Here is a 288,358-nt window from a genome sequence, read left to right as displayed (position 1 = left end):
ATTTTTATCAATATCTATTTTAGAGGCTTTAAAAATTTTAAAACAAAAATCAAGAAATTCATTTTATACACGTATTCAAATAGGTGGGAATTATATATTGGCAGTTTTGTAATTTAAACGACAAAGGTCTCGACAACATACGAATTTGTGAACACAATGGAGTTTGTACTTTTCAAAATAAATTTATATATGATATAATTTATAATAAATGGTTAAAGGTAAACCCACCTATTGACCAAAGAGACTGTATTCATAAATAACTACTATTATTATAATGTGTGTATATCTATGACATCGTAGTGCTGTAAAATTGCGGCGTGTTTTTGTTTAGATATTCAACAGTTTTGATTTGAATACACAAAGTGAGTACTTTAAATCTCTTCATGCTAAATCTTCATTAAATATAAAAATTCCTGTATTAAAAAATTTCTTTAAAAAATTTATTTACTTGAAAATTTACTAATATTTTTTTGATCATCAATAAAAAATAATATCGAGACAAATAAATATCACTTTTATGGGAGATGTGTCTTTCCTTACGTTAGAAGTAATTGAAGATCGTTCTTGTGCTCTATGTTTTTAAAAAAATATTTTTAAATCTTTGTTTAACGAACATTTTGATCATCAAGTCACAACAACTTAACGAAAAAAATAGTTTTAACATTTATAAGATCGGTAAAGATTAGTTAAATTTAAGATTCTTTTAGAATCGTCAGATCAAACGCTATAAGCAATAATAGAACAAGGAAGTAATAAAGACCAGAACGAGCTACTTGATGCTTCGTACTTAAAGACGTCTTATGAAGAAAGTTCAACGGAACATTTGTAGCCTTCGTTGTTCCATATAGAAGTTTCCTAATAACGAGATATTTATGTAATATGTAGAGTTAAAATAATTATTGACTTTATCACTCCAGATTATATTTAAAGAGTTACGTTACAACTATTATTGATAATATTTATATAACCTGCCATTAAAATCATGACATTTATAGCTTTTGAAACAATGCATTCTTTTTTACATACATATATTTAATTTGTTTAGTTACTCTTTAACATATACAGAAAAAATATATCAATTTTATTTTCAACATTAACGAGGACTAAAAATGCCCCCCATAAAAATGTCTATTTTTCTATTTCACAATTATTAGATATTTAAACAAATAATTAGAAATAGCTAATTTACAAATGCTGTTAAGGTTTTATAACTCATTCTTTCTACAAATATTAATACAATTTACATACTATAAAATACTAATTTAAATAAGAACTGGATAATGCTTGTCTATCATCACAAGGGATGATTTCACTTACCATGTAGCCGTATTTTATAAGTGCAGTGTCCAATAACAACCTATTCACGCTTTTCGGGTTAGTGGAAGGAATACAGACGCAGGCAAAATGTTCTAATCCTTTTCAGCCCCTTTGGGAATCCTTATAGCTTTATTTTAAAGTGGCAATTACTTAGCGCCAATGCAAAATTCTAAGCTTAAAGTTTAGAGTATTTGGTCAGGTTTGAAAAATTGACGCTCTTGATGGTGGACATTAAAATCTCTTAAAAAAAACGCTCAAGCTGAAAAATAACGAAATAAGGCACATCAGCACGATTACTGTGATGTTTAAATAACGGAATCATCTCCTGGCTTCTGCTATGAGATCGAAAAGCCAGTATAGACTTTACATCCAAATTTGTGTCCCTGAGCACCCGGAATTCGGGATTGTTAAGCTGATAGTAATGCTGACAGCAGATGTCAGTATGGATATGCCCACATACCTCAGCATCTGATTAGAGTTATACTCAAGAATGTAATTTGGGTATGTAAAGCAAGTGCGGTTTATCAGTCTCTAGGGAATAATGGAGGGGTAGGAGATCACAGTGCTGATCTCTATTGTTAGTGAGGTTTAAATTCAATGGGAGAACATTCCAGAACTGTAAAAACCTGCTCTTTTTAGTTGTTATTTTTATTAAGATCGTATGAATAGATTATTATGAAGGATGGCAGTTTAAAGAAGACTCGAAGCAATAACCATGATCATTCGGGATTTGATCATGAAAGTACGGGAATGGCCAAACCCCACAGAGATAGCCGTCCGGTCTTTTCACCTGTAACTATAAATTGTTGGTGAAGTAGCCTTTTTTCAAAGACACCCAACTGGTTACTAGGAAATATCGGCTGCTTCTGCAAGAGTATGTAGTTCAATGTTGATAAATCTTGTAAAAGTTTTATGTCGATGTTGTAATACGAGTTAAATAATTGTGGAGTTGTTATTGAATCTCATGAATCTTAGGGTTAAAGATTTTGTCATGTCAGTTTAAGATTCGTTTATAGATTCCAAAGTCCTTTTATAACGAATTTTATAGGGTATATTCCACAATATGTTATATTTTTATCTATGTATGACCGGTTTCACTCCATCCCCTGCATACAAGAAGAGAGCACATTATACGAACAAAACATAATTTACTTTTTTAACCATAGAGCCTGGATTTATACCAAACATTCAGTATTCACCTCCGCCTACATAAATCCAATATTGGAAATATATTTATGGTACCCTCTTAATGTGCTATCAGGGACAAGTCGTTTGATGCTTGTCATTAATAAAACTTCCTCATATACTTCCACGATTCGGGTATAACTTTTAATTGCGTTTGTCGGTCAAAGTGTACTCAACTCTCCGGAGCATATTGCCTCACGCTTCGTATCTCCTTTAAGTGTACAAACTGATCCTCGTACCAAAACTGAATATAAATTGCCATTTATGAAGTCCTAGTTGCAACGCACGACTTGTTTACGAAAAACCATTTGATTTTCTTCATGTTCACATGTGGTGTGTATGTGTAGACAAAAATTAAAATATTATAGTATAAATAAATTCCTATAATGAATATAAAATAAAAATATAAATCATTTTATGGTTCAAAAAAAGGCTTACACCTTGAAAGTGAAATCGTACCTACATCGATTTATTATCTTAACTGAAAAAAAATAAAAGTCATTCAATTCTGACGCAGTGTTACACATGGTTGTTTTATTTGTTTTTTTTTTTGTTATGCGCTAGTTTTAGACATTTTATATCTTTGTATTTTTCTATTTTTAAGAGTTTACCTCTCAAGTGCCCCATTTAATGGAAACCCAATATTCCAAGACATTCTTCTTAAGATCACCGAGAGTATTAAAATCTTATAGACGAAGTAAAACCCTTAAGCCTCCCAAGCCCTCTGTATAATGAGAATCCTAAGGAATTGTTTGATATTTTTATCTCCAGATTCTTGTTCTTTGAGCAAGAAAACGTTCGATGTACCCTAGAGGATTTCGCTGTACGACTGTGTGTGTTTCATTGTTTTCATGCAAGCATTACAAATGGTCTTTTACTTAAAATACTATGAAAAAAATATATTTTTGTTTTTTACTTACCAAAATTATTAGGGTTTACAAATATGACCCACATATTAAATTATCTTGGCAGATATTTAGAAGAAAGGCACTAATGTAAAATATGAAACTTAAAATATTATTTTATATTAAGACAAATTTCTTTTGGTTCACCTCCAGTACTGAAGTACTGAAATATCCTAAATATTTTCAATATAAGTCTTAACGTCGAGAGCAAACCAATAACGGAAGTAACTATTCACATCTAATATGCTGAGACGTTTTGTATTCCTCTACCAATTGTTGTTACACGCATACAAATATATGGTTGTAGAAATTGGCTTCTGTCTCAAATGACTGCACTAAAATAATATATAGACAGAGTTTACCGTACTATTTTATTTCGTGGCCATTATTTTAACTTTAATCTACATAAAATAAGAAAAATAATATATTGTAATCATCTTATATCATTTTCTGTATAAGTACTAAAGATTAGTATAAGTATGTATCATGTCTCGAAAAACAATCACCGGTCCTATTCGTAGACTTTACCATTCATTGTCAATTAGATCCAAACATATGATATGCTGAAACACAAAATAATATTAATAATTAATCCATAATATTAAATAAATATTTATTTATCAGATACAATAATTATTATGGGAACAATACTTTCTAATATAATCCAAATAGCGGTATAGAAAAATAATTTTTATATGTCAAAAGAGTAGCATTTTATTTGTAAAATGTAATACTTTGGACCTCATAATTTAAATCGTCTGAAACATATATGAAAGTATAAGATGCGTAATCCCCAATTTAAGATTTAATTAATGTGCAGTCATTCTTAATATAATATACATTGTAATCTCAAAATAATGATATTATTTGATTTTAAAATATTGTTGTATTATTTAAACCGTCCTAGTTTTTTTATGCTAAAGGGGGCAACCGAGCAGACGGCCTACCTGATGGTGATAGTACCATCGCTCATGAATATCCGCAACATAGTATTGCGGATGTGGTGCAAAGCTTGATTAGAGAAGAAGGGGTAGTAAAAGGTGGAAAAAGGCAGAGGGCAACAGGCTCTCTCAATCATCAGACGCAACGCAGCCATTAAAGACTACTTCACGCCGATCTTCTGTGAGAGGGTGGTACTTCCCCGGTCGATCCAGCCAATATTTGAGCTGCAGTAACTGGACCACAGCTAGGCTCTACCACCTACAGAAAATATATTATAAATATAATTATGTAGCCCCTATAACCAATTCATATTTATATGGTGGTTACGTACTTGGTGATGTAGATTTCTTTGTAAGAAAAAGTGATTTACATTTATCTAATAAATTAGACGGCTAATAGAATTAAGATCCCTTCTTCTTATACTTTTTTGTCACCATAATCCAACCTGACGATATAAATTTCCATGGAATAAAATAATAATGTACATTTATCGGGAACACTAAATAGCAACTTATGAATTAATTGATTCAGTATAATAATTTTACTTACCATTACTTTGTACAAGATTACAGTGACTGGATGTACATTAAGTTGAAGTTATAAGATTAACTTTATTTAATGATAGTAAGATAAATTAGTTTTTGTGTATCTTCGTCATTAGTCCGATTAGCTGTCGTAACTTGTTCAACACTATTCTCTAGATATCGGAAATAAGATAACATACAATTTTCAAAAGTTGTTTGTGAACTAAATGAAGACATGAGTGAAAGAGACAGCAATAAAACATGTTAGTTAAATCGGGTTGTAATGTTTTCATTGTTTGTCATTTACCGATTTATCACAAAGTTTTGGATTTGAATAAATAAAAGTCTGCATAATTTGAAAACTCTTCTACTTTCGTATTCATTTATTCCTTTTGTTAATTGGTAATTGTTTGGTAACAAAACTCTTTGCCTTTTGATGAAAAAGGTCATCAGTAAGATAAGTTAAATCCTTATATAAATAAAATATTTTTTATGTTACAACAAAGTCCAAATACTATATTTCCATTTTTATATTAAAATATATGTAATAAAATAGAGCAAAATTTTCATGTACTCCGTTTATAAAATTTTTATTTAGGTTAGAATATAAAAAAAAACAGAGAACATTTTTTTAGGTATTTTTATGAAGTAACAATAATTTTAGCCAGCATATCCTTCTGAAAACCTTTGAAACTGTTAAATATTTAAACAACATACAATAATAATATGTACTTTGGACTAAAAATATAAATAATCCGTTTTTTTTTTATTCACTGTGTATATAATACAGTCAGTCAGTTATAGATTGAAAAATAATTGATTAAAAGAAAAACATAAAATATGCTAGTATAATTTCAACTAATTACATTAAATCTAAAATGCTAATGTAACACATCTGTCCCTTTTACAAGAAGCAATTGCATTTGCGTAGAATTAAACTACTGAATGCGTCCCTCTGGAAAACGAATAGAAATATATGAAAAACTCGATTGAATGAATTACTTAAAATTCAATTTCATATCTTCGGAATGGCGAAAGATATAGTTTATGGAAGTTATAAATACTAACATTTTTTTAAACATTAGCTAATACAGAAAATTTAAATAAAGCTTCATAACATTTTACTCCTACATTTTGTAACCATATATACAAAAAGTTATTTCCGCCAACAGTGATAAACTAACTAACACATAACAGCCTCTTCTAGGCTTTTAGTATTCTAAGAGAGTGCATATGTTCCTTGAATACGGGAAGTCTAATCTGCTAATGTACCCATCATATAAAGCTCTGAAATCCATTTTGGTTTGTGACATCAGTTACTTCTTTGTCCGTCAACTTAGTTTATTACAGACGAGGTACCAAAAATAATTATTTTACTTTAAAGAGACTAAATTAACTGAAGTAATTCAATAAAATTTCTCTTGTCTCTGATAGATAATTAAAAAACTAATGTGGTTTGTCGTAGACCACTAGGATATTTAATTAAAAACTTGAAAAACAAGGATACATTACAGCGAACTTGTTAAAATAGTAAGATTATTTCTTTATAATGGTTTTGAGAAAAAATCTTACGTTAAGTAATAAATACAGCTCGTTGTATAAGTAAATTAGGTAATCAATTTATCAGAATGGAGTAGAATCAGTTTAATAAATAGCTCTTTTTATGGTTCATTACACTTTAATTTATTTTTAATCAATTTTTAAAGCAGTTCTACATTATAATATATGTACAATGTACATACTTCGTTTTCTCGACTATATTTGTACTATTGCTGTCACTGTTTCAACTAATTGAATTTAAACATACACATATAATTTGACAGCTCTTGTGTATTTCCAACAAAATTATAATTATGAATTTATTAAGATGAAGGTTTTATTAAAGAAAATATAGTAATATTCCTCAGAATTTTTCATTATGAGGTCATCATCGGAAGAGATTTTTATGTGTCCATTAAAATTATATAAAAATCTATGTACTCATATAACGTTCAACTAAAATGAATTAACGTATAAGATCGGAATGTAACGGTTTTTAAAAGATCGCAAAAATGTTTGTAGACTTTTATATCGTATATCTCACCCTTTCTGCCATTTCCATATTCCCAGCCCTCCCTTTTCCTCGGCAATAAAGGCTAGCAACAGTTCCGCAACATCTCTGTTGCGGATGTCTATGGGCGATGGTGACTACTGCCCATCAAGTAGGCCGCCTGCTTGTTTGCCACCTTTGACAAAAAACCAACAAAATATGTTTTAATTTCACGTTTATTTTATATTAATAATGATGTTTTTTAATAGATTATTCAGATTTGCATGGCCATATAAAGTAAACTATTACCTCTAAGTTCAATGAAATAATTTGTAATTAGTGTCACAGAGAGATGTATTAGAGTTGATAGAGACAAAAATGTTATTTAAATCTAAAATCAGAGAGAATACTAAATCAAGCTTCATTGATTCTTAAAAGTGGACTGATTAACTTTGTTTTACAATTGTTTGTGTGCTGTAAAGGAATAATTTATATTGTAAATTTTAAAGTAAAGTTTAATTTGTGTTGTTGATTGTATGTATATATATATATAATACTTTAAAAATTTAATAAAATATTGTAATGAAGTGAATGGAACATAGGTGATGAATAGCTTACTATTCATCATCATGTGATCTTCAGCTGAAGCTATAGCAACTACCAGTAAAAAAATATGTGTTTTTACTTAGTCGTGCTATTTTTGATATTGACTTTGTAATAAGATGATACTAAAAAAGATCTGTTAAAAATATTATCAAGCCTATATTATTACACTTGACAAAATTATAAAGTTATCTAAGCCATAAGGGTCACCGCCCACAGGCCTGTTTTAGGTGAAGTTATTTATACCCGTTTTTATTCACAATTAAGATCCAAAATTAAAAGACGTAATTTTAGAATGTTCTTAATTGTGTCCTGGCTTTTTAGGTTTATATTTAGACTACACTTTAAATGTTTCACTCAGTGTATTCATCGAGTGTCCCTGTGTAAACAAGAATGTCTCTAGTTGCTAAATTTATAGCGAGTAAGAACAACTTCAGTAAGAATCGCATTAGTGGTTGGTTTTACATGTTGCGTCCGAATATCTTTGGTATGTAAAAATTTTGGAACAGATTTGAAATTTTCTCAGACACATCATCACCTTTGAATGCATGAAATAATTATGACGTGGAACAAAACATATCAGTGAGACGTACAGTTTTTACAGGAGGTGTATTACATATCAGGAAAGTTTTATCCAGTAATTATAAAATAAAGTGAAAAAAGCTATGAAATAGAAAGTTAAAACATTAAAAAGTAATTCCTTCAATAATTATATGATAGTAATTAATAATTATTTTAAAAAATCATATTTCAATGGACAGAAATATTCATAATATTGACGAATTTGTTTCGCGTGGCTCATTACATCTATCTATGGTTAATTCCTTTCTTTCATTTATTCCTGCCTTTTCAGAATCAACAAGTGTAGTGAAGTATTCTTAAGTTAAAACCGAGACCGGAAAAAACAGGACAAAAAAACTTGTAAAAAAAGGCCCATATCGCCTGTCAGATTTTTGTATCCTAATTTTAATGTAAACGACTTTACAACGGTTATCGATCCTGATCGAGTGTCACTGACTAGTTTGTATGTGAATAACTCAGACACAAATTCCGACACTTCTCTTCTCAGACACAGGCGTGAAAAATACGTACATTTTCCTCGGAATTCATTCATGGTCTAACCATTAGACTTCAATGTTTCAATTTTTTTGCTATTTCATTGCCATAGAACATAACATAAAAAAATTCATACTGTTTACATTTTTCTTACTAGAAAAGGATTTTTTCTAATTAATTCACAACTTTTTACAAAAAATGTATTTTTTTCGATTGGTAGTTGATCAATACTATACAAAACAGAAATTGTAAACTATAGAAATAAAAAATATGGATACAAAATACAAAAAAGAAATTCTAAAATATATATTTTTTGACAAACATGCGAGTACGTTTTGATATCTCTTGATGTATAACTTTGTTTTCAGCTGCTGTAAAAGTACCATTACACTAAACCAGTAGTTTTACTAGCAGTTTTATTTTTGGAAAATAAAATATCTGTCTAAAGTCAATATATTATTTAAAGTGTTACACAAAGAAATCCCTATATAATAATGAGCTGAGTCTATAAGAATAAAATATTAATTTGTGAATGTTACATTATAGCAAATTCCATCTCCCTATCTTGTTTATGCAATTAGAGAATTTTTAATTTAATAATATTTAATTATCTACATACTACTTAAGAATACAAATAATGACATAGACACATACATATAAGAGCCACAAACGCGTGAATATACGATTGTATTTTGAATAAACAAACTCCGATCAAACTACAAGTCTTGATCGATGTTGTCTTCATCGTGCGAGTTAAATCAAAGACGTGAGTAAGCTGTATTCTCCTGGTAAATTTACATTACGGTACAATTTAGGACAAAATTATTTTTTTATATTAAAGATTTTAAAATATATTTTTTAACATATATACTACTAATGGCACATTAACATTGAGAACAAACAAAAAAAAATATCAAAATGTGAAGAAAAAGTAAAACAAGCAATTGACCTTATAAAGTATGAACTATGAACTTTATAAAAAAAAATTAAGAAATAATAAAGTAAAGTTACACCTAGGTACAATACAAAACAAACATTAAGACCATGATAATACATATAATTTTTTTTTAAGACACGAAAACTACGCTATGATATAAGAAATAACTAAACACTAACGATATTGAACAAATTATGCGTCTAAACTTACTTATTATTCGTTAGCCAACTAGAAAATTAATTCATGAGTATGATTCTCGTCCGTCACCGGCTCAGGAAAATTTTGCTAATCCGATGTGAATGGTGAATTACATTAGTCTCTAAATATTCAAATTTAAGTCGAAGTCAAAAGCACAATGACTGTAAATATCTTCCTTCAATTGAATTCGATACATTAACGTATATCTTAAACAAAATTTTAGTTTATCAAATTTCAATGACTACAACCCTTGGAAATTATTGTTGAATCCAATATATAGTATTTTATTTTTGTATGAATTTCTCATCAAATATTTTAAACATACAAAACCTGTGGCTATCCTTTATGTATGAGGTAGTGCTGATTAGAGAGGACAATAATGCTTTTTATTAAAACTAACTACAAAGTAATTAAAAATTTTGTTTAATAAATCAGTTAAAAACGAGATAATTCATATATTTAACTGCTTTGTTCATATTCAATTTTTTCTAAACGTACAAAGAATATAGTTTCGTAATATAAGTGCCGTATCTTTTTAGTTTCATATGTGTATTGTCTTATGTTAAATAAATGCTATTCTTCGCTTTATCCGAACAAGGATATTTTATTGAACGTTTCTGACATTTGATGGAGTTATCTTGTCACGCTGAGCTTGAACTTGTATACTTTTCTGTTCGAGTATTTGAATTTCAGAGTAACGTTTTATTTATTTCTGACACCGAATGGCATTTTTCAAAGTTGTCTTGCGTCAAAGGGTTTCAATAATTCAACATAAGTTAAATAAGAAAATATTATTTTTTTTCAAAAATTTTAAATCAGGGCCATGAGTTTGAATAGCAGATCTTGAGCATTAAATTTGGATGATACATATTATTTAAGACGATCTTTAAAAGTAATGCTTTCAAAATAATCCTCCAACACATCTTAGTTACCGTCATAACGTATACTTATATAATCCGATGATTTAGATGAACAAAAAAATATTTTTTTTACCAAACCTTGGTCAAAATACTATCTTTGAATTTATATGGAATATCATACTAACCTTTAGGAATGTTTTCATTTCTCAAATATTCGCTTCGAGTGAAAAATCATCACAGCAGGCCTAGCCTCTAACTTCTGAAAGGGTAATTGTTATAGTCATATTATTACACTTTTATCTTCATCATTGTCTTAGAAACATTTCTCAAAAGTCTAAAGTAGTAATTATACTCTTCATTACTTTTTTCTGCTATGAAACTAAAGCTGACACAGAGAGGGCTTATAGAGTTATGAGTTTGGGTCTTAATAAGAACTGTAAAATTTTTACAGTCAGAATTTATTTGTTTCAATAAAATCACTGGAAAAATGTCTGAATTTATTGGAATTTATTAATATTCAATATGAAAAATTCCACAACCCATAACAAATTTAATGTTTTAACAATGTTGACATCGGTAAAGTGAGTCATAGAATAGATTATATTCTAGTACATTTTAAAAACCTGAAACAATTGAAGAACTACCCTTGTTCTAACGACCAGGTTTTAATTTTTATGAATTTTTATTTCTCTAAAATAGCGTTAATCACTTTAAGATACTTAATAAGAACAAATGTTTTATATTTCACGTTTATGTTATTGCAGCTCCTTCTCTTTTATGACAAAAGGTTTATTTTATTTCGATGCTGTATAGTATCACAATTATACGTCTCCTGCAAAAAGATCAATTGTTTTTATAAGTTTTATTTCTCTTATATTAATAAAAGACGAAGACTAACGTTTTGTTAGATATATTATTTAGGTAATATAATAAACTCATACTAAATATCACAAGCTTTGCACAGAAAACAATTCCAATCTCTTAACGTTTCCTAACAAATAGCTGTTGGTTATAAAAGCACCGAACGACATCCTCTTTGTAGTCACACTTTGAATTCTCGTCACGATTGTTTCTGGACGTCCGCGACAACACTGAATAGTTTGCTTTGAAGCTCTCTGTAGCGGTAGGAATTAAAGCAAGATGATGCTTATACATAACGAAGTAAGCTCCGTTTATAAGTTCATTATTACGAATAAACACAATGGGCTCTTTGAAAGTGTGTCAAAATATATTTCATATTAGTTTTTCTTTATTACTTATATATATAGCAAAGCATAGCAAATCGTAAAAAATGTGTCATAAAAATAAAGGTTTGTGCATCACCATTTACAGAAATATTGTTTAATTTTATCTAAATAGTAAGTCTACTTAAATCTCGGGGCAGGTAGTATTGTGATGAAATACTCATTCGTGGTAAGCATTTCCAAGCACAGACTATTCGGTATTGTGAAGGTACCAAAGCAAACATTCTTTTGTATCGAAAAATATTATGCTGTTAATATGAATTGAATTATAATGTATCATAAAAAATAAAATCTTAACTGAGTTTTTTCCAAAAGATTTACATATATATGAATTGAAAGCTAACAACGTAAACACTCATAAATCACTGTCAGGTTACTGTTGCTGACGAACCCTTTTTTCTCAACAAGGTCAATTACTCAAATAATTTGATGGAAAGTAAACATGAGATCTCAATCAATGCGGGTACCTGATTATATCAGAGTATATCAAACAGTAATTTTAAAATAATGCCTTCATTCATATGTTATACATACAGTTGAGATATTTTTTTTGTTTACTTTTCTTTTCAACATTGATTTATGCAATATTTCCTGTAGAAATGTTTTTTTTTTTAATTTCTCTATGAACAGTTATAGGGGAAATTCCTTTAATAGCAATCAACATATAGCTACGAATACCATCCTGTCACCAGTTCATTATATTATTTCATTTTTACATTTAGTATTGCCACATTAAAACTTATAATATTATAAAAACACATAATATCACTTGCACATATCCCATTAAACACTAATTACACGAAGTGATTATTTGGTTGAAGTAGTGTAATATGTCGGGAGACCGTTCATTAAAGTGTCAAATTTGATATTTAATTAGTGCTGCTAATCGCTAAACATCACTAGAGCTCTGCCGGGAATTATTGCCGGTCTGTTTAAGCGATATATGTTTCACGACACTTTACCATGTTAATATAAACAAACTTGTTCCAGTACTTACGGCTGATTTGAGTACAACACTTCTTTTATAATAGTCTTCTTAAAATTATGTTCTTTTTCCATCTTCACCCTCTTTTATATATTTTTAATTTTCAGTAGAATATTTCTATGTTATCTTCACAGCCAATATGCTACATGATTATTATTTTTATTTTTTATTTAATCTATCAAACTAGGGCCCATTGAAAACTTTTTTGAAAATATAAGTAAAGCTCCCGAATATGAAGCTATCTTGAATACAAAACAACGAATCACTACAAAGCATTGTTTATTTCAATTCGCGTGCAATTATATCGAGTGTGCTACAGTTGAAGTCGTGTGATATATCAAGTCTTGGTCATTAAAGTGTCAAATCTGAAGTCAATTATTGCAACAGATCGTGAGTCGTAGTTAGAGCTCTGCAGTTAACAGTCGTAGCAATGCTCCCTGATGAATTGCGTTAGCTGCGGATGACATGTTCATTTAAACAGACCTACCAAGTTAAACCATCTGGAGAATAAGTATTTATTAGTGTGTTCACTGCAAGGAGCTAATTTAAACCTTTACATTTTAAGATCTAGTGTTGATAATTCATTAATACTGCTATGGCACCGTAACCTGCAGTGACAGGTTGCTTGTACATATAAGTTCACTTCATATGAATATATACAGCTGTTCGTTTTTTTATATACAACAATACATGGAGCCTGTGTCCGAGGGTAATTGCACCAAGTGATTTAAGACCTTCATTAATAACTACTACCTCAACCGCAATCCTTCCTATTCTTTTAATTTTTTAAGCATTCGTCGCTACCCTCTGACAGGTATTGACCCACCAGATTATCAGGCAGGCCTCATCACCCACTCTGTGACCGCCACCCGGCCACAAGATTCAACTATGAGGCTCGCTCGGAACACATGCCACCGTCCCGAAGCCTGCAGCTGTTATCGGACGACACGATGTCCCGAACAGGCCGCGCCCTACAGTGGCCGAAATTCGGCCACCCTACGGCACCCAATGCGTATGCTGCGGGAGGGGCGAAGGGTAACATATTTCTATGAGCAAAAAAATTAAACATTTCAGTATTTGAAAGGAGATTATTTATTGAAAACGAAAAAAACTTGACACCTTGTCGCAATTGTCGTGGGTCCACCAGACTACCAGACCAGGTCACATCAGAAATCTGCTTTTAATTACTATCGTCTCTTAATCAGTACTAGGAGGGCATATAGATATAAAAGTTACTTATACTAGTTACTAGGACTTGCATGGAATTTAGACTTAAGTTTATCACTAACTCATTATTTCAATTAATTCTTTTACATTTCTATTTAAAGATCCCCAAATTATCTCGTAACTACTTGAATTCATACACGTTTTCGTTTGAGTATTTAGTGTGATATTTTATATTAATATAAAATTCGATTCTCTTAATCTGAATATCAGAAGTGGACAAAACTGGACGCTAAGAGAATGATTTGACCTAAATTAACTGAATTGAATATTTAAACTATTATCGAATTGATAACTCAGATCCAATGAATAATTTTCTGTCATTATACATTCAAGTAACATTTATTAAAATAAAATTTTAATTACAAATCCACTTTTGAGATAGACTTAAGTTTTAAATAATGATGTCTTTTAAATTTTATGAAAGAATTGTATATGGCAACAGTATTATTCCCTGAATTGAACTTACCATACCATGAGGATGAATAGTGAATTACATACTTCTGTCATTTTGTACATGGACCATTCCTTTAAAAACTTCATTATTATTGTGTCATACATTGGAAAGACGAGGAGGAGCATCGGTATAAGGGTTAAAGAAATTGTGTCGGATATTAAAAATAGGATCGCTTTGAAGTCAGCAGTGTGTGAACACACAATAGACAAACCAGAACACAACATTTCGTTAAAAAAAACCACAGGTCCTCATTCGTTAAGACAAGTACATACCGAAACTAATCCGTTAGGCTTTTGATATTAAAAACCACCCAATTTCAACAAAGAAGATTGCTAAAATTTATCTAACGTCGGGACACCCTCATAAAAATATAAAATCCCAAGTCCATTACCACACCGTATGACCTTTACCACACCGTATGACCTCAAGATACAGTGAGCGCATTCTGCATGCATCCAGAATAATACGCTAAGAAATTAAGAAATTGTTGGCTGTAGATGACAAATAACAGGACCAACTGACTGACATTCTCATGTCGTCCGCCCGTAATCAAAATAATAAAAAAAAACGCTTAGTATATCTGAAAATCTAAATTATGTAAAGTAATAATTTCTAATATATCTCGTATAGAACGTAAATGTGTTAGATTTTAAGGTTGATTTTTTTTTTAATAACGTTACATACCTAGAAATACCTATGAGAAATAACTGAATAAAATAAATATAAAAAAAAATATCTTATACGCTACTCCTGGAGAGATATTTATTTTCTCTTTTTGAACTTTTTAATGATGCCTCAGAGGTTGAAAAATACAAACATATCACTAGCTCGTATGTTCGTGATAGTAGATCTCGAAGCAATTCAAAAGCGCTTAATGAATGAATAAACAAAATTTACCATATAATTAGAGGAAATTCCAAATATGGCAACGGGAAATTTAATAATAATTCAGTTTTAAAATTTTTTTCAAAGCAACCACGCTGCTTTGTTGTTGTAATAATACATATTAAAAAATTATAAAACAGATTAATTTGTCTTAACTTCTTGAGGTTTATTTATTCAACTTAGATTATTATGGAACTGAGATATGAAGGTAAGTAAAGGAACAATAGATGATGAAGTATGCGGAGAGAAAATTTTGTTTATAATTTTTAAAATATGATGAAAAGATTCTAATGTAAGTCAATCATTGTAAAAACTCTTTCGGTTTAAAGGCAGATGTTCCTTGAAACATATAGTATATGTGTTTATAATTTACTCTCAATACAAAACAAGATTTCTATAGCTTTATTATCGTCCAATCAAATGGACATCTCCACTTTAGTGCTTTCTTACTTAAATAAAACTTACTCAACTCAATCTTTGTTACATAACTTTTAATTGCATTTAACCCTCAGTATGTAACATAAGCTACGAGTACATATTTGGAAATCCCACTAGCTTTTTCCAGCAGTTCTACCATGGTGGATATAAACAAGAATAACTAATGTACTCGTAGGTAGACTTAGATGACTCATAATATAAGTGCACATAAAAACTTATTTTACAATTTATAAATCTTAAACAATATTAAGTTTTAACTGTTTTGTTTAAGAATAACAATGCTATTATTGAAAGAAATACATTTTATTTCTTATACAATGAATGTAAAAATGATTCAAAGAAAAATGTTTTCTCAAGTATAATATTTTAAAATGGTTCTAGATCATGCAGAGTACAGATTAGTCCTTAGTCTGTATGTGTATTTTGCGACGTATTTAGTTACTCGCTTAATACAATTAGACTATGTCCCATTCGCAAACTTGTTGTCTTTCTTTTAGAATTAATTTCACCACCCTGTAGGACAATCTCCAGCTGAAGTCCGAAATTAATTTTTAAGAGTCATGTATATAGTAACTATTTATCAATTTATGTTGTAGTACTCGTATACTGTGTGTATTAATTATAATGTTTGTATTCATAAATATATGTTATGTATAATGGCATGTAATATTTATGTAAACTTATTATAGTTTTTATGCTATTATCACCGTTTTTTGCACTATCCCCCTCATATAAAATTTTCATCTCACTCAAAGTTGTGAGTCAGAGGTTGCTTATAACAATAAGGCCGGCTCCGCAAACATTTAATTTCTTTTTTTTTCTTTTTGAGTACAATAAAATTTATAAATAAAAATCGTAATAGGTACGTTAAAAAATTATGTTTACTTCGTATTTTATATCGTGTAAAACATAACTAGTACATAAAGCCAGACAAAGGATAGTTAGTAGAAGTTGAATGAGATTTAAAACAAATTTCGGAAGTAATGATATTACATATATATTATCAGTATACTTGTCAGTGAATTCTTGATGATATCAAAGAAAGCTGTGAGAATAATATGAAAGTGATTAAAATAATCAACGAAAAAGTAAGAGTATCAGAAGTAGCACTTGAAATAAGGAATCGGTACCACATGCAGAAAACTAGGGGCACATTAACTAAAATAAAAAAAGTTATCGAGACGAAACTTCTCAGGATTCCATGGATTCACCGTGCGGGTGCCGGTCCATGGCGTTGCATGAAGAGAAGCTTTAACAGAGCCTGGAACTGGCGACCCAGGTGCAGGTTTTATGAGCCCCTAACTAACGCTCGCCAAACAGTCGCCTCCACTGTCCAAGCTCCTCTCTGTACTTAACCAAATTTGAAACGAACGTTACCGCTGTACTGCACACCGAGCCTATATAAAAAGTAATCTGATTCCCCAATAAAACGGAAAAGTGTGTATTATTAGTCTCTAGAAGATCAAAAATTAGGTCTGGTAAAAGATTAAAGCGCCGTTGGCTGTTTGAGTACTATAACTTATTACCTCAGTAATAATTCTCTTTTTTTCAATTATTTTTTAATAAATATTAAACATTTGAAGAAACAATAAAATCGTCCTCTCATTTTTTTCGAAAGGTCTAGTCAGTATCTAGCCCTCTAGACAATATAAGGTAGGAAATAAATTAGTTTTTAAGAAACTTATTGACTAATTTTCATCTCCAATTCTATTTAATGTGTATAAATAGTTATTTTATATTTAATCTTTAAGGTTTGCGCCATTATATAACATAGACTCTGTTAGTGAATGAGTCTATGTGTGGGAAGAACATCCGACAGAAACCCGTATCCAATATTATCCATCAAGTCAGATATATTGATGCTTTACCTGCAAGATATTTCCTGAAGCTTGACAAATCACGTCAATGCTGCCTGGTCTTTACCTGTCTAATATATATACATATAAAATACATGTAATAAATGTTTACACAGGATGAATGTACATAGATTAGATTGTAAATTTATTTTTATATTAACATTAAATTAATAGTTTTATATTTTTCATATAAATGTCAAACGTTAAAAGTGACGGTATTTATGTTTTCCATATTGCCTCGTATCATAAAGACTTATTTATTTATCTTTGAAACTTTAACCAAAGCCAACAAGCAATGAAAATTTGGAGCAATTATAGAAATACACATATATTTCTATTACGTATTTTTCGTGGTTTCATTACCTTATATATAAATATTCGTTTGTTTTATATTAACTCGATATATGTGAATTTTTATCACAAGTTTTCGGAGAAAAGGCATAAAGTTTCCGATAAAGTGATCTAAATTGATTAGTAAATTGTTGTTATTATTATTATTTTTAATAAAAAAACGGCCAAGCAAGAATCGTGCACCGAGTTTTAATACGAACTTGTAGGTGTAAAGTTAAAAGACGTGGTGTTTTTTTCTGAATAATATCCATATATTTTCTCCTTGACATTTGATTTTTTTCACAACATTTGATATGAATTTCACCTCGACTCGTCTATGTGTTCATTAGAAAAAAAAATCTATTATGTGAATAAATTTTAATTTTTTTTTTTTGTACATAACATGTCTGTAGAACGTTGCTTCCTGACCAATTTTAAGATTCTATGTCTACTTTAATCTTTTATTTTCTTGTGAATACTTTAAATATAGTTTCAAAATATGTGTTTCAATTGTCATCTTTTGATTGCATGGACGTAGATGTTTGATTTTCTGATAGCTTTAAGTTATTATAGACCCGAATATTTTATATGAACTTCAATTTATTACTTCCAAATTTTCGTGAATAAAGTTACAATAAGTTTAAAATTATAAAAATATTTTTGTACTAAAAATGTACGTTTTACACGATGTTCTGTTATATGTTCATTTGCTTCATACATAATTTCAAGATTCTAAATTCACTCGAAGTAACCTGTTTGCTTAGACAGAGTGCGAGTGTTGAAAATTTACAGCACAACCGTCTCTATTTTTTGGTTGCGCTAAATCAGATTTTCATTTCTTCCACAAATTAAATTTGATTTCTTCCACAAATTAAAGTGAGTAATTAATAGAAATTTTAGCTTGATATCTACACGGGTTCCTGAGAACAACAAGATTGACAGACACATATGCGGACAACTAAGTGATCCTATAAATGTTCCAGTTTTTCCTTTTGACTTACAGAATCTTGTAGAACACTTGGAGAAATTAAAATGTGGTGTAAAATATTTCTATAAAGGTTATTACTTTGAACTCTTTCTTGAACATCAAAGTCAATAGAACTCTTACAACATATTTTAACGTTTTACCTAAATAATACTCCTTTCACGCTCCATATTAAATACAAACATTCATTAAGCTACTTATATGTTATATTAACGTACGCACTGTGGACGGTGAAGGATAAACAAACGTAAACCCTGTCTAATTGAAAGCAAACATCAAGTAGTTTAACAAAGGCGCAGATGAAAGCGTCTAAATCATTATTATACTTTCGGAATGCTAGTGTCTATGGAGATTTTGAGATTGTATTGTGGATTAATTGCATAGAACTTTCCTAATGAATGGGTTTATAGAGAAAGGGGTTTAAATATTCTTCAAGAAATAACAATTGTTACAGCAAACGTCATTTGATTTGCAATAAACTGTTCCAATTAATAAAAATAAAAACAAAAATAGGCTTTTTAAAAAGATTTAGTCATCTATTTTCTTACCGTTACTAGAAGGAACATCCGTTCACCAGAAGAAAACGAGTGCTTGGAGACCATTTCGTCAGATCTACAAAATTTTTAGTTTTGACTTCAAAATCAAACAATGCAACTACGAGTATAATTATTCTCTATTCTGTAATAGCCTATATTTTTGTCTCAATTTTACTGAACTAAAAATATTTTCTAGATATTATTTTTTTGTTAAAATTTCATTATAAGAATATTATTTTAATTAATAAGAAATTTTCATAACCTTAGGGAAGTGTAGTGTATTTAAATGTATCTCCTGTCAATAATCTTAGCATGACTCGTCCTTGAGAAAAGGCTACTTTACTTTTTAATTAGCTCTTGTTCTGGATTTGATAATAAAAATCATAAGCAATATTAAATATTTTAAGATTTAAGAATAATTTACGAAACGACTCAACTGCTTGCGTACACACTAATGACTAAAGATCACTTCAAATACTAAAAGAGAGACACAGGAATTCAATATGTCTTGTCTAAATTGAAAATTTATACAGGGTTTGGGAGAGTATGGAAATCACTCGCACAGGTGTTTCGGTATTGTTTTGAGAATATTGTATTCTTTCTAAAAAAAAATATACTAATGGATTGTATATTTACATACCAGTGTAAGTGTATGAGCGTAAAATCGTTGGCTATCAAAGCTGTTAAAAAAAACAAGGAAATTTGAAATGAAGACTAATCATGTGAGTTATTTTTTTCTTAAAAATTTCTATGAGTGATTTTGTTTGATTGGTGTATTTTATCCTTCAGTCGCTTACTACCTCTTTGATCATATCTCTGAAACATTTATATTGGGAAACGCCGACCTAAATACTAGTAGTGAATATTAATAAGTAAGAAATTAAACAAGGTGCAAAATCCGTAATTAAAAGTTACTTTGTTTTTAATACACCCAGAACCATATTAATGTATTGTATGTAATACAAAATAAAAATATAAAAATCAAATTAAATTATTTTTTATACAATTTATAAAACTAGAATGTGTACTAAGAAACTATATTTAAATATATATTATATTTAAATATATATTATATTTATATATATATATTGTTATATCATGAAGGACTTCTATCAGAAATTTCTGTGGAAAAGATTAATACTGGCCATGGTTAAAAATTCCCTATCCTTCTGTTCTTTTATCCAAGTCTTTCACAGCTTAATCGCTGAAACAATTTTAAATACATTCATCCTGGTAGAGCAACTAGCAAAGTCTATTTAGCTTTAAGAGTCAACAGCATCATGCTTACAAGATATAAGTTCATTTTGATGGTTAGATGCAATTAGAAGTTGATTAAGAGATGGGATTGAGGAACTTTATTAATGTAAGAAATTATTGACCTGGACACGCTTTATTTGATTTGTCGATGAAAAAATATATTGCTTTTTGTTAACCGTATAATTATAGAAGTATATGTTTATAAAATAACATTATAAAAGTCGTGGTGGCCTGCAGGTTAAAGGCCCGCCTCTCATACGTGAGGGCGCGGGTTCGACACCTGGCAGGTACCAATGTGATCTTTTCCGAGTCATATGTATTTTCTAAGAGTATTTAGACACCAATGACAGACAGTGAAGGAAAACATCGTGGGGAAACCTGGTCTTATAATTTCAAATTATAAGATTGAAATCGCATACCCATATTGAGCAAGCGTGGTGATAAATGCTTTAACCTTGTCCATGTGAGAAGAGGCTCAGTTCCGATAGGCTGATGATGATGATGATGATGTTTATAAATCTTGCAAAGATACTCCTCTTTCCAAGGTACATAGATTTTTTCAATAGCCGACTTTCATTACTAATCCACTCGTCGTATTTTAGAACAGTCAAACCAGTTACAATCTATGTCGTTTAACAATACTTTTTTAAGTTCTAGAGGCAAAAAATATAACCAGGTCTTATTGCGACGCATACATATTTGTATGTTCCAAGTCACTATTGAATAAATTAATTAGAGACTCGATTGTACCCGTCTTGTATGCAATTATTAAGCAAGCGAAGGTATTAACGTCTGTTTAAATGAACATGTCAAGCGCAAATAGGCGTAATTATCTCGGTTAATTAGGGATCGAGTATTGGTGTATTAGCTGGATGAGACCTACAAACCACCAAAAAATTGAAAGAACTGTTTTAATAAGTTGATTATTATTTATGAATGAAATAAAAGACTCACAAAGGGTTTTCCAAGAAAAAATAAATATCATCCATAACAAAAAAATGTTTAAAATATTATTTAAAGGCTTTCAGTCAACTGCATACATCAGCTCAATTAAACAGTGATCTGACCTAAATCTCAAGTGATAATACCATTGCTATTAATTTAAATCATATAATTTCAAACTTAAGATAATCTCAATGATCCGCTTATATGTTATAATTACATTTTTGAAATGTATCCTGAATACTTAATGGCAGTAATAGTAATTGAATCTCAGTTTTAAACTTCATAATTAATTCTTTAACATTGTGTAAACTCTAGGTATTTTGCTCCTCAATATTTTTTATTTTTTGCTTTACTTAAAATTGTGAATTAATTTAATTAACGTAGTATATATGTATTAATAATAGTATTAATTTGTTAACCTTGTGTTTATATTTATCATTAGAATCCGACTAACAAAGCAAAAATGTCTTTAGTCTATAATTTTAATCAGACAAATTAGTAATTTTAAAAAGTATTCTCAAAATTCAGAAGAAAATACATTAAATAGAGATTTATTTATACTGATAAATTAAAAGGACAGGAAGGATTGCGGTTGAGGTATTAGTTATTAAGGAAGGTCTTAAATCACTTGGTGCAATTACCCTCGGACACAGGCTCCATGTATTGTTGTATATAAAAAAACGAACAGCTCTATATATTCATATAAAGTGAACTTACATGTACAAGTAATCTGTCACTGCAGGTTACGGTGCCATAGCAGTATTAATGAATTATCGACACTAGATCTTAAAATGTAAAGGTTTAAATTAGCTCCTTGCAGTGAACACACTAATAAAGACTTATTCTCCAGATGGTTTAACTTGGTAGGTCTGTTTAAATGAACATGTCATCCGCAGCTAACGCAATTCATCAGGGAGCATTGCTACGACTGTTAACTGCAGAGCTCTAACTACGACTCACGATTTGTTGCAATAATTGACTTCAGATTTGACACTTTAATGACCAAGACTTGATATATCACACGACTTCAACTGTAGCGCACTCGATATAATTGCACGCGAATTGAAATAAACAATGCTTTGTAGTGATTCGATGTTTTGTATTCAAGATAGCTTCATATTCGGGAGCTTTACTTATATTTTCAAAAAAGTTTTCAACGGATCCTAGTTTGATAGATTAAATAAAAACTAAAAACAATGGTAATCATATAGCATATTGGCTGTGAAGATAACATAGAAATATTCTATTGAAAGTTGAAAATATATTAAAAGAGGGTGAAGACGGAAAAAAGAACATAATTTTAAGAAGACTATTATAAAAGAAGTGTTGTACTCAAATCAGACGTAAGTACTGGAACAAGTTTGTTTATATTAACATGGTAAACTGTCGTGAAACATATATCGCTTAAACAGACCGGCAATAATTCCCGGCAGAGCTCTAGTGATGTTTAGCGATTAGCAGCACTAATTAAATATCAAATTTGACACTTTAATGAACGGTCTCGCGACATATTACACTGCTTCAACCAAATAATCACTTCGGGTAATTAGTGTTTAAAGGGATATATGCAAGTGATATTATGTGTTTTTATGATATTATAAGTTTTAATGTGGCAATACTAAATGTAAAAATAAAAGAATATAATGAACTGGTGACAGGACTGTATTCGTAGCTATATGTTGTATGCTACTAAAGGAATTTCCACCGTAACTGTTCATAGAGAAATAAAAAAAAACATTTCTACAGGAAATATTGCATAAATCAATGTTGAAAAGAAAAGTAAACAAAAAAAATATCTCAACTGTATGTATAACATATGAATGAAGGCATTATTTTAAAATTACTGTTTGATATACTCTGATATAATGAGGTACCCGCATTGATTGAGATCTCATGTTTACTTTCCATCAAATTATTTAAGTAATTGACCTTGTTGAGAAAAAAGGGTTCGTCAGCAACAGGAACCTGACAGTGATTTATGAGTGTTTACGTTGTTAGCTTTCAATTCATATATATGTAAATCTTTTGGAAAAAACTCAGTTAAGATTTTATTTTTTATGATACATTATAATTCAATTTATATTAACAGCATAATATTTTTCGATACAAAAGAATGCTTGCTTTGGTACCTTCACAATACCGAATAGTCTGTGCTTGGAAATGCTTACCACGAATGAGTATTTCATCACAAAACTACCTGCCCCGAGTTTTAAGCAGACTTAGTATTTAGATAAAATAAGACAATATTTCTGTAAATGGTGATGCACAAATCTTTATTTTTATGACACATTTTTTACGATTTGCTATGCGTTGCTATATATATAAGTAATAAAGAAAAGCTAATATTAAATATATTTTGTGACACTTTCAAAGAGCCCATTGTGTTTATTCGTAATAATGAACTTATAAACGGAGCTTACTTCATTATGTATAAGCATCGTCTTGCTTTAATTCCTACCGCTACAGAGAGCTTCAAAGCAAACTATTCAGTGTTGTCGCGGACGTCCAGAAACAATCGTGACGAGAATTCAAAGTGTGACTACAAAGAGGATGTCGTTCGGTGCTTTTATAACCAACAGCTATTTGTTAGGAAACGTTAAGAGATTGGAATTGTTTTCTGTGCAAAGCTTGTGATATTTAGTATGAGTTTATTTTATTACCTAAATAATATATCTAACAAAACGTTAGTCTTCGTCTTTTGTTGTCTTTTGTGAACTAAATTGTGTATGTCAACAATGAACATATATTTGTTTTTTTTTCAGCACATGTTAATAAAGCAAAATTTTATCCCAAACTAATGTCAAATATTGTAAGGCTTAATTGCTTGTAGATGTCTAATGCGATCCCCTTTTGCTATGTTTTTAAGTCGCGAGTACAATCTTCGTTAAAGGTTTAAGAAATAAGTAAATAAAAAATAATATATTACAACAAATGAAAACAATAAACTTGACATTTCTCTAAAATAGTTAGGTTCTGAGAGTAACAAACTAATATTTTAAACATAGTTGACGAATGAAATTATTATTATTGAAATAATTTTGACACAGCCTTCCTTAACGAAACGGTTTTAATTCAACCTGAGACAAAGAGCTTAAGCGTTCCTTAAAACTCATATTAAGTATAGAACTTCGCATTAAATATAAAAGTTACATGGAAATTTGCTATAGACAACGTGTAGGCAACGTAATTGAATTTTTAAAGACAATGAAATATTTGATAAAATTATTTATTTAAATGAAACTAATATTTTTCGGATATGCAACGCGTGCTTTATTTTTTTAAAAAACTACATACTCCCGACGTTTCACGACGTGATCACGGGCAGACGAGATCTGTCCCGTGCCAAAAATAATGCACGCGTAGTATATCCGAAAAGTATTAGTTCCATTTAAATGAATAAAACTCGCGGAAAGTCTTATATCTTAAAATTATTTATGTAAATTTGAATATTATTACGTATTTTGTTGATAGATACTTTAAGATTTAACATGTGAGAGCAGGAAGATCCTCATGAAACTGAATTCAAATCCCCAATTTCTTAGGAGACCTTTTAATCTCAGAGCTTATGAAAGCTTTTCAATTTCGAATAGAAACTAGTATGCAGTCAAATAAGAAGTTTAGTGTTACAAAAATTTTAAATGGTGATAGCTGAGATTCTACCTGTGTGATTCCTAAGCACTACATATGCGAAATGAGGCTATTGTAACCTTTAGTACAACAAATAAAGTACTACTATTTTATAATTCTGTGTACTTAAATAATTATTGGTGAGGGTCGTTTTTGAAAATATTTACAATTACAATGATATTACCTATTATTATTACTTCTAATAAATGAATACACGAAAAGGGAATATTTTTTGATACGTCGACCTCCTTGCTTCGACATTTATAATTAAACAGGCGAAAACTAGTGAGGGATTAAAATAAAAAACATTTCAATCAAACAAAATTACTGATTTTAATATTTTGCAAAAAGATATCTTTTTAAATTTATTATGAGCAGCTTCCATTTAAGATTGCCGTAATATTTTTTAAGAGCATCGATACCCAAAGATTTTCCGCCAATACACCGATTTTTACATACACTTACATTGGTATGTAAATATACAATCCATTAGTATAAAATTTTTTCGAAGTTAGGCAGAATTCAATATTCTCAAAACAATACCGAAACACCTGTGCGAGTGATTTCCATACTCTCCCAAACCCTGTATAAATTTTCAATTTAGACAAGACATATTGAATTCCTGTGTCTCTCTTTTAGTATTTGAAGTGATCTTTAGTCATTAGTGTATACGCAAGCAGTTGAGTCGTTTCGTAAATTATTCTTAAATCTTAGAATATTTAATATTGCTTATGATTTTTATTATCTAATCCAGAACAAGAACTAATTAAAAAGTTACGTAGTCTTTTCTCAAGGATGAGTCATGCTAAGATTAGTGACAGGAGACACATGTTAATACACTACACTTCCCTAAGGTTATGATAATATCTTTACAATTAAAATAATATTCTTTTAATGAAATTTTAACAAAAAAATAATATCTAGAAAATATTTTTTAGTTCAGTAAAATTGAGACAAAAATATAGGCTATTACAGAATAGAGAATTATTATACTCGTAGTTGCATTGTTTGATATTTAAGTTAAAACTAAAAATTTTGTAGATCTGACGAAATGGTCTCCAAGCACTCGTTTTCTTCTGGTGAAAGGATGTTCCTTCTAGTAACGGTAAGAAAATAGATGACTAAATCCTTTTAAAAAGCCTTTTTTGTTTGTTTTTATTCTTATTAATTGGAACAGTTTATTGCAAATCAAATGACGTTTGCTGTAACAATTGTTATTTCTTGAAGAATATTTAAACCCCTTTCTCTATAAACCCATTCATTAGGAAAGTTCTATGCAATTAATCCACAATACAATCTCAAAATCTCCATAGACACTAGCATTCCGAAAGTATAATAATGATTTAGACGCTTTCATCTGCGCCTTTGTTAAACTACTTGATGTTTGCTTTCAATAAGACAGGGTTTACGTTTGTTTATCCTTCACTGTCCACAGTGCGTACGTTAATATAACATATAAGTAGCTTAATGAATGTTTGTATTTAATATGAAGCGTGAAAGGAGTATTATTTAGGAAAACGTTAAAATATGTTGTAAGTACTCTATTGACTTTGATGTTCAAGAAAGAGTTCAAAGTAATAACTTTTATAGAAATATTTCACATCAGACTTTAACTACCTCATGTATTCTATAAGGTTCTGTAAGTCAAAAGGAAAAACTGGAACATTTATAGGATCACTTAGTTGTCCGCATATGTGTCTGTCAATCTTGTTGTTCTCAGGAACCCGTGTAGATATCAAGCTAAAATTTCTATGAAATACGCAGGATCCCTTGAATTTGTGAAAAATTAAATCTTCGGATTCAACGCCAGGGTACAGACGTTTCTGACTCAAAGTTTCGACACTCGCCATCGATCAAAACATATTATAATTATTTTACAAAAATATTTAAAAAACTTTAAGCTTGTAGCGAATTTTTTCATTAACACTTAGAAGTAATAAAATGAAGTTCATATTAAATATTCAGGTTTCTAATAACTTAAAGCAATAACAAAATCAAACTTCTACGCCGTGCAATCAAACAAAGACCATTCAGAGAAAATTCACGAGGTGATCAAAGCTTAAAGGATACTTCCAGTAGACATAGAATCTCGAAAATTGTCAGGAATAGGAAAATATTTGAAATATTATATATAACATAGTAAATATTTTTCGTAATAAACACATAAAAGAGTTGAGATGAAATTCATATCGACTGTTTAAAAAAAAAAAAATATTAAGGAGAACTTATTATTTCGTAATAAGGATATTAATAAAAAAAAACACCATAACTTTTAGCTCCACACCGACTCCCACTTGGCCGGTTGTTTTATTGATAATAATAATAAAAAAATTGCTATTCAATTTAGGTCACTTTATCGGAAGCTTTATACCTGTTTTTCCAAAATCTTGTGACCAAAAATTTACATACATGATTAATTTTTATCCTATCCATTGTTATATAAAAAGTGTTAAAGCGATTAGTTTTCTGTAATTTTTTTATTTTTCGAAGACGTGAAAAATAAATTTACAATCTAATATATGCATATTCATCCTGTGTAAACATTTATTATATGTATTTTATATGTATATATATAAGACAGGTGAAGAACAGGCAGTATTGACGTGATCTGTCAAGCTTCAGGAAATATCTTGCAGGTAAAGCATAAATATATCTGACTTGATGGATAATATTGGCTACGGGTTTCTGTCGGATGTTCTTCCCACACATAGATTCATTCACTTACAGAGTCTATGTTATATAATGGCGCAAACCTTAAATATTAAATATAAAATAACTATTTATACACGTATTAAAAATACTTAGAGAACGTTAATATAAGCGAATTTGTGGATACAAAAGTATTTGGATTATATTTATAAAGTTACATATTATTATTTTTTTATTTCAAATTCATTAGTGATCGCATCGATTAACCCTCATTTACATATTTCTGGATCATTTGATAATGTCCTTGAAAGGTCAAACATTGTGAGTGGTGATTCATTCTATCGAGTGAACTGAGTGAAAACACTTTGTAAACAAAAAGTCTTAAATCATGACCACAGATCTGTTAGTGTGAAATCTGTGTTGTTGTTCCTGGGCAAATCATAAAAACTAACCATAGAACAGTACTCCGACATACAGTAATTATAACCTCCAATATACGTGTATATATAAGAAGAATATTAATTGCAACCTCAAAATATTTATTCCATAGTTTACAATCTATTGCCCATCACACACACCAGCAAACGAACAGTTGAGTTGAGTCCTTATGTAACTTTGCATCTTCCGTCTCCAAGAACTTGTTTAAAGTTCTATTTGTTACGCCTAGAGGTATCAGAAACATTTAATTACAGTTCTTACATTCCTCATAACGGCTTAGAAGCGATTTTTAATAAGCCCTTTATAATAGAGTTCAACATCCTTTAATGACTGTATCGTGTGACTGGGAGACAGTTGTAATTATCATTTAAACGGAGTTAATTTGAAAACTTTTACTTCAACGTGTGTAAAATTTCAAACAATAATAAAATAACGAGTTAAAAACCGAAAATTATCGTCATAAATTAATAAAATTATTGGGATTTACTACGAATAATCGGTTTTATAGCGGCTTTAAATACTTGATGGTGAATAACAAAAACGTCACTGTAAAACCTATTGCAAATGAAATTGAAGAATCATTCTATATATCCACAAACCGAATAGTCTTTGAGTTCGTTCGATATTATAGCGAATGTCTAGATATTGTGTATAACTGGAGGGTATGAACATGATATGGGCGTGTTTTCAGGTGATGTAGCTCCTCTACTGCTTCAGGAGCCAATTACTGGAACTGAACATGATCGGAAATGTTCAGAGAAGACACAGCGTCATGTTAATGTTACTTTCCTCGTAATAAAATCGTTAAGGTAATCGAAATCTAGACATCTCGAAATCCTTTACACGGAATTAATGTAACTTCTAGAGTGTATTATTTTAAAGCATTCATGAAATTACTACCAATAAAAAACTTTTAGCATACATCTGAGCCAATGAAAATAGTATATTGAATACTATTGAAGACATTATATATGAATAGATTTAATAGAAGAGAATTGAATTTAAATATATTTATATAATAATGTGGTAACAATTTTTAATCAAGGTGTTAGTATTGTTATATGTCTGTATTACTATTTCTTTAATAATCTGAAGTATAATATATGTCGTCTAAACGTGTGCGTAAAATACATCGCCTTATTATTCATTTTATTAAATTGTTTACGTTAATTTTTATATTATTTTTAAAGCATTATTACTGAGATGAATATAATTTAATCTACGAGTGAAATTAAACTGGCTTTCGTATTAATGGTACTTATAACCGTGATACATATAAAAAAGCTTTATTCTTAAAGAGGATGGCTGTCGACGTACAAAAGCAAAAGAAAATAAATCTCTCATCAAAGTATAAAAAATTGAGAAGATTTTCAAGGACTATAACTAACAGTTCAGATAAGGCACGAAGCTCTTGTGTATGGTAAAGCATAACGCTGCCTTCTGCACTTTAATACTAAATAATTGAAGTACCTCTACATTATTTTATAAGTAATGGAACTACCTGTATATGTACTTCAATTTCTTAAAAACAAATAATTACTTACCGATTTCATAATACTTTATCGCTCCAGCAGAATACCTATTGTGTCACAGCTAGTGGAAGTATTAACTTACTTTATATATTACAAAAAAAAAAGGAAAATATGGTCGAAAAAATTAAATTTGTTAGAAAAAACCTTAATAAAGAGATCTAAAACTTTCGCAAGTTTTATTCATTTAAATGAAACTAATATATTTTCGGATATACTACGACAGACGAGATGTCGGCATCTCGTCTGCCCGTGATCACGGTTGCTGAAAAGTAACCGATACGTCGGGATTATGCAGTTTTAAAATAATAAAATCCGCGTAGTATATCCGAAAATATATTAGTTTAATTTAAACCTTAATAAAAATGTTATATTAAAACAGTTGTATACTTAATTGTTGTACATACGATACATTTTATTGTCGCGCCGCCTTGAACATCGGCTGAAAATATTTTATAAAGTTTGCCTTAAAATTATGTTCTGATTAAAATAGTTCGTCGTTATATAAGTCTTTGTAAAATCTCTCGATATTTTAATTCAGTACACACGTTACATTGGTTATTCATTAACAATCCAACATCAAAGCATATAAATGAAACATAGAAACTGTCTGTCTTGAGTTCACGACAAAAACTCGCGGTAGGAATATTTAACTTTCTAAATTAATTTACTTAATCTATCTGATAATTTTTATTAGATTTGACCAGTAAGTAAAATGTCTAAATCATGTAGTAATCTCTTCAATGATAACCGTTGTACTGCGGGTTTTATTGTAGAATTTTATATATAGAATAGATATAATAAAAATACTTGTATATAATACATTTTTCTACAGGCTTTTTTATCAAAGTACTCTTATTTCAGAGGATATTTTTTTATCTGCAATTATGTTTAATTTTGACTGTAAAAACGAATTAAGTAATTTTGAAGGCTTGTGCTTTGCTACATTCGGGTTAGTGGTCAATCAAAAACTTATGATTGTGATAATATAAATTTAAAATTTTGTTTAGGAATTGTTAAAAGAAAGAATTTTGAAAACATGTCCTGTTTTTTTTTTCAAAAATAGCTCTGCTAAAATACTCATAATTAATATAATCAAAAAATTTTGGAACACAGAATAAATAAACTGATAACATAATCGCAGACGGAGACATGAGATTGCGTATGTCTCAGTGGGGTTTTTAATCATATTTTTTAAGCATTACTGTGAACGGGATATTCTAACATTTACCACCTTGATGTTAATTCCAAAATGTTTATTTTAATCCCATAAATTAAAAACGCGAATAGACCAAATTTAACCTGTACATTAACAATAAAAAGCGTTACAATACTTAAATCCCCTTACTCTTAACGCAATAACAGAACACGACTATAAAAATCAATTAAACACGTAATGGCACTTGTAAAACAGTTAATCACTTAGTTTAGTATATTAATGATCGTATAAATGGCGCCAGTAGGAAATCTGCATAATTGTTTCGATTAAAGAATCGTCTTGAAAGTAACAACTTAAGTTAATTGGCGCGCTGCACTGAAGACACTTTATGGAATTACGCTATTCGATTCCAATCGTTATATTGATGCATTTACTGATTGCCATATATCATATTTACCTGTCGCCATTGATACATAATGTGAAAATTATTTTCGTTTTTAACTATTAGATAAAATCAAAACAGAATACATATACATACATGCTTAGCACGTATAGATTATCCTGGAGTATAAAACCTTGACTTGCTTTTTTTTAGCAACACCACGATTAGGTTGAAACTATCGATAAAAATTTACGATAATTTTATAAGTCATTTAAGATAACTCCAAAATCTTCCTAACAGATAGGGCACGGAATCCTCGGGACACTGTCATGAACAGCAGTCCATCTAATGACTGTGAACACTAACTATGAACACTTTTTTGTTTATCGCGCTGATTAAAATCTCGTTTCTTTATAAGTTTACGATGTTATAATAAATTTTAAACTTGAAAATTTAAATTTCAACTATGTATAAATGTATAAGTTACAATAACAAATATAATTAACCTGGAAATAAAAGCCACACTTCTCTAAAGCATAAAGAGAACGCAGGTTTAAAAAATCCACCTCTATTTTATACCCAAACGGTAGACGTCACAATTATTTTCCTTTAAACCAAATATTGTACGCTTTTAGTTACTCTGCGGTTTTTGTCGAAGTTAAACATGCGATGCTTTTGAATGTGCTATTTGCTGTCAGGTCAAAGTTAAAAGTTAAAGTTTGGAAAATTTTAGCAACAATTTCCTCTTATCTGTCTAAACTCGAAATAGTTGACATTAAGCGTTTCATTAATTTTATAAAGATATGTACATAAATATGTTCTAAACTTATCTGCTATAATGCTTTAACATTTGTGTGTTTTATCTGTGTATATTAAGAGTATAGTTACAGTTGTTTAAATAATTACCATTACCATATCTAAATCATAATTATAACAAAAAAAGTAAATAAACAACAAACATACATTTCTTTTAATTCAACTTGAAGGACTTAGGGATCGGATTGAAAAAAATACAAAAATTATCTGTGACATCGATAGTACATACAAAAAACAATGGAGCCTGTATGCCTATGAAACTAATAGTAATTTCGATATAAATTATACCTGTGAAGGTACATTTTTAATCCATTCAATTAGATATATTGTTACAATATTTCCTCTTTTTAATTTTATTCGTATTCCACTCCAGCTCAGACATGGAAGCAAACAAGTAGAGTATAGTACGTGTTATATGTGAGTTATGGTAACCAGCAGATGTATCAGTCAGGATCACATGACTCGACACACATCTGCAAACCATCTCATTTGTCAGCTACGGACCGTTAGCGCTGATTGATATGGTCACTGGCACCAAGTCTGGAGATATATCGGTTGAGGAGTACATGGTGACTGGTAGATTATCCTTTTACCTCTCTGTATATATAATGAATTCACAAATAACGACATTTGCAAAAAAAATATTTGGATTATACATTATATCATTTTGAGTTAAGTATTTTATGATAATCTTTGATAAATTTAAAATTGCAAACGATTTTATACTGTCTTAAAGACAATCCATAGGTATTTTTATTGAAAAACTGACACATCTAAATGGATGAAGTGATCTCTTAATGTTTATCTACAAGCAACAACAGCGTTATTCTATTAATTTACGAGCACGTAAATACGGCTAGCTTACGACTTCAGTTCTAGCAAAATAACATCTGTGTAGAAAGTGTTCAGTTTAAATTTAAAAGGAAATGCTTTTCATTATACAATTGATTTACTAGAATATCACTATTTAAACATTAATTCTAAATACACATAAGAAGCATTGACTTAATCTTCTGGTACAAGTTCACTAATAAAATTAAGTATTGGTATTTCTTAGCTTCAAATTATTTAGTACAATAGATAGTATAACGCCACGTGAATGAAAAGTAAGAAGAAAAACAAAAAAAAGCCTCGCCGGAGGCATTAGGACAGTACCCCTTTCATGCACGTTTAGCAATTCAAGCGCTGTACTCAGCTCCTTTGTGACACCGCTTCATATTTATTTACAATTAGCTACTGTGTGTGTGCTCCGACATGTCCGCACCGCCCTGATACACGAACTTACGCCCAAGGTAATACAAGCATTGTAAACGTACACAGTACTCGTTACTTTACTATATAATAAAATAATAAAATAATTTTTATCTGCAACTTATTCCGAGCATCTTAGTTCGCAATTCATGGTAATAATACCGGAGGTGATTTATAGAAATCTCAGTATTAACATGTACACTTATAAATTTTACATTGTTAGTATAAACACGCTACAGTCTTGTCATAACCCTAAGTAACTAAGCCGAATCAATTATGTATAATGACATGACATTCTCTGACATGTTGTATAAAATAATGATTTCTACGTCCCAGTACCGGGTCCAGAATCTATAAGTTGTCAAGGAACTTTTTGTCCACTCATGCAATTTAAGTGTTGTCCAAACTCGAATTATAAAAACTGTTGACCTAAATTTGATATGTTTGAGAATCCTTTAAATTAAATATTAATTTTATTTGTGTATGTGATTCAAAGGGGTGATTATATATATATTTTTAATTTCTTCCCAGAATACAGTTCAATTATTTATATTTACCCTGTGTATAGTCTAAAATATTTTTTAATCATGAATTAACACCATATCCCTAAGTAACCAAATATATTTCAAACTTATATCAACTATATTCTCGCTATTTTTAATATGCAATTTCCTTTGTATCCATCCTTACTGTTCTTTTGGACCGTCTCAAAAAAGTTTCTTAGTTTATTGGGATTTAAACAATGTTTGAACAGATGCTGTTGCGCATCTGTCATACTTTTTAGTTAAGATAGTCGGGAATATAATTTATATCATTTTAATATTTTAAAGAACTTTCCTCCATTAATTTCTTCTTTCGTATCAAATATTTTTCCTATTAATCTTCATAATAATTTGTTATAAAACTTTTCGAAATTTTTTCTATTATATCTTTGCCCATATAATGAAGTATAATATATTTGAAACTGTTATATAATAATTCATAAAGACTTATCACAATTACCCTTCTTTCATCAAAACTATGATGTTTCCTGTTTCCTGATGACACTATAGCAATTACGTATACTTAATCTGATCTTTATATATTTCAAATAAGCCCACGTCAACAGCTATCCAATTATGTTGGTCCGACAGTCACACGTTCCACAAAAACTCCTTGAGAACTTAGTTCAAAGTATAATTATGTAACTTAAAGTTTTATATGTCTAAAACCTGTACACGAGCTCCACAAGCCAGCCAATTACGGCCAAGAATCATTTACATCATACATTATAATATTTTGTGCATACAATGCCGCTGTGACGTTTGTTATCTATTAATTAGAGTATCTTGTACATACTAATCTCCTTTTCATGTGACAACACGTTTCAGTTGAATAAATATTGATAAAGTTTACCGACGATATCAAACACAAAAAATTGTTGAAAAGTCATTTCATAATAATAACAAAATAACAATAGTCCCTCAAATATTATTTAAATAAATACGGCTCGATACGGATTCGATCTTTAAAAGTGAACCAAAATCATATCATAACACCTGCGATGAATTCTATTTCGTCCTGAGGCTGATATAGATCTCTAGTGTAAACACCAGCACCCAACCCGAATATTAGATCCACGTTGATGGATAGCTGGTGGTTTGCTCTTCAATTCAGAGACAAAGACCACAAAACGGAGATACAAATAATAAGTGTGCGTTAATTATTTACCTTAAATGTTTTGATGTCTTAAAGCTTTGGAATGAGAGACAGGAAGATAATTCCTTTTCATGTGTTATAATACGATGAAAGCCCATTCTAAGAATACAAAAGAGTGACAAATACAATTCCAATAAGGTTTATAGTTCATATAGTCATATTATATAATCCATACAGAAAATATGACTAAGAATAATATTTAAAAAAGGATACAAAGGCAAAGATTTTTATTCAAACTGTGTTAAGAATATTAAATTACTAGGCTGCAGTCTGAGAAGGTTAAAGCCCATCGTTTTCCGTCTTCATAATCGCCAGAAATTGACGATAAACTAAATATGTCTGATTTTATATCTTGTTACACATATTTGAATATTACCACGAACTATGTACACAAATATTCATGAACAAAATTTAAAATGAAATACTAAGCAGAGACCTGTTCATGCATTCCACAGAGGGGAATTTCTGTCTTAAAATCTTTTTGCAAATAGTATTAAGGTTATCTACCTAAGGCGTATTTTAATTATATTTGTCTCGTAACTATAAGATGAGACACATATAATTAAAATTCTTCCTTGGTGGAATATAGTAACGTACAGGTGGCCTCTGCAAGCTGGAAATTATTTTGAGCTTCTCTAGGTACAAATGTTAATAATTTTACATATTTGGTTTTTCGTTTGTTAACTCAGATATAGGTAGAAGAAGCTTTTTTATCTTTTCTAATTATTATTTAAATGATATTAATAAGGTTATAAAAATAGAACTTGTTTTTGAATGTCGCCTCAAGTGAATAGGTATAGTGTGGTATATATTTTACTAGGAATATTATATTGAAGCTTCCATATATTAGGATTTCCTTGAAGTTTCTAATAATGTTTCCTAACTTTTATGGTGGAAGAATATTGTAATGATAACAAGGTAAGTATGCATATTATTGTGTGATAATAGACATATATATGATGCCTAATAGTATCTATTGAAAAGCTATATTTTGTTGTGGTGGTTAAGTATGCGCTTACTGAGTTGTTTGTGAGAGTCTTTTTTTTTGTTTTTAGTTCGGGAGATTTACTTTTAAAATGGCAAATATTCTTGCAATTGCAGCATTTTATTTATTTACTGCAGTTAGAATTTGCACTGACACTATTTGAAGTGGCCGTTTGCGATTTGACACCGCGGTTAATGTTGCCACTTTTCCACCGCAGTTGTTTTGACCAAAATGCAGATTTTTTCAGTAGCGCTAACCTCCTCACACACGTCGAGCAACTATGTCTTGATGACGTCAGCGCTAGTAGCTATGCCAGAACGTGCCATCGCCATTATCATTTGTGAAAACTTATCTGAGAGTTCCTCTAAAAATAACAATCCAATCCACTCATGTGTGATTTTAAAACCTGTCACCTTCAATTTCTGCTCTGTTTCAACTATTTGAGATGCCTAGATCGTCATTGAATCACAGTTTTCAAGTCGAATTTAAATTAACGTCCGAAGCAAGCTGATTTTATTTTTTGGTATCGTGTGTCATCGAAAAATTGTTTCAATTGATTCCATACACCGATCACTGTAGCCTCACTCTAGATTTGCGCATATAATGAGGAGTCAATAGTCATCACGAGTTTAGCTTAGGAGTTTCTCATCTCAGCTTGACCGATGTCCGCTGGCAGGTTTGCTAAGTCAATTCCTTTAAGCAACAGAAAATTACCTGTCGTGAATTCCCAATCGTTGTAAATATCACGACGTTTTAACTTCGGCACATTGACTAGGCAGCTTGACGTTGATATGATTCACGTTTTTAAGACACAATTGAACAAATTTACCTTAAATAATTCGGAATATGTGGGACTGGGCCCATAACCTAATGAAACACGTTGTGAAGTTGCTCAAAGACCTAGTTTATCTTTCTTAATACATAGACAAAGACAAACTACAGGAAATTGCAAAGAACCGTCAATAGATAGAGCCATATACCAAAAATATTATTTAATTAATTTTAAATGAACTCACTTAAAAGTAAATACATTTTAAGTTAAATGAATAATTAATTTCTATTTGACTATATATATATATATAGTCAAATATATATGCAACAATAAAAAATGGCTGACCGCGTTTTTTTTGTCATAATTACAACTTACACCAATTAAGAGTATTTAGGTTACATTTGATGCCATTCGTCTCGTATTTATGGTTGACTTTGAACTGGCGTTTGTCGATCACAGTACAATCAATACAACAAAATATAAGAAATACATTTCTATTAAGATTTTAAATTATAACCAAATAAAACATTTTTGTAATCGAATGCTTTCTATTTATTGGTGAAAATGCTCTATTTTCCTTCATTTGAACAAAAGTTCCATAAAATAATGGACAAGTAAATTAGAAAGAATAATTTATTACATTTTATGTCCAGAGACATGAATCGTAATAAATTAATCAACCGTTTTATTGGATAAACATTGTTTTCCTCGTCCTTCCATTTCAGCAAATACGATTACATATACTTATTTATAAGTCCGCCTTACATATTATAATTCATCAAAACGTGTAAAATGACATATATTTTTTGGTTTTTATATATTTGTTTACTTCCACTTTAAATTTAAAAAAAACTTTGAAGATAATTAGTTCTGATTTTTTCTTGTCATCGTTTCTACATAGTACTTCACACTATTTACTAGAGGTTTGTAGCCCTTGTTTAAAACGAGTTAAATTTAACTTTAAACTTGAAATCTTTGTTTAAATATGTTTGATTTTGTACTGTATATAAATTGATATCTATAATAAAATAAATATTACTTCTGTAACATCCTGTAATATTAATAATAACATGCCTCTGTATCTTACACAGACATACATTACTTATAATTATTTATAGTCTGTCTATGAAATGGCAGCCTGTTTAAGTAACACTAATAGTAGGAGCAGGAAGGTGTCAACACTAATAACATTATAAAACAAAGTGCAATATATCAATGAATTTACAATAACCGTAAAATTTCCTATTGTATAAATTATCATACTATTTATTGGGCTCTGATTATAACAAGTCTATTGAAAATTTAAACAGTTTTCTATCACAATAATTACAGCGTCGATCGACTTAATGTTCTAAGCCGTACTTATAACACACAACCAGACATTTTTTTCAATCTTTCAAAAAGTTTTTTCTTCAATTCATCACTTAATATTCCTTTTTAATTCTTCCTATGTTTTATGTATTTTTGTTCGCTCTTCTACATTTATTATTGCGATCTCTTCATCGATATAACATTATTTAAATGTATGCAGTCCCTGAACATCTATTTCAACCAGCGGAAGTGGGTCCATATTTAATATTCTCAAAACAATATTGCAACACCTGCCTAACTGATTTCTATTCTATCCCAACTTTGTTGAGGAAAAAAATTATACGTACTTTAATTTTATATACCCGCTGCGTAAATAAGGTTTTGTTATGAAAATATATAATTTTATCACTAATTGCTAAAAAAAAAAGGTGCTTGGCGGATCTGTGTCATGAAAAATTTTTACCTGTCTTTGTGTCTTTTTCTTAAAAATATTTTACTGATAAAGTAATTATGAGATTATTAAAATAGTTTAGAAAACTTATTTACAGTTATCGATACTTTTTTATTGTCATTAGATTAAGAAGGTGAGAGTTGTATTAATTTAAAAAGTCAATACCAATAGACGGATAGATATAGTTAAAGGAGCCCTTAAATCACTGCAGCCAATTTTCTCACCCCTGTTTATAAATCACTTGACGTAACGTAAACCCACCCATATATTTTATAGAGTTCTTCTAATAAGTAATAAACTGACATTCCTTACAACATAAACCGAACTGGAATGATTCGTAACAAATCAGAGAATTTGTACTGGAACGATAATTTCTCTTATACCGAACTATATGTTAACGTTTCACCTTTTTTTAATTCAAAGAAATATGTATAAACTTGCAAAAAAATATAGTCGTGTTACATACGTCATGTTTAGTAAAAGTTGATTGAATTTATAAAAAAAAAAATGTAATTACCTACATTGAACAGTATCTATAATTTCAGAGAACTTCTAATACATAAAGTTATTGAAAAATATCTTGACAATGTTCGTGTTGAATAAGAAAATATAGAGGATAAAATAAAGAACAATGAACTATTAGTGTCTTAATTAGAAGCTTCTTTATATTTAGAATAGTTCCATGTACATCAGACAGAACACGGCTTAGAACGTGTTACATTTGCATTTCAGATTTAATGCGATTAGAATGGAGTAATCCTTTGAAACCACGAATTCTTGTTCACGATTCAGACCTGATCAGACTGAGACTCACAGTCTGAGTCTTACATTTAATCTTTTAGTATTTGAAAACTCTTAAAATAATCATTTAGTAACAGTTAGTCAAGCCGTTTTAAATATTTTAATCCGCTTAGTCTTGTATTCGCAATATTTTGTTTGGTACTTTTTAAATGTTGCTAAAATATGCAATTGTAAAAGAAATTATTAATTAAACGTTATCTTGAAAACTGTTCTCAAGAAATGTCCAATTATTAAAACTTCTTTGCCAGTGATAGCGTTACTCGACGAAACTCTGAGAGGCCACTAAAGTTGTTTAAATATCAATGTTACTTCGTTAATGATTACGGTCCGCGCACCCAATGAATTCAAACGTCTTTTTAACAAGTGAACTTATGAAGTTTTATGGAAGGATACTCTCATTAAATTCACACATTGATCTTGATGTGAGTAGATATGGACATACGGAATAATTCCCAATCATGGATTAATTTTGAAATAAAATAAAATACTCTACAATAATAAGATGGAAAACTATGAAGAATCTTCTTACATTGATGAATTGTATAATAATATTGAAGAGCTATGCAATATATAAAGCATGTAATTCAATATATATCTCAATGAGTTTCCAGATTATTATGTTTCTGTCATTGTTTGTTAAGATTAGCAAATTTTCGCAACCTCATTTTAAGTTACTATATTATAAACTAAATGGGGTTGTTATTTTAGATGTGAATTCGTAAATACAAATAAAATAATTTTGGAATGTAACTAGCGCGACTATAAATAGAAAATTTAAAAAGTGTACTTCTATCGGTAAATATAATAATAGAAAAATCATCAAGACTCATTTTTCTTCTATATATTGTGGGTCGTCACATAACTGGCCAACAAATTCATAAAATCTGTTTTAATTTTCTACGTATAACTAATTTCAGTTCCAACACTTGAAAAAAAATGTATAAGGTTGTGTCTTCCAGCATATTTACCTCTTATTTTATGGTAATTAAAACTTCCATTTTTATTACAGCAGTGTTACATTAATCTCCAAGTTTTTAAAACTCAAACCGTTACTCTAGTCATACAAATAACCAACTCTACTAGGAGTCTAGATCTTATCAGTTTTGTAACTAAGAATAAAAATTATAATATTTCTTCTGTAACTTGTCCTTAGGAAATATTATTTCTCATTTTTCCTTATTATTTATATTTTACTTTCCTCACAAAACTGATAATAAATTAACATTCGATACATTTGATTTGAATGAAACTATGGTTTTCAGATATTACTAGGCTTTTTTTTTACAACTGCTTTATCCAGACGTTTCGATTCCTTTGCAGCAGATGAGATGAAAGTGTCTGTCAGTTCTTGTTTTTTGTCATCTACTGCTAACGATTTCTTTATTTTGTACCGTATCGCTCTGGATGCATGCAGAATGAGTCACTGTGACTTGAAGTCTTATGGTATGGTCACGGACATGAGATTTTATGTTTTTAACGAGTTGGTCACAGACGTTAGATAAATTCCAGCCGTCTTTTTTTAAATCAGGATGTTTTTTAATTTCAATAGCCTCGCGAATTTATCGCAGTATGTACGTGCTTTCACGCGAGTATCTGTGGTATGTCAAATCGAATGTAGTGGCCTGGTTTGTCTATTGTGTGTTCACACCCTGCTGACTTCGACACGCGATTATTTTGTTATATGTTTTTAAACCTTATACCGATGCTCCTTACGTTTATCCAATGTAACAAGCGACAGTCAAATAAATAAATAATAAATTACATCCTTTAAATCCTCAACGGCAAGTTGTATAAAAATTGTATACGAAGTTAACAAGTGAAGTATTGAAAATTATTCTTCACCGACTTCATGTTTAGAGGGTATTGAATGAAATTCTTGTTGATTTTTAGATCATTTATTCTAGTATTATATAGAGTTGGTGACATACAAATTAACTAAGTTCTGAGGATAGAATAGAGTACCAGAATAAGTCATGAAGAATGTGTCCCGTAAAAACTACCTTAATCATATTTTAACGATACAGATATACCGTACGTAATCTCTTGTTAATCATAACGAATTTTCATTTCTTTAATATTTATTTTGATAAATTTATATGTCGACGTTAATGATAAATATGTAATAATTAAAATAATACTAATTATTACTCAATTGATTTGTTGGTTTCGTTAAATAACTTTTGATTGTAAATAATAATTTGAGTTTTATTTAGAAGTAAAACGACTCAGACTTCATCCACCAATCAGTGAATCAGGTGAGTTGTGAAGCTTCTACTTATTTTAATAAGTACTATAAATGGAGGATAATTCTCTCAACCGTGAGACTTCAGAGCCACCTAGCTCGCCCATACTCCAATCGCGAGCCGACATATATTTATCTTGACAATTATTTAAAAAAACCTATGTATGTATATATATATATATATATATATATATATATATATATGTATATGTGTATATATATACGTATGTATATATCGGATATATCGGATTTAATACAAATTCGTTGTTTTTAAACAGAGACACGCCAGCATCGCTGACGTCACTAATGTCACTTATTTCAGCACGTTCCATGTTATTTTAAAATTGAACTTCAATTCTTCTAAATGTAATTCTTGAAAGTTCTTCATGATTACTTTCTTCAATGGTCCGCACTCACTGAACTCTGCTGTCCTGCGTCTAAACATCGTATTTACACCAAAATTCAAACATAGTTCTATTCTCCTTTGAAACAGTCTTTGATTTCGTTTTACTTATAATAATAATTATTAATACCAATAAGTTTTTATAATAACTGACGTCAGCCACAAGTTCATTTCATGTTGCACCCGTCAATGCTGATAGCTCCAAGAAATTCGTGTAAATTAAGTTCTATTTACAACTGGATTATTGTTTATGAATATTTTATTAAATGTTAGTATAAAGTTACACGAGTTCCATATAGAGGTTTACTTCTAAGATTTCAGAGGAAGTTCTCACGTAAGTTTTCAGGGGTAGTTCTCACGTAACGCGTCTGTTTCGTTCTGGACATATATACATATATAATATAAAATATTATTTTGAATGAACTATCTGATAAGCCTCGTTTCGTATTTGAAAGAACCTCAATGAAAGTAGTATCTTTATAATAACCGATTTGTTATTTATACTTATAATAATATTTAAACCACCAACAATTTTAACCCAATGTTTCGACGTCAGCTGTGTTATGTCAATTCATTTTAGGTATTTGAGTGTTGTCGAATTCATCTGAGTGTACCAGGCGTTAATTACCGGCCATTTTCTGTATTAAAATAAATAATCAAATCTTTAACAAATCTTTATTATAAGTATATACTGCGTTGCAATCGTGAAATAGTCAGCAGAATGTTGCATTTGATCGTTACAATAATAGTTAGATCTCCGGGGGAAGTGCTAGTATTATCTCCATTAAATCCGGTTAATTGTTAATTATATGAAAATACGTGAAGATGTCACTCCCATACATTTCATATTATGACGTATTTGTAAAAGTTTGTTCATATCACATTTATTAATACATAAATCTATAATTATTGGCAATCATTTGGACTACAAGCTGGTATTAAATATCAAATTTTATTTTCCTATAAATCTTTGTTCTTGTATAATACTTAATAAAATACAATAATTTAATGCATTCGTTAAAAATCGAAAAGTTTTTTTAAGCAATAGCTAAAGGTAGAGTAATTGGTTATAGACAAACCAACCTTCAAATCTATTGTAAGAACTAAAATACTTAAAAGATGATGATTATAATCTATACTTATAAAGAAAAACAGAAACTGTGTAATACTCTGTTTTGTACTCTTAAAAAAATTCTCTCTCTAAGTTATAACTATTACCAATATTATAACAAAATTGCGAAATATGAATATGTTTCGATTATTTAACGAAAGTCAAAATATTTGTATTTATTAGTCTTTGTTATTTCAGTACTAAATACTATAGTATAATCATATTAATTTTACCAAAATTAAATTTACAAATCCCTTGATATATATCGCGTAACTGAAATGTGTACTAAAAGAAAGTATTCCCTTAAAACTAATTAATAGAGAGTTTTAACTAACAATAAAACATGCCTATTATTTTTCCTTAAAACATCCGAAATCCAGGTAATTTCTACCTGGTTCATCTAGAGTATGTATAATGAAGTAATAATTATCAATTTCTAAAAAAGTGCAAGTTTTCTCAAGACATGTGCTTGACTCAAGATGGATTCCTGATGTCAACATGGAACAATAATTTAATTTAACAAGGCATGGTTTCTTAGTATGAAATAATGTTACTTAATATTTTCATAAGAAAAAAAAAACGTAAGAATGTATTGAATGTGTATCGTATAATCCCAACGCCCCACAATGAATTCAAATATTTAGATAAAACTATGGTTTTACGATTTACTTGGCTATTTATATAACATTTTTACAATACGAATACAATATACGAATAATATAATAGCATATATATATATGTGTGTAAAATAAACAAAGGCTCATATTACAAGAGAATAAAATAATTATTCTGATGTTAGATATAAGAACATTATGTTATGGCTTCAACTGAAACAACGCTACGGTAAGAGGTTTATTATTGTTACTTAATATCATGTTTATTTGATGCTCTTGTGGGAGTTTCGATTCTGCTTTGTAATATTTATAGATAAAATATATCCAGGAATACCAAGTCATTGAATGAATGTTGTTTTTTAAAAATATTAGTTTATTATATTCTTTCACTTAAAAATCTCCTGACCAAATACCGTGGAAACAATTTAAAGGACGTCTTAATTAGTGACTCGGGTGAACATATATTCTTTACTATAAAGGTGTTTATAATTATGTACTAAATTTTATGTTATCAATGGCGAATGATCTTCTTAGATATCTCATTTATTATTCTGAACAAGACAAAAAAAAAATTAAGTGATGCATACTAACGTAATTACAACTCTCAATGAAATTAGAAGAAGTAGTATACGAAAAGTTACAAAAAACGTTTAAATAATGGCCTCAGTTCATGCAGAGGGTCTAAATTGTAAATTTATACCGAACTGAGATCAGAATAGCAATCCACCAAGCAGGTGTTGCGATATTGTTTTTTGGGATTATTGAATTTCGTTCTACTTTTACAGTTTATAAGATGTTACGTATATTTGGATAATGAGAACATTACTGAGATAACGTCTTTAAACATGCTTCTAATTTAAATTTTGGGTAATTTTTATAAGTTAAGTTTCTTAATCAATTCTCGTGAACAACGTTTTTTATTTTAAATATACATAACAATGATGTAAAGACAAACCATTTAGATTAAGCTGTATTTTAACAATGCTAGCTGGATATATTTTTTGTTATTAGTAAACACGACCTAAGTAAGTAAATAAAATGTACAACTAACATAATTTCGTGGTTCATAACTATAAAAAAATTAATAACTATAGAAAACTAGATAAATTAAAGTTGCTTAATATAATATATTGAGATATTCAAAATGTAAGAATGACATATCCATCTCGCCTGCCCGCGGTCACGGTTGCAGCGAAGTAACCGAAACGTCGGGAGAACGTAGCTTAAAATAATAAAAAACGCGTAGCAAATCCGAAAATCTTAGTTTTATTTAAATGAAGACTCGCGAAAGCCTGAGATCTAATTAAACTAGGAATTTGTTTAACGTATTAAGAATTTGTTTAATGTATTAAGAAAAAATCACAACAAAGCAACGTAATGAACAGAGCCGCCTAGCTGTCAGTATAAAGTCAACCCTGATCAATCCGGCTGCGTTCTAAATTTAAGCCCAGAACATAATTACTGTTGTAGACTCCGTAGCTATTCAGAATCTGTTCGGATTTTAATATCTTAGCAAGATATTTTAACTATAACGATATTAAAAATCCATCAAAATTAGTTGAACCGATTTTCATGTACCAATGATTTTCTTACTGGGTTCATTGCAATTCAACGTACAAAAGCAACATAAACTGAATTGGTAAAGCGACTGGAACGCAATAATGCGGAGGTTGCAGGTTCAAATCCGGCCCATGTAGAGTAGAATACTCCGTACATAAATTTAAATACACATATCTTATAAATATTTATTGAATATACGATTGTTAAAAAATGTTTAAATTAAACATTATCACTGTCCTCAAGAAATGTATATTTAAAGCCTCTAATGTAATCTTCTTTACCCGTGTCAGTGTTATTCAAAAGAAGTCTAATAACTCACTAACGCTGTTTGAACATCAATGTTATTTGAAAACTCATTACAACGAATTATTTAGTTATAACGTCCACGTAATTCAAATAATTCAAACGTCTGTTCAATACACGAACTTATGATGGGTTATAGAAATTTTTATGCTCTCTTGCGATATGCATATAAAAACAACTAGCCCACCCACGTGAATACGCTTCATGTTAGATTAAAAAATTCTTCATAAATTTAACATTTATTGTCATCCAAACTGAATTTCATTTTGAAGACATTTCATTTGCTTTAAAATTGACTTGCAAGATGTGATAACATCATAAGTAGATAAAAAGAGTCATAAAGGCGGATTTTTTTTTCGTTTTAGCACATTCAAATAAATGGTTTTTTTAAAGGATTTTTCTTATAATTCACTATAATTGCATTTCATTACTCGTGACTTTATGACCTTTACATAAAAAATTAAACATTTCGTATGAAATTTGCTTTTTGAATTTAAAATTTAAACTTCAAACACTATAACCTCACAAAGATTATTCAATGTACCATTTATTACATATTCGCTTCATATTTTATTTAATTCATGATAAAAACTTTCTTTTTACAATCACAACAATTTTATAGGTAGTAAAACCTAGCTGCGGTCACTTACTACAGATCGAACATAGGCTAGCTCGGCCGGGGATATTATACCCTCTCACAGAAGATCGGCGCGAAGTAGTCTTAAATGGCTGCGTTTCGTCCGATGAGTGAGAGTCGCTTGCCCTTTCTTCTTTCCCACCCTTTCCTGTCCTTCTCCCACAATGAAGAACCGTATCGCATCTGTAACACCCCTTATCTTGCGCCTTTGCCGCCTTTGAAATAAAAAAAAATACAAAGGAGTTATATAATTGTCAAAGTTTCTGAAACTCGTTACTCAATTCATTCGAATAACTAAAGCCAATCAGCTTGCAACTAAAATGAAATAACTATCAGAACGTGTTGTCTTCAGTTTGTGCTTTGAGAAATAATAACTTAGTAATTAACGTTATTTATATTCATATATTAATTGGGAATTTTTATGATAGTAGATGTTAATAATATTTCTGTAAAGTAATTTAAATGTCCAAATACTTAACAATTTATTTTATAATTTAAAATTAGAGCCACAGCATGCTTTACATGACATCTGTGTTGGAAACTCTTATGAGGGAAAACTAGCGCCATCTGTAATAATTAATATCGAACTGGAAGCACTGATAAACTTATTTCTAGTACAACTTTTATATTTTATTATACCTCGCTGTCTTGAATATGTGGATTTAATTTTTGAACACTTGTTTGAATTAGTTATAAGATTAAAAACAGTTACTAATAGTAGTCAACTATTTTACTAGTTTTTGAATATATGTAATTATGCGATTTTATAACGACTGACACACACTTTAACCTCGTCTGTTCGCGGAACGTGAACGGTTGCTGTAAAGTAATTGAAAAGTCGGAAAAATTTTAAATTTTAAAGTTGCGTAATTATATCCCAAAAACATATTTCATTTTTAAGTGTATGAAAATTTTAGATATCATTAATTGTGACATATAATTAAAAGCATATTTGTATATCAAATGTAATATAAAGTAAATAAATATTACTTAAAGTTAGTTTAATGTTGCTTTCGATCCATACAGCGGTTAAGTGGTAACCGAAGTTTTCGGAAGTTTGTCTCACATGATGATTCTATTTCGTTCTGGTCATAAATTAACATAAAATATTATTTTGGTATACATTATTTTTAAAATTTTAAGGCGTCTAAATAACACTCACTTTTGAACACTTAACAAAATTTAATTCAACTATCTAGTATTTATTAGTAGTGTCTATTTAATTACGGTTTTGTAATAGTTTTCCAATGTAATGTAGCATAATTATATTATAAATTTACTAAATTTTAGTTTCAGCGTGACCGCAGCTGTCTGTGTCCCAGTTACTGGATAATCAGTCATCATAATCGTTAACAGTAAACTTACCCATACTTTAGAAATTCCTAATCGTATAAAATTTGTCCAAATAACCAGTCTATAGTCTAACTTATTAGCAAAATAAACCCATTATTTATATATAATTTTTATATTTTCTCAATCTTAATATAATTGATAAGAAATTGGTTACCCGCAAATAACTATTAACATAAATAGTATAGTTACTTAAAATTAGTCTTTTAAAACCTCAATACAATATAGCGAAAATATTTAAAAAGAAAAACAATTTCCTAATAAGAAGTTACGCACTACATCACATATTATTTCATGTATATTTGTAAGAAATCTGATGTTCCGATTTTCCTATTAGTGATGAATCTAAGAAAACTAATTGAAAATGCAATTCAATTTCACTGACATTCATTTCGTGTTTGAACAAAAATGACAGTGAGAAGTTACAGTAAATTATAACCGAAATATAAACAGTGAATGCTTTGATCTTATATGTGGTCAGTGTCTTTTGTTACAATTAAAAGCTACACGTCTGCGCGTTCAAGTTGTGGTTCGAAACAAACCGATGTCGCAGTTATGAGGTCTTGTTATTTCGGTAGGCATTAGAGACTGAAATCATTTAACCCAAAGATTATTTACTTTCATATGAGATATTTCAAAATATTTAAACAGAATGTCCAAGTATTTTTTATATTTATTTCGTTATTGTTATTATTTAATTAATTTTTGCGTTTTTAGGACATAAAAGTTAATTTTCCACCCTACTGTAATTCAATAAAAATCTTTTATTCATTTTATTTGGTGGCTAAACATCTACCATTTCTGTATATATTTATAATCTGTTAAATTACTAATAAAAAAACTTATAGACTCTGATGTGAACAAAGACATCGTTAATCCAATCTAATAAATTTAACAGAACAAAATTATAACTTGGTTTGTAAGTACTCTAATTAACTAATTTGTTGCGAGCATAATTCTAATATACTATGAACATTTATACAAAACCACCATTATATTTGAATAGACTGGTGATATTTATTCCTTATATAATTTGCATAGATCGGATACGAGTGTATCAAATGACCACAGACTAAAGACACGTAAAGGAAGGGCAATATACCGTAAGTGATGTCTGCAATGAAATTAGGATGTCAACAACCTCTAAATTGGACTAATCTTCACGAATTTTTAACTATCCAGTTTTAAAATTACTAGACACAATCAATATTATCTTCCTTGCCTATTTAGGTTACTATCTAGACTGAGATAGTATAGAAAAAATATTTAAAAAAAATTCAAGCCCATTAATAAAAAACATGCTCATCATATTTTCCAATTCAGTTAATTCATTATCGATTTATATTAAATAATGTTTTTTTTTGCAAAATAAAGTGTTTTCCACCATGATTTAAAATAAAATTCCGGTTTCATTGCAACAATCTGTATAATGATATTTTTGCAAGCTTAAAACTCTGTTAAGAACAGGCAATAAAACAATATATCTAACAACAATGTAATGTTAAATGCTAAACAATCAATGAGAATGACTAAAGACTAGAACAATTCATGAAAATATACTGAACGTGTGCTATAAATAGACTCCAGGAAAGAAAACATTTAACAAACAATTCCATCGCCGTATTTCCAGGTGTTCGTCTCTAACAGTAGGACATTAATTCGCTGATGCTGCAGGCTTTATCGCAGCATTCGCTAACCACGAAACGCTTCCCTCGAGACATACCCATGCTCCTGGCTTTTTGGGGTGGAATCCACGGCCAGCCCAGTTGGTTCTCCTGATCTTTGTTATAAGGTGTTAGAAGAGAATCTGCAGAAAAATTATAAAACGATTTTAATTATAAAAAAAATTCAAATATTATAAACACTTAACAATTAAAGTGTTGTAATGTTGTTATCTAGTTTCTAGGCAACAAGACTGTTATTTTTTACGTTATATAAGTATAAGTATAAGTATGTACATACTGAACATAGTTCCAGATTCGGATCTTTTTTCATTCGAAACTTCATCATAACACAACATGGCTAGGACTCTGGCGAGGGTTCTACCACAGTAGACTTGAGGACTGACATCCTGAAGCGCAAATTGGCTGCCGCCGATGTGACCACAGCACATCGTAACTAGAGTCGCTAGGACGGCCAAAGAGGAAGACTTGATGATGTACATCTAGGAGATCGTAAAAAAATGGATCATGTTTTTGCTTATTGAGTAAAAATTGTGCAAAATATTTGGTCTTAGGAACTAAATTTGAACTATCTCCAAAACCAAGTAAAAGTAAGTGATAAATAAGCATTTACTTTAGTAATGAGATCTAAGATTTTCGCGAGTTTTATTCATTTAAATGAAACTAATATTTTTCGGATAAACAACGCGGATTTTTATTATTTTAAAAAAACTACATAGTCCCGACGTTTCGATTATTTTTCAGCAACCGTGATCACGGGCAGACGAGATGTGAGATTTAGTTTAGTATCTATTGTAAAATGTATAAATAATTATAATTTATAATAAAATAATAATTTATAATAAGAAACTAAATGTTCTACAAGATCAATCACTTGCGGCAGACCATAACTATAGAATATAAAAACGCTACTTACATTTTCTTCTTGAGATGCCTCTCTTAGGTCGTTGTAGTACTGAATGTGGAGAAATTTCAGATAAACCCCATTTTATATGTTATGAGAACAACGCGCGACATTAATATTCAATAAGTTGCTCGCATAACGTATAATTGCTTAATCATTACTGAAAGGAATCAGGTGCTCTGGTTTGAGGGCAATTATTATAACCTATTTATCGAGCTAATTCAATAATCCGTTCCCTATTCCTGGCTATAATTGTCCATCATAACCATCCGACCTGTAATGCCAGTAATATGAGAGCATTCATTGAATAGATACAGAACATTTCTGTTATGTTACCCTTATTTCTGATAAAATTATTGTCAATTATCTTAACGTGAAAAACGAGACCCTTAGTTATTGTGAAAGATTATAACAGAAGTAGTCTGCTATTATAAAAGTAAGAATACAGAATTAGAGACGGAGGATAACAGAATAAAAATATTATGAGGAGACATTTGAATATACGAAAGATATCATTCAATCAAACCGTTGCCAAAAATTTGTTCATTTTGTAATAATATTACAATAAAATAATGTTATAATACAATGTCAAAATTATAGAGGTCCTCAGCGTGGTAGTGCGAAGCAAAATTTATTTACAACAAAGCGGCGACGATTCAAACAAAGACTAACTTGTACTTAGTCATCTTAATCCAATGAGTAGCGAAGTCAAACTTTAGGTTGACTGAACAAACGTAAGGAGGGATTTTCATTCCTTTGTCCATTATAAGCAAATTTAAACGATACCATCAAATACCCTGACTTTCGTGCCCAGTCAAATAGTAACTTAGCAAGTTATTGATATGACAAAATAAAAGCACTTATGAGATAATGAGATCTAAGATTTTCGCGAGTTTTATTCATTTAAATGAAACAAGTATTTTACAGATAAACTACGCGTGATTTATTTTTGTAAAATGGAGTATGTGTCGGGGAGTATGTAGTTTTTTACAAAAATAAATCACGCGTCGTAGTTTATCCGAAAAATACTAGTTTCACTTATGAGATATTGTGTATTTATTGTATATAAAAAATAATTCCCTTGTAAAATTGTTCTGAAACTTCACCAGTTACTAATTTTATATAATAATGTATTGACATTAGAACAGGTATAAGTTAAACATACACTGACTACCATAAGTTGATATAATTCCGATATGAACCTGAGAAAAAAATTCACATATCAATTATCTTCGTCCCATGTTTGAGAATAAAAAATATATATAGGTAAATGGAATTTAAATAAGTGGCATTCATATTTATTACTTCAAACAATAAATACATTAATTCAATTAATTTTAAATATCCCACTTAATTCATTTCAGTTAAAATATACCATGTTCCTAAATTAAATCTGTCAGGCGTGTACTTTATTGCTCCGATTCTGTAGGCGACAGCATGTCGCGATTTCAGTTCTTGAGCTCATTTAGGCCGTCAGATAGGATGAAATGACGCGTCAAATTGTAAATTGACAACAGCGGGGAAAGATGCATATTTACACTTCATTTTGAGGATATTCTACGTCGTTGAACAGATTGAAAATAGTGATTATGACCGGTTCATTTGGCGGAAACAAAATATTCAAATTGATTCATTATTAACATAAGACTTTTAGACAAAATTACATCACAGACATAAAACACGTAAGATGGAACATTACTCTCTTATATTCAACTTTGAATGTGTAACACCTGAAAACCATTTCTTGAGTATCGAAAGACAAAATTAATCAAACAGATAAACAACAGTATGAGTTGGAATAATAGCCAAATTAATTCCTTATTTTTCGCTAGTGATTATGAAAAAATATATGTTTATTTGTATTGTGGCCATAAAATAATATATCTATTTAAAAAATAAAAATAAAATATTATTACTTTTTTATGAAAAAAGTGGCCATCGAGTAGACGACCTACTGCATGGGCACTAGTCACCGTCGGCCATGAACATCTGCAACATAAGACATGTTGCGGATGCGTTGCTAACCTTGGTTGTTGAGGAAGAAGGAAAGGGTGGGGACGGAAAAGGGGCAGCTGACTCCCTCAATCATTGGACGAAACGCACCCATTAAAGACTACTTCGTACCACTAATCACGCCGATCTTCTGTGAGAAGGTGGTACTTTCCCGTACGAGCTAGCCCATGTTCGAGTTGCAGTAACTGACCACAGCTAGGCTCCACTACCATAAAAATTATTCTATAACTAATAGAAATATATGGAATGTAATTGCTTTCAATCAAATTCAAAAAGAATGATATGTCATAAAACTGCAGAAAACGAAATAACTTCATTCAATATATATCAATAATCAATATGTGGGTAGGTTGCTGTGTTGTAATCCTAGGTAGGAAAAAAACTGCTTTCACCTCTGGTTAGGCACTGAATGCTAGTCAAAAAATATATATTATGAGATGTTATTTAACAAAAATATGAAGAAATAACATTTGATTTATTTCTAAACCAAAGTTACGATTACATTACAGTCATTTCATATGACTAGTAAGAATCATATCTTTATGAATAATCTATAACTTAACCAAATAGATATTTGTGTTTGTATTTAACCTTTGAGATATATGTATACAATATAAATAGATTAATTTTGTAAACTAACCCACCCTTAATTATTTTGTCTGAACAAATTGATGCAAATAGTACGTCATCATTTCTACTTATAATGAACGATGTAAGCTACGATGTAATAATATGTTTTTAAGTAAAAAAATTCATCTCAGTGTCGTTCAGACATCATAAAGCAAATGTCGTCACGACCAAGGCCTCAAAAAATATTACCATTTTAAGTTTATCATGTAACTACACCCACAATAATGTTTTTCAGACCGAATTGAATAGTTCCATAACATTACTGAACTTCTCAATTAGCTTCAAGTTATGCTGTTGTTACCAAAATTAATGATAAAAGCAAAAGCTCTTTCGCATTAAAAAGGTACGATATCAAGACATTTAAAACATTCAAATGTATTGTGGTAATTATATACAATTAACACACTATGACTAACTTAGTGTGTGTAATTAATTAACGAAAACATTAAAATCTATATTGGACCATATTAAAACGTCAGATATTAATATTAATTTGATACCAATAATCATGTTATAATGTAAAAATGATATCACCAGCACCAGAGTAAGTGATTTTTTGTAATAATTAATTTTTCATAGTATCTATTTGTGCATTGCTATCTATTACGTTTAAAGGTGAAGTTACTAATTAAAAACGCTTGCTAATTCTTTTTTTCCGATTTTTTTTTATATCCAAGGTGGCAAACGAGCTGACGACCTAATTGATGGAAGATAGTCACCGTCGGCCAAGAACATCTGCAACATAAGGAATGTTGCGACTACTTTGCCTGCTTTTAAAATGTGGAAGAGGGAGAGGAAAGGGTGGGAAAAGGGAAAGGACAACTGGCTCTTTCACTCATCGGACGAAACGCAGCCATAATAGGCTACTTCACACCGATCTTCTGTCAGAGGGTGGTACAAATCAGCTCATGGTCGAGCTGTAGTAACTTGACCACAGCTACATCCCACCACCTTGTAAAAATTTAATTATATCTATAATAAAACTAAATAATATTAATGTCTGTGAAAAAACTTAGAAAATAACTTGGTATTTTGAATTTTTCACATAAATTTTGAGGTTATGTGAAAAAAGTGTTAATACGAAAGTTTTAGATCTTTTTATTACCTACAACTTTGCCATATAACATTTTTCATTAGGACTTTTAGTTTTGCCGGAAATCAAGAAAAGCCATTTTTACCCTTAGATACCCATCCCCACACCCTTCCCGACCTCTGATCGCCCGTAAATTATTTTTCTTTTCATTTTTTCAATACTCCCTCCTTTTCTAATGGGTTTCATTGTATTATATTTTTTTCTTGTTTTAACAATTATCGAGACTGGTCTATTTACAATAAAAGTTAAATAAAATTGCCTTATCTTTTTTCGTCCATATATTCCACGTTGCCAAAGTCAAAATAAAAAACACTGAAGTTGAATTTTTTTATGGATTAAACAGAAACTTATTAGAATATTTTCCTTTCGCTAGTTACCAAATTATATTTATTATTTATTACTACTTCTACTTATTGTTCCTATTCTTAATAAATTTTAATTACTATTATTTTCATTATCTAAGGTAAAAACATTTTATCTACTTCTACAAAAAAAAAATATCCACTTCTAGAAAAATAAATAAAAAAGCATGTTTATAACGTTTTGAGGTTTTTGAACGAAACTTTTTGTAACATGTCAAGGAATAGAGTTTGGCATTTGCCTACTGGCTCGTGTGTCAAAATATTTCAGTCAATTTAAAATCTTATGTTTAGCCAACATAGAGTCTTTTATAATTCAATATTTGTATAAGTTGCAATAGAATTTTATAATATGTGGAATGGGGACGAAAGTTTAAAAAACTGTATTAATACCGTTAAGTTCTACTTGGCCCAGCGAATAACTTTCTTTAAGCTTAGAAATATAAAATACTCATATGTCTTAACTTACAGTAGTGAAAATAAAATACAATGTTGAATATTTTGGATCTTGGATTCCTTAGTGTTGCGATTACTGTTGCTTTTACCGGGTTTTTGATTAATAATTATGAGAAGCACGTCCCAGCATTTGTGATAAAAGGCTTTAAGTATGGAAGTTTCGCGTATCAGGGTTCGGGGGCAAATTATCTGCACATTATTGAAGTGCCAAAAGCTCTCTATAGACATTTTTACGCTTTTTCTTCAGTATTTAGTACCTTGAGTCTTATATACGCATTTTTAGTGTACTGTTTCGAGTTTAGTGTTCACAGATATGTTGTGTTTATGTTAAAATTAATTCTTGAGCAAGATGAACCCACAGGTATAGTATTCAATATATATTTATTTTTCATGCTATTTCAACATGGGTAATTTAATGATATTATGTCGTTTTCAGTTTCTGCAACAGCTAGTCTATTGGCACTTTCGCTAATTACGATACAGTGTATACGGAGATGCTATGAAACTTACTACCTACAAGTGTTTGCTAGCTCAAGTAAAATGAATCTCAGCCATTATATAGCTGGTATTGTACATTACTTTGCGGTTGTAGTGGCTGCAATCGGACAGTCACCATTGTTCTGTGGTAAGAAAACATTTTATAAGAGCATATAAATTTTTTTTCATAAAGTTTATATATAAGAGTTAATTTTGTATATTTATATTACAATTCACTAATACAGTATGGAAAATAATTTAATTCATTCTTTGATGCGAACCAAATCACTAAAATCACAAATTTAATCAAATTTGTAAATTATTTGCTTTATTTGATTTTATTAATAAGAGAATTTACAAGTATAGCTTGGATCCTTTCAGGCAGCCAAGACCGAAGCAAAGTTATATGGATGGATAGTAAAACAATAGTTATATCTCCTTGCAGCTTAATTTTCATGTGGGCTTGGTATGAACAGTACAAGAGCAATATTATATTTGCTAACTTACGAAAAGACAAGAAATCAGGCAAAGTGGTGACCGAAGATCACAAGATACCTTATGGACGGCTGTTTGAACATGTATCGAGTCCACACAGAATGTGTGAAGTGATTATGTACATTGTACTGCTACTATTAGTACCCACTAGGACCTTCTTCTGTATTTTCTTGTGGGTTATTTGTAACCAGGTACTTTTTTGATTACCTTATCATTAAAATACCAATTAATAGATAAAACACTTAAATGATAAAATATATCAGTTACAGGCTTCATTAATGTAATTTCAAGCTATTGTTTTGAATACTTTTGTTTATTTAACATTTTAAATTCAAATAATAATGTCATAGGATTATTGTTCTTAATTTCCTTGGTACTGTAGTAGAATTTTTGAATTTATGAAATTACTCTCTGCATAAACAATATTCATTTGAAAAATTCCTGTAAATGACAATGAAAAAATTTTGTTTTATTTTCAGGTACAAACAGCGATTCATGCTCATGTATGGTACAAAAAGACGTTTAAAGACTATCCGAGTAATAGGACAGCCATTGTTCCTAAATTATTATAAAAATATATATACATTACCTTATATGGTAACACGGTACTCAAATTACCTTAGATGGTAACACAATAGCCATATATAATATATGATGAGGCTATAATTTATTATATTAAGAGGCATTTATTTATTCTATTATACAATTTTAAATTAAATAAAAAAAAAACTATAATAAATATTGTTTTATTTACTATGAAAACAATTGCACACAATTTCTGAATCATTCGTGCTGTTGCCCTTACTTGAATAGAAAACTGAAAAAAAAACATAGATTTAAAAAGAGTGTATCATAATCCTGAAAAGAATTCAAATATTATTAGAATAAACAAGGTTATATGATACTATGGTAAAGCTTCTTTATACATTTATAAAGTATATATAATTTGTATATATATATATATATATATATATATAATTGAAAATAAAAATCATTATTACCTGTAAGGATATCCTTGTGTCTTAGCTCTGAAGACAGATAAAAGTAAAGAAAAGAAGACGCACACCAGAACTAAACCAACCACAGAATAGAACCTCCTTCTCTTTCCCTCTTGTGCTCGAACATCTTTCCCGTTCACTCCTCCGGCAGCTTCAATCATCAATATCATACCAACCACTACGGCACAATCTTATTACTATTGTTAAGGAAATTTTTAGTCAATATTATTCTTATTTAAAAATATGAAACTACTTGTATTACACATATTTTTTATGTGAGAGGTGGCAAATGAGCAGACGGCCTACTTTATGGCAGTAGTCAAAGATGGGCATGACAGCTGCAACATAAGGGATGTTGCAAATACATTGCCAGCCTTGTTTGTTTGAAGGAGGAAATGATGGGAACAGGGAAGGGGCAACCGCCTCTCACTCATGGGACGAAACGTAGCCTTTAAAGACTACTCGAGCCAGCCAATGATCGAGCTGTAGTCATTGACCACAGCTGGGCTCTTACACCTAACAACAACTCGGACAACTTCTTCTTCTTCTTCTTCCTGGCAATTATCCCAGCATTAGCCAGGGTCTGCCTTCCTGCTCAAACTCCTCCACTTTGCACGGTCTTTAGCATCCGCGGTGGTAAGTCCATTGGCTCTCATATCCTGCTTCACGGTGTCCAGCCATCGCTTTCTTGGGCGTCCTGGGGGTCTTGCTCCAGGGACCGACATATCAAGGCAAATTTTTCCGACGTAATTCTCAGGCCGGCGTGCAACGTGGCCATACCATCTCAGGCGACTCTCTTGAAGCTTATCCGCTACGTCACGGACTCCAAGACTACCTCGGATAAATGTGTTACGTATACGGTCAGCCCGCGTTACGCCACACATCCACCTCAGCATCTTCATCTCCGTGACGTGAAGCTCTTGAGTGTGCCTGGACAGTGTTGGCCAACATTCGCTTCCATATAAGAGAACCGGTCGGATTATGCTCTTGTATATTATTCCCTTGAGCTTGGTAGGTATTCTGCGATCGCAGACCACGCCTGTGACCTCACGCCATTTCGCCCAAGCAGCGCTGATACGGGCTTGGACATCGTGATCGATGCCTCCGGACTCATGTAGAATAGATCCAAGGTACCTGAACTTTTCCGACTTAACGGCTGGTTCAGGACCTATATGGATAGTGCAAGAGTCCGGGCTTCCGCAAGCCATGTACTCGGTCTTCGTCACATTTAGTTTAAGACCACCGTTCTCAAGCGTACCCTTCCAGAGGTTCACTCTTCGCTCTAGCGTTAACCTGCTCTCATCAATGAGCGCTATGTCATCGGCATACATCATCAGCCATGGAGGCTGGTCCTGGATGTTGGCCGAGACAGTGTCCAGCACTATATTGAACAAGAAGGGGCTAAGAGCCGAGCCTTGGTGAACCCCTACTGAGATCGGAAAGGGTTTTGTATCGCCAACAGCAGTCCTAACCATTGAAACGGAATCGCGGTACATGTCTCTGATGATATCAATATAGGCCTCAGGGATCCCTTTGAATCGCAATGCCCACCAGATACATTGACGAGGCACGCAGTCAAAGGCCTTCTGCAGATCTAGGAATGCGACATGCAGAGCTCTCCTTTTTTCCCTGTATGCCTCCATCAGAGTTCTGATGGCAAAGATGGCGTCCAAGGTGCCCGATCCTGGCTGAAATCCGATCATACGCTCAAAGAGCTTCATGGTGTGACTCATGATCTTAACGCCCCTATAACTACCACAATCTTGAACACTGCCCCTGCCTTTGTATATAGGGGTAATGTAACTATAACGCCACTGATGTGGCATAGTCCCAGTGTTCAAGACGCGGTTAAAAAGGTCCGTCAGTATGAGCACACCAAGAGAGCCCAATGATTTCCACGCCTCGATCGGAATATCGTCAGGTCCCACCGCTTTCCGATTCTTCATGCGTCGAAGACAATTCCGAGTTTCGTCGGGTGTTATCGGACAACAATACGTTCATTGTGAAAAAAACTGAACTAAGATTAATATAACATGGGTAGTAAAATATGCAGAAATATCTGAAGGTACCTGGATAAATTCATGATTTTAATTTGTTTCAAACCCTCTCTATTACATATATAAAAAAAGTTGTATTAATTTTAAGATTAATTCCCATGAATTTCAACAAAAATTATGTGTAGGCAAAACTTTTATAAGATTCACACTCTCAGTGGATATCATTCAGTCAACTAACGACCAGTTTTATACAAATTAAGGGATGTCTCCACAGTTTTTTCTGAACAAAAAAATCTGTTTACCTGTATTATAGGGAAACCGACCTACTGGCCTACAGGTGCAGATAGAATCCCAGGCTTGATAGACTTCATCATATGCAAAAACATGCCTAGTAATGAGATTAATATAGAAGGGTTTACAATATGAACTCTGATCATTCTCCCATACTATTGACATTATGCAGACGAACGCGGTATAATGAGAAAAGACCGATCCTAGTTCACAAGCATACAAATAGGAATAGTTTTAGATCAGATATAGAAAACGAAATAGAATTAAGAGTTCTGCTTAAAACGAGAGAACAATTAGACTTAGAAGTAAGACAATTTATAGGAGCTGATATTTCAACCCAAGGTTGAACCATCGAACGCAGCTCAAATAGCGTGTACTGAATAACTGCTAACATATGACAACTTAGAAATAAAGCTCGTCACACCAAAAGAAGTTTCGAATATGATTGGGGACCATATCAAAAAAATCACCTGGCTACGAACTTATAACCGGCGTAATTTTGAAAATTTTTTAATCGTAAAGCGATTGTTAAACTTACAACTTTAATAAATGCTGCTTTTCGATTTAAGTATGTAGCGACCTGTGGAAGGTAGCTGACAAAATTATGATACCAAAATCTGACAAACCACCACATGAACCACATATAGAGCAATTTCTCTACTACCAGTTATGTCAAAATTATTCCAGAAACTATTGCTAAAAAGACTAAAACCAGTTGTTAAAAAGAGTAATATTATTATTCCTGAACATCAATTTGGTTTTAGAGAGAAGCATTCAACATATCAGGTACATATAATAACTAACGATATAGAAAAAACGCTGGAGGAAAAAAGGTTTGCTCTACCATATTCCTTGATGGAGCACCGGCCTTTGATAAAGTTTGGCACGATGGACTTATACACAAACTCAAATTAATGCAATCAGAACAATTTGCTGAGTTTCTTAAGTCTTAGATACTGAATAGGGTATTTCGAATTCGTCAAGAAGACGCCTATTCAGAAATAAGGCCAATCAAATCTGGGGTACCGCAAAGTAGCGTATTAGGCCCAATAATATACCTATTATATACCAGTGATATCCCAGTTAACGAAAACAAATACTGCCATAATGGCGATAAATGACAAACACGAAGAGGCCGTTGAAAAAGTCCAAACAACAATCAACAAAGTATTCCCCTAGGCTAAGAAATGGCGCATTAGGCTGAATGAAAGCAAGTCAATTCATGTAGACTACAAATAAGAAACCACAGTATTTCCCTGCATTTATGAATGGTGAACAAGCACCATACGCTAATACAGCCAAATACCTCGGCATGACTTTAGACGCCAAGCTGCGCTGGAAAGCATACGTCTAGAAGAAAATATCGGAACTAAAAGTACGTTACCAGAAGAAAAGGCTGCTTGGGAAAAACTCTGCTGTATCAGTACACTACAAAGTCCTACTATATACACAGGTAGTGATGCCAGTATGGACTTATGGTATGCAGCTAAGGGGCTGTACCAGTAAAAGCAATCGCTAGATAATACAACGCTTCCAAAATGAAGTGCTCAGAGATGTCGATGCACCGTGGTACATTCGCAACTGAGATCTGCATCGAGACCTGGACATGGACGTCGTAGATCAAATCATACAAAAATATGCCGAAGCCCACGAAAAGAGACTTCGTCATGACGTGAATGCGAGGCAATCCAGCTCCTTGGAACCACTAATATAGTAAAAAGACTGAAACGACCAAAGTCGTTTCAGATAGTGTAGTATTTTTTATTGACAAACAAATGCAGTGATAAGTGCCGCGTATTTAGAACACATGAACAAAGTGTCTTCGCCTTAACAAAGACTAAGTACATACGTGTTACTGGACACATTCTTAGAACATCTGTTAATGTTGCAATTAAGGTCAAATTTATTTACTTATTAGTCAATTAGCTAGATTGTAAATTAAATAAAGTATTGTTTACTTTATTAAGAAAAAAATAACCTGTAATATATTTAAAAAGGATACTTAGCATAGCGACAATATAGCTTTCAAGGACAAACTGCCCATGGGAACCACCATTGATATAAACGGGGCCGTTCTTGGTCCTGTGGAAGAATGGTGGGCCTCGTATTTGATTCCACATCTGACCTGACACCATGGCGAAACATATAAACACAGCTATAATGGCCCACATCTGCTTATTGTATAGGAACTCAAGATTATTCCGACGGACATATAAGAAAATAGCTATGAAGATGAACAGAACTAAGAATACTGCGACTCCTGAATAGTTCGGTGGACGGAATATTCTGATCTGAAATATAAATATATATGTTTTAATTTCATAGCATTTTAAATCTCCTAGTAATTTTGTATATGGTTCATTTAGGCCCATATTTTACATGCTGGCTGGGGATATTGAAAAGGATTATTGTGTTACATTATTTTTTTATAAAAATAGTGAAGTGGATACAAGTTTTAGAAATAATTATGTATTTTTTTTTTTTTTAGATAATAATACAGAAAATTGTATTTTTAACTGGCAATTCTCATTTAGTTGTAAATCTTTTTACATTGTTGTGCCTTAAGAACCTTTCAATGTCATTAGGAGTTTATGCCAGCGACTGTGTCTCATTCCCTACACGGACCTCAGAATGGTATTTGCGGATATTAATAATGCATATTTGAATAAAATAATTAGTCTTTAATTGGCAGCGCCCTCTAGACTCTGGAAAACTCCATAAAAAATCTATAATATTGCATGTTTCTTAAGAAAGGAATTTTTGACTAAATAATTAAAAATATCATTCTGATTCTTAAACAACACCAGTCAGGAATATCATCAGAATCTGTTTAGTAGTTTTTGTTTCAAAAAGCAACAAACATGTGTTCCCTCACAAAGTATTACTAAATAACACTTGAGTAGAGACAAATTGTATTTTGTATCCAGTAACATACTTGAACATCAGTTCTGTCTTGGATCCACTTAGCAATGGCCTCCGCATGAATACCAGCTCTCTCAAAGTCCATGGAATCAGCGGGTTTTGGTTTACCTTTGGCGGGGAAGTGCATAATCACTGGAGCTGTATTCAAACGTAACTGTAATTATAAAAAAATCTAAGAAATAAATTACCTTCATGAAAAATCAGTTTCGATATAAAATTTAAAAATAAAAGTATGTATAGAGATATGTTTCCATTGTCATTTAGTTATTTGAGTAAATAGTTAGCTTATATAAATTACCTTTGAATTTTTATATATTACATTGTTTTAACTGGTAACAAAATCTAGCAATTAAATAATTTTTACATTTTTTCCATTTTTAAATTCGTATTATATGCATAAATTTATTCTCTTTTAGAGTTATAACAGACTAAACATTACAAGTACATTTAAAAAAGCTATTATTAACATAACTCTTCAGTGCTGTTTGAATATACAGTAGTCTCTTTAGACTTGTCTTTACAAGATCAGATAAGGTTTGACTTAAATTAAATATCTTATTAAAAGGTAAGAAGGATTAATAAACGTTGTATTACCATTTGGAAAATATCAGATCCTTCATCGAAGTCAACTATGCCAAAGAAGAGTTTATCAGAGTAGGCAGATGAGAAACGGAATGAATTAGCAACGATCGTATACTCGTCGTAAACATGCTGGCAGATAGCACACTTTCTAGACGGTGCCATTGCTGTGAACATGACCACGAAGGAGTAGTCTCTAGGCGGAGATCGTACGTACTCTTTGAATCTATTGAGATTTAGGGAAATCATCGAATATTTCACAGTCATGTCTTTAAGATTACGGACTTTCTCTTCGAGCTGCAAATAGATATAATAATAATATATATAAGTTGTATGATAAGTAACAGGCGGCTAAGATATATAATAAACACTTTTAGACTTACTCCTTTACCACGGTTTTGAGCATTTGCATCGTAATAAGTTAAGAATAATGTAAAAAATAATAGGGATTTGTATTTCATCTTAACGATTAATTTTTAATTAACAATATTAGATTTAAATGAGCTAAAATTTTACAAAAATCTTAGCCAATTACTAATCGCCAAGCAGTATTGCATACCAATTGACAGATGCTTTTATTAATATCATGACAACATTTACAGATTAAATGAAAATGTTGCCAATTTACACTATTAAGATATATAAATATTATTTTTAAACTTGATCGTAAACTACAAAATGTTACAAAATCTACTAAATTTATAAATATAAAATTTTTGATTAGACATTAATGTTATTTAATCTTTTTGATTTTTATTATAATTATTGTCAGAATTTTTGATACCAAACTTTTTAGGGTAATTTAAAATATTATCCATAATTATTTGTCCACCTTTACTTAATACTAATTGGAAATGAATACTTTATATTGTGCCATTTCATTTCTTGTATTCAGATATATACGCCACCCCTGAAATATCTTTTAATTAACGCTTGCGAAGTAAAACGATGCCTTCTACGTCACATAATGAGGTATGTCGTGACGTGACTCCTCAATTATGTGATCAATTTTTAATTTTTTAAACAAAATAAAAACAAGTTTTCTTATTATTTGACTATATTAATATAGAATGTTGAATATTCTTATATATCCGAAGATATCATCTGGTTTTCATATCATAATAGAGAGTTTTACCATAAATTAAAACTTACCTATTATTTTTTCATCAATATCCGGAATCCAGGTAAAATCTACCTGGTGCATCATGAGTCTTATAATGAAGAATATCCATGAGTTGGGTGTTTTATATAAGTCTCAATATAAAGAAAGTGGCGCCGCCTATACAGAGAGGTACTAAAACTGCTGGCGAAAGGCAGAAAGATGGTCGCTTGACTCAAGATGGATTCCGGATATTGATGAAAAAATAATAGGTAAGTTTTAATTTATGGTAAAACTCTATTATTTGTTTCGTATCAATATCCGGAATCCATCTTGAGTGATATGTTTGTTATCTCCTGGTGTTTTATAGAAATTGTTGACGCTATAATGTGTAGTAGATTAAGGTGAATATAAAAAAATTATATTAGATTGATTTCTATAACATATTTCAATGAACTGGGTTGAAATAATGAGAAAGACATAGATGATGAGTTCGAATTACGTGAATTATAATCATTTAATTCCCTCTGGTAGTAATTTTGCAAGGTGTGAATCATTTTCCAATTACTAGTTGCTAGTATTTGATCTATAGGAAAGCTTTCAATAAAATTAAGGGCAGCCACGGCTGATCTTACTGAGCCTGGTGACACTTCAATATCAGCATCTTTTAAAAGTGACTTTACCCATCCACCAATCATTGTTCTCGAAACTGGTTTTACCACACCTCTCGGTGTAATAAATAAGTGATTTAAGTCTTTTCGTCGATCCGAACTCGGAGACAATACTCTTTTAATCCAAAAGTTCGTGTTCAAGTTTTGAATGGGATGCGGTCTTAACCTCCATCCGGATTGCCTATGGTTTGCATTGTCGGTTTTGGAACCAAAGGCTGGCCAAAAGATCAAATTATCTTCCTCATATAATAAACTCTTATCAATTCGCAAGAGCGTGAGAGCAGCTAGCTAATTTTAGTTAACTCTCAATCGAGAGCGCATCGTACGCGTTCGCTTTTATATTTTGGTATAGGAAGCGAGGGCACGTAACGGTGGCTGAATTCTACGACCCGAAGCAAGTAACAGAAGTGTCGCGGCATGCCTTGAAACATCGGAAAGGCTATTTTCATTAGGATTGTGCGAACTCATAAACTAGCAGCTTTTTTGGGTTCCAGATAGGTGACTTTGCCTTTTTTTCGCGTGAGATTGATATTGCTCTTAGAATATGTTTAATAAAGAAATCCGACGATAAATCTATATTATTTAAGTGCGTAAAAGTTGAAATTACCGATTTATGAACAAGAATAGTTCTATATGCTAGACCTATATCACAATGAAGATGAGCTAGGTACCGCGCTACTTGACTTCCGTTCGGAAATTTATGAGCCATGCTGGTTTATATGTATTCAATGTAGAATCTCTCCAGCTTGACCGAAGCAACCGTTGCTCAGACTCCGTCCATCCTGTTAAAATTTCCTGCCAACCGAAATCAGCCAAGCTCCCAGTTGTAATTTTTGAACTTCCGGTGGGTATGTTCCTGTTCGTGTGTCTAGAAGTACACGGTTCAGATCTGGAATTAGATATAGGGGACATATGGTTCGGTTCTGAAGATCCGATTGCCAAAACACCTTTTGCCATTTCGGAGCTATTATAATATAAAGTCTTTTGGCTTGGTTCATGTGAGCAAGTACCCTGGGGATTAAATTGGGTTGTGGGAATAACCATATTAGCTTGTAATCCCAAGAGCGACAAAAGGCATTGTATCTGCCCGGTATATATTGTGCTATTAGCTGTATGTTCACTTTGTCTAGAACCGGTAGAAGCCGCCGAGTTTGTTCCAGAAGCTTCAGAGACCGAATACCTACTTCCTTGTTTATGTATGATATAACGGTCCTGTTATCGGTCTGAAGAAGTATTTGTGAGTTTTGCAAGTGATCCTGTTCGAGTTGAATAGCTGCTAAGACAGCAAACATTTCTTTTTTGTTCACATGCCATGATTGTTGACGTTTCGTCCACGTTACTGATATGCTGATTTCGTTGAGCTGTGCACCCCAGCCTGTGTTGGATGCATTTGTTGTCAAAAGGTTGGTCAATTGAGGTATTTGAATCGGCATTGACCCTGTTATTTCTTTCAGCCACCATTCCAATTCCGACTGTACTGGTTGGGGAATACTCACGCGGCGGTACGGGCGAGTTTTCGGCAACTGTCGACTGTAGTATTGCAGTGTTCGACAGTGTAGCCGACCCCTGCGAGTTACAAAACTCGCAAAGTTGAGTCTCTCCATAATGGACTGGTATTGTCGGAGAGACCATTTGCTCTGTTTGAGCAGATACAGAAGTGCCTTGCGTAGCGATAAGCACTTCTGCCCCGACAGGGACTTTGTGTTTCGTTTTGTGTCCCACGTTATGCCGAGAAACTCGAGGCATTGTGTCGGGGTTAAGACCGATTTCTGAAAATTTATCATCCAGCCTAGGGTCCTCATCATCCTTAGCGCCCATGCTATATCGTCCTGTAAAGCCGATTTGGACTGGTTCGCAAGGAAAAAAAAAAAATCGTCGAGATATACTACGCATCTGATGCCGTGACTTCTCAACAATTCTGCTATCCAATTGGTTACCGATGCGAACGTTCTTGGAGACGATGCAAGGCCGAAAGGTAAACAGGTTATTTGTAGCAGCTGGTGTTGATGCGGATCTTGGTGGTAATTAAACCTTAAGAACCGTCGATGTTGTTTTAATATCGGAAGGCGAAAATGGGCCTGTCTGATATCTAATTTTACCATCCAATCTTCGAGCTGCAGAAAGGTTGGCACTCGAAAATGATTGAAAAGGCGAAAGGATTTTATCTACACCAACATGTTCAGTTGTTTGAGATTGAAGATGGGGCAAAATTCCCTGTTGGGTTTGGGCACTAAAAAGAACGTTGAACGGAAGCTGGGAGATGGCTCCGCACGTTCGATCACTCCTGTTTTTATCATGCTTTTGATTTCCGCTGACATATTGAAGGGAGAAGGGGATTCGAACACCACTTAATAGTTTGCAAATTTTTTCCGGAGCTCCAAAATTGCTCCGAACATTTTGAAATTGTTTCAGACAACCTCCTCGAAAACTCAGTCATTCGCCACGTTTATGCTTAAATGAGAACTGAAACCGAAATTTCCGGGACTTAGATTTGTCTCGTAATTTATTAGACATAAATCTGGGGTTGCTGGACTGCTGCCGCGGCCGTTTTCCCCTTTTTGAAAGGTTTTGACGAAAAAAGGTGTCATAAGGTTGTTTACTAGTAGAGGCTTTCGGATTTTGATATAATATATCTTTAGACTTTAGTTTAAACTCATAGTTTGAGTTTTCGTGTAATTTATTCACCCCTCCTATTTTCTGAAGGTAATCATGAATAGCTTCACTGTTAAAAAGATATTCTGAACCTGGGGGTATTTTATAAATAACATCGCGACTTGGGGGTATTTTATGAATAACATCGCGATGAAATTCTTCCGTGATTTGTCTTAACAGTGCTTCCCTTCGTAAAATCTGCTCGTCTACCGCACACTATTTGTAATAAGTCATCCGTTATCCTGCTATAGTTGGAATCTTTTGAAAATAATGATTCGATTTTATTAAACAATGAATTTCGAGTAAGTGATTCTTTTGATTCACTCGCCCAATTGTCAAGTATCTGCAATGTTTTATGTAATTCCGCTTTTTGATTAAGTAAGGCATTAGTTAATCCAGCGAACGAACATTCTAATAAATAAGAACGGGGATCATCCTTTAACATTGCCGATTCATAACGTTTTAATTCGTCGTTGACAGATGATTCTATAAATTCGGGGGTAGCTAAATATTTCTTTTGTGAATCGGAAAATTTAATAGCATACCAATCATCACAATTAAATCTCTGTAACTCAATTAATTTTTGAAGGTATTTATCATTTGCTTTTGCAAAAACCGGATCTTTCACTGTTGTACTAATGTCCGATAAATTTTTTTTTTTTTGTTTAATTGGGGATTGACAACAGGCCGCTCTAAATTTAAATGGTTTGACTGTGCTGTGTTATCATGCTTTAAATTTGTATTCTCGTTGCCTTTCGTTAAAAGATTTGTTAAGAAGGCAATTTGTTGAGATAAAAATTCAAAATGAGCGTAACTTACAGTATTTGACTTTTTTTTTCTTTTTTCTCGATTTGCTGGACTGCCTGCTGGACTGCCACCACAACTATCAGACGACACATTATCACTCTCACATGAACTTGTTGATGATGACCGTCTCCATTTCCGAGAAGTGGATTTTTCTTCAACACTTTGGTTTTCCATTTTATTAACAGAGAGGTTACACATACACTTAAAACACTTGTAAAGTAATTTCGCGTTAAACTTTCACTTTCACTTGCTGACTTGTTAAAGGCGCGAAAAACGACGCTATAATGAAGAATATCCATGAGTTGGGTGTTTTATATAAGTCTCAATATAAAGAAAGTGGCGCCGCCTATACAGAGAGGTACTAAAACTGCTGGCGAAAGGCAGAAAGATGGTCGCTTGACTCAAGATGGATTCCGGATATTGATACGAAACAAATAATAATAGTTTTTTTTTTCAATGACATACTGTTTGCTTTACGTTCTGCGTTTGAACATGTAATTTTTTAATGAAAAAAAAACCTTATGTCTTATTTATGTGCTTAGGAATAAGTAGAAATGTTTAGAGCATCTAAGAACTATATAGGAGGATGAGCAGATATTATGTCTTGCTGTGCCAAGATATTTTTCATATAATTGGCAACTTCTGTACAATGAATTGAATTAATTTGTCGTTCGTCTCTGAATAAATTTAAAAAAATTAAGGAAATAGTTAGGAAGGCTAGCATTAGAAAATTTGTTACAATTGCCTGAACCATTTAACCACAAATTTATAGTATTTAAGCATTGTGTTCAATTTATGGCCTTCAAATGAAAAACGAAATCTTATGCCATAAATTTATTTCCGACCATGTTTTTTTAATGGAATACACAATTCTTTTTATTTCTTTAGCCAACTTTATTTGAAACGTATTTATTCGCCAAAGTATGTTGCCGGCTTAAATGATAAATTTAAAATTTTGTAAGTGAAGTGTCCAGAGGTATGTAGCTACCGATGGTCTTAGGGAAATAAAAAGTGATTAAATTAAAACCTGTTTTTGTAACGTAAGTAACATTAAAAAAAGAGTTCTGCTCAACAAGACGATGGATTCACGATTTAAGCAAATTTGCTTTAAAAATTGTTGGATGTGTCGTAGTCTTGGGATAGTTGACGTGTTTTAGTGTTAGGTTTACTTTATCAGTAGGCAGCGATATCATGTGATAAAAAGCATTTTATCTATATTGGAACAACCGTTACTACTTGCTAGTTTTTCAGAATATTCATAGAAGCTATTACCTCGTTTGCAAGCGATTACCTCGTTTGCAAGCGATTACCTCTATGGTTTGTGCTTGCAAAATCATTTTTATTAAGAAAAAAATGTCCTTGGCACACATTTTAAATGTGTACAATCGGTCAAACACTTAAGGAACGAGTAATTATTATCATATATACAAAACATTAAATACCCGTAGAACCATCGTAAGTTCGCATCATCAGACTAAACACGGTCAGTTTAGAGTTATCTACTTTGATATTCGTAGAAAGTGCACTGAACGATCTTAATGATACTATTTAGCCAAAGGGCCCGAAAGTTTTTACACACACATACATCTACCGTTTCTTCTCTTAGGGTTGTCTTCGCTTTTTGTGTCCAATGTGACATATTATCAAAGTAGAGAATGCTATTTATTCTATTATGCCTTTAATAAAGAGACCACAAATTATATTGGGTGTCCGAATTTTTCCAGAAAGTATATTACGTAAGTAGTATTGCATTAGTAACGTTTTAGAGTTAAAAAACAATGGAAATGGCGAGATGGGGGTTAATGTTTGCAGTTGAAGTGAAACACTCGATTCATAATTTATATTACTTTTTAAAATATTTTATTAACACAATTCATTCAATAACACCAAAGATTATAACATTCTCTAACATGAAATCTAAAATAATACAATTTTCACCTATTTGTATTTATTTGACTTACCAATTATAATTCATTCAAACATCATTTCGACTATGAGGTATACATAGAAATATTCTGGATATAGTTCACATAGTATCAAGTCGCCGGAAACTTTAAATATACTCTTAATAATTTGATATAGAACAGTGCTCTGATATAACCGTACTACTGTCATCTTAAATTTATCGGGGCGCTCATTACATGTAGAACGATGAGGAAAATAAAACACAAAACAAGTAGAAACAAAATAATATGGAATGTACAAATCATGTTTATTAACTGATCCCTGGCAATACATTGTTTTGACTCGCTGCGGATACAAATCGGTCGTCATCGAACATCCATCGGTTCGTAATACAGGTACAGCACGAATAGTATGGATAAGTACACCCACTAAACACTGAAAACTTTAAGAGCATTTACAATAAAGCCAGGACCAACTCGGTAAACTCAGCAATAAATACTGGTACACAGTACCTCGGGGGCTTAACGGATCATAAATTATTTTAAGTTGTTTGGACTTAATTTTCTACTCTAACTGTACATTAGTTTCGCCTTAACGCTAAAATAATCTAAAATTGATATCGCCAGATGAAACGCGACGGGGCTGTGGACGAGCAAACTAAACTGATATGTCGGTGAACCATACTCCGATCACCGTAACGAAACGTATAGCGGAAATTAAAAATATAAATAAAGACCGTCATCGCGCGGTAGCGTCAGCCATGATTCGGGTTCGTGCCTCAATAGTAAATGAAAACGGTTAATAAAGTCGCGTCTCCGTGAGACGCGGGCGCAGCATCGGGTCCGCGTCCCAGGATATGCGTCAAGCAAGATCGGTACTACAAGGTGAGTGTCTCGTGGCGCTATGCTCGGCCGCTACCGGCTACAACGCCCCCTGTGCGCTAGATGTTACAGAAGACGGCACAGGGGACGGGTTGCTATTGGATAATTTAACTCTGTTTCGTGTAAAGGTAGATGGCGACGATGAGACCGTATAGACCCAACACTTCGGCGAAAATGAGGATAAGGATCATTCCCACGAATAACCTCGGCTGCTGGGCTGTGCCGCGGACACCGGCATCACCCACAATGCCTATGGCGAAACCAGCGGCCAGACCAGAGAAGCCTACAGCGAGACCGGCACCCAAATGGATGAACCCTCTGAAATTCAACAAAGATAACACTTAAACATTGTAACATAATATAAGAACATTATGAATCAATTATAATTTTCGAATCTTTCACATATTTTGAAAATGTTTTGCATAAAAATACAATGAGAATCTTTACCAGTTAAAAATTTCAATGTTGAGGATATTAAAAAGAAATTGATGCATAAAAACAAAATGTATATTGAAATAGATATCGCAATATCTTCTTACTTGAAAAGGGAGTAGGTTGCTGGGGGTTCGAGGGATCCAGCAATCAGCACAGCCACGACCAGACCGTAGATGGCAATGATACCCGCCATGACAACGGGAATGATAGATTTCATGATCAGCTCAGGCCGCATCACAGACATGGCAGCGATACCGGTACCTGACTTAGCCGTTCCATAGGCGGCTCCCAGGGCTGGAAACATTAAAATGTTCATTTTTGTTAAACTTATATGTATATGAATTACATAACAAAATTTTGTTAAAATAATTAGGACAGAAATGTAAAAAAATTTATTGTGTATTGTGATGTTTTATATGAATTATGTAATGGTTGCTGGAAGAAAAAATTCTAAAGTAGGTCATTCAAATTGTTGAAAATGCAGGAAAATAGGTACCGACATAAAAATACATGATTATATAAAAAATATAATATAGTTTCATATGGTATGTAGTAATACTAAAATTACAGTGTCAGATTAAAGAATGATTCATCAGTAGCAAACAAATGACTAAACTTGATTAAAATTATTATTTAATTGATATGGCTCTTAAAGTTTCCGTAGTATTAACCTTTTAAAGTCTGGTTCAAAATCATGTCTTAAGCTCAACTGAAAAGGAATTTTTCCTAATACATCACATGATGTAACAGTGGACATTTTAATTTTTCTATCATATTTTTGCAAAAACTGCAGTATTTGGTCAATTCATTGTCTGCAAGTTCATACATAGCAGATATTATACCTAATACTAAAAATCATAGTCAAGACTTTCGTTTTTTAAGTATGCAAACAACTCAGGATTTGTATGATTATCTGTTTTATGCTCATTCAAAAGCATATTCATTTTATTGAGCAGCTTTAATAGAATAAGCCAATTCTAATTACTACTTATATTGTAGGTTTTTCAGTTGAAAGGTGTGGCAATTTTTTTTTTTTTTTTAATCTTCAATCCACAATTCAAAATTCTCATGGTAAGGTATATTCTCATAATACTGCTATTAATAAAGTAGAAGGAATTAGATTTTTTTTAAAGTTAAAACTTGTGACTTAATCACATGACCAAATTATCAGTCATGTGATGATTAGGAAATGAAATCCTTCAAGTTAAGATTAAGTTTGATGTCCTGGCATTTCATTAATGCCTCTCGGAAATTAGACAGCTATGCTTAGCTTATTACGCATTAATATGTTCAATCTTTTATATGCATTTTATTTGCATTACAATCTACTTAAGAGTCGCCCAAACATAATTCTAGATCAACTAGCATGTTCTGGGGTTCATAACCTGTATTGATTAGGTTATATTCATCCACAGGTCCGTAAAATGTCAACTGGTTTTTAGCTAAATAAGTACTGCCAACATAAAACCTTCTAATTATGATATCAATCACATGATATCTAAATCATATTTATGCCACCGCGTTACGCCCATTGACGTCCCCAAACATTATTCACGAAAAACGTTGATGAAATTGCAATCGATACATATGCGGTACTATAGATACTTAGCTTTACTGTCTGTGTCAAGGTGCGGCTGTTCCTAAATTTAGGACTCTTAAAATAAACGACTTCTAATCATAATTACTTCATAATACATAGGAATCATACTCATTTCGAAATACTTAGAAGTCGTAATTCAGAATCGTGAATTTTTTTAATGATTTATGAACGACAGCCATTTCAGACCATTAAACAAAGTATGTACATACCGCTGAAAATGATAGCAGACGCCGCCCCCATAACTCCAAAGAAGGGTCCATAGATAGGATTTGACTCGGCCATTTTAGATGTGAAGTGCGGGAGTATTTACAGGTCCCAAAAACTGTGATGACTATCTGCAAACACTCACTCCACGAAACTACTTTAGCACAGACAAATATGGCTCAAGCTTTGCAGACTCAATAGAATGGGTCATATGACGATTGATGTTCAAGGCAGTACTCGATATGCCCTAACTTCTGATTGGCTTTTGTACGCAACTTCCGAAATGCGCAGCCAATCCTGAGCTTACAAACTCTGAGACGAATGACGTAGAACATTGATGTGGATCGCTGGCCAGCATTTTTAGATTGCGCATGTTTAATTGTAACGTTACAATACTTTTAAATTAATTTATACGTAAAACCATTATCAAGAAGATAAAAAAATCACATTTAATAAAAATTTACAATTATTTTTCTTAAATTTTATGCATAAAATATTCAATTAAAAAGAGTATTAAATTAAAAGGTTTAAAAAGTTCATGTATTGTTTCTGCCAGCATTGTTGCCAGTTTTTATAGCGCAAAAATTTAAATAATTTAACATGATTGACAATTCCTTGAAATATTATTATTATCAAGATTTGGAAATCAAGCGGTAACAATAATAAGAATTTGATTTAACTAAGAATTTCCACTTCTGAGAGAAGATTAGCTAAATACCGATTTAGATATTTATACTATAAAACCGTACCACCGTTGCAATTTACGTTTATCCTATTGTTATTCTTGTAATACATGTATGAATCTAATCAGCCTATCACTGTCCACTTCTGAACATACGCCTCCCCCAAAGTTTGTCAACTATCCCGGTCCAGAAGCTGCTAGCCACCATTTTTCAATCGTCGGTCCATCTTGCTATAAAGCCTACACTTACCTAAACACGGTTTCCACACTATCACATTTCGACTCCTTCTATTGACTGAAAATCTGGACACTTTACCAGTCCCCATCCACTTCAATGTGCTAATTGTGCTCGCGAAAGGCTATCTTTGTGTCCTGACAATTTGAAAATGACTCTGTTCGTTTTCGTTCTGCCAGAGAAATTATAAGTGTTGGTATTTTATTATTTCATAGTTCGCTGGTCCACAGTAGCATGGTATGATCCATAGTTCGCTGAAAAACCTTGAATTTGTAGACCAGCTCTACAGTGAGCTACTTTTCGGCTCCGTAGCTTAGAACTGGTCAAATACACTGATTATGGTCTGAATATTCTTTGACAGTTTAATTAAGAGTTCTATCACAACGATCATTCTATATATATTGCATGATTAAAATTATGTTAATTAATTTATCAGCAAGCTAAAAGGATATGACCGGCAGTTGTTAAATTGGATATTTAATTGAAGCCAATAACGGTAATTTATAGAGACGAAATTTCTTAGCATTCAGTGGATTTATCGTGCTGGTGCCGGGTCTAAAACGTTACATGGAAAGGAGCTTCGACAGTGCCTAGAACTTGCTACGCAGGTGTAGGTTTAAGGGGTCCCTATGTAAGCGCTCATGTCCACCGTCCAAGCTCTTCTCTCTACCTAACGAAATTTGAAAAGAATCTACTAGGGCTGCCTTTTAAAGACGGTCAAAGAATGAATTGATATTAATTCTGGACAGGCTTTTATAGACAAGTCTTTTAGTAGGTTGTAGAGAGATTTAGCCGTTATACCTCTCGCTCCCACTTCTACTATTTCTGGTAATATTTATTGGCTTTGATTTATTTAGTAATAGAATATTTACGTATGTACGCTTTCGCCATTGGAGCAGAAATAATGAAATTATTATGTGTGAGTTGTGAGATATTAGTAACTAATTAATTGCTGGTTAGATGGTTTTCCATTTTAGGATATTATAAAATGTTGCCGCTTTATTGACATTTATGGGATTATAAGACAAGGAATTCAAGGAGGACACTGAAAATTAATTTTGATGTTTTGATACAGTCTTTGAATGTTTATATATGATAAATTAACTACCATCAATAACATTAACTTCATAAGTGGGAATGGTAGTATAGTACTAAATAAGTCAACATATTTTTTTGGATATTAATTAGTTGACAATATGATTTATTTTGTGACACGTAATTAAATTTATGTATCGCAAAAAAAAAAAAAGAAATATCTTCTACAGACAAAGAGGAAGTTTAGAAGGTTGTCCCAAGAAAAGAAATCAGATAAAGAAATTTACATTGAAAATCAAATTATAGGAAATTTCTTTGCAAACCCTTACATCGCTATTTCGTTTTATGAGTTATTTGAGTTCCGTTCAAAAACTCGTCTAGAAAATATGGGCCGTTGTTTTTCGAAAATTTTAAATACAAGGGAAGAACGGTGAATATGGTCGGATATTTTTATCAACATGTCGGAATAAGTCACTGAGGATAGCCATTGTCAGGATAATAGTGAAATATCAATTATATAACCTTGACTCTTACATGGTAACAAATAAAATTAATGTATGGACTAAATACAAAGTATGAAAGGTAATTTAGATTAATTCAATAGAATGTAGAAAACATTGCCCGCATCATGACCAGAGGAAGAAATGTTCCATATGCCTGGTCTTTCATGCAGCGGACGTAGAGGAATTCACGTCTAACAAACACAACGAGGAAATATCGCAGTTATTGTATTTTCAAGATATCTTTGAGAATAAAAACTATTTAGTTACTAATTCCCTGAAAATAACTCCATTTTGTAATCATCTGAAAGCACAGTAAAGTTATCATTTGTATTTCAATAGATTACCACAGGCATTCTAAAACAATCAGCTCTTATTATTGATGTAGACTTTTCAGCCTTAACAATCAATCTAACGGCGGAGAATCCAGATAGTCAAAATGATAGTAGAATTGCCTTAAGAAATGGAATAAACTATAGAATCATAGAGATTTGTTTTATGATGGGGCTAAAGCAAGGTTGCAAATGCCAATTGAGATTATAATTTAGAATGCTAATCTTTTCTACTAATTGTTATGGCTATTTTTTTTAGACTTTTTATTATATATTAAATGAAGATTGAACACTCCATTTTAATAATCTAAATCGAAAAATTATTAAAAATTGTTTACTTAGTTACACCATACTTTTAAAAGGAAATAAATGGAGAAAAATCTCTATGTTACTTTCTAGTAAAGTTTGTTTAAATAATATTATCTGAAGCAAAGTGTGTATCGATATATTTATGATTAAGAGGTCACGTGGTTTAAAAAGTCTTGGTTCGCATTAATTTTTGTATAAAAATATAAAAGTGAATGTTCATCGAAAGTCTCTTTGCTGTCAAAAGTGATTGAGAGAATTATTATCAATGTGTTAGAAGAGAAGACTATTTAGAAGAGTTTAACGTTATATATAACAAAATTTTTAGTTTCCCTCTTTTTAAACTTCTAATTTTGAATCAGCTAAGCTTTTAAGATAGTAACGGGAAGCTTTGGTAACAGCTAGACACGGGTTGTAGGTATTCGCATTGCGACGCTTTTCTTGGAATCTGATACAAAATTATTCTATTGAAGTAATAGTTATATGACCTACCCGATGAGATTATACATTTCGAAACCAGTTTTTTTCTTGCTCTTAAGATAGCGGTAGTAAAATAGTCTGGTCGTTGAGGTGTTCTTCTGGAACAAGCGTACGAGTGCCGCATATTCCATGCATCCTCTGGTAACGAAGGCACTACTAAAAAGAAAATAAAAATTCAAAGAACTATTAATAACCACATTTTAAAACTACAACATGTTTTATGCTAAAACAAAAACATAATACACACTAAAACAATAAACGTTAACCACGGCCAGCGCTATCGAAAAATGGCTGTTGACTTGTATGGCAACAAAATAACAACGATATGTCAAACGTCAAGTGTCAAGTGTCAAAGCAATGCCTTGAAATGTTATGTGTATGTAATTTTGGTTATGTTTTTGTACATGTGACTTCGTAGTAAATAAGTATCAATGAAACAATATTTGTTTTAAAAGAAGCATAATGAAGTATAATTATAAGGTTAGTCGGAAGTTGATATGAACTGTAACATTTTCATTTAATTATTTTCAGTTGGCTCGTATTTATTGAAATAAGAAGCATTCATTTTTGGTCAGGAACATCAATTATTCCTGTATATATTCAATGATTATGTCTCTAGAATCTATCGGAACGTGTTTCTTAATATATATTTATTTTTAAAGTATATAGGAGCGGAGCTAACGTACACAAATATATCTTAGTAATGTTAATTGCTGTTTGTTTTTGTAGTTTCAAAATTTACTGGGCACAGTGTATCGTCATGGTGATATATTGTTCACTAATGATGGAAACTGTGTCATCAGTCCCGTTGGAAACAGGATAACCATTTACAATCTGAAACAGTAAGTCTTTAAGGGCAACCCAACAATATTACATATGTAAATTTTGAATGAAATTATTTTTTCATGCCTCAGTTTTTTCGTTAAATTATTTTTTTTGCCTTTATGTTATATATAAATATAAATATATACAAATATAACCGTGTGTAGTATTATAGCTATATAATATCTTTCAGGAATAAAAGCAATACTCTCCCTGTGGAAAGTCACTACAATTATACAGCCATCGACATATCTCCAAATGGATCAGTACTTCTTGCTATCAATGAAAGTAGGTTCTTATATACTATAATAGTTATTTCCCTGACTTTTTTTGGCATGGACTTTTGGTCTGACACTAGAGAAATGTATTATATAAAATTATAGATATGATAAAGGAAAGGAAAGGGAATTTTAATATCTGGGTCATGAAGGCATGATACACTCTTTGCTGCTATCCTGCAGAAATTAAATAGATTAAAAAAAAAATAGTCTATGTCTTACTCTGATGTCTAGGCTACATTACTGTAAAGTTTCATCAAAATCGGTTACATCATTTGTTTTTGGAAGTGCAACAAATAAACACACATCTGTGTAGCCTTAATACCCTAAGCCTTACAATTGTATGCTATTCAATTGAATATTCATAGGACTATATTTTATATTAATTATTTATTTATTTTACGTAGAGGGTGAAGCACAAATGATCAGCCTCGTAACCTGCACGGTCATACACAGATATAAGTTCAAGCAGCAAGTTAATGCTGTCAGATTCAGTCCTGATGGGAAATTGTTTGCTGCTTGTTGTGATGACACAGGTGAATATCATTAATAGCTTATACTCAAGACCAATTTTAACCAAACAATGTTAGACAAATGACGTCTTGTTAAGGCATTTGATGTACTGTTAGATGTATCGAGCGTCAAACTACGCACTGTCTGTTTAAATGTCTTAACAAGACATTAATATTAGTTCTTGCTTTAGAGGTCTGTCAAATGGCTGATGGACTTTTGATCTTTTGTATTGTCAAAATTCAAATGTAAATTCCCACCCCTTAGAGTATACAACTGAGACGAAACCTCTTAGCATTCAATGGATTCACCATGCGGGTGCCGGGTCCACGTTGCAGGGAGAGGAGCTTCAACAGTTCCTGGGACTTGCGACTCAAGTGTGGGTTTAAGGGGACCCTAACTAACGCTCACCTCCACTGTCCAAGCTCCTCTCTCTACTTAACCAAATTTGAAAAGAACCTACTAGGGCTGCCTTAAAAGTACGTTCCAAGAATGAATTAATGTGAGTTCTGGACAGGCCCAAGTCTTTTAGTAGGTTGTAGAGAGATTTAGCCGTTACACCTCTCGCTCCCACTTCTACCGCGATTATTTTCTGCAAAGTTTCCGTATCTATATTTTTATCTGAATATTCCAGAGATACTTACATTATATTTTTTACTTGTATGTACATATTAATCTATGCCCCATTATAGATTTTCTTTGGTTGTGCTATTTCTCAAGAATACACATGTAGGAATAAAATAAGGATACAAATATATTTCTAATAATTTTCAGTGTTCATAATGACTGCACCCAGTGCATTTACGGGAGAGTTCCGTTCATTCATAATGAGACGTGTGTTTAAAAAATCACATGACGAAGTCACTTGCCTGGACTGGTCTAGTTGTGGAAAGTTACTTGCGGTGGGATCCAAAGACACCACAACCAAAATATACACAGCCGAGTACTTGGACAACCTAAATATGTACTCTTTAAGTGGTCATACAGACAAGATTGTTGGTGTATTCTTTGAGCAGAAGAGTTTAGACCTTATAACTGTGAGCCGTAATGGTCAGGTTTGCTTGTGGGATGCCAGTCTGGATTCAGATAGCCTGGTTACTTCAGAGGTACAAATATCACATAAGAAGAGACGGAAATTGCAAAAGGAAGCCGAATTAGTTGAGGATGAAGTTGATGAAGAGAATATAGTTGAAAAGGACAAAGAATATGTGGGTATTGGATCATAATTGTGCCTTATTTTCTTTAGGTTTTGATAAAAATTTTAGTATTTCTCCCATACTTTGCTGTTTTGGAAGAAAACTTATCATTCTTACTCGACTGAGTACAAAAATATATTTTACCTCACCTACAATGCTTTTACCAAATCACATTAAGGATGTAAAAATAAACTTATTTTGCAAAATTTTCAATAATGAATTGTTATTTATTGATAGGAGAGCGATAAAGATGTTGAAATAGAAGAGGAACAAAAGACAAATGACGGTAAAAAACTCCAATACAACAAGCTGGGGAGGCATTATATTGGGGATTCCATAAGGAACGGTAACCATAAGGTGAAACTAACGGCTGCGGCATACCACAGGGGGACCAAGATATTAGTGACAGGTATTGATAAAATTTTATTTACATTTATTACACTGGTTTTTGTCTGTGACTTCTTCTTTATAGTCTGTGGTGCTGTTTTAAGAGATAAATCTATAATGTGCACTTATTTATATGTGAATCAGTATCACATAATCTCATACTGCACACACCGTATAAGATGTATTCCCATGAGAAGTATGTGGGATGAAAGGATAAATTATAGGCTATATGTAAATCTGATCCCTCCATAACATTACTGAAAAATTTTATCAAAATTGATTTAGTATATTAATTTGGAAGGACAAAAAACATTCAAACATACCTTTACACATTTATAAGTGGGACTATTATAAGTTATAAAAAAAAATTATAACACCTTATTGGAAAGAAATATGCTGTATATATTGTTTTTCCAAATACATTTATAGTAGCAATCCATAATGTGTTTCAATTCCAGGTTTCTCCACTGGTATATTCGTCCTTCACGAGATGCCAGATGTGAATCTCATCCACTCCTTGAGTATATCAGAACACAGGATTGGCAGCATCTCGGTATCTCACCAGGGGGACTGGATAGCGTTCGGTTGTCCCAACATTGGACAACTGTTGGTTTGGGAGTGGCAGAGTAAGTAAAATATATATATATACACGCACACGCAAAAGATCACGCACACGCATATTCACACACGCGCACGCACACACACACACACACACACACATACATATATATATATATATATATTTCATTGCTGATTATATATATTTTACCAGTCACCCTTATTGCCCTAACATACAGTCCATTTCAGGCGAGCAATATGTTATGAAGCAGCAGGGCCACTCGCTAGACATGACCTGCCTCGCGTATTCGCCTGACGGCCTCTACATAGTCACAGGCGGCTATGACGGGAAGGTCAAAGTATGGAATACCAGCTCGGGCTTCTGCTTCGTTACATTCAGTGAACACAAGTCGACGGTGACCGGGATAACGTTCAGTGCCAATAAGAAATTCTTCGTGTCTTCATCTCTGGACGGCACCGTGAGATGTTACGATCTGACGAGGTTCTATATATTCTCTATATTTATTAATATTGTTAATTTTTTTTTAACCATCTCATATAATACAGATATAAGCTTCTTAGACGACGACTTTAATTAAATGTGCATAAAAATTTATATCAAAATCAAAATAAAAATTTCTAATCAGTAATTTTATTTAGTGTTTATATTTATAAGCATCTAAATTTTAATTTCACATTCATTATACAAGGTCAGTCTGATTATAATATTTTTAATTTTATATATAATTTTTTGCAATATTCAATATCGATAGGCCACTGTCTGTATCGAACATCTCTGTATCAGGTATCGTAACTTCCGTACTTTCTCGTCTCCGACCCTGGTTCAGTTCGGCTGCGTGTCCTTGGACAGCAGCAGTGAACTGTGTGCTGCTGGAGGACAGGACGTCTTCGAGATATACCTGTGGTCCGTCAAATTTGGGCGACTTTTGGAGGTACGGTTGTGATCATGAACTGCTGCAATAGTTAATAGATTTTATATATTAAGATGAGCTATACTTCCTAGAGGTCTAACATGAGGTCAGGTGTATATAGACGTATATTTCCAGGTGCTCGCAGGTCATGCAGCTCCAGTGGCTAGTTTAGCTTTCAGTCCACTTCTGTCTAGTTCCAAACTGGCCTCCGCCTCCTGGGACAAGACGGTCAAGATATGGAACTGTATAGAAACAAGCTCGGACTGTGAAACTATACAACTGGGTTCGGACGCACTGCAAGTGAGCTTCAGACCTGATGGAGAAGAGGTATGATTTGGAATTTTTATTTGGATAGCTCCCGAAATAGATTCTGTTTTTTTGGGTTGATGTTTTGGGATACTTCCCTGAATAGTGTTTTGTCCTTACATATGAAAAAGCGTGTTTTTTTATAACAATTTGAAACGTTTGCCAGTTCATTGATTCCATTGATGACGAAATTTTATGATTTGGCAATAATGAAGTCGTGGAGGTGTTAGGGGGTGTTACCAATTTACCTTTCCTTATTGTTAACTGCTAAATATTCCAACACATCTTGATATTTTAAATGATACAGATTTTCCCTTAATTATGGCTACCTTGGGAAACTGTACAAAATGACCCTGGCATCATCTCATCAAATATTCAGTAGTTTGAAACTGGTTATCCAGCGCTAGTGCCTCATTTTGTGTCATATTCGTCAATTACAAAATTAAAATTCAGAAAAAGGTCTTTATTAAAAAAAACAACATTTTAAAAAATATAGTCCGTATACCCAGAATTCCTAAAACTTATTTGATATTAAAAAGTTCAGTTTGAATAAATACCAAAAAAATATATATTAAACGTACGTTGTCATCTACGCTTTATTATGGTGTAAACGCTCTGAGATTAATCGCTGCTAACAATTTAGTATGTGTGTGATGGTTTGTACTAACAAGCAATTAATTATATTTCAGATAGCAGTATCGACGTTAGACGGTAACATATCATTCTTCAACGCCACCACTTGCGACCAGACTGCCAGTTTGGAGGGGAGAAACGATCTGGGAGCCGGCAGGGCTGACACCGATCTGGTTACACCGGAGAAGCTGATGAAGACCAAGTTAGTATGGACTAAGAACACATAGAGACTCGAACTCATTCTTTGCGAATATTATTCAAGTATTGGCCCAATATTGCTCTAATGTAAAAAAAACGTAATTATACAGAGTATGTTATAACAATTGTAATAAATATGTGACTTGATTGTAACTTTATATCATTTGATATAAGAATAAAATAAAAGCTATATAAAATGTTATGTCAGATATATGAATTTTTGTTCCATTTGAACCTACTATATATAAATAGTATACTATATATATATAGTAGGTTCAAACAGGTTGTAACATATATATATATATATATATACAGCCACTCTAACAACTGAGCTATAGCGTCTTATAGTATTTTTGTTTATTTTCAGAGCTTTCACTACGATATGCTACTCAGCGGATGGCACGTGTATCCTGGGGGCAGGAAACTCCAAACACATATGTCTGTACAGTATTAAGGAGGGTGTACTCATCAAGAAGTTTGTGATCACGCAGAACAAGTCCTTGGACGCTATTAATGTAAGGACAGCTTGGAAACTATTATTAAAAATACAATTGAAATATTCATAGAAAGCATTACAGCCTCATTAATATAAAAGACACATATGTGTATATATATATTATATTATATTATATTATATGTGTGTATGTGTCATTCAGTTTTACTTAGCTTTATGTCGGTTGTTATAAGTATTAAATATATATCATATGATTACGTATATATTTTTGTTAAAAGGCAGTTTTTTATACCAGGACTTTATAAATCGTCGGAACATCACCGAATTTGGTAATATGGCGCTGGTTGAGGAGAGGGAGGAGTTGGAAGGAGGGGAGGTTAGGGTGAGGCTGCCGGGGGTCGGCGGGGGAGACATGGCTGATAGGAGGCTGAAACCTGAGGTGGGCTGAGATATATCGTATATAGCATAGTTATTTTTAAATCTGTCGTTATGATAATAAAGATTTAGTAAAGAAAATTTTTTTCATGTATGTTTTTGTGTAATATTTTTATTTTACTTTTAAAACGTGTTTTATACAGTGTAGTTTAACTCTACCTTCTACTACCTTCACATTGGAAGATCAAAATTATTTTATGTACAAAGAATGTCTCATAGGACACAAAAGTGTATATATAGCTTTATATATATAATACATGTTAAATTTATTGCACATATATTCTCAAGGTTCGTGTGTGGTGTGTTCGTTTCTCTGGTGCTGATGAAAGCTTTGCAGCAGCATGTACTGAGGGACTGCTGTTATATGGTACAAGAACGGGGAGTGGGTTCAGGTATGAAAACATTAGTTGTAGACATTTATATATACTTTATGTATATATACATATATGAATTACTTATTAATGTCTCACAATTTATTCATTTCGTGTCTAACACTATCTTAAAAATTAGCTGTTTATTACACATCATTAGCTATAATGTTTAGTTTTATTAAAAATATGTAATGTTATTTGTTTTAGGCCATATCGTCTAGAAACAGGTTCCACTCCGGCTGCAGTGAAAAATCTATTGTCGGAGAGATCATGGGGCTTCGCCCTCATTGGAGCCCTACAGCTCAACGACAACACTCTCATACAGCAATGCGTAGAAGCTGTCCCCCCGAATGACAGTATGAAAGAATTTTTATGACTAAAAATCAATTACATAAATTCATAATTTAACTTTTTCAATATATTTCACTGTTCATCTTACATTTTTACATACAAAAATAATTATAATACAATAATGTTAAAGATGATACATACTATTATTGTTATTTGTCTGTGTGTATGTTTGTCACACTCCCAGAATATTTAGCTTGATATTATTACAGACTACGGAGATATATACATGAGTTATTGAGCTAATTAAATTGAAATCTCGAAAATTCTCCATAATAATTACGTGTGTCCTTAACAATTAAGGTTTTAGTAATTAATTTTACTTTTTTATTAAGTAATAAAATCATTTCCAGTCGAACTAACAGCAAAGAGTTTGGAAGAAGATTACATGATACGTCTTCTTAACTCGATCGCAAGTCTTCTAGAAGATAGTCCCCATCTAGAACATTTGCTCATCTGGGTCAGGAGTCTCGTCACAGACAAGAAGAAATTCCCGCCCAGTGTGTTGCTAGCCTTAGAGAAGGCGCTCACGGTGAAATATTCACAGATTAATAAAATGTAAGTATATTTAATCTTCTTATTGTAAATGAACTACCAAAATTGTAACGACAAAATGAATGTAATTGTAGTATATTGTTTTAAGGTTTCTATAAATTTCAAAATCATCTATATACATATATTAGTTCCTTAATAAAAATAACTTTTTAAGGGTTTCGTCACACACATTGGAATTATTTTAGTATAAACAATCCACATAGCTAATTAATAATTAGTAATTATTAATGCACTTAATTTGACAGGCTTGTATTAGAATTATATTTAAATTAAAAATATTATTAGGATATTAAATTAATAATTATTAATAAATTTTGGATACATTAATAAGGTACAATAATTTAAGTTAAAAACTGAGATATCTTTGTCATTATGAGTAATAATTAAAGTGTTATATTTTTTAGACCAAATATACATATATGTAAATAATGTCTTATAATAATCATAATAATGTCTATAAATTTGGGAAACAATTACCTGTATAATGTATAATATAGGTTAGCTTGCATAATACATCACATGTTTGGTATCACTGATAAGGTCAAGTATGTGATAACAGTGGGATGTATCTGTGATAGTGATTGATCTATATAGAAATCAGCTGACATTATATTAAAGAAAAAAATGCTCATGAATTTTAAATATAAAACTTTTTCATAAAGTTGGCCGCTCTTAGGGAGATCCGCTCGAGTTTTACGAATAGATGATGTTCACTTTAATTTGGCTCAGTGAATCGAATAGTTCTGTTTCACGGTTGTAATGTTATTTAGGAATTTATGTAATTTATATTCTTGTTCAAATTCTTGTTTGCCTCAAAATTACTCATACGTTATTCAACAGAATTATCTAATCACTGTCTGAAACATCATAAAATTATCTTAAATATTAAAAATGTTAAAATTGTTGTTCGAAACATAAGATCGAGTAACAAAAAATTTATTCTACATGCATTTATAAAAAATACAAGCGTTATACATCATATATGTAAATCCTAATACTAATGTCACGAAAATGTCATATGACGTATCGATTGTGGTGTTACAACGTCTATAAAAAGGGTAAATACAATCACGTAATACTGTATAAGATGAACCTAATAAACAAATACTTTAAATAAAAACGTTGACATTGACAAAATATTCCACAATTCCATTGTGAATGAAGCCAGCGTAATAAAAAGATGAATCTTTTTTTGCTCTTACGTCACAAGTCTGAGCGTGAATTATATAAAAAAAAAGGTTTTTGAATATCGAATAGAAAAAAATAACAGTATTTATAAAAAAAATATATATAGTTTCAATATCTTTAGTATTATTTATCATCACACTAAGTAGTTATTTCAGTGTTAGGTTGATCTAAAAAGTTTTTTTATATTACAGATGTGAGTTCAATAAATACACAATACGCTGTATAAAGTCAGTTGGCGCTTTGACTCTGAAGGATGAGGACGGTTCCAGCGGACGAGGCACTTTCACTGACGATTCAGATTCTGATTAAATTTTTCTACTGACTTGAGTTTTTCATTCCTTTGATCCTTTATAATTTTATAATATTATATAAAATAATTATCTCATATTGCTGCTCCCGCGTAAGTGTTAATTCGTTGATATTTCTCGTACTACCCCTGTCCTTAGTGGTAGTTGGTATCTTTCCCGGGGTGTCCCAGATATCCCTTTTTGTTCAGATGTAAGTATTTATCGCTTTCACAACGTAAAAAATATATAGAAAAGGGTCCTCGAAGATGTTGTAAATGTGTACCCATGTATTTGTATATATGTTTTTACGTAGAAGTTATTTTCCTTAGCGTAGGTAAAACTACTTAGACTTAGAATATCCGAGTATCTCTTATTTAACCAGGCAATGATGTCACTAGTTGAATCATGACTCGTACTAAATGGTAAAATATGTAATTTTTAAATTCCTCTTGACTTTGAATTGTACCTTAAGACTCTTTCACTAAAATCGAATGTTACGATGATTGTTAAACAAAATAAATTCCAATCGCATTTATGACGTGGTTACGACGGTGATATTACTCTTCGGTCTTCGATAAGGCCAGAGATGTGTGAGAGGCAGGGTTGAGCTCAGACGATCAGCCTGTGGGTTGCCGGGGCGGGGTGTGATCTTTACATTTGTTTAGTTATCATCTCCTCACGGGACTCCCTAAACCTAGAGTTCTAGAACTTGCTAAAGGGAAGAGTGATCATATGGAGACCAACTCCAAGTTGGCCACCATCGGGGTTCACCTATACAAAAAATTTGTGATAAGTCTGGATATCATCAATGCCTGGGTGACAATAAAGCATCTCGAGTATCATAAGATATCTTACTACTTGCAAAATACTGTCTACGACTACTTATGTCTCAGGATAGTAAAATTTATCTACCGAAACAGAAATGTGAAAGGAGATTTTTGGCGGGCAAACTTTAGCTAGGTGTGCGAGTAGTGCCCCAAAAACTGATAAACTATGGTTTCACGCTTTGACGAAAAACTATAAACTATATCCTTATCCGGTACATGTAGGTGAGGCTCTATTTCAAGTGGAGCTGTACACTTAGAACCTTGCTGTCATCCGGGATAGGCGACGGTTGTTCAAAGATATTCACACGCCTCGTTTTCCGAATGAGAAAGGTAGCTGATGTCTTCCATCGTCTACTATCCGATCATGGGGGACCAAAGGAAGAAATTCGCCGCCTCTACGGAAGAGTCGTGCGATCCATGGCCCTCTATGGGCTACCTGCCTGGGTATGAGACCAGATTTGCGCGTTCCGTTGCCTATATCTACTCAGCGTTGGGTTGCCGTAAGCATAGTACGAAACTATCGAATTATTTCGTTTGGGGTTGTGGCAGTTCTTGTACGGACGCCCTTTTCCCTAATGTGGAAGAAGTAGAAGAAGTTATAGAAGGTTCGAGGCGCCAGATCCAAGCACCTGGTATGCTATGGTTGAATGCTGTGCACAGTTGGCAATCCACGGCTGCACACATCATCACGTCGTTAATGCATTTCACCAACACATTGACTTCGATATTGACCAGACCTTAGATTCTTAGTTCTATTCCCGTCAACATTTTATCTGCAATGCTGATGAGAGAGGAAGTTAGTGATTAGGAATTTTCTTCTGAGAGCCAGTCATGCTCTCACCACGGCGTGGTCGGCTGGGTGTCGTCAGAATGACTCGCGGCCGCGCCATTCCACTCTGAGCACGTATTGGACACCTCTGCTCTAACGGGAAGGCTGAAGTCACGCCCTCTAGGAAGTACTCAACGTCAAGGTCACGCCAGAGAAAGTGCTGGATGCATATTCAGAGTTTCCTTGTACTATTAAGAAAGGCCACCGTGGCTTTTTAGAAGTCATGACTAACCCATTGCCTGTTAGCCTCGCATAATTTGTCGCTTCTTCCGGCAAATGAGTATGCCTAATGCATTTCCCTATAAACAAAAAAAGTATAAACTCATTTTGGTATTTATATTTTTATCATAACTAGGCAAAACTATATCTCTTTTTAATTTTTGTAGATGCTATAAAGGCGGTGAGGTTTAAAATATCTGACAAATTTTATAGAAGAATTAAAACCTGAAATGTCAAATTTATTCTCGATTCTAAGGTCATTGTTCAAATGCAATAAAGAAGAAGGAATGAAAAATTCACTTTTAAATATTCACTTAACTATGCGAATGTTTTACCATACGCAATAATAAAATCAACATGGTTAAGACACACTTATCAAAGCGTAATGTTTATTTACGTCTCATTTATCTATTGTAGGCAAGTAAATAATATTATTAATTGTAAATGTATTGAATTTACACAATTTCAATGAAATTTCAAAACTGTCACGTTATAATATTTTACAAGCGACGTTAATGTAATGGATATATCTTTTTAACACAATTCACTGGCTGAATGTGTTATAGACATGCTAATAATGCATGCTATATTATAATTTAACTTTAGTGTTGAAGGCCAAATCGCTGAGTGATTTTGTTGACATTTGCCAAAGTACGAAAGTATCGTGTATTAAAATAATTAGTTCATTAGTTGTAACAGAATTCTTTCCATATCATATCTTACGGCTCCTTGCAAATAAAATAGTTTGCATCAATAAAGTTATTACGATATCCTAAGTTCAGAATTTACCAAAAAGTTGTTCCTATTAAATAGAATACAACATCAAAATTTAACAACAGATTAATTAAAATGCCCTTCAAACTTGAAGTTTTGTTGATGAAGATAAATCGATGAGGATGAAGCGGTGAACAGAAATTTAGATATTATTGTGTTAATCTCTGTCTTAAAACAAATAGTAGGTACTATTCAAATTTTTAAATCCGTATTTACTAAGGATAAATATTAATATTCCTATTATTACTAAGGATAAATATTTATAAGACTAGTGAAAGAAACTATATTTTTATTTACAATTTTGTCACGCTTTATTCAGATTAAACGAGGTCACGAAAAAAACATGGTTACGTTATCTGTATTTTAGTCTAAACATACCACTGTCAAAGTTAATTACGTCACGTAATGAAGGAAATGTTTTTGAGAGTTCACGAAGGTTGCAGAAGCAAAAACGCCATTGTTTAAGTAATTTTTTAATTCTGCTGACGCGATTCAAGAGTTATCTCAATATTGCTAATGAAATGACATTGATAGATGGCTTCGTAATGTTGATTTGATATCATATCTAAGATATCGTGTTGGTCTTGTGTGGAGCGTTTCATATCACGATATGGAATACGGAATAAATATTCCTGAAATATTATATTATTAAAATATACAATGTGTAATTATTACGTACTTATCGGATATATCTTTTGTGTTAAATTGATTCTTGTATATGAAAAATATAAAAAAATCAATATATATAATATTTATATGTACTCGTATGTATACATAAGGAATTTTCTACTTGGAATATATTGTAATTTCCTTTTCATTTTACATAATTTATTCAAATGGATCGAGAATATTTGAAACATAACAGATGTTTATATTTGACAAACGAAACTTTCAGGATCTTTTATCGATATAATGCTAATTAGAATTGTGGTATTAAATTTAAATACATTACCAAGATAACCTTTATTATATACAAAAACAGAAATAAAAAAAATTACATTCAACGCCCTTTATTAATATTAACAGTGTTGCTTGGCCTTAAAATAAAACTAACGCTATTGTGCGACTTCGGCCAGGGCTTCAAGCCGGTTCTTGTCACCATGCACGCGCTTATAACGCACAGAACTATGGCGATGGCCAAGATTACCCAGCGGGCGACTTCTACGTATGTGAGCAGAGTGTTAGCCTGAAGTAACTCTTGTTGAATTTGCTTTGGTAATTCTGCACCCTGAAGTAACGAATAAAATTAAAAGAATACGCTAAGGTTAAAAAGCCTTGTTTATTTCTGTGCGTCTGTATGTTTTGTCTGATTTCTTTCAATGTATTTGTATAATGTAGTTGTATTTGATTACAAGTATTTATAGGTATCTAACATTAACGTCAAAAGGTTTGAATACGATAATTACCTCTTCGATCCACAGTAAAGGAAAGAGTCCTGTAGGTACGCGTTCTAGTTGTGGAATTTTCTTTATATTTCTTAGTTCTATATTGAATTGTAACCGTTGGTTACCTTTCAGTACTGTTCCGGTTGTCTAAGATAGGAAAAAGAAATACATCAGAATAAAATATCGGAACAGTCAACTAAAAACATTCAAAACTTTGACAGGGACACAAAAAAATCTAAAATGATTTGTTATTTTTACTGGATGGCACTTGACTTTCATTCCAGCGAATGGTGGGTGGTAAACTATAATTACAGCTACAATCGAAGATGATAAAACTACAATTCCACTAAAAGCCTTTACACTCTTACTTCGAAGACAACCAAATTGTAAGTGACAAACTGTTCAATCCATAGTTATAGGGATGAGGAAGGAGGAAGTGAATCTAAACGACCGGTGGCTAGGAAAGTCTCCTAAAGGATAGAGAACCTCCGCGGTCAACACTCCCCAAAGTGTACCTATCCTACCAAAAAAAAAAAAAATGGTGACTGGCAACTTTATGACTGCGCCCAAGGCTGACCCGATTAGTTTTAACCAAATCTTTGGCACCAGAGCAGCGAGATGATATTAAGCAGCACGTGCCCAAATGTGACAGTAGTGTTGAATACACACGCCAGGCTGCTGGCTTGGAGAAACAGAGATTTTTTTTCGTGTGGAGTTAAGCCTTATCTTTGCCAGGACCCTGGGCTTTCTTGCGTCGGATAACCTTGGATTGATTGAAATACCCAAAGTTACAATTCTGCGAGACTTTATTACCTAATTAATGAAGGCGGTCGATGTATACGTATTCTAAGATAATTTTCTTAAATGTTAGAATCAAAGGGAACGAATGCTCTTAGCGGTGATAAGAAACACCTGTTTTTTTTTGGTGGTGCTAAATTTCGCCAGATTGACAATGTTCCAATCCGAGACTACCTGAAGTGTGAAATTATTAGCTTTATCATTCTCTCTTTCCGATTTTTTTTGAAGAGATTGAGAGGATTATTGATACCACTACACTAATTTGATATCATCTGCTTGAGCAGAAACACCCGGTTGTTGCAGTTCGTTAATGTGGAGCAAAACAAGAGTTGCAGAGAGGACATACCAATGTGGATTCACAGGATCAAATATATCATATTATTATATTTAATATCCTTTGGCCCAAATGAGCCACCATTAAAGATTGCTCGCAAAGTACAGTCTCTCTCTTAGAAGGTCAGAAAACCAGGCAATCAGTCTGTAACTAGACAGCTTACCAAAAATGTTACCGTGCCAGGTAAACATATCCTTAGGTGTTGATGAAAGTTTTATTTAAAAATTATTGATTGATTTTTATTAATGAGAGGAAGTGCAGCACTGTATAAGTTTTTTCCTTTTTGCAACCTATTATTTGTACCTGTGACTACCTATGAAGGATGTAAATTTTACGAGACCTTGAAATTCTAACTCAACAATATAACAAGATTCGCTGTGCGAGGTCCAGCTCAATCTTGAGACAGCGCGGATGCCCGAAGCCTTTCTGATATCACTATCAGCATTAAACAAACTTTTTGTGGGAGGCTTGCTCAATAATTGCGAGCAGCCATCGAAATACCTTTTTTTCGCCAAACATGAAAAAATAATGGCGATCTTGCCCTATCACGGTTGACTCAAATTTTAAGACAACTTTTTAGATCCATTCCCCCCCCATACGGCTTCAACAGACAAAATAAGATTTCTACGGGTTATTCATAGCGGATCATATGTGACTAAATAACTTTTAATATCTTCTAAAGCCCATTTTTTACACGTATTTATCTTTTTTAAATAAGGATGCTAATAAATGTCTTAAATACTTTGAAAGAAGAGGAAAATTTTGTTTTATATCAATATGCAAAAACGTTACAGCTTCAAGATAAGCGAAGGTTGTGTGTTTCTCTCTCTCCGGCTTCACGCCACCACCGAAGTATTCCAACAGTTCTTCTGAAGCGAGATAGAAGTGAGGTAGAGATAAAATTGCTGGCACGTTCTTGCAAGGATTCAGGTTTAAAACGCCCATGAGCAGACAACCGTCGTGGTTGTCGCTCCAGTTACTGAAAAATAAATATTACAGTTCTCTTATATATTCTTTTTGTTTTGTTTAAATGTGGAACAGATTTTTTTTATGTCTAATATTTGAAACGTTTTAATTATTCTGTGACGTCTCTTTTTTAATGCACTATTAATTTCTTAATTTAAACTTTTTAGCCACATTATTCGGACCAGTTATATTTGTATTATTTTCCATATGATACAATTTAAATGGTTTTTATATTTCAGTACTTTCATTAATATAATACATCAAAAGTACAATACAAATAAATTTAAATTAGAAATTTTAATATCTATATGCTTCAATATATTTTAATGCCTTCAACAGTTGACGTAGCATTATAAAAAAATATTCCATTAAATGAATAAGATATAAGATACAGTAGGAAATAAGCTCGTATAACTATTAGTTGTAGACTCGGAATAAAGACTATAGATTTAATGTATCTTCAAAATTGTTGCCAAGTGTCCTGGTTTTGTACACAATTCGACTATTTTCATGGGTAATTAGTTACATTTGTTTACTGCTGAGCTTTTATTTATTATAATTAACTTTGGAGAACTCCAGTAAAATATGTAAACAAGAACCTTGTTATTCTGATTGTTGGATATTAAATTTTCGTCTAAGACTGTCATAAATTTTGACAACAATTAAAGATGTTTATGATAGACATTTAAATGTTTTTTTTTAAGAACCTTATATCACGGATATAACAGGACGGGTAGAAGGTTCTTTATTTTTTTTTAAAGATAAACATCATTGTTTTATTTGTACCTAATTGGCGTTAATCAAAAAAATGCCTCCATCGCATTATCCTGCCTATAAACTCCGATTTCCACAAGTTTCCAAACGTTTGAATAATATCTTCGACATAATGAGATCCTGGACATTCGCGAGTATTCATTTCAATAAAGCTAATATTTTTCGGATTATACTACGCGTATTTTATTATTATAAAAAACTACACACTCCCGAGAGTGCTCCCGAGATGCTGTCTCGTCGGGAGTATGTAGTTTTTCAAAATAATAAAATATGCGTAGAATAATCCTAGAAATATTAGCTTTATTGAAATATCTTAAACAATTTTACAGAAATCAATGGAATTAAATAGTATAAAAAAATTTGTTCACTACATAATAATTATTTTAAAGTATTCGAAAAGCATATGCATAACTTTACAAACTTTATCATATTTTACGTTTAGTTAACCACATATTAAATTGCACCGGGTTCGGAAGTTTGAAATACGATCAACTGCGAAGTATAACCTGAAGCACAATTACGAACTTTCAATATGAGTCGTACCGAACACACACACACATACGTTACACATTAATGTGCACGTGAAACTAAGTTGCTCGGATTATACGCGTTTTTTGTTATTTTATTTCTACATATGCCTGACACAGCAACAAAACAGCAACCCAAATTATTTAGATATAATGTAATAAAAAAAAAGTCTATAAAAAAATTTAAATGTGTACATTCTATAATTAATGTGAATTAAATTTTATAGGATATAAAATATTAGCGTATTAGATTTACTTACCTCTTACAAAAACATTTGTTGCCAGGGTTCATAGTTTTGGAGGCGAGCGCAGATTCGTCTATTTCATAATAATAGGCGCTCATATTGAATATAGTTCGCTTCTCCACCAAACTAGCGTAAAGTGATCTATACATGTAGAATATAATTTATATAATCGCAGTATAATTTAATTTAAAAAAATATATAATATAGTAAAATGTATAAGTTATATAAAGCAAAAATATAGTCGTTTCTGTTTTTAGACAATAATAAAGCGAATGATAAAAAACAGTATTTCCTTTTTTTGTGAAACATTATAAGACACTTCAAACAAATATCTTACACTAAAATTTTCATTATTCCGCGTAACATTGAACTGGAATTTCAGGAAAACTGTGGATATTTTTTTACAAAGCGAATTACATCAAATAATTTCGCAAAAATTGAAACAGAAATCTGTTTTATTACAAAGCAATCTACTTTATTGTAATTTGAGGATATTGATAAAGATAATATACTGTGATAAAATGATTTTTAAGACAAATATAACCTGCAAATTTCCGGTTCGAATGTGTATATTCTGTTAGGTACAACGCCATCTTGGAAAGGGGGGAATATAGAGCTGTCTGAACCATTAAGTTTGCCGCAGTACGGATCTCCCCACTGGTTCATAACGGTCTTTCCATCGTAGGCCACGATGTGACCCAGCTCATTTATGTTTTCTGTACCACGAACCATATCGTATGGTCCAGATTCCGTCCTGTTCATCTTAAATTATGAAGAGTGTATATAAAAATGGATTGTCTGTAAGCAGATGTATTTGTATTTTTGATATCTTTATTGTAACAACTCACATGTCCGAACATAGAGAAGTAGAAACCGTTCCCGTCTTCAGAGGGTCGCATCGCTGGTGGTTTGTCAAGTTTGATTTTTCCGCACACGAGACCTATTATATACACATCATAATATATCCTATTACATTTTTAACACATACAGATATTACTGTGAGCCAAACATTCGTATTTTTAGCGACTACACATAAATTATATCAAGATACATTTGTTATTATATATGTTTTCGGCAAAGTTAATTAAAGTTCGGGAAAATCTGATTCTCCGATAAGGGAAATTGCAAGCCTCACGTCAATTTTGTATTGACACAGAATAAGTAAGTGGATGTACTTAATTTGGCAACAGAGTTTATAGGTCAGACATAATGGGCTTACTAAAGTTTGGCTTGTGAACGAACTCTTCTTCAATCTTGGCTTGGCTCTACTGAATTGATATAAGTTTTTTTTATTCAATAATTATAGTTACAAAGAAATGCTTTTAAAAATTTTAATTTAAACCATCTCAACAAAATTTTTGTGGAACCCGAAGATTATATGTACATAATCCGCTGTGTATTTTATGTTTTAAAAACGAATGAAATAGTTAAAAGTAAATCAGTAAATATGTTATAAATAATGAACATAAAAAAAAAAATTAAAATTACGTATATATTTTAAAATTAATATTTATGTATAGGAATATTTTCATGTTCGTATTGATCTTATAAAGAGATGTGAATAACCGGGATTGGAAAGATAAATGTTGAGAACGACTTATCGGGATGAAACTTTGAATGTTCAATACTGTCGAAGCCTTTGCATTACCGCATCAGCAAGATTAAATTTCTTCGTATTTCACTCATAAATCCGCGATATGTGCCATTAATATGTTATAAAAATTCTCGCTATAGGTGGAAGGCTTTTATAATGTTTCGTCAGTTTGTTCACTCAAAGTTTCCATCGTAACACGACATACGAAACTTTGCTCGTTTCCGTTTTATGGTAATACTTATTTATGTACGTACAGAGATTAGTAGTGTGACCAAAGGTAAATAAATGTGGGAAGTTGTTTAAACTAGGTAAGCTATACAAAACGAATGTCAATTTATAGTTATACCTACAAGTTGTTACAAAACTACAGGAAGCTTTAATATTATCTATAGCGGTTGGATTCGTAAGCGTTTTACCAACGCCGAGCAGAATATTATTCTATTTATTCGTTGTCGGAGATTTGTCAATCATAAACGACAATTCCTAGGAAATGCATAGAGTAATCGAGGAAGCTAATGAATATTGAAAAATGTGTATATACATCCTTATTCTAATATAATGCATATATAATTTTATTGGTACTTAATAAGAAAATATGATTTATGACACAATAAGTAAGGAAATTAGTTCTGTTGGGTTTCTTTTAATAAAGTTTGCTTATTGTGACTTGTGATGACAGTGTAATTTATGATATATTAAAGTATAGGTAGAAATTTATATAACCCATCAGTGCTATTTACACTTAGTACTAGTTTAACTTATTTTATAAAGCGTTTCCTATATTTATATAACGGTTTAGTTATTAATTGCAAACTATAAAACTATAGGTGTTTAGTTTGACAATAAGCACTCATTCTAATGGTATTGATCTTCATATGATAAGTAAATTCAGGAGTTTCGTATACTAAATCAATTAAATATTGTAAGCGCCTCAGAGTCGTTAGTTGTTAGATCAGAATTATTGTTAATCTAGCAAATAAATTAGCAAGTAAAACCGGCCTTTAATTCACTCAATAAATATTATTTAGCTAGACCATGCCTGAACACGTTATCTTAAAATTTCGTAGTATTACGTACAAAAAAACAATAATCAAGAAATAAATTACGCTAGGAACGATCGAAAGCACAAAAAATGTAATAAATCTAGAATATTAAATTAAATTAAATGGAGTAGATCATGAATTGTATTTCAAAATTAGTTTGTAGCGGTTTTTGAATCTATTTTCACTCTCTTTCATTACTTCCCCTTCGTTACGATCAACAGCTTTATGATTTCTGATTGCTTTTTATTGTTAGGACTTAGGTGTTATTTCTGATATACAAAATTAGAATTGATTCTCTTTAATATCGTATGCTCCTGTAACCATTATGTTATATTTGCCACTTATTTTAAGATTCGTTTAAAAAATTCAATCCCTTTATAATCGTATGTAATTTACATCGGATATTTTCAATTAATTTCTATTTAGTCGTCAGATATTGGCGTTCATTTCTGTCGATACAAACGTGTCTGTGATCAATCTACAACTAAAATACCAGCGTCAAACTATTAATTGATAGATTGCCTGTGAGTCACTTCAAAGACTTGGGGTGTACCAATCATTACATACAACCATTATATAAATATCCTTAGTGTTAGAGCTGTTGATATTTATTAAGGAACATTTAAATTTCTGAATTAAAATAACCCTTGACACAATGTTGGGTTATAAATGTTATTCTTGAAAAGTATGATCTTTTTCCTTTTAAATGTATTTTGTTCGTAAAAAGTCTGAAATGAAGGAAGTCCAAAATATTTTTAATGTGTGTTGCGTATAACTTTTGATTAATATAAAATTTATAGCTTATCATATCAAGCTTGAAGATTCAATATTTTGAAGATTCCAGCAGGCTCAAGGCTTTTATATCACCGACAATTTGGGAATGAAAAACACTGAAACGTCTATCAAATTGACGAAGTAAATTCCTACTATGTACAGATCAATACGAGTGTTATAATATAAATCTTATATCGATAGATCTAATCGTAGTAAGTGAGTTTTATACTTACTTAGAGCGGAGTTATCGCCGACGCAATTAAGATATATGCCGTCGAATAAAAGGTCTCTCACTTTGACTCTCAAGAATGGATCTGTTAAGTTTGGGAAGAAACTGCCTAGGGCCACGTTCACCAGGCCGAGGGCTGACGGCATCAAGTCGTTCACTGTTAATACCGTGGCCTGATAAAGAAACGTTACAATTAACTTTATTGTTCATGACAAGCCTATTTATCTCTGGATGCAAACTTATCTGAACCTCTCTCAAAATATTATTATTCATATTATTTTAAATCTTTTAAAGTCTAGTTAAAGTAAAGTTAAGTTAAAGTTAAGTTTTAAGTTTTGTAAAGAGTTCAAAGTAAGGAAATTTATTATGAAATGATCAATGTAACGGAAGAAAAGAAAAGTAAATGAATAAAATGAAACAGATATATGTATATACATAAAAAAAGGAAACAAAGTTGGTAGGAATGTGAAATTAAATAAGGTTCGCAAATTAACTCGATTATATTAAAAGAAGAAGAAAACCAATATGAAATTTTCCTTCAAACCTTTTGATTTATTTAAATGAAACTAATGTTTTTCGGATATACTACGCGTGCTTTAATTTTTTTTAAAACTACATACTCCCGACGAGATAGCATCTCGGGATCACTCTCGGGATTGTGTAATTTTTTCAAATTACACAATCCCGAGAGTGATGTATTAATTTAAATCTGTATCTGTATTAATTTAAATAAAACTAATATTTTCGGATGAACTACGCGTTTTCATTATTCTAAACTACATACTACCGTCGTTTCGGTTACTTTGTAGCAAACGTGATCACGGGCAGACGAGATGAGAATGTCCGTCAGTGGGTCTTGTTTTTTATCATCTACCGCAAACGATTAACTAGAAGTAGAATTATAATTTTGTTTTTTAGAGTTTAATGATTTATTCAGTAATGCTAACGCAAAAACTACTGCAAGCTATGGTATACACATACAGACGATTTTAATTAAACAAAAAAGTAGACTTTTTTTTAGATAAAATTCATTTAAAGTCTATCAAAATTGAGAATTTAAAAAAATATATACCTTTTTTAAATTATTAATAATTTTATTAAACGTAATTGATATAAGTAGACAATAAGTAGAATTGTAAGCTTAAAAGTACTGTTCATACAACTATAGACATTAAAAGACCATATTTTAGGAATTAATAATAGTATTTAAAGTAATTTCTACTTCTAACGATAAATTAGAATAAAAAAATTTGGAACTCCATAGAAAATTAAGACAAATGCGAATATGAATAAATATAATTATAATATAATTGAGTGACTGTAATAAAATTTTAAGATTTTGACTGATTAACTTTAACTTTGATTAACTTAATTTACAAAATATATTTCGATCTAATCACTCCGGTCATTATAAAAATGTTGATATTATTGATTGAGTATATTAATTTATATAGATATGGTTAGCTATGATTTTAAAATGTTTCAATGTGTATAAAATTTATAATTATTTAAAATATTATTAAATATAGAAGTTTTAACACTTGCAGCGCCAACTATGACCGTAAATAGTATTTTACAGAATTTAAAGTCGGTCTGACGTTACATGGTTATTAGACGTACAAGTTGCAGAATTAGAAATGTATATCTGACCGGGCGAACCTATTTCCTCCTTAAAGGTAGTAAATAAGAAGATTTCGGATTTATTAACTATTTTTTTTTCTTTTTCGATCGGATGAAAAGTATCTTATGTCCTTCTCTTAGTTCTAAGCTATCTCTCAACCAATTTTCAGCCAAACGCGTACAGCCTTTCTTCAGTTATAAATAGTGTAACTAACACGAAGAAGAAACACTAGGTACACGAGGACACAAAGGACAGAGAAAGCTTTTATATATAAAGATATCGTTATTAAAAACTAAGGCGATGTTTCAACTATGAATCTTTTTTTCTTTTTTTTTAAGATGAATTTCATCATTGGCAATAAAATGATTAAATCTGATGTAACCGTTTTTTAACGCTTCTTAATGCTGAAAGTCGACCTAATTTAATTTGAGGAAAATAATTTGAAGTCATCGTCACTCATATTAGTTTAGAAAGTAATTTAACTTTAACGTTTAGTAATTAATTAGAAAGTAAAATAGCAGATTAAAAATAATATAATTAATTTTAATTTAATTTAATAAAAAAAAATCAGAAGCTGGTTAACAGTGGAGCAATTGTGTTATAAAAAAAGCATTATTGACATTATAGCGTATAGACAATGGTTGTAATTGTCACTAGTTGCAATATTTCCATTCAGAAATTACAATAGTTTTACATTACAAACGTCCATAAATAGGAAAGATCTATAAAAATTATGTACATCGCATGACTCGAGTTATTTAATTTTTTGTAATGCTATAAAACATAGTCTCATAAAAGTGTGTATTTTACGAGTTTATTTTTCTTCAAGGATGTATTGAAGTATAAAATTTATGAAACTAATCAAACTCACCAGCTACTTCGAAAAACGTTTACTTCTTATTCACATTAAGATACCTATAATTGTAACATAACACATTGAGAAACTTCAATTATATATTAATGAATGTTTTTGGAAACTAATATCAGTGAGGTTTCAATTTAACATGTTGTGTATACGGCTTTATTCTCTTCGTAATTAAAGGCTAGTTTTACGCTTGACAGCACCACGCCATGTTGAAAATTATTTGTATGTCAAAGTAAATTCCCCCACAATCGCATGTATTAATTGTTAAATGAACAATTATTATACACGAATACAAAAATCAGTAAGAACAAGGAACATAACATTCAGTAGCTTATAGATAAGTATGAGAACAAAATCTACTTTCTTAAGTTCCCGAGTTCCGCTATCTTAGTGTACTTATGTTACAAAACGTTCTTTCAAAGTTTCCTAATGTCAGTCCAATTAATTTCGTACAAAGGAATTTCTTATTCGTTAGAGAAATAACAAAATAATCTTTTTGAAATACAAGAAACGATCGCCGTCCGTAAAGATTAATAACCGAGTTAGCGCTGTTTATGATCCTATACAAATTATGGCTTTATTTGTTTTTTTTTATTTTAATACTGTCTGCAATATGTGTGAAGGTTCATATAGGATTGTATTTGAAATTATGATATACGAAATGGTAAATGGAAAAATAACGTAAATTTTAAGCAACAAAATTTTGCTCTTTTATTATATTAAATAAGTTAATATTTTTTTATAAAAAATATCCCAACTCACCATGTACGAATAGTTAATGACTGTGATCTCGTCGTCTTGAGACAGTTCTCCGGATGCTTCGGCATCGAACTCGAAGGTCTTCTTCAGCATGTATCTGATCGTGTCGTTGTCACCGTAACCCAAAATTCTTTTTCTACGATACTCCCTAATAAATAACATTAAAATCAAAGAGGACATCAACAATCGAGACGGAATAAAGCATGATTTATTACAAAAGGGAAAGTAGAAAAAAATATACAAAAATATATTTGATTGACAATGTAATTATCTAAAGGAAAAAACTTCTCGAGCGTTCAGGAAATTTGCACATATTTAAATATTATTTTATTTAGCTTCAACAAAACACAATTAATATACAAGTTTAGTGACACGACTTCACGGCATGTTTCTAAAACACATATGTTCTTTGTCACTTTCGTATAATGTGAACAGAATTCACACGTACTTTTTATATTAAAAAAAAAACATTAATAATAATGCCTATTTGTGTTATGGCGGGAACTCTGATACAAGCTTACAATTTAATATTCCATTCAAAAACTGGCGTTGATATATTATCATCTGGATAGATTGATGTACATATGTAAAACTAAAATTTTGATAAAGATACATAACTCACTTGTAAACGTAAGGTCCTATTTCTTTTAATACAGGTTTCTCTCCATTATTGACATTCTCAGTGTTTGTGACAGTGAAAATATAAACTTTAAACGATAGCGGCATCGGCAGGACGCGCCATTTTTCAAACATGGCCGACGAATTGTCCAGTTGCAAATTCTGTGAAATTTCGGACACTAAATTAAAACGACAGTCCTTTCGTCCGAAAATGACGCCTAAATTATGTATTCAAAACGGAGCTTGTTTATAAAGGGTTTTGCGAGGAAGATTTGCTTTGAGAATATTGTCGTGTAATAATTTAAATAGTTGACAGTCGTTGTAGACTGTTTTATGTGAATATGTATAATTTTTATTCTTTTAATTATCTAGTAAGTACCGATAGTTAATAGTTACGTATTTACACCATTCGGTTATATACTTAACTTTAAAGATTTTTATTTGGTGTAGAGAAAGGAATTGTTGATATATATATAAAGTCAAAATATATTTCATATGTAATAAACTAAGATTCGATATCGCATAGAACAATACGTTTGTATGTCAAGTAAATACAAGTGTTTCAATCTATGTTTGTTTTATTTAAACGATAGTTGCTGCTCCTTATAATAACAGCATTTTTACTTGGTCGGTTGTTTTAATAGTATAGGACGTATTTAGGATACTTTAGAAACATTTTGTTTTTAATTCCTCATACAGGTTAAGTTAAACTCTAAAGTATAGATATTCCATTCACATTGTCTTTATATTAATACAGATAATATTCTATTTTGTATATTCTGTGGTAATTTATTAATAAATCTCTTTAAATCATAGCCACGTAATAGATCCACGGCTAGTTAGAGGAAAATGGCTGACCTTAATTTATTATTTTAATGGCATCTACTCGCATTTTTGCTTTAATTTTAATTTTTTCATGATCATCATTATTACCAATTATTTTTTATTTATTATTTATTAATTTATGTTTATAATTATGAGAATAAAAATAATTGAACTCATTTAAAAAGTAATTTTTTAAGTTTTTTCTGTTTGATAAATAAATTAATTGAAACAGCATTCTGTGCTCATTTGAATCTGGGTCGTAAAATGGACTGAATTAAATTCTTTCCGTGATTTCGGTATAAAACACAATCAATATATCCATACAGCCAATATAGGTGTTTTGGTAACATTATTTATTTTTAGTTTCGTAAGTTTTATAAAGACATTGTCATTAACTTTTACTTGTTATTTAAAAGAAAAAGTAATTGAAGGATATTTATTATAATTAGATGAATAAACGAATAAATATATATATTTTTAAAATCATGATAGAATAATTTATTTACATAATAGCAATCTGTGCCAAATACATTATTTACCCGTGTAAATTATGTTCTCATAATTGTTTCGTTTCCATTATATATGTATATTAGATTGATATCGTAATTTTATAAATTATAATAATGATATAATAGTTTTGTTGAGTCTGTGGTCATTCAATATATTGCGGAAACGGAATAATCTCATCCTGTCTATAGAAATATATTTTGTTATGATTCCGGTTAACAATATCCAATAATTTTTTATTGAGACAAATTATTCTTTGATCTAATGATATCCTTCGTCGTATAAAGTAATCGTTGAAGTAATAAATTCCAATAGAAGTTAAAAAAACCTGTCGCCTTTTATTCTGACTAATATTTTTTTTTAATTATAATTAAAATGAGTTCTTTTTTAAATAATGAAACGAAGTGAAAAATAATGGAATATTATTTTTTTTAAGAATTCATTAACAAAATTTTTAACGTATGAAAGCCTTTGCAACCGTTGAAGGTACACACCCAATGAATAACTGCGATTATATTGTTAAATCATCTATTTTTTTTTTTAATATTGCAAGTAAATGATTTTACAATGTCGTTACCTTTTTTATTTGTTGTCTGACGATCTTCGGGAAACCCCAGCTTGCCATCACAATGGCTACAATCAGCACACATATTGACGTTGTGAAGAAGACTTTCGTGTTATTGTTATACATTTTGGTCACTTAACGTAATTAATAATTCATATCATAGTTCGTAGCAACAACTTTAATAATTTACTTATTGTATTTGATTAAACAAAGTCGAAGATTAATTCTAAATAAGCGTGCGTATGCGCATCGCGCGAGATGCAAGTAGAAATAATATCAAGATTATACACGTGGTCTCAAAAGCCGGTTAAACTGCCGGTGGCGTTGTGAGCAATGTCTTCACTGACTGCCGCGCAAGCCTCACCGTTGAACCGAAGGTCAATAAAACATCATATGTTTACATCCGTATGAAAAACACATGAACAGTTAGAATTAAAAATTTCAAAAACATCACTTATGCAAATTTTTGTGTAAAAAAAAATGTCGTGAATCAAAGGAAACAATCTTATTTGTATTTAACTTTTAAGTGTATAATTTATATGTTGATTTATTTTATACTTGGATTTATGAAACAGATTTATAGAAGATAATATTATTCGTGCTAATTCTGTCACAGAGATAAGCTTTACAGAGATATGAGAGTATTAATTTGCAACATAAATAGAGTGGAACAAACGCGCAAGGTTCTAACGTCTGATAATGCCCTCAATAATCTTAGGCATCGCTTACAACACTTAGGACAAAAGGACCTATATATGTCTTTCTAACTATTTGTTACTGTAGTTACTATAACACACGATTAAACTACAGAGCACAGATGAGTATCAAAATTAAAATCTTTCATCTTTTTGGATAGTTCCAATAAAAATTTGGACATTGATACAATTCTACCTTCTTTTTCTTTTCAATAAAAATATCAATAATTTTTTATTTATTTAAGTACATATTCATAATAAGAAAAAGTGTGTGACAAGCTTTATTTGTGATATGCATTGAATTAATTATAATAAAACGAGTACTATAACAGACCATTATAATATGATAGTCATTATTCTATATTCTTATGGTGTAACAAGGTCTCTTTTTGCGTTTTTTGTTTTTGTGACGGAGGTAACGTCATACTTCTTAGTAATATATAAATCGATTCTAGGAATTTATATATAAATAAGAGCCAAAGATATCAAATATCCCATCCTTTTTAAAACCTATTCGCAGTGTTGGCATGGATGATTGAACATAACTTCAAAGCTATGGCTCTAAAATATTCACAGAGACATTTTAATTACTTATACGTTGAGTGACGAAAGGTTGGAAGAAATTAATAACCGCCCACTCTGTTAAACAATCGCACAAACAATATAAATTGAATTCAAAACTCACAATAGCAGACCGTTATCAACTAACACGAAGAATAACATGACCGAACGAAACTGCTTATACGTTCTAAACGACATTAAATTGAACTTTAATTACTAAAATGTTCACATTACAATTAGGTACAAATAAGTGGTTCATGCCATGTTGGTTAACAGCTTGTGTGTTTGTTTATATAATAATAAATACATATTTTAGAAATTTGCAATAGTAGATACTTATTACGAGATATATTTTTTACGAGTTACAGCTGTTTTTATTTAAAAATTGTGCCTCATGAACTGAATATGAGCATAAATGAAAGTATTATTATTAGTAGTATTCATCATGTAAAATTCTTTTATAGAGGACCTATGGTTCTGCCACAATATTATTTCCAAAAGGTCGCCGTGGCACAAAAGTTGCATGAAATAGCCATGTCTGATCAGAACCTCTGTCACGGAACGTAAATGTCACATGTTACTGCTACTATCGCTATGTGTGTATCCCATGAATCTGTCCAAAAAAAATTGTGACTTCTAAATGTGATTTTGGGTAAGTAACATCATATTTCGTCCTTTCTTCGAAAGTCGCACGACTCCTATTGCTTATACGCCGTCTTTCACTAATGATACAAAAGTTATTAAATTGGTATTTTTAAGAAGTTTTTTTGTTACAACAGTAATATTTATGATAACCTACAAGTATGGTTACCCATTCCTTTCATATACTTTTACGGCTTTGATTAAGTCTCTTTTCAGACGGTGTGTAATTTTAATTCAAACTGATATCTATAATAATAGATATATTGTTAATAAATAATAGGATTCCATCAATCTTGTTACATAACGTATGGCAGTTATACCATACGAAAGAACAGAAAAAAATCTCTGCGTGACGCTTTTAAAAACCTTGGAGTATTATATTAAGATTCTACAAACTAATATAATAACTGTTCGGAATATAAATTAAATGATTTAGATATATGTCTGGTTATATAATTGATTAAGGAACATCAAACCAAGTGAAGGAAGAAGATTTATAGAAGAAAAGGGATAAAATTCCTTAGTTGAGTATAAGTTTATAAACATGACAATAATTTTTGTTTGATCATTTTTGTCACTACTCAATCGAACGGCACTTTCATATTAAGGTAATACTGGTTTCCAAAATCGAGGCGGTATAATATCCTATGCATTGCATTACGCACATCCTACTCGGAGACTGGTGCAGAAAAAAAATTGTAATATAAAAGCGTACAGATTTTTTTAGGGCACGACACGTAAGTGGTGACAGATTTTTTAATTGAAAATGCGTCAGTTAACTCTGTTTATATCACTGGTTTGATTAAAAAAAATACAGCAAAAGGGTTTTGTTGGAGAACTACTATGTAATGAATTTAATTTTCACTTATTTTTTTCCTAATTCAAACCTTTTAATGTGATCTAAGACTTTCGCGAGTTTTATTCATTTAAATGAAACTAATATAATTCGGATATACTACGCGAATTTTATAATTTTAAAACTACATAATCCTGGTGTTTCGGTTACTTAATGAGATCTAAGATTTTCGCGAGTATTCATTTAAATGAAACTAGTATTATTCGGATTTTATTATTTAAAAACTACATAATCCCGACGTTTCGGTTACTTTGCAGCAACCGTGATCACGGGCAGACGAGGTGTGAGTGAATCACAACCGTGATCACGGGCAGACGAGATGTGATTCACTCACTGTTGCTGAAAAGTAACCAAAACCTCGGGATTATGTAATTTTAAACATATAAAATTCGCGTAGTATATCCGAAATATATTAGTTTCATTCAAACCTTATGATGATAAGGTCCTGTTATGTTTTATTTAATAAATATAATTGCTATTAAAACAAAATATAAAAACTTTTTTCAAGCGAGCGAAGTTTCTAGATAAGTATAGTTAATGTAAATTTAAGTTTTTCATCAAATAATAGGAGCGAATATAATAAACACGTTGTATTACAAAAGATATACAAAGTATTAGTATTAAATTATATAAAGCGAGCTTGTTAACATGGTATTTGAAATATTACTAAAACAAGTCAAAATAATTTTTAATGAAACATATTAAAATATTGATACATAAGCATGTTTATTGGAACAAGACAAGTTATTTTCTCAACAAAGGGATGTCTCAATAGCTCTACTAACATGATTTTCGTAATAGTATTTAATGGAAGGTAATTTTTAATATCAGATATTTAAAAGTTTCGAGCATTTTTACTCAATATTATTTGTCTTGTAGTTAAATAGATAATTATGTTATTGGATTTTTGTTCATAATAATTCCTTTTTATCTTAATAACATCCTAATGGTCCGCTTTTTTATTTAGAAATATTAACTTCTTATACATTTTATTTATTTAATTTATTTATTATACCTAATGTATTCTTGATATGTTATAAAATTGTTAAAAAATATTTAAAAAAATAGTAATGAATAAATAATTTTACTTTAACTCTGTTAAAAATTTCATAACGAAGAGCTCTACGTAAGATAATTTAATTGTGTCAATTTATTTTATTGTGGAATATATATATATATATATATATATATATATATATATTTAGATGTAGGCATTTTTTTATTTATGTGAAATCGCTCCGTTTAAATCCTCCTTGTATAGGTAACCTTTTATACAGCATTATTCATTTCAGGTTTATGCAAGTATGTAGCATGGATTCGATAAAATGTTAAGACAAAATAATAGGAATTACATGAAAATGAAACATTTCTAAGAATCGGTATTTCATAGCTTAATTCAATCCGTAAATACGGCAAATTAATATTAAATTGGTCAGATTTTTCTCAGAAGCAGGAATCCCGTCAGCTAATATAAATAATAAATAGATCGAAAATGATTTTGTCTCATCAATAATTATGAAGGAACATTTAGATTTGTAATGAGCACATAAAAGATTTTCGCTTATATTGCAACCAAAAAAATTTATGAATAAAATTCAATAATTAAAATTGTTTTGCGTACTCTTTGGTAAAAATATTATTCCTTTTTGAGCAAAATTAAATTCTTGTTAGTGTTGTTAAAAGTTAATATTCTCGTCTGTTTTTTAAATGACCTTTTAATGTTATATTTCAACAAGTCGTATTTGTTATTTTTGAGGAATTTTCTAAATATTATTTTTTTCTTTTTAATAAAAAATTGAATTATCATCCGATATATTTTTTTTTATCTCATCTCGTTGTCTTTTAGATAAGTATGAAACTGAAATTTATCTTCATCTAATGTATTGCTTTAATTTCTCATGCTAGCAAAATCCTATTACATATTTTCAACGAGCTACTGAAGACCTATTGAAAAAGATCGCTTCAGAACAAGCAGGGTTTGTGAAAGGAAGGGGTACCCGTGAAGAGATCCTTATTGTTCGGCAAATCATAGAGAAGTCACGAGAGTTTAACAAGCCGACATATATTTGCTTTGTTGATTTCTCAAAGGCGTTTGACTCTGTGAAGTGGCCTGAACTATGGATTGTTTTGTTAGGTATGGGTGCGCCGGAACACTTAGTACATCTTCTCAGACACCTTTATGAAGATTGATCTGGATCAGTACGAGTGAATGATACTTTATCAAAAAACTTCCATCCCAGCGCTGGAGTCTGCCAAGGTTGCATAATATCACCACTCTTATTCCATATTTATTCCGAACTTATAACACGCATCATTCTTGAAGACTGGACCGATGGTGTTGTTATTGGAGGCTACAAAATAATAAATTTGCGCTTTGCCGTCGATACAACCTTGTTTGCGACCAGTGCTCGTCATATGGAAGAGCTATGTCTCCAAATGGAGCGCGTGAGCCAAGAGTTTGGATAAAAGATTAACCGCAGTAAAACTAAGGTAATAATTATAGACCGTGCCAATAACAATTCACCAGAAGTTATTAAGATAGCGAACTGTGAGGTCGTTCAATCGTACATATACCTTGTTGCGTCAATTTCAAACAGTGGCGATTGCGTAGATGAAGTCATTCGAGGTATGAGGATAGCAAGTAATGCTATGGACAGACGAAAGAAAATATGGAGCAACAGAAACATCACCAAAGCCACTAAGATCCGACTCGTGTAAACTCGTTTTCTCCATATTTTTATACGCTGCGGAGACGTGGACCTTGCGAAAAATTGAAAAGAAAAAAATTGATGCTCTGGAGATGTGGTGCTGGAGACATATGTTCAGAATCTCGTAGACCGAATATCGTACTAATATCTCCATACTCCAAGAACTCGATGTCAAGCAACGTCTTTCGACTTTAGTGCAAAGTCGCATATTAAAATTCTTCGGACATGTCTCCCGGCGAGGAGATAAGTCAATAGAGCATCATATAATGCAAGGAAAAGGCACCCGAGCGCGTGGTAGGCCACCCATGCCAGGGACCGACTAAAACAAATCTGCTGTGGGAGCTCCCTTGCATGAGTGTACCAGACTATCTGCAAGCGGAGAGAAATGGGGTATTCTCGAAAGGAGGCCAACATCTGCCCCAATAAATATCAAGTGACGATCACGACCACTCTGTTTTACGACCAAGAAGAAGAAATGTATCATTACTGTTCTTAACAAAGGGCTACCTACAATGAAATATGTTATAATTCGTGTATATATTACAAATCGCGTGGGTCATAACAATTTCTTTTCTAATTTCTAAAGCCTTCAATATGTAACATATCTCTACAATATCAAAATGAAGGTAATTATACCAAATTAACCTCTTTCAGAATAGAATGTTATCATTGACAGCTATCTAAATAGTCCAGTGGAAATATTTTCATACTAATTCGTATTTTTCTTTAGGTATACACCAATTATGTTTGTATTACGTTTAACGTCAAGTCTCTGGAGTGTTTTTATTAATTTTGAAATCAAAGTGATTTAAATTACTTGTATTGATATACGGAATTCATTGATTTGATAATAATTATATTGATTGACTTTGTATATTATATTATAGCAGTTTATGTTTAATTTTTCGTACAAATTAATATTTACATAGAGGAAATTAAAGAAAATGTTATTGAAAGGTCGAAAGTAACGATTTTCCGCAAGTCTAGCGATACGACGTAGATATATTGTATTGATTGATGATTGCGTTAGACGAGGAGAATTTGATTTTGAGCTTCATTTACTGTACTTTAGTATATTAATATAATTTTTGGTTCGAAAATTCAAGACCAAAAGAAAACTTGTGTTTTGCAAAATTGTGATTCGATGTTAGAGAAGACATCCGTGATAAAAATTTCATAAATTAATATAGAAGGTATACTGTCCTTTAAGAAAATTTATATTACATTCCAATTTCACCTTATTAAAGAGGCGATTATAAAGATACATTGATAATGCCTTTGAAGTTACCCGCATTTGTTATGTGATATTAAATAAGGTCAGATTCAGAAGTTAATGTAACAATGGTGTCATTTTGTAAATTACAATGTTATTCTATTGAAGTATTTTTGATTTTCTAATCTATTTAAGATAGTTCTTATATATAATTCTTAATTAAAACATATATTTTCCAGATTACAGCATGCATCCTGCAACTTTTTACGTTTTAATAAACAATTAGAAGTACTAATTATAACGAAATTAATTTTTACTAACGAAACTAAAACGAAATATTTTTCAATTTTAACTCTTCATACTTTTACATGATCGCGTTACATGAAATATATATTTATTTTAACAGTGTCTTTTTTTAGTCACTTTAAATATGAAAATTTATACTTAATATTAACTTGTTATTGTGTATTACTTACATATTTTAAATTGCTACAAAAAATTAAAATCAATAAACCGACTAGCTTTTACGAGTTACAGAAGAAATTATTCGTTTCACTTTCCTTTTCCTCAACATGTCCAATTATAGACAAATTACGTTTATACGAATATTTCAGAGAGTTTAAGGTTAGAAGGTTTATTCAGATTTATATCTGACAGCTTGTATCCATTTCAATATCGATAACGGTTAAAGACGTGGATTTCTTTCACGTCGCTGTCTAAATGAAAAAATAGATAAAAATATTTTAATGGTTGAGATGAGTTTCTTAGAACAAGTAAAGGAATACTTCCGATTAAATTTCCTTTGAAAAATAAAATTATAAAAACTTATTCCTCCGCTTAGGCTGAGCGAAACAAAGTGTAAAAGTAATTTCCGCTAAACTTAAGAGTAAATTAACAATATTAAATAAAATAAACCGTTTTTTCATTGACAACTTGACAGAAGTGAAATAAAACAGTAAAAGTAAACAAGTTTTAACTTATCAATCGTGTTTTAATTTTCAGTCCATGTATTTATTAAAATCCACAAAATAACAAACCGTCATTTCGCTTAAACCTATGGAACTGTTTACTGTTATTATAGAAAAATAATATATATGTATATCTTGTGTATAAGTCGGAAAATATTGTAAGGAAAATAAACAAAAAAGTGAAATGAAAATTAAATTTCGCTACATTCAATGCTGTTATTTTTGGGACTTAATAATCCGGAGGTCACTACTCGCACGTCTATATAACTTGATTTGAATTCAAGTATGTAGCACAATATTGCTAAAAAAAATTATAGGAATAGAAATAAAATTAACATTTTGAGAAACCTTGATGTTTCCTTTGAAGGTTATATAGTTAATCATATAATAAAAGCCAGCGGACCGTGGGCTGGATGATTTAGTGCAATTAAAATGATTTTGCTACATATTGATTGCATGAAATATAAAAAAAAGTTTTATGACCAAATTTTTTGTTGATTTTCGGTTTGTTTCTTTTGGAAATTTCTATTAGTCAAATATTTTTGATAGAACTGTAAACTATAGGATAAAAATTATAGTTTTAGTTGATATAGTGTTTGCAAAAAGTTGAATTTTGTTTGAAACTATAAATACAGTTCCAATTGCTACTGAAATTTAATGGCGCTAGAATTTCAATAGTCTAAATAATAGCTGCAATCAATTGCTATGAAATAAAATGCCATTGCAGAAATAGGTTTCGACTTTGTATATCGTTTGGCATAAATTTGTTTTTTACTTCAACTTACTGGGGATTAAGCCACGAGAAAGAGTCCCTGTGAGGTGCTTTTCCTATTACTTTTAATTATAAAATCTTGCGAAAGTTTTATTAATTAGATTACAAAAAATATAATGTTTTTGAGTATTTTAACCTATAATAAAGTTAATGTTTTTGCTAATTACAACGACAATTTTTTGTTAATAGTTTTTGATAGTTTTGGACACGTTATGTTAAAAAAACCAAGTACAAAATATGATTAATTGACTAAAGGTTGACTATAGTTTTGAAAATGGTACGTAATTTACGCCAATGGAATAAGGTCCTTAAATTTGTCTTTTGTCAATTGGAAACTACAGCGTTGAATAATATGACTTCAGAATATTGTGTTAAGATAATCTCAAACACAGTAATTCTATTATTGAAAAAAGAAACAAAATAAACATGAAAATGCAAAACATGCCATTTTAATATAATGAAGCAATTTTTTGTCGTGACCATCGTTTAAATCAATTTATACAATTATGAATAGTAAACATTCCGCGCCACGCAATCTGTATTCATATAATGCTCCTTCAAATTATGTTTTTGTTCATACAGTTTTATTTTTAGTTATTTTCATTTCTCTGCATGGAACATAAGTAATATTGCAATTGTAGTAGCATGTTTGCGAAGCCGCGGGGAACGCTTAAGGAAATGTACATGTGTGACATATACGGAATCTCGAAAGACAAGTTTTCAAAAATGTCCTGAAGCAATTTATCCATTATTTTAGATTTCATTATGGCAACAGAACAGCTGAAATCAAGATGATGTAACGTTTAAAAAGCTTTGTCAATATTGACATGAGAATTTTCTTAACAATTATTTTTCGTTTCAGGTTTGCTAATAAAATATATTTCTAAGTGAATTCACAAGTAAGACGAGCGTTAGAAAATGAGTTGTCATCACAAGGCAATATTGCGGGCCAAAGCCGACGAACGTGATGTGGGTAATTCATATACGTTATTCAAATGAAGTTACCTGGTATATAGGCTTTCGTATGGTGCTCAGGATGACAATTAGATGTGATACTTTCCAAACGTTATCATGTTGTTTTTAACGTTTTGTTTGTTATTCGTTCCAGATTACGCAGTTTCGGGTGAGATCAATTGCTCTTTTATTAATCCCATATTATTGTCCTCATGCGTGCCTGTTGAAACAACACAAAAGATTCATGTTTTTATATCATCCTTAATGAAAATATTTGTTATTCTTTCGCTATATTATAATTTATTATCAGATTGTAATAAATAGGGTTCAGGTGGAGATAAAAGTAAAATTCGTTGTCGCTTCCTCTCAACTTTCCACGTGTTATTTGTTTTGCTGATACAATGAATAATCAATGTCACTTTCGATGATACGTGAATTGAATAAAAATGAGCAAGAACGTTTGAGTGATTTATTTTCCTGGATTTGTGTTTATAATTTCTTGAATTTGGTTGTATTCATGATGAGAATTAATTAAATTTCTATCTAGGAAATTATTATATGATTCTGATTTTTACAGCTTGGTTTTTAAGACCCAGCATAATATTGTCCGAAAAAATTCCTCTATGGGAGAGTTGGAAAACGCCAGCCAAAGTAGATGAAAGAATTGTGGGAGGAGAAGAAGCTAATATAGAAGACTATCCATACCAAGTCTCCTACACCTTTAATAATTCATATTTTTGCGGAGGATTTATTGTCAGCGAAAATTATATCCTAACTGCCGGCCACTGTTCTCAAAAGTAAAATCACCAACCTCTCATACACTTATTTAATTATATAACATACTAACAAATATTTATGTATTCTAGCGTCGATCCATCAACAGTTGTACTACGTGCTGGAAGTTCCTATCGTCAAAATGGTACAATAATACCAATAGCAGAAGTAATGGCACATCCAGAATATGATGATCCCGCGTTTGATAAGGACGTCGGTTTTATGCGGACAGCTGAACCCATACAGTTTAGTGACACGATACAACCAATACAACTCGCAGAGAGAGAAAGACCACTTGTAGGTGATATCCAAGTTACTGGATGGGGAAGACTCAAGGTGAGTTAACAGACAGAACTATACTAATCATTCTGTTACCAAGAAAATAAAAGCTTTTAATGAACCAGCAAAAAGTTTATTAATGCAAATCACGTACCACCTACCTAATTGCGTTTAAACATAAGATTCTTATTGCTTGAATGAGTTAATGAATTTATTATTTATTTCATATCCGTGTCAATTCAAATAAGAGTTCATACATTTGTATTAATAAATATCAGCTTCATTTTAAACTCTGTCATTGTATTTTTTCACGACGTTTATTTTAGCAAGGACAAAATCCAATTCCAAGTAGACTGATGCGTGTCAAAGTACCCGTTGTTAATTATTGGCAGTGTACATTATCGTACTTCAGCGTTTTGACCAGGAATATGTTCTGTGCTGGCAATTTCTTCCTTGGAGGACAAGGGACTTGTCAGGTAAATAAAAGAAATAGGTTATCTAAGAAATTTATCTTTATATTTACAATGATATATCCATGAAGAGATTTAAAAGAGACGACAAATACGCATTTGCACTTGCATTGCATTACATTGACTTTGCACAATTTATTGTTCCTCAACTATTGACAACAAAGAATACTGTGATGAAATGTAGTAATAATGATATAATAAAATTCCAGGGAGACTCTGGAGGCGCCGCAATACAAGATGGGAGGGCGGTCGGTATCGTTTCATTTGGTAGAGGTTGTGGCCAGGCTTTATCGCCGAGTGTATTCGCAAACATAGCCTCACCAGCAATACGAGATTTCATCACCGAACACACTAATTTATAACAAAAGAATTTGATATAATTGTAATTTATAATTAGGTTTATTTATTTTATTGTGAATTATTTAATACAGTGTATTAATTACTATTAATAACACTTATTTAATGCTATATTTAGTACAATAAGTAATAAAAGATTTTTTTGTCAAAATTTGTGTTATTCCAATTCTTTACTTTTCAAAGAACGAGATTTGACGCCTCTATTGAATATTGTTAAATATAATTTAGCGTTTGCTCTGGTAACGTTACTTTTTATTTTATACATATTTAATTTATATTGTCGTAGTAAAAATATTAGGTTTCAAAGTAGATACCAGTGTACTGGGAAAGGTTTGGGACTTTGTTCGAATTATTATTATTATAAACACATGGTTAGTTATATAGCATCAAGACTTTATAAATCTTTACTTAATTTTCGTGTTATATATAAACAATTTGGGATTTAAGTAAGAAGTAACGTCTTATACTCGAATGGATATATGACATGAGTAATGTTAAAAAAACACTTTTCAACTAGCAAAACCTTGGACAATGGTTTACAAGTACAAAGTTCACAAAATCAACAAATGAATAGACAGACATACCTACTTATTATTTTTAAGAATTTAATTTGGTGTAATTAGGATATCTTTTCGAGTTTATAAATCACTCATTTCAAAAATTAAAAGAAATTTAAAAAATCACATTTCCTGAATTAAAAATTGTATAAATATAGAGTAAGAAAATATAACTGGCACTAGTAAGATTTCAAACTGAAAGATCTGGAATATCGCGTTCCAATTATTATATCACTTAACCTATTGTGTTCTGACTGGGTTTGGTGAATTAAATATTCTTTATACATATTTAGCATTAAGATCGTGACGTAGTGCCGTCTGTAATGTGTTCGTAAGAGCACCTTAATGAATATATTCTAACTTAGGAGTATAGAATCTAATAAAGTAATTACTCAACATTGTTTTAGTTTTAGAACCATTCACAAACAGAAATCACAAACTTACATCCTTATTAATTTAACTGGAGCAATGAAACTAAGAATAAGGTAAGAAGTATTTGCTCTCGTTTGGTATTTGAAGAGAATTTTTTTTTGATCTCTTAGATTACCGGATAACATTTGTATCTTTTTATTTCTGACTAAAGTACCCAGAATTATTTATTGTGAATTTATTTATACGTTAAGTTAAGTGTCCTGACAATATATATTTTAGTATGAGGCTACATATAATGATTAGAATTCACTGTGATCAAAGTAAGTGAACGTGGAATAGCTATTTGTGAGAAGTTTAAATAACTTTGTGTGATGTATTTACAAATTAAATTCATGACGTCACATGGATAGCTGGACTATTTCAAAGAATATTCCATAAGGATTTATCACAAAGTCTAGTTATTGGTTTCAATACATATGTTTGTGTCACTTTAAAAAGGAGATATAATTTTTTACAACAGAGGCAATTTATAGCAATGAAAAAAAATTATGTTACCAACGTAATTTTTTGTCATTGCTGTAAACACAATTTAAAGCTATAAATCCCTTCACCCATTCCGTATGAAGTCGGTTTTCGATTCTTTTTAGATATATTTGTTACCAATTTTTTTACTTTTTTCTTATTTAGCTCGTTTAATTTTATGAGTATAGCTTTGCATCTCGTAAAACTTCAAGCTCAAGAGAGATATAATATTAAAATATCTTTGAGTTTTATGTTGAATACAGCCAGAACATGATTTTACTAAACAAAGTTATTAAAATAAACTTATAAAATTTCTTTTATATTTGGTTTGAGCCAGCACACATGGATATCACGAACGATTTTCTTTAGCATCCAGAAATTTGTACTTGTCTGCTTAAGTAATTACTATGAAGGACTTCATCATTTCCGAGAAATCCGCAACAAATGACAGTTTTTATGGTGTTTATGAGAATAGTCGTGTTTATTCCTTTCTCAAAAAATATTAACGCCTATTTTCCTGTTTCTAAATTAAATTTGTTTCATAAAAAATACAGATTTTATGATAAAAATGGGTCACTCTATTCAGAACCGAGCGATAAAAACCAAAGATTGCGTCGTAAAATGGGGACATGAAAAATATTTTGTCTTACAGCTTTAGCGGAGAGTAAGAAAATTTTTGAATGCGGGACATAAAAAGGATTGTAGCATATAAAAACTTCAACGGAATAAAAAATTTTGGCATCTCTGTCACATGGTCCCGTTAGCACGTACACGAGTTACAGTAATTCTCAAAGTAATACATACTTATTTTCAAACCTTATGCCTTGAGTTTTATTTATTTTCATTAAATTTAATATATTTTTTATATATGATAAAATTGTATAAAATTAAAAAAAATCTCAGCATTCCATAGATTCATTGTGTGGGGGCCGAGTCAGTCAGTCAGTCAGTCAGTCAAGGACTTGTGAGCCAAGTGTAGGTATTAGGAGCCCATACCTATCGCTCGTAAAACGCTCACCTCCACCATCCCAGCTCCTCTCTCTACCAAACCAAATTTCAAACGAACATTCTATGGCTGCCTTTGAAGTACATTCTAACAATAAATTGATGTTAGTTCTGGATAGCCCCAACTCTTAGTACGTCGAAGCGGGATTTAACTATTATACTTCTCGCTTTCAAGTCTCTCGCGTACAAATTTACGACAAACCTATACTTAGTGAGTTCGTAATACTTATTGACCTTACTGGCATGGTCTTTGGGGATGTTGGTTCCCCAAGGAATCCTCAGATTTCTCATATGTATCCATGATTATAGTCAAAACCGAAGCCGCGTAAAGGATAGAGTAAGGCTTGACATGTGATTTTCTAGCGCTAGTGCCTTCTCTCCCAAAACCTTTTGATCGCTCGTTTTAGGTTATTTCTTTTTGCGCTCTGGCTAGGGAAAGAGTAGCCGCTTCACGTGTGATTTCTAAAACCCTATCGTGACAAAGCGAGTATTGACCGCTATCCAGAAGTATCATTCATCCCACCAGCATATGCTTAGCAGTTCCAATTATAATTATAACTGCCTCCCCGCAAATAAAGCAAGTGTTTTTGGTATCTTAACCCCATCTTACTAAATTACTCTAATCTGGGAGAGTCATTTGGAACGCATTGAGATAAAATTTTAGCAGTGCTGGTGACCAATCATAAATAAAGGTTCACCATTTTAATGCTAATGGGATGCAAAAATCTTCTTTGTCTAACCACCTGTTCTGTATTTCTAAATTCATTGCATGGATCTTACATTTAGCATTCTCGTGTTGCCGAATGTTAAATGTTAATGTACGTTAAATGTTTTTTCCCCGAAAATAAGTTATATTAATATAGTGAAAATTAATTGCAATTATGTTTATAATTTGTAAATGTATTGAGGATTTTATTTTGGAAAATGGTAATTCAGCTAAATCTGTGAAAACCTTTATTTGAATTTATGTTAGTTTTAATACTGTTTGTATTTTATACTTTAAAATCAAATGTTATAAATATTGATGAAGTTGTTTAATTATAATGTACTGTAAATAGCGGAGCGCTCTAAATGCCTACTAAATTGTTACAAAGCATTGCATACATTATTTACAATCATATAGCTTCTGTATAATGAAAAAACATCTGTCTACTATTTGTTGTAGTTTAAATATTAATATTATTAATTAAAATTTCTTATTAACTATTTCTTGGAGCTTTATTTTTATAAACCTTAGGTTTTATTTTCTCATAATCTACGATTCATTTATAATTAATATTACTTTATATTACAAGTGGAGTCGCGGTTTAAAGATACAAATAATTAAAAAATTGATGATCTGACATCGAAGGGTACTTTCTAGATTAAGCATGTGGGTAATAAATAAACTTTTATAATATATAGGCTTTAAAAAATTACAATTATAGAGTTACTCTCAGTAATTGCTAGAATATGTGGAGCATAATATATTTAGTTTTTGGACTGAAATTAGTTTTTGGTATAAATAAAGAGCTTTGTGTTTAGAATGTTTCATGTAAAATATTTTAAATTACGGAATCTATTCCAGGTGGGTACTCATCCGACATTATACAACCGGGGAATGTTCCGTTATGGAGTGACACAGAGGAGACTGAGTATGATGTGGATGAGAGGATTGTGGGGGGTCAGGAAACAACTATAGAGGAATATCCGCACCAAGTGAACTTTTTATTCCAACGAGATAATGGTACTTACTTTTGCGGAGGATTCATCATTAGTGAATATTACATTCTGACAGCAGCCCACTGTGCACAAGGGTAATTATTCGAATTGGTTACGTTATTATTGATACTAAACAGTTTTAAGCTATGGCATTGTTATCCAAGAACATTAGAATCTCCGACCTAAAAAGCATTAGAGGCCTCTAATGAAATAAAAATACTTTTATATACAGTTAGTGTAAATTTCTGATTTTACATTATTTCCTCTCAAAGAAATTCAAATGATTTAGTTTGTGATGTTGGTCCATCAACAAAATTAGTGGCAAATTTGTTTCAGTATTGATCCTACCACAGTGATTCTGAGAGCTGGTAGCACATATCGGGGCAATGGCACTATTATACCGATAGACGAGATAGTCGCACACCCAGAATATAACGATTCACCCTTTGATAAGGATGTTGGCTATATACGAACTTCTAATCCAATACAGTTTACTGACGCCATGAAGCCCATTCCCCTCGTAAATGAATCTGAACCGTGCAGTAATAGAGTGAACGTCAGCGGATGGGGCAGACTGATGGTAGGTGTTACACCATTATTAGAAAAAAACTGTTTGTTAGAAATGTTAACATTAAATGCGTAAGTTATATTACGTCGTATAAAAATATAGTTTCATGAACAAAGTGTTCTTTTTAAATTACAATCGTACTTTTCAGGAAGGACAAAATCCCTTGCCTCTAAGACTGAGAGCGGTGAATGTGCCTGTTGTTGATTATTTTAGATGTAAGATGGCGTATCCCAGAATATTAACTCGCAACATGGTATGTGTTGGGAATTTCGTCTTAGGAGGTCAGGGTACTTGTCAGGTTTGGTCTTAATTTATTTTGCTTTATATTGTTTTAATTGCTATATATATTGTTGACTTGGAATGTAGATAAGTAGATTATTATTTTAGGGGGATTCAGGAGGCGCTGGGGTTGATAATGGGAGGGCTTGTGGTATAGTGTCATTTGCAAGAGGTTGTGCACGCCCTATGTCTCCGAATGTCTTCACAAATATAGCAGCTGGACCAGTTAGAAGATTTATCACAGATAATACAGGTGTATAATGACAGTATTGTAAATTGCAGATTCAAGTTTTTTTAAATGATTTAAGATTCTTTAATTAACAGAGAGTACACATATATTTTTACTTCGAGTCCAATGAAGTCATTACATCATTTAATTTGTTTGTCATTGAAATGGAAATTTATTTTAATGAAGCAAGATATTTCTTGGAACAGATATCATTTAATTTTTTTTTGCAATTCATGGACCATTTTGTTTTTAGGATGCTAACACAAAATAAAGCTTCTTTCTTTTTTAATTAGTACTTGTTGCAAAATTTTATTATTTCTTATGAAAATAGGCTACAATCATTGTCAGATTTGAGGTATAGCTATTTTAAAATAATAAAAATTTGAAAAGTTTCAATATTCTTTTTATTCACAACCAAATAGTATTTATAATACAATAAATTTTTTTTTAATATTTTTGGTCAATTGGTTATCACAACTTTGAAATAAGAAATCTTATAATTTATAGTAACATATAATAAAAGATTTGAGATAATATATCCGTGACAAGATAATTTACAATGAAATTTTACTTAAAAACCTTGAATATACCTAACAAGTATTAAATTATACATTTCAAAAATAACTAACTAGTATTAGTGTTTTGCGTATTTCCTGAAAAGCGTGTAATTTGCATGACTTGATAATAACATTGTTATACAGTAGGCATGTCAGACCTCTCTGTGCTCTAAGAATGAAATTTTATTTAGTCGAAACGGATACAGTTTAAAATTGAATGAATAATCAACGTCATCACGTATTCATTCTTTTATTATATAACTGCTTTTTTAAATTATAATATTAATAATAAAATTCATTTTAAACATAATATTAAAGATCGAGTTTAGCGAGGATTTCTTTAAGTGAAAAAAAAAAGAAAGGAATATGATAATTTTAAATTAACAGACAATGTAATTTTCCTAAGATAAATAAAAGTAATATCTTGAATCTAATGATACGAGATATTCATTGACCCATTAATTAGGTTCCACCTATTTATATTTACAAAATATATTACAATGTTGGATTTACTTTTTACGTCGTATGTTAAGTCAGTCATGTAGAAAGATGGGCTTGTCGACAAGGAAGATTGAATATAAGTGTTCATTACATGGATTTCTCAAAGATAAATGATAAATATACATAAATTCTACGGTTATACCTTTGTAAAAGGTATTTGGTATGTATTTTTTTTTTAATCCAAAAAACAGAATATCCAGCTTAATGTTTAAAATACAATGAGATGTATGAATAATTACAGATGGTTAGTTATAAACAGGGTTCGAAAACATAAAATAAAATTAAGTTTAAAGAATATATGTGTTAGATTTACTTTTGAACTAATTATTGGATTATAAAGAACACGTTTTTTTTATTGCTATCAATAAGATTCGATCTTCAAATGCGTTTCTTCATATAACCATATCAATAAAATGTTTAATGAAATTATATTAACATATTGTTCAGATTATAATCTTACTTAAATTTAAACCCTTGTATTTGATTTTATTTATACCGATACATTTTATTTTGGAGCTAATAAAGTGTTTTATAATGAACACAAACGGTAAAGTTTTTGCTTGAAATGACACTTGTACTAATATTGTCTAAGATATAAAATTTTTAGTTACACAGCCATTATTCTAAATATCACAAATTATCTATCATCGATTTTATAGAAAAAGTTACTCCTGATACCATAGCTACCATGGAAAATAATAAAATAAGACAATTCTTCCATAAAATCCAGTTGCAGGTCCCCATATCTTTGTCCCATCGAAAAACAGTTTCGACAATAGCAGGAAGTGATAAACCCATTACAGACAGACACACAGCTCCGACCAACTCCATGAAGAGTTCCAATCTCGGAATAGCACAGGCGAGACCCACTAAAAGGAAAAAAAAATAATGAATATTATATAGGATTAATATAAACAATTTAAGATCTGGTAGTAAAATAGTCTTATGTTAGAAGCCAAAAAAAGAGAAATTGTTAGTGGTAGAAGACAAAAAATAATATTAACTGACGGAGATTTTTTTCACATCTCAACTTGATCATCATTCCTTTAGAGTCATCCTAACGTCGAGTAAAATTTATAATATTAAAACACGAATGTAGTCGAAAAATAAAATGTTATCAAATAATTACCAGTCAATAGCGTTCCTCCGAGTCTCAGGCCTGCTATGGACCATCTGTGGCTCCGAGCGGGGATTTTCTCTTGCAGTCGTCTCCATACCACGTCGACGGGAACGTAGAATATTAATGCGTATGATAGCAGCATCACACACGCAACTAGGATCTTCGCTACTTGGGCTAGGCTGAAATAAAATAAAAATTCATATATGTATATTCTCGTATTTCATAACAATATAATTTTTTGTTCTATGCTTATGAAAACTTTAACGTATAAATAAGCCTTGCTTAAGTCAGGCGGAAGAGATCTTGTAGGTTTTTACAGGCTGATACAAGTATTTATATACTAATTGGTACTTTATATATTTTTGCTTACATTTCATCCTGGGGTAGATTTAAAGTGAGACTCCCTCTGACTTCTTCTCCGAAGTTCAGATATCCGGAAAACCCAACGAAGGTGTAAAGAGCCACAACCGCTGTCATAGCAATGTTTAATACACCAGGGCAACCAAGGAACTGTTGAGGCTTTGTCATTTCATTCTCTACTGGCATCACAACTCCGATTCCCTCCATGGCAAAAAGACTTGTGCTGAAATAAATACACTAATTAAATTTCCAACTTTAAACAATTTCCAATTTTTTTTTTTTGGATCTTTAGTAGAACATTATCACGTTTACAATTGTAAGATATACGCAATAGTAAGTGATGGGTATAGTCATTATATTCGCCTTGTATTGCGAATTTACTTATTATATCCCTTTAATTAGAAGGTTAATTAGATCCTCCATTAAGAGTATTTGTTATGAAGGAAGTTTAATAAGAAAGTTTCTTCCTGCTCTATCAAATGAAGGCAAATATAAAGTGTTGTATTAAATTTCCAATATAATATTGGCTTTAATTATCAAGATTGTTGACACTAATGATCTACGAAGTGAAATTTCACAGCTATCTGTACAAATAAATTTAAATATTTCAGAGAGGGTCCGGGCGTCTTTTAAGGTTTTGGTTAACGTTAAGCAATTGAATTATATATTTCTGTTTGGTTAATTACCAAATTTATAAAGAGAATTTTTTACTGAAACATTTCCCTTTTATAATAACGAAATCTTAGAATTTTTTATTTCAAATTGAAACACTTTGAAATTAAATAAAGTAAATATATTGAAAGGATTTAGGATGAAGATGAATTGATCGTAAGTAAAGAAATTTTTTAAAATAATATTTGTATCTACCTAGCAGCCTATTTTGTACATTTTTAGGAGTGCTATTTTGTACATTTTTTTTGTATATAACCAGACTAGGACAAATAATAGATGTTAGTGTCAAAACAAATTCTTAACTTTACTAATAACATTCTACAAAATTTCGTACCTTATAAAATTGGGCAATCCTGATACAGAGGTAGCTAGATTTCTTTCACTAAGTGGTGGTGGAGATCTTAAACAATAATATATTGATATGCAGATGGATGTAAGCCATACAAAGTTAGCCAGAGCCGAGAATGGAACTAGGTATTTTAATTTCGTTATCTGTGTCAATGGTATCAACACGACTAGTGTCAGAGCACAGAATGTTGACACAGACCATTTCGGACCTCCGTATTCGTCGGATACCTAGAAACAAAGACGTCACTTAAATATTTTCACTTACATTATATTCAGCCATGTTTATTTAAATATTTTTAACCTAATGTTTGATATCTGTTCACTGGTAATCAGGTAGTATTCGTATTCGAAATTAATATAAATAACATTCTGGTTTAAGCTTCCATAGAAATAATGTATATTAATTAATTCTGGTACAATTTTTTTTATCAAAATAATATATAAATACATTACTTGTTTAAAGGACTCCGCTATAACGACAATGTACACACAACATGCTCCTAAGTGTGTTACAGCAAGAGCCCAATCCGCCAACTCTCTGTAATATGTTGAATATTTAGAAAATTAGAGATTAAAGTCCAGTTTCATTGTAAGTATAGTAAAGAAGAAAAAAATTATTGTATCCCAATCAAATGATCATAAACGAGCTTATACAAAATTGTATTTCGATCAATTCAATTATTTTTGGGTAATTGACTATACATACACGTAAACACATGTAATTTTTGTTTTTATTCTATAAGTAGAATAAATTTGTTTTACGTTAACTATGTTTTAAATTGTAATTAGTCTGTTAATGTAGTCATACCAATTAAAAGCACGAAAATAAATGTAAATTCAAAACGGCATTTGTTTTTACACAAAAACATCAAAAGTAATTGAAGGTTTGTTAACCAAATGAAAAGTTTTATTCAATACATTTGCAATATTGTATTTACCTGGCAAAGGGTGCATATTTTCTGATTGGTTTTGGGCCAGTCTGAAACACTAGATCACATGTCTCCGCATATCCTAAGCAAGGCCTCTTGATTTCAACGCATAAAGCTTGTGAAGTTTTCACCTTAAAAAAAAAAAAATTAAAAAAGGTTTTATATTATAATCACTTGGTTAAGTAATACTTTTTTAAATGTTTGATACTCATTTGTTGAAAATATTCATACCTTAATTATAAAATTATTTTCGTTATATATGTAAATATACATACATTGAGAAATTAAATAATTATATACTGAAATAAAAGGAATAACTTTTCTGGAGGTTTTAATGGAACACGTAACAACCTGTCTTTGTTACCGAATTACTACATGATATACGCTGGCAGGAATAAAATATACAAAAACTTAATGTATTTATCGTTTATTATTTTTAAAGGAAAATGACAAAGGAAAGAAGGAAAGGAAAGTTTTAAAATAGATTTTAATTTAACTTAAGATTTATCTTTATTTAAATGAAGCTTTGAAACATTCAATCACGTTTTTGGATACAAAAAACTTTTTTGGGATAATTATTCAATTAAAACTACCAGGTGGATCTTGCAAAAGTAATAATTGCTTTTTTTAAAACAAAGTGTTTTTTCTGTTTTGTAATATTATGGTATTTTATGATTATTTAAGAAATAACAACGATCACGGTTAGTATTTTTTATAAAATGTATATTGATAGTTATAAAACATTAATTAAAATTTTTTAATTAAATAATATTTTTATTTATTATGCCTTGATAGCAATTTTGTTCGTATTTCGTCGTCCTGATAGAGCTATCCTCAAATACTTCAAACTATTTAGCTTCAAGAGCTGTTACGAAATTTGTCTTGAATTATTCTTAGTTCTTCGAATGTTTAATTGCTTGTTTGCTGAGATTTTCTTTACGGAGACGAAATAAATTTAGAGGAGAGATTAAAATATTTGTATTTAAACTTCTCTGTTCGTAAAGTTTTTAAAAATTATAAATATAAATTAGACTAATTGCAGAAATAGTATTATATTTTTTTAATAATTGTCATTTCATTTAATTTACATGCAATAAAGATTTAAAAAATCATAACTGTTGCAGTATTAACTTTTGCTATCTGGGTGCAAAACAATGATATTTTGATAACTAAACAGTGAGTTATTAAAATTTAGTTTACAATATAAAACATTATAAGTATAAAAATGAAAGTAATGTTCAATATATTTTGTACGTCTGTCTATTTGTGAGGTGTATTCCGCAGTATGAGATTGGTATTGCAGTCATAACAAAGAGAGTATTGCGGTTTGAGCGGCGGTGAAAGTATGATTCGTTAAGATTGCGTAATGGCGTCACCCAGTTTCGTTATTGACACATTGATGATATAGGAATCATTGTCAGTTTAAGGTTAAGTGTTTTGCATCGTAATGAACCAGGCTATATCTGCATACATCGATAGGACTTGCATTAGTTGTAAAAAACCTTTCTCAATAATGTTTTTCATATTCCGTTGATGATAAAAAAAATAATCTTATACAATTTCTAAATACATCATATTCATGAAAGATTTATGTCATTAAATTTATATTATCTTAATGAAAATGTCATAGAAAACCAAAGACGAATATTTTTCTCAATATTTCACCGCTTTTAATTAAAATCTATGTATTTTGCGTCTCACAAAGCGTCAAAGCATCTCAAATCTTCTTTATACGTCGTATTCTTTGGAATATTTAATTTGGAATCTTTATTGTAAAAGAAAAAATATGTAAATATTTTAATATTCAACCATGATGTGGAGGATCCGTTTAGTTCAAACTTATAAATATATCGTGAACGCGTTAACTTCTATAGTTTTTATACCAATGTATACTTACCAATACATGTATAACGTGAGCACAGACGAAGCCTATGGCCATAGTTCCGATAACACCAACGAGTAGACCAGCATTTTTGAAGGCGAGAGGCATAGCCAGTACACCAGAGCCTAATGAGGCTTTTAGTAAATGCGCTAATGCACCGAAACTCCTAGAAATAAAAAATTACATGTTTTATTTCTACAATCAAGTCTCGCCGAAATAGAATATGCAAAATATCTGTTGTTTTTTAAGAACTCTAGTAATATTTTTTTTGTTGTCTTTTGCCTTTCTTGCAATATAGCTATTATATTTAGAAAGGATTATTTATATTAAGTTTTTGGGATTTTGGTATATCAAGAAATAATCAATAGTTATCCACTCACGATGTGTTTGACTCTAACGGTCTGTGGGCAGCTGGTACATAAGGATCAAGATCTTCTCTGGAACCATTATAGGCAAGTTCGATTCTGGAAAGAAAACAATATATACGTGATTCAATTCAATTGTTATTTAAATCCAATTAAATTTCCATAAAGATTGTAATTTAAATGAATTAATATAATTATGAAATATTTTATACACAATTATTTTAATTTCAGATGATGAAAGAAATAATATTATTGCACAATGTAAACAATTGCGTTTCATTTTAATAGATATTAAGCAACAAAGTAAATCATAATCTTTACAGACTTTTTTTATATTAAGAAGTAATTATAATATATTATTATGTAAAAAATTCTCTCATACCCATTGTCATTTAAGAAAGTTTAAATATATATATATATTTAAAGGAATGCGTCAAGTGTTTGGTCGAATATTATATAATTCCTACTTGTCACATTCATTATATTTTGTTTAAGATTTGTTGATATAGAATTATTAAAAAAAATAAAGATCAGAAAATGTTCTAGACCAGTAATATATATGATGAGTAAACAAATTGAGAAGGTAAAAAGAAATTCTTATCATGTTAAAGCCTCCGTGAATATACAGCGATGTATTTTATCCGTTTTTATCATTTGTTTTATTTATGATAAGATTTATTTTGAGGACTGTACTTAATGTTTACGTGTTTAATACTATTCTGTGTAAATATGTTGTAAAATAACAATTGCGGCAACAGTTATAACGTGTTAAGATAACGAGCTAGTTTTAACTAGTTCTAACGCATTCCCTTGGGTCCGTTTTAGTAGATCCTGATGTATTTTGAAAATAATAAATTGCGTTATAAGATACCAAGGTACCAAGTACCAGTACTAAGCAGGAAACTAAGGTACCAAAAGGTAATCTAATATGATTATGTACTAATTTATAATTTTGGTATCATGACAAATCATTTTGAAAGGTTAACAGGTACCAAGAATTTTTACTCTCTATATCTTTGATTACCCTCCACGGGTTTCGGTTTTGTTTATAGTTTACACAAATCATTATAGTGAGCCTAATTTATTATGAATATACTTCATTATGATAAAAATGGTAACGTTTCTTATGGCAGAAGATTACGTTTAAATTAGTGTTACAATTATTTTTTTAAAAATTAAAGTATTTGCCCTATAAATATTTTACAAAAAAAATGGGTGCGATTGTCTTAATATTCGCAAAGCCTTGTTTCATTAATTCCTATGCCTGGATGGCTTAAAAGACATGCTTCGTCGAAAGTTATAAGTGATGTAATTGCATTTAAGCTTCAGGGACGATGGTGAAGTTGTTCAAATTACATTACAATATTTTGGGTGGAGAAATCGTCAAAGGAAAATTTCCACCAAGTGTCCTCGGCGTATCAGATTAAATGGAATGTTACTTCGCAATAGTCGTTCAATTTTGTTGTTGAGTGGGAGGAATGTTACAATTATTATATTTTTAAATTATATCTTGTTTTGGAAAACGGAAAACATTATCCAAAAACTAATTTAAACAATTCTTTGTAAAACTTTGTCATTGTATCCGAAGATATTTAACTAAAACTTCACAATAATAGCTCCACTGATAATATTTTATTGTAAAAAAAAAAATACAATTGCTTATTGCAAGTTGATTTCGTGAAACATTTGGAATAATTAATGTTATTTAATTATAAAGAGTCTCTTATCAGAACCTGTTTTATTATTTAATTGACCATTAAATAGATCACGTGCAATTCACTTATAAACCTATAAATTTTGACCAAAAATTAGAATGAAAGTGCATAAATTCACAACACGTGAAATTAAAACATAATTATACATAAATAGTTTAGTTCCCCATTATTGCTGTGAATGGGAAAAATGCCGTCAAAGGTCAAAAGAAATGTCGTACCAAAATGTCGATGAATATACTGAAGGTATTTATCTAAAATAACTTTGAATGTTTCTTCGCTATCTCAAACAATGCTGTGTGTTATCTTAAGTTAATGACGAATGTCACATTAGCGTTGCTGGTATTAATATTTTTCTTTTAGTAAGATCGTGAATCCCAGACTTCTTTGTTTTACGCATCCCGAATTCATTAAACAAAGATAAAGAATAAAGTAAATGCTACAGTTATACTCGTACTTTGGGACAATCAAAGAGGAACTTTCTCAGTGCGTTTTTATATAATATTATACAATGTCAGTACTATCAGGTCTAAATTTAAGAGCTTTATAAAAATTAATTTTAAGATCACTGACACCAGTCGAAATATAAACAACCTTTGGAAATGCATCATGCTAGAGAAGCACTCCAATGCTGTGGAACGTAGCGAACTCATGAATACTATGACGATAACAATTTTTACTACTTTTAGGATGGTTACGTCTCAGAAACGGTGGCTCGTAATAAAAAAGGGATTGATATTCTTTATATATAATTTTATGGTGAACAATTCGTTTGCTCCACTTTAATGATAAAACACATGGTTTTGTTGAAAAAAAAGTAATTTGTTTAACCTTTGACCTTCATTAAATAAAATTACACACAAGGATGTTGCTGAACTTAAACATATATATAATTGGTTGCGATGTACCGAACCATCATTATATATATGATTAATTTCGTTGCCTGGAATTATCGTATTTAACTTTCTGTACCTGAATAAAATTTATACAATTTCATCCTCTAGAAAACATCAAATACACCCACGTTTCTGTATACATATGTTCAAACCGTTTTATGATCTATTTTATAAGTTTTCTGTAACTCAAAAAAGATGAATAGTGTATCTTTTATTTTATCATATTTTACTAAAGTCTGATATAATTCTGATATATTTTCAAATGAAATATGGAGGTACTTCAGATTTTTTTTATTTTTCTATCACTTTAAATGGTATGTAAGGATATTATTTTTTAATAATAAGATTCCTAGTTTAATTATAAATTTAAAAGGTTTATCATTTGTTCTTAGTCAGCATCAGCATTGGGTATTATTTTATCTAAAAATGTTATCACTTAATGATAAAGTATAATTACCTGCTTCTTTCTTATTAAAAACAACAAAGTATTTTTGTAGTATCATTAAGAGTAAATAAGAAAAATATCATACAAGTCGTTTATAATAGATAGTGTTACATAAGTGGGTTTTTCAAATGTTCATTGTAATTAAGATTATGCAAATATATTGTTACGTTCGATTGTTGTTTTACGAAACAGCGTCATTATATTTCGGTGTTACCTTCAAGCCATTCCACAGTCACGAATATGAGCTACAAAATACAGTACTTTGTGACTATTATACACTATTGGTATAGTTAAATGAAGTTAAGCAACAATTTAATTCTGGAACCTAATATACATTATTTATTATAACAGATAATTTGTACTTGAAATGGTCATAATAGATTCCTTAGCCGGAATCTGGTAGCGTTCTATACCATGACCATGTTAAGAGAACAAATAAGACAACACATAGAGAATAAAGATAATAATGAGTACTAAAGACAAAAGATTTTTTATTAGTATTTAGTAATAAAAAGTAAGGACACACTCGTCAAATAGCTTGGTCGTCGAGAGCGATGTCCTCGCTTCCGCACGTCCCTCGCGAGAGGGCATCGAGGTTTGTATACCGAGCTTTACTTCTAGCATGCCCCCTTAAAATGTACGTATCCTGGGGGCCCTTCAGACCCCTTTCTTAAAGGGCCAGGTTCAGCACTGGCCCACTTTCCCGGTGACGCCGTCAAAGCCGCATTGCTAACAGCAATGTACATTACAAAAAAATTGTCACCTTTAAATAAACTTGTGAACATATCACAAATCAAAAGCCAAGGGCAACGATTAATAGGGTATTGTCTATTGTTGCCTTAACAAGTACTCATTATTCTTTTTATATGGGATTGACTTAATGATGAGTACAGTTTATAAAGACAAGCTAATTAGTCGAAACAAATTTGGATTTTACAATTGTACAAAATTAGTTTCATTCATTTAATATATTTTTATTCGTCTATAAATAAGAGGTTTTATTATAGAGACCAGCGTCTCGGGACTTTAGGGACTGAAAGTTATTAGATAGGATATGTTGGTTATCTTTTCCATTAGGATAATTAATCGAAAATCATCTTTATTTTGGTTTTTCGGTTTTGAGCATTCTTCATAAATTTTTTTTGTGTCAATATTCGGTAAATATACATAAATGTTAACGAGAGATGTAACGACCCAACATTAAATTTAAATTTATATAAAAATTTTATTATAAATATTATTTTGTAAAATATATCTTAAATCGTTTGTACGTAATAAAGAAAAGTAATAAAGAATACAATTTAATTACGTGAAGAGTTTTTAAATTAATATTAATATTTTCTTTTCCTAAGTTATTGAGCTACGTTATTGTTAATCCGGGCTATAGTTGTTTTATTTTTATGATAATAAAATTGTAAAATAAATTTTTATTGAAACGATAAATGTAATGGTAACAGTTTCGCCAATATGAAAGGAAAAATCGACCTCTATCTTCACAATCGATATTCTATCGTAAAAAATCATATTAAATTTTGCTTTATTATATTATGGCAAATAATAAATAATAAATATTCATATAAAAATGCCTTTTATGAACTTCGAAGAATAAAGCTTCGCTTCGATGACGCAAAAAAATCTTTTATGAAGGGTTTAATATTTGTTATTACTAAAAAAAAAATCCAGAAAGAGAGAGAGACTGAAAGATGTTAAACATAACACAATTAAATATAACATTACATTGATATGTTTCATTCTTGGCAATGTTGTCCGAACGTTCGTTAATTCCCATCCTACTTTGATGAGTACTATGCCGAAGAAAGGAAAATAATATATATAAATATTTTACTGTTGGTAAAACATGATTTCTGAAAGGTCCAAAGTCCAAGGGAGAAATGAAAAATAAATTACTTAGTTAAATCATGTAAGACTATTGTCAAAATACTTTTTTAACTTTAAATATTCAGTCCTTTGTTAAGGCAATATCTATAGGTTTGCATTACTTCATTCACACAAAATAGATAACTCGTTTTATCCTAGTATTATGATTGATATTCGGATAACTAAAAGTAAGCGTTTCTCATGACAGCAGATACATAATCATATGTAATAAATATGCATAGGCATATTTGAATAATGCTTTATACATTAGATGAGAAAACATTTCCCAGGAGTACATGGAAGGGGGTTGAATATAGGTCGTTGCCGAAAACAAACCTTAATGATAATGTTTTCTGAATATTTGAGGTTGCATTTTGTTTACTTAAAATTCCTTGAAAATATAAGTTTCACGCAAACTACCAAATTTATATCAGCTCTACCTCACTATCACTTCATCCTAAGTCTGGAGAAGTTTTGGGTTGTGATTGAAAGAAACAATTATGTATAGATAGAATTTAAGGCCAAGTTTTAATGAAACAGTAAAGAAATAACTTAAAATATTTACGAAAGAGGGATGTATAAAGTGTTAGGACTGAAAATAAATAGAAGTTAAGTAACCTGTGCAAAACAAATCTTAACAAATTGTAATAATTCTTATCTTTAAGGCATTTCGTAGTTTTCCTCAATTTCTCTAGCATATAGCTTTATAGTGTACTGAAAAGGACTGTATTGTGTTATACATTTTGTTAAAATAAAAAGTAACGATCGTATCGTTTACAATTCAGATCAAGCCGGTATCAGAAAATACTTTAAAGCTTTCATCTTAGAAAATGTCTAAGATATTAATCTTACGAAAAGGCATTGAATTCTGAACGGTTTCAGTTCCAAATTGAAATGAAAAAATGAACCCGGAAAATTATTATGTTCCACCTCGAAAATACGTACAGGAAATCAATAACAATTTACTTACTTTGAGCTGTACGTATCCATTACTGGGCGAACACCCGGAGTCTGATGTTTCTCTTGTTTTTCCATCTTGGCTTAATACTGTCTGTTTATGTTAAAACCTTTTTATTTTCATGTGCGATCCATAGCCCCTGATAAATCTAGAACAAACAAAGTTAGTTTAGCAATATTTTTAATATAATAGTTTTTGATTATACAACTTCGAAACTTCAAAATATATTTGGGTACCATTAATCTATCTACGTAAAATTTTTCTAATAGTGATGTTTCATATTTTTTTTCTTTAACAATAAACAAGAAACAGATAAAAAAATAAATGAAGTCAAATATGAAAACAAGATTAATTACAATGTTAATATATTCGCAAAGAAAATAAGCATTTAGTTACGAGACAGGTGCTAAACGGAATGCCAGAATTTCTTGCTTTCTTGGTATGATAATTTTCGTCATTTACTCGTTCATGACAAATTTGTTCTGTTAACTATGTAAATGGTATTTCCTTTCCAATTAATTTTACATTAAAGTTTCACTTTATAATTTGTTAATGTATAATTTTAAAACTTTAGGTATTCGTTTAGACGGTAAAAAATGAAACTAAGGTTAGGTGCTTGACACGATTCGGAATAAATTTTTAATTTAGAATAAATTAGTACACAGTGAATAATGTATATAACACGTTTTAATTTTCTATCTTTTATAAATAATGAAAGTGCTTGATTCTAATTACAATTCAGTGACTTAGGAGTTTAAAGATAATGTTACCAATTGAATTATTCGTTGTTTCAAGAAGAGTATTACGAAATATATGACTTAATATTTAATTTCATTTGTATTTAATGAATCATGGACTAAGTAATATTTATTTAAATACATAGTTTGTTAAACATTAACTGTGCCAGCAAGATCAAAGTACTATCTCGTTAAAATTTGTTCTTGAGACGGCTATTATGGAGGCAATTGATTTGATTGTAAAGCTATATTAAATCTTTGTTTATTGTTTTACAAGTACTAAGACTGGATTGGATTGTCTATTAATACTAATCGATTGTTTTATAGTAACCTTTTATGTAGGAATCATAAATAGCTGTTAATATTTTTTTTTTATTACTCTACATTTTTATCATATAAAATAGATATTTTTTTAATATTCATTATATATAATTAAAGTATCACAAAGAGTTTGTGATGTTAGAATGTCATTATTTGTAAAACTGTAATATCTGGTAGTCCTACAATGTAAAATAATTATATATTTTACCTAAGCTAAATCTTAACTAAGGTACCTTTTTAAATCTACTTCATTCTGTTGTATTTTTAGTATTCTAATATTTATAAGATTTGGTGTATTTTAATAAAACTGACTTATTTTATTTAAAAGCCAAATTTCCAGTTAAGTATAATTTCGTCCGTTCTTACAGGTAGTAGAATGTCTTGTCTTAGCTGGCATCGCTACACTATACGCAGAGTTAACAATTTTCATTCACGTTTGTGAACCACACCACATGCATACTATCAACGTAGTTAATTGAATGAGAAATAGGATACGGTTCGTATGAATGTCTACTTGGACTAATGCAAACTTGGACTAAACAAAAAGACTATTTCCACAATAACGAATAGCCGTACTTTCAAGCACTATCAGCTCTTACATCATTTGTAAGGTAAGCCGTATCAACCGTCGTCCTATCAAATGTATCCAGATGTTAACATAAACATTAAATAAATGATAAGGATTGTTTGAAAGAGATTCCTTAACTCAAAGGTATGAAATAAAATTAACTAATGGAAAATTAATCACAGTGACCCGTTTCATAAAGATACCAATTAAAGTCGTATTCTCTAAATCTCGAAGCATTTAAGATAAGCCTCATAATTTACGATCAGCCTGATAACATTTTATTATTTTCAATCAATTAAAAATTTCTTTCAACATAAATAATTTAAACAATGGACCATAATTTAAGGATATTTCAGTCAAGACGGTGGTTATTAAACATATGATTGTTTATTTTTACATGTATTAAGTCATTTTATTAAAACCACAAGAGTAATGTATAATGTTATGTGTAATCATGAACTGTCATTGCGATAGAAGTTTGAATTTATAATCACAAAGAGTATTCTAAGAGACACGAATGCTTATATTTCCTTATTTAGTCATCATTTGTTTTTATTTTTTGTAAATAAAGTATAGCCGTTTAGAATTAAAAAACTCTATATTAAAAATAAGTGGTGAGAATCAATTACATCAACATACATATTTTTTATACAAACTAATTTGATGAATTGTGTTAATCGTAAAATAAAGCAATATAAAGGTTTTCGAACGTAATATAATTTGCTTGTAATTAATCCTCTTGAGATTATGAAGTTGGATTTATTATATTTTTACTCTTTAGTTTATTTGTATCATAAAGATACGAGGTGTTTGAACAGATTTAATGCATTTATAGTGAACTAATAAAGAGTTTGGTCAAAATAGAGTATATTTTACAGCATTGCGGATAAAACAAGCCTTATTTTGGACGATTATATCTCAATTTTTTCTTAAATTTTTATGTGTTAAATATGAGAAACAAGATTCTTTGATTTCATTTAAATTTTATATTTAATATTGAAATGGTTTGTTATTTTAAGGTTAATGAATACTGGAAGTAATCGTGAATATAAATGGCAAGGATACAAAATAAGACATGAAATATTGTTGTAACCTTGCACACGATCATTATTGTCATAATTATTAATGTATGTTAGTTGATTGTTATTGGTTTTAAACATGTGGAGTGTTTCAGGTATTCATAAAACATTATAATCTAAATTTATTAGGTTATAAAGGACTACTGAATGGTGATACGCATCGCTAGTAAACTTTTTCCCTTAAATCCTTTTTTTCAATTAGGGGAATGAAAATTGTAAAATCAATATAGTCGGTTCTTGATGGGACTGTTATAAATAATGTGATGTCTATGAATGTTTATAAAGTAGACGATTATAATTTAGCTGACCCCTATGTAGTAACTGTTCATTTGTTAGTCTAAATGACTGGTAAACTCTTAAATAATATAGGACAAAATTTTACACATAAAACTGACTGAAATAATAAAGAAAATCAAATACTTATATATTTAATAATGTTGCCGAACTAGAAATAATGAAGGGACATAAACATGTTTTTAAAATGAGGATATTGTTTCAGAAGTAATTTAAAGTAAAAATACTTTCCGTTTAAGCCTTGAATTACGAGATAATGAGAATGTTTATGTTACTTATAGATAAAAGACGTAAAATAATTGTAAAATTGAATATTGAAAACATTAATATTAATATTCATCGCGGCTCAGTGGAGCGATTGGATGCGAATTTTGTTTAAAAGATTGTCATGTAAATGAAGGAGGCGAAACAAATTCTTTTCTTCAAAGATTTTCGCGTGTACACATTTAAATTAAACTAAATTTTTTGGCTACTAAGTGTTTTTTTATATAATTTTATATCCTACATAATCCCGACGTTTCGGTTCCTTAACAGCAAACCTGATCACGGAAAGACGAGATCAAAATAACAACACACGTGTAGGATCCGAAATACTAAGTGTCATATTTATTTAATTCGTTATTTGTATAATTTTTTAAATATAAAATGGTTTTACAAATAGTGAATGAATATGGACGTGTAATAATCATGTTGATAACTCACCGATGCAACACGACACAATTATCAGACTTTATCAACGACTTAGATCACCTGTAGCTACACATCAAATACATTTCGACCTGCTCGTAATCCTTGCACACTTCTCAACACAATACAAATATATACAGCTTGTATTTTATCTAGTATTGTCTTTTATGAATAATAATATTTATGAGAAATATTAACTCGTTTGAAAGAATTATTTTTTTTACTTACACATTAATTACTCATGTAACTGACTTTTTTCTGTTGTCTGATTTTAATTTGAATGACAGTATTTTGAGTCCAAAAACTAGCTAGTCTTTGAGCTCGGAGCTCTCCACATGATATCTGAGTGATTTCTATGAGAGAACATTACTGATGTGCTTATTTAAAACAGGGGATTATGAACTAGCCAATGTTATTTTCCTTATTTCCATGGATTCGGTTTTGTTAGCTCGTGTGTAGCTATCTAGCTCTGGTCTTTGGTCTGGACAAAGGACAAGTTGCAGAGAAGCAGATAAGAGATTGTAATTCACAGTCATTAGTGACCCGCACTATATGATGGATAGTTCTTTTGGTTTAGTTTTGTCTATCACTACAATATGTTTCTAATTTTGCGAGACCTGATTGGAAACTTGCATAAAATTTTGAGATCTGAGTAATAACGGTTTTCAGAAACATTAAAGTAAAAAATTCTTAAGATTAAAATAGAGCTCCATCCTTATAATATATTACGATAAGATATCTTAAAAGGCATGTTAAGATATATATATATATATATATAAGACATTATTTATAAATTTTTATAGATTGGTTTGTTGTATCTGGAGAGCCTCATGTCTACAATTGTTCTGTTCCACTCAAACAATATGTATGTAAGTACTGAAAGAGTGGTATAAATATGTGAATGTATTGACATCAGTCACCAAAACTAAAGCTACTTATTATCATAGCTCCAGCTTCAGAAGACCGTGATTTAGATTTGGAAGGCAAGTTATTACATTGTTATAAACAGGGATACTTTCAAGTAAAACACCTGAGGTGAGGGCATGGTTATCAAATTGTTTTAGGTGCCATTCATATGCTGACATGAGGAGATGATGATGAGGTGCACACTTCATTTTGCATAAACTGAAATATCTAATACCAACCCTACATGGTCATTAGCAGTAATTTCCAGTCGTAGTTTGATAAAAACCTGGGTGTCTCATCACATGTAAGGGACATGATGTGTTCTCTTAAGGGATATCTCACCCAATCGAAGGAAAGGAGTGTCAGTGTTATATTTGAAGCAGAAATAATAATTAAAGGGAAAAGAAGTACTCAGTTAGTTCTACTATCAGCAAGATATTTAACTAGAAAAAGGTGTTTTATATAATTTTGGATTTCATTTTCCTTCAAGAAGTATCATTGAGACTATTGCAGATTGTTCATGTTCACGGCCTTTAAAGCTGGACATTAATTATAAATATTGGTTCTATCACCTTCGTTATTAAATAATTTATATCAAGAATATGTGGCAATTGAATAATATTACGAGTTTTATTTTGTACTTTACCTGGAAAATTACTAATTGTTTGAATTTAGTGAAGGATTTAAAATTTACTAAACTCTAGAATGCTGTCAAGAACGCCGATTCTTCAAAATCATTTGGGTTCTCTTAGTGTGTTCTTTATGTATGAGATCTCGTTACCGATATATGGACCAGCTATAAATGAGCCCCTTTCCTGAGAGCAGAAGCTGTCTTAAAATCCTGTTACTAATATTATATGTGTAATATAATCTTCAAGACGTTGATGTACTTTACCACAACATAGTACGTATCGTTATTTTTCCACGTACGTGTCTAAGTGTATTGATAAATTTTTCATGTTGTCTTTAAAACCTATTATTTCAGAAGTAGTATTCAGTTACAAGCTATCTGATCTTTTAAATCCGGCAAAACATGTAAGATATAATCTAGCAAATTTTCAGAAATAAAATTTCGCATAATTTTAAATATTTATATACGAGTCCTCGTTTTGAGTTTCGTTTTTATTTATTATAATAAAACGCCAACGGTAGTATCAATTCGAGTACACTTAAACGGTAAAATATATTATTAAGTTATTATTATTTTTAACCAAGAGTTCTATAATTTTATCATGCCAGTTGTCAGTGAAAATGTTTTCTCAGATTAAAATTTAAACTTCTGTAACCTACAAATTATTTTATATATTAATTGTATTCTGACTCTTTACATTGTTAAACGTGATTGTTGCATATTAAAATGAACAATCGAAAATACATTTTCAGTTAAGTATAATCAATTTAATGGCCTTCGAAATTTGTTTTGGTATCTACAATAATTAAAAAACGTTTATCCATCTACTTTTAATTGTCGAGTTTTATATAGAGATTAAATTTAACATCACATTAAATTTATAAATTTTCGTATGTAAAAACTTCTACAATAAATCTTTTAATGTTTTGAATTTTATATTATTAAATATATATAAGGCTTGTATTATTTTCACATTTTAAATAGGTACTACTCGATAACGGTAATCAAAATGAGCATGTTAAACTTTATAAAAAATGTATCTTTATATAGCTTTGAAATTGATAATGTAATAAAAATGACTCTAGTATTTTGACAGAATTAAACTTCATTCAATCAATTTTAATGCGTTTTTAAAGGAAATGGTTATTATATAATTGGTTTTATATAGAATATGACATAGAGAAATAATATTTTGAATATAGATAAAATCCTTAGGTTGTAGGTAAAAAAAATGGCGTCTCAATTATAAATATAAAAAAATAATATTGAAAAGAAATTGATTGCAATTTACGAACTAGCAACATCCCCAAACAATACTCAGAGCATCTTCACAAAAGTAATCATTTTGAGGAACATGATGTAAAAATAAAAAAGATAAATTATTTAAATGTCTACAGGTTATTGATTTTATGATTAGTAGAATACTTAGTCAATACTTTTTTATTAATTGTTTTTGAAAGCACTCTTTTTGTTGTCACTTGTGACGGTTCTTATAAAAGAAAAACGACTGTATGAGCACAAAAATACTGACAGATTGATAAATCATTTTCGCATTATTATACCTTTTGTTCGTATTAAGTTTAATTAAATTTATTTACGTTTACTGCGCAAATGTTATTAGTAAAATTAATCAATAGTCTATCACTAGCCCTTTGACTTATTAAATGCCCCACCTAAAGGCTTGTTCAACACTTTCTATTAATGAGAATCAGAAACTAATTGAATTATACATTTGCCCTTTAGGATCGCGCAGAAAATATTAGTCATGAACTTTACAGAAAGGTTTATTACAACAATATATTATTATAAAGTCTGTTATTAACGTTACATAATAGAATAAATTAAGGAAAATGTTTGGAATGACAAATTTCTTCTCCGATCAAGAAAGGATTCGTGTGTCTTCGATTTTGCTGGACATATTAAGGATTATATGGGATTATCGGTTAGGAAATAATATCGATAGATGCCAAAATTTATGAAGAATTTGGTCTAAGTGTGTGAATATTCTTACATTGTCATGAAGGTACGGAATAAATATTAATAAAACTGTTTTTTAAATGAAAAGAACGTATTGTTTATGTAGCTATAACATCCGGAATCTCTGGCAAAACTTATAACAAATAATATATTCCCTTAACAAAGGACAATGAACATTTTTACTTTAAAACAATACTCAACAAGTAACGGATTACATAAAACCTTTAGAGGTTTTAAATTAAAAAAGTTTATACAATATTTAAAAATAAAAGATTTTGCTTATAAATCTGTAAGTAATTTTCTACTTTTATGTAATAATAAACTTTTGTAAACTTTTGTATTTAAAAAGTTAACGATATCAATAGACCATGTTTTAAATGATCTCGTATTTAGTTAGGAGTGGAATCACACATTTTTTAATGTCGTATACTTTTTATACAAAGATTTCTATAAAAACTAACCTCAGGTTATATTATAATTTTATGTGTCGTTATAAATTACGTCAAAGTAAGATATTTACTAAGGATATCCATGTTTATACGCAATTTATCTATATAATATTAATTGATAATTTTCACATGACTCATAATTTTTTTTACATGTAGGTACGTCTTCGAAAGTACTAGCGCAATTAATTTAATGAACACATTTGAATTTTAGCTCAGTAAGAGACCTGTGGTGTTCACGTACTGTCTCCTTACGCATTGGTCTCAACGTTGCTAAGTTAGAAAATAAATAAAAAACTTTTTAATATCTTCGATTTGATTATTATGATTTGAAATTGATGTTGTAACTTTTGAGTACAGTTTCTTTATGATAATTTATTTGTTATAAGTTTATTTCTGTAATGCTTATATATGTCTAATGATTCGTTGTTGTCAGTTAATATGTTACGTGGACGTATGAGAAATCGGTGTAGGGGAATCCTTGAGCCGGTTGGAATGAGTCAAATGTCATATAAATAAAAATTTGTACACAGAACATAACGAATTGTTAGGATATTGCAATAATTGATATTCAATTCGTTTATATTACACCATTATAAAACCGTATTGACATTAGAATTTTATAGAATGCGAGGTTATATTACATTTTTTATCATTGGCATTGATATTTATAAGGTACTTTGCAGCAAAAGAGGCCGAGGTTGCTAGATAAAATTTATAAGAGGAGTTATTAAAAAATGAAATAAAGTCTATTAATCAAAACATGAGTATGTTTTATGTAAACAGTCTTTTTTGTTTTTATAAAATTATTGTATTTATGAATATTCGAATATAATAAAATGTCAGTTTAAGAATAATAAGCACATATATCACTAAACTACTTATACACGATAATGTAAAATGTTCTAGAAAGCGTTCAATATGAGAGACCTTGTATGAAACACGACGCTGCAAGCTATTTTTCATTTTATAATTATCAGGTACGCTTTGTTATATATATATACTTTAAAAACAAAAATAATTCTACATCATTCAATACTTGTGAGTAATAAATATTAATTCAGATAATTTTATGACATCAAAACTTTTTGCGATTATTTACGTGAAGTATCTTTTATACCATAACAATATTATATATGTGTGAGGGAAAAAAATATATACCACTTTAATGAAAAAGGTATTTAAAATAAATGTAAATAATTTACTTTAAAAGTAAGGTAAATGATTCTTAACGGTTTAAAGACATTGAGCGATTCAAATCGGAAAAGATTCTTAAATGAAGTTTACTTTTAAATATATTGAGTTTCTCGTCTCATGATGCCTCATCACGATTAAGTCATCACAGTCAGTGTCCTGACATGAACTGTGGAAGGATTTTCACTCCAACTTCGGTTCTAATTCGATATTGCTTTTCTTTCTTTGTTCTATTAAGAACGCTGGCTAATTAAGTAGTAGGTATAAATTAAAAATATTATGTTGAATCTTTATAACATACAACATGAAAAGTCACAGTATTCATATTGTGAATATGCAATAGACATATGAGTATGAGTTTCGCGTAAAATTCAAAAAAAAAATCAGGACATTAAAAACTGGACTCTTACGTCCAAATACATTTTATTCATTTCTAATTATGGAAATTGTATTAACAAATACGTTACTTTAATGTCCATTTATCCATAACCAATTAGTAAATGTGTGGTTTTTTATTGTAATATACGTGTATTTGCTTAATTGGTTCCCAGAGATATAACTTTGTTGTTCTCCTTTGAATTAAGTCCGGCTCATCCTCTTATTGTAATTATTTATAGAGAAATCTTAAAAGTTATCATAAGTACGCTAAAGTAATATTAAATAATTTCTGACTCGTAAATTTTATATTTAAAGGTGCTTGTTTTCGTTATTTATTGTTAAAAATCAATAACATTCCTTGAAAATAAAAGTTACGATGTGTTAAAGTTGTATAATTTTCTGTACATGCACTTACAATTTTCTATTAGTAGTATGTAGATTCTTTATTATGTAGATTCGAATCGAAAGATATATTAAATACGATAAGTTAAGAACGTGACGAAAGTTTGAAAGTTAATATAACAAAAGTAGTATTTATCTTTAATATGTCCTTTGTACAAAAAGCAACCTGGATAAAATCGCTCACAAGTCATCTTTTGTAGTTTGCTGTCTCCTTCTGTGACATTTCTGCATTTATATTACTTAAGTTGTCACACAATACAATATACAGATGGTGTTATAATGCTGCAAATAAAAATGAGCCAAACAATAATGATCTGAGAGGAAAAAGGGTATACTTTCAAAGCAAAAAAAATTTCATAAATAGGTATGCAACTCGTCTTTACTTATAGATAGCCCTACAATGAGTCGTACGTCTATTTAGGTGTATTATATTTTTTTTATTATTCATAACTGATGTCCTGGTCGTTAAAATTAAAATATTGTTTTAAAATACTGGCGACTCATCGCATGACACGTGCAACTCGTGTTATCGTGAACACGATTATTACAAAACAAATCTCCAAGTGCAATAGACAATAACATATCTATATGGATGATGGGTTAAATTAAATAAATATTCAAATATATGCTAATTATTTCACAAAATTGTTTTCCTTCCGAAGACAATTTCGGGAAAAGCAAAAAAATCCTTGTCCTCGTAATAATTTAGTTTGTAACTAGTGTCTTAAAGACGACAGCGACCTCTACCACATGTGGTCCAAGGCAAACTGCGAGCAGGAAAGTTTGCTAGCCTCGGAATTGACTCTCGATACAAAATAAAATGTAAGGAAAGGTCATAGTCTTATTAAAGTAACAAAATAAGATGACCAATCATCCATGTGATGCGGAGAGTAATTTAGGTAAATTTTTCAAATAAATACAGCAAACGCGATGGCTTACCTTGTCTTTTGTGTTATCGTTCACTTTAAAATTAAAAAGTGTTGTAAAATAATTCAATATTATAATGAATATTAGTATGGATACTAAAATTTAATTATAAAATATCTTTTATAAATCCTTTAAAAAGCGTGTGCTAATGTTATAAAAAATAAATAAAACCATAAAATTTATTTTTTATATTCTGCGACAAGCGGATTGAATAAATTTTATTTGTCCAATACTTGCTACTTGGTTTTGTTTTCAATCCTTAGGAGGATTTATAATAAATTTTGTTATTTTATAAAAGAAGTTCGTTGAAATAGTGATATATTTTTTTAATAGCAAAACAAATAAGCACTTAAACCTCTAGCATTACAAACAAACAAGTAAGCACCCCCAAACTTTCTTACCTTAGTATTAGTGGGTAAACGTGGGTAACGCGTCAGTAGTTTTGGTAAATCAAAATTCTAGGAACACGTAACGGAAGTGTCATTGTCTTATAAAAATACCCTTGGGGTTTTAATCTTATTTTTCCTTTGTTGTCTTTTCTTATACGAAAACATTACATCATGAAACAATGGATAATAATATTTTCGTCTTCATAATCCAGAAAATAAAAGAATAACTGTATTCAAACGCTTTGTAGCGTACTCTATGAATGTCTCACGTTAATATTTCAACAATAACACATTCTTTTCATATCGTCGCTATTATTTAATACAAGGAATTAAATTACTTAAGACTCACTAAATAAATTGGTGTGAAGAAGCCTTTTATTATAAATAATAGAACATACATATGTACTTCCGCCTTTCAATTTCACATCGTATTTGGTCGAAATCTTAGTGTCATCAAGTGAGTAATCGTTCGTGGATATTGAGATTTGGGATACATAAATTACATGAGATCTTAAATATTTTCTAATCAGATATATCCAGGGCACGACGTACCGCTCTATTCGTGACATCCTTGTATAATAGGTGCATATAATTAAATTGCTAATCGTCGGAACCGTGTTATGCAAGTTTAGATTTTATATTTATGAATTTATAAAATGTTTATTTATGTTTTATTAGTTATACGGCTGAGGATAAAATAAGTCCCAAACCCAATTCGTTCTTTGGTTGAGAAAAAAAGCATCAAGTCACATGTTGACAAGTGGATGTACCTTAACGCAGAGATCTACATGCATACATTTAGCCAGAGACTATGCTTGGGTTGCATTATTACTTACTACGATCCTGCAAAGTGTGTTAGATTGAGTAATAGATTTCTTAATTAATCTGATTACAATAACTGGTTAGGGTTGTGTTGCATAAAAATTTAGGAGCAAAAATTTATTCTAATAAATTAATTTAAATTTTTTTGGCTTCTAAATTTGAATTTACATTAACGTTGAAATTATATTATTTTTAATTAGTTGGTTCGTACGTTTTATAGTTTGTTGTATATTAAATTAGTGCGATTAAAGGACATTTTAATAGATTAGTTTAAATTTTAATTATAAATTAGGTCAATGTATGAAATATACTTCCATTTAACTGAAAACACAAAAATATAATTATAAAGTGATATAAAGTATTATAATTGCTTTGACTAAAGAACTCTAAAAATATTAGAATAGCAAGATAGTATGATTAAAATTTAAATGAAAAAAAAATAAACATTTAAATTATTTATAAAACATAATAAAACAAAACAAAAATAACAAAAGTAAAAACTCACGTGTCTTAAATATTTTTATTAAGTCACCGAAATCAAAACTTCCCACAAAAACAAAACGGATCTCGTTTTATTGTTTTGTTTCGCGATAACTTAGAACGGAACGCGTGATCTCCGCAAGTCGTATTCTTAAAGTGAAATGACAACTTCGGTCCGATGCAATCTCTGTATTCGCCGGTTTAACTACTTCCCCACGATTTTCGTCAGTCCCGAAACACGGTTGTCGTAATGACTTAGCGTTCGCACCAACTGACATTACAGTTATTGTTGCCTATGTATTGTAAGATCACAAAGGGTTATTTATTAGATAATTTCATGGGTATGTTCTAAAATTAGTGGTTTCAACTATTTTCAACTAATATGACCAATAGTTTCAAATCAGATTTTTAGATCTTTACTTTATTGAAGTTAGAAAAATTAAATTGCTACATCGATTACGGTTTTTTTTAAGTTGTGATAAATTAAGATTTCTTTATCGAACCTTTGGTAATGTTCTAAAACAGATGTTCATCAAGTGCGAAAAAGTAATTTTTTTTTGAGCAAATCTACATATTCGTATATTTTTATTCATTTAACGTTATTCAACAATTGGTTCACGTTAATAAAACCGAATGATTCATGCAAAGATCCTGTTAAAAGTCATAACACTTGCAATTTGCAATCGTTTTTATTGATTTGGTGGAGAAGCTAAATCAATATATGAGTATGTGCGTTTACGACACAGTTTATTGGGAACTTTATTCAAAAATAAGGGTTTACAGTTCGACTGACTTATTTTACAATCTTCAATATGAATTTATTTATTTATATATATATATATTAAATGATAAAGGAATACGCTATAATTTTATAAGCAATCTAATCAAAACAAAAAAAGAAGCCTTTGTTGACAATGACTAAAAACAAAACGTTCTTCTTTTTCCATTCTAAAATTACGATACTTATTATAATGATTATTAAAATATTTTGTGTTGAATTTCTGTTTGTAACGTTGATAATTGCCTTCCCTTTCAAAAACCTTGCACAATACTACCTCTATTACCTACTCACAAGATCTAAGGAATGTAGATTACTCTGCTTTGTTATTATATTATATGTACATTAAACCTTTATTGCCAACCTTTACACGGATTATATTTGCATAATATAAAGCACGGTTACAGTACTCGTGCGATTTGTACTTAAGTATTTCGAGTTTATTAAAAAAGATATCTTAAATGAGAGTTTTGTCATTATTTTCGATCAATATATTAAGCTTATATTTAGGTGATAAGTATAAAATGGATATATTATATGCACTGATTTAATTATGGCAATATCCCTCTTCCTGGGAAGTTCCATAGTGGACTGCTTTATATCCTGAGATTTTGCTTGTGTATGTTGTATATCGGACGGAGTTGTTTTATTAAGGGATGTCACCTATATGTAATTATGATAAATCTAATATGATTTTTTAGATATTTACTGTGTGTCCCTAATAAGTCGTTTATTATGATCTAGGGTGAACATTTTTGGAACCATTACCTTGAATTTATGTATTTATAAGTCCTACATTTGTACAGTACGCATGATTATCTTGGTAAGTTATCTCTCATTAGAATAACGAGACTAACATATATATATATATATATATATATTCTTGTGTTTCAGTATACTTAACTAGTTTAATATGCTCATATAATAGTGTTTGTTATATTATTTAACTGAAATTTTAATTTTAACTCATTCTTCTTTCAGTTTTAACTGGCATCAAGTATAAAAAAGTTTATCAAAGGTTAAAAGGCTTGATAAATATCAAGATTTAATATTATAACCATGATATTAATGACGAATGTACGGAATCATTTTCCCATGTAGTTTTATTTACTTTGCATGACGTCACATGGTCGACGTAACTTTTTTGAGCAAATTGCATTTTGTATTTTCATTGTTCAAAACTATGTGAGCGTTTTATGTATTAAAATTAGCATTTGAATTCATAATAATTTTGAATAATATATAATATTTAAATTTGTTTAACGTAATATTATAATAATTCTATAATTAATTCAGATTAAAGAAAGTTTTGTTAACATATACAAACATGAGCAAATATAATATCTAAAGCAAGTAAAGGAAATTTCGCCAAGAGTGTGTTAATTGAATTAAAAAATATAAAAGGCATGTAGGCATCAGAGCTCTTTTAAAATGTTAAGGTAACGGTTTAACCAGTTTATAATCAAAAAGGGAAGCATAATGTGGACATGTCATTTATATGCCCGCATACAGTAATCACTCGTGTGCTATCAATTGAGTGAGTTTTGCATAAAAGAAATAAAAAAACGGTTTATTATGAAACCGCATTTTAAAGAAGATTAAAGAAATAAAAGTATTTTGTCAATACAGAGTATACGGAACCACTCTACGGAACGTCTTACAACCGGAGTGTGATACTTCGACATTAAATGATAATAACTAACCCGTCTTTAGTACGACAAATGTATTACACCATCCAAAGCCACATAAAATTCTGTTGATTTCTATTTTAAAGTCACAAAGGTTATTTTAGCATAAATTATTTTTGCTTATTTTTTATACATAATGAAGATTTTGAGGAGTTTTTTATAAGACAAATAATCATAAGCTTGGAAGAAACAATCTCTGATCGACGAAACAGACAAGAAATTAAACGCAGATAATAACCTTATTGGTCAAAAATTTTTATTAATACAGTACTTTATTTAAAAAACGACCGTTTTGTTGATAATATTTCATCAGAAAATAAAATTAACACAGAAATTTAGTAAGTTTTTTGTGAGGACGAACCGTTGAAATAAAATAAGTTTCCAAACTCGCTATGGATCTAAAGTTCTTTAAAGTTTTTCACAAATTTACAACTTTTATTGTGATCTTATTTAAAGTTTCAAGACGCTTTAAAATAATTTATTAAAAATCAAAACTCTTAAAAGAGGCCTTCCTGTACAAGCGCTGTTTACAATCAATACAGCGTTAAGATGAATCTATCAAATGAATTTGTTTTTTCGTCATTGCACTTTTGACAGTGGAGCGTGTTCTACTTCCAGTGATCATACTTATATAACGTTTCTAGTTATGTAATAACCATTATTTAAATTGCTTTTAAGAAGTATCGACATTCAAAAAATATTGTTAAGTGTTATGCAATTAACAATTATTTAGAAGTTACTGCTAATGTATTTTTTTGTGTTAATGATATTTTTAGTTGAGTTAGCTCGTTGGTGCAATTAGTAAAAGTTTAAAGAAATTCTGTGAATTTTTAGGTTTTAACTTAAAAAAAAAGTAAATAGTTTTATAAAGCATCCTTAAGACAAAGATGTAAATGGGATAGAGAAGTTTCTTTAAAAGTTACGTAAAATATTCTGAGTTGCTTAAAATACTGGTTGAAGAATTATCACAAGTTAGTAGAAAAAATATCAAGAAATAAATCAAAATAGTTTACACTTAAATAACAAAAAACTTAAAAATACTCAGCAACTGAAGGATTTTTTTTACCGGAACTTTTACTAAAAGGGAAAGGTAAACATCTTGAGCTTGACATAATATGTTGACTATGGTTAATTTAATCGGTTAATTTTGTCAAGAAATTGAAAACTATAAGAGAAAAACTTTAAATGTAGTCAAATTTTTTCTAGGAGTACAAATGTATATGAGTGAAAGTGAATGCGTAGAATAAGTTTATATATTGAGTCATTTGTGAAGATGTAAAACAATTTAGTTTTTTTATGTATATAAATTATATGGATGTAATGATTACGCCAGGTGAATGTATAAAAATTACCTTTGAAATCGTAGCGTAATATGAAAATAATCTACCCATGCTAAATAGTACTAGCATATTTAGAAACCGTGTCAGTTTAGTACTTCATATTGCATTGTTCCGAGTATAGTTAAGTTAATAATGAATTATATTTAGAAGCGAATATATATCAAATCTAGTAAAATAGGTATATTGTTATTTTTAATTTATACGTATAAAGTATTTATATTTAAAATGTATATATGGATATAATGTTAATTTGCTTCCGAATAAAAAGATTAAAAAAATCATTTTACGGTTTTGATAGGCATTTCATTTTATTTGGCTATTCTCTTGAGCAAAACAACGATAAACAACTTTTGTAAAGCAACAAGTAAAACTTGTTAGATCCAATTCATCACATAAATATATAACTTTTAAGGCTCTTTCCAAAATCAGTGTAAGAAGTTCTCTAATGTCAGTTAAACGTTCTTTGTAAAGATTCCAAAATGTAGGTTTTTTACTATCTTACTGGCTAACCTAAAAATGTTCCTTAGTGCTTTATCTTGAAAGATTTTTATATCATAGACCACATTTATAGCTTGTAGCGGTTCACTTTTTTTTGAAAAACAACGTCTTTCCATTTATCGTCACATATAAAAGATACATTTCATAATATGTAATAATAGAGTACACAAATCTCTTTATGCTCTCTCCTACTTGTTCATGGGATATATTTGCTTGGCCCTTGTACGAAGCGTCACCAGTACTGTCAGCTGCACAACCCTGAATGTTGCTGGTTCCCAGAATGTTGTTGATATGGAGAATGAATAGTGTTCTAGATAATACTGAGCTTTGGGGTATGCCATAGTTAATGGCGTGGGTTCCGAGCATGATCTGTTAAGAACAACCTGTATTCTCCGCCCGTAAAAGAAGCTGGTTGCCCAGTTGCATAATTAAGTACGGCAGTACTTATGATGTTAATTTCGATAAAAGTGCGAGATGCCCGACACGATCAAAGGCCTTTGCGATATCAAGGCTGACCGCTGCGGTCTCCCCTTTGTTCTCAATGGCTTTCGCCTATCAATACGTGAGATGACTAAATTTAATAACCCTGATGGTCACAAATAAGCTGGTTATTTTCTAGATAACCCAAAAGTTAATTATTGATAATTCACTCCATCACCTTTGAGAGCAGGGACGTAATCGCGATAGGCCTGTAATTGGAAGGATCTGTGCTGTCACCCTTCTTGAGAATATAGTGAACATTGGCCACTTTCCATGAAGACGGAACTGTGCCAGAAGCATAAGAGAGTGAGCTGAGGATGAAACATTGCATTTCCTGCAGAATATAGTGCCATACAATGCGTCTCCCAAGGTGGACGGGGAGTGGTTGTTTGCACTGACTAGGCAGAGGTTAGATGACCCAAGGGGTGTATTGAAGGAAACCCAATAGCAGTCCAGGCAGAAGAAAGTCCAACGAGGAGGGTTTGGTCCTCAACAATAGGGATCCGAGTGTGTTTTGGTACTAGTTGAGTAAGACCATAAGCCAGAGTAAAATTTTTGAAGCTTTTCCAGCGTAGTATCCTAAACATTCACAATGGTGGGTGTTGAAGTTACGTAGGATCACTACCTCTGCTCTGGGATAAAGCCTCCTGGACGTGTCCAAAAAAACGGTTGATCTCGGTGTTACTACTATGGGACTACTATGGTACGCTTAGATACGGTTACTACTATGGTACGCTTAGATACGGTCTGAGCTACCGTAGTCCACTTGCACCCACATCACTGACATGTCTTTATCTTCGAATCTGTTGACAACAAATATCCTCCATGACGTATAAGTACAGCCCACTCCGCTTTAGAAATAGGCGCTCAAGTCTGCAACCAGCTCAATGCAGATAAGACGAATCTCGAGGATTAGATATTTGTATCTCGGTCAGAAATAACATGGTCGGCTTGTCGTGTCTAGGAGATGATGGGTAGCATTAAGATTGAAGTGTATACCCCTTATATTTTAAAAGTTCACTATTAATGTGGAAAGGGGTGCCGCTGTAAAAACCTTTATTGTTTTTTTTTGATAGCCATATTATTTTTATCAGGTGAAGAGGATAATAGAAGGATGCTGATGGACCACTAACCATTCTGTTAAAGAGCGTTGTACATGCCATCTGAACTGATGGTCAAGTTTTGTATGTCACTGGCACTGGACATGGAAGGGCCTTCGATCCGACCCACTGTTGCAAACTGGGTTCCACTCCGGTCTTCTACTTAGCACAGGGAAAAACCGATGGGCTTTTTTCGTTGGCAGTTTGTCAGCCTCTTAGACCGGGACAGACTAGGTTCAGGTCACCTACGGACCAACGCGCTACCAGCGGTGAACTGTTTCGTCGCGTCCCCCTGGACTCAATGTCAATGAAAAATGCTCAACACCTCAAAACGGACTTAAGCTGATGCAAGACAGAAAATCATTCCACACATTAACATCCCAGGGGAGGAAAGGGTAGTAAATGGAAAATGGCAACTGGGCAACTCTTTCACTCATCGACGAAACACAGCCATTAAAGGCTACTTCACGCCGTTCTTCTGTGAGAAGGTGGTACTTCCCAAGCCGAATCAGCCCATGCTTATGCAGAGTATTTCAATAAGTAATTTAAAGATAATGGGAAGTTTAAATATGGTTAACGCAACTAATCTCCGAGTACTGTTACTACGATTTGGATGTTAATAATAATCCATATATTAGACTATGATTTAAAAAAAAGCAGTAGTTTAGTAACAACTGTCCTACGAGCATACCAAAACTTGAACAGGTAATCGAAATTTTAATTCATTAATTAATTATTATAAACAAAAAATATTTTTCTTACTCAATAATTTCAAAAATTGTCTTCAATTAGTAACTTACACATGAAATATAATTTGATTATAAAAATATATGTACATACATATGTATAAAATCCTCACTTAATTTGAAATATGTAGGTGTATGGTGAGATATTCTTTGTTTACTGCCCTCTACTGTAACATTTACGTTTCATCGATTAGTACCGATTTTAAGTAAACAGATTTCATTACACTATTTTTTGCTTCAATTTGATTTTTCTTTGAAGTGCGATAAAGCCGTTGTGTTCACAAAAAGGACATGAAATTGTACCTAAATATGTAAGATCAGAAAACATATTTATATTTTCCTTTGTACAATTATTACAAAAATAATTCGTTTTTCTCTTTTCGTGATATATATATATATATGATAGATTTAATATAAAACTGAAAAAAGATTTCAGGGAGTTGCGCGGTTGGAATTTCTTTATAAATGAGAGATTATTTATGTAATTACTATAGTTGCATTAAGCCCGAGTAGTTGCTTCAAAGGAAAATAATTCATAGAGTTTTAGAGAACAATGCGTGAAAATATTTTTTTTTTATTCTATGCCAAAACCTTTTTAGCAATTATGATCCATACGAGTATGTTTGTGTGAGTAACTTTAATTTTTCTATTTTTGCATTGATCAATCTATTGATGAACAAAATTGATATCTAATTATGATGCTGATGCAACGAATAACACCACTTTCATCACCTCAGCACTGAACTGAACTGATTGAGGTCAAACTATCAATGTACCATAAATTGCCAGTTCGAACTTCAGTATTGACATTGTTTATCCACATTTGTTTTTATTGGTATGTACTCTATTCAAGTGTTTGAATCTATTTTCTTCTTATTATTAGATAGAAGTGGTTTCACTTTGTGATATACGCTTGCTTCAGCGACTGTTCATTCAGTGTTTATTGTCCCACGGAATGATTATATTACACCAATATTTTATAAGCTTGTAATCGTGTTGTGGAAGTTTTCAGTTTGACTATGAATGAAACACAAACAATTACGAGTACTCAAAGTGTTCTGAGAGATATAAGGTTTTGTTGTTCATAGTAAAATTATGTGTTCAAGGAAGAAGGAAATAAGTTTGGTGTTTGTTTTCAGGACAGAGATAACAGATAATGATGCAAAGGAAGATGTTAATCGTTATGTACCAGCCGAACATAGACCGCGGGAGTCAAACACGTCGTAAGACAATATTATTAACGTTTTGTTATATAAACAGTGTCAAATTTAATTGTTTGTTTTATATGAAACGGCTATGGTTCAAATTATGCAATTGGGAAAAAATATATGATTTTTTTACTTTAAGTGAACTTGATTCAGTTTTGTATGAAATTGGAAAAATAATTCATTTTTCATTGAAATATTGAAAAGGATCTTCATTAGATCTGCTATTTGTGTTTCAGAAGTTTCGGAGCTCTGGCCCACCTTCTTAAAGCTTCTTTGAGTTCAGGTGTTTTAGCGATGCCAGTGGCGTTCAAGAATGCTGGACTCATCACTGGAATTATTGGAACAATATTTGTTGGTCTGATTTGCGTTCACGTAACTCATATATTTGTAAGTTTCCTTCAAGTCATGTTTTTACTTGAATAATATTAAATGTAACTTAACTGCTTTTCAATTATTACCACATTTGTCAAAATTATTTATGTTTTATTTCCTTTAATGATACAAATTTACTAAAAGAAATTTTCGATGGGATGGAGTCCTCTTAGAGGCATATATTTAAACCGTTTTCAAGAAACGAAAATTTTTTTTTTCTGTAAGAGTTTTGTTATTATTTTCAAAAAATAATTCTGAATTTGTAAGAAACTATCCCTTCAGAGTAAAATAAAGTTGTTATGTAAATGGTGGAAACAATGTTTACAAGGCTAAAACAGTTGTCAATGAACAAAATTTTATTATTCAGCTCAATAGCGGTTAAGTTACCCAAGGCGATGTCTACTTTGTTTATAACTTAGCTATAAATTAATTTGCAAAATACTTTCAGAGATAGAATTTATGTCTATACAAATTGATTCAATACGATTTAAGAGATTATCTTGAATTCGTTTTTTAAAATGGCATTCATATTCTTTATTAAAAGCAGTGACTCTATTTTATTCCAGGTAAAAACATCACAAGCTCTATGTGTAGATATTAAAAGACCATGTTTAGGATATTCTGAAACTTGCTATTCAGTTTTCAAAAATGGACCAAAATCGGTCCAAAAATTTGCCTCTATAGCCAGGTAAAAGTACCTTGAAGTTTAAAATGTTGCAAGGGAAGAATATTCACACTTTTAAATTTTTGCTTTAGTTATGCTACTCTGTTTTAGATTTCTAGCAGATTGTTCTCTGGCTGTCACACATTTAGGAGCTTGCTGTGTATATATCGTGGTTGTTGCTGAGAGTTTTAAACAAGTATGGTAATATTAGTTAGTAATTAAAACAATCACATAGAATATTTATTCTTTGTAATTCCTGCAGGTTTCTGATGAGTATTGTGGTCCATCGTGGTCAGTATCGGCATTCTGTGCTCTGACCCTGATTGTGTTAATACCGCTCACACAAATCACGAAACTGAAGTACTTGGTCCCATTCTCAACATTTGCAAATTTTGTATGGCTCACCTCTATTTGTATATCGTTATATTACTGTTTGCGAAAATCACAACCGCTTTCGAAACGGAATTTATCTACATCTTTCTCTGGATTCGTTAACTTTATAAGGTATATTATATATTTTTATAAAATATTAACAAATTGATAATCTGAATAAAATGCATATTGTGATCAATTTTAGCACAAGTTTATTTGCTATGGAAGGCATTGGAGTGGTGATGCCGATTGAAAATGAAATGTTGAAGCCGAATCAATTCCTCGGATGTCCGGGAGTCTTAACAATAGCTATGAGTGCTGTGGTCGCTTTATTTGCTTTTGTCGGATTCACAGGATATTTAAGTTTCGGTGAAGACGTAAGGGGTAGTTTGACACTCAATCTGCCTCATGATGAAATGTGAGTTTTACAACAATATATTTCAAACAGTGTGTTCCCTATATTATACTCTATTTTTGTTTTTAGTTTAGCACAAGTAGCAAAGATTTTAGTTGCTTGTGTTATGTTACTCTCCTACGCATTAATATTCTACGTGCCTTTAGAAATTCTTTGGAAGAGGATAAAAAATAAATTTCATGAAAATAATCATAGGATTTGTGTTGCTTGTATAAGGTTGGCGGGTACAGTTTTCACCGGTAAGACTTGTTTATATTTTTTTGTTTATTTAACTTTTTCCAATCATTTTCTTTACACCATACGATTGTTTGAGTAACTGATAATGTAAAAAACATTTTCATGATCAATAAATTCGTGTTTTATACGCAATTCGAAAATAGGTTTCTTAATTTATTTAATTTGATCATAAACTGAATATAAAGTATTAAAGCATACACAAAGTGACTTGGATTTATTTAAATTCAAAATTATAAAGTTAAATAACTATATGGTTGTTAGATGACTAAAGTTTGTATGTTTTGTGAAAATAATTTTGATTTATGTACAATCCTTGAAATTTAAATTAAGACCGGATTATAATATATTTGATTTTTATACAAAAAATATTTTATTTTAGTGGGCCTTGCCTGTGCGATACCTAGACTAGAACTCTTTATGGAGCTGGTCGGAGCTGTATGTTTATCGATCCTGGGTATTACATTTCCTGTTATTATTGAGACTGTTTTTCTCTGGGACAAAGATATGGGGAAATGGAAATGGATCTTGTGGAAAAATACTTTTATCTTAATATTTTCGATTTTGGTTTTAATATCTGGAATATCGTGTTCTATTCAGACCTTGTTTCAAAAATTGTGATTTTTTAATGTTAATTCATGAAATAGAAATAATTTTAATGCCGTACTGTAAGGTTGTTGAGTAAATTAAAAATAAAAATTCTTGAAAGTCTTATAAATGGTTAATAAATATTAATAAACTTTTAATATATAATACAATTGTTTATAACATTCTTGTTTTAGAAATGTACATTTTTAATATGAAATTTTAAAAACTGTCTTCTATTAATTTTAATGTGTTTCTTTATTTTTGAGTTTCATGTCACTGGTATGATGTTTACTTAAGTCATATTCTAATTGACCTAATTTAAATATTTAATACTATGTTAAGTGTATTCTAAATAATTTTCTTTAAATAAGGGACACGTGTCTTTGTTTTTTTTTTTTATAATTCAGTTAAATTACTTAGAAAATAAGAATTAAAAATTACCTAATAAGAATTAAACCAACTATGCGAACTAATGCGCCTACAGATATAAGGTAAAAATAGATCCGGTTGCAACATTGCTATTTACTGTTTAATATTTGTAAACTATTAAATATCTTTAATTTAGTACATAACTTGTAGATTTTTTTTAATTTATTTACTTTTATTTCTTATATACTGAATGTACGGTTCTTTATACTAAAACCGAAATATTAGCTAGAAATTTAATTAGAAAAATAGAATCACTAATTTAAAAATCAAATAGTAATGTGATGTTAAGGTAAATGTAAACTAAAACTTATTGGTAGAAATCTTGTTATATTTTCACGGTAAGTTGGCTGAAATTGGATAGCTATTTTCACTGAATTAACACACCATACAAAATAACAAAATAAAGTTCTGTAATATAAGAAGAATAGAATAACATAACATACAAATAATAGTCAGACAATAGAAGACATGAGTGTCCGGGTTCTGTTAATCTGAGAAGTATAATTAAATAACAAGTTTACATATTTAGACGAAATCCTAAATATTCTAAAAAAATTAAAATTAAAAACATATTATAATACAATAACAAAAAGATTATCCAGTAGTCGAGGTCAATCTATTTTGTACTTATCATGATGATAGTTAAGGTAATTCCAGTGGGTTGGAGTGTATTTTGTTATAATAAGCCTGTTAAATTTTAATAGAATATTAATAAATCAATTTAATTTAATATGTAAAAATAAAAATGCCAGTTCATTTTTTTCGTCTTATCGTCTGTATAATAATCTACGGTATCAATTTCAGAGACATTTTTTTAGAAATGCAGGGAATCAGCGTGAGTCTCTAATTTTGAATCTATTTTCATAAATAAAACCTTGTATACATCTGCTGGGTAAAAAAATGGGAAGCTAACAATTCATCCTCTGGCAGTCCCTCGGGAAATCTGTAAAGTATTGGCTGAGAAAACCCTTAGGCCACATCCGAACAAACTCCAAATCAAGGCTGACTGCAATAATTTGTCCTTGCCTTTCAAAAGTCCACTTTTGAGGATAGAAGCTTAGCGGTGATTCAGATATACTAGAAATCACGTGTCAAGCTACCACGACGAAAATGCTATCGAAAATTGCTGAACAAATTGTGCTTTTCTAGGTATCTAGGTATCATTTTTAGGCACATAATTTACATGGGCTAAGACGCTTTGTCAGTTTTATCTAGCACGCAGCATACTTGACTTTTTTGACATCATTACAGGATTGAATGAATCAGAGCTTTCCTCCTCCCACTGCTGCTACTGAGTTTGGAATAAAGTATTCCTTACCCAGCAAGATCGCTATAGCGATAACTGTCATTCTGTGGAATTTTGACTAGATAACCTTAAATATTGACGTGGTTTCCATTATTGACGTACACCCACAAGGCCTTCAAATTTTCGTGTTCGAAGTGGAGGAGGTGGCGATAGGAGACTCCTTGTCTTGGATACATGTGTTAACTGGCACTGATCACAAAATTGTGGTCGAGATTGTAGCTGGGCTCAAATTAATAAAATGCATTGTATATAGTGTATCTGCGTGTCCTACAGGAAGAATGTCCTAAAAATAACACAACTATCCATAACTCCTCCAATGGACAATCGATTCACCGAGTCTCCCTTATCGCCGCGGCTCACATCTCACCTACATCTACTAGTAGCCATTTCACTATCAACCAGCTGCCAATTGGCCAACACACCTAATGCCCAGAAGGAGCGCTAGACACCTAACTCAGCGAAGAAAAGCAGTGTCATTTGCTGTGGTTTCCTGTAGGGTTAAATAAAAACTGTCATAATAATAAAAACTTTTATTACCCTACAAAATATTTGTTTAGAAATAAATATCACAATGTCAAAATACAAAAGTTCTTAGCTTTTATTTATATGTCAATATACATATATTTGAAACATTGTACTGTTTTCATTATAATATCTTACCAGTTATCTAATGGTTATTGAAATATTACGAAAAATGTGTAAAGTAAAATTATAATCTAAGCAAATTTTTATAGCATGTTTGAAATTCTAGGAATAAATGAAAATTTTGTTTCATTGTCAAAATTCAGATAACATAAACAAACCTAAACCATTCGGTGGACATATTTGTGAAATGGATTTTTTCTATTGAAGTAAAAATATTTTCGTCAATAGAAATAACAGAAAATATTTTTTTAGTGCAAATATTTTACATAATGGTCAAAAATGTTTTACTATATATCGAGTTATGTTTAACTTATAACTAGATTTTTATAATATCCTTAAAGTCATTGTTAATTATTTACGTATACGTTATTATTCATAAAAAGTATTTTTTATCAAACATTTCTATACTATGGAAACAAGTGAAAATTTTCATGCAAAGCTTTGAAATTTCATTTCGTAAAAAATATTAAAATGTCAAAGTAATTTTTTGGTGGTTAATTTATGATTTTGATATCAACTTCTATACTATGTTGTTTTTATGATTATGAAAAAGACATTATTTTGTACAATACTTAATACTAAAATCACATTATACTTATATATGTACATTAAAAATATAATAATAACTTAAGGCAATTTAATAATACATATTTAATGGACCTTAAGTGCACCGTCCTATTCTCGTTAGAATTTATTTGCAGAAGTATTAAGAACCTCGCTAATAATTAACATTTTTATCACAATAATGTTGTATAAAATATTTTATGTCCTTAGAGTTGAGTTCATATTGGATTCCAAATTGTGTGTGGTATTGTATTTTTCGACTATGCCAACTATTGATACGTAAGATCCAGCGAACAAAGCAATGAACGATAACATTATTACCAGGATATTTTTCCATAAAATCCAATTGTATTTTCCCAGACCCCGATTCCAGTTGTGAACTGTGTCTACTATTGCTGGCGTCAAAAGTCCAAGACTTGAGAGGAATACAGCTCCGCTTAAGTTGATGAATAGCTCCAAATCAGGAAAGGCGGCAGCAATAGCAACTGAAAAATATATCTTCTTTGTCAGTATACGATTTATAATATGTAACGTGGATATTGCTAAATTCCTTTTATTACAAGTAATCAGTCCTTAAATATTTATTTTTCTTAGGAATAATACAAATAATCAGAGTAAACATATAAAATTCATTTTAATTAAGGGTAATTTTAAACCTACCTGACCCTACGACAGCGGTAGTTCTGATAGTAATTTGCATGAAGTTGTGGTATTTTATAGAGATCTTAGAGTGCAATTCACGCCAGATCATTTCCATTGGCACGTAGAACTGTAGACTATAAGTAAATAGAATAGCGAGAGCCATCAAGATCTTCGCGCTTTGGGCCAAACTAAAAAAAAATGAACATATAACTTAGTGTATAAAATCCATAAGGTAATAAAATAGAAATTTTTCATATACTTGAGGTCACTCATCGTGATATTATTCAGTACTTAGCTTTATTTCATGAATGAAAAGTGAGAACATTTATATAATATGATTAATGTATATAACTTACATTTCGTCTTGTGGGAGATTTAATGTAACACTTCCGCGTACAGTGTCTCCATACTTGATATATCCAAAGAAACCGACAATACCGTACAAGGAAATTACGATTGTCATGGCGACGTTAAGAACTCCAGGGCATCCCAGAAACTGTTGTGGTTTCGCCATCTCGTTTTCAACTGGCATCACCACTCCGATGCCTTCCATAGCGAAGATAACGGTACTAAAATGTTAGTAATGTCAATTAGTAATGTTAGTAACGGTACTAAAATGTATAAGTTTTAGAATGTTCAATTCACCAGATGTTATAAATTCATATATCTCCTTACAAACCTTAAAAAATATACGATTTTATGATCTCCGCAAAAACAATCTAACATAATGTTTTCAGACGTTTATAAAACGTATTTTGTTTAGTTGGCTAAGATTAATTAAATTCTACATATCGTACCTTATAAATAATGGCCATTGCGTAAAACTAGCAACCATTTGCCTTTCGGCAGGATTGGGCAAATCATCGAATATGTAATACATAGTAATGGCAAAGCAGATCACTAAGAAGATGTTTGCTACAGCAGAAAATGGCACCAGCCATTTCAAATTCCTTATTTGACAGATTAGAACGAGAGGAACAAGGGTCAGCGCACAGTACGCCTCCACGGAGAGTTTGTATTCGGGATAATATTCATCAAGAACCTGAAAAAAGATATAAAAATTTAGAAATGCCTTGTTAAATATTTTTTTAAGTAAGTACGAAAACACTTTAAAAAAAGGAGCTATATAAATTTTATTCTTGTTTTTATAATAAATTAATTCAAACCCGTGTTTAAGCGTATTTCACATAAGGTATAAAAAACAGCAAATGAGTCAAAAGATCAAAAAATCATGTATATTTGAAGTAGTTTTTTATAATTATCGAAACAAAAAGCACCTATTTTTTCTTGCAAAAATTCGGGTTTTTTGAAAACTGCAAATAAATTTTTCATACATATGATTTTTAACATTATTAGAGACAAAATTATACTATTTATGTCATTTCCTTTAATTTCATTTAATATCATCATAAATGTCCTCTATGGTGTTAAACAGTTTTAGCATCTAAGAAGCAATATTTATTATACTAACTAATATTTGTGTACAAGTCATAAAATTTAACGATAAGTACAAGAGGATGTTGTCTGCTTGCGTGTAATGTGCGTTTAACCTATAAACCTTTGTCTAGTCATTACAATATTATTGAGCGTTTCGTTATTTACATCAACCTAATCAATTATTTCTCATATTTATAGCAATGTAAGACAAATAGTGACAATGAGACTTCAAAACGCGATATAATGTATATGAACAATATTGTAGGGTAAACCTTCAAAAGAATATTTAAATGTAACGTTATCCGGACATTTATAAGCTCAAATAAATACACAATTAGGGGCAAATATGCTTTCCTTTTTATAAGAGTAAAAATATTGAATCATTAATTTAGTAATTAAGGTTTTAGCCCTGACTTGATTTACTAATGGCATTTTAATAACTTATATTTGTTCTTTTTTTGTGATTACCGTGTTAATTTTATATTACGTCACTAAATATTTTTATTGATTTTATAACCTTTACCTCTTTAAAGTTCTCAGCGATGAACACAACGTAAACACACAAAGCAGCCAGATAAGTACAAGTTAATGTGTAATCGATGAAAGTTCTGAAAGAATAAAAGATAATTATATATGCTCATTATTTTGTACCTTGAACCAATATAATGAGAATTCTTTTTAATTTTGTGTCTTTATTTCAAAGATCAGAGTAAGGATTGTAAATTCAAAGATTTAATTTTAAACGAAACCTTTGAAACAATTGGTTAACTAATGTTTGCTGAGAGTATTGATGAGTTGTAACAACATTTTATTGATTAATATGTAAGCCTCTTTTTGTGAATAAGAATAACGAAAAATCAAGAGACATTTGCCGTCCATTCCTAGACAATTAATGCGACCGATGCTGCGTGCTACAAACAAAGTTTTGTTCACTGTAAAAATATATATTATGTCCGTAATGATGAAAGATACTTGCCTTGCAAAATTCGCCCAAGGCCTTAGTTTTTTTGGTCCGAATTCGAAAGCCGCTCCGCAGGTCTCCGCGAATCCCATTGACGGCTTTTTCGCTTCCACACATACTTCCTGAGATGTCTTAACCTAAATTTAAAGAGATTGAAAATTGTGTAATATTTATAGTATTCAAATAGGATGTATTTTTTATATTGAAAAACTCACAAGAACATACACGCAGTGCGTACAAATAAAACCAATAATAATCGTTCCAAAAGCTCCAACGGCTAATCCAGCATTTTTGAAAGCTGCCGGCATCGCCAGGATACCAGAGCCAAGTGATGATTTTAATAAATGTACGAGGGAGCCAATAGTTCTGAAAACAAATACAAAATTAAAATGTTATAATTAAATTTTCTTTATCATATAAGGCTTGCTCAAAGCATAAGTGCTTATTAAATGACCTTGGCCTGTAAAGATTTTCTTTATAAATCGTTATAATGTTCCACTTAAGAGTAAAATTACTTAAAAGCATTAGTTTAAGGTAAGCTACCAATTAACGCATTTGACCTTGATCCCCATTCCACATGTAACCCTTGGCTTACAATTCATAATCGACAGAATGCAAACGAACCTGCCTTAAGGGACAAATTATTTTACTAGTACTGTATACATACATTTATAATTACTGTTTTGATAGAGATAAAGAAAGATTACATAAAGATATACTATTTATTAAACTGGCGAACGTTTGATTTATTGTGGAGTATAAATTGAGGTATGTAAACGATCATCTCCAGGTTCAATGCTATTTTCAAGTCATGATTGATAACGAAGATATATGATTACCGCAACCCGAAAATTTCAATTCATTTAACTATTTATTTTTATATAAATTTAATAGTTACTTATTATTGGTAGTGATAGTTTTGTATTTATCAAAATTTTTGTGACAAAATTTACAATGTATTTATTTAAGGCTTCGGAAACATTAAAATTGGTAGGATCAATCAATAATTACAGTTCTAGGTTACACTAAGTGGCAATTTTAAAATGTTCTAGCATATTTTTAATCATACTGTCTATACTTACGAATTTGGATGAGACACTTTTCTGTGTTCAAAAGGATTGTACGCTTTCTCATTAATAACATCTTTTGAACCGAGGCTCAGAGTAGACTGGAATCCAGGATTAGCTGTTAAATTAGCTCTGAAAATCAAAGTATCATTTTCATAAAAAATGTTAAAAGATGTGACATAATTATTTTACATAATAAAATTTTAGTCAACTTCACTATTATTCTTAACAATTAAATTGAAGAAGAGTTAAAAATCGAAAAAAATAAATTTATGAATCGTGGCTTAACAAAAACCTCTGATAAAAAAGAAGAAAGAAAAAAATTCGAATGAATAAAAGAAAATGTTTGTAAAAATTTTTGTTAATATTTTGTTATAATCCCTCTATGAAATTCAAGTGTTAATATTCATCGCTTTAGATTTTTCAAAGCCGTAATCCAGTATTATACAAAACAGTTATACAAATATTTTTACATACCATTTTGGATATGATATATATATGATATTCTGACAAGGTAATAAATCTTTGTTTGAAATGACATTAATATTTTAAAAGTTTACTCACGTCGAGTTGAAGTTGTCTAAAATAATGGTGCCCTTCTTCTCGTCGTGACCCATCTTTGTGAATGTTCTCTGAAATATTAGAAATATTATTAAGTTAACTCATTCATAATGAATGCACAAATTTTGCATATTCATAATGATATCATTAACAATGAAATTATGAAAATAGGAATCTTTATATTCAAAACTATTAATTAATTCTAAATTTATTAATTATTATAACGAAGCAATAATTATCAGACTGTATTAATGCATCAGTAAGTACGTAGCTTATGATTAACGAGGAAATGTCTCCCTTATATTGCATTTGTGTATAATTTACGTGAAGTTTATAAACCTGCTTTAAGGTCAATAAAGGAAAAATAAAAAATAGAAACTAATTATTTTTATTTTGTGGTTGTATTATTCACTCGTGTTGAAATAAACGCAACTGTTCGTCTCTTAACAACAACGAGCCAAGACGAATACGAGGTATATTATCGATGAATGACGGCTACAATAGTTATAACATGAACTACCTTATTTTACCGGTTTCATATTTGAATTGACATGTTTCAAACTATATTTCTTTAAAAAAATTTAAAGAAATGGATTTATTGTTAAAAATATATTACGGTGAACCGAAGAATATTAATATTAATTGACACTCATGCTCTTTTGTGTGGAATTAATTTACTTGTTTTAGGTCTATCCAGCTGTAATTTTGTATTAATAATTTGTGTAAATATAAATTAATGTTTATGTGAGAAACTTCGAACGTTGTAGAATACAAATAGTTTCATTATTTCAATTCATATCATTTATCAAAAAAATATAAAAATTAATCTTAGAGATTGTCATGTGTGCATATTTAAATGAAAATAAGTCTTTCGGATTCTACCCATTTCTTTTTATTATATGTCTACATAATTCCAACTTCTCGGTCTGTATAGCAATCGTGATCACGCTTATCAGTATCCGGTAGTATGCGAAAAACTTAGTTTCATTTGAAAATATAAATTGTCACCAATATTAGAAAACCAGAAGAAGTTTAAAATATGTATTTTGTTTTTTCTAAATTAAAAATGTCCAGTACCAGGTTGAAAATCATCAAATTCAAGTGAAAATATATTTGGGTTCGATTCCAAAGCCTTTTAGGAAGTAAACTTAAATCAGCTTTCTCAAAAAATTAAGTTACTGCGAAAACAATATGATACCAAGTATAGTAGTTAAGATTACGAATTTTAATGAGAACCAGATTTGAAGGTTGACTTCACTCGACCGTGGAGACGTTCCCCCACCTATATAACTTTTAAACAACTTACTAGTTTTCTGCATATTCCTTTGTCATCATAAAATACTAACCACGTGAGTTGATAATAATTCTGGAGCTATATACATGTGTCGAAAAAGTATCTCTTTAGTGATTATCAATATTTTTGGTTACGTTGATAAACATGTTTTTATTCAATATATTTTAAAGTTAGTTTTAAAGTAAAATTATGAACCTTGCTTTTAAATTACTTAGCGAAAAGTAGAAAGAATTTAAAGCTCTTTATTTGGGAAGCAGGAATTTTATAAAATCTTTTGATGCCCAGACAATCCACCCTAAGACCTTATTAGGCGCACTTTAAACGAAAGATTAATCATTCTGTACCATTAAATTATGTGTAATTTAAAAAATCTATTTATTATAATAGACAATTCATAACAGTTTTTTAAAGTACGCTGAATTTGGAATAATGTTTGAGAAAGTTATAAAAAATAATGTTACGCGGATCATATTTTGATAGTAATATTTACCAAACTTTTTTTATTATTTGTTAAATATGTACGACAAATAATGTTTTTGTATGTAATTACGGTGGATTATACGATAATTAATTTTATGAATTTACACATACGTTACAAGATGTAGGATTTTAAATTAAATGGAGTGAGAATAAACAAACAATAATGTTTACGCTTTTTATATTATTAAGGATTATAGTCAGTCGTAAGTCAATATTATTTTTAAGGTTAAAATCCTTGAATGTTTAAAAGTTTCATTGAAGCAATGTCTGAGGAACAAAAACTATATAACGTTACCTCGTTTTCTTTGTCTGGGATTAAGTTTTTTCACTTTTGCTAATTAACAAACCTGGCTTGTTAATTTTTTTGTAACTTCTTCGCTTTTATAAATATTTTGTCATAACTCCTGATCAGAATATTATAAACAAAGGAAACATAAATCTCGCAGACAATTATAAGATTTTATAATTATACGGTATTTGAAATATTTTCAGCTTAATAAAATTCCTTGACACAGTTACATTATTACACTTCACTTTATAGTGGATAAAGATATTAATTTTTATTAATAACCATTGGTTATTTGAATAACAACAACAAAATTAAGCTTTTTTTCAGTCTCGATATTTTTTTGGTCTACATAAACTTACTTTTAGCTCCCAACCGGTTTTAGTATGGCCAATTATAGGTAGCCGAAACACACTAACGAAATTTAAAAGAACTCAACAGTATTGTTAGGATTATGAATTACGTCAGGATTATTATTACGTCTAAATGCCATGATAAGGAATATTTATTGTGTGTCTATAAAAAATCGATTTATGTGACATTTGATATCTAAAGATATGCACATTAATAATGTAAATAAAATATTGAAAAAGGTGAGATTATTTTATTATTCTATTGTCATAATAAAATTATAGGTAATTTTATTTTTATTTAAATTTCTGTAGCTAAGTCAATGCACTAGCCAATTTATCGGCTGTGCAAACAGAACTTGTTAATTACACGTGTACATAATGAGTAATCATAATTTTAAATATTTAGATTTTTATCAAAATAAACACGTAAATATTTATTAAATTATTGCTAACACTTATCTGATGGATGTGCAATTGTTAACAGTAAGAAAATAAAAGTAATTCGGCCTCAGTGAAAATATTTTTTTAAAGTTATAAAACATCCAGTTTAGTAAAATATAAAATTCATATAGAGAATATTAAATTTCAATTACATATAAGTGCTTGGAAATTTTTGTTAGGAATCAATTGTTACATAGTTTAAAAATCTCAAAGCATAGATTTTTATTATAAAACAATACAAGTCTGAATGTAATGTACAATAAGAAACTTAAAACACATGTATATTAGTTATGTCAACTTAATGTGCACGGATCCTCTCACTAGAACCTTAAAAGATCTAAACAGGTTATATGTAAACTCAGCAGAAAATGTTCTGCTATCAACAACATTCCGTCAACGAAAAAGGTACAACACATATTGTGGATTCAATTCAGGTGCACTCACCTAAGGTCATGAGTATAAGGCTCATCTCGGTTCAGGGTCTTTAATGACATTTTTACAACTAAGGTTTCAAGGTTCTACGTTTAAAGGAATCATAATATTTCCTTTAGCTAAATATATGAATGTTAAGTATTTTTTTATTTTCTAAAAGTTTTGTTGTTGATTTATTTAATGTGTAACGATTAAATTAAGAAAGTAGAATGAGCATCAGGTCTTTTTCCTAAAACATTAATGGTTATTAAATTTTTATGCATCAAAGTTAAAAAAGACCATCTATTCATAGTTTTTGTGTAGCTTCTCATTCATCTGGGAACAAAATCTTTGGCAGTAAGAAAGCAAATATTGCATTTGAGTTAGTTTAAAAAAGATCGTACATATACTACGCGTAACTCTTATTGCGTTTTATTATTTTTATGTAATAATAATTTATTCTTTTAGTGTAGCTAGTGTAATGGAAAATCTTATTACTTTTTTCAAAATTACTTTCACTCTGTCCCTGGTATTGGTTCACGGTGTGCATTTTGCATTTGTCAATTTTTTTCAGTTTTGAAGTCTTCGCTAACCTAAATCAACTCGCTGAAACTCACTGTATATAAATTTATTCTTTGTATCAACAAATATAAATCAACGTTTTGTAATTAGTCATATTTAATACTCAAAAGGCAATAACAAAATCACAAGAAGTTTCTATTTAAACGACATTACTAACAGATATTGTGATAAAATAACATACACGGTGTTTTACATATTTCATAGAATTGATAAAGAATTTTGTAAATAAATAGTTACATGGATTTTTTCATCATATAATTCTTAATTTTAGTTCCTTTTAATATAGTGATGGTTATAATGTTGTGATGCTTAAAAAATCTAGGTGTGTCAACCGACGGAGGTCGTCTACGTTTAGTTGCGAGCCGTGTCTCGTCATTATTCAAGGTTCGTGTTTGATTTTGATATCGTTTAGGATTCAATTAACTCGGGCACTATCTACAAAAATGCATTAAGATAAATATTGTAGACGAGAAAACGTCATAACTGTCGCAGTCTCTGACATAAACATAGGTTACTTTTTAAGATATATCCATTATTCTCCTTTGGTTTATTTGAAAAGCTAATTTTAAAAGTGTAAATAAAATGCCGTTTTTATTTGAATGTCATAGTATAATGTCCCGGAGATAAAAAAAGCCACTTAGAAAAGGTCAACCAGATTTAAATAAGATGTGGTCGCATTAAGAGAGTTGGTGCTCTTTATAGGGGATAATAGTGGTACGTTCTGCTATAAATGTTGTATAGTAGTTGTAGGTATATAGAGCGACCAGACAATGTTACGTTCACTATAATTACAACAATTTGACTTTAATTATATATCTAATAATTTCTTCAAATATTTAATCGCTTCAAACTATATTAACATTATATACACTATCAACGAAAAATTCTGAATCGATTATTACCATTAATAGTCTTAAGATTAAAAATTTCGAAAACCTTGAATTTAAACCGTTTATCATAAACAAAATACAAATGCTCCCATAAGTATAGTTGCATTGTGTTTGACGATATAAATGGTTGGCGGCCGCTCCACTTAAGCAATCTTATTAAAGTAACGAAATTGTTTTTTTTTAACAACAAGAACGTCGAGTTCAATGTTACCAAACCCTTTTAAAAGTGTGAAACAATTTAATAATTTTAATAATGTTGAAAAGTTGAATAAACTAACACAATATTATAGGGTGTTAGTGGATATTTTTAACAATTAATGATACAATTACTCCTTCATGTGGTGATATTTGGCGACAAAAGTTATCTGAACGCAAATATAAATATATAAGTATATTTTTAAAACAATTAAAGCATCTCACAAAATAATATCAGGGCATGAATAAAATATTTGTAAAATGAACGTATATTATTACTGTGATAGAGGAAGTGCATGTTATTTGATTTATTGTTTCTTTGACTAACAAATAAATATATATAAATGTTTATTAAAACCAGGAAGGCGCAGACATTGATGGCATTCAGGATATGTTTAAAATAAATCGCATTGCAGTCTTAACAAGTCGATATAATTAACTACTGGAAGCATTATCGGCTTTTGAGCTTACTTTAAAATTACCAGTAATTATATACCAATACTTATAGTTATAGTATTATAATTTTAAAATATATTAAATTAATTTTCGTATATCTAAACTATTTTCCACGTTTGAGCGATAACTGAGATTTAATATTCAGATAGATGATTTATATACTTTCAGATACAATACACAATTTCTCTTGTATGTACTATGTAAATGATTTGCCAATTGAATATTTTAGTCGATCCGATAAATTAATTAGTGAGAAGTACATCTATGTATAGCGTCTATACGAGATACGAATGTGAGATGATGAAAGGGCGGTGAATAAATTTATTTACAAAAATGCAACCATTTTCTTTAATAACTTTACAAGGGTAAATAAATCAGCTGTCAAAATAATACATGAATCATCCTGTTGGAGGTCAAATAATGTATCATTTCTAAATAACGTTCACAGATGTGTCATTACAGGAAATTATACTTTTCGATATAGTTACGTAAGTCGATATAATTAAGGTTTCAACATAGTTTACAAAGTATTTTTTTATAAATTTTATAGGTCATTGATTTCTTGCCGCTGAGTAATATAAACTAAATATCTAACACGGAAACTACCTTTGTTTTGTTTTTTATGTAATTTTATTTTGTTGGAGCCTGATCAATAACATTGACTACAGTTCCTGGTAGAAAATTATGATATCTGCGTATTTTATTCATTATGTGTGAATGCTTATCTTTATATACTCTTTGAGAAACCATTAAGAAATAAACCAATCTTTGTTTCAAATTTCAAAAGCCTTTGACGTTTAATAATTATATTGTGACAATTTTAAAACAACCTGTTTTGTTTGTTTAGTCGCAGCGGATATCTGGTAAATTATTTATATCTGTGAAATAAAAGGAGTAATATATATATATATATTAAGACTGATACGTCGAGTTTGAGACTGCCGTTTGCAAAAGGTTACCAAAATAGATGGTAGCTAGCTATTGTTTTTCTTCATTGGAAAGCGTTATGTTGCCAGAAATTTCAATAGAGAAGTTATATCCGAGTGAATTTAAATTTCTTCTTGGAAATGAAATCAATTGTAGCATTTCTAAATTAGCTTTCAAGTCGTTCTATGATTTCTAGATTTTAGACCTTAGATTATTGAAACAAGTTACAAAGGCCTTGGCTGCTGCACTGAACCGACATTCGCACTGATTGTACTAACTAACTAATAATATATATTTTTTATGAACTCAATGTTTTGTTCTATCTCTTACTATAGTAAGCTGTGATTATCAGTTTCATGACATAGATGACTTTCTTACTATTTCCCTATAACGACTATATAATGCAAGTACTTTTTTTCTTTGTTGTATGACTCAAATTCATAACAAAACAATAGAGAAAGTCTATCTTAAATATATATATCTTGCAACGTTCCACACCTTCGTAACTAGTCATTAGATCTTACGTGCGACATACTTCGCATACCTTACGTTTTGCTTGGTCAGCTATATTGAAATGTCATGTTCATTCCAAAGATCACGTCTGACGTTCATATTCTATTTTATATTAAAATGATAAAAATTTCTTATTAATAAAAAATATCGTAAAATATTTACAAGCGTTAAAATTTTGAAGAAACCCCACTTAGATTTAACAAGAAAATAATAAAGTTTAACCAGTAATTTTGAACTAATTTGTAAATTTGGAAGTGAGGTAGAACGAATTTTAGAATTAATTATAACTCTTGAACGTGATTTTTTTGATAAACCTTTTGTTTTATCAATCAATTAATATTTTTCTCTATAAGTCAAGGGCAAACTTAGTTTATTGTTGTACAAAGTCAAAGTCAAGGTCAAGGACAAACTTAGTTACTCATAAGCCGTATAATATTAAAGTAGGCTAAAAAAAAATAATCGAAAAGAATAAAATATATTTCATTATTTCCATTGATTCTATTTTCAGCATCTTATTTTGATTACAATAACAAAAAATAAGAATATTTTATACGAAAGTATTTTTTTTTTAAAAGAGAACTTGTCCATATAAGAATTAAAATATAATTGGCATGTTTCCTTCAGGTTATCATCTAATGTTTTTGCAAGTTATTTTTTTTTAATGAAATATTTCGTTTATTGAAAAGAAATTAATTGTACAGCATCAAATAGGCTTAAGCTTCGAAAAAGGTTGTCCTGAAAATTTTCATTAATAAGTAATTCTGTTTTTGTTTGCTCTTTATGTAAATTTAATCAATTTTAAATTAAAATATGATTTTATGCATCTAAAAAAATTTTCTACATGTGGAAAGGCACGTTGAAATAGTATTCGTATTTTTAGTTTTGTGTGACGTCATTCTTTCATTATTATTTTAATATATGATAATATTATTTACCTTAAAAGAAGTATGTCAGTTTATCAACAATTACTCAAAAACCGGAATCTATATCATATTGTTGTATTTCTAATACAGCTAACAGTTTAACTAATATTCTTATGAATATACTTTACTTTAAAAATAAATTAATTTTAATTAAATGTACAAATTTGTAAGTAAAATACGAAAGGAGTTAACTTCATTATGAAGTTATGTTTTTCATAGATTAAATAATAAGGTCCTTAATATTAAATGTTTACAAGTTCTTAAGACAATATTTATATATATAAAATACTCAATAAACACATTTCACTAATGTTAAGAGCTTTGACCTATATCATTAAGACGAAAGAATAGCAAAGATTTCAAGGCAAACACCATTTTTATTGAACTAACATTATCTCAGCTATAAATATACATAAATTTTACACCCACATTTATATAATAATTTAAGAAATATATGCAGTTTTCATTAAAATCAAGGACATACACATAAAAACTTTAAGAAGGATAAATTTCATTATAAAATTTGTGTTTTAATTTAATCACATTATATAAAAAGCTATAATAACTTCAGGAACCGAATTAGCTCTGTCTTATCAGTCAAACACATCGCAACAAATTCAGTTTTATCAATCCTTGTGACTTCTTATTGACCTTATTTTGAAAATTATAAATGAAAGATGAACAGTCAGAATTACAATACAAGAAAGTTATAAATTAAATAACAATAATTTAAAAGGGAAATTCAAGATCACATCAATATTTCCAGTGGCAATTAAGTTGTTTACTTTGTCATCGAAGACTATGTGTTGACGAACTATAAACATAATCTCAAATGTTGTTTTTTTAGACTACCTTCAATTAAGTGTTTAGTGGACTCGTTAAAATAATATTGACAATTAGATTGAAAACTATATGTTATCTAAGGACATTATTTTTAGGTCACCTGTAAACACTTCCAATTAGTTTGTTTTATTTCCACTCATGATTCCCTTTTCCGTTGTTTTAAATTTATTTATCTCAAACATTACTTAAGTTTGATACTCACTTTTTAAACGAATTAAATGATAGTCTTATACGTCTCAACTTTAAAATTTATTCATGAACGGTTAGTTTAGGGAACTATAAACATTATACTATTTATATATATATCTCCTGTAATAATTTCAAATTATTACAGGAAATATAATTTTCATCCACTGAACTATGAGTAAGCAATGATATTTATCCGTCATGACGAATTTTACATTACTCAATAAATATTTTATAAATGTACTTTATATTTGACTTTAATATCTTTCACATTAAGTTATTTTATTGAAGGTATCGATTTATTTTATAACTAAAAAATATATTATTAGAAATCAGAGAGATTACGATTCAATACAGTTTTTCGATAATAAATTTTTATGCAAATAAGTATATTTTATGAAAACCATAAATTAGTGAGCGTTTAATATGAATTATAGTAGCTAACGAAATTACGATGATTCATTTCAGCGGCGATCAATTGGCACGTTTTTAATAATACACAATAAATTTTTCATATCCAAATAATGAATTAACAGATATCTGTGGTTTATGCGAGTTTGGATTTCATTAAACCCCGGTGTCGCATCGTATGAGATCTATTTTAGTATTCACTAGACAAACTACTTAATGATTAGAGGTTGCAAAGAATTAAATATTTTGAAACATCTATCGATCTACATATTTTTTGTGTGATCAAATGTTTTGTAAGTGAAACATTTAAAATTATGTCGTATCAAGTTTTAAAACTATTGACAAAGTATTTTGTTATCATAATTTTAATGGTGGTATTTAATCGTAATGTTTACATTTTAAATACATCGAACGATATCATATCCGTGACTTATCCATACAATTTTACAATGTGAATAATAAACAATTTGAGGTTTTTGGGATCGTTACACTCTACAAAGCTTCAGAATTCACTTTTGGATTCCAATTAAAACCATCGCTTTTTTTTATATGCAATGAGATATTTTTATTTTTATTTCTACATTTGGTAACTAACTTACGGCAGAAGTTTCGTCACGTTCACGTGTCGACGCAGCCTTGACGGCAAATGATATACGAGGTTAATGCGACGATTGAACCAGCGGATTGTATAAAGTATTAACTATGAGTACCTTATATAAAAAAATGAATTCTCTCCAAAACAGAAGAAATGTCTATCAATTACATGTGTTTCTTCTAGATTATGTGGCACTTAATACATCGTTAGCCCCTTATATAATATTTATTATAAGAGAAACCGAAATAATTTCAACAAATACTCTGTGATATTACACCGACATAATTGCTCGATACCTATTATTTTCGGATGCTAACATATTGTGATTATTTTTTGCACTCAATATTATTTTTGATATATATAAATTCTTAGACTATTTTTTTTTTGCGATTTGACCTTATTATATGACAATAGATAATGGATTCAAAGGTCCATTGTTTATTACGTAATAAAAGCTTTTCCTTTTATTACCTTGAGGTCATAAATATTGACCACGCAGGCCATGTCGAAATGGGTGAAAGTAACGTAATTCCCTACGTATAGATAAAGAATGGAATTGCGTCATATATTTTAATGTTGTTATTACTTCTTATGTAGTTTTTCATTTCAATTTTTTTTTAATGAAAATTGTAGTTAACAGAATTTAGAATTAAGATTGGGACTTAGTACTAAAACTTTTTTATTCATCATTTCATCGAAATGTTCGGAAAATTATATTATTAGAATAATAAATATTTGTAAAACAGCATACGTACGTGTACGTTTAAGAATAAATAACGCCATTGTCATGAAAATTCATTTTAAGACGGTGAAAAGTCAATATTTCCAAATTGTTAGATCCATATATTTGTCTGGCAAGTGTTAATTTTAACGCAATACAAGGTGTCGTGAGTTCATTATATACATTAATTATTATAAAGTTTAAAATTTTTGAAAACGTTTTATTATTAGACAAGCCCATAACAGCCTTCGAGGTCAGGTCTCTGGTCATTATTCGTGATGACTGTCTCAGACTCTCAGATCTTCATTAGTTAGTAGTTAGTTACTCATCTAGGCAGGCATATAAAGGCATATAAAGGCATATAAATGCATATTTAAAATGCTTTGTTGGATTATAAATTAAAATTCCATGAATAGTTTCATTAAATAAAACAACGGGAGATATTGGTAAGGTTTTTACACTCTTAAAATTAGTCTGTTACGTTTCTATCCCTGGTCTGTACATGCATCGTAATAGTTGGCTGAAAATCTCATTCACTAGGAGTAAGAGATCAATCGGAATTCCAAATTAACCATAACGGCGTTTCGTTAATGAATATTTGCGAATGAGTCACTCATGACTCGACTCTGCATAGAGAACCGTTAGATTAATATTACGCTACATTTACGGTCATTAGGGAGGTTTCAGTACTTCATATTTAACTCAAAATGTCAATTTTGTGTAACACATTAATTAGTAAAACAAAAAAAAATCCGTTTCTTTGTTTTATCTTTACGGTGTATTAAAAACGCGATTATTCTGTACAGTTAAAATATATACATAAATAAGTTATAGTTTCTGTGAGAAGTGTCATTGTATCGTATTATTTTAGTTAGTGTAAATATTTTGATTTTTAAATGGAGCTAATATATAATTATAGTTTAACTGCAAAATATGTATTGGCTATCAAGATAAATTTATATATAAAAAATTTATTACTACAAGAAGCAGTACGAGTACATTATCTGATTCTAGAAACAATTATTGTCACATTAAAAAACACTATATTCCTTTATATCAAGCAAGAATAATTTTTAATGTAATGTATAGACAACCGATTTTAATTTTCAAATCTTGAAATAATTTATTTGAATATTATACAATCTGCGAGCGTTAAATGTGACATTGCTATTGACTTTGACCGAAGGTTTTGTGTTTTGCGATCTTTTACACTTAAATATATAATTTACATTTAAAATATCCTATAATAAATATATATTGTTATGTTAGTAACGTAAACAAAAATAAATCATTAAAATATGTAGAATATTTTGAGAATTAAATATAAGACTCGTATAAAACAACAAAACTATTATGGAAATTGTATTATACTATGTTGTATGTACATATATTATACGAATATATATACTCCTTAAAAGTTTATTATATACATTAATAAATCTTTCAAATGATATTCTTATAAAATAATTAATAAAATAATATCGAACACGAACAAGGGAACGGTGATTTGGTACAGTGTGAACGAGACAAGACGGAACAGCTGTATGGTACAGGTTCAAGGAGGCATTCTTAATTATATTGTACATTAATTTGATATTCATTTCTTATTATAATATTGATTGCTTTGTAATAGGCGATATATTTTGTTCCAAATTTTATTGTTGACATATATTTTTTATATTAAATAAAATAGTTTTTATATTAAATAAATTAGTTATATAAATACATTAATATAAACATGGGTATGTGTATTAACATAAGATTTATTCACCTGGTCATCGTTATTGTCATATTTTATATAATTAAAGACATATTTTAAAATTAATCAATTCATTTGGTTTTTTTTTTAAACCTTTATGTTTTTATAGAATAGAATCTTTATATAAATAGATAATTTATATAAAATAAAATATCTCTAATATTAAATATACTTAATTGGAAATATTTTTTTTTTATATACCCAATTTTTATAATAATTACAGAAATCAATTCAGTTTTGATAATACTGTAAAAATATATATTTATTTTTTAATATTTTTTTTTGGCTTTACATATATGTTTTGTTACAATAATGTATGAAAAACTAGCTAAATATTAAAATATTGTAACACTTACTATTTGGGTCTATTAATAATATTAATAGAATATTTGTAAAAAAAAATGTATCAAATATATTTGTATGTATATACTCACTATTATATAATAATCCGACCACTATATCAACATCACTAACGTTAAGCGTTCCGCGTGCTTCCAACACACCTGGTGATTGTGTACTGTAGGACGTATATTTGCGCGGGCGCAGGACCTTGCGCCATACAGAAATTAGCCAACCTCTTAACGGTGTGATAAGTGTGATGCAGAGATTGAATACAAGCAGATCAAGCGTAGCTTACCATCAACTGGTAAAACTGCTGTAAAGTCAAAACAGTTTTTATTAGAAAATCATAATTTTATTAATAGTTGCTTGTTGTTATAATAATGAGGGTAGATGATAAAAATTGTATAGACTAAAATTTTAATTAAAATATAGACATATTTTAATTCAAATTTATACCTATGTATAATTTTAAGCGGTTTCTTGTATCACTCTAATCTTTCCATATATTCACGATTAAGAGTGTAAACTTACTTATATTTAGTGAGGAATTGTTACATTATTCTAACTCCCGGATGTATAAACTTGACGTCATTTATGGTTCGTTATCTGTTTAATCTAAATGTTTACTTGCAATACAAAACATCGATTTTGTAAAAATTTTGATATTAATTCCAATTTTTTATTACTCGTTATGTTTACTGCTGTTCCATTTGTCCTTGCATTAAATAAAAGTAAAATATTTATATTTTTTTAAATCATATTATTGAATTATAAATCAAATTTAAAAATCCTTACATAAAACTATATTTTTTATATTAATTAGGGTTAAATATAAATCGCTGGTGTGCCCTGTCGCTGACAGATCCGGGGTGCACCAACATAGCGGCCGATGGCTTTCGCAGTGGTTTTAGTGAGTAGGGACCTGACCAGGTCGAGTCTCACACATCCTCTCCGGCCCCACCAAGGCCGGTGAGACGGCTCGTAAAAAGAGTTTCCCTGCGTCATGAAAAAAAAAAAAAGGGTTAAATGTAAATACTTTAAATACTGCATGCTAAAATTATAATAGTCTCTAATTAGATTTTTTACTTAAATGCAATTACGAAAAAAGAGAAAATAAACTAGCACAAAACCTTTTTTTTACATCACAGCTGCATGAATTTTATTTATAAATGAAATAGTCATTATGCAATTACTATTCATAAACAAACATACAAAAGTCCATTGCATCATATCCAAGAAGTGAATTAAAAATACGGTATTAAAGTAAATAAAATTATGTCTTCCAGATATCAACAAAAGATGAGCCCGTAGGTCTAAGCTATAGCTGTTTAAAAACGTAATAAGTGAGTTACGAAGCAAATTCTACTCTATCACTATGGTAATTAAAACCTTTTTTGATTAACGATTATCGCCATCTTTTTTACTACTCATCAGAATTTAATTACATTTATATTAAACGCAATGAAACTTAATTGAATACTTAAGAATGATTATTACGTATAATACGAGTATTTTAAATATTCTCTTGAATTTTATTTTCATCCAAATTAACTCAAATCTGACTCCCACGTCGCACCTAGACGGGCGTATATTCAGGTCATGGTTTCTAGAGTAAGCTTATTATGGTGTGATGTCCGTTAGTATTGTTCGTGTAATCGATTTGATTCTTGATACCGTGCTATGATGTATGGACGTTTGTGAATTACGGTGTATTTTGATGTAAAATCTAATATTAATATATGTATATTAAATAAACAAATGTGTATTAATATGTGACTATTTTTTTCTTATTCACAGCAAAATGTATTATTTGTTCATTTAGTAAATATGTTGTAGTGTTGTATTAATATTGCCTCGAGGTTACATGCAAAAGACTCTGTATGCTTTAACATGATAGAAGAATTTTGTACGTGCAGTATTTCGTATGTCTTATGAGTTTAGGGTGCACCCATGATCGTCAGCCATACAAAGATAGAAATGATAGTAAAATAAAAATTATCATAAAATAGTACAAGATAATTTGATTTTATTTAGTTTTTTTTGTTAACTTTTGAGTAACTTCTGAATTTAATAAATTTATCCCCAAAAATATTTATAATTTTTTATATAAATTTTTGAGAAGCCATTAACATTTATATTATTTGAAGCAATTATTGAAGTTATGACTCTTATAATAAACTAGCTGTTGACTGCAGCTTTGCCCTTGTGTTAAGGCTCTTTTAAGATATTCGTTATCACCCCAAAGATTTTTTTTTGATTTCTCGAAAAGCCTTCCTTCAGTATAAGATTTGATGACAAGAAACTTACCTCAGGACAATGGCTTGGATTCAATTTTTTTTAAAAATCAGCCTTTAGTTTAACGAGTAATAGCGTAATAAAAATTAATCAATCGAAATTATATTTTCCTCCTTTTTAAAGTCGATAAAAAAGTAACCAAACATACTCCTTTTGACTTAACTATCTTCGGGTTATGTTCTAGAGAAGTTGATGTAGTTATCATATATACTTTTATTACTATTAAAGAGCCAGTTGTGTGATATAAAAATAGAGAAGCAAATTTAAACAGTTGAGGACACAATGTCATGCTTGATAATATTATGCAACTAAACTCACCATAAAATTAGAAGTTAACACTTCGATATTCTATAATTTTCATGTGAGTATTTTATGAAAATATGTAGACGTTTGCATACAGAGTATCTCATAATTCAACATTCAACGGAAAATGGGAGGTAGGTGACAGTGTGATATCCTTAAGTAAAATTTAAAAAAATCCATATATTTTTATTCTTATTCTGTAGTTAACTGCTCTATTAATAATAAATATAGTAGACGCCGTGAATAAGAATTATGTTAGTTATACAAAAATTGTAGAATTTAATTGTTTTTTTTTTTTTGTTAAATTATATGACAAAATGCATTTCGATTAGAATAAATCTTACGAAAAAGTAGCTATTGGTAATACTTTATGGCACTCCCATATACATTTTAATGGTACGGCCGTGAAAATTTCAAATTATATTAATTTTTTTGCAAAACCTCTGCGTTGACTTCAACTTAAGTCTTACACCATTTAAACAGGCGTTGGAAAAAGATCCTTGCAAGTGTGTTTTGAGTATATGTATTCAGGAAACACTCGATGGTCTGGGTAGCATTCGGATGTCTATCACTATGTAATCTACTTTCAGCGTGTCAATTGTACTTTCACTCTTCATATAATATCAATTGCATTTCGGCGTACATTTGATGCTGAGTATAAAGATAGCATCATAACCACGCAGAGACAACCACTTCCGAAACACAGTGGCAATGTCGTTAGTATAAGCGTAACTGGAATCCAAGAAAAGCCATTTTTGCTGCAAAATATTATTTCTCGCAAATTGGACGTCTTTCTAAAAATACACTTTTGCAATTATTTTGCAAAAGTTAAATTTAAATTTGATACCCTTACTTTTTACCATTTCGGAATTATGAATAAAGCCGCAAAAGTTTTGAAATGGATTGCCACTAGGGATAGTACTTCTTTGTAGCCATAATTGTCAAAATAATTTGACATACCTTTAAAATAGTCTGAGATTAATCCCAACAACTTCATTTTTTTGCACTGTGTCTAAAAAAAATATACGGCTTTGTAGTTACAGCACATAAAAATAACTCCACATTCGTATTATTTTACGATTTTAAGGGACAGATTCGTATATAAATAAATATAGATATTTTAAATATTTCATTTAAAGTTGTAAGTACTTGCCTTCCCCTATCCAAAAATATATATTTTTTAGTTTCTTGCAATTGGATGATAATAAATGTTTATTTTAATAATGAAACGAATGGTAACATACCCTTTTCAACATTTGAGTAAATGATCCATTTAATTAAAGGGTCCCTATTTTATACTGCAAAGTTTTATGGATGAAGTTAATTTTTTCATTTCATTGACTACATGTTCATTTAATTTTTCGGTTTAGGTATTGCATATGTATGCAGGAAAGAATTGTAGTACAATCATAGCAGATTGACGTGAAGTACCATCCTGTACAGCCTTTTGTCCGACGACTGGAAATTGCTATTGATTTTTCCTTTTGTATTTTTCTTAATGTTATCTAAATCAAGTTTTGTGTGTTAGTAATCACATGCAAGACTTGATTTTCACTTCAAATGTTTATTAAAAATACTGAGGGAAGGATTACAATATTTGTAGGACCCGTCTCGTTTGTTCAAGTGGAAAAAAGTTATATGCTATTCAAACAAAAACTAAATATATTAGGAAATATTCAATCATTAACTTATTATTGGACTATTGTAACATAAGTCGTTTACAATTTAAAATGGTTAACAAGAGGAAATAAGATGACTTAGTATTATTTTCATCTTGGTTGAAGCACTGATGATCTTAAAGTATATCTCGTTACCGTGAGGTTGACTTCATAACGAGAAAGGGTAAAACTAATAAAACTTTAAAAAAATCTCTATCAGCTCACAAAAATTGCCGTCTGAATTAGGTACTGTAAAACAGCAAACATCCGATAATGTAAATAGACATGGGCCGTAGTAACTGCTTGGTATTGAGTGAGCTGTCAGTGCCATTAACTTCCTCCATTGAAATTGATTTTAGTGTTGTAAAAATGAGACGTTAAAGGATTTTTTAATGTTAACGTTGTTTTTAATTACTTTCAATACAACTATGATATAAGTAAAAACATTTAAAAAAGAAGTTAATCAATACCCCCAATTCTGTCAGAATAATCTTTTTTTTAAGCAGTCTGCTTGTAAAATAATTGTTTCGGTTGTATTAAACGCTTCGTTTTGGATATATATAAGATTCGATGAACTCAAACTATTATTTTTATTTCAATCATTAATCAATTAGTAACTTACAAGAATTGCTTATATCTAGAAAAATCTAATTTAGTTTAGTCGGAGACCACCATTTTATCTGTCTTCATTTAAAAGTGTTTAAGATCACAAAATGAGTTACGAATTAGATATGAGACTTAAACATATATTTATATATAATATAATAAGATACATAGAGACACTATAATCATAGGATATTATAATATATAAATAAATATTATATCCCCTTATTATATTGTCCACACATTCGAAGTATTTTCGATTTCATGATTTAAATGAGAAAAAGTAGTTTTACTTCCAGCTACTAGAACCGGTTATTTAAATTTATTATCTAAATATGCCGTTATTTGATAACTAAAGTTTTTGCAAAATTCTTTTGGCATGTGCGTTATCAACTTCGGTACTACAAATTTGACGGCGATTCCGATAGTCAGTAAGAATTAATTTTAGTAAGTGATCTTATTATTATTATTATTATAAAGTAACAATTTTTCAGATTCCACTTTATTTGTAAGCAGATTTTGTCCGAAGGTACACATAAATAAATCAAACATGTTTTACCACATATTGCTTCTAAAACAATGTGAAAAAAATTCTTGTCTGTTCGTCTGTCTAGAAGAAATAAACGAATTTAATTGAATTTTTTCCAGGTAGTATTAAGCTTGAGACTGATCGTAATTAAATGATCGAATAAGTACAAAAGAACTGAAGAATTTCCACCTCTTACATTTATTGAAGTAACAACAAGAGTACAGTCGAGAAAATACAATTTAAGAAAGAAATTTTATTTCATAATAGTTATCCTCTTATTAAATAGCAAGAAAAAATTAAAGGTACAAGCCAAAGTAATTAAAATGTTTTTGGCCTTACCATATTCTATCAATTACTTACCAACTGGGTTTACCTAACATATACATTAAAGATTGCAAGAATTGGTCCCAGTTGGGGAAAAGGTACAGAAATAACTTTGCCTTCGTTACCGGAACTTGAGTCTTTTAAATGTCAATGCATACATACGTAGTAAATTATATCAAGTAACCTTAACATTGTGTTGTGTGTTATTTTACATATAAAATAGTGAATAATGTGTCATATTTATTTTATCTTGTCATACTTGTTAACCAGGACATTTATTTAATTCCATTTTTTTAAAATATATTATACTATAATAAAACGTAATCAGGATAAAATTTGATTATTTCAGCTACTAAAACGACGATAACAACAAACATTTCTTATAATATTAAAATAATTTTTAAATTCACTTTGGGAGATGCTTTGAGTTAAGTACATTTAGCTTTTAATATTACTTTTTGCAATAAAAGAAATCACGCTATAGTGGCTGTTCATCTTACTTAGACTGTTTTATACGTAACATTAAACACTGTTGAAGAACCATCAGATGGTTAAAGATGTCGCTATACGTCTTATAACATTTGTTCACATAACTTTTGCGGTGGTCATAAGAATAGGGATTTAGGTTTAACAGAATAGATAGCTTACTTTGTCCATTGCCTCAATTATACACGAAACTCAGGATGAAGGAAAAAAATAGTCATTATGTATACAAGATATTAAAATAAAATTATTATAAAATTATATTACCAGCATCTATCTTCAATAACTATAATAACACTATTAAGATTAAATACTCTTTAAAAACTATTTTTAATGCAGAACTAAAAAATGGACATGCGAGACATTGTGGTAGAATGCGCACACACTGACATACTTTAGATTTTAAGATTTAGGAGTTCGATTTATTTATTCATTACGTTCAAAATTCCCTAACTATGCATGGCAGAAAGGTGTCGACAACACGCGATTGAGGCTAATTAATTGCAACGTTCATGTTTTAAATATTTATGTCAGGTAACTTATATATAACAAATCGCATAATAAAAATTTAAAATTAGTAAGTCTGTCTGTTCTAAGACTTTTATAAAAATTTTATATGAAAATAAATACTCATACCACTGTAATAATAAATTATAAACTAAAAAATGGAGAATTTACTAATGTCATGTTTATAGATTATATGATAATGTATGGAAAGGAAACTTTTACAGTGGGAATTAAATTCAGATAATCGTAAGGTTAGATATAACATGATGGATCATTAATTTGATAAATTCGGAGGGCAGTGGTTAGTTGCGGGCTGCTCAGGACCAGCACACTTCGCACACTCTGGAAGGAGGGTGTTTCAGTTCAGAAGTGAAGATGATAGGCTAATTTTAAAATATATAGCTAAATAATACAAACTTCAAACGAGAGCAGAACCGCTAGCGTACTGTTGTTTAGTTAGTCGATTTATCATAACCGTGGTAATATTATCGACCATATATAATATATCGACATTTTAAACGTTAACTTATTAACATTGAATTAACATAGCAATTTAAAGGTAATGTCTATTATCAAATAAAAGGGTATAAAAAATTAAGTAAGATCTCATTGCTAGTTTTTTCAGTGAATTATCACGATCACATAATTTTGGCTACTTAGTGTAGTGATATTTTTTTTTAATTTAATTAAGCAAGTTGCAGTTTTTTTAACAAAATTATCCAATTTAAGCGTGGTCTAGTATAATTTTTTTAATTCATGCCATGATCTGATAATAGTTGAGTGTAGGGCTAAAATTGCTAACCTATAATTTAATTTTTGGACGCCACAAAATTTTTTGTAGAATTAATTATTTTAGTCTACATTCAATTATTGAGGAAAATTTCCGCCTGAGTCCTAATTTAGAAGTTTTAAGGTGCGTTGCAACAACTAGTTAGACATTCTAATTCCAACGGCGTAGGTTCGCCCCTACCTTATACAGTACAGGTACAGGGCGAGTTGCGTCGATGGGCTCCCTCATTGTCCCAAAGTCTCCAACCACAGCTGCTGGAGGAAGTGGGTTGTGCGTTGTTTCTATCGAGACCGGAGAACACACCACCGGTTATGGTTCCACCTCGCAATTTGTCCGGGGCGGAAGATGAAATTGAGCATCACGTGCCCGAAGTGACCCGGGTAGAGTTGAGTTGGCTCGCCATCTGCGTATAGGCCAATAATGTTGCTGGACGAGGTGTATAAGATGTGGATGCGATCATGCGCGTGAAGGTCCTCACGGACGCATCAGTCATCCGGGGTTAATTAGTCTTGGCGATGTCACTCGACATCGCCAATGCTTTCAACATTTTGCCCTAGAGTACCATTCAAGAGGCACTGTTGTGTGTGCCATAGTAGGGAGCTAGTCAGGGTGCTGTGCGGTCGCCGCCTTTTGCGAGGCTGTGATGCTCGCAAAGGAGGTGGTAGATAGAGAGAGAGATGCTGCTTTCTTTCTCCCCTCCCGCAGATGGTGGGTTTATACCTGTTGGGGGTAGCGACGAATGTTTTGGCGATACCCGCCCCTCTGACACACGGGTTGGCTTTTAGTTAGTAAGAGTTTGACAGTCCCCTTCGCGCTTCCCTAAGGGCGGAGGGGCTCCATGAGGATTTTCCAACCCGACACCAAAAACAAATCTGAGTACGATGCAAACTGCTATTAAGGTTCCGACTTCTATTCAAACAAATCAAAATTTCTCATGTTTAGCAAATCATCATTTATTTTATCGTTTCAATAAAATAACCTTTAGTAGATAAAGCTGGTGACTGGGTGCGTGGACCGTGAAGTCATTGTAATGTGACCATGGCACAGTTAGCACGATTGTTGACTCATCAGTTGAATAAGGAAATACAAGAAGCAGAAACCTTTGTTTAAAGTTTAAGTCTAGCTGTCCTTGAGTTAAGTCTACAGGATTGTGAGGGGAGCTCCATAATTTGAATGACTTTTTGTCCTTCACCCTATATGCACAACCTTATGCATATATTAGAGCAGAGCAAACCTCTAATAAAAGAAATAGTAAAGTTTTTAGAATTATTAATTATGTTAATTTTAATACTTACAAAATAAGTGCCAAAAATTAAAATGATTTAATATTAATTTTATGGAATTAAACACTCCATCATACGAATATCTTTCTAGATAGTTTATTTAAAGGAGAAAAAGTTATATATGTTTTTTTTTCTTTTAATTTGATTATTAAAGAATATTTTAAAATTACACAAAATAAATATTTCTTTAAATTACAATGGATGGATGATCGCTTATATATTTTTTAATTAAATGGTATTTGCTTGAAAGATATTTTATTTAAATCTTAGTCTGTTTGGCCGTTTGGCCCAAAAGTCATTTGTTAAAAATAATAATAGCTTACCACCTAAGTTATTTGACTGCGGTTTCTGAATGATAGAGATCCTCATTTCTAATAAGTAAATTCTGAGAATTGATTTCACTGCCTATGCATATGTAGAGATCATTATTTTTTAATTTCCTTTTTCAGTCCATTAACGATTTCATATTATAGTTCGTCTATAGTTATGCACATGATAACACAATTGTCAGGCGATATTGAAAGAGCTCTTGGGAGAGCCGCCATAAAAAAGAGTTTAAAGGAGAGACTTTCCAATAGAGAGACGCCTGAGAAAATTGATCATCACAAAAAAACAATTCGCCTCATCTTTAAATTTTGAACTTGGATGTTACTTTGAAATACACCAACTGCTTTTAATAGTTAGATATACAGGTGTCCTCGAACCTTACCTTTAGGAGATTCGTTAAGAGGGGCATAAATATGGCGATAACTTAATTTTTTGTTTCCATAAAGCTTTTGAGTCCGTGGAATGAAAATACTTATCAGCGACCAAGCTTTGAAACCAATATAGTCAGCTTAGTGCACAAGCATAAAATAAAGAGCGTTTTTGTTTTTTTACTTACATTTTAGTGACTTCAGAACTAGACTTCATATCATCTTCTAATAAGGTGTAATCTAGTCAAGTACTATCCATTTGCTTTTAAAAAATAGTGATATTCAAGATTCAACAACAATTTTCATAATATATAATAATTTATAAAATATATATTTTTTTAATAAAACAGAGTTATAATTCTAATATTAATTTTCACTACAATGTAGACGTTAATTCATGTAATAAAGCTGTCTATTGTCAAAAATTTCGTTATCGTAAAATATTTCATCATACAACAACGTGTACCTTATAAAAGCATTTTTAAAAATATTTTTATTATTACTATTCTAAATATTCTAACACTGTTTCGATATTGTCAAATGTATGATAACTATGGGATCATAAAGAATTTTTTTAGAAAGAATTAAACAACAACAACTAAAAATTAATCTACAATACGAAGTAATTAAAACTTTTGATCTATTTTTATATTTTTATTGTAAAAGCAAATAGTACAGTCACTGAAAAACGTGAAAAAATATCGGTTAATTTTTTTTCCAAATTAATATAACTATTTTTATTTCAATATTTTGTACTATCGTTTATTCAGAATGTTTAACGTTTTTTTCTTCACAACCAGCAACATAAGGTAACCAGCGACAACAGTTCGGCACACGAAAAAAGAAAACATTATCAGAATAAATATTATACAGCATAGGTATGTAAATAGTAAAATGATTTCCTTAATATACAGTAAGATTCTCAATTATTATTCAATATCCCAATGTATGAAAATCATATTTAAATACAATGAATTTAAAGAAATTTCTTAATAACAACGGTCTTTTATAAAAAAAATTAGAATTGTAATGATCGAAATTTCAAAACTACATTTGAAAAATATTAAGTAAACTAATAAACCATCATTACAATTAAAGTTAATAAAATATTAAAAAAAAAATTATGTTACTTCGTTGAAATAAGAATTAAAATGTTATAACATTTAAAAAAGGCCGAAGTAGAAACACGTTTATTATTGTTGAAATAAATTTTCTTATGTTATAATAAATTTTTATAATATTAGACACAAATTTAAAAAATAGAACTATCAACTCAGACAATTTATTATGTTATCAGGTAATTGGTAATAAATGAAAAAAGTATCTGAGCCGGTAGGCTCCTGATAAGTAATTTATAAGAAAATGTTTATTAACTGTTGTGTTCGATTTATCTGGTGGTATCGAGATAGCATAAGAGCTATCATCCTTTCTTTCAAGTATCATAAAATATGAGATACAATACAAATGATATTTTTACGTGAGCTGCTCTGACCGACGTGATTACGTGTCCTTGAAATAATATTTGGACCACTAGACTCCTACAGGCTGTACTTTAATACTTATTTCGTCAGTCCCTTTTTTCAATTACGATTTATAAATAAAATATTAAGGACATTTTTATTATACTTCGTATTTTATAATATTCCTTGAATGCGTCGTAATTATACGCCTATATCGATATACATATATTTTTACTTCTAATATAATTAATAAATATATTGGCATTATATATAAAAGGCGAACTATATTAATGATTTAGTTTGAAAGCACCTATATATTTATTTACATAAAATTAATCAATAATAAATATCTAAAATCTATTTAAAGCTTTTTATAAATAAAAATTATATCTATTTATTCTTAATTCATATATTTTTACCACATAACGAAATATATGATTTTGATTCTAACTAAAAAAGATATAAGTATGACGCAAAACTAGAAATAAATTTGTACTATGTCTTAAATATTGTAAGAAAACATTTTTACTCTACACATAATTTAATTTGTCAACAATTCTGTGATAATGAAAATTTCATAAAAAAATATTTTATTTCTAAAACAAAATATTTGTACAGTCCAATCAAAATAGATGAAAATATTACTTAGACAAGAAGTATCACAACTGTGCCAAAATTTCGCTAGACACCTTGGGATCGCCAGTAGATATAAAATGTCAAAAGTATCCAGCCACCTGTGTGTTATACCATATTCAAGACAAATGTTCAACTTTTGGGGTTGTTTGAAAAATAATCTAAAATTTTTATTTAAAAATACGGAGCTTAGTGAGTAGTAGTAGCTTAGATTTACCAAAAATGCCGAGCGAATAAAATTGAAGATAACAGAATAACCACGACATAACGTTTATATTACTTAAAGTCACCATTCTTAACATACCCATTTCTCTGGGTTATATGAGCTCAAGTTAAGGTTGTCATTTCATATGTCAGATGGTCATGTTAGTAATATTGTTTATTTTATATAGTTCTGAGAATATATATAGGTATATTTTTTAATAAATTCAATTTCCTATACATTTCATTCCACTGGTATGACTTTACTCTCAACATATGTCGTAGTCTATCTTCAGTATCGATTTTTGTTTACCAAGCTCGTGCTGAGTGTACAAAGTCAACATCTGGTTATGTAATCAAATGTACCCCGAATTGTAACTTTGAGAACTAGAAGAAAACAATTTAGTAACTATTTAAAACAAGTTTAAACTCTAGATACATTACTTGCTGATACATTTATACATACATACCTACATACATTTATACCTACAGATGTAAAGTAAAGGTTTGTTTGACAGAAGTTTTTGTAACCTGAAATATCTTTTGTAACTGGGCTGATATTTAAGCAGTGAATAATATAAACAAAATTTTCCAAACACTAAACCTTGATTTTTCAACATTGAAGCGTTTAGAAAAAGAAGATTCTGGACTAACCTTACTAAATTGAACTTTCTTAACTTCCCTACATTTTATATACAATACATTCATTTCCTATTCTACTTATTTAGCGACTTTATATTCTGTTCACATTTGTTAACTTATGCGTTTCGTTTGTAGATTTTTCGTTATCCATTTTCATCTTACATTTTTCTTGAAGCGAACGAGTATTTTAAGACACACTAGAAGAAGCAGTATCCTACAAAGATGCCTTAGTTTTCAATAACAGTACTGGCCAGTACATTGTAACAAATAATAAAAATAATGCCGGGAATACAACCCGCGAAAGCTTGTCAATTTCTCGCCATAAAACTCTTTCTTGGCCGGTGTCCGCGTCTAGCCACGCCACCTAGTGAACGAAATTATTTATACATTAAATATATATTTGTTTGTTTTGGATGGTTAATTACTTTTTTTTTATTAAGAAAAGATTAAAAGATGATAAGAATAGTGATCGTGAAGCATAAAATTTAATTAACGGAGTTTATGTTTAAAAGCGTACAAGGGATGAATAGTTGACATTTTTCTTTATAGTGCACAGGAAAATATAGAAAGAAATTTAATTATTTAATGTAACGTTTATAAATTATCACTTAACATTAAATTATCACTTAACAGATCTGTATGGCTAGAAATACCTGTGATTATGAAAGAAAAGAGTGATATGAAAATCTGTTGTCTATTTAATATCAGTGTTTTTAAGATAAACTTTAATAAATCTCTAAATCTCTAAGTTCCTTGACGACGCAAAAGATGCACTGAATTTGGTATAAAAAGTACGTGTTTGCGAGTCAGCTTGTTTATACGCACCCTCGTACTTTAACTTATTAGAATATATTATAATGGTATACCCATAAATAAACACTACAAAATTAAATACGAACGATGTGAAAAATATATAAAGGTCAGAAGTATTATTTAAAACTGATACATCAAATTTCTATGTTATATCTTTCATTATAAGTAAATTTTTAAGAACCAATGAGCGAATGTAAAAATAGGATTTTGATGATTTATAAGTACTATTTAAAAAAACAATAATATGTCACGACTAACAATATGAGCGTTTTTTTCCTTTAAAGGTGTACTTAAATAAAATTTTGTTTGCTTTCAATTAGCTACTAAAATATATTTTTCTTATATAATCGCTTTAAATAATGTATGGTTATTATAGAAGTTAATATAGTCAACTTAAACTCTTGGAGTACAAATTTTTAAATGAACCATTTTTGAAAAAGATATTATAAATAATTTATAATTATGTTTTAGGACAAAATTTAATTAAAATTTTCTTAAAAATAATGTAAACAACAATTCTCTTAGATTCGAGGCTGGTATTTTTTGTATGGATTCAAAGGACAAAACGCTATTTACTCTATTTGTAGTCTTACCAAGAAAAGTAAAGTGGATTTTTTTGTTTTATTTTGATTAAAACCATTATAAAAGATTATAAATTAAAATTCCGTATGATAGTCACTTGTTATGTAATTTTTCAATTATCTGACTGATATTAAAATATCGGTGTAATGTTATAAGCGTATGTATACGCCAATATATACCTGTAATATACTTTGGCGCCTCTCAACTCCCACCAGATGAGCAGTTGCTCCTGGTACTTGGTGTGCAGCCGGGGTAGTTGCGGGAGGTGATGTCGGAGAGGTTAGGTCCACTTTCCTACATCGAACTCCGCTTCCCTCCCACGCAGCGACAGTGCCACAAGATCCCTTTTCACCATTAAGGCGCTATAAGGATTTTAAATCAGCAAAGAAACTTCGAGCACTTTAATTCATGTTTCTATTTAGGGCGTAATCATTAATTTCTGTTGTACTATTTACTTTGGAGGGATATTACAACAAGTCAAAAGTTGGAATGTTTTTGCGATGAAAATTATTCAGAATTATTCTGAACCCGAGAAAAATTTATGTATGTATTTACCAAGTCACCATTTAGAATATTGTTTTGAATTGTTAATTTCATTTTTAGCCTCCGGAGTTCTGATGCCATATTTTTATACAAAGTAAATGAAATTGTATGATGCCATTTACAAACACATTGTCATTTATATCTATACATTAAATATCAGTGGGCTATAAATTAGACTGGATCATTCACTTCTTCAATAATGTTAGGTATAAATTTTTATTATGCCAGAAAAACGTTAAAGTCATAAGCTAGTATATGAATGAAAAAATTACCACAGGAATTATTCTAGGCATCGATTCTTGAGCTTTTGTTTTGTTCATTTGATATTGTTTGTCTAACACTTTTACAACCACGAACTCCCCTAAAGCAGCGAAGACGAACATCATACAGCCCGCCATCCAAAGATCCAATGCCTGGAAAAAACACTTGAATTTTATTTTTCAAAGTATCTTAAAACTAAAATTTTACAATATAAACTTCTTTCATAATGAGATCTAAGATTTTCGCGAGTTTTATTCATTTAAATCAACTTCTTTCATTTGGATAGGTCATATTGAAATTTTAAATAGGTTTTTTTTTTCATTTCTAATCGAAATTAAAAGAAAACTATAATAGCAATTACCTTTACATACGCCACTGGCGGTATGTCGGCTCTCAATCCAGTAAACATTGTAACAAGCGTCAACATGCAAGTAACTAACAATGTAACTCGACCGGGTATTGCGTCTAGATCCAACCAAAAGCTAAACCAGGACAACATCACGACAAGGGAGGAAGGTGCAAAGGTTTGAATTAAATGATGACCAATTTGACGTTCAAATCTAAAGTAAACCACAAGTCTGGAGTAGTTACCTGAAAATAATTAGTGTTTGTAATGTAGGCTTATACTCTTATAAGAACTTAAGTTCTCATGTTTTGAGCATTCATGGAATATTGTTATATAGTGCGTACCGTCCTTATCGATCATGTAACCGTTAGTTTCTTCCAGACGCAGCGGTTCACCGATATGATATTGTAATAACTTGAGTTCTGGATTGATAGTCACACCTGCCACACTCCAGCGGAATCTCACTTTTTGATTGCTATAGGAAACTGGAAATGTGGCATATTTTTTATAGTTTCATAAGTTTTTGAAATAAAAGTAACCGTATTTTTTCAAATAAGTAAATTAAACAATTTATTACGGATACTTTTAGTCTAAGATTCTATATTTTAGTTTTTGGATTTTTTAAATTACTACCGTAAAACTCACAACTTTCTATGTAAATAGGACAGGATTGTATGTCCATCGGATAAAGCTGAAATTCCATCTGGCAAGCAATGATAGCGTGCATTCGGGCCGCATACCTCACTGTCTGGTTTCGGTATAAGGTCACTGACGAAAATTTATGAGTCAATTCGGCTATCTCTGGAAAATCAATTAAAACTTTTGTGAACAATTCGGCTGGTATTGGTGATATTGCTTTATTGCATTTGCTTGTGCAAATATAATTGTACGAAATACGTGTTGATTCAATTTCACGATTTATTATATATGGATCTTATTGTTTTTTTACATTATTATAATCCTTATTTTAATGACAAATATCGTTAAGTCCCTATACTTGTCAATTCAAAGGTTTTTTTTTTTAAACTTGGAATCTTTTTCCTAATTTATTGAACGTAGTTTATATAATATTTTTGGATACAGTCCCATATTTTGAAATAATTTATTGTTTTTACAGGAAGTTGAAATAAGCAAAAGCAATTAAAATAACGGACTGAAAATCTTAGTGATTTAAAAATAATTTTAATTCGAAGCAATTACTTTACCATAGGCATTGCTAGTGTTGAGTTGTCATTTAAGTGAGAATGTACCTTTTTAAATTACCAAATTAAATTGCGACGCGAAGCTTCGTGAACCACTAGTAGATTAAGAATGATAAGGTTTTATTTGCATCATTATAATTTATACTATAAAGTAATAATATAAATTTGAAATTAAAGTTGAAAATTAAAAGTTTTGCCATTGGAGTGAGTTCAAGCTATCTATCTTAAACTTACGACACATTATTAAGTGCTTTATTGTGAGGATTAAATATTTTATACTTTATATATTGTTCATCCAAGCTGAGTGTTACAAGTATTGTTATAAATGTGTCTATTTATGATATTTTTTTTTCAGTATAGACAAAGAAATTGAAAGTATATAACTTTTAATAGTATTTTATGCATTTAAAATTATATATATATGTGAAAATATAAAAAATATTTGTTGTTGCGGTGCTTTATAAAAATTTGACATTATGATGACTACGGAGCAATATCCTACCAGCAGTTTCGTGACAAAAATGGCAAGCTCCTCCTAAAATAAAAATGTTTACAATGTAATATTTATATCCAATCTCAGCTTAGTTGAACAACGCTAAATAAACTTTTTAAATAAACCAATAAAATAATTTCTATAAAAACTAACAAAAGTATTATAGTACTATTCTATGATAAACATCACAAAATAATGAAGTAGAATATAGGGTAAGTAAGAAATTATTAAAAATTTTGTTTAAACTAATTATAACTTGAACCTGCTGTGGCTGTACTCAATTTTGTTTTCATCTTGATGAAAATGCTTATTAAAATTTAATAATTCTTTTAGGCATACTTTCCGTTGTGTCAGTAAGTATACGGGGAAATTCGTCATTAATTTTCCTTTGCCGATTGATCTTCGAGATATTCAATTATAGGATATAATTTTTATCTAACAATATGTACCCGTTACTTTGGAGTTTAGGAAGTAAGGGTCTGGATGCCAAAGATTGTTGAAGAATTCTGGAGGCAGAGTAACATGATCGTCACCTTCCTCAAAAATGTCCTCTGGTAACTGTAGTCTGCTTTCGATCCAAGTTTGTCGTATAAACATATCCACTCTGAAATTAAAATAAAAATTCAATTGACATCGTGTTTTCTTAAAGCAAATATTCACTATTTCTAGTTAGTTGTATCTTTTCAGAATCAATGTATAGATTCTAAAAATATTTTACTCTGCTAGGAATATGAAGACTGAACTATAAAATTATTAGAATTATAATGCTAACATGAAATATATTTACCGCTAGTACCTAATAATAAAGGGGTACTTTGGTATCAAATGTTTAGAGAATACAAATAGTAATGCTCAATTAACCCTTAACCCCAAAACTACACACACACTTACTACATTGAGTAGATTTTATGATGTAACTTCGAATTTTATTTTTAGTAATTAGTGATAGATTTTTAGTGACTACAAGATGTCATATTTTTTATTTGCTATTTACTATGGAATGTAAACACCGTCTTAGCGTAAAAATACATATATATTTGTACATTATATATTCAAACATCCGTAAGTGTAGACAAACATTTTGTCGTGTTGATGTCTCGGATTTTGTTAAGAAAAAGTTAAGAAGAAACGAGTTTTGGTTTTCTGTATGACCAGGGAAAATTTTGGACTCAGGCAATGTCATATATTGAAAAAAACTTCTGACAAATGCTACTTCAAATAGATTATTTATGTTGGAAATAATAACCCAAGCTTCTATGTGGTAGCTTAGTTAGTTATCTTAATGTAAGTTTCAGTCAGAGCTAAAACTAAGTCCACGTCTTATAAACATCGTTTTACAAATTTTGCTCTTTCTCGCTTCTTATTAATCATTCCATTATTTTTATAACAGCTACGGCTTGTAACTAAATTTTATCCTTATATATTTTGTTTTATGTCTTCACTGACATATTTATTTCATATCGTATAAAACTCCATCCACATATTCTTCTATTATCCAACATTGATTCACTAGTTTTATCAGTGGGAACTAGTTATAATAGGAACGTATGTATATACCTGAAGTCCATGTCCTCAACGTTTATGGAATTAACGTCAACCACGTAGATACTGAATTCGACAACGACGGGATCCCCTTTGCGAGAAGGAGGTCGCATCTCTAAAAGAATAACAAAGTTTATGAAATGCTAAAAACAGATTATTATGTTAATCAATAACATTCATGAAACAAAATGTGATTAATAACTAACTTCAGCATAACTGTTTTGAGTGATTAAAATATATATTAACGCTTATGTATGTTTATATTAAATAATTAAAATGCCAGGGTCTTATAAATAATACTTCCTCCTCTCCTATCTAAAACTCTCTAATAATAATGTAGACAATTATGTCCTCAACATTAGCAATATCTAGAGTTTGGACACAAATTTTAATTTGATAACAAAGAAATTTTATTTGAATTTTATTTTTGCACATGTAATTTGGGAGGGTTTCAATTGCAGCCGGAACATTAATTGCGGTCTTTGTCACTACAGAACATTATCTGTTCATTAAAACTACACACCACTGAAAATCACTGGTTTCGACATGTCATTGAAATGCATGAAGGTTTTGAATGTTATTACAAGTTAGTTAGTTAGTTAGTTTTGCCTCCATACAAAGGCGGGATGTGGTATGAGATACCCATTTAAGGAGCATAGCACCGGATAAAGGCTGAAATGGGGAAATATATGTATATATATTCACAGCTTTGGATTTTGGTCAACATTAAGAAAAGTGACCATTTTTGCCATATAGATAATTGCAGACGATGTTAAGTATGAAATCGTGTCCTCTTAGATGGCATGTTGGTTTCCCAAGGAACCGTGAGCTCTATTAGCACAACGTGCTTTAAAGTTCGCGAATATAAAAATATGTCCGGTCTGGACTCCGACGCACAAATATCCTCTGGGATTTTATATTGCTATAAAATACTATATAATTGCTAATAGTAACTGAGGAAACATGTAAGTCAAATTACCTTTAACATAATTCTCTGGCAACACGACCCTTGGTTTCAACGTGTGATTCCTCTTAGACGTGACGTCATTACATAACCTGGAAATGAACGAATAATTTGTAATTATAGTAAGAAGAAAAACAATTTTTTTTTCAAGCCTACATAATGTCTCTGAAAGAAAAATGAAAAGGATAGCTAAGACTTTCGCGAGTATTCTATTTTATACTACATACTGACACAGTGAGCGCATTCTGCAGACGTCTAGAGCGAATTGGCGCTAGAAGACAAATAATAACACCAACAGACAGACATTTCCATCTCGTCTGCCCGTGATCACGGTTGCTGCAAAGTAACCGAAACGTCGGGAGTGTGTAATAATAAATGACGCGATAGTACATCAGTAAATATTTAAAATTTAATGAATTTACAATCAAATTATCGTGTGATGAAAAACAATGACTCTTATAGACTATATATATAGACTATATAATACATAGAAAACGTTTCAACTGAAATTAAAATAAATAATGTAGAATGAAAACTTAAGCGTCGGTTCGCGATATCCCTAGAGTCGTAAGTTCAAATTCTTCGTGTTAATGAATTTTCATTTAATATAATTTATTGATTTATATATACACCTCAACATTTTCTATTTAAATGCTAAGAACAGATCTATAAAAAACTACTTAGCGAATCTACAGGAGATGTTACCTAAACAAAATTGCCTTTCTTAAAGGCATCTAAACCGTTGTCACCATTGATAACTAAGGGTTCCTTACCTGATATGGTGGACTTAATTATTATATGACACGACGCACCAAAACGACCCTTCGAAACAAATAATAAAATATTTCCTCATAATATATACTTTCTCAGACAGATAGATTAAAAAAAATATTAATATCTTTAATTGCGGCAAGTTATTATATTCCATTTTCACAATAAAACTGTCGATTGCAGAGAAAAAAATATAAAACTTAAGAAACATATTTGTTCTAACAAGCCGGCACGCGGTGCGAGGGCAACAAATTTGATAACTCGCCAACTTGCTTGTTAATACATGAACATTTGAGTAATTCAGGAAAATTGTATTATTATTTTTTGTACATAATTACTCATTTTGAACGCGACAAACAAGAGTATACTTTTCAGTTTTTATATACTTAAAGAGTCGGAATTTGAATATGTCTTTTTCCAAACCATACAACCACTGTCGGAATTTACACCCTTTTAATTAAACATTACATATATTGGTTTCTAGGATAGAATATAATTGAAATAAGTAGTTATTGTAAACCATATTTGAACATTTACGTGGAATTAAGTTTCGAATTTGTTAAAACAGCAACCGAGATATCAAAACACAAAAAAAATATATATTCTTAATTATTTTAGTGTGTACAATTATTACTTTTTTTTTTCGTAGGTTTTCTATGTTTTTGGATTCCATAAAATTTTGGTAAGAATGTTTTTCGGATCTTTCTTTTTAAAAGTCGTCATGAGTGTATTCGTATATAGCTTAAATTGACAGACTGATTACATTTAAAAATATATATATAAATAATCTATACAAAACTTTATGTTATTGATAAAAAATAATTAGTGGGTATTATATTAAAGCGAACTTGAATACAAGGTATACACCCTAGAAACAGCATTACTTTTAGCGTGTAATTTGCCTGTTATTGAGACGTAACGCTGTGAAGTTCCAATTGCCGTATAATAAATTTCATAAATTTAAGCCAGTGGGGAGTCATAAATCATAAAAATAATATTTATTCTATATATGTGCTTCCCTACAATTTATATATAATATATATAATGAAACATAATATATTTTAAAGTCAATTATTTGTATCCACACGCTTTTAAAAAAACTGTTTTAATCTTTCTTTCATAGAATAGACGTCAAGGAATAGAAAATAAAAAACTTTGTTAAAATCAGATACATTATGATCAAAGAATTGTAAATTAAATTTGATATCAAACTATTAGTTTTAACATGAAATAAAACATAAATTCTTTCAAATGAAACTGATCACGGCATGGAACGGAACGGGGTAACATAACTTTCTCAACAAAGCGAATCTTTTGTCGAAACAGAGTGTTGTCCTAATTCCTTAAGAACTAGTTCATTATTTATTTAACATTGCATATCACAAATGACGTAAAAACTTTCCAGGCCAAGGTAGCGTCATCGATTTGCTATATAACATGCACGCAATAGCTAAATTTAGAATATGTTTTATGCTTTTGTTCCCATTGCATGGCTTTTTGGTCGCTTGCATCGCTTTGTAATGTTGTTTCAAAACAAATTCACTTTTTCTAATTATTTTTCTGTACATAAAGTAAAAAATACTTTAAAATCGATACAGTTAAAGTAGAACGATTATCGTAGGATATCAAATAGTACTTTAATTTAATCAGTCCAGAGCTAACAATATTATAAGACTGTTAATTTTGATACTAAAAAACATCAGTGCTATAGAGCATTTTCATTTACTTGTAATAAAATCGGAGCTTTTTTAGCTAAATTGCTTTGCTACAAATAGTTGGCAAACTGTCGTTTTCATACTTATGTTTGCGTAGTTAAATTCTTGATTAGCATAATCAAATTTTTACTCTTCATAAAATTATGCTTTGTAAATTATTTATTTCTTTGGAATTTAACTAGTAACTGGTCTACATTTTTTATTATTATTAATTAAAGCTTTTATGACATAAATCATAAAAAGCATTTTGGCTTCATCATCATTTGAATAATTATCGGCGTTTAAGTTATAGGGTAGTGAAATTTAATGCCCATATTAAAAAATTTTTCTTCGACGTCTGTAAATGAGCTCATTTTAAATAATTTAAAGAGCTACTTGGGCTTAAAATACTCGTACCTAGAAGTTGGCTGGAAAATTTTGATGAAATAATGATTTAAGTTTTATAATAAGACAAAAAGTTCCAGTTCCTTAAAACTTTTTACGCTTAAGGTGATAATATCCTAGTCTAGAACTATTGCTTCAAAACCTATACTAAGAAATCTGAAGATTCTGCCTATTGCTAAGCAATTTTTTTTCTTTTGACTACAACGGTGTAGATATAACCTTGGAATAAATAAATTATAAGAAAATTTTATTTCACTCACTATTTTGCGAATCATTGATACAAATAATATATTTATAATTTTTTTCTTTTAAGAAATAGAAGTTATATAAGATTTCAAGAAATTTTGACGAGTTTTCAAGTTAAGAATGAAGACGAAAAATGGTTTAAATGAAATTAATATTTTTCGTATTACTCCCGACGAATGGTTTATTTAAAACGTTTCAAAGGTGTTTTCAAGCACTTTTGTTTATTTCAGAAATCACTAAGAAAAGTTAAATACCCCGAATGTAATATTATTAAGCATGAGCATGTTCAAGAATTTGCTCAGCTTTTACTCACGTTTTATTTCCCAAAACCCGAAGTAATGATCTGATTTATGAAATACATTTTCTACAAAAAACTCTACAATTCATAGGATCTTTAAACAGACCAAGCGAACTATTTTTGGTTATGAAGAAATCATATTCTACCCGTCTTTTAGTTAATGTGCTGAATTCACTAAATTACCGTTCACATTAAGGTTTTATAAATCACTGCATGGAAGGAAGCCTTCATTATACCCATATATAACAGTAGCATTAGAAATTGATTTAATATTATAAACTTATCTCAATTCAATAGCATTTAATAGCAAATATTAAAATTGTTGATATATCATAACAACGCTTTTCTAATTTACAAAAGATGTTTTCGGTTCATCATGGGTTCGGAACAGCAGTTAGTTTTATCTAGAAATCCAGTGAGACAAAAAATTGGATTTATGATATGAATGAATGATTTGAATACTCACAATTCCTCTAATTCGGTGTCATGTCGCCAAGCATACAAATCCTACCAATTGGAGAAAATTGATTTATTCAATATTTAAAAACCTAATTGCAGAAATCTGAAACATAGTTTATTTATACCCACTCCACCTTTTTTTTTGTTATTTAATACTCTAGAGAAGTAAATTTCTATTTTAGTCCCATATTTCAAAATTTTAGTACGTAGTTGAAGTACTTAATAAAAAGAGATAGAAATGTCCTTTTTTGTGTATGTCTTTTTGTCGTATTTTTTTTTGTTTATTAGGACACCAAATACTTTACCTCGAAATTTTGTACATCATATAATTTATATCTACAATTGCGTGATTCTGTTTCTGTGTCATCCAAGGGTAACAGTTCATTAACTTAAGTCATATCTATGAATATTTCAGACAACAAAGGCTTCCTCTTCGTATATCCATAGTCACAGTAGAACAATAATCTTTTGATTGGCGTTTCATGACGAAGTACGCTATTTAAATTGAAGATTAAGAATAGTTATTAGTAAAACCATAGGCTTTTTATCTGTGGGCTGTAAGAAGTGTTCTCCTCGCAATTACCCCTAATAAATTCATAAACGACAGTCAAAGTTTTGCTCTCAAATCTGTTCAAGTTAAAAGCCCCCAAATAGTTTAGAATTGTTACAGCGGCAATGAAATGGATGTCAGCTGTTACTTAAATTAAATATTTGAGGTTTACTTAAACATTTAATGTATTACAATTGAAAACGAAATTGTTACTGCTTATCTTATAATAGTGAACTGTAATATTTGAAATAATGTCTTACAAAATTAAACTTATTACCAAAAGCCATGTAGCCTATATGAAGAATATTTTTTTGCCTATAGAAGACATATTCTAATAGATGTATTTCTTGGCTTTAGGACACGATATAACCATGTAAAATTTTTGAAGTCAAATAGAAAATAAGCAAAACATTTTGTATCTGTTTTTATTTAATGCTAAAGAGGGCAACCGAGCAGACGGCCTACCTGATGGAGGTAGTACCGTCGCTCATGAACATCCGCAATATAGTTTTGCGAATGTATTGCCACCCTTGATGGGGGAAGAGGGGGAGGAAAAGGTGGGAAAAGGTGGGAAAAGGAGGGAAAAAGGAAACAAGACAAGAAGGGTAGACAAGAGAGGGAAAGGGCAACCAGCTCTCACACTCATTGTACAAAACGCAGCATTTAAAGGTTACTTCACGCCGATCTTCTGTGAGAGGGTGGTACTTCCCCAGTCGAACCCATGTTCGAGCTATAGTATCTTGACCACAACTGGGCACTACCACCTTAAAAATACTTTTGTCGATTGAATAACGAGATTTTACGTTTTCAACCAAATTTCCTATATACATGTATTTAATTTTTTTCGGTTGAATTTATTCAATAGCAGTACTTCCTTTTAATTTCATATCTATCTTTTAAAAATCTATTATTTAGCGTTCAGATTTTTAGTTTTTAAATTAATATATTTTATGTAGATCAATTTCATGTCATAAGCATTAACAGTTACTTACTTTAGGTATTTTATTGTTCGTCAAAGAAAAAAATGTTAATTGCGTTAAATCTTCAAATAATTGTAATTTTTATGTAGTATTTTGATATAAGAATAGAAAAGAAGTGGAGGAATTCATTGAATAATTGAGTTGATGAAAACTTATGGAAGTTTTGTTGGGAAAATATTGGTTGCAATAAGAATATTATCGCCACTACATGTTGATTTTGATGCAGTTAATGGATGAAAATGGAAAAACATGAAGCATAATGTAAAAAAAACATGTAGGTATATGTGGTCGTTGGGAGTAAGTATAAAGCCAGTGAAAAAAGCAAGAAGGCAAAAATCAAATGAATTTTAATCACCGCAAAAGTCAATGTAGAACAGTGCAACTTAATTCTTTTAAAAACAAAATTTTGAGGATTTTTTATGTGAGTGGCAAATCCTGGCTAGCATTTTATAGCCATTGAGAAGACTAAAACAGCAAAAAAAAATATGTAAGAAACATTTTATTTTAGTTATATGTTGTTAATGAAACTAAGCTTATTTAAATTGCTATTGCGTGACATTCTACAATGTAAATTGTCTTTTCTACTTTAGAGTAAATTAACGGAATCCTTGTTATCTACTCCGTGACCTCACAGGTGTTAAGTTCTTATCTCTAATCACAGTGATACATTGGTTTTCGCTCACCTTAACCTTTCCATAACACATTAGTCTTAGGCTAGCTTAAAACGTATATATGTTTATATGTACATATATATTATATGTATATTATATATAAAGCGTGCAATATTTTTATGAAATATTTATCATTTTGATACTGACATCTGTTCCAAGAAGTTTGATACAGAGATAACCATAAAGAACATCTAATTTCTAATAACAAAATATGTTTCTACTACGCCACTATACACAAATTGCGTAGTTCAAGGCGAAAGACAATTTATCGGACCGTCCATCTTATTTCAGCTATAATGGAAGCGAGTGGGTTAATAGATGATGGCTGATTAGTATCTACCTTAAAGTTGGCCTTCTAGCTACCCTGACATTGAAGATACTGCTGTTAGATTGATTAAAAAAACAATATGTACGGACTGTTGCTTACAACAATCTTTATATAATAAAAAGAAGTACAAATTTTAACATATAAATTAGGCTTCTTATTATTGTTCAACTAGGATATATACGAGGATATACAATATTTCTTTAAAATTATTTTCATATTCCTAATTCTATCTTCTCAACGTTATAATTTTAATTTAGTTATAAAATTTATTTTTATGGAATATTATTGAAAATGGATCCTTAATTAATTATTTTTTGTTAGTTGACTTTGAGTAGAAATAATACAATCATATAAATTTTTGAATGAAACATCATGAAGAAAATACCTCTAATGGTTTTAGGGATATAAAAATCACTTACTGAAATGAAAACAAGGAGTCAGTAATAGGAAAATTTAATGGGCAAAAATAAAATCCAAGAGGCGTGATAAAGCATTTATACCCTTTCTTTAACTAGCTCTTGAAAATATTTTTGTTATTATCTTTTGAGTCCAAACGAAGCAATTTGAATGAGGGAAAAGTCAACTTTACATTTTTGAAAAGCTATGTTCTGAGTAATTTAACGTTTAGTTAAGCGAAATGTATTATTTTAATATGATACTCGGTTTTCGAAGACAATTGTTTGTTTACCTGTTAATAAATCGTACAATGTTAATGTATATGTATATAGTAACTAGATTACTAATTCTCTCAGACTTCATCAAATCTGCAACACGGTTCAAGACGTTCCTATAAAAGGAAAACTGGTACTTGTATTCGTTTGCAAATCGGTAACTATGCAAATATCCTTTTCTAGTAGTATATGAAAAGTAATCACTTATCGATGATAAAAAGCTGCCATTTAAAGATTAACTGTGTAGTATTATTATCAAAATCTAATTTCTAATGGCACCCAAAACCATCAACTAATCAATAAGTCAAAAGAAACTCCTACAAAGTTGTTAAGGATTTTAATATAAAGCAAATTTCGTCTGTTCAGACTGAATATGAGAAAAGCTAACATTGCTTACATGCTAACAACATAACAAGTCTTAAAGTAAATCATCTAAATAAAATTTAAAGTAATTCTGCAATCAATTTGAGATCAGTCAACTGCTATTTATTCATGAACGCTTCGAAAAATTACTTTTTCCCTCAGTATTGTTTGTATTTATTATCGAACTTTTCTTCTTTTATCTTTTTTATTTCAGTATAAAAACTTCAATTTCTATCTTCAATAAACAGCTGGTGAAGATTAGATCGAAGTGAAAAAATTAAAATACGATCCTCCTCTGAAATTCGACTCTACATTGTCTATGGCGTTTCTTTGCAGATAAGATAAATATGAAATCTGTAGTTATGTCTATAGTCATAAATTTACTAAACAACTAATTAACCTTGTTAATGACACTCACAATATTCTATTGTATGTGACTTACCATATTAAGAAGAAAAATGTAGCACGCCAGATGCGAGGAACCATTTTCTACGGAGGCAAACTATGAAACGAATTGTAGCGGGTCATTACAATAGCGATGAATTGTCTGAAACAAATTTATTATCGTATCCGTTAATTGTTTTCAGCGATTTTTCTTATAAATTATAATCAAAAATTATTGTATAAGTATAATTTTAAAATTGTAAGTAGATATTAATGGCACAAAGTTTTTATTTTTGTATTTTTATCACCGAAATATCCCTTAGTTTGTCGTCTCGACAATCGATATATCAGTTGCAGCAACACGTTTACTAGGACGTTCACTTACAGTATCAAATCGATTGCCGTTTAAATTATTCAAAAGCCTTGACAATTTTTTAACCATGTTACAGTACATTTTACGGGTTTCGTTATCATTTACTCCTAATGAGAGTTGCCTTTATAATGTTTTATACTAAGTTAAGTGTATTTTTTTTCAAACTTCATATATACAATGAAAAAATACACTGTAAAAAATCAAGTATATATAATAAGTCATATCGAACTGCAAAACAAAAATTTTCTTCTATAAACCCCTAACTAGTAATAAGATTCATCCCAAGGGCCATCGTTGAGTGTCCGTATCTGATGTCACAGTTTGGAATTGCCGTTACTTACAAATATAATATTAAAATAAAGATCGCACCAAAATTGATTTAAACATATATATTTTGTTAATAATATTATTCCTTACACTTGATTGTTAAGTAATTAAGTAATTGTTTGATTGTTAAGTAATTAAGTAAATTAAAGTATTTGTAATTAATTCTTCACTTACGTAAAGAGAATTATTTTCATGTCAATTAATTCAGTTTACCTTGAGACGGTTAACTTCCCTATCCTTTGAGAATAGATAAACACAAAGTGACAATTGCGACCCACGCGTAAGGAAGTCAGGAAAGACATTTAAACAACAATTCATTCCTCGTGCGAGCAATTTATGCTTGTGCCGATTGAAACCACAAACATGTTATTTACTTGGATCAGCACGTTTGTTTATATAGAAATAAGTTGGTCTAGAATTTTTCTATTGAAAACTAGAGTAAAAAAATATTTTAAAAATATTTTTTGACGTGCATTTCGATTACTCTCTGCAGTGAATGAGGCTTTCTTTAGTTTAATTTCATTGACTGCGTATCTGTCTTTAAAAAAAAATGTTTATACTTGGATAGGCCAGTCATTTATATTTATGAATAATATGTAGTAATAAAAAAGTAATAATAAAAATTTATCAAGGAAAAAAATATCAAACCAAGTTGTATCAAACTAAATGGGCGAGTACATTCTCAAACTAACATTTTTACTATCAATAAACATGTATGAGGCGCTTTAACTATTTAGTGTTTTATAAAAAGTTTAAAAACAACAAAAAATAAGATAAACAACAAACCATCAAATCATGTCTGTAAACCTGTGTCACAACACTAACACTTACTGGCCTAATGTATCAGTTAAGCGGCCAGAACGGTTCCCGCGGTAGTTTTAACTGAAAACTGGTTGGCGAGCTCGGTTTGCGTGTTACTCTGTAGACACCCACCAACCTCCTTGCCAGCAGTTCTAAACCATTTGATAACATTCAATAAGGAATATATTTTTCTTTTTTTAGTTCAACTGCTTTAACTTTACACGCTGTAAGGCTCTTTTAATATATTTATGACATAAATGTAAAGGTCACACCGCCTTAACTATTGTTTTAACGGTTTGAAAACCGTCTACTAGTTTCATGACACAATTGCTTTGATAAGAGATGAGGATCATGTACTTCTAGGCGACAACTACGATCGTTTTATGATATTTGACTCTAACAGTAAAAAGGTTGACTATCTGTTAATGTAAAGATTAAATAAAATTCAAAATGTTGGCGATCCGTGTATAACGTTGGATTACTAATATGACATTCGACTGCGGCACTTGCTAGCGGCATGGTTACGTGACGTGACGGGACGGTGACGACATTGACCGACCTTGGGGCATGGGGCAGGTATGTTTACTATATTAATTAATATTTTCAGGGGCTCGATACAATCAGGCTGTATAGAACTAGGTCACATAGTGACGACAGTGAGTGAGGATACCTAACGTTCTTAATATTTGGAACAATTATAATTTCATTCAGAATTTTTTTCATGATTTTAACTTGAACTTTAAATATTTACATATTAATTTTCTAAATAAAAACAGTATGTTCTTCAGAACAGAGTCAATTAAAGCGCCAGCTGACTAAATAAAAGGACAAATTAGTTGTTTCAATCAACAAAGATGAGTCTTGGATTATTGATAACTAAAGTATATTTTCATGAACATGTACGGGCGAATTTCACAAAATATGCATATAATATGTTGTGAATATTTCACAAATGAATTTCCATTTTTAATGACTCACGCCAAGAAGATAAAGGTTTCAACAAAAACGTTTAACTAATCTAAAAAAGTTTTATATATTTAGAGTCTCTCCGTTTGAAAACGAAGTAATTTGAAACATGAGCTTCTAGAAACATTCTTGAGAAATACAATAATGTTGCATATTTATGACGAGTTGGAACCCACTCTAAGTTTATTTCATTTGAAGGGCGCTAAAGCATGTTAATATCAAGGTCTATGCATATAGTTTTGCGACTCTTATAAATTTAAACCTAGTTAAACTTCGATAATTTTTATAATGTTTAGTAAGGAAAGAAGATTTTATTAGTATATAGAATATTTCCCTACGTTTTATGCTTTTTAAATAAGTATTGATGTATAGAGCAGAACTTTTTAAGATATTACGTCAGTGAGAAAAGTCATTAGGTATTTTAGTAGCTCTAGACTCATGTAACAGCCAAGGTAAATGTTTTAATATACTCTGCTATTTCTATTATTATAGTATTTACAAAGGGTGAAGGTTTTACTATCGCGAAAGTTTCTTAATGTAGATCTTTTGTTTTGCGGCTAAGTAAAGCATAACTATGCGGCCAAGCGGAAGAATTCAATATTTTAAGTTGAGAATTAGACATTAATTAGATGAAAAGATATAACTTTCTAAAATATAAAACACTAATATATGGCAAAAGTAAAATTTTAAATGTAAGTAGATCCAATTTAGGGGAATGTAATAATTATTAGTGGGAGAACAGTGTTATGGACTATCTCTCGATATGTTTTTTATTTTAAAGGAAACATAAGAATAAATGCAGGAACTTCTTTAATTTAGAAATATCCAAATTTGGCATTCGAAAATTATCACAGTCCTGTCCAGCACCTAATCACGTAAGCCTTAAAAGTGAATGAAGTTACAGGGATTCAAATATTATTCTATTTTTTATAAAATTAATCTTAATTAATTATTATTAATCCCTTCCTGTGTTCTCGTAAATATGTGCCCTTAAATATTTCTTTTAACTTCGTTCTGAGAAAAAATAATCTTTCTAAAGTTTGCTCACACAATTACGACTCGAAGTTACTGAGATCCGGGTTTATCAATAATAATATTAGCGCAGTCTCGCGAAATCCAAATATATCGTAACCTTTTTTATGATCTTCATAAATATTTCTATACTTCATAAATGATTCTAGGAGTTTTGTATTTTAGAAAATATGAATAACAATTACCATTGAACTTTCTGCTTCTACTTTTGGCGAAAATTCCTTCTATTCTATAAAAAAATATTAAAGAAACTATTTGTACAATCATTTTAATATACAATCCGAAATAGGTCAATATAAACACTTGACTAATAAATTAGTTGGTAGATTTTATTTATTATTTTTTATGTTATGTTTGATCACTTACAATAGTAATAAAGGTTTTTTTCAGTAATGTGTCTATCTACACACGATTTATTCCATGTTTACTATCAGCGTATTTCTAAACATCAGGGAACCTTTAAAAGTTTTGTTATTGAAAATACTGTTGATCAATTTATTCCTTCAAGTAATAGGCTGTATACGGAGAATATTGTTTTATGCTTTATCTATTAATTTTGAAATCATTCAAGCCTATGCGTTATATTCTGTCAAATCTATCAAGTCCTTAATTATTATCAATCATAGTTTATCAACCCTATATAGAAGATGGTAATACAATTAGGTGAGTAGGTGGACCTCTCATTCACGCCCCAATACACCAAAATGCTAACAAGGAGTAAATGAATCAATAATTCAAATCAAGGTATCCTAACGTCCTTTTATTCAGCAGTAAAATAATTTTGATGATTTATTTCATATACATATATATTCTTTTTGTCTGCAGAGTATCAAAAATATACTATTAATATTATATTAAAAATGAACAATCGAAAGAATTAAATATAAATTAAAAGAAATAAATGTTTAAATTGTATTAATAGTAACCTTAAACGTGACTTAATTTTTTTTAACATTTTAATCAAATACTGGAAATTATAAGATCAATTTTATTTTCAAAGGTATCAATTATATTTTTATTTCGCCGGTAATTTTTCTGTGCGTAAATAGAATTCTTTAACAGGCCTGATTGTATTTCGTTTTATGACTTAAAAGCTTTTCTATTAAAAATAAATATAAATACAGTAAACATATTGCCAGCTACTAATGAACTATGTTAACTCTACATATTTTTTCTTTAATGTAAAGTAGAAATAGTTTACAGAAATTATTAAAAGTAGACTCGTATGTTAAAAGTTTTTATTGTTAGTGTCCGGTTCCAACTTTGATAATTTCTGACAAAAAAATTGCATTATCTACATATTTCATACGCAATATTTAGTTTAAAACTAAATGGCAAAAAGTCAAGAAAAGTCGTACGAAATATCAAGGGAAAAGAACTAGATCATAGGTACTGGACAATAAGTAGAAATTTTGTATTTAAAAAAAAAAAAAATTTACCGCAGCTTAATATTATATTTTAAATATATGCAAATAAGTTTTACATACCTTTACATTATATAACAATAAATTTTTACTCTTTATTATCCTTTGGATCTGATGAATTGATCTTGATATGAGACGAAACTTCTCAGCATTTCGTGGTTTCACGCCTGTGCCTGGAACTTGCGACCCAGGTGCAGGTTTTAGGAACCCCTATCTAACGCGCGTTAAACGCTTACCTGCACCGTCCAACTTCTTCTCTCTAGTTTATCAAATTTTAAACGAGCCTCGGCAGTTTCTTTAACAGCTTTCTTTAATCAGGTTATTCTTGGAAGGGCTGCCTTCGACGCACGTTCCAAGATTGAACCGATGTTAGTTCTGGACGGGCCCAAGTCTTTTAGTAAGTTGTAGAGAGATTTGGCTGTTATACCTCTCGCTCCCACTTCTAGTTCGTACAAATTTACGACGAACCTATTTTAAGTGAGTTTTTTAGTGAGTTCGTAATAATCGTTGACTTTGATGGCATGGTATTTGGAGATGTTGGCTTCCCAAGGAACATTAAGCTCAATTAGCACAACACGCTTTATCAATCGCCAATATAAAAATATGTCCGGTCTGGACGCCGACGCAGAAATATCCTCGGGGATTTTATATTGCTTCTCATAAGTATCCATCATTATAGTCCACCTGGAGCCGCTTTAACGATAGAGTAAGGCCTTCTCTCACAAAACGTAATATAATTGTGATGATTATGAATTTTACATACGCCATCATCAGGGATGGCAACTCATTTGCAACATTTCTAAGCAGCGGAGCCCGTTACTTGCTCGCTCCCAACTAATATATCAAAATTGTGGAGTGACTTTATAATGTAACAGAGAAATATAATTACCTAGTTTTTCTGTTTGAACGAAAAATCTCCTACTATTCAAATTATAGAACGGATATTAAAGTTCGTAAAACATTTTTGAATAAAATAAAATTACAATTTTAAATTAAAAATTAGGCGAAAAAATTGTGTTCCGTACATTATATATGACTTTTATTTTAATCAAATGAACAAATCACTTATTCCTTTTGGTTATGTGTACCCCGAAAAATAAATTAAACATTCAGATATATTACATACCAAATAACGAAGTTGATAAAGAAAATTAATAATTATTTTAAAATATTCTTATTTCTTCGTAATGGAGTGAAAGTTTGGTTTGTGTTTTTATGTAACAAGAAATGCCTTGAACTTATAGCAAAGTCAAGAGTGGATGTGCTTGTTATTTTTCAAAAAAAAAACATTATGTCAATCATTTAAACTTAAATTAGTGTTCCAAGGTTAAACTTCACTATAAAGCTTACATATAACGGTGTCTGATAGGGGACTTGAATAAATTTTCAGCAATTTTAAGTTCTTTGGAAAACTAATTAACTGATACTGTTTATAATAAATTATTATACGTATAAAAAATATATAATTATTTTATATTTATACTTTTAAAGATGTAACTTTTTGTTTAAATTTATTTTATTTCTTAAGTTATTATTTTTTATAAAAAGAAATTATTTGAATAAATTTTTAACTGCACAGAATTAGTATGGATTTTCGTACCGTATCTAATCACAAAGCTGTCGCATCGGTTTACTTTTGGTTTCAAGCCCTAACAACTTCAATGCGGTCCGACCTTGGCTACGATCGATTCTTTACCACCAGACAATTTATATAACGTTCCATAATTTCATTGTTTTAAAGTAACGTTTCTGGTGAAATAAAGATTTAACCGAATTGTATTTCTATTTTATGATTTATCTTGTTTCTTCTCTTTGCTTAGAGTTGTAATCAAGCAAAACCTAAAAAAGTAAGATATAGCAATGAAAATTATTTTAAATTATACCAAATTTTAAAAATAATTTCTTTTTTTTTTATTGAATTTTACTTTGTAATAGTTTTATCTAAGTAACATTTTATATTAATGTTAAAAGAGTTGCGTTTTTTCATTTCAAGGTAAAGTAATGCAAATAAGATAAGTGTAACAGTACATATATTTATATTTTAAGTGACATATTACCCCAAATACGATGTATTCATTTCTTTTTTGTGCTTTATGGGTAAAGGTGAGAGTATCATTTGACAAAAATTTAATCTGTTCTCAAAAGTCATCGTTATTTACGAACGCTTGAAAATTCTAGTCACAAAACAATATGATATCGTAGTTGATCGTAACAAAGAGCAACGTCCCTGAACTTGTTGGTTTTGTTCGGTGTCCAGTGCATTTCTTACTGGTCTTGGTCGACGGAAGCAATAAATTGTGCGCTCGTTTCTATAAGCCTAAAGCGTAGATTATGATTTATGTTGTCATAAATGCTGTTTTTAGATTCTTCAAGTCTGCTGATACTGATTATGTTGAAATAAAAATGTTCATAACTTCCTATTATTATGTTTCAAATGATCTATGTTTTGTTTAATAGTTGGATTTAAATTTTGAATAGTTACACCTTACCAACTCCTCAACTTGAATAGGATATTCCAGAAGTCACATGTTTGAGATGAGAAGTTAAATTAGATTTTTTTTGTTATTTTGATCCAAGTTTAGTGAATATTGATAAACAATTTTTATACAAAGTTTTCTTATGAATATTCTTTGGTTCAATGTCCAGTTAAAAAAATGTTGTTTTGTTCTAAAAATTTAAGATTTTTTGTACTCTGTTATTCCGTTTTTCTAAGCCTATTATGTTGACATAAATAATGATTTTCAAATTAAGTTATTTGACCTTATGTCCTTTCTCTGGATTATGACATGAAATAGTGCGAGAATATAAACTACGTTGAATAGAGAAACGCTGCTGTAATAAGGATATGCCGTCGGTTTGAGACCATTACCTTACAATTACTGTGACCGCTAATTGACGTAAGTGACGTCGCTCCGTCATTCTTACTATTGTTGTTTGATTTACCGTTTTCGATTCTCCAAAGGTTAACCAAAATAACTCTATTGTGTGAAAATTTTCTTGTTTAGAAATTTCTTTGTGATGAAAAATATAATCAGTGGATTCATTTGTCCGATTTCAAATATTTCTTTAAAAACTTACATTATATCATTTTTGATATCCAAAAATTATTATTGTCTTCAAGAAATAATTATATTATTATAATTTTTTTTCCACATACGTATATGAAAAAAAATTATAATATGAAATATACGTTTATCTGTTGTGTCACAATTAAAACCCAATATGTTCCCGAAATTACTTAATTTTGAATATTTCTGATTGGCTTTGTGTATTAACCTTATTAGATTACATTATTCAAGGAAACCTTCCAAAGTCTAGTGTAGCTTCAGCTAGTCAACATGGTGGATGGTTAGAATTTTATAAATTATTTCATTAAATAATAGTCGTACTGTATATAGTGTTTTTAGTGTGAAATAATATTATAAAAATGTAATTTTTACATATTTTAGTAGACCCTGGTATAGCAAAAACTGGTGCATACAAATATGAAGACGGTACTCGCTATGTGGGTGAATGGAATTCTAAGGGACAAAAGCATGGTATGGGTCATTTAATGCTCCCCGATGGTACCAGATACGATGGTGCCCTGGCTAGTGGACTATGCTCCGGACTAGGCGTCATGGCGTTCCCTGATGGAGCTAAGTATGTTGACATAAAAGTTATTTATTCTTTTTACTTTAATAATAGTATTTCAGGAAATTTTCCTGATTTTAAATCTACCACTAATATTTATTATTGTAAATGTGAGACGCCTGCAAAATAAAAATAGCGGTCACTGTTAGTGGTATTTATAGCCTGAAGTTTAAAGGCGCTTAGCAATAAGAATTTATGTTTTACTTTTCCACTCACATTGAAATAAAAATTGAATTGAATAAAGTATAAAATAATAGATCTTATTCTTACAATCAGTCTATAAAATTAAATTCCTTGAAAGTTTCGTCCTCAGAAAAATAAATGAAATTGATATTTTTCGGATGACCACGCGTATTTTATTATTTTTAAAAACTACATACTCCCGACGTTTCGGTTACTTTGCAGCAACCGTGATCACGATTAAAAATAGTAAAACACGCGTAGTAATCCGAATAATATTAGTTTCATTTATATGAACACTCGCGAAAGTCTTAGAATTCTTCAAAATATTTGTTTTTTTTATATCAATATTCAAGCGATGACGAATCTTTGAGGTATGAAGAACCGTTTAATCATTATAACTCATTTATATAAACATATATATATATATATATATATAAATAACTTTCCTACTATGTTATATTATTCCCGTGGGGTAATATCGCAATAATTTAATATTTTATACTATATTATTACTTTACTATATTTTTATATATATAACATCAAAAAGTATATCTTTTTTAGATAATTTTATTGGAATTTTTACGTCTTTTCTCTTTGTACTTATTATAAATGAAGAAGTAAACATTTTCCAGTAATTCTATTAATATATTTTATTATTCTGTTATATTTTATTTTATGGATTTTGGTAACTTTAAAATATTATTTCTTTTCTGAATAGAAATCACGAATCGATAACCATTTCAATTAGTGGTTTTGATTTCTATAAACAAACTTAATCTGGATTATAAAAATAACTTTAAAAATGAAAATAGTTATAACACGATACAATAATAAAATAGAAATGATTGAAGTGCGAGAAATTTAATATGCTTTCTTCGGAAAATTCTTGTCTTGCCTTTTTTTTCTGGATTACTTGTACATGTCCTACACAAAAAAAAAAAATTATGATGTATTATTCATAATCAGCGTACTAAATATTGTATTGTATGTTGTCCACATAAATTTATACCTCAAATATCTTATTCGTTTTAGATATGAAGGAGAATTCATGCAAGGATGGTTCCATGGTCATGGAGTTTTTTGGCGAGCTGATGGTATGAAATTCGAGGGTGAATTTAGAGGTGGACGCGTTTGGGGGTTGGGTTAGTATTATTTAATTTCTCTATGGCGACGTTGGAGTTAATTGTTTATTACTTTATTATAAGAAGAAAAGCACTAAGTGTAGTGTACATTTTAGGGTTATTTGAAAGGATTTCGAACGAAATTGGAATAAAATTGGTTGGAAGGCTTAGGCCTTATCTTAAAATGAATTATGAATGAATTAATGTATAAATTTTAATTTAATGAATTAATAAATCAAATGAATGAATAAAAGATAACCGATTTTGAATACGAGATTAATATCTAAGTCCTATCATCACAAATACCAGCTGAGGTTAAATAAGGTTATAGTTATATATAAGATTTATTATATTTCTTTATTTAAAAACTTTTTCTCTGACAGTTCTGGTTCTGATCTAGCAATAAATAATTTGTAAGATGGTAGAGACTAGGTGTGGTAAAGTTACTAAGGTTCGAATATCGGATGGCTCGACCGGGAAAGTACCACACTCCCTCAGGAGATCGGCGTGAAGTAGTCTTTAATAGCTGCATTTCGTCCGAAGAGCCAGTTGCCATTTCTCTGTTCCCACCATTTCCTTACTCCTTCTTACCACCTTTTCCTCCTTCCTCAACAACCAAGGCTGGCAACGCAGCCACAATATCTCTTATCTTGCAGATGTTCATGGGCGATATTGACTTCCCATCAAATAATCTGTCGGCTCGTTTATCACCTTTGACATAAAAAATGCTTATGAAAAATAGCATACAAAGTATACTTGTAGATTTATTTTCAATTCACATCAACAAAAAGGATATTATACTTTATCTGATATTAATGCACATTCTGAAATCACGTAACAGATTTTTACATCACTGTTATTTTAGAGATATCCACTCTTTGGTACTCAAAAAACCATTACAATATACGAGTATACCTTCTAAGACGTGAATGAAATTTAAATTCTGTAATATCTAATGATACTCGTATTTTTGCTGCTACTGCTTTCATTATATAATATCAAGACGAGGAGATAATATTGTGTTAATAGATTTAAAATAACTTTAGAGGAATTTATTTGTTTATTTACACTATTTTATATTTAGTCTACGATCTTTTAGGAATTGAGTGAAAGTTTCAGTTAGGTACTATTGTTACTTCCTTGTAAATAGACTTAGTTAAATATTGAAATTCAATCATGAGTTGTGTTGACTTATGTTTTACAGGTATAGTAACTTTCAATGACGGAAGCAATGGTTTTCCAAGAAATGAAGGCTATTTCCAAGATTGTAGAATGGTGCGTCGTAAGCGGTGTCCCGAAGTGGTGCAGAGAGCTCAGAAGGTGGCTTACATGGCAAGGGCTCAGTGTCAACAGATGTAATTGAAATTAAACGCCGTATGTTCTTAATTCAATAAAAATTCTGCTCCGGAAAAATAAACATTCAAGTATTTTTTTTTTGTATCGCAGAAATAAAAAATAACAACCAATCTTATTCTTTAATATAATGACACTGTGTCGTATTTTATTTTCTAAACCTATTTATCATATTTAATACTTTTAAGATATCTCAGTTAAGAATTTTTTAAGAAAAAGTATCGAAGCCTTAAGAAGACAATATCAAAAATATATTTTATTTAATAATAAAGAGGATAAGAAATAAATTGGAAATTTTAGATAAATAAAAGATGAAATAGATAAAAATCTGATATCACCTTAAAGTTTGCTTTATTGTTATAGGACAGTATTAAATATTAAACTATTAAAAAATAAATATTTTATTGAAACTTGAGAAAGTAGTATAATAAGTTAATTAGAAAAATAAATAACGATGTAGTTACAACGTTATATTATTCCTTTAAATTGAGCTGCTTCCTTTTATTCCGAGAATCAACAGGCCTAACTTGTGGGGAGTCTGATATCTAGCCATCACAATCAAGTCTTTGTTTTCATCAAAAACTTTCTAGTTAGCCCAATTATTAATCTTGGAATTGATTATACTTTCTAAATATTCAATAGCCTTTTTATCGAGGTGTTTGTGGTGAAAGGGCGTTTAAATTATGTAAATTATAAAGAAACTTCTGATTCCTTTATATATTATTGAAGGCAAGGTTATTTTGAGAACATAAACAAATAATGTGAAAATAAAAGAGCGAATTAACCCAACTGATATATTTAAATTTACAAATAATGTCTATTAAATATTAATAACTATTCTATTTTAATAAATAGGTTATATAAGATATATTGTTATTTGAAATTCTTTAGTTAGATTTTAATTTCCTATGACGTATTGTTTCTTCGTCGTCCAAACACTGACCGTACCTTACTTCCATACATTTACTTCCCTGAAAGAAAATTACGAAATTAGTAATATATTTATGTAAACATTAAAATTTTTAGTTTCATATTAAAATAAGTTAATTTTAATGAACTTATTTACAAAAAGATTGAAATGTTGGCTACTTATATTTTTTTATAGAAAGCGAATGCGGTTTGTCATTAAAACATCATTATAGTTATATACATGAATAAGAGACATTAGTTTTTCGGACGAAGTAAGAATTCACGACTTTAAAAAGTTGGCTAACTTTTAGGACGTCATTCACAGTCCTATATACATATATTTACATACATGGGCGTGTTTCTAACAATCTATATACAGGTTTAGTGACCGTGTCAGTGAGATGGGCATTTTATTACTCTCATACGGATGTTGACTTGAAAGTAAAACGTAATGATGTAACGAGACTTGCTACAAAACCTGTTACACAGTCACTTTCACTCGGAACCTCAGTTGTATACGGAAAACGTAACCGGCCATTACTCATTATAATTTTAATGTTGCTGATTACAGTTAGGATCCGATCTCGGAAGGTGACACGGTTGGTGGTTCGATAGATGGAATGTAGGTGCTCACTATGATTGTGATAGCAAAATTACAAGTATTGGAAAATTATTCTAATATTAAAAGATATTTTTTTTTTTACAATTGATCTATTCAAATATTAAAAATTAAAAGTAAGATTAAATATGAATTGCGATTTTCCCGATAAAATGATATCCTTAAACTTGTAGTTTCGATTGTGTAAGAAACCGTCAAAGACGTTTGAGATAAATGTGGTCGTAAAAAATTAACCAAGTCTCACCTTCGCCATGTAAGCTTTCATGTAGAAGTTGCCAAAGAGAACGATGAAGGAGATCATGTATATGATGAGGACGTAGTGCATCCACAACGGGAACTCACATCCGGTTCGTATACCGTTGACGCCGAGGATAAGAGCGCAAGAGAATTGGATCTGATGGTAAAAAGAAATCGGTATATATTTTTCTTGCTACATCTGGCATGTATAATTTGATATCATAAACTCCCAGAAGGTTCACAATTTTTATGGAATCTTAATATATAGTACAGAACAAAAATTTTCACGTGTGTTTTAAAATATTCTCCTTATGTAATATAAAAATAAAAAGAAAATGTATGAATATAGCTTTCAGTAATATGTAATATTATTTTATTTTATAATAACTGGTAGGCAAAAATATCATGTAATAAATAGACCCCAAAGAAATATAAATATATAAATTAATTCTGGGAAGACCTTGAATATAGACGTTCAAATAAATAAACATACCAATTGTAAAATAGTTAAATACTTTTTCCACCAAAGGTACTGGCTCACTCTTGGACCAAATACTGAAAGACCGTAGTATGTGTACATTAGCACATGTATACCGCTATTTACCATCGCTGGAAGGAACGCTGAAAAGAAAATTACCATAAATGGGCTAGTTTATTAATTCAAGATGTATTTTTTTTTCAATATTACTGGTATGTAGTTATTGTTATATTCTCGAAATAACTTACTCGATCCACTTGGAACCCATTTGATGCCGATCCACCAAAACCCAAACATAGTTGAATGATGGTAAACATGCAAAAACGTTAGTTGCTCTTCTTTTTTTCTTAGAATAAAGAAGAATGTATCACAGAACTCGAGTAGCTTCGAAAAATAATACCACCAAACAGCATTAGCTATCTAAGTACAAAAAAAAAACAAAGTAAATAAAAAATATATATATATTCCGAAAATAAAAATATAATTACTTTTAGCTCTAAATATATTAGGATTTCAGAAAAGTTAAAATCGCTAAACACATAAAGCTTTAATTTTACCGTTACTGTAGGAATTTCCTTAAACAGAATTAAGAATAATAGAATATTAATTCATAAATAATACATGGTCCGCCACAATGTAAAATACCAAATTATATTGAAGTTATCAATAATAATTGAACCAATTCTTCCGCATGTTACAAAATTAGAAAGTTGTTTTACATGTTATTATTCCATCATTTATTAAGTGTTAATAATTTAGTTTAAACGTAATTGCATAATTAAATGTTGAAAAGAAAGAAAAAATTGTAACATAATAGACAAATATTTATTTTCTCATGTTTCTATATAAATTATCTCATTATAAACCAAGATGCATTTAAAGAAATGGGCTGCACTATAAATTCAATATCCTAAAACTATCCATAATTTTGAATCATAGCCAATGTTTAAATAATCAATCTCCATTTATAAACTAAATTATGCAAGCAGATATAGCCTCAACCTCTAAATTACTGGTAGTTAATTAGAGATTATATTAAACTACAGAACATTTAAGCTTTCCGCAATTATTAAGTTTCCAGAGCTACGTGTTGCCGCATTTTGTACAGCCAATGTTGAAACTTCTCAGACATTGGCAACCATATGGGACCGTATGTTGACCGTCGAAACTTAATACTAGTTATTATTACGTTAAACAAACTTTATTCCTTATGAATCTTATGTATCATGTTTTTGTGATTAAGATTTAAGTATTTGGAAAATTTGATAAACAACATTAATACCTTGGTCAATTTTCAAAATTATTGTGCTTTCAGTATTTCATATATTCATTTGTTTTTCCTTATTAATTTGGGACATATTATAAGGAAGTACAGAGATATATGAATAAAATTTATACGTGAGTGTGAAAGAGTAATTTGAACTTACTTGTAACTCGTCGGGATCATATTTTTGCCGACACGGTTCACAGATGTAGCTGTAGCGCAGTCTGAATGAGGCTGTAAGTAATCTTAGAGCTATGTAGGCGTTCAGACCGGCCATCGCTAAATTGTAAGGTACTAACAACCATGTCAATTTGAATGGTCTTCTATTCGCCATAAGCTTTGGTCCAATCCATACTATGAATAGATATAATAATGTGTATATTACTGTCGGCACTGGGGAATCTACTAAGGGCCATCCTTCTGTTCTTTTGTCTGAAATAATAATAATAAATTCTGTTTTGTAGTAAATCTTTATTGCTTAGTATTTATATATTGGTGGTTAAAACTTTGGTTTCAACGTTATAAATAAATAGTCTATTTCAGGTTGTATGTTATTAAATGTTTAGCACTGTTATGCATCTTTTGTTTCTGGAAGTTGTTATAGAACTTGCAGGGGAATAGGTTGAAGAAAAATCGTAAAATGAGAATTTTTCTAATTAAACGCGATGGAAGTTTAAGAAAAACAATAAATAAATATAAATTGAAATGGCCTGAGTTATGGCCTGCAATTTAATTTAAAATGCAGTTACATATAATAAAAGTATTCGAGTAATGTAACGTTCATTTTACTGTGAAAGTTTAATTGGATTTTTTTTAAATCGTGGGTAGAAGCCATTCTGATCCTGAATTTTAATTCCGTGGGCGATATTTAATACAATGTCACCTGAATACTGCTGAAGTAGTAATTAAATGAGAGTTATCGAATTGGAACGTTAGTCTTAGCAATAACAACTTAATAGATTTAATCAGTCGAACGGTTACCGTTTGCGTGACATACCAATAGCAAAACAGTGAATAAGACATTTTAACCTAGTCTATATAGTCTAGTCAACAAATGCTTTTTTAGTCAAACCTTTTATAATTTCTTGGAAAAATATGGTTGAGGGCTCATTCGATTCGGGATCGCATCTAGAAAGTTTTTTAAAAAAAATTAGTTCCGCTTTAAAAAATAGCAAAAATTTTCAAAATTAAAATGTCTCCAATATTTTTTTAGATATACCCAAAAAATTACCGCCTTCTTTATGTTTAGTTATTTGTTTATAACTTTTGAATTTTCATTGAATTTTTTCAAAACCTTTCTAGATGCGATCTCGAAACGAATGAGCCCTCATCCATATTTTTCCAAGACTTAAAAAGTTTTGACTAAAAAAGCACTTGTTGACTAGACTAATATTGATTTTGGAAGATTTATTATTTGTTTTTACAAACACACTCCGAATTATTTTAATAAACTAAAGTTTCTCTTTCTTAAATATGTCATTTGTTATATTCACAGTATTTGTTTGACAAAACTCACCCGACAATGAAAGCGTCCATAAATAGTACTCGTACGTATCTTTTAAGACACTTTGTGTTGAATTCACTATAGTGGCCATTTTAGTTATGTGTCATCTGAAACAAGAATGGTTCTTTGTTATTTACGGCACAAATTTTGTTTTGTTGAATACTTACCTACATACTATTTGTTTCTATTGACGAGTATTTATTTCTAAATAAATCATTCTAATTAACACAATATAGTGAAGTATTTGACTTTACTCAAGACAAAATACTGTTTTGATCTGTTTGATAAATATTGCTTTATGATCATATAAAATTTCTTATTGTATTGTACTTTAGCTACTTGTAACAAGATTTTTTTTTATTAATGTACCAGCTGCAAGCCATGGCGTATGCCAAATAATAAAAAACGGAGAAATTATTGTTATATATAATGATTTATTGACTTTATTGGAGCTTATATATATTCATAGATATTTTCTTTGTAACATTAAAAATCGTATCTCACTTTGATATCCATGACTGCTTAGAATTTTTAAAAATAAAAGTACATAATTTCTCTTCAGAATGTTAATAGTAAAAGATCTTACTACGTTCGTAATCATCGCTTGGGACGTTATAAGAGGATTCTATTTATATACTATATTAAGGTTACACAAAAATATGTCAAATATAAAAACAAACACCCAATTATTGTATCGATTTTCTCTACACACGACCACTACTTGCGACCTCACTGAATGAAATCACTTTATTTTATTTCAATATGTTGTATGGAATTAAATATCTAACCAACAGCATCAGAGGGAAGTTTATGAAATAGAAAGTCTCCTATTATATTGGCTGAATCATGGTAGAAATCCTTCTTATATAACATTGAATTACAATTACATTTACTGCTACGCCTCAAGTTTGAGTAAGCACTTGTCACTCAATAGATTGAACTATTCCCGATTAAATCGAAGTATTAATTTAATCGACGTAGTATATTTGTATACCAATTTAGATATTTTTATTACTTTATCACAAAACATTAATAATATTATCGTATTTTTTATATTATATTTCTTAATAAATTAACAAATATCAAATAAATTTACTTCTTATTGATTTTTAAACGTCCGCCTTGAAACATAAGATGCTGGTTTCCATTATTCGTAGACAAGAAACAATCCTTTGTTATAAATATTCAATGGACATAAGCTCAGAGAAAGTAATTGTATGAAAAAGATAACATTTTGGGCTATATATAAAAGTTAAAATTGTAAAGTTTTTAGCTATGATATAAGACACCAAAACGTTATTTGAATCGCCTTTCTAATGAGATTATAGTTATTTATTTTAAGTCTATGTTTTTAGTATAATATGAATTATTTTGGTATATATTCTGTGCAGTATTTAACGTGTATTTTGTTTTCGCTTTGAAAAAAGCTTCTTTGTAAACCTGCTGTTAAAAGTGCCACAGCAAATAATTTTCTTGTGTGCAATGGCTGTGTGATCTGTGCATTAAAAATCTTGTGAAAATGTCTACATCATAACGTATGCTTGTTGACTTATGTTTTACATTTTGTTTTTTATCACACTTTTAATGAAATAAGAATAATATCAACCACACCTCCATGTTCTTTCTGTGATAAACTTGGAAGTAGATATCAAAAAGTTGTCAGAAATGTTAGATAATTTATTTAATATTTTATGAAATCAAAATATTGTAGTCAAAATCAGATGATTTGTCACGTTAAATAATTTCAGCGTGGTCCGATTTTTTTTAAATTAAGTTTTTCCTTGTCTTGTTATATAATAATTTTACTTAGTGTTCAGTATTTCATTATATACTACAGCAATGAAAACACCTATACATTTATTGAATGTAAATAAAAAAACTTTACTAAATACTTAATAATAATATTGTCTATTTATTTAGAGAGCTAACTTGTTTGACTTGCAGTGGGAAAATTAAATATTGTATGAAAGTTCGTGAAATAACGAGGGTCACATCCGTTTATATATGTCTAAGAATTTCGTAAACAGAACCGCGGTAGGGTACTTGAGTTACGTATTTAAAATGAAGCATTTTTTTTCATTTTTTCCCTTAATTCCAGAAATTAATTTTAAGTCATATATTGCACGACTAATTAAATGTTAGTTTGACTAAAATTAAATTAAACTAAAAAGTAGAAGATTTATCTCTAAAATTCGCGTCTCTCATCCACTAACAAATATTTTACGAGAGCATTACTTTCTGTAGAAACCTTAATTCTTTCAACCTTTTAAGGATGAAAAATTGTAAATTTCTACCCGAAATTTTACCTCTTTTAAACATTATTACATTTACGTTGTTTGTGTTTTTTACTCTTAAAATAAACTGAAACATTTTATAAATTATGTTATATTTTAACACGTTAATGGTTAATAATTTAAAAAAACATGTTTTTTTTTTAACAAAGTAAACTGAGAAAAATGAAAACACTTTTATTTGCTATAGTGTCTCTAGTTATTGTATGACCAGACTCATTTATCTACTATATAGACATCTGAAATGTTGCTTGACAAATAACAGCAATTCATTTTAATAGCTTTCACGGTAGACTTAGCGGAAAACCAAGAATAATGAATGAAAAGCCTGCTTCATGTTGCAGATAAGGTCACCGTAATGGGGTCAGAGCTTCGAACTCGTAGTTTGATTCGTCTTTGAAGTCATATATTTTATTGATTTTTACTAATCAATTTTTATATTCTATAAAGTGATTCTTAAAATGTTTATTATGATATTTGTAATATTAAATTAGTATGAATTACACATAATCGAAACCACATAAGAATAGTCAACAAAAAAAGAGATAATAAATTAAAAATATTAAACATTTTAAAACATTCTTACCAGTTTATATTTATTATACACATAAACTATAAAAAACACACATTAGCGACGTGTGTCGCTCACGAGCTTTGTAAGACAACTGAAAGGTTTGCGCTTGCGCACCGATATTACTTAAATTCCTCTACGTAGTCATTTAAAGGGCGAGTTCACACTCTCAGAACTTTTTTAGACAAACAAGTTTTAAATCATTTTGAAAGAAGAAGAGAAACTAGGACAAAAGCCTCGATATATACTGTTTTAATACCTCTGAACGACAAAAATAGGCACTGTTTTGTTTTATATTTAAAAACGCAAAGAAATTAAATTGTTACTTTTAATTTCGAAATCCACAAAGTTTTGCAATCAATATTTTTGATTATTATATAATAATTAGACATAATTTTTCAAAATTATTTTTCTACTATTGCTTCTTTTTCTAATTTTTAGAAAAAATATATTGTATGATTATTGAAAATCTCGAATAATGAATGGAATACCTAAGATTTAAAGACTAATAATCAAGTTCCCATTGTGTTATATTAACATGTAAAGGAAATATTTTAAGTAATTATAATAATGACACTGAATATATTTAGGAGTACATTAGGAGAAAATTGCTTGGCTAGGACACATCAACATCGTCAGTTTTACCGCTTTGATGCAAAAAGAAAAAAAATATAGGAAACGGTACTTGCTGTTGAGCGTTATTCACCTAACAAGAATTGTTTATGGCTGCTTTGGCATGATTATTTTTATAATACAATTAAAAGTATTTTTATAATACAAGGCTTTATCTGCAAGGATTATATTTTGGGGGACCACGACTTTATCTTAAATTCTCTAACGGTTGAATTATTCGAAATTTTAATTTCTCTAAATAACCAAAATTCTCATTACGTTATCTTATAAATTTCTTTAATTTTTACTTTATTAATATCATAAATAACTTGGACTACTATTCATCATAATATACCAAAAATACTGTTATTTATTTAAAAATAAAATTAATAAAGTTAAATAAGTGAAAGTTTTTATGATGTTGGACTAAAATATGTCTACGCATATTGATGAAACCTTAAAGTTATATAGCTGATGTATTGTGTGATATATAAAACTATGAGTGCAACAATAACTTACATCCAGACAGTTGCATGTAGTTTTTTATTCAGTTTTCGTATCTAGGAAAATTTTTTATCTAGGAAAAGGTCGCGGATTTATACTAAACCTAGTATTTATCTGTTTTTGGTAGAGTTGAATGATGCAGTTCATGATAGTTTATTATATTTTTTGTAGAGATTGTTCCATTTTGGATATTATTAAATTATATTTTGCTGAATAAAGTTATAAAAACAATGATTCTTTGCTCAATCCTCCATATGTACAATGATGTCGTACTATAATAATAAATAGTACTTGTCATAAAAATTCCTAAAGATAATATAGGTTCGAGTATACTTTATAAAAATTTCAAAAATTCTGTAGTCGCAAGTATTTTTGATTAAATTGTGCCTCTTCAATTTATTTGTGATTTGTGTTACAATAGATTTATTGAAAAAAGGGTTAACGTTTTCAACTACGTTAAAAGGTAAACTTTTTTGTAAATCTCTTTATCAATTCATAAATATAACCTTTTTGATGGAGCTAGAGCTTGACTAATATCCTCTTAACATAATTAGATAGCTCAGTTTGAAAACAGTCTTAAACATCTTAGTGGTAAAAGGTCACTGTATTTATGTATATATCCTCCAACGCCACAAATAGAATACAATTTATCTTTTATTTTTAAACCAAGGACTAGCTGGTTTTCACATCAGAAAATATTTACTAAACTCTAAAAATGCAGTCATTTTTTTTTTGTTCCGTTGGAATTTTTTGAAAAAATATTTAAAATTTACTTGTGTAAAATAATCATAATTTTATATTATTAAACTATATATGTATATAACAGAAAAATATATAAATATGTTGCAAGTTAATTTGAAAACAGAGAAGTTAATAGCTATTGATGATTTGTTGGCAGGAATTTAATTATTGAATTTTAATAAATATTTTCCTATATCTGAAATATATTTCGGGTTTTCATCTGTATCCTGTTTGATATTCGTACTGGAAAATGAGGCGCAGAGATCCCTAGGGATGGACCTTTGAGTTTATCGCATCCATTGATCGAGGTTTGAAATGCGGGTTTTACTCATGTATTGAGGGATATTTGCAATCAGTTTAGAAATACTTGTCGTCGAAATGAATTGAGAAATAATCGAAGTGCTACTAAAGCTGTCTGACTGATATAAACATATTATGCAAGTATAATTCTGGAAATAAATAAAATTAATACCACGTAACGTTTTAATATTCATATGATTTTAATGTTTTATTGATTTATGTACACAATATTTGATGATTAAAATTCGTATAAACGAAATCCTTTGGAGTCAATAATCTATGAATATTATATTAATGATAAATTTTTGTTATATACATTTGTACGTATACTTATATACACATCGCTGTATATATATTGTATATTAAAAATTCCTTGTAAATTTCAATTTAGAGGCAGTTTCAAGAATTAAGAATTAATTTTTATATTAACTTATCATTTCAATGACTTCGTTACGACGATTATGGAATCCTGAGAAAATTGAGGAAAATCCTTAAAATGTTTAGGTATATTATGTTTGACTTTTAATGTCGGAAGACAGATTTCGTAATCTTGTTATTAACCGACTTGAAAAGAGGAGGAGATATATAAATGCACTTTTGAGAAAGTGTTTCTTCACGTTTTTCGGACGACTCTTGAAGACGTCGTGCTGTACGAGTATTTCTTTCTTTATAACGCTTCAGACCTCCATTTTTATCAATTTCAGACTCCTCAGCTCGACTCTTCAAAAGGTCATTTGATATTAAGAAATTGTATATATTTGGTTAGGTATTAAATTCAATTATTGGGAAGTTAAAAAATTGTGTCCGTTTTTCCAAATAAAGTGTTTAATCGATTTTGGTGTAGATGTTTTGAAGTTATTATTAGATAGTTTAATTTAGGAAATGGTATTTAAATGTAAAATTATTTCGTCCTAAGTTGTTTTTTTACTATTTTTTTTTCACTTTCAACAAATCATGGATTTTTTTTAATAACATGAGCAGAAAAAAAAAATATATATTTGTAAAATCAAAACGTTAATATTAGTTGTTTTTTTTAATTCTTTATAGTTTTGTCATAACACAGTGAAAGTTTAAGGATTGTAAATTACAACCGGAACGCTAAGTTTACCGTTAACCCTGCATTCGTTTAGTGATTACAAACACGTTATATTTTTTTTACTAAGGTTCACAGCTAATACCGTATCTTATACCTAGGTTATAAAGAACTTAAGATACTACTAATTTTAAATAACTTAAGATACTACTAAAACTACCTTGTTTTAAACGAGTAAGCCTCAACACAAATTGTTGCAGAAAATAGTTCCGTAACTTTGTTAATAGAGATATAGAGAGACGCTGTAGTTAATATTTAAAAGAAAACAAAAATATACCCTTCGGTTTCAGAAATATTTGTATTTAATTGTATTTATAAGGTACAAAGTAACCAGTTTAAAACCAGTTCAATACTTTAAATTTTAACTTTATCGTTAAAATGATTAGATCGCTTTTGTTATAAGAATCAAAATGATTTTTTTTTTTTAATCTGATAATAAGAAACTTCGAGTGAAAATATGCTCAGTAACGCTCAGTAACTTAAGAAATTTTAACGAATATTCTTGAGGATATGGGATTAAGTTATTTTCTATAAAATAAAAAAGGCATTACAAGTATCTTATTTTGTTTGTATAAATGTATACTACCTGAGATATTATGAAGCTGATATCCAAACAAAAATTTTGGCGACTTTATTAGCAATGGAATTTTGAGCAATTCAATATAAATAGCCCGTGAAGCTCTGTTTTTGTACCAAAAAAAGTGAATTAATCTTAGTAGCGCTAGACTATATGGAAACAAATAAGTGAATGATTAGAGTAAAATTTTCATCTTTTAGTTGCCTTATTTTCATAACTACAAAGGTATGGGATTTACATTAAATGGACTTTTTTAATATATAAAGTGGGATAAAAAACTTTCAATTCCATTTGCGGTTTCGGACTGAAATGTTTGGGTTATACAACGATGACTTTTTGAATTATAAAGTGATTGTTGAAAATGAGTTTCAAAATTTAAATATATAACTTTACTAATACCACCATATCAAACTCAGGTGGAAGTATAGGAAATTCAAGCCTATATAACATATTTAAAAAGATTATACATAAAAAATAAGATGTAACATATGTTGATTTTTCAAACATGGTTTTCTTTTTTCCTTATTTTACTTCCTCTAAAACACTTTACACAAGCACAATTCAATATTGAATTTCCTCACTCCAATTTCCCACACCAAGCTATACAAACTGACAAACAAGTTTGCTATATAAACATTCTTTAAATCAGAAATGGCTTTATTCAAGAATTTGTACAAAAAAAATTTTTAGTAATCACTTGAAATGTACTATTTTCTTGTTATTTTAAGGCCCTGACTACAAAATATAATAACTTTCAAGGCATAAAATTAATGAATTTATTGAAAATTCATTAATTTTCCATGTCAATGAATACTTCAAGTTCCCAATGTTCATCATAAATTACTTTTGCGTTGCTGAGTCCATTTTATAGTCCGGTGGATGCCTCAATCTTCAAAGTGCTTTTTTTCCTACGACTATATATCCGTTTAAATCTTATATAGGTATAAATAATATAAATATAATATATATATATATATATATATATAATATATATATATATATACACACATAAGCATAGGCATCACTTGAATGCTAAAATAAAATTTTGGAACATTATTAAAAAGAAATACAAACGAGAGTGAACCGGTCCAACATTCTAAAAGAAAGGCGATATAAGTGTATCAATACAATTTTTTAACATAATTAATTTAATTTATATTGCGTTAATTTAAAAATTTTTACATTTTGTATTTTTAAACCTTGGTCGATAAACTCTATATTTTCTTAGGCTTCAGCAAGTATCAAAACAGAATATCAATGTATCACTCTGTTGTCATTCTAAAAAATTAAGTGTCGTTCTATACACGAATTCAAAAAAACAAACACGCGAAGACATCAAGCTGAAAGTTCCACTTGGGGCAATAAAGAAGCTCATTCGAAATCAAAAGCAATTTATTGAAAAGATAAATTTATATATAATAAAAACATTCCAAGACAAGGTTTCATCTTTTTGTTACAGAAATTTTTAGTACTCTTTTTTATTAATGTAACTAACTTCCTGTATCAGTTAATGTCTTATTTAGTTTTGGTTTCGCTATCACTTAATCTCTTAATTACTTCTCTCGTGTGAAAGCCTCAAATCACCAGATTTGTCATAATGATAGATCTGATGCTGCTTTTTATTATATGTTTAAAAAAATGATGAATGGGTAAAATATTTTTTTTGTTTTACGCTTCTCTTATAAAATTAAAACCAGTTACTAAAGCTTCTATAGTCCAATCTTCTAACAATACCTTGAACAAGTTGACCCCAAACGAGGTGTAGTCAAGCGATTACTCAAAGCGTTTACTACCTGAAACCACTTTCAATAACAAGATAATACAATAATTGAAGCAAACGTGTCGAATTAGTTTACTATGTAGTATGCATATACCATTAATTAATTCAACATATATTTAACATTACTATAATTGATCTTAATATTTTCTTACACACATTACACAGTTACACATAAATTATTCGAAAAACGACTAATCAGTTTACAGGCTCACAATATATAAAATTATAGTTTAATTACCAAAATGTAGTGACACAGATATCTTTAAATAAAAATAAAACATCGCAAAGAGCAAGTGGTCTAACTTTTGTTTGATTGCTAATAATTTTGCTTAGTATTAATTGTTTCTTTGTAGATGTTATGTACCAGGCTGATATTTGGAAAGATTTAGTCAAGGTTTTAATATATGCACCCACTAAAATAAGCTAAGGTAGAGCCTAGCTGTGGTCAACTAACTACACCTCGAAAATTTCCTGGCTCAACCGGGGAATTACCACCGTTTTACATAAGATCGGCGTGAAGTAGTTTTTAATGGCTGCGTTTCGTCCGATGAGTAAAAGAACCGGTTGCCCTGTCTCTGTTCCCTCCCTTTCCTCTTCCTCAACAACAAAGACTGACAAGGCATCCGTAACATCTCTTATTTTACAGGTCTCTATGGGTGATAGTGACTACTGCCCATAAAATAGGCTATCTGCTCGTTTACCACCTTTCTCATAAAAAAAAAATAATCACCATTCGTTGCTAGAATAGTCTTAATTTTGCATTTGCATTATTATCTAATCAAAAACTTCGATATAAACTTATGTGTGTATCTCTCTTTCAGTGAAAAATAAATTTGAACATTATATAGATCTGTTCTAAATCAGGCATATTTTTTCTTCTGATTCCTGTTAATTTTGACCTTGATAAAATCACTATCATCGGAAAACAGTTATTAAGGAATTAACAGGGGAGATGTGTAAAAGTTATTTCTACGTCCTTCTTATCTACTGCAAGCCTATAAATATACTTTTATTTATATTCGTTATTATTTGTGGTAATTAATAATTCAGTAAGTTAATAAATCAAGGAGTAAGTGATGTGTGTGCGTAAATAAAAAGTGAAATGAGTGGCCACTTAAGCAACATTAACATTTTGTACCGAGCTACCAACTATAATATTAAGAAAGTTAATAATCTTATTATGAAATTTTACATTAAGTTTTAATAACATTGGTTAGATTCAGGTGTTTTCATCTTGGGGGTCGCACAGCTAATAAATTGTTATGTAACGAAACAAAAACATACAGGTCAATAATCTCAAAACAATTCTCTGAAGAGCATCACGATTTATTGGAGTTTCCGTCTGTTAAGTTTCTTTGAGTTTCGTAAAGTATCATTTAACTTCAATCATTAGTAAAAAGTTCTTCTTTGTTTATATAATTTAGAAAAAATACGATTCTTAAATGTAAGTAGCAAATATTTTTTTGTAGTGTCTAATATTTTTTTGTTATCATTCTCCTAAGATAACTTGGTAACAAATTTCCACGAAGGTGAAGTTGAATCAAAACAATATTTACATTACTTGTAGCATTTTATTTTTCTATTCTAGCCATTAATTTCTGCGAAGAGCTTACACACAATAACCTACAACTTTTCATTCTTCACTTGAGATTTCAACTTTTGTGTTTTTCAAAGAGATTTTCGACTTTCAAAACTTAAATCTTAATATATGTGTTGGAACGGTATTTGTTAGTGTTATTATACAACTATTGTGTGTATTTTCCAGTAGAAGGGATTTAAATTATTTTTATCTATTTCACTAATGACAAATAGAATCTATACGTATAAGTTTTTTTATCGTAGATATGTCCATAAAAATTGGAATGGTTTTAAGTTAACGTGTAAACTTAAATATTCCTTTTGGGAAAAACGTAGAAATTGAAGTTTATTTTATTAAGGCAAAAAGTCATACTTAATTTGTGTGTAGTACGAAACACTGGGATATACTATTATATGGTCTGAAGGAGCCTCCGCAAGAGACACACATATTTTGCGTAGGCACACACACGTACACAAAGGGCTGTGCGAAGGAATTTATACAATAGGAACTTTTGTACTTGAAGGATTTTATTTTAAACAATATATTCATTCAATATCTGTGAAGTATTCTAAAAACTTAGTATATCTCAGGAAAAGCCACATTAATATGTACTTTCTTCTGATATAACTTTAAGATAATGATTAGCTTATCTACATTATATAATAAATATTCTATGTTTACAACGTTGCTGTTATCTTAATATTTATTTAAAAATCTTATGAAAATATATTTACACAATATTAAAGTCGTCTTCAATAAAACCGAAGCAAAGTTTCTATCAAATCATTTTTAAGTAAAAAAAACCGACTTCAAAAAACAATATAGGAACCAGGAATTAAAAAGCAAATAAATAATTTTACACTTAAATACTATTTCCTAACCTAATCTATCTAATAATAAAATTTAAATATCGCCACACTAATCAACTAAACGCCTATTGTAGAAAATCAAACACTATTTTTATTTACTTTCCAATAAAAATAGTTTTCTATTTTTATTGGAAATCTAATTTGATACATCATACATTTAATACCGTCACGGGCAGACCAGATGTGAATGTAAACACATCTCTTAGACAGACAGACAGACAAACATTCACATCCCATGATGCCCGTGATCAGGGTGGCTGCAAAGTAACCGAAACATCGGGAGTGTGTAGTTTTTTAAATAATAAAATACGCGTTCTAATCCGAAAAATATTAGTTTCATTTCAATTATTACTCGCGAAAGACGTCTCACTAATTTAATACCTAACTAAATATAAACAATTTCTTAATATTTAATCACCCTTTGAAGTCGGTTTTTACACATACCTATATAATGAGGCGTTTGAAATATTGAAGCAAGATTTTCGAAAACCAATAATTGGTGACTTCGCAATAGAAACCGACTGTTAGTGGGGACGGTCGGCTTTGTCGTTGACAAATTTAAAATAAAACTTTATCTGAATATATCCGTTCCGTGGGATGTATTTTTTCTCATCCACAATTATATATTTTTTTCTTTTTTATTCTCTAGAAGTCGTTATATTTAAGGAAAAGGAATGTAGAGAAATATTTTTGTATTGAAACATTAGACCTATGACTGCTTAAATACTTGTCCCGATTTTATAATCGTTGGAGAGTTGAAAGCAAGTACCATTTGCCTTTCACTCGTCTACTCAAATCCGCGGACTTATGACGTTAACCGGTATTCATACTAATGTCTATATACATAAGGTTTGCATTTGCGTGCCAAGATATACATTTTTGTAGATGGCCGACGGAAGATGCTGCATAACACTTTTACTTATGAATTTCGATGTCAGATACATATTTGCATTTCAACATGATGGTTGTTATACAACAAAAGGTTTACAATATACTTTAAATTCATAAAAAATAATAATAGATGTCATCTTCATTATTTAGGCTCTGTAAACATTATATATGTCTTAGGAATTCATTGAATGACCATAGAAAAATAACGAAATTATAAAAATATCAATAAATTTATTAAAAATAATTGTATTAAAATTGCTGAAACGAATATTTTAATTAGTTAAAAAGTAGCGATTGAAACTGGAATTGAAATTGGAACATTATTGACATGAGTACCTTGTAAATGAGTTGACTTTCTTAATGCAAGCGACTGTTATTAATTTATTAAACCCATAGTTACATTCAAACTTACTGAAATCGACTTAAAAACATATGATTATAAGTTTTTGTGTTGTTCTATGAAAAGATTGTTGTGAGGTTTATTAAGAAATATACCTTTAAATGAACTTTCATATACGAGTATGTAGGATGTGCATTTTTAATGAAAAATGTTCACGTAACGTTGGATCGAAGGTCATTCATTCTTGTTTCACTGATATTTATCATTGTCTGTTCGGAATTTTAATTACATTTAACTATTTCTATGACGTGGTCATTGTGCTTTAAATATTTACATTTATCTTGATGTAATTATTAAAGTGTTCCTTAGAGGTTAAGATAATTCATTACATCTTACTGCCTCTAACTAAGCATCATATACTGGATTTGAATTTTTGAGTTGCCGTTTGATTTGCCGTCCAGAAGCCGTTGATAATGAATTGCTGACGTACTATCTCAGTAACAGCATATCGGGCTCGTACTTTGAAGAAATTCAAAATGCAAGTGGAATGAAACACAGACGCATGGGAATTGTTCCGATCTGTTTTGTTGCCCGATGATAAAACGGTAATGCATAAATTGCGCAAAGTCTCCAGAGTGTATTCTAATATAGAGTAACGAGAGGTTAACTACTTTATGACTGTGACTAGATTGGTTTCAGCCAAGCCATGATCACCAATAATTCTTTTTTGCCTTGCAACTACTTTAGCCTTAATCTCAATAAACCACTTAATATCGTAAGGCTTTGAGGACACCTTAATAACCAAAGTATATTAAGGGTCCATTAGCAAAGGTTGTAATCAATTGAGAAGGACTCCTTAGCGGTAGAATGATAGTTTCTGTTTTGGAGCATTAAATTACGTATAATTGGAAAATTGGAATTGGTCCATTCGGAGACTGAATGAAATATAAAATTAATACGTTCTACCATGGCTTCATTTTATAATAATATTTGATTACGGATGTTGGACTTCATACTACTCAACAACTGCTGTTATCAACGTAATCAAAGGCTCCTAATAGTAGCAGGTCCTTGATGTACAATAAAAAAATATTTACAAAGAAGATGGATATTAATGCAAAGAAATGATGCATCTCATTCTAATCTTCTCCAAAAGTTATCAGTGATCTCATGCGTAAACAGCCACTCTTGGTGGAGGATATTAAAACTTCCTAAAAAACAGCTTGCTAAAGAGTATCGAAGTTACATCAGCAGCTTCATTGAGGTATTTGAATGCCTGAGTCTTTTCGTTATTACCTCTGTGCTAGTGGTACAAATCATCATCGACCATTTAGTTCACAACAATACAAATCGTTATCCAGTAGAAAAAATTAAGCCTTCAAGGTGATGAAAACGCTGATTTCAGATATCATTAGGAATATACATACGTCGGGGAGCCAATGAAGATATGTGAAGAATTTAACGTGGATACCTTAAATAAGTCCTCTCTATAAGAAATGGGATCAGCGTCTCTCCCAAAAAGTACAAATGCAGCTAATAAGCTTAAAAGTTGAATTTAAAAGTCTGATGTTGGTAAGGCGTACTTAAAGTGAAAAGAGGTGTAACTGTTGCAAAAATTTGCTTCTTTTTTTCTTGTCATATTTGCAAGAGTGAATGAATTATAATGAAGAATGGAAATTAAATGAATGCATGAAATTATAGCCCAAAAAATTATTAGACTTATTATGACAGTCGAATTAGTTCTGACGATCGTGGAGATACCCGCACCCCTCAGAGAGCCCAACGGGTCTATTTAGTTACTGTTTATTGCTTTTGCAGTGCACATGATGTAAACAATTGACAAGAAGATGTTTAAACACATTAAATTTTATTTTTTTTAGGTGAAATTAAGAAATTATTTTTCATATTCGGTATATGTAAATGCTGCAACTGTTTCCAACTTATATTGTTATAACTTTAGGATTGTTTGTGTTATCTACCTTCAAACTTTAAGAATACGGAGCGTTTCTGTGATAGCGTAATGAGAGCGTATGTACTCAACATATCATATAAATTTAATATCTCGAAGTTTCTTTATGGTAGATAATTAAAACATTGCTTTCACTTTGTTGAGTGACAGTTACCATTTGTATGGAGGGGCGGGCAAAAGTAATGTGATTTTGCCAGTAGACTGCAATTAAGTGATTGTTATACTATGTAAAAACATAGTGTACACTTAAGTACACTTTATAACAACATAGTGGAAATTAAATTCCTTTGACATAAAAGTATGAAAAATATCCTACCTACCTATATTTATTAAACATTACACTTCTATTACATATTCATTTTTATTAGATTTTTCTGGTTAGCAATATTGCTTACCATACCCCTTCCTATATAGGAAGGACCTCTATTAAATTCTTTATAAGTTATAGTTGGGTAGAAATATAAATTATTTTATACATATTTCAGAAATACATTGGTAATATAAGGAAACGTACTTCATGAAAAATTTATTTTATTCAAAAATATAAAACCTTTGCTGATGTTTCTTTGTTAAATATTATAGGTCAACTTGTTGGAACTTTTTCACAGGTAGTTAATTCATGAACTTTACTTAAGTCTGTAAGTTGGTTTGTCATAAATCCAAACACGGATAATGTTTGCCAGGAGACAAAAGTTATTGGTTTGGCTACAGTGAAAATTACTTTGTATATTTTTTATCAAAAATATTTTTTGTTTGTTATTTTAAGCCTTTTTTAATTCATAATTCACATTAATTTAACGTTAGTAGGTAAGAAGAACAATCAAATTATATAATATACAAAGGACACTCTCGTTGCATAATGGCATTCTCTCCCAGATTTCTCGATAGTTTGGAGAATAATGAAATGAGATAATGGAAGCAGGGCGGGTATAATACTGCGTATGTTTATCGTCATAAACATTTATAGTGTTAATATATATTTTACCTAAACATTATTCACAGTAAGTAGAAGAGTAGAGTAGTCTTTTGATAATTTCTAAGTAAGACTATACTGAATACTAAAACAAAACTATATTTAATAAATAATATATTTTTTAACTAAAATATATTTAGTTTCGTCGTTTGTATATTCTTTTGGTATGCCTGGGTAGAGTTGTGATACTCAGCGTAAAAAAGTTATTGCAGCTAAGTTATGAAAGGCGATATATTATTTTTCTAAAATGTTTTATTTCATCTTATAGGACAAATGGTTTCGTTGCTGTTAACCTTTCTTCTTAGATATAATTTCGTGTAATAAAGAGAATCACAGTTATAAATAAATACAGATAAATGATAAGACTTAGCAACGAAATAAGTGTAATTTAAGACTGAACACTTAAGACTAATTTTACATATATTTACAGATATATCTTAAAAATTTTGTTGGTTGCGCATGTTGACGTTAATCTGGAAAGAAGTTACATATATGGTCTGGAGGCTTTAAACGGAAAAGTATGAATAATACAGCAATATCACGTAAATAAGTTAATAGGCTAAGGTAGGGTGTGTTGTTCCAAGTAATTTATATTATAAGTAAAGAGGAGAATATATCTCATCAAAGTTGGAGACAAGGAGTCTTTGGAACTCGTCTTTTTTTGATAAATAGCAAGTTTAAGTTGTAGCAAAAATAAAGATAATCACGGCCAGGCGTACGAATAATAATAAAAATAAAAATATATTAAGTAAAAAAAATTAAATGTGTCTTTTTTCGCATTAGAATAATGTGTAAAATTGATTAAAATACACATTAGCTAAGTCAATAATTGAAGTCGAATTTCACTAACCGAGATAAATTGATTGTCATTGCATATATTGACAGATTTCTAAAATATTGACGTCTACTGTTTGGTATTGAAACTTATAAAATTTTGGTTTCAAATTGGTGTGTAAAAAGTAGTAGATGAACGAGATCACGTTTATTCCGTTATAAATAATCTAATCTTTATTCTTCTAAGAAAATTTCTTTGATAAGATTGTGAAGTAGTTAATAGAAAGAAAATTCAAGAATTGAATTGCACATATCTATATTAATGTTTTGTTTTAATTGTGTTAGAATTTTGTCATGAGTAGACTGTATAAAAACTACCAATTAAAATACAAAATATATCGTCTTATCTATTAATAAAATTGTAAAACAGTTGATTTGTACACATATTAAGGGACTAACACAATCTAATACTCTATACTTAAAAATAATCAACAGCAATAGCAACAAATGAATATACCTAAACATAAAATTTTTGACTGTCCATAATTCAGCAAAAAAAAACCTCAGCAACTTGAAAGCACTTGACAGCATAGAAAGCAACACCAGATTGTCTTTTGCGATTTTCAATAAATAGGCCACGTTTTCGCTACACCACTTTTGTTGAAAATGTCCAAAAGCAATGATTGCGGTTTACCCTTTGGTGACTTAATAGTTTTTTTCTTCTCAAATCATGAAATAATATACTTGGAAGAAGGTAAACATGATTAGACATTTCTATAAATTAAAAGACCGGCTACAATTTATATCAGGAGGCTTATTCAGCAAAAAATAAAACATCAGAATGTTGTCTCAAGGAATTTGTTTATCTTCATTTTAATTCAAATGTCTAAACCAAATATTATTTCCATAGTTGGGTACCAATGTTCTGTAATTTAAATAACTGGTGATGTTTGCGTTGAGTTACGATGAAAATACCAAATAAATTCGGAGGCTTGATTGAATATTCGTTCTTTATTCGTTCTCTTGCTAATTCACACACATTTTTCATAAAAGAAAGAAAGTAGTTGTGGTTTTATATAATTTAAATTTTTAAATTTAAGGGCATTTTGTTGATAGGTGCTCCTCGTTTTTATTTCTTAATAATCTTTATATGATTAAATACTAAACATTAATAAAATATATAATTTTAATGCTTAGAATATTTATTGGACAGAGTAGGTGGTGTGTTTGTCGCTAACTAAGTTGTACGTCCACTTAATTTATATATTATAGAAACAATTTTGATATATATCGTTATAGAAGCTAGAAAAAACTAAAATTTCTGGCTTGTTTATATTTGTTCTGGAGTCACGATACATTTTTCGAGGAAATATGCCATTTTTGATACTTAACGGTGTTATTTTTTAAAAATAGCTTTTATATTTCGTTTTAATCTTATAAAGAACATAGTAAATTGAAAACCAAGTGTCACCAAAACATATTATTTTAACATTTGATAAGTCTGAAAAAAATAACTTGAACAAAACTGATTAATCTTGAGGTAGTCTAGTGGAAGCATGCTTAATAAATGCATTTTTATCGAAATTTTCGTCTTTTAACGTGATGTGATACAAAAATTGGTGAATATTAATACATCTACTAAAGTGTATAGGAAAAACGTAAATGTTTAACAACGCCAGGCGACTCGCTCGAGTTAAAAATGTTTACTAAGATAAATAGGAGAGAAAATGCTGGAAGGAAGATTTGGCGAATACTTTTGCATAAATAAAGATATTTGGTTGAATGAAAATCAAAAAATACAAAGAATTTATACGTAAAAACAAAGTTAGTACAAAATTTATTAAAGGCTACAGTTGTCGTTTAGTAAATAAAACGGATTTCGTCAATATCTTACAGATCTTTTGGCTTCGTATTTCCAAAGGTACGAGTGACGCTTTTAATAAGGGGTTTGGACAGCAAAAAATTTAATTTTAAAAGATTGTGTCTTGAAACATAACCGCTTAGAAATAAACAAGTTTTAAACAAATTTATTTATGAATTAAACAAATTTGCTTCTTTGCCACTAACGTAAATTTGATATTACTATCGGAGAAGTTTACAATATTATTAGATTTGTCATCAATATTTTGTTGTATAGTAATATCTTTGGCAAGGTAAATATGAAACTTTTTGAGAGAGCTAACAGCCGTTCAAGCAATTGTTCTTCTGTTTTGTTCGCTGAGTAAACTGATATAAATATTGGATTAAATTATTGCAAGATGGATATTTGTTAGTGTACTTACAAAAATATAAAAAGCAGTGTTAAGTCCGCTAGTATAAATAAACAGATGCAAGTAAATAGACAAGGCAGGCTCTTCATCCAGTATGTATAGTGCTCGAACTTGTGTAGAACTTATCTTATTAAGGAAAAGGCTCTGCAACTAGTAATTTATCGGCAAAAATTTGAGAGATCCTGACGGACTTAGAAACTACTCTTTGGGGCATCCCATAACAAAGGTCATAAAAATCCATCTCAGTCAAAACAACTTGTTCCCTGATTTTCTCTTGCGGCTTGTTTTTGAAACCCTGAATATGTGCCTGCGGTGATGCCTTCCAACATTTTTGAGGGGATTTGAACTTAGTAAAACCATCCTTTTTATACAGGGATCACGTAGGGATTACCTCGGAAGCTCGCAATGATTTCCTTCAAACTAGTATACAGTAAGAGGACCAGATGAAGCAACTGGGTTCCTTCTCGGCGAGCGGTAAGCAGTCTTACTTTATATCAGTAACTTGCATGTCTGAATATTCCTAATTTCTTTTGATAAAAAAATAGATGAATGAAGTGCGAGGTACATAAAAGAAACAATTGCAGAAAATAAGCAATGATACCAGAGATTCATATTTATTTTAGTAGCCATTGTGAAGACAGTGAGTAAAGTACAGTAATTACAGGTAATATCACAATTAAAAGACAATTTGTTAGGTCATTATAGTATGCACATTATATTTAAAATATGTTCAGGTAGGTACTCGTATTTGACAATGTAAAAAAATGCTTAGTAAATGTTAGAATATTAGAAAAACAGGAATATGAACTAGAAATTAGGATCTAAAACCTCAAAAATAAAAATAGTAACTAAAACGAAAGATATGGGTTACTTAACAAATTTTAATTTTGATATAAAGCAACTTAACACCTAAAGGCTTATTATAAATAAAACCATTTATAAAAGACTATAAAGAATTAAGAATTATCAGTATTAAGTGTTGCAAGCCTTTTTTAACTTTATGACAAAAAAATTATCATCCAATATCCTTTGTCGCATAAATTTCAGCATGATCAACTCAATCGCATTTGTAATAATAAGTTTGTCTGATCAGTTGTCAAGTCAGTTTGCTCTCAATTGTCAAGGCATACTGTTGTAAATTGTTTAACGTATGTAAACAAAAACGCGAGTGTTGTTTCATACAACGTAAAAGGTATGTACTGTTTAAATATATTCAAATTTTATTATTTGTTATAGGAAAATAATTACATTTTTTCTTTTTTTTTTTAATTAAGAAAATTACAATATTATATAGTTTATTCATCAGTTTCAAGAATGCATACAAAATTGTCTTCTTTTTTACTTTAACCTTGTGATTCAAGATTTAAGGTTTTCTTATCTCATTAACTAAGAGTTTCTATCAAAGAAAGGTCATTCTATGATGAGATATTATAAAAAGTTTATACATTAAAATTTGTTAAACTACATTATAATAATATTTTTATAATGGCCAGCACTAATTTATATAATGAAAGCACTCAATGGGCCCATAAAAGACTTTATCTAAAATGTTCAGTGCATTTTTCCATAATGATAATATGAACTATCGATTTTTAATATCGCAGTAATAGCTAGCCTTTGACTCTATAACAAATAGGAAAATTAAATATTTACTCGGACAAATATTATCTAAAAATCGATTTTAATGTTACCTTCCAATATTCTATTATTATGAAATGGTCATAAATATTATTTTCTTAGATGAAACAATAAAAAAGTATTGATAAACTGGCTGATTGTTACAAAAGATTTTTCAAGGAGACTTACAGACCTTAGAAAGTAAGTAGCAACAGATTAATAATATAGAAACAAGAAATTTGCTTCTTGACCTTAGCATATTAGAGGAGCCTAAAAAACTTATTTTGTTTATTTAATTCATATTGAAATAAAATGTTACTTAGATTTATTAAAATATATAAACCAACATACTTATTGATTAATTTCTGACGACTATAAATTAATGTGTATTTGGCTAAAACAAAACTCTATATTAAAAAAATTTCATAATGTTTTCGTGTGTTATTTGTATGATTCAATTATAATTTATTGCTATGCTAAGGATAAATATTTTTTTAGCTTTAAAGTCATGGGTTTCTGTTTTTAAATGATGGTAAGAAAATACCTATTTGTACTTATTTATAACACTGCTAAAGAGATTGGCGATAGAGAGCACCATTTTCCTTTCGTTTTTTCAGGATTACATTTTCTACTAGCTATGTTTGTGACTTTGTTAGAAGATATATTTATACAAGAAAATAAATTAGAATTAATAAAATATATTTGACAATTAAGTGGACAAATGTATTATTTTTTTTCTTATCACTTCAAATCTATTTATTAGTGAGATTATTAATATTTATCCAACTTTCACAATGAAATCCTACAAAAAAAAGAAGAATCATTTTGATATTAATTTCAAGTAACTTATCATATCGATTTAGTCATAGACATATTGGCAACATGTTATTTTTCCAAACCAAAACTATAAGAGATACAGACATCAAAGATTTTCACGATTAGTACACTTAAATAAAACTATATTTTATATGATATGATATGATAAAATATTTTGAATTCGGTGATGAAAAGATTTATCTCGTGCTCTTGAAATAATCTGATTATTTCATCAGTAGTCAAGTCAGTTTGATCAGATCCCACAGAGTAATAAAAAAATATTTAAATTTCAAACAACGCTAATTTAAACTTTTGAATGTTCTTTTCTTTTTGCTCTTAGTTATCAATTTCGTAATGCGACTTTAGTTGAAGCCTTAAAATAAATAAACAAAACCATATGGAAAATCCGTGCAAGGCCAAATTACTACAATTTAAATATTCGTGTGTTTATCTGGAGCACTATGTACATACTAATACTACCGGCATCATAAGAGACTTTGATTCAAAGCATCATTTGTTTAAAGACAAAATATTTTTCTCAATAGCAGTTTTTTTTTCTCAAAAAATCTAGTTTGTAACTAATTGAACAAAGGCACTGTTAAATATCTATATAAAAAATATGTTTCTTTCTTCTGAAAATTAATATTAAAATAGTGGATGTGTCTTAGCAACATAAGTTACAATAATGAAGTGTCATGAAGAGAACAAAAACGTTTTTTATCTTTATATTTTTTTCTTGTATTTTAACAAAAACATTATATCTTTTATATTACAAAAATGTTATACAATTGTAATTTTATTGAATCGAATTTTCACAAAGACATACCCTACATGTATTGTCTTGAAAAGGCTTTTGTCTTACTATATAATAATATTACATTATTTCAGAATCGCCACAATGGGAAAAGAAGAACATCTTGACAATTTTAATTCAACGTAAGTATATATTTCCAGTTGTTTCCTATAATTTGTTTTAAAGTGTCATATATATGTAGGGCCTATGTCCAGCAGTGGAACTCACATGGCTGAAGAGAGAGAGAGAGAGATATAAGTATTTTTAAGGTATATATATATGCCAGATTTAATAAATGCTTTCAGCATCATATGATTTCAATTTGAGACGTATTAAGAGTTTCAATGCTGGCTATTGTATACATTTGAATTCTATAGTAATGATCTGATACCATACAAGGTGAGCATAATGCGACCGTAACTCTAATGGGTAACAATACGCAACAGAATGTTTTTGTCGTTTGTCATTATATATTAAGAAGTATTATTCAAAAAAGAATTTTTGAAGACCAGTAAGTATTTAAATTTGTATGTCTCTTAAACAACTTAAATTATGCTGAATTAGACATTAGAAATAATAAAATTTCACGTTTTTCCTTCAAACCTCAAACCGAAATAAAAATGTGGTAAAAGTACTTATAATTTTCATTGGACAGTCTTTTTATAAAAGATATACGTAAATTATATCTAACTCGAATTTTACAAGTGTTATAATAAAAAAAACTAATTTCTATATTAATTTTAAATAAAGTAAATTCTGGTATGTAAATTATTTCCAATACATTAGTAATTCCATTTATAATCCTCGTTATTAATAAAATGTACATGTTTCAAAAGACGGGAACCATTAAAATCGTTTTATTATTTTGAAATCACAACTATATGAAGGGCAGGAAGATTATTTTAATATGTACTTGTTATAAAGCCTTCAATAATTCTCAATAAACAATTAATTTCTAATAAAAATAATTACTATTCGTTGAAAGTCGGGGTCAATCTCATTCCCTTGATTAGACTAGTTTTCCTTATAAAAAAATGCATTTATTAGCAAGGAGTTAAAAATAATAGATATTTATATTGTTGTTTTTTTTTAATTGGCTTGTAAATTATTTAGAGAAGAAATTATATACGAAATATATTTCAGCAACCCGTTTAATCACACATGACTAATTCATTCGGATCTCTTTCACTCACATTTATATAACCTCTTCCATTATGGTTCGTAATTATCACATAAGCGGTTTTATAATTATTCAAGGTTGTAAAGATTTAGAGTGTGAGTGAGTTTGTGTCATTGTAGCTACAACAGTATCCATATTGCTTTGAAAACCCCTTCAAGTCTTTGTTCTCAGAAATACCAGATTCAATAATGTTTTCAATATTTGAAATATTTTATTGCGGTTTATCCCTTTTTTTTGTTTGTTTGTGTCGCAAAATGTATATTTAGTAACAGGGTCTATTTTATGCTTTCCCCTGTAAGTCCATATGACAAACGATTTTAGGAGCTTCTACTCTAGAAATTGAGATTTGTGTGACAGCTTTAATCCACTAGAGCGACCGTTCCTTGTTTAATTTAATATTAAATAGACTACCGTGCTGATATCTAGTCTGGCAGGAGAACGACGTTAAGATAAGTTAACAATAAAGTTACGAAGTAAAATTCAAGTTAAACAATATTTAAAACGATTTCATAAACACAACTGACCCGACTCAGTTTTACGTTAGAGCGCATAATTATAATTGCTGAATAACCCAATGTTATTATTTATATCAATATAAAATATTATATCATGATGTTGAAGATTTGTATCAAAGGCTGGTTGTTTGTGCCCATACTTTTATTTTTTTTTTTCATAAGAACAACTGAATCTAAATTATGAAATACTATAATGCAGGTCGTACAGAAAAGTAACATATAGGTTGTATTTTTTTCGAAATTTATATAAAGGGCAGTATATATTATAACCATTTAGTTTCTTTATACGGAAAATTTGATTTTATCTGAAACTTTATCAGTTTTAATTAGTGAACTTCTTCATTCATTTAATTAGTGAACTTCTTCATTATAATAACATTTACTCAACAAAATGTATTTGACAGAAACATTCGAGTTTAATATCATCAAAATTAAGTTTTAGTCAGGTGTAAAATAGTAAAAAATATATAAACATTCGCTGGATTATTTACTTTGAGGTTAGATATTTGTATTTGCTTTTAAAATAGTTTAGCACGTAAAAGTCATATTAATTGTATTATTTATTCTAATAATGGTCATAAAGCTCAAAGAAAATGCAATTTTATTATATTTTATAAAAGAGGAAGTAAATTTCATAAAATTTTAATAAAATATACACTATTAAGAATGCTATCATGGTAGGACCGTTAATCCGGACCAAGCTGTCACGATTATTTCAAACTATGTACTATGATTAAGTGACTAAAGTATAAGAGTTTTGTTAAACATCTTCCTTGAAATCATTGTAACTTTGTTTAGCATTAATTGCTATGGTACTAAATAAAACTAAACCAAATTAAGAAATAACGTTAGTTGCTTTGTTAATGGACGCTTGTAATCTGTCCTTGTGGCTTTATTGATATATTCAGTGATCCGTAACAAGTTTTGTAAATAGGAGTATCTTATAACCATCGATGTCACGGTTGAACTAATTTTTGTTGAGATAATAACTTTGATGTGTTATATAAAATGTATTTAACGATAAGTAATTTGACTAGAAATAGATATTAAATTATTAATTAGTTTATTCAAGGGATAGAAACTTTATACATATAATTACTACAAAAAAAAATAACGATTGCGTTGTATGATTTCGGAAACAAAAGACAATAACTAAATATTTAAAAGTGTTTTTTTGTAAGAAATGGTATTTTTTAAGATAGTTTTGTCCGACCGATACAGTTATTGAGGAAAGTGTAAAATCAAATATATCTTTTTTTATGTATTTTTTAAACTGTTTATAATTAAAAATTTTACAGAATACTTTTCTACAGGCTCCAAGAAGGTAGTTTTAAATAATTAATTTGCGTTTCTTTTTGTATATCATGCATTAATAATAACTAGGTACTGTACTATATATAATAAAAATTTATCTGTTTTTCTATATAACTTTTTTTTTATTGAAAGGAAGATGTTTATGTCATTCTAATTATTATTTCAGAGCAAATTTAACGAAAAACGCCGGTTTTGTGTCCTCAATAAGTTTAGATCCGAAAGACGGCGCTAACAATGAAAAGGAATATAACCCTTTCGAACATCGAAACTTAGCCCACCCTAATTCGTAAGTATAATCTTAAAAATAGTGTTTGTAAATACAATAAAAATATTTTATCAATACATCTTAAAACGATAAAAAAACGAAAGAAAAATGTCAATGTTAAAAGATAATAAAATATCTCAAGTGCAGTACGGATTCGGTGTTGTTAAGGAGATAAATCTGGATTGATATGATAGGAACTACTTAATGATTTTGTAAAGTTCGATAACTTGCTTTCATAATCCATATCCAGCTTGAATTATTGAAACAGGATTAAAATATTATATACCAGTTTTAATGACACAATAAAAAAAATAATTTATAATATAACCTTAAAAAAATTATATACATGTATATGATTTTTTTCTTCTCCACTATATAGATAGAAAATCATCATGTACTGAGTGCTTCTATTGAAGTATACATTATATATCAAAAATTTCCAGGCTTAAATTAATTTTGCAGAAAAACATAATAATAAAGATTGATAGGCGGATTTGTTTTAGATATATTTGTCTCAATATAAGAGATTATCTGGACATATTTGATACGTGTTTTATGAGCATGTGTCATTAACAGTGTGTATTTGTTATGATGAAACAGAATTCACAATTATATATATTTTTTTATGTCTTTAGAAGAATACTGTTACTTGGTAAAATGGTTTCAGAACATTTGGGTCGATCATTCATCTCCTCAAAGCATGTCTAGGATCTGGTATTCTAGCTATGCCGGCTGCTTTCAAAAATGCGGGCACTGCGGCCGGGATTGTAGGAACTTTATTGGCAGGATTTATTTGTACTCATGCAGTCCATATACTGGTATTTCATATTGTACTACTACTACTAACTATTCTATAACTATTAAAACTAACATTTTTACTATAAACAAATAGAAAAACCCTTTATATACACCCAAATAGAAAAACCAAATAGAAAAACCCTTAGAACCATAAAGAAATAATATAATTATTAAATATACCAACATTAGTGCCTGGTCGAATAAAATTGCAAACTAGTAATCCTACTTTAACTAATAAGTAATAGTCTAGACAAGTTTTGTCATATTTTTAAATTTAATTTCTATGAAACAGTAGGGAAATTTTTGTAATAGAAAAATACTTATATTTTTAAAGGTAAAAACTTCTCAAGAGGCTTGCGTTAATGCTAAGAAGCCTTGTATGAGTTTCTCAGAAACAGTAGGCGCTGCTTTTAAATATGGACCAAAAAGGATGCGACATTTCAGTGGATTTGCCAAGTAAAATATTCAATTTTTTATAAATTATAATAATAATTCTTGCCAAGTTAACATAATTGTTAATTTATATTGATAAATTTTAACAAGACAAGCCCTTCGGATTCTTAAAACTTAATAATGATTAGTAAAAAAATATATAGCTTTTTTAATGTTTTTGTATTTTTAGTATGCAAGTAATATTAGACCAAAAAAGGTTAAATTTTACAACTGTAACCAATGTTTTCAGCATTTTAACACCCTATTTTTTTCCAGACAATTAATTGACTACTCGCTTTTGATAACGTACTTGAGTGTCCTGATTGTATACGCTGTGTTTATTGGAGTTTCATTTAAAGAGGTATTTATAGGATGCATTCCTTTTAATTTATACAGATTAATTTAGTTCATCAATGAAATGTCCCTAAAGTAACTATATTTACGTTATTTGAGGAAATTAAACTTTTTTAAGTAAAAACCAGTGACTTCAATAAAAATCAACACAGGAGCTAAATAGCAAAAAATAAACCATGACTTAAATATTATTTTTTAACCTATCTAATAACAAATTCTGAACATTACAATTCAAACTTATATTTACTGTACGACTTCAAAAGGTTATTAGATATTGCGAAATTGTATATATTTAGTTAGATATTAAAATTAGATTAATGGAAAGTAAATAAAAATAGAGTCCCTTTATAAAATAGGTACGTAGGATAGAATAGCTGTTCCTAAATAGAACGACCTTTCTTACGTGCATTTTTCGACATTTCTTACGTGCATTTTTCGACCTTTCTTACGTGCATTTCTTCCTATGAGCATAGTCTCGGTCAGGAGTCTGACGTTGTTAAAAATGAGCGTCCGACCCTTTTAGAGAACGAAATAAGGCACGACGTCTTTAAGAGTCATCCGAAAAACGTAAACAAAGACTGTTTAATGTGCTCGATACAAACATAAAAAAATACAGATGAATTAATAACCTCAACCTCTTTTGAAATAGGTTGATAAACACAAACACAAATTAACCTTTTGGTTAGTTTGGTTGGTTTTCAATAAAATGGGAAAGTATTGGCTTTAACGAAGTCTGACTCCGTTAAACTTTTATTAAAATTCGTAATTTAGACAAATATAAAAGGGTAAAATGTTTTTTAAATAATATTTTTCTGCAAAATATTAATTAAAATCTGCCACATCTACCCGCTACTTAATTTCCACATATAGCTTGAAAATAAAATGTTATTTAAAACCATTCAACGATATTTTAATTATTATCTTCTTTTGAATATTTTCAGAAGAAAAGTTTTTTTATATTAAAAAAAACTATTATGTATTTAAGGTTTTGGATGTATACTACCCAGAAGGAAATTTCTCAGTCCAAGTATACTGTATGTTGACACTCGTTCCGCTAGTGCTGATTTGTCAGATAAGGAACCTGAAGTACTTGGTGCCATTTTCAGCACTTGCAAACATAATGATTTCTATAGTTTTTGCTGTCACATTATATTATATGTTCGTGGACTTGCCTCCAGTCAGTGAGAGGGAAGTGGTAGCTAGTATTTCAACTTGGCCGCTGTTTCTCAGGTATGTTGATTATATATATACGAATTTTTTATATATTTCAAGTTAGATGTAATCTACACAGATATATATAAACTGTGCTTGATACTTTGATTTACACTAAAATAAAGTCGTATTAATCGTGGTAATTTATTCCACTTGTTTAAAAAAAAAAGCGAAATGAATAATAGAATAAATTTAAGAAAATGGAGTCAATAACACAGTTACAGTTTCGAATGACCGCTTAATATGTTTGTATTATCTTCTTTCTATTATGTAAATTTACGTCTTAAAAGCTTTAAAAGTTTAAAGCCTTCGAGAGGTAAAGTTTCATATATGCTTAATTTTAATTAATTAATTTGTTAAAAGCACAGAAATGAATTTCATGTTTCGCATAACAATTTTCAAGTATATTTTGTTCAAGTAAATCATCAACAAATATTTCGTCGTAATAAATTTCAAATGCCTATTTGTTCCCTACTGTGTAACCACATGTTTTTATACAAAAATTGGCGACTGGATATATATATATACACATAGACCTGCTTTAAACATTCTATTCGTAAATTTGCTAATTCTTGTACGATGTAATGTCTTGTTGTTGTTCTCCGTTATGAGCGATATAAGAGGCTCAAAATAGTCTAAGTTCTCTCCATTGTGACAGCAACCTTGCTGAGAATATATCATTCAACATTGTTTAATTATTAAAGAAACAGTTATTAATATGATATCTTATTTAATTATAAAAATAATAATTTATTTCTTAGCACAGTAATATTTGCCATGGAAGGTATTGGAGTGGTAATGCCTGTTGAGAATGAAATGGCTAACCCAAAGAGATTTCTGGGATGTCCTGGAGTATTAAACATTTCTATGGTGATCGTGATTTCTATGTATTGTATTTTTGGATTTTTCGGGTACATTAAATATGGAGATGCTGTAAAAGGAAGCATAACTCTTAATCTTCCTCAAGACCAATGGTAAATATTATACTCTGATTATATCACGTCCTTGTTGATGTGACAAAAATAAAAATAAATTAAAAAAAATAAATGACACACATCAGAAAATTTATATTAAAAATAAATTACTACTCACAGTTATGAAGGTAGAGATTGCAGATTTTATTTATAGACTACATTAAAATATTAAGAAGAAAAATAGTGTCATAGATATTTTTTTAAGTTGCTGAAATTATTATAAATATAATATTCCAGGGTTGCACAGTTAGCCAAATTACTAATGGCTCTAGTGATGTACTTTTCCTTTGCACTACAATTCTATGTCCCTATGGAAGGAATTCAACGTCTAATGCTGAGTAACTTGCCAGAAAAATATATTAATATTGTTCAAATAAGCATCAGGACTATTTTAGTGTCCATCTGCGGTGAGCCTTCTTTGCATACTAATAACTAACAATACATCTTTGAAATGGCAAATAATATCTGCAAAATTTTGTTGTTACAGTTTGCGTCGCAGCGGCTTTTCCAAATTTGGAGCTAGTGATAAGTCTAGTAGGAGCTTTATTTTTTTCAACCCTCGGATTATTGGTGCCAGCTATTGTCGACACAGTTTACAATTGGGAGAGAAATTTGGGCAAATTCTATTATGTTGCCATCAAAAATTTTATCATTTCTCTCATCGGTGTTATAACTTTAGTATCTGGTTCCTATGTATCTATTGTGGCTATAGTTGAAGACCTATCTAGTAATCATAACGATACTAAATAAAAATCTTCTTTTATAAAAAGTTGTATATATTAAAATATAACTGAGTTTAAACTAAATGAGTTAGTACAAATGCAGGGTACAAACATGTTATTATAACTCTTAGCTAATTATACTAGAAGAAATGTAAAACATGTAAAAAATTTAAAAAATATTTTTATAGTATTTTTTTAATAAAAATATCACTTGTTTATATTTATTTATTCAAAACGAAATGTTTTTCTAGGTTAGTAAGAATTAAAAATAGAAGTGTGAATATTTGTGAACATGTATAATAAAAAAAAAAAAAATGTAGACATTGCTTTCAATTATTTTTAGGAATATTTAATTGCTATTTTTCTAAACTTATTTCCTTCTTATCTCTTGTTATTATATTTATTTATTAATAAAGAAGAATTTCATCATAATTGTTATAATGATTGTCCTTAAGGAAAGTTACAAAGATTTTTAAATATTTATTTTAAATCAAAATTCAGTTCAATACTATTTCACTCAAGTATCAGTATAGCTACCAGGACGAAAACTTTTCGCACCCGAAATGGCCTCAAGACATCTAAATTAATTAATGCAAGAAATAGGGTGAAAATTTCTGAACGGATTGTGGTGATTAAATTACCATTACCAGAAGTAATTAATGTTTTTCAACTTGTCACAATAATGTTTTCAATGAGTAACATATAAAAATAAAAATACAAATATTTTAAACAACAATCATTTATTTCATTAGTTTATATGACGATTTAATTTTATTTAATATATTAAGAATGTGATAAAAGAATAAGACATGCTGTAGATAAGAACAACTTAACGTTATGATTGTTACATGAAGATAATAAATATATATTTTAGTTAAGGTACACAGTTGGTTTTATACTATTCAACGTGAGAATATCTGCAATACTCTGAGTTCCTACGCGGATTATGGATTGACCAACGGGAAAGTATCTACTAGAGAAAGTTATTTCTCCGTCTCCACAAAACAGTTCAATCGAACTTTTATCTACGTATATATTCATATTCATGGCATTAACTGGTGTCCATCGTGTACGACGAAGTCCATCTTCACCACCACGGTCTAAGGAAACAGTATGATTTTGAGAATCATACTTTATTATTAATGCTCGAGAGTCATCCTCTGACTCAAAATGCAATACAAAGTCTCTTTCTACTGAAGCACTTATACTTATTAGGCCAATATTATCTTTCAATATGAAATTCTGACCTCCTATGCCTCTACCCGTGAAAACAAGTCCATCCAGGATTTTCGCCACTTCACCTACAGGCTTCTGAATTAAAGTCAAATTTTGTGATAGCAAAAGTATTCTAGGTATTGTCATTTGCCCCGTAAAACCTTCTTTCTGTTCGGGATAGTTGGTTTCCCACATATCGTTCCAGGCTATAACTATTCTGTTATTACTTTTATCCAAGATTGTTTGAGTCGCATAAAAGTCATGGCCGTGATCTAGTTCACGAAATTGCGTTAGTGGTTTAAACTCATAGGTCTCGTAATTAAAATCTCCTATAATATATCCAGTTTGAAATAAGTTTTTGTAGTCGTCTCCATCCGCTTTTACTCCTTGTGGTGAAAATAACAATACATATTTTCCATCTAGTTCAAAGAAATCAGGACACTCAAACATATATCCCAGATCTCCATTCGATTCATGAAGAACTGAGACTTGTTCCCATGTTATTTTATTGTCTGATTTATATAGTAAAGCACGACCAAGAGTTTGGTTAGATCCATTTACAAAAGAATTTCCCAGTACCATATAATATGAACTTCCGTGTTTCCAAACCTTAGGATCCCTTATATTTGGTTGATGTTCCAATCCTTTCAAAATAGGATTTCTTGCATATTTAGTAACGTTTATTCCATCTTTGGATATTGCTAAAGCTTGCTGTTGTTCATGGTCAGGAGTGCTTCCCGGAAGATTTACATTACCTGTATAAAAAAGAAACATTATGTTGTCCTCTACTAAAGCACTTCCAGAGAATACGCCTGTTTTATCGTAGCTTTTGTCTGGGTACATTGCTATAGGAAGGTTTTCCCATGTAAATAAATCACGGCTCTTTGCATGTCCCCAATGAGCAATGCCGGGTTCATAGCTACTGTTAGGATTATATTGATAAAATAAATGATACTCAGATTTATATATGCAGAATCCATTGGGATCGTTCATCCATCCTTTCGGTGGTGCCAAGTGATAAGCTGGAAAGTAAGAATTACTGATGATAGAGGCTTCACTTTTGTAGAAAAACGAGATTAACAGTAGAAATTCTAAAGCAAAAATCATTTTGAAGACAATTGACTAAGCCAGTGCTTAGTAGAGGAATAATTATTTATTTCCGTTTTCATCTTATTATATACACATCATGTCGTGTGAATATAATTTGTAACGCTTCTGGATTTTAAACAAAATTGTAGAACATATTAAACAGCTTCTTGTGATGACAACCTTGACAGACAAAGTTATATTTATTCAAATTATTGCTATGCACATTAAGAGCTCACAGCAGAATATTATTTTAAAACTATGTAGTTATCAAAATAATAACATAACTATGTAATGGTCATGGTTAAGTCCCCTTTTATAATACACTTAATTTTTTCTATAAACATTGTACTTTATATCTAATGTATTGTCATTCAACATAAATAGTAATATTTGTACACAAGTTTTCCAGTATTAGATAGGGAATTAATTTAAATACGTTTGATTAAATACCTATGTAGGAAAGTTATAAGCAACTTATATATGTTTAGGATTTTAATAAGTTGAGCTGGTATTAAAATTCAATAAGAAAAATAAACCTAAAATACATCAACATGAAGAAGATTTTTGAATGCAACTTATCGAACATATCCTTCCAATTACTTTGACTAATAAGCTGTATGGCCCTGACTAAATTCGGAGAACTATCGCATCCTGAATAAAGCATACTATATTTACCGATCATAGGAAGTCAGAGTTACCATTTAAAAAAATTCATACTAATACCTGCTAACCTTACCCATAGTTTAGAAAAATCATTTTGAAAATCCTAAATTGTTATAATTTCAGTTTAAACATTTGACTACCATTAATGTTTAGTATTTGCATTAAAACTTAAATACAAAAACATATATAGAGAGAAAAAGGAAAACGGTAAAATACTTCTGTATTGGCATTTTGAAGTCAACACAGATGTTTGTTCTGCAATGTTCACGACTTTCACAAAGAAGCTATGTGAATGTAATTGTATTGAATATAATACTGTTGTTTTATTTTATACCAGATAGTAATATAATATGATTATATATATAATACATTCTATTTATATGTATCACTGAAAATAAAGCAAAGTATAAAGGATATTGACAAGTTTGTCACGGATACAAAGGTGAAAGGAAATATTTCACAAACAACTACAAACATTTCCATTAAGAATATCAGTAACGTGATAGTACGAAACAATAATGTCATAACCATCCATATCCACAACCATAATCCCCACTATGATATTATAATTGCATTTGTACTGAACTGTCTTTTCACAAAATCCGAAGAGATTGTGTAAAGATCCCATTCTTTGGTGTTACATGAATCTAGTTTGATATGCGTTTTCATTTAGGCTTGGTAGAAAGTCAGCAACCGAGGATATTTGACTCTGTTTTCAGTGATGACTGACAATGGATTTTAAAAACTTAGATCTTTAAAAAGACATGAAGTTTGTAAGATCAGCGTGAAATAGTTTTTAATGGCTGCGTTTCGTCCGATGAGTGAGAGATCTGGTTGCACTTCCCCTTTTCCCACCCTTTCCTACCCCTTCCCTTTTACCTCCCTTTCCCACTTTTTCCTCCCTCTCTTCCCTAATCGAGGGTAGCAACACATCCGCAATTCTATGTTGCGGATGTCTAGGCCGTCTCTCGGTTGCCCCCTTCAGCATAAAAAGTACTTTTAAGATATTTCATGCCATTTAAGATGTTATATAAATGAAAGTAATATTTTTGGTTTACCAAGCTTTATTTTATCATTTTTAAAACGACATACTCCCGACGTAATAACTAATATTAATACTATTTATCTCCATAATCATAGAGAGAGTAGAAGTTAACATTTATAGATATCTAAAATTCCTTAGAAATATCACATACATATATTTAATATTTGCAGCAGTCAACAAATATCTTGAAAAAGCGTGTTTGCTCATTTTGATAAATTTTTTTTTGAAGGTGGATAAAAATTTATTGTTTTGATTTTTATTGCGCTCCGTTTATCGGATAAAAACGGTAAATATCATTAGAATACTATATTTCCGACGGACCTTAGGATTATTTGTAAAGGCCCCTTTTTTCCGGAAGCGCTTGGAGGCGTTGAAATGAAATGAAATGATATCCAATAGTGTTTGGAAAAATTAACTAGCTATCGGAGCGAACGTAAAAAGAAAAGTCAATTTATCCTAAGAACACGTATTTCGATACTCTGTCTGTTTTCAAATTTTAGTGTTTACTTTCTATATATGAAAAACTATTTACATACCACGAGTTTCGTAATGGAAAGTATAAACTGTATGGTATAATAATGTGGCGAGACGGACTTGCACTTGTACAATTTTTTCTGATAACACATGTATATTATTTACATCATTTTACGCAGATGCAAAACTCATGTTAAGTAAAATTTATAATATTCGGACGAAATAAGATTTTTAAATTTTACAAAAACATTGTATAAACAAACAACAAGTCCGAGTCGGACTCGTCTATGAAGAGCTCCGTAGCAGCAAGTAGATGACATAATATAAAAGGTATTGTAGTGTGTTGTAACTTTGATAGATGATTTATAAAAAAAAACCACTTGGTTTTACATAGTATTTGTATGAACGACACAGTTGTATATGCGTTTTTTGAAAATGTATTATTTCTTAAAAAATAATAATGATACCTCGTTCAAACCAATTTTCGTTGAAAGTTTCTATTGAAGTCTACAGCATATATTTTTTTTAGTTTTCTCACTCTCTTATTTTAAAAGTTAGAGGGGGGAGGACACTCATTTTCCATCTTACAAACAATTAATTTTGACCAAAAATGGTTTTAGGAATCTTAATCTCTTTTTAAAGCCCTATCCATAGACACCTATCATATATAGGTTAGCTGAAAAAAAAAATTTTTTGAATCAGTTCCACGTATTGGGGAAAGAAAGGAAAGGGGAGCAGCCTTTATTTTTTAAATTTATTAATTTTTATTCAAAATTCGAATAGAGTTTACCGGAATAATTCAATCTACAAAGTTTCAACTATGTAGGCCCAACAGTTTCGGAAATAAATGGCTGTGATATACGAACGGATGGATGGACGGACGGATAGACAGACATGACGAATCTATAAGGGTTTCGTTTTTCGCCATTTGGCTAGAGAACCATAAAAAAGGGTGTGAAATTAGAGCGAATTGAAATTGTTTAAAACTAGCTTATAGTTATGATATTTAAGGAGTACATTTTTTATATGCGCATGCGTGTAGTACCTTCGAAATCCTTGCTCACAGTAACCGGCAGTTGGTTTACGCCGCTCGGATCTCCACGACCCTAAAAATATTCGTTCTTAAAAGTTTTGCGCGAATCTGTCCATAAGTTTATACGACAACTTAACTGTTACGAAAATATTATTAATTGTGTTTGGTTCAAGTTTTTTCTTGGTAATAAAAAATATACTATTGTTAATAAGTTTATAGTTACTTTAAAATGTGTTTTGTAAATAAATTAAATGCTAAGTCTAAGTGTAAGGTGCGAATTAAAATGTTTTAATATTTCGGCGTAGAAATATTTAAAAATAGGTAAGTTTTTTCTTTGTGTATAATTGCTTTTAAATCATATTTTGAATATTTAAAAAAATAGTAAAATTATTTGTTGCATTGTTAAAGTGGCATTCAACATAATATAGCTATCTAAATAAATTTTGGACAAAACTGTTTCACAGAAACTACACTGACATTTTTTTATTACTATGACTATATCAGTATATTGAAATAAGAATTTATAGAAAAAAAAAATTAAGTAAAGAATATAAATCATATGTGGAGCAAAATACAATAAATATTTCATTATATATGAAAAAATATTTTACTAGTGTTTTATCACTATCATTTAACAACCGTATCCTTCTTAAAACTTCTATATTCAAAAGAGACCGGATACTACCGTGTATACATAAAATTTGGAATAAATCAGAGATGAACAGTGAGATAGAAAATAGGGATGTTATAAGGCTTACAAATGTATATTGCTTTTGTCTTTCCCGCTCTCTTATCAAGTTAGTTTTTTTTCTTAACTAGTTGAAGTTATAGTCACGAATTGTAATCGTATATCGGAGGAACATAAGGAATTAACGAGCAATTTTACTACAAACTAACCAATATTAAGATCAGAGCGTAAAATGCCACTCAAAACCATTATTTTAAAAGTAATTACTACAAAAAGTAAACATTTTGAAGCAACAGTGTGGCGAAAATCGCCCAAAGATATGTCGTAAAGACTGTTGCGCATAAACTTAGCAATAATGAAACCACAATCATCTGCACAGTTAAGAGAACCAAAACTACAATTAAAGACGCGAGTGGTTATAGTAATAAAATAAAAAATGGTCTGGCGGACATAATTCTTATAAAAAGGTATGAGTAACTGAAATAATAGATTATAAAACAAAATAATATATTCAGTATAGAGAAATTTGTTGTACCATCTTGCACAAAACGTGAATATTAATTAAAGCAAAATTCATGTAGCGATTAACCATGTAAAATCACATGTAAACCGTCTCCGATAATTAGAAGGGTATTATAATCACTTCATTTCCTTGTTCTACATACTATATAGTATATATCTACATACTATAAAGTAATACTGTCAATTTTTAATTGTAAATAACATTGATATTACTGTAATAAATTTTACATTCAGTTTGTCAAAAATAAACAGAAAATAATAAAACCAGTAATGTAAGTACAGGCCACGGCGAAGCAATTGTTCCATCAAAACAAGAGAAATACTGGGACATGTATGTATGTATAAATTATAAGAGTATTACTTGTAACTCATCCCTTAGAGTTTAGACTACACAATTGCCCCTAAATTAGTAATCTGTTGTTTGGTTTCCGACGCCTCGGTTTCAGTTCTGCGAAATTAACAACGACACATATAATATGATATTTAATCCATTATCTATAGAAAGGTGTAGTTCGAAAATATTTTCTCGTATAATAAAATATGCACCGAGTGTTTATATTTAAGGATGCATTACTTTGACAAAGTTATAATAAAAACAATAATTTCTGAATTCCTGAATTATATTTTTATGCTTCATCGGGTATTTATACATTTGACAGCGACAGTGACGCATCTTACAAAAATCTCAGGAGTTAAAGATAATTTTCAAGATATTACAAAAAAAATAAAAATGCAGGCAGGTGACAATATTCGCATTTTATGAATAAAAAATTACAAAACTTCTATCTACTCTCTCTTGCACAATTTGTGAAAAGTATCTTAACGTTGGAAAAAAAACATGGTTCCGAAGGGCCTTCTACTACGTGTTCGGTATACGGTTATATTATATTTTTGGGTTCTCAGGTGTCGTTTTTCTCGATTATCTGTCCGTCTGGAAACATAACTGGGCTATTTTCATTTCAGCGTGTTAATTGTATTTCCGATATCGATAGCTTCACTTGATTTCATACCGTGTTACGTGCCGTGCAATTTTTTTATTTTTATTATAAAATTAACATTGCAAAAGGATCGACATAGAGAGTTAGTTATATTTTTGTCACTCATAGGATATGGGAACGGAATAAAGCAATGTACTGAATCGAATATATGTAAATATATTGAATTAAATCGACTAACATGGCAATTTTTCTACACTTGAATAATAATTGTGACAAATTTAGGATATACCTTAAATGTAAATTATTATCTAACTTACACACAAATTGCAAGAGTAATATAATAACAGATGGGGAAGTATTAGACAATTTACAAAAATCTTAAATGTCATAAACATGACGGGGTTTTATTGCTCTAGCACACAGGGTCATAAAAACTCTAAGTTTACAAAATAATAAAGTACTTAAACTAAAATCAAAAGACAGGCAAAAAAGGAAAACACGTAGACACATGCACACCACGACGCTCCCGATACTACATTAGTCAAAATTTTAATAGAATGACACTATTTTTATAAATAATAATTTATTCAACACTGAAAAGCTAAGAGATTACCACAAGAAAATAACTCTTGGCAAATATATAAATTATAAAAATTAATAGTGTAGTACGTTATTAACAATATACAAGTAAAATTTAAGGCAGGCCTTTATATCATTTGCGTTGTTTAATTTAGTCAATGAAACCATAAATAGTAAATCTCTTTTATGTCCAATTCCCTATACAAGGCAAAGCTTTCGATCTTCCTCAGGTGTAACATCAAGCTTTAGTAGAATCTTTTTGTTTTGATTTACTGACTTTTCCTTTGGAAATCGTTGGACCTATTTTACGGCCAGTGACTGATTTATTTTGTTTATGTTGTGATGTAAATTAAATATCTATGGAATTTGTTAACTACGAATGACTATCGCGCTTGAGCAATTTTTTTGGATTAGGAAGTTTTTGAGATCAATTTATTGCTTAAAATTCATGAATGCTTCCACAGATTTCTAAACCAAAAATAATTTTGTCTTATCTTAATTGGAATAAAGGAAATGAGTATCGTGCGTATTTCCACCAGAGTACAAAATATTGAAATTTGTTTTTCCTCTTCCGTTTCATTCTTATTATAGACCATTAAGAAGCGGTAAATATTTGTTTGCCAGTTTTAAGAAGAAAGGAATTCGGTTAATTGTTTTGGTATTTTCGTTCCTCAATTTTCATTTCTTTAGCAGATATTAATAACAGATGAATAAAAAGAGATTGGAACAGTTTGCTTGCTTCTATGTTTTCTTCGGGATACAATTTGGGTGTTTTCAAGAAAAGGGTGAATATGCTTATTCTGAGATAGTACGTTCACCACCTACGACTTCTAATACGTCAAGCACTTTCCATGTCAGTCAAGCACTTTCCAGTCGCAATAAAAAAAAATACATTTCATTTCAGATTTTTTTCCTTCAACGCCTACAGGATAACTTAAGGAAATAAATTATAATTAATCATTTTATGAATTAATTATATGAACATGATGTTCTATATTTTTTTTTTAACGATAATAAAATTTTAACAATATTTTGTTGCTTTTAGGTGGCAAACTAGCATCACCCATTGTACTATTTTCACTAATTATAATCTATTAAATCTCGTCTTGTACTATATCAATGAAAACTATATTTTTGAATGTCTAAGCTGTTATAAAATCTTTACTTTGTCATTATTTTACCCTAGGATGTAAATAGTGCAACATAAAAATTCGTATAAAATGATAACTTCATATATTGGATTTATTTTTAAATAACATTGTTAACTGAGTTCCCACCCTGAGACCAATATTTTTTTATTCGCCTTTGCTTACGCCTTAATAATAATCTGATAGTAGAATAGCTTAGCGAAATCATTTCAATTACAAAACAAAACTCATTAATTTTGTACTTTTATTGATGTACAATGTATTTATGTATAATTTTTATGAAAAAATTTGCTCTTATTAAATAATAAGGGGTTAAAAGTTAAAATAGAAAAGATATTTAAATTTAGGATAGTTCCTAAAAATATGAAATAATTGTACGTTTATAATTTTTAAATTAAACATTTTATATTAAATCGGTAGCAATTTCAAAGTGACGTTGCTTTTAACACATAATCTTTTCATATCTCAATTCTTCTGCTAGTAATCTTGTTCAAGTCCCAAGCAACAAGCCCTTTTATTATCTCAGTATTTTAGTTTTATTAGTTCTTACTTGAATAAAGCCTGTCATTAAAATAAACAGATTTATTATTGTTTAATAGCTTGCTATTTTTAAAACTTCATCAATTTATATATTTTGATAGCTCAGAGTATTTAACCTGAGAATATTTTTTTATGTTGTTTCATTTTAATTATATAGGTAACAGCTACTGAGTTTCTCTGTGCTAATTTACTTTTGTATCTACGTTATTTAATGTGAAGTATGAGATGTTATAAAGAAAGTTTTGTCATTTTATGTTCAAATGGAGATCTTGACTAACTTTAACTGGGGATCTTAAGTGATACTTCACGAGGGAAATATTAGATTATGTTAGTGAGGCGAGTTGGTAACCGCAGTCAAAGGAAACTCTCCTTAAAGCATTGTTACCGGTGAAGATTGGTACTTGTATGTTTCAGTTTTTGCGTCGGAGTAATATTATGATTTAGTTGCTTCAAATAATATTCTTTTAATATACAGAATGCATACGGAGTCCTTTAGGTGGAGAGAAAGGGGCTTAAGGCCCGTTATCTGTCATTGTTATTTAATTTCTTTGAAACAGGCATAAATTATAGTAACATTTATAAAATTTGATAAATTTTAATCAGTCACGTCATAAAATGAAAAAATTAATATCTTCATATAAAAAATAAACAAATTATTGTTACGTATGAAGTCGTGGTGGCCTGGAGGTTCAAGGCCTGCCTGTCATACGTGAGGTCGCGGTTTCGACACCAGGCAAGTACCAATGTGATCTTTTTCGAGTCATATGTACTTTCTAAGGGTATTTAGACACCACGAACGGACGGTGAAGGAAAACATCGTGAGGAAACCTTCAAATAATAAGATTGAAATCGCCAATCCGTCTTGAGCAAGCGTGGTGATTAATGCTCTAACATTCTCTATGTGAGGACTTTGCTCTTCAGTGGGCTCCGATAGGCCGATGATGATGATGATGATGATGATGATGAATATTAAATAAAACATTAAATTACTATTGGTTATAATTGGAGATCAACGTTAAACATTATCATCTTTAAATGTTTCGAAACCTAAACGTTTTTCTTTGGAACACGTTCTCCCATTAAAGTCTTCCAATTCGACTGGTGTTTGGTCTCTGGTGAATATCACTAAATTCATGCATAAATTCATTTGAATTTCATTTTAACAGTCTAAAACAATGCGCAGAAATGATTGCATTGTCGTATATGACGTCTGTAGTGGCCAATCAGGTAACCACAGTGCTCAGAATTTTGTATTGCCTAGCCTGTTATGTGGGATATTACTCCACGGTCCTTTGAGATTCTTTCTGCCCCAATTATTTAGCGCACTTTAGTCGTACTATATACAAAAGGTGGTGGATTTTAGTCATACTATGAATTATATCCGTTTTTGGGGCATCTGGGCGTGGCTCATTAAAAACCTACGTGCCGCTACGTTGGAGAACATAAAACCAAATTTTGATGGTGACCATTGCAAGAAAATAGTCGTCGTATATAGCATCTAAATACTCTTTGATTTCAACGCATTATTTTCTTTCCAAAAACAAAATTCGAATCATGGAACGATGTTGTTTTTTTTTTTGTTTTTTTTTAATCTCACTAACATATTTCTTTAAAAAATCATTTATCTTTTATAATAATAATAATCATTCGTATTTAATTCTAAATTTGGTGAATCCAAATGTATGTAATGTAGGTATATAAACATAAACAGAATATGGTAGTTTTATACAACATAAGTTAGTTTAACTTTGGTGCTCCTTATATTTAGGAAATGAAAGTTACTTTACTGTAATGTTAAAATGTATTTTGAGCAAACGAAAATATAATATTAAAAAGCACATTTCTAAATTGAGGTATTTTAACTAGTATTTATAGAATAGTTAGGAGAATAAGAATATTTCTACTTAATTGTAACAGAAAATCATTTAAAATATTTCTATTTGCTAAAGATAAGACTCATTCTTATTGTATAATAAATAAAATATTTAAATGAATCTAGATTTCTGGGGTTTCATGTTAATTTTTTTATTTTATTTCTACATGGTCTGATACGTTACGTAGATGTAAGATACGATTCGATTACTTTTCAAAAATCAATACAAATTTAGTAACTACAAACAGAAATAAAATAATAATATGTAGAAATAAAATGATAATAAACTCGTAGTTTCCCAAAAAAAAAAAATGTATCATTTAAGTTTGTACAAGTGAAATCATTGACTTCATTAATTTTTTTTTTGGTTACAGATAAGATGGAGTCAAGTGGTATTTTATACAACGTTACTTCGCTAATAGTGAATACGGAGGCCACGTCGACCACAATTACGAGTATTGTGCAGAACACGACCATGGCCAGTAATGCGTATGAATGGAGATTCATATTACCGCCATACTTCGTAATATTCTTGCTCTCTATATCTGGAAACTTCCTCGTCATAGCAACACTTGCCAGTAACCGTCGAATGAGAACAGTCACCAACGTTTACTTAATGAATTTGGTAAGTTAATTATTTATTTTGCCCTGATTAAATTATATTTATTAATTTAGGAACGTACAATATTTTAGTTAATTTTAATAATAATTTTGTGGAAATGGACTGACTTTAAGGAGAAAATGTTGATAAAAAATTTAGTTTATTTATTATTGGTTATTAAGAGACACTGACCTCGAAAGGGGGAAGTTATAATAAAAATATATACCTAATATTTATATTCCTAAGAAAAGAACATTAGTTATCTGTATTTCTAAGAATTAGAAAAGTATGTATTTCATGGGCCTAAAGATATAGTGATCAAGTCTCAAGGTTCATTTATTTCACGTACAAAAAAATTATCATAGTCTATTTTGATGGACTATCTGTAAATATGTCATAGAAAGATAACGATTGAAAGGGTTTGCTAGCGTCTATGGTACCTAAAACGTACAATTTGCATGTCGTCAAAAGAGTGAATAAGCTTTCACTGAGATGATGCATTTACAAGCCAAGGCTTAATTTTTAAAAACTATCAGATGAGATAATAGCTAAACTCTATGCACATTTAATTTATAAAGTAGTTATTTTTTTATTTATTTTTTATGTAAGAGGTGGCAAACCAGCGGACGGCCTACTTACCGGGCAGTAGTGACATTCGCAACATAGATGTTGCGGATGCGATGCCAGCCTTGCTTGTTGGAAATAAGGGAGGGGTGTGAATAAGGAAATGACAGGAAAGGGTGGGAACGGGGAAAGGGCAACCAGTTCTCTCACTCACTGAACGAAACACTGTCACTAAAGGCTACTTCACGCCGATCTTCTGTGAGAGGGTGGTACTTCCTAGGTCGAGCCAGCCCATATTCGAGCTGCAGTTATTTGACCACAGCTAGGCTCTACCACCTTATAAGTTAATTTAGAATAAAATGAAGTACCAGTTAGAATAAAATGAATTCACAATGTATATCCATTTACATTTTTTCCGCAAATTACTTTTCAATCTGCAAGTAGCTTTGTATGACAAAAAAAATTTGTCAATTAAGTTAAACAGCATCGCTTATTAGAAGAAAAAATTTACAAATGTCGGACATTATTAAAAAAGTTAAATAATACAAAGCAAATTTATTAAACATCTATAGGTTCGTAAAATTGACACAATGAATGTAAAGTATAATCTGATACCTTACTTAAATTCCCGACTGGTAAATTCATCACAGTAATGAAAACACAAAAGTTTCGACATGAACAAGAAGACATCGTAACCAGATTCGTCAATCCACTGTTTGTAACAATTTGACTTTGATGTCTTTGGGACTGGTTTCATCGCAGGTTTTAAAAATATTTTATATAATAAATTTTCTCAGAAACTTAATTTACATTTTAAGAAAGCAAATATAAAACATATTTTTTAAATGATTAGTAACACATAACAAAGCAACAAAATACAAATATTTTTGTATTAAATATTTTAAGGATTATTTTGCTAAGAGAAAATCTTTTATTATTAACTCTTTTGCACATCGATAAAGGTTCTTGTTGTATATGGTCCTATTTCAGAAATATTATACTTAAGATTTTCTTTTTATTAACAATTATCTTGGAGGCATTATTTTTTACCATGTAAAAGTTTACCAAATGAAAATATTATTACGGAAACACATGCATTTTCCCTGCAACTCCCAAAGTTAAATACATTTTCGGAAAATCGAAATAAAATGAAAACGTTCTCTGAATATATGCAAGTTAAATCTGAATATAGATTTTTACTTAAATTTAAAATTTTACTTGAGTCATGACTTTTTAGAAATTAATGAACGGTTCTGTTTAAAGGCAGGCTATAAATAACTCTTGTAATTAGTTTTAAACAATAAAAATTTTTCTCTTTATCTATTATATTATCTACCTTAAAGAATAACTTTGATATCGTCTGAAATAAAATAAACAAGGGTTTGTTTTTGTTGAAATTAAAAGTGTTATCTTGCAAGTGAAATATATTTATTAGTATTCATATTTTAAGCTTCGTGAGATATTTTTTCTATATCCGTTTTACTTTTCTATATTATAATATATACATGATTAAAAAATGACATAAACTTATAAACGCAATTCACAAAGCAACGTTATAAACATATACAAAAGTAGAAGTCAAGAATATAAGCTCCGCAATATAAGGCTGTAGGATCGTGATCAAGATTTAACTTTAGGAACTGTTTAAAGTAATTAAATTATACATAATAAGTCTATAAGCTAAATATATAACTAAATTATACCTACTTTACCTGGATGATCTAAAACATTAACTTTGGCTGTAAAATAAAAAATAAAAAATCATATCGAGATAGATTTAAAAGTTAATTTGGTTGAAACTTATTTCTCTGAAAATAACATAAAATCATCTACTTTCATTACTGGCAAAAATAAAATTAATAAATCTTATAGACACATTCACACTCGATAAAATCCAATCACAACCTCATAGAGGTAAAAGATATCCGGTAAAATTATTTAATAACAAAGGTACCACAATTGTCCTAATCTTATTAAATATAATAGTCATCTCCAAAATATTTTAAAAGAGCCTCATTGCTGAAATCATTTGTTTTAAGAAGAATATTTATTTATTTTTATTTACTAGGTATTCCCACAGAACATACATACATTTCAATATAACATATTAAACGAATCATATAATAAAAATAGGCGTACAGTTAATTATAAATAAGATAATTAAAATCAAAAAACAGATTGAAAATAACTAAATAATATAACATATGATACGGATAAAATACAATCACTAAATTTTAAGTAGAATTTAAAGGTAAGGGTCCTTTATTGATATGTGAGTGTATTTTTGTGCCCATTTGTATATAGTAGTGAATTTATACACTTTCCATCATCATTTAATTGTTTTTGAAATTATTTTTTTAGTACATTACAAATAAGCACTCTCCTAATATAAATTATTTAATGTGTAGACTAAACGATGTGATACTGAATTAGAATTACACGTATAGTGCGTGTTGATATTAGCATCAGAAAAAAAATCGGTGTGCCAAGTACGATTGAGAAAACCAAAAGTAAGCTTGGAAAACAACTCACAACGATCAATGTCATGTTAATGTAAGGGAAATACATCTTTTCTTACAGTTATCCTGACAAACATCAGAAGTTTGGGAAAGTATCCTGTAATTTATAAGCCCAAAAAGTTTAAAAATATCTTCTGAATTTCCTTACTCGTCGTATTCTAAGATACTTCGTACTTAAGAACGATAAATAACTTTTAGAGAACTAACATAGTTTTTACATGAATTTGTAATAAATATTGTTTTACTGGGAATCAAACTATATTTGCATTTTTTTTTTCAAGTTTTGACAGATATTAAATTGTTCATATGGCTTAGTGATAATATCACAAATTTTTTTCGAAATAAATTTGAGTAATACTTTTTAAATATTCAGTTATTCCACAAGTACTTGCATAATTTTTATATCAACTGCGTGTTAAGAAAAATTGATGTATGTATGTAATATTATTTAAAATATTGATTTTAAATAAAGCATATTTACTACAAACAAGCACCATGTAAAAAGTGAAGACAGTCAATGTTTTTCTTTTATCTTTAAACAAATCATAAATAAAGTATTAAATCAAAGACAAAGATACCGCTTTTAAAAGTAATTTTAGCTGTAGATGAAGTCAATATTCATAGACTATATATATATATGTTTAAAATTTATTGATATTATCTGAGTTTATTTCTCTGTTTATGAGAAAGTGTAAGTATAAATTAAAAAAAATTACGTGTCATTGTTATGTGTTATGTCGTGGCGGCCTGGAGGTTAAAGGCCTGCCTCTCACACGTGAGAGTGCGGGTTCAAAACCTGACGAGTACCAATGTGATCTTTTCATATGTACTTTCTAAGAATATTTAGACACTGCTGAGAGACGGTGAAGGAAAACATCGTGAGGAAACCTGGTCGTATAATTTGAAATTATAAGATTGAAATAACCAACCCGCCTTGAGCAAGCGTTAAAAGTAAAGGTGATCTTATTCGTCAAATAAACAAACCCCAATTTTTTTACTGCTGGGAATAATCATAAAAAACTGCTATTTCACTTTACCATTTGATTATTGCTTTCTTACTGTTTAAATGTATATTAGATTTTCCTCTCTGGTGTGAAAATATACTTTTAGGATAGCAGCAAATTACTATTAAATATATAAATGCAATTTCCGCAATTTCAGGGAAAACTTAATATCTAGTTCTCAATATATTTATCAAATAGAAAAAAAGCTATTTTAAAAGATTGCATTCTTAAGCACTGCACTTGCACTTAATAAGACCTTATTTCGACAGGTTAGATGTATATGATGTTAGATGATATGCGTCCAGTTGAAGTCGAATAGAACTTTTTTTTAAAGTATTATGAAACAATTTACAATTCGGTTTAATTTTAATTTGTTTTGCAAAATTTAATTATTTTACTTTTTCAACACAAATACGATATTTTTTAATTAATCCCAGTCCTGATAGTTGCTGTTTTATTAACAAAATCGAGTGCTAAAAATTTATTATAAAATAAATATCAGTGTAGGAGCTATATTTTTATATATTGAGGAGGTAGAGCCTAACTGTCAATTTACTACAGCTTGAACGTGGGCTGGCTGGACCGGGGAAGTACCACCCTCTCACAGAAGATCGAGGTGAAGTAATGCTTAATGGCTGTGTTTCGTCCGATTAGTGAGGGAGCCGGTTGCCTTTTCCATTGTCCCGCTCTTGCTCTTTTGCCACCATTTCCTCCCACTCTTCCCCAATGAAGGGTGGCAACACATCCGCAAAAATATGTTGCGGGTGTCCACGGGGCAACGGTACAAACTTCATCAGGTTTTCAGGCCTTCTGCTCGGTTTCCCCCTTAAGCATAAAAAAAATCATATTATGTACAAATAAGGGCAGAGTAACATAAATATGGAAAAAAGAAATAAATATAATTAAACTACTTTGATTTGTTTCAGGCAATATCAGATTTTCTGCTCGGAGTGTTTTGCTTACCATTCACACTTGTGGGGCAAATATACAGAAGATTTTTTTTCGGAGCGGCATTATGCAAATTAATACCTTTTCTGCAAGGTAAGTAAAAAGCCGATAAGAAGGCTAAGAGGAAACAAACGAAATTTAAAAAATGTCACTTAAGATAAGCTTAAAACCAATATAATATACAGACATAGAATATCTCAAATCAAATCAAAATGGATTTAATATTTTATAGAGCACTTTATTTCTGAGATAACAAGGTGTGACAACTATGAAAACAATGATTGAGCAAAAAATCTGTAGTTAAAATTAAGAGCTATTACGAATATTGTTTTGTAAGATGTATTGATCAATACTTGTAAGGCAATAAATAACTAAATAGGCTTCATATCAGTCATATACTTAATTCAGAATTGTCCCTTATATTGCTTAAGAAATGTAGATACCAGATAGAGAAGAAACCTCTTAGCATTCAATGGATTCACCGTATGGGTGCCGGGTCCATCGCGTTGCAGGGAGAGGATCATTAACAGTGCCTGGGATTTTAGACCCAGGTGTAGATTTAAGGGGCCCCTATCTAACGCGCGTTAAACGCTCACCTCCACCGGCCACGCTCCTCTCTCTACCTCACCAAATCTGAAAAGAACCTACTAAGACTGCTTTCGAACCTATTTCGAATGAGTTCGTTTGTGAGCCTATAATATTTATTGACTTTAATGGCATGGTCTTTGGGGATGTTGGTTTCCCAAGGAACCATAAGCTCTATTATCACAAAGCGCTTTAAATTTCGCGAATACATAAATATATCTAGTCTGGAGGCCGACGATATCCTCTGGGATTTTGTATCGTTTAGGAAATAAATTATTAGGATATATATTAGTATGTAGAATGTCTACATTAATAAACGGGTCAATAGTGCCAACATATTAACCTAACTATGATACAGATTTGCCTTTGAACTTATTTTTAGATCTGGTCAAGTTAATGTCAATAGACATAAAGTAAAATTTCAAAGGAGTTATAGATAACTTATATGTATGTTAAAAATTCTACTGATAAGAAAAATTATTCACATTTATAAAACATTTATACTACCTTAAATAGGTTAAGTTATGTTCTGTGTACGTGTAAAATGTGCATTATGTATGCCCACACATTTCAAGGATTTTTCTCAATTTTTACATAATCTGGTCTTGTTGTAATCATCATAAGTAAACCCTTATAAATGAATAAATCAAAATCGGTTGGCGTTGAAGTTACTCGTTCATTTGTCGCCCAAGTACCTTATGTAAATTTTAGAATTTATGGTTTTCTCATGGTTGCCACTGCCAGAAATAGAATAAATTGAAATGAAACAGAAGCATCAGCTTTCAAATCAGCTTCACCCAGTCGAAAGTTATTAAGTAACAAACATAAAGAAAACATACCAAGGAATTGAAAACCTCCACCTTTTTAAAAGTCAGTTGAAAAGAGGTGACGTCAGTATTACTGACGTCACCAATACCTATATTCAAGAATAATACCTTGTTGAAACATCAACTTCTCTGACTGCTATTGGAGGTAACCTCGTAGACGGTCTGATTATTGCCTTATTTCGGAAGAGGTCCAATCGCTGCAACGGCTCAAGTGAGAATATTTTTAATCTGTACTCCGCCTCTATTCATGCCAACCAAAACTCATTTTCGTATTTGCACTTGCACAGTTGGCTTCACAGGTGGTTATGCAGATGAAAGCTGATAATTTGAAACATACATAATTATTAATTACTTAAATAAAAGATATTTGCACCGATATATATATAATAGACTCGGGTCTTGGCTTTAATTTCTTAATATTTCTCTTACGAAGACACAGCCAGCCTGTCTTGCTGAGATAACTTTGATGTATTCCATATATAATCATGAATATAAATTTCTGAGACATGCAATTGGTGTAAGCATGTAATCTGTATAAGCTTTCTGTATCCTCTTTCCTCCACGGTGAAGACGACAATTTGTCGGTCTTCTGGGTGGTTCACTGGCTTTTGGTTAGTAATCTAGCTTTATATGATATTCGATTTAATTCTTGACACTTGACGTCAAGCAGTCAAAACTATTGTAAGAATTAAAGATGATTTTTTTTTTATTTATGGATAACTCAAAGTTACCTTATAAGAAGAAGCCCACACATCGGTAAATTGTCAAATAGACTCAGTTCTGCATCATATGCATGACAAGTTCAACAAATAGCTAACAATAATATACTAGTCTATCGCAGTTTTTTCACAGTAGAATGGCACACATATTTTTAGTATGGAAAAATGCTGATGACTTTTGAACCATCTTGGTTCTGCACAAGATATTTGCAGCTAGCAACCAGTCTCTCTGCTAGTCATGTATTAGAACACAAAAATATTGCTGTACACTACGCAAATTGATCCCACCAGGAATACTGCCCTCTTTTTTGGGCTGCTCCACCTGTGTATCAACATGGGCTTTTCAAAAGTGTTCAAAATGGAGCTATGAGAATTATCGATGACCAGAAGCAGTTATGAAACATTAAGTTTCCGAAAGATTTTGCCTCTCTGTGTAGACTATCACTTGTATAATCGGATGTGTTCCGAGGAACTAGATGTTTTATCAAAGTAAATTGTCTAAAAAAATCAATTTATCTATTCGGCCCTAATGTGGAACGAACTATCCGATTGCTAAGTAGAAAATTGAAAAGATGACGAAATGACAATATGTTTCGACAAAGAATTACTGAATATGGTCCGTACTATGATTAGGATTTGGTAGCAATAAAAAAACTAAATATTTTCACATTTACATAAAGTCAAAACATTTTTACCTTTATAGGTATTGAAAAATAGGTGTCAATAACTATTAATAAAAGTTTAAGTAGAAAATATTAACTTGATATTTATTTTGTTAAGATAGTAAATTTAATTCTGTATTACTTATTTGTATTACTCTTATATTTCCTTCTTATATATTATTTCTTAGTACATAAAATCAAACGTAAAGCCTTACTCCAACCTTAAAACGGCTTCGGATTATACTATAATGTATACGTATGAGAAACAATACAAAATTCAGAGTGAATTTAAGCTCTTCGGTTCTCACCTGTGACATGTGATTCCCAATAGTGAAACTATATTTAAATTCCTCAAAAATATTATATATTTCTTTAATTTGCATTAGTTCTGTAAGATCATTGTCTAATTTAAATGGATGGTGATAAAGTTACGCATTCTCATGAATTTTATGCGGTAGCAATTTTTCTAAAATGATCTTTATGGGGACAAAAAGCGCACTTGATATTTTTATCGTTATCGTTAATTAGACTATTACGTGAACTTGAATTTTTGTATGACTGTGAAAACATTATTCTTATATCTACAGTCTCGCGATAAATGGCCCGATTTCTTACAATTATAACGCGTAACTTCATATTTTACAGGTCCCGTAACACGTGGTTTTTTAAAATCGTTAAATTTACTTTCCCTATTCTCAATTTATTTCTTACAAAATTTTTTTAGGACCGTGACTAAATTAGGAAGCAAATCGGGGGTATTCCTCAACAAATTGGACCGAATGTTTTCTAGATACCTGTGATCCGGGCCTCTACAACCTCTACGTCGGTAGCTACCAGTCTAAGTCTTCTGAAAAACGCCCGCGCCTTTGCTATATATTCAGGGTAGCTGTTCGCTTGGTCCGATGTGTATCTGCGCCACTTCAACACGTTGTCGGCGTACCGGAACTCCAGCCGAATGTTTGGATCAATTCTTCCTTGATGCGTTCCCACATTGTTGAATGTAGTGACCATGTTTCGGCCCACGTCTTAGCCCATCCTCATAATTGCAGAATTGCCTTTATTCGAGCTCCGTGTGGTGGAATTTTCAATTTCGTAATATTTTCGCTGACATTAGCACACCAATCCTTAATGTCATGAGATCTCTCATGAGGACTGACCGGCAGTTTCCAAATAAAGTCGCCATCGTTGGTACAACAGTCTTCGTTATGGAGGTTACAAGCCCCATTACTTGTTTTACAGCAAAAGTCGTCTCGGCCAGAGGTCTTGAATTATCCTGGGGCTGTGATCCCACTGCTGCTGTCGGCGTCAAGCTAGGGATTTCTCGTTCAGAGTCCATTATAATACAAATGATCTTCTCGGAAAATTTACAATAAACGGCTGCCTTATTTATTCTCTACAACAAGACGTATTTTCATTGGTTAATACAATAAATTATGAAATTGTAAACAGAAATATGTCCAAATATTATCAATAAATTTAACATTACTTTTAAAAAATATTGAAATATTTAGATTATTTACAACATACGGATAAGTTATTGACACTTATCACTACTACATGGCGCAAACATAAACCAATTAGTGCCACTATTCGCCGATCAGCCGGCATGCGCACCTATATACTATAATTGAACTGTGGTGAGATGAGGTAAGATTGTGGCTATAAAATGAAATTTTACATGCTACAGCTTGCAGCTTGCATTTGCAGTGAGTTTCAACAATTTTTTTATATTAATTTTTATATCTTTCAGAATATTGGGTTTTAATGGCTTTAAAAACTAATATTAGAGAGCAGAAAAAGACCTCTGAAATTGAGACCTCCCTGGAGGTGGTCTCCGAATGGGGTAAGCTGAATCTAGTTCAGTTTAATCCCAAGAAGATAAGCTTACGTGCTTACCACAAAAAAAAACATTTAATTTGTTCCAAGATTCCAGAACATTTCCCTTCACATCAATCAGAGTATTGGGATTCTTGGGGTTGACATAGCGAACGACGATATATTTCGGAGACATTTGGAAGATAAGGGTCAACTAGAATTTTAAAACTATGGGTACTGAGTATAGCGAGGTAGTACTTCACACCAGAACACTTGCTTTTACCATACAAAGCACAGGTTCGTCCCCACATAAAGTACTGTTGTCACTTCTGGTTCGGTGCTCCACACTACCAAATTCTTCTACTTGACCACATATAACGTTGGGCAGTTCGTATTGTCAACGATCCCATGTTCATAGACGATCCCGAACCATTAAGCCTTTGAAGGGATGTGAGCTTCCTCTGTGTTTTCTATTATCTATATAACAGTTTGATATAGTGCCGTTATCACCCTTTTATCATCGCATTACTCGCCGTAAAGTCAGATTTTATCCACATCGCCTAGATGCATTAGGTTGGAAGACTGTACGCAAGTTGCGGACATTTTCCACGCACCTGCAGGTAGTGGAATATTCTTCCACACGAGGTTTTCCCAGTGAGCTACAACATGGCTCCTTTCAACATCACGTGTGTAGGTACCTCTGCCACAATCAAGGCCGGCAAAGCAACCGCAACACCCCCTATGTTGTAAATGCTGGTGATGGATGACGGTGACGGTGACTACTTTTCATTACGTAGACTGATTGCTCATTTGCTCCTTTTGGGACATAAAGGAAAGAAAAATAAATACCTATTACAAAATGTAAAGTTTTAAATATTGAAATCTTATACTTAACATGGTTTATTGAAATAAACCTCAAACAGAAACACAGATATATATGATAATAACTAACTTATATAAACCAATTCGAAGGAAATAGTCCCTTCACAATCACTTGAAATTTTTGTTTGAATTCTTATTCCAAAAATCTGTATATTTTTTATATCAAATGTAAATTTATAAATTAGAGAGAAGACTTCTTTTGGCAAGTCTTAAAATTCACTTATGTCAAGAAGCTTGACTAATAAATCCAAGTAAGAAATTACACACAACATATTTTTCAAGTAAATTTATCGTCAGGGACGAATGATTTAACAAGTTATTCTATTGCCAGTCTACACTTTTTATTAAATACTGAAAAAGTCGGCAAGTTAATCACTTTAATTTTTCAATGAAATTGCGTCATGTAAATAAAATTATATTTTAGAGAAATTGAAATGAACGCCATTTTACAATAGTTTATATAAGAATTTGATTCAAATTAAACAAATACGGAAACTACTGCTGAATATTTTATTATCTAAGAATTTCTGTTTTCTTTTACAAACGTATTTAAAAGACAGAACTCATTAAGTCTTTGTTATATTATTCTAAATATTTATCTATCGATTTGTTTGCCTTTTTAATAGTTGCAACATATTTATAAACACTTTTTTACGTGCTTTACTATACTGCCGAGATGTTTTTATGACTTTAATTTGAATTTTATTATTTTGTTCATGTTTTAAATAACATGAATTTTAAATTTATAGATTATTTATTATGATAAATTTCGGATTAAGATAATAAAAAAAAATAAACTCTTAGTAAATAATAAATTTCATAACTTTTAAACTACTCGCATTTTCTACAAGTTACGCCTTCAAATTTAATGTCTCCAATATCCATTAGCAACTCGAGGATTGATGACAGCATATTTATAACTAGTAATAGTGATATAGCAGAGAATATGAAAGTAATAAATCATATGCTACCTTGAAGCTTTAATATTATATTTCTTATCACATATTTGTTATTGAATCAAAAGATTTTCTCTTGTTTCCTTGTTTCAGCTGTATCTGTATCGGTGGACGTTTGGACTCTAGTAGCTATTTCATTAGAGAGGTATTTCGCAATTTGTAGACCACTGAAATCAAGAAAGTGGCAAACACAATGTCATGCGTACAAGATGATAACTATCGTGTGGACGTTTTCAATCATACTTAATTCTCCTATACTTATTGTATCAACATTGCAACCCATGAGAGGAAATGGTATGTAATGTTCTTTTTAGAAATAAATTAAAAGATATTTATGAAATTCAAGCAATTTAAATTTGTTTGTATTTTTAATAACACGATTTATGTATTTGTAATCACTGGCGGATCTAGGATCATTTCTTTATAATTGTTTTTCTACTTTCACTGTGAAAAGCACAAGTTGTTTGTTGTTTCAAGCACAAAGTTTTAATTTTTATATTGATATTATCGAATTTTTGTTAGGTGGAAATTGTAAATTACAAGAAATCCTTTCTTATGTTTTACTTCCTCTTCGTTGTTTATCTGGTAAAGATCATCCATTTATCCCAGGTTTGACTTTTAATAACCGTCCATTCAATAGTGGTTTAAACCTAAATAAATTTTATGTCTAAATTTGGAATTGTAATAAATAAACATGTTTTTAATATAAAGATATGTAAAAGAGATATTTTTTGTTTATATTTTAATAAATTTATTGTATTTTCAAGCATTCCAAAAATTAACCAAGCACATTGAAGTTGTAGTTTACGGTAGAGCAAGGAATTCACATAGTCCTTGGGGCTTGTGGCAGGGTATTGGTTTAGGAAAACTTTTAGTATAAGCATTTACACCTCAAATTTCTCGCCTGCATAACATGTTTACATTACGTGTAGGTATCATTTTAATAGCACAAAAGACTGTAATTAGTGGTCTTTTTATTAGTTTTTTGTAGACGAATAGAATAGTTTTAATCATATCTCTGTAGTCAGCATGTATGTCTTAATTTGTGTTCTACTTTCACTAGACCACAACATCTATTACATGTAACTGTGTGTGATATCTAGAAGAGTTATACATCCTGTAGTACTATCCTCTACGGGAGGATTTATTATCTTTGTGAATTGTAGCAAAAGCATTAAAAAGCTCAAATAAAAATCATAGTATTAATTGACATTAAAATTTGTTATTTTGTTTTCATATGTTTATAATACCCGCTCGCTTACCTTTCTGGCTAGATAGATACATTTTAAAACGATATAAACATGTAAATACGTACTAAACAATCAGAATCAAACAACAGAACGAATTTGGCAAGTAATTATTTGCTATTACATAGACTCATGACTTATGCCATCCACCATTGAAATAATCTTCTGTACCATGATTACACTTTATAAGTAGAAATGTAATGAAAGCTTTAAATTTGTTTAGAGACGTGTGTGTAACAATGGTAAAAAATATATATAACAATTTTTTTTTATTTCTAAATTAAATTTTAAATCGCTGGCTTAATTTAATATACTATATATCATATCTTTATTGCTGTACATTAATAAAATTAACATGCTTTGTTGTTTGATATATTTGAAGTTTGACAGTCAAGAATGTTTATTTACTAAACATGATATGACTTAGATTTAATGTATTTATTAACTTACAAAGACATTGACACGGAAAATGATTTTATATAGACCACATCATGTAAAAATAATTAACACACAAACAACACAAATTGTATTATTTTTTCTAAATTGTAAATTATATCAAAATAACATAGTTCAGTTTGTTAACTGTCACCCGTATAATATTTTTTTACTGAATATATATTTTTCTGTTATTAGCGTACAAGTGCAGAGAAGTTTGGTTAAGTCTGGAGATGGAGAGAGTTTTCAACTTAACTCTTGATGCCGCTTTGCTTCTTATACCATTCTTCATTATGTCCTTCGCTTATTCACTTATTGTTACAAAATTATGGAGAGGAATGCGGCATGAAATACAACACAATTTCAACTTTCAAAAACATCGTAAGTATTCCTCACCGGTATATTTTAAAATACACTTTCTTTGAAGGTGTCTTAACGATTCCAATTTGGTTTCAAATACCTAATTTAATAAAATGAATTTCATTGAGGTATAAAGCTAAGTAATATGTTAATAAACACCTGGTTTTCCAATAATAAAAACATACCTTATATAAAAATTACAAATAGTCACGGACTTGTCTTTCTACCTATGTCGATACGAAAATTAGACTTTGAAAAAGACATAAAAGAGAAGTTTATGAAAATTAAATTATTTATTTTAAGTTTAAATATGTGAACGAGTAATATTGAGTGATAAACATTTATTCCCGAGACAATATAAATCTGAGTAGTATTATAAGTATCCATATGCTAGCGAGTAGTCAGAAGGATAATTAATCTACTTTGGTGTAGAGATTCGGTAAATAACAGTTTGACACATATGACAATGTCAACATACATATTGTGTTAATGATTACGTGATATGATATACATATTATGATATAAGCAGTGGATATTAATTCAAGTGTTGACTGTTTGACTTGGTGAACTGTTTCCTTCCCAAAATTTAAAAGATAAAATCTAGATTTTAGCAGAATTTGCTTTAGTAATATTAAAACCAAGTACAAGGCCGGTTACTAAATATCACTATATAAAATTTCTTAACAAAATGTCCCTGTAAAATATATTTACAAGCACACATAAAATATGTACATACAACATTCATGACTACTTCTGAAACTAGGTGTCAGTAAATGTCAGTAAATCCTTGTTGTCAGGTTAAAGCAAATGGTTTCCTATAGCAACATTATTTGTGGAAAATTACCTAGTTACAACTCACACTATAAAAAGTCAGAATTACTACCTAATTCTCTAAGTAATATAATATTTCGTTCTTCAATAAATTGATTATTCCCAAACAATCTTAAAAGTAATTACAATTAACTTGACTCTAGGCTTTGAAAAGAAAACCGATTATAAAAAATTAAAAGATGGAGAAAATTTATAACTTTATAAATCCCAATAAGAAATTATATTAACATTTAAACTTCATTGCAGTGAATGGAGCACCATGCAAAAATAGTTTGATGTCACCAACACCGTTGTCACAAGAAAATCCGGCTGACCTATGCTGCAGAACTGTTTGTCTTGCGAAAAAACCAACAAAGGTTTGATGATTCAAAATATCTAAATAAATTGCTGTATTTTCATAAAGACTGCGACTAGAATATTTATTTTTCGTACAAGATGCCAGATGACCTGAACAACGGACAGCATTTTCCAAATGGTTTCTAGAAATACCTTTTTAATTTCTGTTTTAAGACATTTTGTAGTGAAAGACTTAGTGTGGTTAATTCTATTCTATTGTATAACAAGCATGTTAGATCTTAAAAAATAATAATTTTATCTGAAATTATTATTTATTGTCATCCTTGCCACTTCTTTGTTTGGGTATCAACGGTGTGTTATCCTATGACAGATTTCCAAAAAAAGTTTAGGCCTGAATGAAAAATTGCAATAAACTGACATGAACGACTTAAAGATTCATAAAATATAACTGAATTTCATCACGTACACATTTTATTGGTTAAACTAACTAATATATACAACAAAATAACATACTTTTTATATTACTCGTATGCTCCAATTTTACTAAGGAATACTAAAAAACGTTGAAAGGTGTTACTAAAAAAAAATATGTAGTCATTTACCTAAAAAGTTTGGTAAACTGAAATAAATATATCATTGATCAACTTTTTACATTGGAATGTGTGTAGTATTGCTATGATTTTTTTGTTTAGAAAGTTTTGTTTTCATTCATATTTCATGTAAATGAATAGGGTGCTTTTCGAGAAAAACTACGAAACTTATTTAGATGTGTATTATAATTAGACTTACAATTTCAAACTTACAACCTATACCTAAGACTACACGATAATATTACAATAAAACCAGTATAAACTTAAAACTCTACTATAATATCGACTCTACAACCGATAAATAATCCCACTATTGTAAATATTAGTGTTGTTACAGTTTTTTTTTGGCACCGAGTTTAAATAAAAGGTATAGAGGAATACGACTAGATGTATTAAATAATAATAATATCGTTTTCGAAATAAAGTATATTTTATATATTTATAGGAATTTTACTTACACGGCATTAGATATTCAATTTTTAGGTGAAAGATGAATTACAATACAAACTATTTGTATACAGTTGGGTGAAGATATGAACTAATTTGTAATTCAATTTTGTTGCCGAAAACGAGATAATTCCACATAGGAATCGATAGTAATCTATGTAACTCGCCTGAAAAATTAAATCTTAATTTTTGATTGCAGCTTTGGTTGATGTAAGTTAGTAACTTGGTACGTATAGTTTTGATTTATTATAATAAATTTGTCACACAACAAAAACAACTTTTTATGACTTATTTCGCTTTGCCACCTAATTATATAAGGTAGCGACCGGAGGTTCCAGGAAAACTACGAAACATACTTATATGTATATTATAATAAAAAATTACATATTAAAACTTATAACCTATACCTAAGACTACATGATTGCCCCGATGTTAGGATAGCAATACCATTCCATAGCTTGAGTGGTATCAGGAATCTTCTGGTTCACACGGCTTGGTGTTCGTTCCACGGAGTCAGCGGCGTCACTTGTTATATGATATTTTATCCATACAACGATGTTACCCCGGCGATGTTCATTTATTTTATAATATGTAGCGCGTACGTAATAATATGTAAAATAATGTGGTAAATATAGTGATAAATTGCTTTGGAAACGCTATAACAAAATTTAATTGTAAATAGGTATATTAATATTCAAACTTCTTTTTGTTTACAGCTATTGAAAAGAATAGAAATAATTTAACAAGTTTTTATTAAATATTTTACCTGCCATCTATTCAGGTTATCTCGTTCCTAAAACTCAAAATAACTATTTCATTTCCTAATCATCTGATTTCTTTCATTTTAAAACACATTTTTTTTTAAATAAATTTTAGAAGATAGAAGAACACAAAGAATTTTAACAGAAACTTATTAATGGTAAATCATTGATTTGGCACAAGAAGAATTTGCTTTCAATTTGGGTATGCAAAAAACTCTAGCTAACTAGTCTGTATGATTACAGCGAGAAAATAGTTAGTGAATAAACTATTAGAGTTAGTTGCCTATTAAATAAAACGTCTTTATTATTTCTTGCTATAAAAATAAAATATTAAAATTATCATTTGCTGCAAAGTAGATTTTAGCATATTAAAACAAAAAAAAAATCGAAATTTGTTACAAGCAAATTAAAATGTTTGATTTTATTTATATTCTAAAATATATTTCGACATATTTGTTTCGATTGTTATGGACATTGTTAAAAAATATTGGAACCGAAAGAGTTGATTCATAAAATAGTCATGTGATTAGTAATATTTATTTAAATTATTATTTTTAATGTTGTTCGACGAAATCCATCGTTGATATGATATCGTTTGAAATAGGTTAATTCAAAACCGAGTATATCACGAGGTAAATAAACGAACGAGCGTATTGACGTTTAAACAATAACTGAAGTGTTGCCAAAATGCAACAGTGCGTTCACTTCGAAGGCTGACAATTAAACAATGTTGTGAATAGTAGAATTTAATGCATATTTCTTTTGAGTTTCAGTTTTATTATTGAAACCAATATTTATATTTAATGTTAGAAAAATATTGATAGGATTTCAAATACATTTCTCTTTTAAGGTAACGATACCTACAGCTAGGTCGTTGAAGATCAACAAGCGAAAAAAGGTCTTTCCTAATTGAATCATCACATTCATTGATGTCTTTATTCGACACCACTTTGGTCAGAATATAAAAAAACGGATTTATTATTTAAATATTGTATCAAAACAATGAATACATGTGTACATATATACTTTTTATTAGTGATATGATTTAGAAGACTTAAAAGTATTATTTTCTCTAGACATAGTTGTGTACGATTTGAGAGAATTTTTTCTAATATGATTATCATTTAATACGTTTTTTAAACTATTACAATGCACGGTGTTTCTTCACGCCGTGATCTTGTAAGACTAACATAATGCATTACATAAGAGTTTCACGTTTAAATTTATCAGTCTGTCTACACAATACATAATTTTTAAAAAATTCTGTGAGTTGTAAAAATTCAAGTTCTATTCATTGTTTCTCTCGTTGACATTTTTTACAAAACAATTATCATGCTTACTTATTTGTATTCTAAATTTAGAAAATTCTCCAGGGAAATATTAGAGGTAATGACAAATATAGTTTTATTTATTGAAGCTCCCAAAAACTAAATTTACTTTTGATTGGAAACCAAATATTTTGTACGTGACTTTATTAAAATATATCATATTTCAAGCCGACGAATTAATTTACAATATTGATAGCTACGATAGGGTACATATTAAATATTGTTTTCATACTTTTAATGCCGAAGTTTTCATATTTTTTTTTAAATATGATCTTGGAGGACTAGGGAAGCATGTAATTTTATCTTATATCATACTGACCATAGGAGAAAATCGACATGTAGAAAGGATAATAGAATTTATTAATACTGAAATCTATACTCGTACAATATAATAATTTTATTAATATAGAATAATATGTTTAAATGACTCACATGTGTATGTGTAGTGAATCACATCTCATGTGCCCGTGATTACGATTGCTGAAAAGTAACCGAAACGTCGGAAGTATGTAGTTTATTACAAAAATAAAGCACGCCTAGTATATTCGAAAAATATTAGTTTCATTTAAATGAATAAAACTCGCGAAAGTATTAGATCTCATTAAGATTAATATCATCAAAAGATATATATGTCATGTTTCAAACAACATACAAGTATTTTTTGAGTCCAAACATTTATTTGACGCTACTTGAGATCCAAGATGTTAATCTTGAGTTTTGCTAACATGGTCTTTAATGCAGTGTTAGCAAAACAAGAAATAAAAGAAAAAAAACAGACTAAAGAAACCATAATAACCCAAAGAAATAAATATGCTTTAAAACAAATAATCTTTACAGCAAAGCGAAACAGCACTCGAGGAGCGAAAAATTCACTGCTGTCTACATACTGAATTTGAGTTCAGGCATGTTGTAAGATCTACACATATTGACAAGAGTATCGATGCGAAGAGGAAGGTAAGTAGATTTAGTCATAGTTCCCACATTGCTTTATAGGACGGTAAATTATTATTAACTATTGAACTTCCATCTTTTCCCCTTCCCTTAATTTTTTAAACTTCTCTAAAAATACTTCTAAGTTTCGTAGGAGTTGCTAGTGACCACTTTTCGGTCTTGATGTTTATTTTTAACAAAAAAATTTAACTCTACTCTAAACCGGCGATGTCTCGATTGACAGGCTACCTGAATCGATTGTTGCTTCTAATAGAAAAACTACCACAACTATAATCTTTATCTTAATCGTATTATTACATTTTCTTTATCTCATATACCAAAAAAAAAACTAAGTCTTTTCTTGCCATTACATTACCAGGAGGAGGGACATTGAATGCATTGAAACTACTATTTGAAGGATGATTGTTGTCTCGTAATTAATACAAAGAATTCATTACATTCCCAAAAATAAAATATTATAATTTGAAATCCAAAAATTAAAGTTATAAGTAAAAATAGTATAAGAGTTTTTAATTTTTTTTACAAGAAATGTATTATAAATAAAATTTACAAATATATAAAATGCGAAGACATACTTGGTTAATAAAGTTTACACATAGCACATTAACAGTGTTCGGTTTGACATTTATATGACGAACTGTATTCCTTCACAGGTAATTCGTATGCTGTTTGTGATTATTGTAGAATTTTTCGTTTGTTGGACACCTCTGCACGTTATCAACACGGTAAGTGAATCAAAATTCTGTCTGGAAATTGATTTTTATTTACATCGAATTATTAGTAAGAAAACTCAAATTTATTATATATAAATATTTAGAATAAACGATTTTCATAATGCCTCGAGTTCTCCTTGACTGAAGTATAATTCTAACAATAGAGAACATGAGTCACTATTAACATTTAGAACAGGAAATAGCAAAAGTTAGCGTTAGATAGATATTACCGGTCCTAAGCACTAAAAGCGTATCCACAGTTTGTTATTTATACCATGACTTGTTTCGAAAATAATACATCTAAATTTTCCGTCGACACGACCAAGGAAGACTATAAAAAGTATTTTCTAGAGACATAGATAAAAAGTCGAATTGTATTAATTGAATTGTGTTGAATGTTTTTCTTGAATTCTTGCTATAACATATTCTTGTACTTATATAAATCACCCCAGTAATTTTACTAGATCAACTAAAATATTACAATATGATAACAAGAAAAGTCGCGCCCACCCATAATTTTAATTAACTAAAAATTTTAAAAGCTTTTCTATTAAATCATAAAATTTTAAGCAGTTGTTCTTAATAATGAAGAACCCTAAATAGCAGCTCCTACTAAGAAAAGTATCTTATATACACTTTTTTTGCTTTTGTCATTTGATATAAAAACAAATGAATAGTAAGAGAGGAACAAGTAAAAGAATACATTATTTCTTCTGATAATTTTCGACACCGAATGTAGAAACAAAAATATTTATTTTAATTGATTTTCTGAATTTTTGACACCTCTATAAGTTAGGTGGCTTATTCTTTCGGTAGCCGCGCGCAAAAAGAAATAACCACAAACGAGCGATCAATAGGTTAGGTTAGGTTAGGTTAGTTGTGAGAAACGGGGAGAGACCAAATTTTATATTCGCGAATTATAAAGCGCGTTGTACTAATAGAGCTTACGGTTCCTTGGGAAGCCAACATTCCGAAAGATCATGCCATCAAGGTCAACAAATATTACGATTAACAAACTCACTAAGAACAGGTTCGTCATAAATTTATACTTGGTAGAAATGGGAGCTGTGTAACAGCTAAATCTTTCTACAACTTACTAAAAGACTTGAGCCTGTCCAGAACTAACATCAGTTCATTCTTGGAATGTACGTTAAAGGCAGTCCTAGCTGGTTCGTTTTAAATTTGGTTTGGTTGAGAGAAGAACTTAGACCCGGCACACAAACGGTGAATCAACGCAATGGTAAGAAGTTTCATCTCGTCTATCATTAACCTAAGATTAATTTTACAGATTTACCTTTTCTACCCCGAGGAGTTGTATCAGTATATCGGTTCAAAGGGCATCGTGTCTTTACAATTACTAGCTTACTGCTCATCCTGCTGTAATCCTATAACGTATTGCTTCATGAATAGAAAATTCAGACAAGCCTTCATAAGCCTATTTAAGAATTTTAGAATTCTACGGTAAGTGTTTATAAGTTCTTAAATCAACAATAGGGGTCAATTGTGGTTAGTTTCCAGATTTTATAAACAGTTATATTTATTAAAATATTATAATTAATAATTAATTTTTCAATAAAAATATGAATTGTGTTAGTTTGTTCCAGTGTTTTTCGATTTCACAAAAGTGCTAAATCTTTTAAATTACACATCCTGCTTTTAATCCTAGCCCTTTTGCGTGTACCATTACCAAAGAAACAAAAGACTGAACATAATAGTGTATCAATTAGTTAAAAAAGAGTCTAACATTATGTTTTCATGTTACTCCTATACTTTCTATATTTTTTAAAATTTTGATGGATTGTCGTTCGACAAATAAAGTTGATCAGTATCGCAGGTGCTGCTTTCCTGAAAGTTCAGATGGGGGCAAGCAGGTAACTCCTCCGCCATCTAGTCAAGATGCGACTGCGTGTATCATTCGAGGAAGCCAAACTGGACGCACAGGTACAAAAGATTAATAACTGGGTACTTTTGGAATCTAAATATTCTTACCATAAAAAAAAATACTTAGCAGTCTCACTTGCAGAGTATTCGATATTATTAAAAAAATAAAATAAAAAAAAAACAACTTCAAGCAGTGAACTAAAAAGCAAAAAAAAAGAAATGTACTTCGTACAAAATAATACGTATTTTCATTTATAGAAAATAATTTTAAATAATTATTTTATAATTTTGGAATCGGTGCCAAGTAAATGCTATAACAACCTTACTATAATATCAAATTACTAAGTACACACAATTGTAATTGAATATTTTAATTAAAGAAATTACAAAACAATAACAGTAATAGAAAATAAATTTAATCGGTACCTACTAATTATCAGACTAACTCTTAAATGTTGTGTACCTAAGTACTGGCTTACGAACTACCAGTATTGAATTATGAAAGAACATTAGTGTTCAAATAACAAACAGTGTTACTTTTTACGAGGTAAATTTATTTTTTAATTTTCAGTTCACTGCTTGAAGTCGGTTTTATTTTGTTAAAAAATATTTAATTTCACGATTTTAAGTGATGGGTAGACTGATAAATGTTCTCCATTACCAGATATACTGCAGACCTTCATTATAACCCATATAGTTGAAAAGTTCTCATAAATATTAAATGAATTAAGTTAAAACACAAGCTAACTACTGTAAATCTGTTAAGGAGTTCCCTATCATATAGCACTATCTTCGTCTTCATCATCAGACCCCTAATTACAGTCAGTGTCTATCTATCTGTAAAGTTCTTATCCTTACAAATTAATGAAGCTGAAACACAAAGTATCTGCTATTAAACGTTGAAAATTTCCCTCGACCGTCTCTCATTTCCATCCTCAGATCTACCCCAGACTTTCATCAAATGGTAGTGCTTTAAAATACTTAATGAAGAAACTTACAAACGTACTAGTTGCCCCTACAATTATTTAAAGTTAAGAACAAACATAAAAAATAAGAAAACCTCCTCCTTTATGAAGTTGGTAAATTAGGCTTTGATTTTTTATTTATTAGGTTTGGCCTGTTTAAGATCGATAATTACTCACATTTAGTATATAATATTGCGAGTGACAATTCAAAAAAACTTCTACCTAAAAACATCACTTAGAAAATGCCTGGAATTATTCAGGTAGAATTCCCTAACTTTGATAAGCTTCTTGTTTTGATGCGTGGTCACCACCCTAAAATTTTTCAGTTTCATTAACCACGAGCGATTTGCCCTACCTGTTACTATACAAAATATTCAAACTCCAAACTCAAGATATTTATGTAATGCTATATCTTTACCTTCGGTACTTCAAAGAGCTTCCTCGTTTCTAATTCAATAGAACTGTGAGAGTATATTTTTTATGGTTCCTTTAGTGAGATTCAGCATTTTCTGTTAAAAGTTCCTTTACCTTGTCCATTTCCAAAGCGTACCCATCCTGAGAAGCGATCCTATAAAGGATGTGTCCATTAAATTTATCCAATTTTAACTTTGCGATATGATTTGAATCTAAGGCTTTGATTGATGACTATAAATATTGCTTGACAACCGCTTTTTTGAAAGAGGCGTTTTTAAAGGCATATACTGATATTGCAATCATTATGATAATTTAACAACGATGAATTCATTTCAGCAAAATCATAGAAATGAAATCGCTAACTCTGATAACAAAGCTTAAATAACTCTTATATAAAACTTTCAAAAACTACTTTATTCAATTTACAACTTTATTATTTTCTTATTTCCTATCAATGAAATATGAATTGTCTTGGTGAGTATACTCCATCGAAGTGTTCTTATTTTGCAAATCAAGATGTATTTATATTCAAGAGTGAACTTTATTACATATCTTTAAACAAAATATTTTTCCCTTTTTCTAACAAGGAAATACCAATTTCTGTGATTCTTTACTAATATTAAAATATGCTTAAATGAAGTAGAATCTTTAATATGGATTCTAATAAAATAAAACTTTTTTTTTATTAAAGGAGATTTATTTTCTATAACAGTTTCAACAGTTTTTTAAAATATTTTTTTCCGGCTTATATAGATGATGACATTTTCTGTAAAAATTAAAAATGTAACATTGTACTTATAAGTTTTTTACGTGATTATATTTAAGTAAATTGTTAAGAAAACTAAAAAGGCAGGAATATTATCATAAGTAAAATGTAATTATCTAATATATTATGTATTATTCGTAATGTAAATTCGTTTAAATCTGTATAAAGAGTTGACCAAATTTCTGTGATATTATTAATTGTTGGTACTTAACAGATTTGGACGGCCCGGAAGGTGAGGATTGTGTTTAGCAGCGGTTCGCAAAGCACTGCCTTGGGCAACAGCGGTCACCCCGCGCTGGTAGCACCCGTCGTCTCGCGACCCATTACCCAGGTATATTTTTTAATTATTAAATTTACAGTTAATATAACTTTCTACACATATTATGAAGAAACTTGAAATATTTTTTTAGCGTCCTTTTATTTGCCTTTCTCTAAACAAGTAACACGGGAGTGCAAATGCATGTATAAGATTTAAAATAATATTTCGAAAGGGATTATTTTTATATTGAAGTCTTAAAAAAGTGATCGAATAGTGAAACAACTTAATTGTATATAAATATATTATTGTTTTAGATCATCAGTATATAAATAAATATTAATTCTATTGAAATAAAAAAAGAAACAGAGGTTTTCTACATAATCTCGACGTTTTGGTTCCTCTGCAGCTATCGACACGCGATAAAAGTGTCTGTCAGTTAGTCTTGTCATTTTTCATCTACCGCCAATGGTTTCTTAATTTTCTAGCCTACCGCTCTGGATGCGTACAGAATGCGTTTACTGTGCCACACGGCCATAGACATTATATTGAAGCAATTTAACAACATATAGTTTCTCTAGTATAATTCAATAAAAATACATTTTAAACATATCCCCTATAAAGCTGAAACAAGGAATTATACTGTTAATTAAATTTAAAAATCAAGCAATTTTTTTTAAGCACTGTAAATCTATCGTAAATGAAATTTTTTCAGGTATGATTAAATATATGAAAAAATAATCTATACAAGAAATTAATATAAATTATACATTTATATAAATTAAAGCAATTCTTGTAAAAAAATTAATTTGAAAGTAAATTAAATGTTTTCAATTAATAAATATATCGGATCATAATCTTTATTTCCTGGTCATATAAATTCGTAGAACAGCGAAAATATTTCGTGAACTCTGTTCAAAAATGATTTATATATGTTTTCATCATACTTCTATTGATTGATTGTATTTATACCGTACAGGGTGAAATTTTTAACATGTCAAAAGCATTTTGTGACTATTTGGCACGTGTCTTTAATTCTTAGTATATTTTAATAAATTACGCCTTAAAGGAATTGAAATACAAAGTGCCTTTAAAACATAACAATTCTTTGATTGGTTAAGTTAATTTTGAAAATTTTTATACACAGGTTATCGAAACAGGAGAGGAAGGAAGCCAATTTCTGTATCGAATTACGTGGCCGAGAACGTTGCAATCCAAGAGCAATGCACAACCACTGTATGAATAATTGAACTTATGTGAGTAACTTATTTCAGTGACAAGTGAAATGTTTATGAGCTTAAGATAATTCCTTGTTGAAAAAAAAAATTAATTTGAGTGAAATTTATTCAAGATAATTATGGATTAACTAAACCCACTATGTAGCGATATTTTTAAAACTAGTGAAAATTTGTATATGTCGTGTGTTATATGTATATTGTATATAAAATATTGGACGATACTGATTCAAAGTATTCATTCTATAAGTGATATTATATTTGAGATTAAATGTATAGAGATATGACTAATATAATAAACATTGAACTGTTTGTGCAACGATGAGTGTTGATATCTTATTTCATATATTTTGTATCGTTCAAGTAATCAACTACTTTTCGGTAATACAACAAAAAAAATGTTCTCAACGTGAAATTATTTTCCATACGTTTCATCCCTACATTGTTAAATAAAATAAAAAAAAAAATACTTAAAATGACTACAACTAAAATAATGACAGATAATGAAGTTTCTTTAATGGTCAATAAAAAACTTTAAACTATAATTTTAGAATGAAATTTTGATTAAAATATACAATCCAGACTAACTTTGAGTGTAACTTAGGACTAGAATTTCATAATTTATATTGTATAAATATTTACGTTAACTCAGATGAATTACACTGTGTGTTCCTTCCATATCCAATTTTCAATCAAATCCAATCCAATTCCAATTCATACATAACTTCAATAAACAAACAAACAAAAAACATATTATATAAAAAATTAAGAATCGTGTTTCAGTGTTCACTTATGAAATATTGGTTTACCTAAATACTTATTTTAAATGATAAGTAATTCGCTATTTTACTGGTTGTGACGTAAAATTTTTCTAAAACAAATCTATTTTTTTATGATATTAAATATATTTTAATAGTAAAGTATTAAAATTAAGCAAGTTTTTTTAAATTCCTATATTAGTCGGTGCTTCATCCAACCCTGAAACAGTATATATAGCCTTCTGAATCTTTTTATATTTATTACCAATTGTATTTATGTATATACTCTAGGTACTAGATACTTAAGTAAATAATAAAACAAAACACATCATAGTGAGTAAGATTATTTGGATATAATAAATAAATTTTAGTGTGCTTAATAAATATTATGTTAATAAGTAAGAAAGAAATTACAAACCTCTACGTATTCTGATTACTAAGAAATACGATATAATCTAACGTTTCCTGTGTCGTATTTCCTTAATAGTAAAAAACGTTTAGTATGGTTTAGTTGAATGTCTTCAAAAGGGTATAAAGATTACGGGAAAAAAAAAATATATATTAAGTATACCAGAACGAAATAAATATAGTATTTTTTACAAAAAATCAAACAAGCGTAATAAGTAAATAATTTTGAGATAGCTTTTATGTTTGATAAAATACCTACTTTATATTTGAACACTGTAAAATTATATGACATATAAATTAAAATGAAAAAAAAAAATATAACGAAGAGGTTCTTGAGCCTAAAAATTGTCACGGGTCCAATCTATCAACAATCACATAAAAAAGCTTTATGTACTCCTCCGTTTCCTGCCCCTAAGAGTAGCTTAAAGTACAAGTAAATAAAAACAAAAGCAAGATAACACTATTACAATATATTATATGAGCAAACAGAAAGATTTCTAAGACGATCAGCTAACATAAATAAACCAGCCGTGACAGTTATCTTGTACGGTGGATGAAAACAAAACTACGAATAAAATACGGTACACATTTATATTTTATTTGCGATCTTTTTATATACTATCAAAGATATTTTGTAATATAAATATCAAAAAGAAAATTAAATAATAATTATGCAGTATTATTTTATAAGTTTCCATGTAAATAATTAAAAATAGTAAATTCTAGGTAATGTATAAACGTTTTCATTCTGCACGATATTAATGAAATGGAGTATTATTAAATATTCTGTTTGAGTATTGGATTTTAATGTACTGTTATTTTAATGATACATGTAAATTAAGGTAATATATTATATATTTTTTTAATTATAAGAATGTGTTTGCTGTGTGTTCGAAAATAAGAATCTTTATAAATCGTGTAAAGAAAAATAAATTGTTTTTCTTTAAACATTTTAGAGACGTCTCTATAAAAATAATGGTGAAATTTTAGAAAAGAAATATAAGATGGAAATACTGACAATTGTACAGAAATAAATTTTAAAAGTCGTTTCGTTGGTTAAGGGCAATAGGCAATGAGAGAAATGTATAAATTATGTCACTTAAGTAGTTTTTAATAATAAAACTTTGGTTACAGACCAACGCGAGTTTTTTTCTCTAAAAAAAAATATCCTTAAAAAACAGAAATTGTATTATAATCATATACAAATTTATACTTCTAAATACATATATATATATATATGTATTTGTAAATATTAAACTCTTGATTTATGGTAAATGATTAAAAATCTGTAACTTATACTTACCATTACTGTATATTTAATATTTTTGTAACTATTTAAGCCATTTTAAAGTTTTTGACACTATTTTATAAATAAATATCTGAAGGTATACGTAAAATTCTCAACGCCAATTTATTTAAAACATTTTTTTTTATAATTTCACTTAATTTTTCGTTAATATACTTATGTTTAAAAAAAGTGTGATAAATATATCGTATATTTACTTGAACATTGTATAAAAATAAGCGATCCTTCGAATAAATCATAGCTGCTAACTTAATTAACTGTTATGTTGAAACAAATATAAATAATGTGGTGATGATTTTAATTATTTCTAATGATTTATTAATTTAAAATAGCTTGTAATGTTGTGGTCATTAAAATGTTATTCAAAGTATTATAAATGTTTAACAGAGAAAATGAATAAATAAAGTGACGTATTTTATGTGATCCGTTCTATCATTCATTTTTAATAGATACCCACTTTGAAAAATTATTTTAAATAATATGCTAAACGAAATAATATATTTCACAACGGCATGAACTGAGTGCAAGTCTAAAAAGAATATGCATGTCAAATTTGTGCAATTATATAATTATATAGGGGAAGGCCGAAACCACAATACTCATTTAAATAAGAAGTTTAAAAATTCTTACTACGAAACTAGCTTTTGCCCGCGACTCCTTCCGCGTAATCATCAGAGTTTATCTCAGAGAAATGTATAGAATGTGTAGAAATAATACATAAAGTAATCCACGTAGCAGCCTCATCATTTTGAATTACCTATATACCGACTAAAGCGCCATCTGCCGAGCTGTTTTGTGAATCTAATCTGTCTGAGACGGCACCCAAATGAACAAATAATTCATCTAATTCCGCCCAGCTGTTAAAGAGGGGTTCGGTGACATAAAGAAGTATTATATATACATTTATATATACTTTATCATAAATATTCAATTAATACTGTGGTAATACTTGCATATTTTAATGATTAGATGCACTGAAAACCTGTGAATCTTATTGAAAAGATTCATGTATTTTAAAGTAATAAGATACTACAAAATCTAATTGACAAAAGTAACCAAACAAAAAAAAGGAGCATGGTATGTCGCGCAATTTAAAATATCGCGATATC

The 288,358-nt window shown here is 30.0% G+C and overlaps 17 protein-coding genes and 1 long non-coding RNA gene across 26 annotated transcripts; 9 read left to right on the top strand and 9 right to left on the bottom strand.

Moving 5' to 3' along the window:
- The first annotated feature begins 25,643 nt into the window (after window positions 1-25,643).
- On the top strand, window positions 25,644-30,094 carry LOC133319246 (uncharacterized). The gene is made up of 3 exons (XR_009752926.1): window positions 25,644-25,794; window positions 26,367-26,430; window positions 29,104-30,094. It is a non-coding gene; the product is annotated as an uncharacterized LOC133319246 (long non-coding RNA).
- Window positions 30,095-49,232: 19,138 nt separating this feature from the next.
- Window positions 49,233-50,750, bottom strand: LOC116766274 (insulin-related peptide 2-like). The gene is made up of 3 exons (XM_032656081.2): window positions 50,386-50,750; window positions 49,750-49,951; window positions 49,233-49,594 (listed from the first exon to the last, which is right to left on the bottom strand). The coding sequence occupies exons 2-3, from the start codon at window positions 49,949-49,951 to the stop codon at window positions 49,428-49,430; spliced, it is 369 nt and encodes a 122-aa protein (XP_032511972.2). The 5' UTR covers window positions 50,386-50,750; the 3' UTR covers window positions 49,233-49,427.
- Window positions 50,751-54,730: 3,980 nt separating this feature from the next.
- Window positions 54,731-56,635, top strand: LOC116766313 (polyprenol reductase). The gene is made up of 4 exons (XM_061522817.1): window positions 54,731-55,285; window positions 55,361-55,549; window positions 55,783-56,087; window positions 56,376-56,635. The coding sequence occupies exons 1-4, from the start codon at window positions 54,958-54,960 to the stop codon at window positions 56,466-56,468; spliced, it is 915 nt and encodes a 304-aa protein (XP_061378801.1). The 5' UTR covers window positions 54,731-54,957; the 3' UTR covers window positions 56,469-56,635.
- LOC116766312 (tumor suppressor candidate 3) lies at window positions 56,627-63,248 on the bottom strand. The gene is made up of 6 exons (XM_032656133.2): window positions 63,067-63,248; window positions 62,699-62,980; window positions 62,118-62,258; window positions 61,185-61,473; window positions 56,898-57,084; window positions 56,627-56,713 (listed from the first exon to the last, which is right to left on the bottom strand). Exons 1-6 carry the CDS (start codon window positions 63,142-63,144, stop codon window positions 56,698-56,700), a joined length of 993 nt encoding a protein of 330 aa, XP_032512024.1. The 5' UTR covers window positions 63,145-63,248; the 3' UTR covers window positions 56,627-56,697.
- Window positions 63,249-70,089: 6,841 nt separating this feature from the next.
- Window positions 70,090-73,168, bottom strand: LOC116766426 (V-type proton ATPase 16 kDa proteolipid subunit c). The gene is made up of 3 exons (XM_032656268.2): window positions 72,943-73,168; window positions 71,238-71,427; window positions 70,090-71,016 (listed from the first exon to the last, which is right to left on the bottom strand). The coding sequence occupies exons 1-3, from the start codon at window positions 73,013-73,015 to the stop codon at window positions 70,806-70,808; spliced, it is 474 nt and encodes a 157-aa protein (XP_032512159.1). The 5' UTR covers window positions 73,016-73,168; the 3' UTR covers window positions 70,090-70,805.
- A 3,663-nt stretch (window positions 73,169-76,831) lies between these two features.
- On the top strand, window positions 76,832-86,000 carry LOC116766423 (periodic tryptophan protein 2 homolog). The gene is made up of 17 exons (XM_032656263.2): window positions 76,832-76,987; window positions 77,237-77,349; window positions 77,523-77,617; window positions 78,015-78,143; window positions 78,892-79,325; window positions 79,551-79,722; window positions 80,159-80,326; window positions 80,508-80,760; window positions 81,064-81,211; window positions 81,326-81,517; window positions 82,186-82,331; window positions 82,695-82,842; window positions 83,077-83,220; window positions 83,505-83,608; window positions 83,795-83,943; window positions 84,289-84,493; window positions 85,870-86,000. Exons 1-17 carry the CDS (start codon window positions 76,970-76,972, stop codon window positions 85,985-85,987), a joined length of 2,736 nt encoding a protein of 911 aa, XP_032512154.2. The 5' UTR covers window positions 76,832-76,969; the 3' UTR covers window positions 85,988-86,000.
- Window positions 86,001-89,608: 3,608 nt separating this feature from the next.
- Window positions 89,609-103,385, bottom strand: LOC116766427 (sensory neuron membrane protein 2-like). The gene is made up of 10 exons (XM_032656269.2): window positions 103,056-103,385; window positions 101,151-101,308; window positions 100,532-100,676; window positions 97,288-97,456; window positions 94,492-94,583; window positions 94,188-94,405; window positions 93,659-93,784; window positions 91,924-92,110; window positions 90,021-90,146; window positions 89,609-89,842 (listed from the first exon to the last, which is right to left on the bottom strand). Exons 1-10 carry the CDS (start codon window positions 103,167-103,169, stop codon window positions 89,615-89,617), a joined length of 1,563 nt encoding a protein of 520 aa, XP_032512160.2. The 5' UTR covers window positions 103,170-103,385; the 3' UTR covers window positions 89,609-89,614.
- Window positions 103,386-104,832: 1,447 nt separating this feature from the next.
- On the top strand, window positions 104,833-114,378 carry LOC116766425 (trypsin-3-like). Of its 2 annotated transcripts, none has more exons than XM_032656267.2 (7): window positions 104,833-104,951; window positions 112,321-112,431; window positions 112,567-112,581; window positions 112,990-113,209; window positions 113,279-113,522; window positions 113,792-113,941; window positions 114,145-114,378. In XM_032656267.2, the coding sequence occupies exons 2-7, from the start codon at window positions 112,377-112,379 to the stop codon at window positions 114,295-114,297; spliced, it is 837 nt and encodes a 278-aa protein (XP_032512158.2). In that variant the 5' UTR covers window positions 104,833-104,951; window positions 112,321-112,376; the 3' UTR covers window positions 114,298-114,378. The 2 variants fall into 2 exon arrangements, with proteins under 2 accessions (XP_032512158.2, XP_061378797.1); XM_061522813.1 differs by lacking the exon at window positions 104,833-104,951 and adding an exon at window positions 112,153-112,254.
- A 3,413-nt stretch (window positions 114,379-117,791) lies between these two features.
- On the top strand, window positions 117,792-119,921 carry LOC116766424 (trypsin 3A1-like). The gene is made up of 5 exons (XM_061522909.1): window positions 117,792-117,798; window positions 118,316-118,544; window positions 118,786-119,029; window positions 119,166-119,315; window positions 119,405-119,921. Exons 1-5 carry the CDS (start codon window positions 117,792-117,794, stop codon window positions 119,555-119,557), a joined length of 783 nt encoding a protein of 260 aa, XP_061378893.1. The 3' UTR covers window positions 119,558-119,921.
- On the bottom strand, window positions 119,907-144,572 carry LOC116766345 (proton-coupled amino acid transporter-like protein CG1139). 3 transcript variants are annotated; one of them, XM_061522934.1, is made up of 10 exons: window positions 144,412-144,572; window positions 132,161-132,296; window positions 126,275-126,358; window positions 125,910-126,060; window positions 124,022-124,143; window positions 123,537-123,621; window positions 123,070-123,311; window positions 122,074-122,286; window positions 121,713-121,882; window positions 119,907-121,452 (listed from the first exon to the last, which is right to left on the bottom strand). In XM_061522934.1, the coding sequence occupies exons 2-10, from the start codon at window positions 132,223-132,225 to the stop codon at window positions 121,214-121,216; spliced, it is 1,371 nt and encodes a 456-aa protein (XP_061378918.1). In that variant the 5' UTR covers window positions 132,226-132,296; window positions 144,412-144,572; the 3' UTR covers window positions 119,907-121,213. The 3 variants fall into 3 exon arrangements, with proteins under 3 accessions (XP_061378918.1, XP_061378921.1, XP_061378919.1); XM_061522937.1 differs by lacking the exon at window positions 144,412-144,572 and adding an exon at window positions 143,097-143,209; XM_061522935.1 differs by lacking the exon at window positions 144,412-144,572 and adding an exon at window positions 135,850-135,958.
- Window positions 144,573-151,907: 7,335 nt separating this feature from the next.
- LOC116766495 (proton-coupled amino acid transporter-like protein pathetic) lies at window positions 151,908-154,984 on the top strand. The gene is made up of 9 exons (XM_032656362.2): window positions 151,908-152,088; window positions 152,156-152,239; window positions 152,461-152,611; window positions 153,163-153,284; window positions 153,372-153,456; window positions 153,523-153,764; window positions 153,838-154,050; window positions 154,117-154,286; window positions 154,664-154,984. Exons 1-9 carry the CDS (start codon window positions 152,036-152,038, stop codon window positions 154,900-154,902), a joined length of 1,359 nt encoding a protein of 452 aa, XP_032512253.1. The 5' UTR covers window positions 151,908-152,035; the 3' UTR covers window positions 154,903-154,984.
- Window positions 154,985-157,119: 2,135 nt separating this feature from the next.
- LOC116766578 (proton-coupled amino acid transporter-like protein pathetic) lies at window positions 157,120-175,329 on the bottom strand. The gene is made up of 10 exons (XM_032656482.2): window positions 175,182-175,329; window positions 162,485-162,552; window positions 161,936-162,052; window positions 161,069-161,219; window positions 160,869-160,990; window positions 160,416-160,500; window positions 159,253-159,497; window positions 158,812-159,024; window positions 158,474-158,643; window positions 157,120-158,298 (listed from the first exon to the last, which is right to left on the bottom strand). Exons 2-10 carry the CDS (start codon window positions 162,535-162,537, stop codon window positions 158,012-158,014), a joined length of 1,443 nt encoding a protein of 480 aa, XP_032512373.2. The 5' UTR covers window positions 162,538-162,552; window positions 175,182-175,329; the 3' UTR covers window positions 157,120-158,011.
- Window positions 175,330-185,192: 9,863 nt separating this feature from the next.
- Window positions 185,193-203,701, bottom strand: LOC116766270 (glycine receptor subunit alpha-4). Of its 4 annotated transcripts, none has more exons than XM_061522828.1 (12): window positions 203,548-203,701; window positions 202,120-202,224; window positions 194,257-194,333; window positions 193,293-193,392; window positions 192,185-192,339; window positions 191,745-191,777; window positions 190,686-190,841; window positions 190,385-190,525; window positions 190,056-190,285; window positions 189,706-189,846; window positions 189,070-189,252; window positions 185,193-187,859 (listed from the first exon to the last, which is right to left on the bottom strand). In XM_061522828.1, the coding sequence occupies exons 2-12, from the start codon at window positions 202,161-202,163 to the stop codon at window positions 187,710-187,712; spliced, it is 1,410 nt and encodes a 469-aa protein (XP_061378812.1). In that variant the 5' UTR covers window positions 202,164-202,224; window positions 203,548-203,701; the 3' UTR covers window positions 185,193-187,709. The 4 variants fall into 4 exon arrangements, with proteins under 4 accessions (XP_061378812.1, XP_061378814.1, XP_032511966.2 ...); XM_061522830.1 differs by having other exon boundaries at window positions 192,269-192,339; XM_032656075.2 differs by lacking the exon at window positions 191,745-191,777.
- Window positions 203,702-204,072: 371 nt separating this feature from the next.
- Window positions 204,073-213,410, top strand: LOC116766528 (MORN repeat-containing protein 4 homolog). Its single transcript, XM_032656416.2, has 5 exons — window positions 204,073-204,138; window positions 210,269-210,332; window positions 210,434-210,626; window positions 211,833-211,942; window positions 213,126-213,410. The coding sequence occupies exons 2-5, from the start codon at window positions 210,323-210,325 to the stop codon at window positions 213,278-213,280; spliced, it is 468 nt and encodes a 155-aa protein (XP_032512307.1). The 5' UTR covers window positions 204,073-204,138; window positions 210,269-210,322; the 3' UTR covers window positions 213,281-213,410.
- Window positions 213,411-214,086: 676 nt separating this feature from the next.
- On the bottom strand, window positions 214,087-221,259 carry LOC116766314 (elongation of very long chain fatty acids protein 4-like). Its single transcript, XM_032656136.2, has 7 exons — window positions 221,163-221,259; window positions 218,298-218,392; window positions 216,945-217,213; window positions 215,766-215,937; window positions 215,533-215,660; window positions 215,047-215,196; window positions 214,087-214,245 (listed from the first exon to the last, which is right to left on the bottom strand). The coding sequence occupies exons 2-7, from the start codon at window positions 218,374-218,376 to the stop codon at window positions 214,162-214,164; spliced, it is 882 nt and encodes a 293-aa protein (XP_032512027.1). The 5' UTR covers window positions 218,377-218,392; window positions 221,163-221,259; the 3' UTR covers window positions 214,087-214,161.
- Window positions 221,260-237,469: 16,210 nt separating this feature from the next.
- Window positions 237,470-247,843, top strand: LOC116766598 (proton-coupled amino acid transporter-like protein pathetic). 2 transcript variants are annotated; one of them, XM_061522892.1, is made up of 11 exons: window positions 237,538-237,611; window positions 238,160-238,237; window positions 239,741-239,788; window positions 242,821-242,940; window positions 243,587-243,737; window positions 244,052-244,173; window positions 244,426-244,510; window positions 245,489-245,733; window positions 246,477-246,689; window positions 246,927-247,096; window positions 247,177-247,843. In XM_061522892.1, the coding sequence occupies exons 3-11, from the start codon at window positions 239,751-239,753 to the stop codon at window positions 247,437-247,439; spliced, it is 1,407 nt and encodes a 468-aa protein (XP_061378876.1). In that variant the 5' UTR covers window positions 237,538-237,611; window positions 238,160-238,237; window positions 239,741-239,750; the 3' UTR covers window positions 247,440-247,843. The 2 variants fall into 2 exon arrangements, with proteins under 2 accessions (XP_061378875.1, XP_061378876.1); XM_061522891.1 differs by lacking the exon at window positions 238,160-238,237 and having other exon boundaries at window positions 237,470-237,611.
- Window positions 247,844-248,134: 291 nt separating this feature from the next.
- Window positions 248,135-249,779, bottom strand: LOC116766584 (sucrose-6-phosphate hydrolase-like). Its single transcript, XM_032656488.2, has one exon. The coding sequence runs from the start codon at window positions 249,731-249,733 to the stop codon at window positions 248,282-248,284; it is 1,452 nt and encodes a 483-aa protein (XP_032512379.2). The 5' UTR covers window positions 249,734-249,779; the 3' UTR covers window positions 248,135-248,281.
- Window positions 249,780-259,597: 9,818 nt separating this feature from the next.
- On the top strand, window positions 259,598-286,775 carry LOC116766601 (cholecystokinin receptor). Of its 2 annotated transcripts, XM_032656514.2 has the most exons (11): window positions 259,598-259,843; window positions 264,833-264,947; window positions 271,394-271,594; window positions 273,181-273,363; window positions 274,420-274,529; window positions 278,434-278,550; window positions 279,201-279,272; window positions 280,549-280,721; window positions 281,095-281,201; window positions 283,501-283,617; window positions 284,690-286,775. In XM_032656514.2, exons 1-10 carry the CDS (start codon window positions 259,598-259,600, stop codon window positions 283,533-283,535), a joined length of 1,359 nt encoding a protein of 452 aa, XP_032512405.1. In that variant the 3' UTR covers window positions 283,536-283,617; window positions 284,690-286,775. The 2 variants fall into 2 exon arrangements, with proteins under 2 accessions (XP_032512405.1, XP_032512406.1); XM_032656515.2 differs by lacking the exon at window positions 284,690-286,775 and having other exon boundaries at window positions 281,087-281,201; window positions 283,501-283,615.
- Window positions 286,776-288,358: the final 1,583 nt, after the last annotated feature.

Source organism: Danaus plexippus, chromosome 15, assembly GCF_018135715.1.
Source record: "Danaus plexippus chromosome 15, MEX_DaPlex, whole genome shotgun sequence".
NCBI classification, from domain to species: domain Eukaryota; kingdom Metazoa; phylum Arthropoda; class Insecta; order Lepidoptera; family Nymphalidae; genus Danaus; species Danaus plexippus.
Note: the sequence above shows the minus strand (reverse complement) of the source record. Positions and strands in the feature narration are given on the sequence as shown.

Excerpts from the sequence above, each read along its gene's own strand:
- LOC116766274 (XM_032656081.2), bottom strand. The coding sequence starts at position 49,951 with ATGTACATCATCAAGTCTTCCTCTTTGGCCGTCCTAGCGACTCTAGTT. Across the intron at positions 49,595-49,749 it reads CGAATCTGGAACTATGTTCA|ATTCTCTTCTAACACCTTAT; the intron begins GTATGTACATAC and ends ATTTTTCTGCAG.
- LOC116766313 (XM_061522817.1), top strand. The coding sequence starts at position 54,958 with ATGTTGAATATTTTGGATCTTGGATTCCTTAGTGTTGCGATTACTGTT. Across the intron at positions 55,286-55,360 it reads TGAGCAAGATGAACCCACAG|TTTCTGCAACAGCTAGTCTA; the intron begins GTATAGTATTCA and ends TGTCGTTTTCAG. Across the intron at positions 55,550-55,782 it reads ACAGTCACCATTGTTCTGTG|GCAGCCAAGACCGAAGCAAA; the intron begins GTAAGAAAACAT and ends GGATCCTTTCAG.
- LOC116766312 (XM_032656133.2), bottom strand. The coding sequence starts at position 63,144 with ATGAAATACAAATCCCTATTATTTTTTACATTATTCTTAACTTATTAC. Across the intron at positions 62,981-63,066 it reads CTCAAAACCGTGGTAAAGGA|CTCGAAGAGAAAGTCCGTAA; the intron begins GTAAGTCTAAAA and ends ATCTATTTGCAG. Across the intron at positions 57,085-61,184 it reads CTATATTGTCGCTATGCTAA|ATTGTGCCGTAGTGGTTGGT; the intron begins GTATCCTTTTTA and ends AATAGTAATAAG.
- LOC116766426 (XM_032656268.2), bottom strand. The coding sequence starts at position 73,015 with ATGGCCGAGTCAAATCCTATCTATGGACCCTTCTTTGGAGTTATGGGG. Across the intron at positions 71,428-72,942 it reads GTCTGCTATCATTTTCAGCG|CCCTGGGAGCCGCCTATGGA; the intron begins GTATGTACATAC and ends TAATGTTTCCAG. Across the intron at positions 71,017-71,237 it reads GCAACCTACTCCCTTTTCAA|AGGGTTCATCCATTTGGGTG; the intron begins GTAAGAAGATAT and ends GTTGAATTTCAG.
- LOC116766423 (XM_032656263.2), top strand. Across the intron at positions 82,332-82,694 it reads GAGAAGCTGATGAAGACCAA|AGCTTTCACTACGATATGCT; the intron begins GTTAGTATGGAC and ends GTTTATTTTCAG. Across the intron at positions 84,494-85,869 it reads TATTCACAGATTAATAAAAT|ATGTGAGTTCAATAAATACA; the intron begins GTAAGTATATTT and ends TTTATATTACAG.
- LOC116766427 (XM_032656269.2), bottom strand. The coding sequence starts at position 103,169 with ATGTATAACAATAACACGAAAGTCTTCTTCACAACGTCAATATGTGTG. Across the intron at positions 97,457-100,531 it reads TCATTAACTATTCGTACATG|GCCACGGTATTAACAGTGAA; the intron begins GTGAGTTGGGAT and ends TTTCTTTATCAG. Across the intron at positions 94,406-94,491 it reads ACTTCTCTATGTTCGGACAT|ATGAACAGGACGGAATCTGG; the intron begins GTGAGTTGTTAC and ends TCATAATTTAAG.
- LOC116766425 (XM_032656267.2), top strand. The coding sequence starts at position 112,377 with ATGAGTTGTCATCACAAGGCAATATTGCGGGCCAAAGCCGACGAACGT. Across the intron at positions 113,523-113,791 it reads CTGGATGGGGAAGACTCAAG|CAAGGACAAAATCCAATTCC; the intron begins GTGAGTTAACAG and ends CGTTTATTTTAG. Across the intron at positions 113,942-114,144 it reads GAGGACAAGGGACTTGTCAG|GGAGACTCTGGAGGCGCCGC; the intron begins GTAAATAAAAGA and ends ATAAAATTCCAG.
- LOC116766424 (XM_061522909.1), top strand. Across the intron at positions 119,030-119,165 it reads GCGGATGGGGCAGACTGATG|GAAGGACAAAATCCCTTGCC; the intron begins GTAGGTGTTACA and ends CGTACTTTTCAG. Across the intron at positions 119,316-119,404 it reads GAGGTCAGGGTACTTGTCAG|GGGGATTCAGGAGGCGCTGG; the intron begins GTTTGGTCTTAA and ends TTATTATTTTAG.
- LOC116766345 (XM_061522934.1), bottom strand. The coding sequence starts at position 132,225 with ATGGAAAAACAAGAGAAACATCAGACTCCGGGTGTTCGCCCAGTAATG. Across the intron at positions 124,144-125,909 it reads CTCACGTTATACATGTATTG|GTGAAAACTTCACAAGCTTT; the intron begins GTAAGTATACAT and ends TTTTTTTTTAAG. Across the intron at positions 123,312-123,536 it reads TAGCGGAGTCCTTTAAACAA|GTATCCGACGAATACGGAGG; the intron begins GTAATGTATTTA and ends CTTTGTTTCTAG.
- LOC116766495 (XM_032656362.2), top strand. The coding sequence starts at position 152,036 with ATGAATGAAACACAAACAATTACGAGTACTCAAAGTGTTCTGAGAGAT. Across the intron at positions 153,285-153,371 it reads AAATTTGCCTCTATAGCCAG|ATTTCTAGCAGATTGTTCTC; the intron begins GTAAAAGTACCT and ends ACTCTGTTTTAG. Across the intron at positions 154,051-154,116 it reads AATCTGCCTCATGATGAAAT|TTTAGCACAAGTAGCAAAGA; the intron begins GTGAGTTTTACA and ends TTTTGTTTTTAG.
- LOC116766578 (XM_032656482.2), bottom strand. The coding sequence starts at position 162,537 with ATGGGTCACGACGAGAAGAAGGGCACCATTATTTTAGACAACTTCAAC. Across the intron at positions 159,025-159,252 it reads CAATGGCCATTATTTATAAG|TACCGTTATCTTCGCTATGG; the intron begins GTACGATATGTA and ends CTAACATTTTAG. Across the intron at positions 158,644-158,811 it reads AATCTCCCACAAGACGAAAT|TTTGGCCCAAAGCGCGAAGA; the intron begins GTAAGTTATATA and ends ATTTTTTTTTAG.
- LOC116766270 (XM_061522828.1), bottom strand. The coding sequence starts at position 202,163 with ATGGTTCCTCGCATCTGGCGTGCTACATTTTTCTTCTTAATATG. Across the intron at positions 192,340-193,292 it reads GTTGAGGACATGGACTTCAG|AGTGGATATGTTTATACGAC; the intron begins GTATATACATAC and ends TTTTAATTTCAG. Across the intron at positions 191,778-192,184 it reads CCTAAACTCCAAAGTAACGG|GAGGAGCTTGCCATTTTTGT; the intron begins GTACATATTGTT and ends TTTTTATTTTAG.
- LOC116766528 (XM_032656416.2), top strand. Across the intron at positions 210,627-211,832 it reads GCGTTCCCTGATGGAGCTAA|ATATGAAGGAGAATTCATGC; the intron begins GTATGTTGACAT and ends TATTCGTTTTAG. Across the intron at positions 211,943-213,125 it reads TGGACGCGTTTGGGGGTTGG|GTATAGTAACTTTCAATGAC; the intron begins GTTAGTATTATT and ends TATGTTTTACAG.
- LOC116766314 (XM_032656136.2), bottom strand. The coding sequence starts at position 218,376 with ATGGCCACTATAGTGAATTCAACACAAAGTGTCTTAAAAGATACGTAC. Across the intron at positions 215,938-216,944 it reads ATGATCCCGACGAGTTACAA|ATAGCTAATGCTGTTTGGTG; the intron begins GTAAGTTCAAAT and ends TTTTGTACTTAG. Across the intron at positions 215,197-215,532 it reads ATTTAACTATTTTACAATTG|ATCCAATTCTCTTGCGCTCT; the intron begins GTATGTTTATTT and ends TTTTACCATCAG.
- LOC116766598 (XM_061522891.1), top strand. The coding sequence starts at position 239,751 with ATGGGAAAAGAAGAACATCTTGACAATTTTAATTCAAC. Across the intron at positions 239,789-242,820 it reads CTTGACAATTTTAATTCAAC|AGCAAATTTAACGAAAAACG; the intron begins GTAAGTATATAT and ends TTATTATTTCAG. Across the intron at positions 244,511-245,488 it reads TTGGAGTTTCATTTAAAGAG|GTTTTGGATGTATACTACCC; the intron begins GTATTTATAGGA and ends TATGTATTTAAG.
- LOC116766584 (XM_032656488.2), bottom strand. The coding sequence starts at position 249,733 with ATGATTTTTGCTTTAGAATTTCTACTGTTAATCTCGTTTTTCTACAAA.
- LOC116766601 (XM_032656514.2), top strand. The coding sequence starts at position 259,598 with ATGGAGTCAAGTGGTATTTTATACAACGTTACTTCGCTAATAGTGAAT. Across the intron at positions 259,844-264,832 it reads ACGTTTACTTAATGAATTTG|GCAATATCAGATTTTCTGCT; the intron begins GTAAGTTAATTA and ends GATTTGTTTCAG. Across the intron at positions 271,595-273,180 it reads GCAACCCATGAGAGGAAATG|CGTACAAGTGCAGAGAAGTT; the intron begins GTATGTAATGTT and ends TTCTGTTATTAG.